General features: G+C 39.1%; 2 protein-coding genes and 2 pseudogenes across 5 annotated transcripts; 3 read left to right on the top strand and 1 right to left on the bottom strand.

Annotated features, from left to right (window-relative positions):
• The first annotated feature begins 10661 nt into the window (after positions 1-10661).
• Positions 10662-40555, top strand: GLIPR1 (GLI pathogenesis related 1). 3 transcript variants are annotated; one of them, XM_019455147.2, is made up of 8 exons: positions 10662-10774; positions 11571-11719; positions 21001-21279; positions 22466-22711; positions 31653-31762; positions 37294-37376; positions 40107-40133; positions 40237-40555. In XM_019455147.2, the coding sequence occupies exons 3-8, from the start codon at positions 21088-21090 to the stop codon at positions 40380-40382; spliced, it is 804 nt and encodes a 267-aa protein (XP_019310692.1). In that variant the 5' UTR covers positions 10662-10774; positions 11571-11719; positions 21001-21087; the 3' UTR covers positions 40383-40555. The 3 variants fall into 3 exon arrangements, with proteins under 3 accessions (XP_019310692.1, XP_019310693.1, XP_019310691.1); XM_019455148.2 differs by lacking the exon at positions 10662-10774 and adding an exon at positions 12538-12683 and having other exon boundaries at positions 11439-11719; XM_019455146.2 differs by lacking the exon at positions 10662-10774 and having other exon boundaries at positions 11439-11719.
• LOC109270533 (transcription factor BTF3-like) lies at positions 24384-31646 on the top strand (annotated as a pseudogene).
• Positions 32294-37277, top strand: LOC128775092 (60S ribosomal protein L23a-like; annotated as a pseudogene).
• KRR1 (KRR1 small subunit processome component homolog) lies at positions 39711-154061 on the bottom strand. 2 transcript variants are annotated; one of them, XM_019455145.2, is made up of 10 exons: positions 154022-154061; positions 49933-50105; positions 48173-48307; positions 47868-47993; positions 47693-47776; positions 46511-46567; positions 44702-44872; positions 43424-43501; positions 43220-43313; positions 39711-41526 (listed from the first exon to the last, which is right to left on the bottom strand). In XM_019455145.2, exons 1-10 carry the CDS (start codon positions 154044-154046, stop codon positions 41384-41386), a joined length of 1086 nt encoding a protein of 361 aa, XP_019310690.2. In that variant the 5' UTR covers positions 154047-154061; the 3' UTR covers positions 39711-41383. The 2 variants fall into 2 exon arrangements, with proteins under 2 accessions (XP_019310690.2, XP_019310689.2); XM_019455144.2 differs by lacking the exon at positions 154022-154061 and adding an exon at positions 53169-53289.
• Positions 154062-211568: the final 57507 nt, after the last annotated feature.

Raw genomic sequence — 211568 nt, 5'->3', positions numbered from 1 at the left:
CTGGTTCCTTTGTGGAATGGTGGCCACACAAAAGACCAGAAAAGTAGCACGTGCCTAGAAAAGTAGCACAAACTATTGGTGGAAATGGATTCATTCACCAGCTAATGTAAAACAAACACTTGGACACCATCTTATGGACGGTTTTGCAAGACTTTTTGGTTCTATGTTAGGTAGTAAGGACAAGAAACCAGGGTGTGTTACCAACCTAACGATGCAGTTGGCTCTGCTAGGGTAAAAAAAAAAACTGGTTAGAGTATGAATTTTTACTAATAAAGAGTTGAGGAAGAGGCACCTGGGTGGCTCAGTCAGTTAAGCATCTGACTTAGGCTCAGGTCATGATCTCACAGTTTGTGAGTTCAAGCCCCATGTCGGGCTCTGTGCTATCAGCAGAGTCTGGAGCCAGCTTCCGATTCTGTGTCTCCTTCTCTCTCTGCCCCTCTCCTACTCATACTCTGTCTCTGTCTGTCTCTCAAAAATGAATAAACGTTAAAAAAATATTTTTAAGGAGTTGAGGAAAATGAAGGAATTCAGAATATTTTTCCAAAATGTGCCACTTTGGCATGTGGACTATTTTGAGCTGAAAACAATCAAGACCTGTGGTCTCAGGGGAAAATTTTGACCCTCCATTAGCTGCCTAGAAAAATAACATAACAACCATACTCTTGTTTACTGTGCCTTTCCTAGTAACCTCTCATAACTGGCTTTCCCCTCCCCAGTCTTTGGTCTTTACTGGAAGATGGTGTTTAAGGCAGTGGCTTGGGCCATTTTAGGGAGCTACTCAGTTTTCCTGGGTATCTTTCATGTGTACAGGAGGTATACATGTTATTAAACTTCTGCTTATTTTCCAGTGTTAATCTGTCTTTTTATTATAGGAGGTATCTCAGCCAAGAATTTAGAAGGGTAGTGGGGAAATAAATCTTCCTTCTTCATAGTTCCAAGAAAAGTTTCAAGATAGTTATAATTATTCTTGAATACACAAAGATAATTCACCCAGTCCTGAGAACTGCACATAACCTCAAGCCCCCAATCATCCAAGCTAGGCAAAAGAAATGAAAGTAGAAATAAACTTTATAAAGTTACAGGTTTCAAGAAGGCAGTTTTTAAAAATTTTTATTTATTTTTTGAGAGAGAGAGACACATACAGAGCGTTAGCAGGGGACAGGCAGAGAGAAAGGGAGACACAGAATCTGAAGCAGGCTCCAGGCTTCGCACTGTCAGCATAGAGCCCGATGTGGGGCTTGAACTCACAAACTGTGGGATCACAATCTGAGCTAAAGTTGGTGCTTAACTGACTGAGCCACCCAGGCACCCCAAAGAAGGCAAATTATATTTTGAAAGTGTATCTTCAATTGTTGAGTAGAGAAAATAAATATATTTTTTTAAAAAAAGAGAGAGAGAGAAAGAAAGTGGCATTTGCCTACCATTTTCCATTTAATCTCCAAAGATGTTTAAAAACTAATTATAAAATATCAATTTGGGTGAGTCCATTCATTTTAAAATTAGGAAAATAAATAATTTAGTCTATCCAAATGAATATCAAATGCAGTGGCATAAAAAATCAGAAGATAAAGAATTTATTAAGAAACAAATTAACACCATTCTGAATAATTTGCATCAAAATCCACAGTGAATCTATAGCATAATTCTTATACTGTCAAGATATATTTTTTAAGCAATTAGCCTATCTAAAGGTAATGCTATAAAGTATGAAAATGTTCTAGGTTAAACTTAGTCTCAGTTGTACCTATGGGAAGCATATATGCATGCCTAAGTTATTAAAGGGAAGTAATAATAATAGTTAATAGATACAGTACTTATGTGTGTGTTGCACGCAGTAAACATTTTTTTAACGGAGTCCATTTTTTTAAGTTTATGTATTTTGAGAGAAAGAGAGAGTATGAGTGAGGGAGGGGCAGACAGAGAGGGAGAGAGAGAATCCCAAGCAGGCTGTGCACTGTCACCACAGAGCCCGATGTGGGGCTCGATCCCACAAACAGTGAGATCATGATCTGAGTGGAAATCAAGAGTCAGATGCTTAACAAGCCGAGCCATCCATGCACCCCAAACACTGTTTTTTTTACAAATAATTTCTTATCAATTCAATGAAGTATGTTATTACTATCCCATTTTTTTGAAGATAAGGAAGTCAAGGCACAGAAAAGTAAAATGCTCAGTCATTTAGCCAGTATATAGGAATTGATTTGAACACGGACAGCTTAAAGAAATTGTGCTCTTCACTGCAAGTAGGATTTGCAATCAGGCAGACCCTATATTAATATCAAGTGAGGGCAGGAGACCGAGGCCTCTGTAAGACAGCTGTACTCGGCTCTTGCTCTCCACCTTATTCATGCAATGGCTGGAGGGCATGTTCAACCTTCCTACAAACCATCCATCTTGAACAGTGTTCATTTTGCCAATGGAAATTATTCGTAAACATCCTTATACTAATTAACAAACTCTCGGGTGTCAATTTTCATAACCGTATCTAAAATACTAAGAGCACCTTTGGAGTCTGGATTCCTGATTAGAGTGCTTCAGTGCTAACTAATTGTTCCTAGGATTTGGATTAGACTTAACTTGTACACACTAGCGTACATAAAACCGGCTTATACCAAGTTATTATTGTGTGAGGTATTGTGAGAAGTAAGGGAGATGATTCATTTTCAGAAATACCAAATAAAAGCTGTGTTGTCTAGTTAACAGTAGGTTTACAACCTTTTGGAAATTTATATGAACACCCCCCCCCATAATGGAGTCCCCTATTTTAGACACTTCACTCCCTGGTTCTTCTTCCCTTCTCCATTTCTCAGGCTTATTTTCAAGGGCTTTGCAATGAGCATGCACCAAAGAACAAAGGGAGGGCGTACTGAAAGTCGCTGCGTCACCTCAGGGAATGTACATTTGTTCCAGTCAGACTACTTTTTGCCTTCCATGGGCACAGGCGATGTCCAGGTAAGGCTGTAACCTCTGTAGTACTCAGCCAATGAAGAACCAGGGGAGGGACTTGCATGCCAAGAGACAAATTGTCTGCTATAACTGCCCTGAGTGTGCCTATCCATTAGACACCCACTCTTGCCATAACATTGATTAAAGCCTCGCTTCACTGAAGTCCAAGTCTCCCCGTCCCTCCTTTCATTGGGTCAATAGGCTTATTATTTGCTTTTTTTTTTCATTGTTCTTTTTATTTATTTAAATCCAAGTTAGTTAACATATAGTATAATAATGATTTAAGGAATAGAATTTAGTGATTCGTCACTTACATAGAACACCCAGTGCTAACCCCAACAAGTGCCCTCCTAATGCCCATAACCCATTTAGCCCATCCCCCGACCCAACACTCCACCAGCAACTCTCAGTTTATTCTCTGTATTTAAAGTCTCTTATGGTTTGTCTCCCTCTCTGTTTTTATGTATTTTTGCTTCTCTTCCCCTATGTTCATCTATTTTGTTTCTTAAGTTCCACATATGAGGGAAATCATGATATTTGTCTTTCTCTGACTCATTTTGCTTAGCATAATACACTCTAGTTCCATCCATGTTGTTGCAAAAGGCAAGATTCCATTCTTTTTGATCATCAAGTAATATTCCATTATATATATATATATATATATATATATATATATATATATATATACACCAATCTTCTTTATCTATTCATCGGTCAATGGACAATTGGGCTCTTTCCATAATTTGGCTATTGTCGATAGTGCTGCTAGAAACATTGGGGTGCATGTTTCTCTTCAAATAAGCACTGTTGTGTCCTTTGGATAAATATCTAGTAGTGCAATTACTGGATCATAGGGTAGTTCTATATCTTAATTTTTTGAGGAATCTCCATACTGTTTTCCAGAGTGGCTGCACCAGTTTGCATTCCCATCAGCAGTGCAAAAGGGTTCCTCTTTCTCCGCATCCTTGCCAATGTCTGTTGTTGCCTGAATTGTTAATGTTAGCCATTCTGACAGGCATGAGGTGGTATCTCATTGTGGTTTTGATTTGTATTTCCCTGATGATGAGTGATGTTGAGCATTTTTTCATGTGTCGGTTGGCCATCTGGATGTCTTCTTTGGAGAAGTGTCTATTCATGTCTTTTGCCCATTTCTTCACTGGATTATTTAGTTTTTGGGTGTTGAGTTTGATAAGTTCTTTACAGATTTTGGATACTAACCCTTTATCTGATACGTCATTTGCAAATATCTTCTCCCATTCCATCTGTTGTCTTTTAGTTTTGCTGATTGTTTCCTTCACTGTGCAGAAGCTTTTTATCTTGATGAGGTCCCAGTAGTTCATTTTTGCTTTTGTTTCCCTTGCCTCTGGAGACATGTTGAGTAAGAAGGTGCTGCAGCCAAGGTCAAAAAGATTGTTGCCTGATTTCTCCTCTAGGATTCTGATGGCTTCCTGTGTTACATTTAGGTCATCCATTTTAAGTTTATTTTTGTGTAAGGTGTAAGAAAGTGATCCAGGTTCATTCTGCATGTCACTGTCCAGTTTTCCCAGCACCATTTGCTGAAGAGGCTATCTTTGTTCCATTGGATAGTATTTCCTGCTTTGTCAAAGATGAGTTGGCCATACATCTCTGGGTCCATTTCTGGGTTCTCTACTCTTTTCCATTAATTCATGTGTCTGTTTTTGTGCCAGTACTATAATGTCTTGATGACTACAGCTTTGTAATACAGCTTGAAGTCTGGAATTATGATGCCTCCAGGTTTGGTTTTCTTTTTCAATATTGCTTTGGCTATTCCTGGTCTTTTCTAGCTCCATACAAATTTTAGGATTGTTTGTTCTAGCTCTGTGAAGAATGCTGATGTTATTTTGATAAGATAGGGACTGCAATGAATATGTAGATTGCTTTCGGTAGTATTGACATTTTAACAATATTTGTTTTCCGATCCATGAGCATGGAATGTTTTTCCATATTGTTGTATCTTCTTCAATTTCTTTCATAAGCTTTCTATAGTTTTCAGTGTATAGATTTTTCACCTCTTTGGTTAGGTTTACTCCTGGGTATTTTATGTGTTTTTTTGGTGCAATTGTAAATGGGATCAATTCCTTTATTTCTCTTTCTACTGCTTCATTATTGGTGTGTAGAAATGCAACAGATTTCTCTACATTAATTTTATATCCTGCCACTTTGCTGAATTCATGCATCAGTTCCAGCAGTTTTTTGGTGGAGTCTTTTGGGTTTTCCACATAGAGTATCATGTTGTCTGTGAAGAGTGAAAGTTTGACTTCCTCCTTGTGGATTTGGATGCCTTTCATTTCCTTGTGTTGTCTGATTACTGAGGCTACAACTTCCAACGCTATGTTGAATAACAGTGGTGAGAGTGACCATCCCTGTCATATTCCTGAACTTAGGGGGAAAGTTCTCAGGTTTTCCCTATTGAGGATTATATTAGCTGTGGGTCTTTCATATAAGGCTTTTATAATCTTGAGGTATGTTCCTTCTACCCCTACTTTCTTGAGGGTTTTTATCAAGAAGAAATGCTATATTTTGTCAAATGCTTTTTCTGCATCCATTGAGAGGATCATGTGGTTCTTATCCTTTCTTTTTTAATGTGATGTATCACATTGATTGATTTATGGGTATTGAACCAGCTCTGCATCCTAGGAATAAATCCCACTTGATCGTGGTGAATAATTATTTTAACGTATTGTTGGATCCGGTTTGCTAGTATCTTGCTGAGAATTTTTGCATCCATATTCTTCAGGGAAATTGGTCTGTAGTTCTGCTTTTTAAGGGGGTTTGGTTTTGGAATAAAGGTAATGCTGGCATTGTAGAATGGGTTTGGATTTTTTCCTTCCATTTCTATTTTTTGGAACAGCTTCAAAAGAATAGGTGTTAACTCTTCTTTAAATGTTTGGTAGAATTCCCCTGGAAAGCCCTCCAGCCCTGGACTCTTGTTTGTTGGGAGATTTTTGGTTACTGATTCAATTTCTTTAGTGGTTATGGGTCTGTTCAAATTTTCTATTCTTCCTGTTTCAATTTTGGTAGTTTATATGTTTCTAGGAAGTTGTCCATTTCTTCCAGATTGCCCAACTTGTTGGCATGTAGTTGCTCATAATATTCTCTTATTGTTGATTGTATTTCTGTGGTGTTGGTTGTGATCTCTCCTCTTTCATTAGTGATTTTATTTATTTGGATCCTTTCCTTTTTCTTTTTGATCAGTCTGGCTAGGGATTAATCAATTTTGTTAATTCTTTCAAAGAACCATCTCCTGGATTCATTGATCTGTTCTGTTTGATTTTGATATCATTGATTTCAGCTCTAATCTTTATTATTTCCCTTCTTCTGCTGATTTGGGGCTTTGTTTGCTGATCTTTCTCCAGTTCTTTTAGGTGTAAGGTTAAGTTGTGTATTTGAGACCTATCTTCCTTCTTTAGGAAGGCCTAGATTGCTATATACTTCCCTCTTATGACTGCTTTTGCTGCATCTAGAGGTTTTGGGCTGTCGTGTTTCCATTTTCATTGGCTTCCATGTACTTTTTAATTTCCTCTTTAATTTCTTGGTTAACCCATTCATTCTTTAGTAGGAAGTTCTTTTATCTCCAAGTATTCATGGTCTTTCTAAATTTTTTCAAGTTTCATAGCATTGTGGTCTGAAAATATGCAAGGTATGATCTCAATCTTTTTATACTTGTTGAGGGCTGATTTGTGACCTAGTATGTGATCTATTTTGGAGAATGTTCCATGTGCACTAGAGAAGAATGTGTATTATGCTGCTTTAGGATAAAATGTTCTGAAAATATCTGTTAAATCCATCTGGTCCAGTGTGTCATTCAAAGCCATTGTTTCCTTGTTGATTTTCTGCTTACATGATCTGTCCATTGTTGTAACTAGGATGTTGAAGTTCCCTACTATTATGGTATTATTATCAATGAGTTTCTTTATGTTTGTGATTAATTGATTTGTATATTTGGGATTCCATGTTGGAGGCATAAATATTTACAATTGTTAGACCTTCTTGGTGGATAGTTCCCTTAATTATGATATAATGCCCTTCTTCATCTCTTGTTACAGTCTTTATATAGTTTGTCTGATATAAGTATGGCTACTCCAGCTTTCTTTAGATGACCATTGGGATGATAAATGGTTCTCCATCCCCTTACTTTCAATCTTCAGGTGTCTTTAAGTCTAAAATGAGTCTCTTGTAAGCAGCATATGGATGGTGTTGTTTTCTTTTCCATTCTGATACCATATGTCTTTTGATTGGAGGATTTTGTCCATTGACATTTAGAGTGAGTACTGAAATGTATGAATTTAGTGCCATTGTGTTGCCTGTAGAGTTGGTGTTTTTGGTGGTGTTCTCAGGTCCTTTCTAGTCTTTGTTGCTTTTGGTTTTGTTTTGTTTAATTTTGCCTTTTCTCCACTCAAAGAGTTCCCCTTAAAATTTCTTACAGGGCTGGTTTAGTGGTCATGATCTCTTTTAGTTTTTGTTTTTCTGGGAAACTTTTTCTCTCCTTCTATTTTGAATGACAGACTTGCTGGATGAAGAATTATTGGCTACATATTTTCCAATTCAGCACGTTGAATATATCCTGCCACTCCTTTTCTGCCCTCTCAAGTTTCTGTGAATAGGTCTGCTGTGAGCTTGATCTGTCTTCCCTTATAGGTTAAAGGCTTTTTCCCCTTGCTGCTTTCATAATTCTTTCCTTGTATGTATATTTTGTGAATTTACTATGATATGCCTTGGTGATGGTTGGTTTTTGTTGAATCTAATGGGAGTTCTCTGTGCTTCTTGCATTTTGATGTCTGTGCCCTTCCTCAGATTAGGAAAGTTTTCTGACATAATTTGCTCACATAAATCTTCTGCTTCTTTTTCTCTCTCTTCACCTTCTGGGACTCCTATAATTTGGATGTTATTTTTTTAATAAGTTACTGAGTTCTCTAAGTCTTGTATCGTGATCTGTAGCCTAGGTTTCCCTCTTTTTTTCTGTTTCATTATTCTCCATATTTTTTTCTTCTATATCACTCATTCACTGCTCTGCTTTGTCCAGCCTTACCATCATGGCATCCAGTCGAGATTGCATCACAGTTATAGCATTTTTAATTTCAGCCTGGCTAGATTTTATTTCTTTACTCTCCACAGAAAGGGATTCTCTGGTGTCTTCTATGTTTTTTTTAATGCAAGCTAGTATTCTTATTATCGTGGTTCTAAATTCTAGTTCAGACATTTTATATCTGTGTTGATTAAGTCCCTGGCTTTCATTTCTTCCTGTTCTTTCTTTTGGGGTGAATTCCTTCATTTTGTCATTTTGGAGGAAGAAAAAATAATAAAATTAAAAATTAAAATTAAAAAATCAAAAATAAAACAAAAAATCAAATAAAGGAAGCTGGATCCCAGGTATGTTTTGGTCTGCTTGTTGAAAGAGGCTTGATAGAATAGAGAAGAAAGAGAAAGGAAAGAAGAAAAAACAGTAAGAAAAAAATGTTTTAAATTACAGAATAAAATAAATGAAATAGAATAAAAAGTTAAAAATAAAAAATAAAGTAAAAAAATAAATTTTTTTTAACTAAGAAAGAGAAAGAAAAGAAAGAATGAAAAAAGAAAACTTTAAGCAAATACAGACGCAAAGAAAATGAACAAATAATCGAACCAGTGAGCAGAATGAAACGTGAATGGTTACATCCAGTATCTCCTAGAACTGAAACTATGAAGCACTCTATGGTCCATATACTAAGCAGGTAGAGTGACTTGCAATGGTCTTCTGGGGGGTGTGCTTAGAGGGCACTGTTAGGCAGGGCTTAGTGTAATGGTTCTGTTCTCCACTAGGTGGCGCTACTTAGCTCACTGAGGGGGATCAGTGTACCTGTGCCCATGCACCGGTACCTGAGAGGTGGAAATGGCTTTACCCAGCTTCCTAGTCACTGGCGTAGGAACTTCATGCTCCCACACACCTTGGATCAAGTACCTCTACTTTGTCTCGGGTTTCTATCCACTCCCCACCTATAACAGTGGGCTTATTTCTGGCAATTTGGGGGCTTGGCCGAGATTAACGTCAGCGGGCAGGGTCCAGGTCCTCTTGTGAGAGGGGAGACGTGTCCCACCTCAGTTTGGGTGGCCTTTTTGCAAGAGGGCCCCTGGCCCTTGGGGGATTCGTGGAACTCAAGAACTTTTTTTACCTATGGAGATAGAAGAAGTGATGCTGGGTGTAGCCTATGGCAGCGACCTGGTAATTCTGTGCAGGGACTAAGGTAGGCAAGTTAGCCTATAAGTATTACCTTGGGAGTCCGGAAATCCTCAGAGGCTGAGTGTGTTTGACTGAGACGTATCCTAGATATAAAGCGAATACTGAGTCTTGAGTATCCTAGATACAAAGGGAATGCTGAGTCTTGATCCAAGGTTCCCTTCTCCTGCAAGGGAAACATCTGGAGACAGACGAAGCGGGTTCTGGAGAGTTCAGGAAACCTCCATTAAGGGTGGTTGAACATCCCAGGGAAACTCAGAAGCAGGAACTAGCCTGGTCAAGGATGGGGAACAGAAATTCTAGTATTAGGGGTAAGGGAAGAGACACCCAGAAAGAGGTGGGGACTCTTCAGATTCCCCCAGATAGTCCACTGGGACAAATGTTACAGTACTGGGAGGACGCTCCTTGTCTACTGGTTTGTGTCCAAATCTGAGGAAAGAACTGGAACAATGTGGGAAGGACATAGAGAACTTCCCTCTTCCCTCCAGGGGCTCAGGAAAGGGTTCTAGGTTATTGTCATTAAGGGAGGTCCCTTTGGGACAGGTAGAAATTGGCTTTGTCAGTGCCCCCCTCACCAGTTCTGAGGTAAGGAATTTCAAGAAGGAAATAAAACCACTGTTGGAAGCTCTATTGGGCTTGGCAGATCAGGTTGATCAGTTCTGGGGACCAGATAACACATCAGCTCAGCCCAAGAATAAACATTATCACAAATATCTTATTTACCGAAGAGGAAAGAGGAATTATCATGAGGGCTGCAATGTCTATTTGGGAAAGAGAGCACCCACCCAGCCTGGGTGTTAGGCGAGCTCAACAAAGCTGGTTGTAGACCTGGTTGGGATGACCATGATCCTGGGGACAGTGTTAGGATGCAGGATCTAAGAGAGCTAATAAAGGGATCAGGGAATCAGCTCCAAGATATCAGGATGTCGCCAAAGCTTTTGAGATATAGCAAGAGAAGGAGGAAACCCCAACTACTGTCTTACAGAGGCTTAGGGATCAAATGAGGAAATATTCAGGCCTCTACATTCAGAGAACCTATTGGGCAGGGTCTCCTGAAGGTTAATTTTGTCACTAGAAGTTGGCCTGATATTGCCAGAAAGTGCAGAAGACGGATGGATGGAATGAGAAGCAAATGGAAGGATTGCTCAGGGAGGCACAAAAGATATTTGTAAAGAGGGATTATTATGCCCAGAATTCGTGATCCCCAAATACCGCCAGGGAGCCGAGTCCGATGCAAAAGCAAAAGAGCCTTTATTCGAGCTAGCTCGAGCTCAATCCACTACCTGCACCGACGCAGCGGTGAGATACCGGGGAGAGAGAGTGAGTTTTAAAAGCACAAAGGTTTTATAGGGGTCTAAGGGCAGTTGGTGAGGTAATGGCTGTGGCCTCAGCTGATTGGCTGGGGAAGGGTTGGAGTCCTGTTACGCAGGTCGCTGGGCGTGTTTTGATCAGGAAGTTTGAACGGGTGAGCGGGAGGTTACTCAAGGGGAGGAGGCGTGGTCTAGGTGAAGGACACAGAACAAGATGGAGTCCGCTGGCGTAGGCCCGCCCTTTCAGGATGAGGAGAAACAAAAACAGAAAGCAAAGATGATGGTAACAACTGTGGAGGAGATGATTGAAAGGAAAGGAGGAAATAGAGGAGGGGGGAGGGGGGAGGGGGGAAGGGGGAATGACGAGGAAAACAAAGGCTAGAGAGATGTAACTTAAATAAATCTCCTTGCAGATTGCAGCCCACTGATAAACACCTGAAACATGCAGAGCATGACCCTCCTCGCGGCTGCCTTAGTGCCTCAATGTCATTTTATTACCTAGGCTTACTAAAGGTCAAATAAGCTCGTGTTATCTCTGTTGCAATTTGTTAGCAAAAAGACTTAAAATGATGGCCAATTCTATTTATTTATATTGAGAGAGACAGCATGAGTGGGGGAGGAGCAGAGAGAAGGGGAGACAGAGAATCCCAAACAGGCTCCATGCTCTGTGTCAGGGAAATCAAAGAGCAATGTCCTGGGTTAGAAGATTATAGGGAACGCATTGCAAAGCAGAAAACTGCTTTTTGGCCTTGCTGAAAACAGCGGCCTTGCTTTGCTTATCTAGTTAGTGTATATCTACGGGTTAGTTAATGTATATCTATGGGTTAGGTCCTGCCTGTGTTCATAAATTCCTTAGACTATGTTATCTCATGGGATATTTTATCCTGCCTTGTTTTTCTGCATGCTTTCTATACATTCTTACTGGCACGTAGCCCACTGATGTATTGTGCAATGTTTCCCTAAATGCAGACTCAACGAATACGGGAGCTTGGGAGCAGCTGGGGGAAACTTCCCTTAGCCTCCCTCTCACCTCTCTTGACTTGAATGGAGTTTTGAGTAGTCCTTTCTGCTCTCCTCAGCTTTACTGGACAAAGCCCGAAGCCGAATCCACAACTGGTGACACTGACGCAATAGTGATAGACTTGAGAGGAAGATTTTCAGGGGGCAGAATGGACACATTCAGGCAAAGAAAGTGAAATTGTCCAGACTTCTGACAGACCACATCGCGGTAAGGGACAGCAGTACCCTCTTGGGATAGCTGCCAACGTGTCTAGTTTTCAGTGAGAATATTTTTCTCTTTCTCTACCATGGGCCAAAAAATGCCAAAGGAACAGCTATTATATTTAAAAACTTTACAGCAGCTTTTAAAGGCGGCTCATTGTATGGTTACAAAAGATCAATTAAGTAAATTGTTATGAGCAATAAGAGATGCCTGTTCCTGGTTCCTCAACCATGGTACAGTTGATTTGGATCTATGGGAGCTAGTGGGAAAAAATCTAACAAGAAAACTTGAAAAAGGAGAGAAGCTTCCTGATTCCATTTTAGTGACCTGGAGTTTAGTCCGTACAGCATTATGTCACTTACGTGTATCTCCAGAGAAGGAACAAATTAAGAAAGAAAGCCTAACACCCACCTCTCCTACGACACCTCCTACTATGGATGATGACCCCTCCACCGCCCCTTCTGTGCCTACTCCTCCCAATCATTCATTCATTCATTCATTTCCCTGGTTAATGACTATGATAATTGGAGCCAACTGTAGTTAGTGTACCTCAGGACAGGGACTTTAAGGAATATCTCCAAGCAGCTGCTGAAACCCCATTTGGTTCGGGGAAATTCCCTGTCTTCTCTGGCCTGACATGGATTGCCTAATTCCACTAGCTGATGGAAAACAAAACAAAACAAAACCTGGCGTCTGCTCCTCTGAGCTGACAGGCTTTAGGACCCGGAGACGTCTTTCTCTGCTCTCTGGGCATTTATCTGCTTCCAGGCTTCTTGGCCAAACCTCACTGACTCATCCTTCCCCTCCCCCTTCTGTTTCTGCAGCATCTGGGGTGCGGCCCCTGCATAACTGGTTCCTATCCCACCCTCAGTGCCTCAGGCACCACTAGTTCCTCCTCCTACCCTCCTGTCCGGGAGCAAAGAGCACCCCCTTGGGCCCCCCCACTTCATATTCCCCACCAGCATTCCAGGTAAAAATTAACCATGGAGAACAAATTGTCTTAAGTGGACCCAAGTAAACCATATTCAGTGTTTAAGATAATTTAAGTTTGTTGGGTTTTGATAGACCTGTTTATCAGCATTAAATATGGAATTTATTCTATCTAGGTTTGCTGAAAGTCAAGTAAGCTTGTGTTATCTCTGTTGCAATTTCTTAGCAAAAGGATGACTTAAAATAATGGTTAATTTTGTCTGTCTCAAAGTTGTCATGGGTAATTGTGGAGATAGCTTTCAGTCCTTGGTAACCAGACGTTAAAGTTTTGTTTGCACAATAAATGGGATTGAATTCATTGGCTATCTAATGAGATAAAAGGCTAAAGCACTGATGACTAGATGTAGGTTTGTGCTTTTGACTTATTGCAGAGAAACTAAGACTATTTGGGTCTGATAAACATGCTTCATACTTTATTAAAATTTTACTATGGAAAACCTGCATTGCGCTCACTTGATAAACTTACCATCTGAAAAAAATTCTGATATAACAGTTCTCAATTGGTTACTGATGAAGTTTTGGGGTGATAATGGGGTGGTCTAGAGCCGAGAGTCAAGAAAGAATTCTTGAACACCTCTTTGGTGCAAAAAGGTTATTTTATTAAAGCATGGGGACAGGACCCATGGGTAGGAAGAGCTGCACTGGGGTTTGACAGGTAATTCATTATATACCCTCAGGTTGGGAGGGGGTCAGGGATAGAGTAAGTCTCTACGGAATTTTGGAAGCAAGGTTTCCAGGACCTTGAGGGGCTAGCTGTTGCTAGGGAAGCTCCACTAATTACAGTTTAATATCACCTTAGTTATGAGACCCTTCAGATGTATATTAGGGGACCATAAGCTTGGAGTATGATTGCCAGCATATATTTTGGGGCAGTTGAGATACAGGAAGTAGATTTACAGGATCCTCCCATTTGGGACACTGTTAACCTAAGGTTCTCTTTTGCCCCCAGCAAAGTGTCATCACTGAGTCAGCTGAGCTCCTAGAGAGAGGTCACTCTGCCAGTTTCAAGGACTTGTCAATGGGCAGTAGGCAGTAAGGGAATTTAATTTTTCATTTACCTTAGTTTCTCACATCAGCATGGCAAGCACTTCAACCCCTTTCCTTTGTTCTTGGGTAGCCGGGAATGTCACACATATTACACCTGGGGTGGGGGAGGGGAGTGTGTGTGCCAGCCTGTATTTTACCCTCAGCTTGCCCCACACTCCCTCATCAGTTATGAAGTTTTCATTGGAGACTAAGGTTTCTAAGAACTAAAATTCTGCTAAGTGTACTAAAGACTGATGGAAATAAGGAAAGCAATTCCATATGTAGAAAAGTAGGAGATATGTAAGAAAGATATAAAGAATGGAAATACATTTTTTTGTTGAAGGTAAAAGAAAGTAATTTTGTCCTAAATGAGACTTGTTGTTGGGAGAGAAATGGCTTGGGACAAAATCTGAATGCAAAGGAAAGTTGTAGAAGGTTCGTGAAGGGAAATCTTTGGAAAGGAATTTTATGTGTGGTCAGGATGGACTAACGTTGAAATGAATAGATTTTAAAAGTACACTGGTATAAGATTCAAATTCTGCTTTTCTCTGTGTTCAAGAGACTAAGTTTTCTTGGACTGTTGATCTGCTCTTGATAAGAAAATGTAAACAAAGTTGTTCGTTTTTTTTCTCTTTTGTCTGCTGGGAAAACCAAAGCTTATGTTTTGTCTTTTTCAGGTCTTTATTTAGTTAAAACTTCTCTATGTTAAAGGAGCTAAGTTTTGCTAACAACCATATAACTCTACTGGACAAGCTATTATAGAATGTACACATGCCACTTTAAAACAAATGCTTCACAGGTGCACCTGGGTGATTCGGTCAGTTAAACGTTCAGTTTCAGCTCAGGTCATGATCTCATGGTTTGTGGGTTCGAGCCCCATGTCTGTCTCTGTGCTGACAGCTAGGAGCCTGTAGCCTGCTTTGGATTCTGTGTCTCCCTCTCTCTGACCCTCCTACGCTTACACTCTGTCTCTCCCTCTCTCTTTCTCTCAAAATAAATAAACATTAAATTAAAAAAAAATTCCTTCACAAACAAAAAAGGGTGAAACTGCACAATGACCCCCCACCTTGGAATTCACTGTATAAAGCCTTACACACTCTAAATTTTTTAAATTGTGATTCCCATGGCCTCACAGCTGCTGAATGGCATTTTGCGCCACATCTCCTGGCTCAAGTATCAGAGCCTAAGTGCTACTTAAAGATATACAAGGCAATAATTCATGGAAAGGACCCTATGAACTGATAACATGGGGATGGGGACATGCATGTGTTCTCCCATCAGGACCGCACTGGGCACGTGCCCATCTGATCAAACCATACCATGATTTGGAAGGATCAGCCTTTCAACCCGCTTCCTCAGATGGCCGATTTGTCTTTGTAAGGGGAGACCATGCCCACAAACAACAAGGCAAGTGATGTCACCTGGGGACAACCAACTTAAGAAGCTTGATCAATATGTCAGTGAGGTCATAGGCCGTGTCTGAGCGCCACCAACCCCAGAAAACAGATTTTTAGCATATTTAGCTGTAGTTTCTCAAAACTCGGCTAATGTAATGATTTGCTGAATCTTTTTCTTTATCCGGACCACTACTGCTTTTTCCTCACTGTATTGGGTTCATATCATAGACCCCCCTTTATTTAAGCTGTTTACATGGTGGGATGCAGACCGTCCACTAACCAGTAATGATTCTTTTTGGACTGGAGGCATCTGGCTTCTGCCAAAAGTCCCTCTTACTAAATGGAGAGATTGGTTAAAGCTGAATACTTCTGTTCCTTTTGTGTCCTTAATGAAGTTTTGGGATGATGGTAGGGTGGTCTGGAGCTGACGGCCAAGAAAGAATTGTTGAAGTCTTTGGTGCAAAAGGTGATTTTATTAAAGCACGGGGACAGGACCCGTGGGCAGAAGAGCTGTATGGGGTCATGATGGGTAACTCATTACATACCCTCAGGTTGGGCGGGGGTCAGGGATAGAGTAAGTCTCTGAGGAATCTTGGAAGCAAGGTTTCCAGGACCTTGAGGGGCTAGCTGTTGCTAGGGAAACTCCATTTATTACTGTTTAGTAAAACCTCGGTCATGAGACCCTTCAGATGTGTATTGAGGGCCATAAGCTTGGAGTATGATTGCCAGCATCTATCTTGGGGCAGTTGAGATAAAGGAAGTTTCTAAAGGAATTTTTATATGTCAAAGTAGACTTACGGGATCCTGGGTGTCAGGATAATGTTAAGCTAAGATTCCCTTTTACCCCTAGAAAGTGTCATCATTGAGGCAGCTGAGCTCCTAGAGGGAAGTCACTCTGCCAGTTTCAAGGACTTGTCAATGGGCTGTAGGCAGTAAAGAAATTTAATTTTTCATTTGTCTTAGTCTCCCACATCACCATGGCAAGTACTTAAACCCCTTTTCTCTGTTCTTGAGTAGCCAGGAGTGTCCAAGGAATATCACACATAATCCACCTAGGGGTGGATGGGGTGATGTTAGCCTGTGCTTTGCTGTCAGCTTGCCCCATATCATCATCACATTTCCCTCCTTTTTGTGTAACCTGGATGTTTGAAAACCTTCTGGATGTTTAAAAATCACAGCACAGATGTATCTTCACCACGTGCCTAAAACACAGGACCACAAGGCAAATTTGACATTCATTTCAGTAGCCTCCTTCGCTACATCCACCTCCACCAAGGAATCTCATCCACTTCTCCCCACTGATCATTGCCACATAAAGAAGATATGGCCCCCTTGTGGCTCTTCAGTCATCTAGCAGCCCTGCCGGACCTCCCTTGCCCATAAAGAGGAATTTTTTTCAAAATCTTACTCTCATTAACTAGGGTCCTAAAGGACACAACCTCAGTGGGCAAACCAATTGGGTTTTCAGAACCTCACAGCTTCTCCATCCTTTGCACTGATGGTGGAATTTCAGGGCCAATATTAAGAATTGAAAACAGGTTCGGGGCGCCTGGGTGGCGCAGTCGGTTAAGCGTCCGACTTCAGCCAGGTCACGATCTCACGGTCTGTGAGTTCGAGCCCCGCGTCGGGCTCTGGGCTGATGGCTCGGAGCCTGGAGCCTGTTTCCGATTCTGTGTCTCCCTCTCTCTCTGCCCCTCCCCCGTTCATGCTCTGTCTCTCTCTGTCCCAAAAATAAATAAAAAACGTTGAAAAAAAAATTAAAAAAAAAAAAAAAAAAAAAAAGAATTGAAAACAGGTTCACATAACCTGTGGCATCACAACTTACAGCGTCTTAGCCTTCCTGTTTTGTTATGCCATCTCCCTCACAGGCATTATGCTAATAGTAATGGTACCTTTCATATGAATCTCACACAGATTGTCCCAGACAGCGTCGTGATCTGTACACCTCATCCCTATGTTTTCATAATTTCCACTAAGCCGGTTAATACAAGATTCAACAACCCATATTGTTTTTGAAGTACCTCCTCTGGCTTGGTACACAGCCTGTAGCAGCCATTATAACATCACCAAACTTTCTGTCTCGCCTATGTTTATCTTAAAAGGATAGCCTCAAATTTGGTTGCCGGTAAATCTAACAGGGCCCTGGGAAGGGTGCAACGGTATTGCTGAATTAGCCCAAGCCATTTCTAAGTGGAGACCTAAAAGATTTGTTGGATGGCTCATTGCCTTCCTTATCTCATAGGTTGTCATCTTAACCATAGCCTCTGTTGCCGAGGTCTCCCTGACAAAGTCTATCCGCAATGCTAAAGTAGTCAATCACGTAATGACTGATATCACCAAGGCAACGACTACTCAAAGGCAGGTTGCTAACAGTATTAGGCAAGACGACAAGCGCTGAAGCAGCCCTCGAATGCATGGGGGACCGCCAACAGGCACTTGTTGATCATCAAAGTATACAATGTGACTGGCGACATAACAAACTTTGTGTCACTCTCTTACAATATAATATGTCTCAGCACTCCTGGGAGTTAGTGAAAAAACACCTGCAAGGAGCTTCTTCCCCCAATTTACAATCTGAGATTAATGCTCTGTCTTCCCAGCTACATCAAAACCATTAGATATTCAACAGGAAACACAGATACAAGTTGAACAGGAGTTATCTGACAATGTGAAATGGTTAAATCCAACCAACTGGTTCCATGACCTCAATTTATTTGGATTATTGGAGCTCTCCACTTATTAATCTTTTTTGTCTTTCTCATAGCCCTGTGAATGATCTACACCTTAGTGGCCTCCTCATGACATCGTGAACAATGACTGGTTACCCTCCTCAATTTTCATTTATTTGAGGCCTCTTCAAACAAAAAGTACAGGGATACTCGATAATCCTTTAGCATCTTATCTATGCAAGCCTTTATCAGCAGTGTATATCAGTTAATTTGTGTACGATTATAAAGATCCCATGGTTCTCCAAAATAAAAATAGTTCTAGGGTGTTCTTTTTTCCGATTACTATACGCTTACTGTAAAAAAAAAAAAAAATTCCACAATAAAGAAAAGGAAGGAAGTAAAGAAAAAATCTAAACTGCCACCATTCAGAGAGATTAACACTGAAAACAAGTTTCTTTCTTAACACACATGCGTACTTTTCAAGGACACGATGGCAAAGACCAGGGTAAGAACAGGAAAGACTCAGCCAAGTTGTAAGCCTTCTTGAAAAGAAGCAGAGGCTTGCATTTGCTCCTTGCTAAAAGTTCCTGTTCTGAGCAAACCCTCTTCTGTGGGCTTTTGTTGTGGAGACCTTTTTGTTTGTGAAAATTAAGAAGTGTTGAGGGTTGTAGCTCAGAAGGGCTAATTTGCCTGGCATAATAATGTAAAAAGAGTCTCTAAGGGCAGACATTCCCTTTTGCTTGTTATTTTCAAGAAATTAGAGAAAAAATTGATTAGTTCTTTTCAATACCAAGATAATATTGCTTATTCTTGGGAGTTGTATGTGTGCAATGGGGATTGCGCAAGCAATCACAAAATGTCACTAAATTTCCTTGTTTGCAAGGTCTCATTTTTCTTGTTCTGGTGTTCAAAACTCAGACAATCTAGCTCACAGAGACTCAGAAGAAGGTGGGAAGCAGTCCCAGGCCTGCATCTCACCTCAAGCTGCAGGAATGTCTCACTGTTGACTACCTTGATCAAAAGGTTACCTCTGAGCCCTAGACAAGAAGTCTTAGGTCAATGTAATGGAATGAAATGCTGGTACCAATTAGGCAGCCTGGACACAATTGAGATTATTTATGAGTATTTTGTGAGGTTATCGGGGGTGGGCAATACATTCACCTCAGAGTTCTATAATGTTTCCTTTTAAGAGTTTCCATCAAAAATAATCACCCCAAACCTGTTCCATTCTCCACATCTCTTGGTTTTCTTAAACACGATTGTTTCTAAAACCAGATCACACCCCAACTACAACTAAAAAAACAAACCAAAAAACCCTTCTATAACTTCTCATTCGATTCGTGATAAAATCCAAATCATTGGCAGAAGCCAGCAAGTTCTCCCTGATCTGCCTCTTACTGCTGTCTCTGTCGTGAAAGCACTATTTGGATTCTAAATTCCATGAGAACCATGTACCATGTTTCCTACCAGCCATACTTGAAGACCATCTCTGTAGAGACAGACAACGTGCAGTGGCTCTTTCTCTATTTTGTTTCCAACTTCACAGCTGGATATGAGACAGAGAAGCTGAAGAGACCCCATGGGGAAAAAAACAAAAAAAGCCATTTTTTTTCCTTTGCTTCTTTTCCAGTTTCTATTCTTGCTAGGACCTGCACCCACATTCTTCTCTACACATGCCTTGTAATGCAAATAGCCTATGTTCTCCTTTGTTTTTTTAAAGTAGGCTCTATGCCCAACATGAGGCTTGAACTCACAACCCTGAAATCAATAGTCATATTCACTACAGACCGAGCCATCCAGGCTACATATGTCTTCCTTGTAAGGGACAAAGAGATAATAATATGTTTGGAGTCTCCCAGCACAATAAATCTAAGGAGTGATGAGGCAGGATCATCATAAACATTCTCTAAGACTACTGACTCCAAACACCTTGGTGCCAAGACCCATGACTTCAGGGAATGAGTGACTTATGAAGGACACCCGGACTCTGTCCTGGTTCTGACCAGTTCCTAGAAGCCTAAGAGGACACAGATCATAATTGACCGTACCTGACCATAATTGACCATATGGTACCTGACCATAATTGACAGTAAAAACCCCAGACCCTAAGCAAAGGTGAGACTCATGCTCTTTTCCTTTCCTGGATACTCTGTCCAAATCTCTCTCCATATATATATATATATATATATATATATATATATATATCTTCAATAAACTCTACTTTCACCTCCTGCTGGCCCACATCTGATGTCCACCTTTCTCAAGCCAAGGACCCTCTGGGTCCTTGGACCCAGCCTGCCTGCAGCAGATATATGGTTCCTATTCTCCAATTCCCTTCACTTCCTTAATTTTTTTTTTTCACTTCAACTCCAGTCTGATTCCAGCTCAGCAAAGACCTCACTGCTGTTGTAGGAAGCCATTTCAACCCGTGTCAGAATGGGGTAAGCATCCTCCATAAGTCCTCAGCCTCTGGTGCTTCCCTCCACCCAGACCTTCAACTGTCCCTGGGCTTGTCACCACCCCACAGCTCCTGCTTCTCTCGGCTCCTTGAGGGCAGCGTGTTTATCTCCTATTACTAAACTGAATACCCAGTGCAGACATTTAATATGTGTTAATATATTGGCTAGTTCATTAGATCCTCCCAAATCCTCTCTGATTAAGGGGCTAGAAAAAGTTTTATTTGCTTCATTCAGTAAATAGGCAGCTGCAACTAGTGAGGAACAGAACTTAAACTAAAATCTGAAATTGAGACCAGTGCTCTCTCTACTATTCTCTCTCTCTGCCCTCTCTTTGCCATGGTTACACACACACACACACACCACTGTGAATGAATTCTAGGTCAAGTTAAGATGTTAGCCAGATATTCCAACCACTGTACTGATATGACTCTAAACAAGTTTGAAAAGCATTTTGCAAGACATTTATGGAAGTAAGAGATATGTTTTTATTTAACCACCAGAACCTCCATAAAAATTGAGATTGTTATTTCTGGAGATTCCAGAATTTCCTTTGAAAGTATCCCCCCTAACTCGAAAGAAAGTCTGATGCAGCCTCGTAAATATCTATGTTGTAATAGGTGCTGTGTCACTGAGAACCACTGAAACGGCAGGGTTAAGAGCACAAAAGTGGCAGCAAACCATATATGGCGAAACCCATTTCTTTAAACTTGTGATGAACTCAAGTTCTGCTTTCCATTTTCTCAAAGCTGAAATCAGCCACGCTTTGTCAAACTGAGAGAGGCACACGCATTCAGAACCTTCACTGGCTCCGGTTTCCAGCCTCCGAGGGCTCCATGCCAAACAGACTGAGCATGCGGGCCACACTTGCCATGACAGCCTGGATGGTTTCCTTAGTTTCCAGCTATGAAAACACAGCAATTAGTTTGCCAGGTATCGAAAATGAAGATTTCATCAAAGACTGTGTTCGATTTCATAACAAGTTCCGATCAGAAGTGAATCCAACAGCCAGTGATATGCAATACATGGTAAGGAAAATATCAGTATTTGTGATAGAAGTAAGCTAACGTGTGTTGATTTTAGAGGTCAGTCCTTGCTAATCCTAAATGCCTTTTTGTTCCCGTTGTGATTAACGTGTGCAGTAAATTCACAATCTGTGATCAAAACGAATCCGGTTTAGCTCTGTTGACTCATCTTTTCTAAGCAAGCTCAGCAAGTACGTTTTACTCCTCTTTTTAAATGCTTCCTTTCCTCCGGTCAGAAGATGTTACTTTTTTTTTTTTTTTTTTTACTTTCTTCCCTGTTAATTTTTTGAGGGCTTTTTTTGTTTGTTTATCTCTAAGTTTACTTTTCTGTTGTTGCTGGCAGAGCATATTGACTTTCTCTGGAAGGCAGCATGGCATCTCAGGAAAGGATAGGATTTTGAATCAGTCAGGCATGGGTTTGAATGCCAGCTCTGTGGCTGTGAGCTAGTTTTTAATCTTTCTGAGCTCCTCAGGATACGGGCTGTTGTGTTTATTTAATTATATATACCATGTGAAACACAGCCTTAAGTATTCTGCACATAACAGGCCCTCAGTGAAATGCTGATCTGTGTCCCTCATTTAGATTCTAAATTCCACAAAACAAGATCATCAAGTTTCCCAGTGGCCTTATTCAACACTGGGAGACCACACGTACAGGGAGGACCCTTCTCTATTCAGTCATCGCCATTATCATGCCTCATTCCCCCCCTTCAAATTCTCACTTTGCTCATTCCAGTTACATTTTTTGGTAACAGTTTTCATTCTTTTTGAAAGAATCTTTATTCAGGAGGCCGGCCACCTGGGGAGAAGGCAGACTCTGGTCCAAAAGCCAGCTCCACGGTTTCTGCCTAGCCAAGAAGGCTTTAAAGGGACTGGGTGTGGTTAATTAGGGAGGGGGTGCGGTGGCCTGTAACGTTTCCTGATTCCGTGTAGGTTCAGTGGTGCCTCTTTACAGCTTTCAGTGCCTGGCGGTTGAGCAAGAGGTCTAATTCCTGTCTGTGATGGGTGAGGGCTTTCTGTTCTCTCATTAACTGTATGATGCCACGTAACACTCTGGTCATCAGTTCCTCATCTTCCAGTGTCTGTACTGATCCCTCTCCAAATCTTTTTCCTCATTGTAGTTGAAAGATCTTTACAAAACCCAATTTTCATTCTGGACCCTCCTACTGTTTAACGTTTCTTTTTGCAGACTTGGGACCCAGCGCTAGCGCGAGTTGCACAAACATGGGCAAGAAACTGTCAGTTTGTACACAACGTTCAGCTGCATTCAAGCTACAAGCTGCATCCAAATTTCTCTTCTCTGGGAGAAAACATCTGGGCTGGGTCTCTATCCCTGTTTTCTGCATCTTCAGCCATCACAAACTGGTACGATGAAATTCAGTACTACGACTTCAGGACTCAGAAATGCACCAAAGTCTGTGGCCATTACACTCAGGTAAGTATCTGCCTGCTCCATATTCTCTTGAAACTATCTCTTCAAAGGCAAAGAGAAAACTGGAATCTGGTGTTAAGAAAATATAGAGTAAGCTGGTGTGCCTGTACATGTCAGAGAGTAGAGCTTACAAGCTTACCTAAAAAATAAAAAAAATGGAGCAGACTTCAATAGCAGAGGGGGTGGTGCTTGAAGAGGTTAGTTACGTGTTTAAACGCAAAAGGTGAGGCTCACCAATCTGGACAGACTTTGAATATTTTGGTAACAGCTGCCTGCCTGGGGCACTTTGTTCCATTTGTGAGCAATCAGAGGACTTTATGAGTGAATGGATTTTCAGGTATGCGTCCTCTATAAAATTTGAGGCAGTTGATTGGGGTCTATAAAATTGGGAGAAACAAGCCTCTCAGACAGAAGCATCAATTCCATAGCCTCCTATTCCTTCAAACATGAACCGAGAGCCTGTGATGGGTCACACAAGGAAGAGAAAAACAATGGTGAGGCCAACATGTAAATTTGTGTAAACCATTCTGTGGCTATTCCGCCCCCATTGAGATTTTTTTTTTCACTCAGGTTGGTTTTGGTTTCCTAACCCTAAGGCATGTTTGCAACGTGATGGCAACAAGTCCCTAGGGTAGCATGTCTATCGTCTTACTATCCTGCCTCCTGATCCTGGTCACATTTCATTTATTTACTTTTCTTCCTGGCAGTCCTTGTCAAGCCAATAAGTAAGGGTGCTGAACCTATGTCTGACTGCTTCTTATATACAAAAATGTGCTGAAGTGAGGAATGAGGGTACAAACATTTCTAACAAGGCAGTTAACTTGGAATAATAGGTGTTTTTAAAGAGCAAAATGTTGTTGGAAAAAGTCTCAGGGCAGCTCAGCCTCATAGAGCCTCTGATCATGCTGGTGTTGTTACAGGTGAAACAAGTTTGGCACAGATATTTACTATTATGATGTGAGGGGAAGGGCGGATTTCAGTGAAATTTTCATCTCTAGATTATTATAGGCAAGAATGAGCTATCAAACCACCAGCAATATTGGTCCCTTTCTTGAAAATATGAGTTAGGTTTCCCCTAGACTCATCCCATAAACAATTAATCTTGGCTTATGTTTACATAAAATTTTAACCAGAAAAGTGATTCCATCAGAATCCCAAAAGTCCTAGAAGGCAAGAAAGCTAAATCCAGTTTGCCCACAAGCAGCACTGGTACCATTAAACATTGCACCATTTACATTTTTTTTTAAAGTTTATTTATCTATTTTGAGAGAGAGACAGCATGAGCAGGGGAGGGGGAGAGAGAGAGAGAGAGAATCCCAAGCAGGCTCCACACTGTCAGCACAGCCTGATAGGGGCCTTAAACCCATGAAACCGTGAGATCATGATCTGAGCTGAGATAAAGAGTCGAACACTTAATTGACTGAGCCACCCAGGCGCCCCAACATTGCACTGTTTAAGTCTCCAAAAATAATTGTCAGTTTGAGGGTATGGACTCTCATTCAGTGTTTAAGCTTCTATCATATGCCAGGCACTGTGTAAGGCACTCACTGATCATATGTCTTAGTGCAGATTCCTGCAAAACAGAGCCTGGAACAATAGCTTATGTCCTACCGCCTTATTTTTTTAATGTTTATTTGTTTTGAGACAGAAAGCACACAAGCAGAGAGAGGGGGGAGAGAAAATCCCAAGCAGGGTCTCTACTATCAGAGCAGAGACCTGTGTGGGGCTCTACTCATGAATCAAGAGATGCTGGCCTGAGCCAAAATCAAGAGTGGGATGCTTAACCAACTGAGCCACCCAGGTGCCCCAGTCCTAACACTTAATTGAGGAGTACAATCACCAAGAAGTAAAAGTGAGGAGAAATGGGGGTGGTACAAGGAATGAGGGACACAGATGGCAATGACCCCTGACCTTTAGGAATTGACCTTCCTTGGGGAGAGACCAATGTGTAAGTGGCTGTAATACAATGCATTGTTGGTGTAATTTGGAGAAACTGACAAGTTGCTATGTGAGCAAAGAGGGCAGAGCAACTTATCTGGCCAAAGGGAGGTATGGAGACATAGGAGTTATTCACACAGCAGGAGCCATATCACTTGGTTCTTGAAAACTAACGGAGAGCTTATCAAATGAAAAAGAAAAGGAGAAGAACTCCAGGCAAAACTGAAAAGGGGTACAAGGTAGACAGTGTGTACAAATGAGCCTTGTACTTCAGAAGCGTGGCTAGTAGCTCACCACAACAAATACGCAAAGATCTAAAGACTGTCATATCGGCCACAGACTCCTGAACCATGCAGTTAAGACACTCCATGTCCATCCTTCCAGGGACTCAAAACAAGAGGAGGAAACTTGATTTTACATCCGTCACATAGACCTGAGATTTCAGAGATGGCCCTCCCCAAATTAGCTGGGCTTATTTGTAAATGTTCCCTTTCCATATAGGACAAAAAAAGGAGAGCTAACATTTCAGATATGAGAAAATTCATTTCCTTACATACAGGTATCAGAGCCCAAGCTGAGTGATTCCTAATCTGCTCTCACAAAGAGACCACTACATTCTACCCCCAATTCTGAAAAGCAAGCCTTTTCCTGGAGAGGAAGTCCAGGGACCCCATGGGTCAGACATAATGCATCCACAGCAACCATTTTTTTAAAAAATGTTTATTTATTTTTGAGAGACAGAGTCCAAGCAGGGGAGGGGCAGAAAGAGAGGGAGACACAGAATCCGAAGCAGGCTCCAGGGCCTAAGCTGTCAGCACAGAGCCAAATGGGAGGCTGGAACCCACGAACCATGAGATCACGACCAGAGGTTTAACCAACTGAGCCACCTAGGTGCCCCCGCAGCAACCACTTTTAAGTGAGTGTGGTACTCAGCTCTCCGTGGTTAAAGAAACCATTTAAATCTTATCACAAACCTGTCAGAGAACCACTGTCACCCATAGATGAGACAACAGGCTCAGAGAAGTTAGGAAGTTGTTTTCCCACATCTTACGTGCCCACTTGTGTAGACCCAACCTCAGCTGGTCCACCTTAGACCCCCTGAAAACAAACCCTAGTCCCCCTGCATGGTCCCATTTCTGTTCCAACAAGATGAGAGAAACTATCATGAACCAGGAGAAACAAGTCAAACTAAAAGCATAAATATGCATTGGTGGGAAAGGAACTGTCCACCTAAAGAAGAAGGTGATTCTGGGGTGCCTGAATGGTTCAGTCTGTCTACAGCTCAGGTCATGATCTCAGTTCGTGAGATGGAGCCCCACTTGGGGCTCTGTGCTGTCAGCACAGAGCCTGCACGGGATCCTCTGTCTCCCTTTCTCTGCTCCTCTCCCCCCACTTCAAAAATAAACATTAAAAAAAGAGAAGAAGGTGGTTCATAGGACCGCTACAGCAGATGATAAAAAACTTCAGTTCTCCTTAAAGAAGTTAGGGGTGAATGCTGTCTCCGGTATTGAAGAAGTGAATATGTTCACAAACCAAGGAATGGCGATCCACTTCCATGAGCCTAAAGTTCAGGCATCTGGGGCAGTAAACACTTTCACATTCCAGGCCATACTGAGACCAAGCAGTTGACAGAAATTCTGCCCAGTATCTTAAACCAACTTGGTGCAGTCTGGCTAGTTTGGGAAGACCAGCTGAAGCTCTTCCCACACAGTCCCTGGACAGAAAAGCACCACTCGCTACCGGAGAGGAGGAGGAGGAGAATGAAGTTCTAGATCTTGTGGAGAATTTTGATGAAGCTTCCAAGAAGGAAGCAAACTGAACGGAGTCAACTTCTGAAGATAGAGCTTGAAGAAGTTACTGGGAGCTGCTATTTTGTACTATGACTGCTTTTTAGAATTCTGTTCATGGATCTGATAAAATCTAGATCTCTAATATTTTTAAGCCCAAGCCCCTTGGACAGCGTAGTGTTTTTTAGTTTTTGCTTAGACACAATTCATTCTTTGCAGCTAATTAAGCTGAAGAGGCCTGAGAATAAAGTTTGAAACAAGGTTAATAAAGTTTTTTTGCCGGGGTGCTTGGGTGGCTCAGTCAGTTGGGCGTCCGACTTCATGATCTCACAGTCTGTAAGTTCGAGCCCCGCGTCGGGCTCTGTGCTGACAGCTCAGAGCCTGGAGCTTGTTTCGGAGTCTGTGTGTGTGTCTCTCTCTCTGACCCTCCCCTGTTGATGCTCTGTCTCTCTCTGTCTCAAAAATAAACATTAAAAATAAGGGGTTTTTTTTTGCCTAGTTAAAAAAAAAAGAAGAAGAAGGATTTGTTTGCCCAGTGTCACAAAACTAATAAGAGGAAGAGCTGGGATCCAGATATCGGTTATGTTGTAAGGATTAAGTAATGGAATGTTTGTAAGTTATAATAAAGTGCTGCTACTTAGGCATTAAACAAAGGTTAGATCTCCATGAGCTGGTTTTCCGCCAATTATATAGGAAGAACACTTTGACAGCTTGGTTAAAGATGCCTTTACATTAAAATTTGATGTTTTCATCCTTGTAAGAAATCTTTTGGGAGATTCAAGACTACTCAGTTGCCATTGTAAATTCTTGCTATAAATTACCTCAAGTGGCTATTATAATAGCCCACTTATCCTCATCTTCTATTAATAAAAAACAAGCTATTTTCAGATTTTGGCTGGTGAGGGGTGATTGTACACAGTAAAGATAATAGATTTAGATCCAATCATTATCTCCTAAAGATGTGATATTTCTTGACACATGAGGTCCACACATTAGCTTTGTCTTCACTAGAGATAGATTTGCACTAAGAATTTTGGTATATTAATATCGGAGATTAGATATTTTATTGCTGGCAGCTCACCTTTATAACATTTGGTAACAGAATGGTTTGACTTAAGTGTATGGGCGGGGCAGCAGTTTAGGTGTGGTAGTGCTGAGAATGCCCACTAGATGGCACCATTGATCGCATTTTTGGTTTTAGCCCTACCTCCCCCACCAACTGCTACCCGCTTATTTTTACACTGTTACAGACCAATAAAGTGGGACATGTTTCACAGTTTCTCTACCTGGTTTTATATATGTTGCAGCGTTACCATACTCCTGATAATAGTGCCTGATAATGAGTCGGATGGACTCATACTGAGACTTGAAAGATGGTGGGAAGGGGGTGTTAACTCCAAAGGAGAGACATACCTGCCCCTAGTAGGTTCCCCAGATGTGCCGTTTTTGTTAGAAAGCCTTTTGTTAGAAAAGCAGGCTTTCCCTGCTTCTGCTAGAAGGGAAAACAGCATCTTGCTCAGGGCATGGATTGCCCTCATAGTACTTTGTGGTCAAGTAGAAGTACGTTCCAACTTCCACCAATAAAAATAGAGGCAATACTTCTTTAGTGATGTGTTAAACATGATGTTGTACGTAAAGTGCTTAACATTACCTTGGCACCAAGTAAATTTCCAATAATCAGTAGTTCTCATTATTTTTTTTATAATTAGGTTTATTTTTTTTTACCATATTAAAAGAAATGAAAGCACACAATAGGAATCTGCCTGAAACAAGAGAGTTTTCAAAGATTTTAAAACAAGAAAATTAGTAGAGAATAAAACATGAACATTTGCTGACTGCTTGCCATGTGCCAGCAGCTGTTCTAAGTACTTTACTATCCCATTTAAAATGTCAAAATAAGCCTTAGAGTTGAGAGCGTTATCCTCACTAAATAGTCGAGGAAGCAAAGGGCAAGGTCGCACAGTGAGTGGCCAAGCTGGAATATGAACTCAGTCTTTGTGGCCCCAGAGCCCACAAGTTGAAGCCAGAATCTGAGTGTCCATACAGCCTTTAAAAAAAATTTTTTTTAACGTTTTTTTTTGTTTGTTTGTTTTTTTATTTGAGAGACAGAGACAGAGTGCAAGCCGGGAGGGACAGAGATAGAGGGAGACACAGAATCCAAAGCAGGCTCCAGGCTGTGAGCTGTCAGCACAGAGCCCATCGCGGGGCTCCAACTCACAGACCACGAAATCATGACCTGAGCCAAAGTCCAATTCTTTTTTGTTTTTGTTTTTTTTAATGTTTATTCTTGAGAGAGAGGCAGAGTGCAAGTGGAAGAAGGGCAGAGAGAGGGAGACACAGAATCTGAAGCAGGGTCCAGGCCCTGAGCTGTCAGCACAGAGCCCCATGTGGGGCTTGAACCCATGAACTGTGAGATCATGACCTGAGCTGAACTCAGATGCTTAGCTGAGCCACCCAAATGCCCTGTCAATGTCCATAAAGCTTTTAACAAGAGACCAACTTGAATGGATAACTAAACTGTGGGACATCCATGCAATCAAGAAGTGAACCCAACAGTATGAATGGGTCTCAAATACTTATGCTCAGTAAAAGATGCCAGAGTGAAAAAAAACTTTTAAACTGACCCCATTTATATAAAATTCTGGGAAAAAGCAAAAGTAGAGAGACAGAGAACAGATTAGTGATTGTCAGGGGGTGGGGGTAGGAGCCAACCACAAAGGAACACAAGGGAACTTTCTGGGGTGATGGAAGTATTCTAGGTCTTGAATATGGCGGTGGCTACACAACTATGTTTTTATCAAAATTCATGGAACTGTACACCTAAAAAGGATGGATTTTATTGTGTTAAATACAAGTTGACTTTAAAGAAGAAAACACCAATGAAAACAAAATGGTAACTAACACTGCATGCCCTTGGAAAAAAAGAGACTGGAAAAGAAAAGTAAAAGACAGTAAAACAAAAGAAACAGCATTAAAGGTGTGTGTGTGGGAAGCCCAAAGATATAGAATACTTGAGATAAAACAAACCCCGGAGAAAGTGCTCAAAGACCAAAGGAGAAAAAATAAATACAAAATGATTGATAGTGGTGATAGTAAAAGGAATACAGACAACATTGCACCCAATTAGCATGCATGATAATCACCTGAGGAACTTGTTAAAATATAGATTTTGTTCTTTCTTAGGGCTAAGTAATATTCCTATATATGTAATACATTTTCCTGAAGAAGAAATTCTGGTATTTGCAACAACATGGATAGACCTAGAGGGTATTATGCTAGTGAAATAAGTCAGGCCAAGAAAGGCAAATACCATATGGTCTCACATATATGTGGAATCTAAACAAGAAACAAACTCTTAGAAAGAGAGAAAAGACTAGTGGTTGTTGGGATGGGGTGGGGAGACAAAATGAGTAAATGTGGTCAAAAGCTCAAACTTACAGTTATAAAATAACTAAGTCCTGGGGATGTAAAGTACAGCATGTCAACTATAGTTAACATCATATTGTATATTTGAGAGTTCCTAAGAGAGTAAGTCTTAAAAGTTCTCATCACAAGAAAAAAAATTTGTAACTATATGGTGATAGATGTGTCAAATAACAAAAGTTCAACCAAGTAAATTTTAAAGATCTAATTGGTTTTATGAACTAATCCATGAATCAGGTAGCATCCCATCTAGCAAGTAGAGGGGAGCTCTAAAGGGCTATAGAAAGGGAAAGGTGTTTTTAAAAAAAAAAAAAATATATATATATATATTTATTTGGGTTGGGGGCGGGGAAGAGAGTGAGGAGGAGAGAGAGTCCCAAGCAGGCTTGCATCAGTACAGAGCTCGACGTGGGGCTCGATCCCACAAACCATGAGATCATGACCTGAGCCAAAGTCAAGAGTTGGATGCTCAACTGACTGAGCCACCCCGGCACCCAAAGGAGTGCATTTAATTGCTGGCTTATCTCTAGTGTCTAGATACTAGCTCTTTAAACAGCTTTTTTCGTTAGGCTCCATTGACACCAAACACTCTTGGTTAAGACGAGCTATGTAATTTGTGGGGCCAGGTGCAAAATGAAAATGTAAAGTCCCTTGTTCAAAAGTCAGGGGGAAAATGCCACTAAATGTGGGAAAATAGGTGACAACGTTGAACTAAATCAAGTATGGAGTCTTCCCACTGTGGGGTCCAGGGCGACAGCATAGGCCCCTCTCCCTGAAGAAGCTGGCTCTGTGCTTGGTTTTCCTCCTGTGCCACTCACCACCCTTTTTCCATCTAGCCTTGATCTAGATAATAATCTAGAGACGGTCACATTCAGCAGCAAAGTCACTCTGCACTTGGATGTTTAATTAGGCGTCTCAAAGGGAATGGGACTTGAACGGAAGCCCTGTCCATATTCCCACCCACCCTGCTCCTTCCCTTCCCCCATCTCAGTAAATGTTACTCAGGCCCCAAATGTTCCGTCTCACCTCACACTCAAGGCAAAAGCAAATCCTTTCAGCGGTACCTAGAGCTAAAGCATGAACGTGACGGATTCCCAGGAACCCGCGACCGCCACCCAAGTGTGGGTCACCGTCTTCTCTTGCTTGCACCCCTGGCACAGCCTCCCAAATGCCCTCCCTCCTTCTTCCCTTGCTCTTCTCAGTCCATTTACTTCATGACAACCAAGTGATCTTTCTGACGCAAAAAGGAGCCTGTGCTCACTTGCCTACGAGATTCCCCACGACCTGCCCGTCTGCCTCCTTCCTTAATGCCAACGACTCTCCCCACTCACTGGATCCCAGCTCTGCCTGCTTCTTTCTGCCACTGTCACCGCCGCGCCGTCCCACCTCAGGGCCTCTGTGCCGCTGCTGTCTCCACATGGAAGGCTCTTCCTCCCACGTTGCGGTCTCCTGCGAGGTCATCCCCAGCGCTGCCCCCTGCAGGCCTCAGCTCCAAGGCCTCCTCCAGCGCCCCTTCTCTGGGCTCTCAGGATGGGCCCTCCACCCCAGCACTCTCTATTTTATTTTATTTCAAATGCCAAAATGATCTTAGTATCATTTATATGTTTATTTCACACACCCACACCCCAATAATAATTACAAGTCTTGTTTCTGAGTTCTCAGCACCTAGGAGTCCCCTGGTAATAACTGCTCCACCTAAACAAGAGTGAACACACCTCACCGCGTTTATGAAGTCCTAATCATACTCCAATGTTCACTTTATCGTCTCTCTCTCTCGCTACAAATCCTTATTTCAGGTTGTTTGGGCGGCTAGTTACAAAGTGGGCTGTGCAGTACAGTATTGTCCCAGCGTTCATGGCACCGGTATTTCCCACGGAGCGCTTTTCATATGCAACTACGGACCAGGGTAAGTACCCAAATCGATTCTTCTAAGAAAAACTTCTTAAATCTATTTTAGAAGTATTAATCTTCATTACAGAAAATTGGGATAATAAAGAAAGGGTAAAAAAGAAAATTAATATCCCCTTAATTCCTCTAACCTAGAGATCTACTCCATTAACATCTGGTACATTTTAAAAAAAAATATACATGTGTGTTTGTGTGTCTGTGTGCACCCCTTACAAATGCTATATAAATACACACACAACATATATGTTTAGAGTGGCAACACTAAAATGTTTGCAGGGACATAGATTAATTGGAAATGATAATACCATGGAATAGGAGGACTGATGTTACTCTATTGGTTTATTAAAAACTTGGCATGTTTTACAGAATTTTCAAAGCAAAAATAAATTGAGAATTAAATTTCTCAATTTATGTAATTTATTTCATTTACTTCTGAAAGTTTTGTTTTTGAAACGGATACAATTTTTCTCCCTTTGGAAAACAGAGTAGACCCATGATATGCCACCTACCACCTTTCTTTTCTTTTCTTTCTTTTTTTTTTCTTTTTTACCATTTATTCATTTTTGAGAGATAGAGACAGAGCATGAGTGGGGAAGGGGCAGAGAGAGGGGGACACAGAATCCGAAACAGGCTCCAGGCTCTGAGGTGTCAGCACAGAGCCCAACGAGGGCTGGAACTCTTGAACTGCCAGATCAGGACCTGAGCCAAAGTCGGACACTCAACGCTCAACCAACTGAGCCACCCAGGCGCCCCTCCCCCCACCTTTCTTTAAACTTCTATATGTATGCTTACGCATCAAACACATTATTTAGAAAATGGATATCATACTGGAAATGCACAGTTTCTACTTTTTACTTAAAATTATACCATGAGCATTTTCCACATCATTAAAATTTTAAACGTGATATCAATAATTATAAAAATATGAGAGTACTGTTTCATGAGGATGATGGCAAAGGTGAAGAAGGAAGTCCCTGCCCCTCCCAAAGCCAAAGCAAAGGCTTTGAAGACCAAGAAAGTGGTGCTGAAAGACATTCACAGGCACTTAAAAAAAGATCCACATGTCTGCTACCTTCCAATGGCCCGAGACACTGAGTCTCCGAATGCAGCCCATCTTTGAACGAGTGCTCCCGGGAGAAACAAGCTTGACCACTATGTCATCATCAAGTTCCCCCAACTACCAAGTCGACCATGAAGAAAGTAGAAGACAAAACACTTGTGTTCATTGTGGTGCCACCAAGCATCAGATCAGACAGGCTGTGAAGAAGCTCTATGACATTGACATGGCCAAGGTCAACATCCTGATCAGGCCCAATGGAGAGAAGGCATATGTTTGACTGGCTCCTGACTATGATGCTTTGGATGTTCTCAACAAAATTGTGATCATGTAAACTGAATCCAGCTGGTTAAATATAAATATAAATCTTTTCACCATAAAAAAAAATGAGAGTAATACTGATAAAATATTTACCATATGTTAAGCACTTTTCTAAGTGCTTCATACATATTAACTTACTTAATCTTCATGAAAAGTCTTGAGATGGGTCCTGTTACCACCCCTGTTTGGCAGATAAGAAAACTGAGGCACTGAGGAGTGAGTAGTCTACCAGGGTTCCACAGTTGGTGACACTATGTCATAGTGTCTGTGGACTGGACATAGTGTCTATGTTACTGGACTGTGACCTGGGCTGTCTGGCTTCTGAGTCTGTGCTTAGGTGGTCACATGACAGCTCATCCTATTGAAGAAGTTAGATTGTTGTCTGCATTTTCTTTTAATATTAGATGAACAACCTTGAATGTAAGTCTTCAGTCACATCTATTTCCCTACAATTTCTAGAAATAGTATACTAAGTAAAAGGTGTGAACATCTTTATGTTTTTAAAAGTGCTTATGGCCAAATTATTCTACACTATTATTATATCAATTTATGCTTCTTCATTAGTACTGGATATTATAATTTTTTAGTATTTTCTAATTTGAAAGAAACTGTTATTTTATGTTTCTTTTGCATCTCTTTGACCACTGGTGATTATAAATTTTCACCTGATTTCTTATTTACATTCCTTCTTTTGTGAACCATATGGTCTGCTCATTTTTCTACCAGAGTGATTTTCTTAATGATTTATGGTAGTTGTTTATATTTTAAAGCTTTAACTCTTTGCCATATATACACCAATCTTTTTCTTTAATTTGTTGCCCTAGAATTATGTTTGGATTTTACCAATCTTTGGGATTCCAGAAGATGTTAGAGGAAGCCTCTCTTTCTTTCCCTGAAATAATGTTCTGAAGAAACGCTGGATAGTCTGATTGAGTGTAGGTGGGGTAAAAGGATTAAAAGCAGGTGTCATTCAGAAGAGAATAGCTTTGACCTAAAATCCCTAAGTCAGAAAACAAGGAAAACCTAGGAAAAACTAGCCAAAGCCATTAAATCAATCAATGGTGACTCTTCATGACATTTATATAGCTTAATGGTTACGATACAGGGTCTTGAGAACCCACCACCTTGGCTCACTTGACCTTGGACAAGTTACTTAACTTCTCTGAATCTGTTTCCTCTGTAAAAAATCGGGATAATAATAGCACCAGCTACTTATCAAGTAGCTATGAAAATTAAACAAGAAAGTTATGTAAAACACCAACTATATCTAATACCTGGCAATGGTATTACATTATTTGAGATTATTAGAGAAGTATTCATAGTTACTATTGTTGTTATAATAAAAGGCACAAATGGAAATTCTCCTGGTTTAGCCTGACTCTGTTTGCCTTTTAGTGTTATAAACAAGAAGTTGTAAAGCTTATAACCGGTTTTAATGCTTCTATAGAGTTAACATTCATTTATTCATACAAATAAGTGGATTCATACAATCATCCAACAAATATTTGTTTACTGAGATGCAAAGGAGAACCAGCCAGACACAGTCCCTGCTTTTATGGAATTTCTATTTCTATGGAATATCTATGGGGCAGATAGACAATAAACTGCATTATGATAGGAGTAATGAAGGAAATACAATATGATACTGTAATCAACACTATCAATTGGCAGGACCCTTTGTTGGATAAAATGATGTATTTAAGCACAGGCATGAAGATTAGAAAGGAACCAGACTCATGAAGAACTTCAGGAACAGATGTCTGCTGCAGAAAACACCTGAAAAGCTTCTGTGGAAAGGATGCAAAAACAGATCAGGGTGCTTGCACCACTGAATCAGATGAAACAGGGAAGGAGGCAGTTCAGCCCTTGCAAGGCGGTGTAGGCCATGGTAAATTTAACTTTACTCACATCCCAAGAGGAATCATCCAAGTATTTTCAGCAAGGGAGTGACAAGACCTGCCTTACATTTGGAGATCACTCTGAATGACATGTGGGAAATGGATTGGAGGCCATAAGGGAGGAGCACAGAGACCAGTTAGGGATGTCCTCATTATCTTCTGCCTTCTCAGCTTGTTTTCCTCCTTCCATGTACAAAAAGTCACATAATTAGCCCACATAATTCTAGGAAGTCCAGTATCCTCTCCATATTTCTGAGATTTCCTAAGAGTGGGTGCAGGGTGCTTAATTCTCCAGTCACCTGTAACTCAACCTCTGGAGTCATTCATTGCCCAGACCGGTTTTGGCCCCTCCTCCTAGCTGCTACGGGTCATTCTGATCTGCATTTTTCACATACACAACTCTCTCTTCAAGCCCCTGGGCCCCTCTGAGCAAGGCTATCTTGTGATTAGTGGGAGAAAGGATTACAGCACAGAAGAGGAAATGACAACCTTGACTATCTAGTATCTACAGGGTACGAATATACCCTTTGAGAACCCTTACTCATATTTATCTTTTTCTTTAAAGATCTTCTCTCAGGGGGCCTGGCTGCTCAGTCAGTAGAGCATGTGACCCAGGGTCCTGAGTTCGAGTCCCATGTTGGCCAAAGAGATTACTCAAAAAAAAAAAAAAAAAAAGTCTTTTCCTCAGTCCCAGGGCCCCAACCCTTTCTCCCTCAGGCTGCCAGGGGAAACACTAAAACTTCCTGCTTCTTTATGGACAGAATACATCAGGGCCCTTTGTGTCAATTGTTCCTCTCCAGACAAATCCAGGCCTTTCCAGTAGCATGTTTCTCCCAGGATGAATTGTGCCATTTCCCTAGAATTCACAACTGCTTTTTGTTTTTAGCCAGTTTTTGAAGTAGTAATTTCTCCCTCTTGATAGTTTTCACAATTCAACAAAGAATGAAATAGCATAAATGATTTTATTCTAGAACTTGCCCTCTCAAAGAGTATGGTGCTCTTTAACAATGAAAATATCCCCAGATTAATGTGCACTTTAGGCAATTATTATCAGCATCACTATATTCCTTTGACTGTTTCCCACAGTGTAAAGCAAGCATGAGGGTAAACAGAGTTTCTAAAACAACCTAAATTAATTTGGAGCCAAATAAGATTAGAACACATATTTTGGGTTGGAAAGGAGGTGTTAATGAAAGTAATGTGTCCTTAACTTTGGTTCTTAACCAAAGTTTCTTAAAGGTGTTTCTAAAAAAAAGTTTCTAAAAAAAGTTTCTAAAGTATTAGGGGAGGGGAGTTGAGTCCATGAACTGGGATTAGAAAAGTTACATCTTTATTTTCACTAACCTCTACTGAAACTATTTTGGGGTGCCTGGGTGGCTCAGTCAGTTAAGTGTCCAACTTCAGCTCACGTCATGATCTCACAGGTCGTGGGTTCAGGCCCTGCATCGGGGTCTGTGCTGACAGCTGTGAGCCTGGAGCCTGCTTCAAATTCTGTGTCTCCCTCTCTCCCTCCCCCTCCCCTGCTCATGCCCTCTCTCTCTCTCTCTCTCTCAAAAATAAAAAACAATAAACATTAAAAAAAACATTTCATGAATGAAGACAACACTTCAGTCGTATCAGCAGTGTGTATGACTTTGTTAGTACTACTTCTATCTTTGTAAGTATCAGATATTTTCATATCACATTCTACTCGTAGCAGATAACTCAAAATATGGTTTTAATCTTCATTAAAGTTACTGATTATTAAACTTCTTGCTAGGTCTTATTTAATACTTAATAGGGAAGCACATGTTGTTCTATCACAAACTATGGAGGCTTGCTAAACTGAGAAGAGCAAATGTGGGTCATGATACCTTAGGATGGACAGTGTTTTGGATGGTGGTGTATACAGGCCAGATAGTAAGTAGAGGGAGTGTTGCCCTGGAGTCAGACAAATCTAGGTTTTATTGTGACTCGGATATGTGTACACTGTAATTTTTAATTTCTTAGAGCTTTAGTTTCCTTATGTGTCAAATAAAGAAAACTTCCAGAATTGTAATAATTAAATGAAATGATGTAGGTGAAGACACAGGTTCACAGACATAGTCCCATGGAGGGAACTCTGCAAATATGAACAGGCTTCTATTTCCGCTTCCCTCACCAACCCTCTGAATCTGTGGACTTCCATCCTGCAGAAAAGATGAGTAGTAAATTTCATTGCAACAACAACAAAAACCCACCTCTCCTAATGGACAGCTTTTTTCTACTTTATAGACAATACAGAAGTTGGCCATACAGAGAAGGGTCCACCTGCAGTGCCTGCCCCAATGATGACAAGTGTTTGGATAATCTCTGCAGTGAGTAAAAGGAAAACTCTACCAATAATACAATGTGTTTGAAACTATTAGAACCTTCTACAGAGCTAAGAATGCAAATATTTGCTTTCTCCTAATAGCTGTTTTCATGGAAGTTGGCATCAGGCAGCAATCAAACCAATGGCTTACTGTCCTAGTAATGAACATATATTTAAGGTGAACTTAGGGAAGCAAAGAATAGCCTTCTTCTGTAGCTCTAATCATTACCACAAAAAGTGACTAAGAAGATAGGAGCTGTAGACCCAAGGTTTGCTGAACTTCAGCAAGATCAAAACAACTGATTTGTAAACACTGAGTTGTCATCTTCAATCCCAGTATAGCAACGCTTTTTTGATCAGCTTTCTGAGCCAGTCATCTCTCTCCCAGTTCGACCATCCTTTATTTCATTCACAGCAGTTTTGTTAAGAGAATTTAGTAAAGTGCAGCCTCTATGCGACAAACATCTCCTCAGAGTATCAACGTATCAACTGAATATTTCCTTTCGTGTTGCTACAACACTACAAAGCATATTATTTTTTTCCAAGTGAGGCAGTATAAAGTAGGAGTTAGAACCACACATTTTATTTTCTTTTAAGTTTATTTTTATTTTGAGAGGGAGATAGAGAGCAAGCAGGGGAGGGGCAGAGAGGGAGACAGAATCCTAAGCAGGCTCTGCGCTGTAAGCACAGAGCCTGATGCGGGGCTTGAATTCAGGAGCCACGAGATCATGATCTGAGTCGAAGTCAAGAGTCAGACACTTAACCAACTGAGAGCCACCCAGGCGCCCTAGAACCACGCATTTTAAAAACCACATGCCCAAGTTCAATTTCCAGTTCCACCACCGTGACCTGGGGCAACTGTCTGAACAGATTTCCTCAGCAATAGAATGTAGATGGTGGGGCCTCTTCACAGGTTTGGTGAATCAAATCAATGAAAAAAGAAGAAAACACTTCTATTTAGAACAACAGCCTAGTATACAGTAGCACTCAATAAATATTATCTATTATCCACAAATACATCCTCCCAAACTCAACTCCCAAATGTTGAGTTGACTGTTGGTGTTTTCTTTATCCCCAAACCTTGAGACTTTTTATGCCCATGAACGATTCTCATGATGCTTCTTTAAAATCTGTGGTGAAAACTGAGACAATTATTTTAAATTATTTAAAGAGTAATTTAATTGTTGCCACTGGTTCACTGTCTTTCCTGCTGGATTCTAAATTCCAAACAAGTAGGAATTAAGCGTAATTCACTTATACCCTAGTCTGGCTGGCAAATAAGCACTAATCTGGATGTATGTTTCCTTAAAAAAATCCTTCCTTCTCTTTAAAAATCTAGATAATTAGTAACAACACCTCCACAATGACAAGAAAAGCTCCTTTTGGCTTTTTAGCTTTTCATTTTACATGTATCTTGAAATGGCCTCTGAAACTTCAGAAAATTAAGGCTGTGGTCCAATAATGAAAAGCTCCTGGGCTCTTAATAAAGGGAAAACATGCTAATTTGCATGGGGGTAAGGGTTAGAGGACAGAAGCTTTCATTTAACAGGGGCACCTGGGTGGCTCAGTTGGTAGAGCAGACTGCTCAGGTCATGATCTTGAGGTTTGTGGGTTCGGGCTCCGCGTCAGGCTCTGTGCTGACAGCGCAGAGCCTGGAGCCTGCTTCAGATTCTATGTCTCTTTCTTTCTCTGCCCCTACCCCGCTTGAATTCTGTCTCTCAAAAAATAAACATTAAAAAAATAAAAGCTTTTAACAGATTCCATCTTTGACAAATTATGGTAAATATTGGAGGAAAAAATTCCTTTCTGGTCCTTTAGGTACTGTTGGCAGGTTCAGTAAATACCCATAGAGGCCAAATCAGCATGGTTTTTACATAATGTGCTGGGTATATCAGTGGTACATGGGATGATTTTAGCTAGTGCATGAATGTCCATTTGTCTCGATATTCAAGAGTTGAATAACATTTAAAAAACGTATATGTAAGAAAAAATATAACTAGCACAGCACATCCTTGATTTCATGGTATTAACTGCCAAAAAAGGTAGAGCAGCGGCAGCTTCCTTGTAATTCACCAAAGCCCAAGCAGGGATGCTTACAAGTACCCAGAAGTACTTGCCAGAGTCCCACAGAATTCAACAGCAGCTGGCATACAACTGGCATGGAAACGTCATCTATTTAATAAAAAAAGTATCATGAAGGCTGAGGCAGATGTAGAATTTTCTACCTAGTGCTCTGAATGTCAAAATCTGAATAAAGCTCAGTAAAAGGAGAGGAATAATTATGACAGGAGAGCCAGATCCCTATTGACAATTTAATGACATATTGGAACGGCGGAGAGCGAGGTCACTGTCTCTTTATTACTGACTGATCATAAATAGTATCATTCTTCTCAGGAAAGAACATTATTTCCAGGAAAATATTTTAATACATTGCTCACATTGACTGTTCCTAATATGTAATTCTTTATTTTTAAATTCTCATGGTTTAATTTTCATTTTAATTGTATTTATTATCTGCTAGTTGTGGTATGTAAAATGATTTTCCACTTATAGTAGTATATAAAAAGTTTATAAATAAAGTCAACTTAAAAATGTCAAATTAGTATAGTACAAAAAAATCAATGTTTAAAAAACACTGCAATAAAGTCAAAGCAACAGTTAATGGTTATAAATAGCAACTTGGCTTTTTAAAATAAAATTTTAAACGTATGTATTCTTTCTTCTGACTCCACAGTTAACCCACAACGAGACAAAGTCACACGTATGTATACAAATCTTTTAACTGTTCCATTAGATCGATGTGAATTATATTACTGCATTATGAGAAACAACATTTAAGAGCACATCTGATGTTTGTTTCACAGGTTACTACTCTATTGTGTATCCTGACTGGCCAGTATCTGTGCGCAACAGGAACTTATCTCTCTTTCTCATTGTTAGTCCACCAATCCTAATACTGGGTGTCATAATGACCATTTGGGTCAAGCACAGATACCCTCAGTTCTTTTGAACTAAATCCAGAAAAAAACCGCAACTCATTCATGTACGGCTTTAAAAAAAATAAGTTGGTTGTATTTATTTCTTATTTTAAAATATTTCAGAAAAAAATGTTGCAATAAACCCTTCATCAAAAGAAAAAGTCTCAACTTCCTAACTCTAGAATAAACTCATTTTTACTTCCCACTTATCTGTGAATAAGAATTGTTTTCAGGCTGCCACAGCTGTGACTTTCAGTAAGTAACTCAGCCCGTGTGTGTCTCAGCTTCTAAAACTACAAAATGAATGTGCTAGATTTAGGTGATTCTAAACGACTCCACTGGCCCTCATTAGTAAAAACATTTCTACATAACTTGCTGCATGCAGCTTCCATGCTAAACATCTGGTTTTCCCCACTCTCTTGCAATTTGAGGTCTTTGGTTTCCCATTTTCCCAGACTCAAAAGAGTAATTAAGGGATTTAAGAGGCTTTTGCTTTTGCTTTTTGCTTATGGGTTGTTTAATCTTAAACATAATATAAAGTAAGATTATAAAAAGAAACCTCATGTTTACTCATTATCATTAGAGACAGCACTGCAAAATCTGTATTTATTTTCCTCAAAACCAAGTTGTGGGACATGATTATATGTAAAGACTAAACAGTGGCAGCAAATACTGGATTTGATGGATAATTACAATAGCCACATTCTAAAAAGATCGTTATATAAACAACCTAAAAAATTACACCTTATATGCTTAGGCAAAACATGCCAAAACAGAAAAGGTGCATGGTATACAAGGACATACATACCACTATGCAGCATTAAAATTAAAAACTCACACACAGAGAATACAATAATTTATATTTATAAAGAAACAGCTGTTTATATAAACACTGAGTTGAAGAATGACACAAACTAGAAAAATATGATCAGGGTATTCTTCTCACACATAAGGCTACGAACATCCTAGTATCTCAAAATCCTTTACAAAAGGAGATAGCTTAATGAGTTCTAGTTCAGGGGGTTATTTAGTGTTACTTTTTCTTCTTCTTTTTTTTTTCATCTGTTTCCATTTTAAGCTTAACTTCTTCAGCTGAAAGAGCTCCCAGTTTCTTATTCTTTGCTTTCTTAACCTTTTCCTTGATGGCGGCCACATCAATTTTATTTTCGGTAGAAGCTAGACAAATTAAAAACAACATATGTAATTCTTTATGCTTTACCAAATAAAACATAAAGAATATGTATTTGGTATAGTAACTTCAGAGTACTGTAATAAGTGAAAGGTCATGTTGTAAAATATAAAGCACCTGCCTAAAGGAATGTTAGACATTTAAGAGAAAAAAATCATAAAATAAATTCCTTTATAAGTACATTAATGAGAGTACACATGAAAATGGCATTATAGTTTAGCTATCTGAACAAATCACTGAATTCAACAATATTAAAACTTCATTTTTCCCCCTAAATTGTACTTGAGATTGGATTATTTTTACTTATATTCTTTCCCATATTTTGGAACTTTAGAGTACTCATTAATACGCCAATTTCCAATTCTGCACACTAAAATACTTTGAAATTACATTTCAATAAGAATATTACCACGTAGCCCTTCCAGCTTGAATAATTTTAATTAACTAATCATGAAGCTTTAGGTCAAATCTACTTCAATACCACACATAAAAACTCAAAAATAAAGTTTTCCAAGTATTAGTTCAATGAATGACTAGTAGTATTTCATTTAACAAGATTTTGGTAATAAAGACAATAATCTGAGCATCTTTGGAGATCCTCCTAACAGAATCCAACCATCAATGCCAAAAGCCTGAACAACAAAGGAGGAGACAAAAATGCAACTTTTCCTCACCATGTAAAGGACAGTGTTCAGAGCATAAGAGAATCACCAGCTAAAATATCATCAGACAAACTTCCCAGCAACTTGAGGAGCAGAGACTTAAAGCCTCCACTACAGTGAAACAGCTACATTTTAAATCATCATAAACTGAGATTAAACTGGCTACTGAACAACGTCCTAAGCAGAAAACTCACAGGCTGAGCAAACTGCAAATTCTAATGCTTATGACATTTTTAACTTTTATATAACCAGTGACGTACATAGAAGAATACAGTATTTTTAAAGCAGGAAACTAAAATAGTAACGTCATGTCTGGTCTTGACCAATAGGTCATGTACAACAATGCCAGTGACTTCCCTCCCCTCACTGTGCCACTGGCTACTTTGGAAAATTACTTAGGGAAGAGTACAGGTGTTACTAGTGGGAAAGAGAACACAGAAGAGGGCAGGATGGATCAAATGAGACTAGGAATGGAGAAGAGAAGATAGAACACTGTTTTCACAGAGTGTCTTTTTAACAGCCCCTAAGACCTTCCTACTACTTTGATGGTGTCCTTTAGCCCAAGGTGATCAGAAATCCGTCGTTAATAATATAGGAATCAAACTTTAAGCCACAGATCACATAAGTAGAGAGAAGAAAAGCATAACTTCTGATAAGCTCTTTCTGAGAGGTATGATAACAGAGCTTGGGGACCTCATTGCAACTTTGATCTCTACAGAGGATTCACTGCCCTGGTTTAGAGCTTTCACAATGAAGAGTCCTCCTCCAGCACAATCAGAGGTTAGGAGAGGACTGTCAATCTGGAGACTCTGAAATAGGCATCAGCTGCTAATAAATTATAAAACACTTCAGTGGTCTCCTGTCCCTAGGATTAATGATTAATGAAGCAGCAAGAGAACTGATGAAAGATGGTTATTTCTTTAGTTAACATTCAAAGAGATTCAGACAAATTCATATGGGTTTACTTTTCAAAAACAGACTTTCATATCACATCAAGAATTGGAAAACGAGCACTTACCTTCCTTCGGTTTCACAACTGGTTTTTCTTTAGGTGGAATAAAAGCTTTGTTTCTTTCCTCTTGTCTCTTACTGAGAGCTTCTGCTTGTTTAGCCTGCGTTATTAATAAAAAAAAATACATTAGAGAACACAATTTATAGTTAAGTAGGAATTTAAGTTTCTGTGAATTGTACTATCAATGTTGTGAGCTAGACAGAGTCTTACCTTTATGGCTTCCATTTTCTGTCGCTTCTTTTGACTTGCCTTCAGAAAGTATTCACCACTAGCCAATTCTTTATCAATCTGTTGAAATCAGTATTTACAATTACATGAGAAATAAGGTAGATGAGAAATCATTTCCTAAAAAAGGCACAGTGTCCTTGAGGTGAAGACAGTGAAGTCAAAAATCTGACTAATTCATAAAGGCAGTGACATGAAAAGGAAATATACTCTAAGCTAAAGGAAACACATGCAAAAAGCACAGGGATAGGAAAGGAGGTGATGTGTTCATGGAATATACAGCAGGCTGTTTCAACACAGAAGGGAATGTGTCTACATGCTGAGAACAAAGAACTAGTAGAGAGGAAAGACTTTAAGATATAGCCAAGAGAGTGAATTATGAAGTAAGATCCCTTAGGAGACAGGTGAAGACAGAATTCAAAGAACAGGTAAAGAAAGGACTGGGTGCAGATGGGAAAAAAAAAAAAAATTACAGGTGAGAGAAAAGGAAGTTGAAGGAGTTCTCACCTGATGGTCTTAAATACTTCCATAAACTGAAATGCAGGGTCATCAGCTAGGAGTGGGAGGGGTGCTTCAAGAATTAAGAGGATGCACAGAACTACCAGACAACGGTGAGGACCTATCTGAGGCTGGAAACGTGAATTTATAGTGGATAGAGTCCAAAGAGAAGACTTTTTCCAGCTGTGTTCAGTAGCCACATTATGGGAAAGAAAACAAATTTTAGAACTGATTAAGTTTGAGAGTTTTGCTGGACAACTATGATAGAAGGAAAAGGCAGTATGAAGGAAACAGTGATGGTCAAGATAGAAAAGGAAATTTGGGGAAAAAAAAGGAGCCAGAAAACAGCTGCTAAAATGAGAGACATTCGTAATTTAGAAAAAGGATAGATATTATCACTTAAAGACTTCAAAACTGAGCAGTCACATAGCATGTGGTCATAAGAATGGTGCTGACGCAGAGTGAGAGCATTAAGGGTTAAATCATTAAATGTGTGTATCCATGGGAAGTGCAGGGACTGGAATGGCTGCAGGGACACAAGTGACACCAACCACTCATACCGTGAAGCCGCCACTCCACCCCACGCACTCAGCTCAAAATAAGCCTATTTACACTTACCTTTAGTTTCTTATACCTATACGCACCCAAACACATACACACTCACATACAGAAAGTCCACCTAAATTACTCTCCATGAAGTTTCTGACAAAACAGATTAAAATGGTTTCCCCCGTCATGTGAAGAAATTCAGCATTTAATACTGACCTGACTTTCTGGCTGTGGTGGCGGGAAGGGTGTATACTCTTTCTTGACAGTTTTCTTCTTTGGTTCCTTGCGTTTATTCACATTTTTGTGCTTGAACTGTGGCAAAAATCTTTCCCAACTTTGTGATCTTAATTCAGAATCTTTTGCCAACTCTCGTTTAATCATTAAGGTCTTTAGTCATGACAATATATGAACAAAGTAAGAATTTTTAATTTTATAAGCCATATATTTGTCAAACCAAGACATTATAAATACTGTTCCTATAAATAACAAAATTAAAAAGAGGAGTTCTTAATCTCCACAGGAGCAAACCAATTCCATAAAAAAATAAGTAATCTAAAAGTAAGCTTCAGAAAACCATTAGAAATTTAAGAAATGCAGAACCAGTTTTTAAAAAATTTTTAAAAAGCTTTATGGACAGCTGGGTGGCTCAGTCGGTTGAGTGTCCAACTTCAGCTCAGGTCACGATCTCACAGTTCCTGAGTTTGAGCCCTGCATCGGGCTCACTGCTATCAGCACAGAACCTGCTTCAGATCCTCTGTCTCCCTCTCTCTCTCTGCACCCTCCCCCCGGACTTGCGCTTTCCCCCTCAAAAATGAATACACATTTTTTTTAATTAAAAAAAAAGAAATGCAGAACTGTTAAAATAATTGAGATGAAAATGAGACTAATCTAATTCAGCTTTTCAACCATTAATTCATTAAAACCCTTAAAATTCAACTTTAATAGTAGCAGGGAGAGTTAATTAGTAATGTCCCCTGAAAGCAGGAAGCTTTTGGTAGTACTTTAATTATCACAGGAAAAGAAAAAAGTAAACTTTCTCATGATCAGACAAAACCCATTTCTCCCACTCCATTGACTTCTGCACACATTGGAACATCCAAGGAAGGAAACCAGGAATCAGATACAAAACTACCTCTATTTTTAATGTCCCAAAGTAACTCAAAATCATTCCTTCACCCCAATTTACTAGTGACTTCTTAAATATATGTATTTTTTATTCTTTTAAGTGCTTATTTATTTTTGAGAGAGAGAGAGAGAGAGAGAGAGAGAGCGAGCGAGCACGAGCAGGGGAGGGGCAGAGACAGGGAGACACAGAATCTGAAGCAGGCTCCAGGGCCTGAGCTCTCAGCACAGAGCTCAACGCGGGGCTTGAACCCACGAACCCTGAGATCATGACCTGAGCCAAAGTTGGATGCTTAACCAACTGAACCACGCCAGGCACCCCTAAGAGTGACTTAACTTCATCAAATTTAAGTGGACTGCTTACTAAATACCCCTCATAGTCCCTTACAGCATGATTAAATTTCCAAGTACCATCACGAATCCTGTGCGCACAGGGATGTAACAGATCTCTCTCAGAGAGTTTATAATTTTGACTGTTAAATTAAGAAAAAAAGTTTTAATCCAATCTGAAATATTCCAGACTCTATTTAACAGAAAAAGGCAGGATACTGAAAGATCACATCTTTAAATATAGTAATAAGCCCATAATCCAAGAAAATCTGATATTTATCATCTACGACCATTTCTATGAAGCTTATTTCCTCTGTATAAGAACTATGTCATGTGTTTGAGTATCCCCTTCAACAGTTTTCAGACTGTAGGCCAGAGACCTAAGCCTCCAAAGATGTAACAACAGGACTGGGTAGAGTTGAGTAGGCTGAACTATCTCTAATCTACCCCAAATAGTTCTGTTCATCTGTTTTGTGCATTAGGCTTCCATAGAAGATTTAATTTCAAGAAAGGTTTCTGTAGCTAAAATAAGTCTGACAACCACTGTTTTAATAATATATAATTAACACTCACCTTAATGTTATAAATTGGATGAATATTCTTCATAGTATCTAGGACTACTTTTCGTACCTGAAATTTGCAAAGAAAAATCAATTAGTCACTTACAAAGATTTTAATAAACTAAATGGACGGGGATTAATATACTGCAACATATCCTACGGACTAGGCAACGGCTACCAAACTGAATACAGGAGGTCCTTCAACTGCTGAGTGACTTCTAGATTCTTCATAACAGTAAAACTCTCTTAGATACAATGAAGTGTCTCAACTTTACAGCTAAAATGTAACATATAGAATTAATACAGCAACATTTTGGAACTGTGTAGTTTAGGGAGAAGGCTAGAGTTAGAGTCAGAAAATGTGGCCTCAAATAATGGGAAGGGAACGTCACTTAATTGTCCTGTTCCAGCTTTCTCATTTGTAATACGTAAATAATATGGAAATACAATTTTATAGCTTTGCTGTGAAAACTAAATAATATATTTAGATTTTACAAAATTATACAGTATTTAATATATTTAAGTTCCTACTGCCACATGAGAAAAGGGCAGATAATTTATGAGAAAGATGTTCAACAGAATTGCTAATAAAAGTCCTGGAAAGGGAACAATACTTCACAGCAGACAGCAAACGGAGTTAACAGAAATGTGTATCTGCTCCACAGATTTTCTCATAACATTCAATTTGATAAGTTAAAAAAAAAGTTCATCAATACATTAAATAAACATTACACTAAAATTCAAATAAAACAAAATATATTTTAAAGGAAAAGAAGTGTATTTAGAATATGACCTCTACTGGCTTATATAGGTTACTGCAAATAACAATTATCACTATTCAATTCTCCAATCATTTGAGCACATGTAATTACGTATCTCCCATATGTGCTATAGACTAAAATCTTAAATACCCATTTAAAACTTGTAGTGGAAAGAGTGATGATGTGCAGACCTTCTAATTCAGAAACGGATACCTCTTTAGTTGCCGAAGATTGGCCGTAATATGTTAGGATCTAAGAGTGATGACTGCCTCAAATAACATGAAGCACAAAGTATTTATTTACTAATGGTAAATCAAAGGACATTCTAAAAAATAACAATTACAAAACAATATATTATCCAATGAAGTATTATAACCAAATTACTTAATTTGTTCTCTGCTGAAAATTAACTAAAGATAGTAAATGGTTCTCACCTCTTTTAAGCCACTAAAAGGTCCAATGGCTGAAACTGTGTTTCCCTGAACCATAATGTAACAGTTTGTTAAGAGTTCCAAAGCCTGTTACCAAAAGAACAGTAAGTTGAAGTTCAGTACACTGGAAAACTAATGACAGAGGAAGACACTTAAGTTTTCCACTGATAAAAAATACCTTCAATGTAGATCCTTTGGGACCAATGAGACGTTGTCTTCTTTTTACAAATCTTTCTTTATTTCTTACTAAAGAACCTATTTTAATGATGTCACATGCAACATCATCCTGAAGAATTCGTACTGCCTTTGGGAAAATAAAGAAAATACTCCATCAACATTCTTTACAAATAAATTCATTTTCAAGGCCCAGGCTAATGAAATCTAAGCCGAAAAATGAAAACTCTAAGAGGGAGGCATGCAGTGTTATATGTTGTCTCTGATGTTGATGCAAACAAAACAAAGGTTTTGGAATTCTAAATTTACCTGTTCAAATGAAACGCTCCTTGCTAAAAGTTTTATTAGGTCTCTGGCCCTAATGATGATATACGGATCAAAAGTCTTCTTTGTTGTACAGACAGTCATGCTGCCCTCGATCAGGTCCAGGGTTGCATTAATGTGCTGCAACAAGGAAAGAGCAAATACACAACTGTCTAAAAATCAATTCGATCTTAGATAACCAGAGAGCCTATCCTAATCAAACTATTAATTACTATACATTAAGCTCTCTCAAATTCTATCAACTCCCTCTGTGAGGAAGCTGGGGAGTTGATATAAATAATTAATACTTGATTACTTTCATATTTCAAAATGTTAGAGACTCTGGCACCTGAAACCATTTATACTTACTTGGCTTTAGAATACTTTGTCCTTATTGGAATAAAGACTATTTCTAGTCTAAAAAATGTGTTATCAAGGCAAATGAAGACCCAAGGTAAAAATGTAAAGCTACATATAGCTTCCCTATCTTGGACCCAGCTCTGATCGGTAGATCTGCTCCTTAGGGTGAGAATGGACTTTCTCTTTCAAACTTTTTTTTCTAGCTGGTTTGTACTGGCTAAATACAAACTAAAAACAAATCCTCACACACTGAGAAGGAAGCAATCATTGGAACATTATGCATGAATATATGCGTTCATCTTAGTATGAACAGCCAGAATTTGACAAAGCAAATTAAAATGCTATTTCTGACTGAGAGCATCCTCTGAAGAGTATTTCAACATAGTGAGTGATGAACAATTCAACATAAGGTCAGGTCTCTGAGTTTACGAGAGTTCAATCTCAGATGCAGACCACTGTAAAATGCTTGCTGTTTTCTGAAGCACCCCAATACTTAATGGGCACAAACAACTCCAGAACAGTCACATGGTTGAGAACTACATCATATGTCCCAACCTGGTGTGTGCACATGTGCCCCCACACACACACGTAAGTGAGCCAAAAGCTGTACAAAATGGTATTTACCCTTACCCTCATGTGATACATTCTTTTTCTTTTTAAAGGCTCGTTATATCCACTAAATGGACTTGTTGCTCCACTAACAGATTTCAATCCAGTTTGAAAAACAAAAGCAAATACACTGCTCGAGGGGCATGGCAGCGGCAACAACTAGGGGAAAGTTGGCCACATCCTCGTCTTGCATTTAAAATGAAAATTAAGGGGCGCCTGGGTGGCTCAGTCAGTTGAGCGTCCGACTTCGGCTCAGGTCACGATCTCACTGTCCGTGAGTTCGAGCCCCACGTCGGGCTCTGTGCTGACTACTCAGAGCCTGGAGCCTGTTTCGGATTCTCTGTCTCCCTCTTTCTCTGACCCTCCCCCGTTCATGCTCTGTCTCTGTCTCAAAAATAAATAAACGTTAAAAAAAAATTTTTTTTTAAATAAAAAAATAAAATGAAAATTAAGCAATCATCCAGGAACATGCCTCAACTCTAACTATACAGAAACATGGCAACTAATCACAGTATAGAACAGGCATCCTGAAGCCTGGAGGTCACAGGTGACTTTCAGACAGTCCAGGAGATCCCTAAAATTTTAAAGGTATGTGACTATTTCAAAGTAATGCATTACAAAATTAAAAACAAATGGATTATAAGAATAAAGCTTCCATCCAGGCTGTTTAAAATACCAAAGGAACTAAATTAACCAGTTATGCTACTACTTTATAAAAAAGTCCATCGGCATCCATACTTGTTTGAAAGTAAAGGTATAAGGGCAAAATCTCAAAGAAATGTATAAAATGTGCATACATGTTCATTCAAGGCTTTCTGTACCAATGGCCAGCACTCTTTCAAGTAAGCCTCTCTGTATTTTGGGAACAAAGTTGCAAAACTGCTCTCCTCCAAGAGTCCTCTGGGATTGTCCTCTTTGGAAAAAGCTGGTTCTTTCCAACCATCAGGAACAGTGAGGAGTTCCAATTCATCTAAAGAGGGGAAGAAACGTACACATAAAATTTTACCCTTCTTTTGGACACTTTTTGAACACTTACATGCACACATTTACATGCTTCCAATTATTCTCCTTGTAGTTCCTGTCCCCATGCTTTTTAGATTATTCAATAAAGAACATGCCCCTGTCATTATTACCAACACACTGTATTAAAATTATGTGTAAATATTTCAGCCTCATAAGACAAAGGTCCTTAAGGGCAGGGACCCTCTTTGGATCCACGGTAATTAGCATATGCCTGACAGACACTGGGGTCCTCAAGAAACTTCTATTGCACTACACTATCTTAGAGCTGAAGATTCAAATACAACTCTGTTTACAACACTATTTTCAATATAAATAATCTTTCAGACTTTCCTGAACTGGAGCCTGCATATGTGCGTGTATATGCATATGTTTGTGTTTGTGTTTGTGCACATGTAAAACTTAAAAGCTGATATTCCAGGGTACACTCTCAGGTACGAATCACTAGTAAAGAGTTTTAGGCTTCCCAAAGGGGTTTCATATGCCTATTTCTGTACATCTTTCATGACAACTGTCATTTTATAAAAGACATTCAGTCCGAAAATATTAGTGACTTGCCTAAGGGGACGCAAAGGTGATACAGTCTAGGTCTCCTATCAATAAAACAAAATGCCTCCTAAACGCCATAAATGATCTCCCACATCATTTATTAAAACTCCTGGTCCTGGATTTTAGCAATCTCTTAAATCTAACAGCTATGCTTTCATTTAGTACTACTCGAAATTATGAACCACAGGCCTGCAGCATCAGCATAAACTAGGGGTTTGTCAAAAATGCAATTCTTGGGGCCCCTGGGTTGCTCAGTTGGTTAAGCCTCCGACTCACATCATGGTCTCATGGTTCCAGAGTTAGAGCCCCACATCAGGCTCTCTGTTATTAGCATGGAGCCTGCTTCAGATCCTCTGTCCTCCTCTCTCTGCCCCTCCCTCGCTGGTTCTCTCTCTGTCTCTCTCTCTCTCAAAATAAATAAATAAACTTTAAAAAATGTCCAGTTCTTGGGCTCCAGCTCAGACCTAACAATTCTGAATCTCTGGGATGAGGCCCAAGAATCTGTGTTTTAATAATCTCGCTAGGAGATTCTTATGCACACTAAGTCTGAGAAAAGGGCCTACGTAGTTCATGTTCTCCACCACACATAAACTTGCTTCGTTTCTAATACTCGTATCTACTTTGCTATTTCTGGTTCAAATCACAGAGAATTAGTCTTCATGTATTATTCACTTCCCAATATCCTAAACAACAACAACAATAAAAACAAAAACAAAACCTCAAATTCTACAACTGTGATTACTTAAAATGTATTATCTTCCCAAGTCCCTACCTGGTTTAAACATTTTGACAGCTACAGATTAAACAAAAAACAAATTAAACAGCTACAAATTAAACAAACAAAAAACTGGCCAAAGAAATATACAGGAGTTTCACAATAGAGTGGGTGTAAATAGCCCCGAAACGTAAAAAGATGTGTAATAAGGAAAGTTCAAATTAAAACCCCAGCCAGACACCATTTCATACTTACCAAAATGACAAAAATTTGAAATTCAGATAATATCAAGTGTTCGTGTGGGACGTAGAGCAATGACAACTCTCATCCACTGCTAGTGGGAGCATAAACTGGCACAACCCCTTTGAGAAAGATTTAGTATTACCTCCACATACCCTAACCTTCACGGATTCCAATTCCACGTACATAATCTGGAGAAACTCTTAAACATGCAAATTAGGCGAGACATAAAAGATGTTTACAGGAGCACTGCTTGTAATAGCAAACAATGTGAACAATCCAAATGTCCACCAACAGTAGACTGAAAATACAGATATGTGTATGTTCACAGAAGGAAATGTCAACAGCAAATGAAAAGAATAAACTACAGCTACCAGTATCTTCTTGACTGAATAAGAAAAACAAAGTTAAGCCTAAGAACAATGTGAACAATGTCTACAGCCCTCTTGCATTCATATAAAATTCAAAAACTGACAAAGCCAAACCATTTTGTGCATAGTTGGAAAGATTACGAAGAGAACAGAAACTGCTAACACGATTCAGAATGGTCACTTCACGTCCTGTAAGGGCAAAGAATATGATCTGAGAGGTGCTGCTAGAGGGGTTTGCATTATGGTGATGCTGCTTCTGCGTAATGGTTCTTTCTCCAGAACGTGTAGGTTTTATTCTTCAAGCTGTACACATACAGTACTCCGTGTACGTTGCGTAATTAAAAACAGCAACAAAACTCCTTTAATACCTCCCTAATGCCTACAGAATGACAGTCCAAGGTTTTGAACACTTAAAACAAGATTGGTTGCTCAGGTCTTGAGCTACTTCCCTATCCCCTCTTCCTGTCCTTCATACTGTAGAAAATGTATGAAAACAGACTACAAAGCAAGACGGCAATTTAAAAGTAAGGCGGTCTAAAGTCTGTGAAGACACAGTGCGAGCATTGTCGTCTAATATTTTAGCCATCTGACCAAGAGGAATAATGATAAATGTTCCAAAATTTCTTCACTAACAGGCAAACTAGCGTTAAGAACACGCCAGATACCTCCTGCTCCGTATCTCTATGTCTGTCTCACTCCTTCATTATCAGCTGCTTCATTATCAGCCACTTGTACATCAGACGCTTCCTTTATCGGCATTCAATAACATACATAAGGCCCTCCTATACCTACTTCATTCCACCCCTCATTTTGTCAACTTGCAGCCCCCGCCTTAAAGCAAGTATAAGGTCCCGCAGCGCCCTCCACAATTTCTTAATCCTCCTCATTTTACAGAAAACAAACTCTGTAATATCTTCACTTTGAAAGGCCTCTAGCAAAAGCGGTCAGGAACACGTGGCTGGCACCATACCCGCCAGTCGGTCCCGCAGGCCTGGCCAACATCGCCAGTCGTCAGCAATGATAGGTACTCAACTTCACAAAGCAGACTCAAGGTAGCGTTACACGTCCCCAGACAGCCAAAGAAAACAATCGCAACTCAATACCCAAATATCAGGCTTCGGTTCTCCCTCAACCTCACCTCGGTTCTCCGGCTTCGGGTTCTTGTTACGAAATTCACTTTTCCCCTCCGCGTTGGCTTGCCCGCTTGAAGAGGAGGACGCCATCTTCAAATTGCTTCCGGTGTTACCGGAAGTGGAACTGTTTTTAAATCCTACCGGATTTTAGTCTTGAAAATGTTTTCAAAATGAGTTCCGCAGAGCTCAGACGGGAGATCTGCGCAATCTCCGTGCGTACGTACGCTAGAGCGCGCGTATTTGTGCAAACTACAAGCGTTTCTCCTGCGTGGCCAATGGAAAGCCGGAGATTTATTTTCTGGGATGCACTGCAACCACGGCGTTTGGTTGCATGCTGGGAATTGTAGTTCAGCACTATGGGCAAGTTGGAGGCCTTCTTACCCAGAGTGTTCTTTCTGCCCCACTGTCTAATTTAGGATCCCGGACTCCAGGATTTGGCCACAGAGTGCAACTGGCCTGTTCCTGATGTCATTCACTCATTTATCCGATAAATATCTTTACGATCCGCAAATAAGTAGTAGGCGTTGGGAAGAGATCCAAATACGAAAATACATGGTCCTTGACAGCCGGGAGTGGCGGTTAATAGCTACCACTTATTGTGAGACTACTTTGGGTCAGGCACTTTATTTGCATTTCCAATTATTTACTTATTTTTATACGTTTCTTTTTGAGAGAGAGAGAGAGCGTGCACCAGTGGGGGAAAGGGCAGAGACCAGGGGAGACACAGAATCCAAAGCAGGCTCCAGGTTCTGAGCTGTCAGCACAGAGCCCAAGGCAGGGCCTGTATCCAGGAACCATGAGATCATGACTTGAGCCGAAGTCAGATGCTTAAGGCACCCAGGGCATCTAGGCACCCCTGCATTTCTAATTCTTAAAACAGCATTAAAACAAACACAACTCTCTCAGATTGATAATTTTTTGTAAAATAAGTTTTAAAAGTCTTTGTTTCTGATGGTAATTTTCTAGGGTCTTGGTATTTCTCTTTCTAAGCCAGAGGGATAGTAATTAAGTGACACTTATGAAGTATTTCACCTAGCCTAAGATCTCCCAAAATGACTACCTCAGCACTGTATATGGCTGACTTCAAGATGTGAGGTTCATCACTACTACAATTTTTTACATTTCTAAAAATCTAAAAATTCTTAGACATGCTAAAGATGAAACTTATTTTAATGACTGATCTTATTGCTTGTCATTTCTAAAATTGTCTGTAGGACGAATAGGGAAAGACTTTGATAGGTTGAATTTCTTGCATTAGTGAAACTCGGAACATTTATTTGAAATTCACCCATTGTGTGTCTTTCATAAAAATCTAGATTGTTGTATATAAGGTACATATATAAAACAGAGTGTTAATAAGGGACAGAAGGTCCCAAGACACATGATTTTGTTAAAAAAATTTTTTTCTGTGGGTCTTATAAGTGGAAGGCCAGGATTTCATCCCTGTATTCTTACAATTTACTCAAAAAGCAGTGAAAAATCCTGGGGCACCTGACTGGCTCAGTCAGTAGACCGTGGGACTCTTGATCTTGGTGTTGTGAGTTCAAGTCCCATGATGGGTGGAGAGATTACTTAAAAATAAAATATTTTTTAAAAAAGCAATGACAAATCCCAAATAACAATAGGCAAAAGTTATAAAGTAAGAAGCAATTCTTCCAGTGTTCCCAGGAACCCTGTGAAGCTGATTTTTATTACTGTTATTTTAAGGAACTCAGTCACTAATCAGTGGTGAATTAGAAATTAAGTCCAGGCAGTCTGACCATTAGCATCTCCAGAAAAGTTACTAAAAGGATTAGCTGTTACAAATGTGTTGGAAGGGAAACTGGGTTTTCAGCCTCATAGCTTTTGAATTTGAGTGGCATTAGCTCTTCTCTGGATCTCCAGCCTGCTGGCCCACCCTGTAGCCTATGGACTTGTAGTAGAATAAATACAAATAACTGATAAAGATATGATGCTCAACCCCACTACTGTCCAAAAAGCATATAAATGTAACAGTGAAATATCACTTCTCACCCACTAGATTAGCAAAAAAGAAACAATAACACACACACACACACACACACACACACACACACATATAATGAAATAAATAATAAATATATATATATTAAATGATAATCTGCGAAAGAGTATTTTACACTGCTGGTGAAAATGCAAACTGTCACTGCCTTTTTGCAAAGCAATCTATAAAATATACACATATTCTTCCACAGTAATTCCACTCGTGGGACACTGTCAACTAGAAGTAAAGCACCATTCCATTAGGATCCATGTATACCTGTGTTGATTACCGGCTTGTATAGAAGTAATGCAGTGAGAGGGACAATGGGGCCACACTGAAGAATTTGTTGCCCACTGGCTACATAACCATGGCTAAGCTTCTTATCCACCCCTGTTCAGTTTCCTATAACAGGAAAAATAACCTTAACTCAGTGACTTTATACATGTAAAAGGCTAAAAAAGAATGCTTCACATGTGGCACATACCCAGTAACTGTTAGCCATTATTTATTTATAGTGACAAAAAAGTAAAAGCATCCTGACAATCAAGTAGAGATGTAGTTAAATAAATTGATGTTACTTTGATAGTGGTAAAATATTATGCAACCATTCATAAGAATTAATTAAATCTAATGAAGAGATTACCTAGAGATATTGAGTAATAAAAGCCAGAAACAGTATAATGTAAATAATATTATTTATTATAATTATATGATTTATATAATTATCCAATTTTTATAAAGCAAACCATTCATTCAATAAATATTGAGCCTCTATAATGCTTTAGCTTCTGTTCTAAACACTTGGTTTTATATGCTAGATATAATAATAATATGCATATGTGTACATATATATGAATATGTTTGTATGTGATTGTATGATGAAAAAGGATTTGGAAGGCTATACATTAAGGTTTTAAGGCTGGCTACCTTAGGGATGAAGGTAGTTAAAAAAGAAAAAGCAAGTAGGCAGAAAGACTAAACAAAATAGGTAAAAATTAATAGTCTTTAGAAAAATAACGTCAGCAAAAGTAAAGGATTCTGCATGAAAACTTAGAAAACCTGGGAATCTAGGAGAGAGACCAAATTTGAGAAACATATTCAGCCAGTCCGGGAATGTTTGCTGTGCAGCAAAATGTTTCATATGTCATGGTGTTGGAATGAAATATCCTTGCAGGATATCAACCTCTTCCTGCAAGGCCCTGTTTAGCAAACTCTGTAGATATGGAGATACGATGTATGGCTTTGGTTGCCACCCAGCTTGAGTAAGCACTTAACCAACCTCTGTTTCTTCAGTTGTAAAATGAGAATGTTGTTATATTACTGGGTTTTTTTTCTTTCTTTCTTTTTTTTTTTTTTTTTAAGCAGGCTTCACACCCAGCATGGAGCCCAATGTGGGTCTTGAACTCAAGACCCTGAGATCAAGACCTGAGCTGAGATCAAGAGCTGGACTCTGAACTAACTGAGCCACCCAGGAGCTCCTAGGTTACTGTTTCTTCAACTTTAGCCAACCTCAGAATCATGTGGAGGGATGATCCTATTCCCCCAGTTTATAGTTCAGTAGGTCTGGGGTAGGGCCCAAGACAACAAAGGATTATCCGGCCCCAAAATGTCAATAGTGCCAAGGTTGAGAAACCTGGGTCTGCAGACATTCTTAATTTCTGTGATTCTACTTCAAAGGGTTAGTAAGGGCTTTACTTCTAACCAGGGCATGCAATTAAAGCAAAGTTACTTCTCACATTTTACTTACCTAGAGTAGAACTTGCCTGCTATCAAAAGCCAAAGTCTCCAGCTGGCTGTTCATTATTATGCTGGGCTCCTCGGTGAGCAATCCTGCTCCATTTCCCTCAACTCTGTCCCTGTCATTCTGGAATTCTGTTGTCTCATTACTCAAACAAACAATGATACTGATACATACAGTGGATGCTTGAGGTCTAAAGACACTCATTACTGCTTGAATATTAGTCTCTCTGGGCCCCAGGCCCACAGAACATTAATATTTCATTGGGCCTCTGCTACTATTTCCAAGGCAATCTCCCCTCTTTCTCTTCTTGATTGTTCTTATTGATAAGCAACAGCTTTGATTTAATTTTCAGTTATAATATTCTTCTCCCTAAAGGAAAGCTGGAACACATTTCATAATATGAGGTTCCACCATAGCAACAGAAGGCTTTTTAATGCACGCATGAATATTCAAGATTTAATCAGTGGCACGTGAAATGTATTGATACTGCTGAGGATTATTATTTTATGCAAATAGAACAAACAAAATACAGTCTTTTATTTGTTTACAGGACACCGAGGGAATATGTGAACTTTTCTAGGAAGCGGATTTCTAATCATTTGTTAAATCTATATGCCTCTCCCATCCTTCAGATGGTGGTAACCACAGATGGTCCCCAATGAAAGGAACTTTTTAGAAGACGTATTTCAAGCACTTAATGGGTTTATCTTTAAACAATCTTTTCATGATGTTAACAAGATGGTGACATGGCTTCTCCACTATTTCAAAATCTCAAATTAAAGAAGTCAAGCTATCTGATACACTTAGAGACATGGAAATTCAGAGTTTAACACTGCACTTTTGCTTTTGACCATCTATCAATGATTTTAATATCTTTTGGTTTACCAGTCCCTTTACTAATGTGATGAAATCAATGGACCCTTTCCCCAGAAAAGCACATATATTTGGGTACCCACATCATTTTACCCAAAGTTTGATGGGATGTTCATATATCTGTCACACTCTTTCATAATACCCCTAGAGAGTCAAGATATCAGGTTAGGGACCCTTGCCTTAAAGCAAGGGGAGGAGTGTCTCAGAAGCTTGGATCTGATCTTATGAGCACTCAAGTCCCCCGCTCTTAGAGTTCTTCAGGGGAGGTTGAATTAGAGTTTTAGTATGTTTTAATACTTGCATGTAAGTATACTTTTCAAGATTCCTTTTACTGCAAGTCATAGAAATTCAAACATGTGAAAAAGAGGATTTATTGTCCTACATACCTAGAAACTGGACCTAGTACCTTAACAATGTCATAGTGACATTCATGCTCTTTATCATGATCTCAAGATCTCTCCCCCCCACCCCGCTCATTCTGTGTGCGTGTGTGTGTGTGTGTGTGTGTGTGTGTCCTTCCATCTTTTGGCTCTGCTTTTTCTGTGCTGTCTTTATTCTGAAGCAAAGATATCTGTCAGCAGCTCAGAATGAAACCTCAACAGAAGAAGAGTTTCTTTTTCCCCAAGAATTCCATCCAAAGTCCCAGGAAGATTCTCAGTGAGCAGTTCTGGATCACATGCTAGAGCCAGAGGTGGGCCACACCCACATAAACCATGTGGGCCTGGAATGGGAAGGAATGAGTTCTAAGGAGTAGTTGAGAGCTGTGCCACAAGAAGGGGAATGGATGTTGGCTGGAGGGACAAAAACACACAATGTGTACTACAGTAAGTAGAGTGAATTATACAGGGGATTAATGGATTTTCAGGTTTTATCCATCACCATCTCTCATTCCCATGCCACCATTCCATTAAAAGAAGCCACATACTTAAAGAATTACTTAGATCCAGTCTCAAGATAGATGGAGGAGTTATGTACTAACATTTTATTTAGTGTATGTATGCGTAATAACCCTCTATATTTGCTGTGAGGATTCTAAAATGCATTGACTGGTCTGTTAGGTTGATTTATACTTCTCTAGGCACATGTGGTGATACTGAAACAGTGATCTGCTGTAATTGTGTTGACTTGGCATAACCCCTTCTTATAATATTATTCTCTCATGTAGCATATTTCCCTACAGGAAATGGCTATATTTTTTTCTTTTAATTTTGAAAAGAATAAAAAAGGAAACTGCAAGGAACAATGCAACCATCATCCAAGACCCCCCTGCCTAAATTTAATTAGCGTTAACATTTTAGAATTTTGGCCCCAGATTTACATAAATATTTGTATAATAAAATCTCATCCATATGCAAAATGAAGTCACTCCAGAGTCTTGTTTCTCTCTTTTCTTTTCTAGAAACAATAACTAGATGTTTTGGTTTGTAAGAACCATATCAGACTTACTAAAATGCAGATTGACTAATATAACAAATCCTTTTCTTTTTAAGTTTATTTATTTATTTTGAGAGAGTGTGTGGGGGAGGGGCAGAGAGAGAGGGAGGGAGAGAGAGAATCCCAAGCTGAGTTGAGAGCGAGCTGAGAGCGTGGAGCCCGGCGCGGGGCTCAATCCCATGAACCACTCAGATCATGACCTGAGCCAAAATCCAGAGTCAGATGCTTAACGCACTGGGCCACCCAGGTGCTCCTACTACAAACACTTTTGTAGTCATAATTAAATTTAAGACATAAAATACTGCCAGTTAAAGCCCCTATGTACACCTCCCTAACCCCATCCCTCCCCTCTTCCACCAGAGGTGATCACTTATGCCAAGACAGGTGTCTATCACTTCCATGAAGATTTTTGTTTATATGGCTACTCCACACACATAATCTCTAAGCAAGATAAAGTGGGCTTTAAATAAATGTTTTATATATGACATATGTACACATTACACATTAATAAACTGGTATATAATTACATTAATTATATAAGTATTTTATATTAGTTATATACATACAAGGTATATATTAAATGTATACAAATTTATATACATATGTATGCTGTATGTACTCCTACAACTTGCTTTTTAATGGAATGGTTTGTTTTGAGGTTTATTCGTATTGAATCTATGTGATTCTAGTTCATTCATCCATGGTATATAACTTTTGAATTAGTATGTAAAAGACATAGGAGCTTCTGTCTAGGTTTCTCTCTCTCTCTCTCTCTCTCTCTCTCTCTCTCTCTCTCTCTCTCTGATAGCTTGCCCTAGAAGGTGACAAGTTGCCTTGTCTTGAGCAGCCCTATGGAGAGATCCAAAAGGCAAGGAACTGAAGCCACCTGCCACCAGCCTTGTGAGGGAGCTGGGAAGCACATCCTCCTGCCTGATCAAGCTTTCAGATGACCAGAGCGTGCCTGACTCCTTGACTGTAGCCTCCTGAGAGACACTGAACCCGCAGCACCAGCTAAGTTCCTGACCCTCAGAAACTTCATAAATGTTTGTTGTTGAAAGCTGTTAACTTCAGGGGTAATTTTTATATAGACATAACTGGAACAATATTGAGGCAAGCACAAGTGTTCACCAAATATATATATATATATATATATATATATATATATATATATATATATTTATCAGATTTCAATAGGGATGTGGATGCGAAACTTCTTCTCAGGAGGAATAGTTTTCCTTGATTCTTGCCACTAGAGGGCAAAATGTTCATAGATGATGGCTTGAATGAAGAATTGAAAGGCTTTTGCTTTTTCCATGGAACTGCAGATGTCCAAGATGGAAAAAACCTTAGAAATGATCTGGTCCAGCTCCGTTAATTTACAGATGAGGATTCTAATGCCCAGAGATATTAACCAACTGGCGCAAGGTCACACAGATTAGGTCTGAATGTACAAACTCAGCTGCGTTTAATAACATGCAGACCTAGTAACTATTAATCAACTCTGTTGTTTCTTAAAATCACTAGGTATAGAATAAAGAGAGAAGGCTTTTAAAAGTCCTATTTCAACTAACATACTAGTATTCCTAAGATCCAAAAACTTGTGATAGAGGCATCTGGGTGGCTCAGTAGGTTGAGTGCTTGACTACTGATTTCAGTTCAGGTCATGATCTCACGGTTTGTGTGACTGAGCCCCACACTAGGATCCACACTGAGCATAGAGCCTGCTTAAGATTCACTTTCTCTCTCTCTCTCTCTCTCTCTCTCTCTCCCACACACACACTCTTTCACTCTTTCTTAAAAAAAAATAAAGACTTGTGATAATAACCATTCCCACTTACTGGATGCCTATTATAAGCCACTACTCACACATTATGTGCTATGTCTTTTAATCTAATCTGCACAACAGAACTTTGAAACTTATACTCATCAGTGCAGAAGTGCCTGTATAGCTAAAAGGAAACAAAACAGATTTGAAAATGATACAGGTTAAATCTCATTACAATGATTTTGGCAGGGGCGGGGCAAGTCATAGTGTTTGATTATAGCAGAAGTTTGTTGCTTCTGGAAATCAGTTAGCATGTTAAGACACTTAAGTGGTTGTCATATAGCGTTGTAAAAGAAAAGATGATTTCTAAAAAAAATATTTATTTATTTTGAGAGAGAAAGAGAGAGAGTAGGGGAGGGGCAGAGAGAGAGGGAGGAAGAAAATCCCAAACAGGTTCTGCAATGTCATTGCACAGCCCAACAAGGAGTTTGATCTCATGAACCGTGAGATCATGACCTGAGCTGAAATCAAGAGTTGGACGCTCAACCAATTAAGCCACCCAGGCACCCTGAAGAAAAGATTTTGATGGCTCTATTTCTTGCCTTCCCAGAGAGGACTTTTTCTCTCTCATTCTCCCTCTCATTCTGTCTCTCTGTATGTCTCTGTCCCTGTCCCTGTCTCTGTCTGATACACACACACTGCCCCTCCCCTTTATTCTAGTCAACCAGCTGTGCGATGTTGGATAACCTTCTTAGAGCTTCACTTTGTTGCACTTTCTTCATTTCTAAAATGAGACTACACCTACTTCCTTCAAGCTCTCATCAGGGATGCTGCAATGATTAATGAAGAAGTCTTTGTGAATCTCATTTGGTTTTGCAGAAGGAAGGTGTTTAATAAAGCTGAAGAATCATTATAGTGGCAATTAGTCATATTTGAGGACAGATGGGCAAGTATTTGGCAGTAGTGACTTGGCTGGAGCTGTTGCCACACCAAAGCAATGAAGTAATGTCAACATGTCAGCAGCATAAGTTAGGAGCAAGGAGGCCATACCTTCCTATCCCACACACTGGTTTGTTCATCATCCCTGCCTGGTACATACCTCTACATAGTCACAGCATTTCCAATGTAGTTAGGTAGGCAACCTTGGGAGAACCACCTCATTATTGTGGTTTATAGTCTCCAAAGATAGCCACCATTGACACCTTCTCTCTTCATATAAGGATGACACTCACACCAAGAGATTGAGCCTATTCCTTCTCGCACTGAATCTGGTCTGGCCCTGTGACTTACTTGGACCAATAGGATACTGTGGATAGGACTTCGCTAATTCCAAGTCAAGCCTTCAGGAAGAGCGGCAGTTTGTGCTTTCTCTTTCTTGGAAGAGAGCTGAAAGGTAAGAAGTTCAACTACCCTGAGACCACCTCACTGTGAGGAAGTCCAACCTAGCTATGTGAAGAGAGAGAGAGAGAGAGAGAGAGAGAGAGAGAGAGAGAGAGAGAGAGAGAGAGACAGGGACAGAGAGACAGAGACAGATACAGAGATGCCCGGGGCCAGCTCTCAGATGTTCCAGTCAACATTGCTTGTGTTCTGGACATGAAAACATGAAGAAGCAATCTTAGACATTTCAGCTTTAGTACCTACCATGTGGAGCAAAATAACTGTCCAGCCTAATTACAGAAATAGGAAAATTAATGAATATTTGGTGGTGTTAAGTCACTATGTTTTCAGGATGTTTGTTACACAGGAATAGATATTTGAAACAATTATCACCATTTAAAATAAGGTCATATAAATGGAATAGAATAGAGAACCCAGAATTGGACTCACAAATATATGCCCAACTATTCTTTGGCAAAGCAGGAAAGAGTATCCAATGGAAAAAAGACAGTCTCTTCAGTAAATGGTGCTGGGACAACTGAACAGCAACATGCAGAAGAGTGAACCTGGACCACTTTCTTACACCATACACAAAAATAAACTCAAAATGGATGAAAGACCTAAATGTGAGATAGGAACCCATCAAAATCTTAGAGGAGAAAACAGGCAACAACCTCTTTGACCTCAGCCACAGCAACTTCTTACTTGACACGTGTCCGAAGGCAAGGGAAATAAAAGCAAAAATGAACTATTAGGACCTCATCAAGATAAAATGCTTCTGCACTGCAAAGGAAACAATCAGGAAAACTAAAAGTCACCCGATTGAATGGAAGAAGATATTTGCAAATGACAAATCGGATAAAGGGTTATTATCCAAAATCTATAAAGAACCTACCAAAGTTAACACCCCAAAATCAAATAATCTAGTGAAGAAATGGGCAGAAGACATGAATAGACACTTCTCCAAAGAAGACATCCAGATGGCCAACAGTCACATGAAAAGATGCTCAATGTTGCTCATCATCAAAGAAATAAAATTAAAACCACATTGAGATACCACCTCACACTGGTCAGAGTGGCTAAAATTAATAGCTCAGGAAACAATAGATGTTGGCAAGGATGTGGAAAAATGGGAACCCTCTTGCACCGTTGGTGGGAATGCAAACTGGTGAACAGTGTGGAGGTTTCTCAAAAAATTAAAAACAGAATTATGCTATGACCAAGCAATAGCACTACTAAGAATTTACACAAAGGATACAGGAGTGCTAATTCATAGAGGCACATGGACCCCAATGTTTATAGCAGCACTATCAACAATAGCAAAATTATGGAAAGAGCCCAAATGTCCATCAACTGATGAATGGATAAAGATGTGGTTTATATATACAATGGAATACTACTTGGCAATGAGAAAGAATGAAATCCTGCCATTTGCAACAACGTGGACGGGACTAGAGGGTATTATGCTAAGTGAAGTAAGTCAGTCAGAGAAAGACAGATATCGTAAGTTTTCACTCATATATGGTATTTGAGAAACTTAAGAGAAGATGATGAAGGGAAGGTAAAAAATAACTTCAAAGAGAGAGGGAGCCAAACCATAAGAGACTCTTAAATATAGAGAGCAAACTGAGGTTTTATGGGGGAGGCAGCAAGGGAGAGGGGAAAATGGGTGATGGGCACTGAGGAAGGCATCTGTTGGGATGAGCACTGGGTATTGTATGTAAGCGATGAATCATGGGAATCTACTCCTGAAGCCAAGAGCACACTGTATACTCTATGTTAGCTACAATAAATTATATTTAAAAATTTAAAAACATAAAAAATAAAAATTAAAAAAGAATAAATAAATAAATAAATAAATAAATAAATAAATAGGGTCATATATCTCTTAATGCCCTGTCTTTGCTAAATAACAGAAAATTCCTTCAGAGAAATGAAATGAGAAATAAATATTTTGGTAAAATGGAGGGGTAATTTCTTTTTAGAGGATACAGTTTTTAGTGTCATAAAAGTCCTAATAAAATTAGAGCACTTATTCCTTCCTTCACTCACTCACTCATGCTCAATAAATATTTGTTGGGGAAACCTGGATGGCTCAGTCGGCTAAGTGTCTGACTCTTCATTTCAGCTCAGGTCCTGATCTCACAGTCTGCGAGTTCCAGCCCGAGTCAGGCTGTGCATTGACAGGATGGAGCCTGCTTGGGATTCTCTCTCTCTCCTTCTCTCTGCCCCTCCTCCGCTTGCATGCACTCTCTCAAAATGAATAAACATTTTTAAAAAAACAATAAAGAAGTAAATATTTGTTGAACAAATAAATTGTTTATTATACACCTGGCACAGTTTTAGGCATGGACTACATAGTGCTAAATGAGAAAGTTAAGGTCCCTGATATCATGGTGCTTACCTCCTAATTGGAGAAGACAAATAACAACAACCATAACAAAAAGATTATTTCAGTTAATGATACTGTAATTGGAAGGGGGGTAATGTGGATAGCATTGTCACTGTCTTTCTAAGGTTGCCTTTCTGATCCATCAGCAATAAACTAACAGACAAAAAGAAAAAAAAGGAAAAGAGAAGAAAGAAAAGAACAGAAAAGAACAGAACAGAAAAAGAAAAGAAAGAGAGAGACAGAGAAAGAAAAGGAAGGAAGGAAGGAAGGAAGGAAGGAAGGAAGGAAGGAAGGAAGGAAGAAAAAATAATCCCTCTGAGTTACTTGCAGTTCAGTTTAATTGTTGGCAACCTAATTAGCAGTTTCTTGGTATGAGTGTATACTCACAACTCAGGATTTGGGGGAGTGCCTTCCCATTTGGGACTTTATGTCTGTTAACTTTGCTAACACTGAAACAAATCTAATAAGGGAGGTGATTTTCCTCCTACTCTATCAGCTTTGGAGGAGGTAAAGACGGAATGTACTAGCATTGGAGGAATAGGCGTGCTGGCCTGCACCCTGTTTATTAACACAGTCCTGGAGACATGGCCATTGCTGCACTCAATGAAAATGTTTGAATTAGGAAAGAAACAAGGAACTGTATATTTTATAGTCTTAAGTGTCTGGAAGTTTCAGTTACTGATTTTCCTCTGAAGAAAGGGCATTTCCCATAAGAAAATTCCAAGTAGAAAACCACTCTTCTTTCATACATAGCATGGTTCTCTGTGATATCCTACAAATCTACTGCTGAGGCACTTCCATATTCTTTTAAAATCAGTGTTGACTTCTTTGAAGGCAGGAACTCTGACTTACTTTCTTTTCTTCTTCATCCTCTCACACAATATCCCTTCCATCGTACATACTTAATAAATATTTGCTGAAGGGGCACCTGGGTGGCTTAGTCAGTTAAGGGTCTGACTCTTGATCTCAGCTCAGGTCATGATCTCACAGGTTTGTGGGTTCGAGCCCCATATTGGGCTAACACACTGTCAGTGTGGAGCCTACTAGGGATACTCTCTCTCTTTCTCTCTGCCCTCCCTCCACTCATGCTCTCTCTCTCTCTCTCTCAGAATAAATAAACTTAAAAAAATTAAAATTTTTCTTTTTGCTGAACGAGCAGATACTGGATTAAAAGACCAGGGCCTGCATTTGAATCCCAGCTCTGCAATCTGTTGGCAGTGTGTCCTTGGTCAAGTTACTTAATTTTTCTTCATTCCATTTTCTCAATTGTAAAGTAGGAAAAATAACATTTTACATGATTGGTTGTAATAAAAATTAAACTAGGGGCGCCTGGGTGGCTCAGTCGGTTAAGCGTCCGACTTCGGCTCAGGTCATGATCTCGCGGTCCGTGAGTTCGAGCCCCGCGTCGGGCTCTGTGCTGACAGCTCAGAGCCTGGAGCCTGTTTCGGATTCTGTGTCTCCCTCTCTCTGACCTTCCCCCGTTCATGCTCTGTCTCTCTCTGTCTCAAAAATAAATAAATGTTTAAAAAAAAATTAAACTATACACATACATATATACACATATATACGTACATATACATATACACACATATACACAAATACATACTGCAATTAACACAGAGCCTGCATGAGCTAATTGAGTGTAGCTCCTTCCCAAAGAGGTTATTTGCCTTTAGTTAAAATTTGGGAAAAGTGAAGATCACTATAATCTGAATATTTGTATCTCCTCCCATCACCAAAATTCGTATGTTGAATCCTAACCCACAAGGTGATGATATTAGAAGGTGAGGCTTTTGGGAGATGATTAGGTCTACCCAGGAGAATGGGATTAGTGACCTTCCAAAAAAGGCCAGAGAAAGCTCCCTTCCCCCTTCCACCTTGTGAGGACACAGCAAAAAGATAGCTAGCTGTCTATGAATCAGAAAAGCTGCCCTCACCAGACACTGAATCTGCAGGTGCCTTGATCTTGAACTTCCCAGGGTGGAGAACTGTGAGAAATAAATATTTGTTGTTATAAATCATCCAGTCTATGATATATTGTTATAGAAGCCCGAACAAACTAGAACAATCACTATTGCTAGAATTGCATGTATTTTTATTTAAATAGTGGCTTTTCAAACTCTGCTTTCATCTGAGATAAATTTCTTATTTGGCCACTATTAACACTGGCAACAGCTGAGCATCTATTATGATTTTTCAAGAGTCACTATTTTGGAAACTTATTAACTTAATTTAAATGTTTTTAATGTTTATGTTTTTAAATTTTTTTAATGTTTATTTATTTTTGAGACAGAGACAGAGACAGAGCATGATCAGGGGAGGGGCAGAGAGAGAGGGAGACACAGAATCCAAAGCAGGCTCCAGGCTCTGAGCTGTCAGCACAGAGCCCTAGGCAGGGCTCAAACTCACAAACCGTGAGATCATGACCTGAGCAGAAGTCAGACTCTTAACCAACTGAGCCACCCAGGTGCCCCAATGTTTATTTTTGAGAGAGAGAGAGAGCGCACACGCTTGCGCGCTAGTGGGGGAGGGGCAGAGAGAGAGATGGAGACAGAGGATCCAAAGCCAGCTCTGTGCTGACAGTAGAGAGCCCCATTCAGGGCTCGAATTCAGGAGCCCCAAGATCATGCCCGGAGCTGAAGTTGGACGCTTAACTGACTGAGCCCTTTAGATGCCCCGGAAACTTACTAATTTTAAATGGATGATGCAGTGTCAAAATTTGCTAGCGTTGAAGAGTCAGAGGGACAGAAAAGGTGCAACAAACTTGACTCATTCTACAAACTGTAGGTCCAACTAATTCCAGAAGAGCTAATTTCAAAATGTCTGTTTGAAAGAGGACTTTACTTACCTCCATTTTGACCTCGGTTTATACTTTCTACCTGATTAAGCTCTTTCCAGCTTATCTTTTAACCAAGGCAAAAATCCCAGGGGACAAAGCATCTTGTGATGGGAGTGGAAACTATCCCCCCAAGCAATAGGGAGTGCCCTGATGCCAGCAAGACCCTGTGTGATTGACTCCAAGACAAGGATCAGCCTGACCCTCACTGCCCACCTGCAAGTATCCATTGACCTTTGTCCCATGTTTTCCTTATGTAACCTGTAAGTATTTTCAGCACTTTGGAGACAGTCTTTGAGTTGTTAGTTGGCCGTCTTCTCGGTGATGGCCTCACAGAAGTAAATTCCTTTCTTGTTTCACTACCGCTCGTCCCTCTGCCTTTAGATTCTGTCGGTGGCAAATGGCAAAAGCTGGTCTGTTTGGGACCCCCTCCCCCCAGGGCCAGGTGCTCTTGCATCCTTGCGCCCCAGTTACATGTTATAGAAAACTCATTAGAAGTTCCCATGATATTAACGAGATACGTCCTTGTATAAAAGGGACCTGGGTAGAAACTTCAAAAAAAAAAAAAAAAAGTGTCTTGAACGAAAGGTAATAGTGGAGAGAAAAAATATGACACAAATGAATAATTTTTGTTCTTTTTTATGTTTACCATGTATTTGTGGAATAAGTGGTTGAGGAATTACTGACACAGACTTTGAAAAACTCAAATAAGATAATTATGATTTTTAGAGCATGGGCTTTATTTGTCAAGATAAGAATATATAATGACTAATTCACTAGTATTATTAAACAAATGATAATGAGATAGAATTGTAGTTAGAACAATCAGTTTAACGTTAAGAGCCGTTTGTCTTAAACTGTAATTTTAGAGAAAATAAAATGATAATATTCGATGTATAGGATAATCTTAAGTGGTTAGAAAACATAGCATTTAAGAGGATTCAATCGTTTTCTTCTCTAACCGCTAGGGAGAGCTTTATTTGTGCTCAGGAGTTGCTGAAATAGCCTTTCTGATCTTTTAAAATCTGTATCATTTCTAATTCCATGGTGCCTCATCCTGCAGTGAATATAAGGATTCACAAACAGATTTAGAAGTAGCAACAAGTGATTCCTCTTTGTGGAGTGCACTCCTACCTTGGGTAACAAATGACAGATTCCCAACTACTCACATGCCTGGATGACCTGGCCATCTGCAGTCTGAGATGTTCTCTAGCCCCCAGCAGACTGAACAGTATTTCAGTTTGGAATAAAATTGAACAGAACAACTATCTCTGTAACCTTAAAAATGCTGAGAGCATCTCCCAAAAGTAATCCATTGAAAACAAAGTAAACAGCAGACCCCAAGGATGTGGCAAAAATTAAAACGGTATTTTTATCACTGGGCTCCAGCTCGATGTCGGTAATAAGGTAGGAGACCATGTGAACTGGTTACACACTCTGTACCGCCCCAGATGGCTCAGTGAAGAATCCTCAGGATTTAGCATCATGACTGATACTAGTATAGTCTCCTTAGCTCTGCATTAAAATGTCCACTTAGAATTTCTGGGTCTAGGGATGCCTGGGTGGTCGGTTGGGCATTCGACTTCAGCTCAGGTCAGGGTCTCACAGCTTGTGAGTTCACTCTTGCATCAGGCTCTGTGCCAACAGCTCGGAGCCTGGAGCCTGCTTCAGATTCTGTGTCTCCCTCTGTCTCTGCTCCTATCCTGCTCACGCTCTGTCTCTCTCTCAAAAGTAAATAAACATTTTCTAAAATTAAAAAAAAAAATTTCTGGGTCTATACTATTGTCAGGTAACCAATATCTTCTCAGATAGTGGAACATTTTAGTGAAAATACGTCTATTTCCATTCATTCCCAGATTCACAAACAGAAAGGACTTAAATGCTCCTTGGTCCTGGGAAAGTGGGTTATTGAGGGGGTCAGGAATGGCATAGGTAGGAAAATCTTCCATAGTCTAATACAGTACTGGCTCTTTACCCAATTTCTGCAGATGACCAGAATATAACAATAGCCTTAAAAATGCTGGTGATTAGGGAAAAAAAGATCATAATCTCTATCAAGTGTTGCTTATCATTTTTTCGGCCATCTAGTCCTTAATTTATACATTCTGCTAAAAAATAAAATTCAACTGAGTAAATTTGTTATGTATGTATGTATGTATGTATGTATTTAGAACCCTGAAGGATAGAGAGGAAGAGATAGAATTCTGGTGGGGGGCAGAGGGACAGACTCGAACTCACGAACAGTGAGATTATGACTTGAGAGTCCGTTGCTTAACTTAAACTGAGGCACTGTACCCAGGTGCCCCCTCAACCGAGTAAATTTGAAGATCTAATTTGTTTTATTTAGTGATTCATGGATTGGGGAACCTCAAGTTTAGCAAAGACAGAGATACTCCAAGGAGTTGTACAAAATGGAAGGTTTTCATAGGAAGGAGGGTAGGGCAAAGAAGTATTAGCAAAAGAGGGGCACCTTGGTGGCTCAGTAGGTTAATTTTGGTTCAGGTCATGATCTCACGATTCATGAGTTCGAGCCCCACATGGGGCTCGGTGCTGACAGCTGGAGCGTGCTTCAGATTCTGTGTCTTCCTCTCTCTGCCTCTCCTCCACTCATGCTCTGTCTCTCAAAAATGAATAAACGTTAACAAACAATTAAAAAAAAAAAAGTATTAGCAAAAGAAAAGAAAGTGTTGTTTCAGGCCAGGACAGTCTTCTTTTGTTGGGAGGGGAATTGTAGGGTTTTTCTCATGCAGATTACCTCACTAGTACCAATCAGAAAATTCCAGATTGACTGTTTAATGTGCACATTCCTGGGATAGGTTGAAACTATAATTAAGTCTTGATTTGCTGGGGGGGTGGGGGTACAATGACTCCATTTGCATCTTGTCATTTTCATCCCTTCTCTTCCTCCTCCTCCTCCTCCCCCTTTCCCTCCTCCTCTTCTTTCTTCTTTAATAGCAATTCCATGAAAAATATATGGAGTGCCTACTCTATCTGCAAAATTGCACCAGGCCCTAGAAATAGTGCATTTAAGACAGACATAGTCCCTACCTGCATGAGAGTCTACAGTGCAGAGGTGAAGGACACTAAACAAATGTTTATAGTCAAGTACAGGAAGCACACTGTGCTATGGGGAATACACTGTAGGAGTGTTCCTAATTCTTCCAAATGCTAAAACAGAAAAGGGTACCAAAGTGGTCCTCATCTGGATGTCCCAGTGCAAAGGACTTGATTTCCTGGTCTTGAGTTTCCTCAGATGAAGTAAGAGGGCTTGGGCTCAATGAATTCTAAAGGTCCCTTCTGTAGAGGCCACTTTTAGGCAACAGGCTTGAGCAATAGAATCTTGATCAAGGCCAAAGGGCCCGCAGCGACCACCTGGGTGAACACAGACAGGCCCATCAGGTGACCCACCTCAAAACACCCATAGGCCCTAACTTACCAATGGACTACTTACAACTAGACACAGTCACCAAAAAAGGGAAAACTCCATACATTCTGTTCCCATACCTCCTCACCTTCTCACTTTAAATGCAGCCCCCACCCTCTGCCTCAATGCAGTCTCTCCTCTGCTGTCCTGTCCACTGCTCCCTTGCGGTGTATTCAACTGATTTCTACCTCTTCTGTTCTGCCTCAGGTGAATCCTTCCACTGCCCATGCCCCTGGCTTCCACCAGATCATTGCCTTACACTTGAGGGCCCCCATCTCATTGGCGAGACACCACACCTGCCATTGGTAAGGTGCTAACATTTTATTCAAATCTCCCCAATCCCAAATGGCATTATCAAGGACTTTCTCTGAAAAAATAATTTGAGGACTTCTTGGGGACTAAGTGCAAACAATGTGAACCTTCCTAAAGTGGCAGCTGTGAAGCTCCAATTCAGAATCCTGAGATGCTCACTCACTTCCACTGGAAATACCCTGTGAGTAAGGTCTGGGTGGTATACACCACATGGTCTTACTTCACGTTTCCCAAAGGCCCCCTTTTTTGTGTGTGCACCAAGCTGGGTGGTGAATACTACTGTCTTCTGGTTCATAGTGAGCTGTCACATGCCCCCAAAGTGCCACCTCAAAAGGTTACATCCTATCATTTCCTCTCTGAGGTAACCAAGTGGATTAGCAAAACCCCCAAATTATTCTTCTTAGAAACTTCATAACCAAAATGAGGGATGAGTTACAGAGATGTAGAAACATTCACATGTTTTCCATAGTTTTCAAGATAAATATGCAAAAACCTTCCATAGTTGATGCTGCAGTATGGGTCTTTCAATACCTTTCCCAACCCTTTCCTCTTCTAGTATTGAGGCTAGACAATGAATATGTTCAACTCCCAGCCTTTCTCTCAGCTCAGCGTAGCTATATAGCTCAGTTGTGGCCTATGACATGTAGGTGGAAGGCCTTTGAGACTAAGAGGGCTTTTTGCTGCTTTGCTTTCTTCCATTCTTCCTGCTTGGAACATGCCTGTGATGACTGGAAGTATAGCAGCCATCATGAAACTATAAGGATGAAAGTTATCACTAAGGTTGATGGAGCAAAAGAGAACAAATTTAATTATCTGCTGACATTTTAGAGATGCTGTCTCAACTGTGTACAATCTACATGAAAGTTGGTATTTTAAATGTTTACTGGGTTTTTGTTTCTCATAGATGAATATCATCCTACTGATCAACTTCTAATAATAATGCTGGCCATATATAATTAATCCTGTAATTAGCAGGATCCTGAAGTTGATCAGAATATGCTTATATGTGTTTGGGTCGTATAAAATCATTTTGTTTTGGGGGCACCTGGCTGGCCCAGTTGGTAGGGCACACAACTCTAAATCTCAGGGTCGTGAATTCAAGTGCTATGTTTGGCGTGAAGCCTACTTAAAAAAATCATTTTGTTTTTTTCATAGTATTTTATCTTCTAAGTATGAGGTTTTAATTAACCATGTGATTGCTGTGCTATGTTTTGATTAAAATGAACTCCATGTGGTTCTTAGCTAATTACAAAATTCACTTTCATCCTTAACTAAGTTTTGTCACCATTTAGAACAGTTTAAGAAAGAAATATAGAATGCTACATTGATTTAGGGGAGAATGTAACAGAGACATTGATATAAAAAAAGATTTTTCAAAAATATGTTCGCTCACATTGTGTGTTTGTATGTGTGTAAGTATCTCCCAGGATCACTAAATTAGAATAGGTAAGAACTTTTCGTATACGATCCTCTAATTTCTTTTTTATAGTATCCATTTAACAGGTATATTTTCTCAAATACTGTAGGTCTACATTGAGCAAGTTATGTGCATATGCTTCCCTAAGGGAGCCCTAAATCCATAAACAGAGAGCTCCAAAGACACACGCTATGTGACAAGTGGTAAGGGCCATCCCAGAAGTAAACACAGGCTGGGAGTGGGGGAATCCAGAGGGGCTTGTAGTTTTCTTTGCCAGATGCTGTGAGAGAGACAAGGCTGCAGAGAAGGGGATCCAGGAGGCCTGAGAGTCTTGTGTTACATGGCAGAGAACCAATGCAGCCTCAATCGTTATTCAGCCACACTATGTCTTTAATCAGTTGTGCCGTCGCCACCTTTGAGGCACTTATCTGGCCCACAGAAAGAAACTCCTGAATCTAGTTTATGGTGAGTGAATAGGAAAAGCCCATCAGTCCTTAGCAGGCAGTTATCCCTTTAGCATGTGCATTCAAAGCTGCTGGCCTCCATGTTAAACAAGGGGCACTGAAGGATGACTGAGGGAGACAACAATCATTGAAATGCCCCTGCTTTCCATTCCTTCCCCTGCATCCTCATTTAAAAAAAAAAAAAAAAAGTAAACTGAACTCTCTCCAAACATAAATTCAGTTCTGGCATCCACAACTCTGTGCTTTATGCTGATTTGGCTAATAACAATAATTTATGTCTGTGCCCTTTGACATTTTCAGTGATTCAATTTATTAAGAGACTAGATTTATCTGCCACCTATTTTAACTTCTATCCTGTCCATTTTCTGAACCCCCATCATCTTCAGAGAAAGCATCACACAGGGATGTAGATGTGCATCAGGACTGAAAACATGGTTTCATCCTTTCAGTGATCAAAGTTTTGTACCAAGCATAGCTTTCACACTTGGGTAATGTATGTAATATGTCCAGATTAGGGAATAAGAATATTTTAGAAGGATATTTTTTTTGCCACAGTATTTGGCAGAAATTGGTGGTTTTTCAGAACATTGGATGGTGCCCACAACTGGCACTATTTTATTTTTTGTCACTTCAAAGCACCTATGGACACTCCTTTGCTCTTCCATACAAAAGTAAGCTTAGGAATGCTTTGCTTCATTCTAGGTCGGGCTGCCTGCATATATAGACTCTTTCCTCTACTTCCTATTGCCAGTTACATTAAATACAGTATATGACAAGTTTATTAATGCTGTACTGTAGTCAACATCTAAGCAAGCATATACAATGGCCCCCATGCAGAAGAAGTTTGAAAGGAAAGGCAGTAAGAAGAAGGAACTGATTACAGTAGAGGTTAAGAAGGAAATCATTGAGAAGTATGAACAAGGTATGAGAGTGGCCGAAACTGCAAGATTTTATAAGTAGTCTATGTTGGCCATCTGCATAATTTTAAAGAAGAAAGAAGAATAAGGGGGCTAGATGCAGCAAAAGGAGTCACGAGAATATCAAAGCAACGGCCACGTGTTCTGGAAGATGTAGAAAAGGTGCTCCTGCTTTGGATAAATGAGCAACAACTAGCCGGTGATACTGTGACTGAGAACTTTATCTGCAAGAAGGCAAAGGCCTTGTGCACCGACCTCATAAGTGAACGGCCAGGCACATCAACAGAAAACAAAGAAGGCTTCAAGGCAAGCAGGGAATAGTTTGATAACTTTAAGAGGTGAAGCGGCATCCATAGTGTTGTGAGGCATGGAGAGGCTGCAAGTTCAGATGCTAAGGCAGCTGAGGTGTTTGTTACTGAGTTCCAGAAGCTTATGGTTTCTGAGTGTTACCTCATGGAGGAAGTTTTTAACTGTGATGGGATGGGGTTTTTTTGGAAAAAGATGCCAAAGAGGACCTACATTACAGAAGAAGAGAATGCAATGCCCGGTCACAAGCCAGTGAAAGACCATTTCAGTCTCTTGGTTTGTGCTAATGCAAGCTGGGACTTCAAAGTCAAGCCGCTGCTCATGTATCATTCCAAGAATCACGAGCCTTCAAGAAATGCAAGGTACAGAAGACCCAGTTAAACATTATGTGGAGGTCCAACAGCAAAGCTTGGGTCACTCATATCTTGTTTGTTGAGTGGATCAAAGAGGTCTTTGGTCCTGCAGTGAAGAAATACCTCTTAGAAAAGAATCTGCCACTCAAAGCCTTGCTGGTCATGGATAATGCTCCTGCTCATGCTCCAGGCCTTGGGGATGACTTACTGGAGGAATTCGAGTTCATTAAGGTCAAGTTCCTTCCTCCCAACACCACCCCAATCCTCCAGCCCATGGATCAGCAGGTCATTTTCAACTTTAAAAAGATTTACACCAAATCACTATTTCAGCAATGCTTTGAGGTGACCAAAGGAACAAACCTTACCCTCTGAGAGTTTTGGAAAAATCATTTCCACAACGAGAACTGTCTCAAGGTCTGCAATAAAGCCTGGAATGGGGTCACCAAGAGAACCCTCAATTCTGCTTGGAGAAAACTGTGGTCTGATGGCATTCTTGGACATGACTTAGAGGGGCTTGCTCATGAACGTAAGCCACCAGTTGTCCATGAAATTGTGTACTTGGGGAAGACCATGGGACTGGAGGTGAATGAGGAGGACATTCAAGAGCTGGTGGAGAAACATGGCCAGGAGCTGACCACCGACAAACTGATGGATCTGTATCGTGAGCAACAGCAAGAGGTTGTGGAGGAGATCTCGTCTGCAGAGGAGGAGGAAAAGAAAGGCAGAGGAATCCCTCACTTCAAATGAGATTAGGGAGACGTGTAAAATAAGGGAAACAGTGCAAAATTTTGTAGAAAAGCACTATCCGAATAAGGCTGTAGCAGTACGAGCGATGAATCCGTTTAACGACAATGCAATGTCACGTTTGTGTAAAATCCTCAAAAAGAGGCAAAAGCAAGTGCCATTGGATAGGTTCCTTGTTAAAGTCGCACTAAAAGAAAAAGAGTCCATGGAGCTAATAGATAGCAGTGATTCCATTAGTGGTAGTGTAAATTGTCCTACCCAATAACCCTCCTCTCTCTTCTCTCCCTCACACCAGCCACAAAGGTTTTCAAAGGTAAGTGCAGGCTAATTTGTTTATTTTTCTTTATATTTTTCATTTTCTTTATTGTTTTGTATCTTATTACAGCATTTTAATCATTTTTACATGAATATTTTTGGGTTATGGAACAAATCATCTGAGTCCATTATTTCTTATTGGGAAGTTCACTTTGATATACAAGTGCTTTGGATTACAAGCATGTTTCCAAAACAAATTATGCTCACAGACCAAGGTTTTACTGTATTACCAAATTGCTATGCATAATTATTCCCTTTTCTTCACATTCTCACCAAGTTTAATATCCAGCCTTTAAATTTCATCAATAGAATAGTCATAAAATGGTATCATGTTGCAAACAACTTCTCACCGTATGTAGCTTCTCTTTTCATTTTATTGGTGTCCTTTAACGAATAGACATTTTAAATTTTAATACAATCTAATTTGTAAAACTCTATGATTTTTAATTTTTGTGTCTTGTTTAAAATTTTTTCTCTTCTTCATAAAATATGATTATAAAATAGTCTCATCTTTTCCCCTAAGGTGTTCAGGGTTTTAGTTTTACATTTTTGTTTTAATTCACCTTAATTGATTTTTGTGTGTGGTCTAACGTGGGAATCAATTATATTATTTACAAGTGGAAAACCAGTTGTCCCAGGACAAATGATTAAACTGTCATTTCTGGTGGCTCTGCAATTGCATTCTCTATAATATTTTAGTTAGTGGGTACTAGGTGACTATTATGTTTTTCCTATACCTTTTTGTATGTTTAAAATATTTCACAATTAAATAAAATCTAAACAGAAATTTACTTTAAAGTTTCCAATATGGGCTTTCTAGTCTGTTCCATTGGTTTATTTATATCTATCCCTGTACGAACACCATGCTTTTTTTTAAATAGTAAGTATTGATATCTACTAGGAAGATGTTCTGTATCTTGTCCTTTTAAAAAATTGCTTGAGTCATTCTTGTCCCTTTGTTAATTAAATGTTTAAAATAATTTATCTAGTTATACACACACACACATGCACATACACAAACAAACACACAGCTACTGGGATTGGGATTTGATTTAAAATTAATTAAAAAAAATTTTTTTTTAATGTTTGTTTATTTTTAAGAGAGACAGAGACAGAGCATGAGCAGGGGATGAGCAGACAGAGAGGGAGACACAGAATCCGAAGCAGGCTCCAGGCTTCGAGCTGTCAGCACAGAGCCTGATGTGGGGCTCCAACTCACAAACCGTGAGATCATGACCTGAGCCGAAGTTGGATGCTTAACCGACTGAGCCACCCAGGTGTCGTGTGATTTAAAATTAATTTGGCAAAAGCTGACACCTATATGATATTGACTTTTTCTATCCATAAGCATGATATAATCTCCCCACTTATTTATGTCTTCTGTAATGTCTTTCCATAACATTTCATACACTTCTGAACATTTTCGTAGGTTTTCCTAAGTATCTAGAAATTGTGTTCTTTTTAAAATGATATCTTTTATTTTTTTATTATTTTAATTTTTTTAGTTTATTGATTTAGAGACAGAGTGAGAGAGAGAGAGTGCACGCACGCACACAAGCTGGGGAGGGACTGAAAAAAGGAGAGAGAGAATCCCACAGGCTCTGCACCATCAGCGCAGAGCCCGATGGGGGGCTCTAACTCACAAACTGTGAGATCATGACCTGAGCCGAGATCAATAGTTGGACACTTAACCGACTGTACCACTCAGGCGCCCCTAAAATGATATCTTTTAAAGTTAAATTTTCTGAATTGTAGGTAATTTAAAATGTAATTGATCATTATATACTAATATTTTATGTAGCAAGCATTCAGGATACTCTTATTAACTAATTTATTTATTTATTTATTATTATTATTATTATTTTAATTTATATCCAAGTTAGTTAGCATATAGTGCAATAATGATTTCAGGAATAGAATCCAGTGATACATCCCTTTACATATAACATCTAGGGCTCATCCCAACAAGTGTCTCTTGCCTCCTTAATGTCCCTTGCCCGTTTAGCCCATCCCCCCACCCACAATCACTCCAGCAACCTTCAGTTTGTTTTCTATATTTAAGAGTCTCTTATTTTTGTCCCCCTCCCTGTTTTTATATTATTTTTGCTTCCTTCCCTTATGTTCTTATGTTTGTGTCTTAAATTCCACATATGAGTAAAGTGATATGATATTTGTCTTTCTCCGACTAATTTCGTTTAGCATAATACTCTCTAATTCCATCCAGGTTGTTGCAAATGGCAAGATTTCATTCTTTTTGATTGCTGAGTAATACTCCATTGCACATATACACCACGTATTCTTTATTCACTCATCCATCGATGGATATTTGGGGTTTTTCCAATACTTGAGCTATTGTTGATAGCACTGCTTAACATTGGGGTGCATGTGCCCCTTTGAAACAGCATATGTGGATACTCTTATTAATTTATAATTTTAGTCGTGGATTCTCATGGGATTTTAACATAATCAAGAATGTAGTCTCTGTATAATGGTGGTTTTGTTTCTTTCTTTTTAATCCTTAACATTTAATTTTTTTTCTTACCCTGATGGTTTGGACATTCAGTATAATGTTGCATAGAAGTATCACATATTGTTTTTAAATATCCTCAAATTAATCAAATATAACACACACATGCATACATATATGTTTATTTTAAAGTCAATACTGGGGCACCTGGGTGGCTCAGTCGGTTGAGTGTCCGACTTCGGCTCAGGTCATGATCTCACAGTTTGTGGGTTTGAGCTCAGCATCTGGATCTATGCTGACAGCTCAGAGCCTGGAGCCTGCTTTAAATTCTGTATCTCCCTCTTTCTCTGCCCCTTACCCTCTCACACTCTGTCTCTCTCTCTCTCAAAGATGAATAAGCAAGAAAATAAAATAAAATAAAATAAAATAAAATAAAATAAAATAGTCAATACCTATTTAGACTGAATTACGTGTTTATACATTTCTTTGCTCACTACTGCCCCTCTCACTCTATGGATTTACTTACTTTCTCATTGAAATATATCTTTATATATATCTTTATATACTGAGTAATTCTTTCAGTGTGGGGGTGTGAGTGCTCAATCCCCTAGCCTTCTTTATGTGATGTCTTTATTTTCACTCTTGAAGAAATTCTCTTGGATATAGAATTCTGAGTTCACATTCTATCAGTATTCTATGGATATTATTCAGTTTTCTTTCTGCCTTTATTGTTCCTAATAGAAATATGACTATAAATTTAGTAATTGTTTCTCTGTAGGTAATCTATGCTTTTTCTTCTTGTCGGTTTTAAATATTTTTCTTTGTCTTTGAAATTTTGTAGTTTTCTATAATTAGCAATGGATCTATCAATGAGTTTTTTCTTATTATACATAAGACCTGTGTGTTTTCAGTCTGTAAACTCATGTTTTCATTAACACTGAACATCTTCATCTGTTTTATTCTTAAATATTATCTATTCCCCACTCTTTCTTTTCTTTTTGCAATTCCCATTAAAGCTTTATTGATCTCACTATGGCCTTCATTTCTCTTAACCACTCTTTGATATTTGGTATCTCTATATGTCTCTATGCTTCATTCTAAGTGATTTCCTTGGAACTGCCTTTCAATTCACTGTTTCCCCTTTAGCTATACAATTTCTACACAGTTTGTTTTTTAGTTTGTCTTCTCTCTTTCAGGTATCCTTTTTTCTTGGTTTCTAGTCTTTTTATCTTTTGAACGCATTAAACATTTATTTTATAGTCTTTTTCGGATTGTTCTTTTAGCTCAAGTTCTTATAGAGTGTTAATTCTCCAAATAGTTTTGTCTACTAACTTTCCCTCATAACAAATATTATCTGTGTAGTAATTTTTCCTATTGTGAACTCATTTTCTTTTTTGTTGTTGTTGTTGCTTATTTATTTAGTTTTGACAGGGAGAGAGAGAGAGAGAGAGAGAGAGAGAGAGAGAGAGAGAAAGCACACAAGCAGGAGAGGGGCAGAAAGAGAGAGGGAGACAGAGATCTGAAGTGGGCTCCAGGCTCTGAGCTGTCAGCACAGAGCCTGACGCAGGGCTTGAACCCACAAACTATGAAATCATGACCTGAGCCAAGTTGGATGCTTAACTGACTGAGCCACCCAGGCACCCAATGAACTCATTTTTGACTGAGGATTTTTTTTTCTGCTGTAAGAGTCCTGAACATTCTATGTTTTGAACTATTGGTATAAAGTTCCTACTAGTTGCCTCAAGGTGTTCATTGGTCCAGAATTCCCTCACCGTTATTTTTCAACCTAAAGAATCTTGCACACATCTAGAAATATACAACTGGATTCCGCATCTGAATATTCCCCAGCCTTTTAGATTTTCTTTTTTTCCTCTCAAATTTTTCTTTATTTATTTCACATTTAAATACTGAATCTATTTGAAATCTCAATTCCCTTTTAAATCATTTCAAGCAAATATGTCCTTGGGATAGGGCTGCTAAATTTTACAAATAAAAACACACTGCCCCATTACTTTTGAATTTCAGACAAACAACGAATCATTTTTCAGTACAAGTGTGTCCTGTGCAGTACTGGGAGTTTTACTAGGGACTGACTTATAATAAATAGTGATTCATTGTTTATCTGAAATTCCAATTTAACTGAGCATCCCGTTTTTTTATTTTTTTTAATTTAAATTCAAGTTAGTTAACATACAGTGTAGTTTTGGCTTTAGGGGTAGAACCTGGTGATTCATCTCTTACACATGACACCAACTGCTCATCCTGAAAAGTGCCCTCCTTAATGCCCATCACCCATTTAACCCATTCCCCACCCCCCACCCCTTCCAGCAACACTCAGTTTGTTCTCTGTATTTAAGACTCTCTTACGGTTTGTCCCCCAAAAATGCTGATTCAAAGGGGCACACGCACCCCAATGTTTATAGCAGAAGTATCACGATAGCCAAATAATGGAAAGAGCCCAAATGTCCATTGATTGATGAATGGATAAAGGAGATGCATATGTATATATATATGTATATATATATATGTATATGTATGTACACAATGGAATACTACTCGGCAATGGGAAAAAATGAAATCTTGCCATTTGCAATAACGTGGATGGAACTAGAGGGTATTGTGCTAAGTGAAATAAGTCAGTCAGAGAAAGATAAATATCATATGATTTCACTCATATATGGAATTTGAGAAACTTAACAGATGAACATAGGGGAAGGGAAGGAAAAATAAGACAGATTTCCTAATAAAGCTTTTTTTCCCACTCAACTTTAGGACAAGACAAACTTTATTGTCACTCATCTGACAGCCTTTCCAACGTGCCATATATATGTAAAGGCATCTCAGTAACAATATCTCAATTCACAAAGACCAAATTTGCTCTCCTCACTTGGGCATCAGTAATTCCTATACCCATATTAGATTAGAAAAATGTCACACTGGCTGTAAATTTTCTCTTCCTTTCTGCTGATTTAGGATTTCCCTTTCAATTAAAAAATAATAGCCATTTATTTGTGTGTGTGTGTGTGTGTGTGTGTGTGTGTGTGTACAGACTTGTCTTTATGTTGTGTCATATTTTGTCTAGTATTTCCATCTATTTTAATTAAATTTTTAAAAATGTTTATTTTTGAGAGAAAGAAAGAGTGCAGGGGAGGGGCAGAGAGAGGGAGACAGAGTATCTGAAGCAGGCTCTATTATGACAGCAGAGAGCACGATGCAGGGCTTGAACTCACGAACCATGAGATCATGACCTGAGCCGAAGTTGGATGCTTAACTGACTGAGCCACATATGTATACTAGTTTGGACTGCATTATTCATAGACCTAGTTTGATTACTTCTTGAATACACAGAAACTTAGACTATATAAAACTTTCCTTCTCGTGAAACTTGTTGTATTTCTCCCATAGTGCTAAGATAACTTAAATAAGCAAGCAGATCCTCAAACACGGGCTTACTAATGACTGTTTAGACCCATAGGACCATTTCTAAATCCTGATTTCTTCACTAAAAAAAGGCTCAAATAAAGTTTCTTCATAAATAAATGTTAGAAAGTTTATTGTTATGATCATGTGTTATAACAGCTATTCATCTTAGGAAGATATTTGAAACATAAGTCTTAGGTCACTGGAGGCAAATTAAGCACATCAATAAGGAGTGCTTGCAACATGTCATTATTTTGCAGGAGAATAAGTGGTTTGAGTTGAATATTATTTGTAAATAAGAGATAGACAAGATCTCCCACTTTCACTAATAAAGTGCCCATCTCATTAAGATAGAAGTAATGGGTGTTTTAAAAAAATTCTGATTTCCTCAATTGTATAATTTAATGTACAGACTCCTAAGGATATTGATCTAATGAATTATTTAAAATCCATCTTTTTTATATCATACATTTAAGTGTCCACATGCCCCTGACTGTGGAAACATGAGAATCAATGACACTGTCCCTGATTAAAGAATGACCTAATCAGAGATATAAACATGTAAACACATGATTATACTGTATTTTGATGTATGTTACACTAGAGGTACATACATGATCAAGAGTCATGGAATCATAGGGAGGTGGGTGATTCTGTGCAAGACTTCACCAAATGTCATATTTAAGCTACAGTTTTGAGGGCTAATGAGTGAAATAGTAGAAACATTCAGAACTACTCAGCTTGGAGTTGAAGTGAGGAGTGGCAGAAAGATAGGTTGGGGCCAAATCAGGGAATACCTTGAATGTCATGCTAAAAACTTCAAAATTTATCCTGAGGATGGTGGAAAGCCATTAAAAAATTATAAGCAGGGGAGGGATGTGGTCTGACTTCATTTTAGATAGATGAAAAAATTGAAAGGTCAAATCTAGGAATAAGAAGACAAGTTAGAAGGTTATCCTACCATTCTAGGCAAGAACATTCCCAGTCCAGATAAAGGGCTATAGCATTAGAGATGAAGGTAGAGGGAAGAGAGCTGAGAAATATTTAGGAAGTAAAATCATCAGGGTTTGGAGACTAATAATATGTAGTCAAGAATGTAAGGGTAAAAAGAAGTCTCAAGTGACTCCAAGGCTTTTGGCTTCAGTAGGGGACAGTGGTGCTGTTTATTTTATTTTATTTTATTTTATTTTATTTTACTTTATTTTATTTTTTAAGTTTTTATTTTAATTCTAGCTAGTTAACATACAGTGCTATATTAGTTTCAGGTATACAATATAGTAATTCAACACGTCCATACATCACCCTCTGATCATCACAACAAGTGGACTCCTTAATCCCCATCATCTATTTAACCCATCCCCCAACTCCCCTCTCCTCTTATAGTTTGTTCTCTATAGTTAAGAGTCTGTTTCTTGGTTTGCCTCTCTCTCTCTCTCTCTCTCTCTCTCTTATTTTTTTCCTTTTGCCTGTTGGTTTTGTTTGTTAAATTCCACATATGAGTGAAATCATATGGCATTTGCCATTCTCTGACTTACTTAGCAATATACACTCTAGCTCCATCCATGTCATTGCAAATAGCAAGATTTCATTTTTTTGATCACTGAGTAATATTCCATTATATCTATATCTATATCTATATCTATATCTATATCTATATCTATATCTATATCTTTGGGATAGTGGTGCTATTAACTGAGATTAGAAGACAGAAGGAGAGAAGATGTGGGGAAACTAATGAGCTTTAAGTGGCTAGGGGAATCCAGATGTACAACCTTAATGCCCAGGAGAGAAGGAAGGGCTCGAGACTGAGATTTCTGCATCATTAATATATAGATATGATCAATACCACAGAGAAGCCAAATATATCTGAAGACAGGATGCAGAGTAGAAGTAACCTGGGATCCAAATTCTGGAGAGCACCAGTGTTTGAGAACAAATGGATGATGAGATAAAAGGGAAGTATCAGGAGGAGAGTCCTAAAAGTCAAAACACAGAATTTCCATAAGAAAATGTGTGTATGCCTTATGTTTCTAATACAGGTCCCATTTTGATACTTCTGAGATACATCAATTCACTGTCTTCACTCTTAATAAGAACTGATGGGTAGCTGGGACTCTGTAGAAATAGGCATTGGCCGCAAACAAACAAAACTTTGAAATTCTTAAGCACAGATAGTTCTAGAAAAGAATAAGAATTTCATCATGCATCTCATTTTCCTACCAGCCAGCAGGGTGCCACCATTATTGTTAATAGCTATTGTTAATAGAAGAGTTAAAAAGCTCTCTTGAAGAGAAACACATCCCTTTACCCAGAAAGTAAGTAACTAAAAATCCCTACTATTACACAAATTGAAAACCAGGAGGCAAATTTTAATTAAAAATATTTATAGCAAGCGGAATACCAGCTGCTAGTTTCTCTCACCACTCATGAATGTGTTTTGCAGCTGGCCATAATTCTCTCTTATTTCAATCAGCTTAACCAATAATAACAGCTGTTCATTAGGCAAGGTCCATTTTATTAGCACCCGTGTGATATGCAGTGACTGGTAAAGAAGTCTTTAATAGGAATGATTTTTAAGAGAACCACCCTTTGATTTGATGGATCATTGTTTGAAGAAGTTTTGTTTCTTTAAGTAAGAAAAAAACTCCTATGACCTTAAAAGCATCTCCATGTTCTGTAAGGCTAAAATGTTTCTATGCATTTCCTGACCTATCCATTTAAAACTATAAGAGCATCTTAGACCACATTAAACATAACAGGAGGGGGGGGGTGCTGGGAGACGCTAATGAGTGTATATAAGGATAAATTTGATGCAATATATATAGTGTTTCTTAAGTGACGATGTCCTTAGAAATATTAGCAATCTCCTTCATCAGTGCAAAACATCTGAGTCCAGGGCCTAATCACAGCTGTTTGTTTGTTTGTTTGTTTGATTTTGTTTATTAAGTTGCCAGAGTTTCTGTGTCTATCTACTAAGACATTCTGTTCTACTTAGTGGAAAGCAGAAAAGTCAGACAATTCAATGAAATGAACTGAGGTTGCTTAAACCATCAACACATATTACGATAAGGAGTTTAGTGAATTTATGACCCACATTAAGAGAAGAAAGTGATGGGACACCTGGGTGACTCAGTGGATTAAGCATCCCTCTTGGTTTTGGCTCAGGTCATGATCTCACGATTTGTTCATGAGATCGAGCCCTGAGTAGGGCACTGCACTGGAGCCTGCTTGGGATTCTCTCACTGACTCTCTCTCTCTTAATAAATAAATATTTTTTAAAAAAGAGAGAATAAAGTGGTGATTCGTTTGAAGAGAACTCATGGAAGAGCCCGTGGCTCAGAGGTGGCTGGGTGAAGGTGACATTGCTCTCCTATATACTCACGGGGAGTAAAACAGATCTGATTAGTATGACTTACTAACAGAAGGAATAAGTGTTTTCTTCAAGAAAAATATATCAAATAAGTAAAAATATGTGAAATCTGAGCAGATTCTAACAGAGTTCATGGTCCTGCTATCAGGAAGACAGCAGAATTGAAGCGTCATTCTCATAAACAGATCAAAGGTACTCATAAATGGGACAGCTCATGTTTTTGTTTCCCCTTATTAGAAACTATTATTTATGGAATTCAACTACATACCAGAGGTCAACTTAATCCCTTGTTGTATTCCCCAAATGTCTTACAAATTAAACTTACTTTTTTTACTTGAAACATGTATTGAATTATAGAAAAGAGTGACAGAAAAATAAATAAAACCTTTTTTTCTTACATGTTCCTTTTAGGCAAAAAAGAAAGCAGTAAGTGATATTTTAAGATTTTAAGATAGTTTTCTTTTCCTTCATAATATTTAAGCATGATGCATTTTTTCTTTCTTTCTTTTTTTTTTTTTTTTTTGAGAGAGAGACACACACAAAGAGAGAGACAGGGTATATGAAAGCTCAGGAGAGGAGCAGAGGGAGAGAGAGAGAATCTTAAGCAAGCTCAGCGTGGAATCCAATGCGGACTCAAGTCCATGACCCTAGGATTATAACCTGAGCCAAAACCAAGAGTCAGACGCTCAACTGACTGAGCCACCAAGGTGCCCCAAGTATGACGCTTCTTATGAATGAGCAATCCTTTTTGAACAAAATGAAATGGATTCTGAAATTGTCTGTGAGAACTAAAGAGAGCAGGAGACTGGAAACCAAACAACCGGAGTCTGAACCACAGGTTTCTAATGGACGCTCTTACCCCGGCACAGAGACCCAGCTCAAGCTTTGGGGGGGTCTGTTGCAAAAGTCTGATTACATTTGCACCCAAGGTCTTTCTGTGTATCAGTCTTTATTTGATGGGAGAGAAAAGAGATTTGCTTCATTTTCTATTTACAAGTAAAATGAAGGGGCTCTAGATGACTTTAAAGGGCTCTTCCTGTTCTAATTTTCTTCAAAAATGTTAAGCGCCTCCATTTGACTTGCTGTACTAAATTTACATAGGCAGGCATAGAAATAGTCAGTAAGCCAAATTTACTTCTAAATGGGCCAGAAACTTCATTTTAAAATAGGGAATTGGCAGGAAATAGGAATGAAGCCAAAGCAATTTAGAAAGGAGAAGAGCATTTGATTTTTTTAAAGAGGCAAATGGAAAAACAAAATTAAGGAGAATAAGACAGAGGGAGAACTTTTAATAGTGGGACTCTTTTATTATTTCATTTAGGTGCTTACAATTACTGACTGGTCTGAAGCAATTTGACTTCGTTTATTTTTAGTGCAAAGCAAAACATACAAATACGGGGCTTTGAGAGAACAAATTAACAAGCAGAAATGATAATAACAGAACTCCATTCTGTTAAGTTTCACTGGACATCCCCATTGAGAGTACTTACTGGCTTCTGTGTAATCCTCATGTTTATAAAAGGACAAGCTCATGATTTTCTGATCAGATCAAGACAGAATAATTAAAGCATGCAAAGTGCAAGTGGTTATCCCTGCTCTAATTCTGTAAACACCAGGGGGATTATCAATTAAAGATGCCCTCTCCATCTGCTATGAAAACATTTACATGTTGTAAGCCTGCTGAATTTTTATTATTCCAAATTCCCTGTTTCCTAACAATCTCTTCTACAAACTGTTTTTCAATCTTGGATAAACTTTTATGAATGTGATACATGTCTTGGTTCGTGAAGTTATAAGCAGACCACAGTCTTTGGAGCAAAATGGGACGTAGTTGAACCATAGGCTATACATCTCCTGTTATCATATCAGAGTTGTATGATCTTAAAGATCAGTGTTTTTCCCTGTCTTTTTACATTTTTTAAAGCCAACTTGTATCTGCATGACTTTGTGTCTACTTTAGTTCTTTACATTTATCCTTTAATTGCATTGTTTTTGAATATGCAAGCCAGACTCCAAAAAAGGTACTAACTCATAGCACTTCTCTAAGAATTATTTTAGCCTTAGTAGAGAGAAAGAGGAGGGAAAAAAGAAATAAGAGGCCAGTTAGAAAGGAAATTTCTAATTATTTTCTTGTTTTCCTTTCTTCTAGCTCTTCCTTCTGGCTCTCTTTGGATTGGAGGTGAGGGGATGGGATGAAAGGGGAATGAATTCCATGCAGCCTAAACTGAATAGAACCTGAGGGGCCTGAACAGTAACTCAACTAGGAAGGAAGAGACTAGATGTAATTAAATATAAGTTGATGAACATTAATGAGCTCTCCCAATTCTATCCTAGAACTCCATAATTTATCATGAGGAATTGAGTAGAAAAAAATCTGGAATTTAAAATTTCCTGTTTACTAAAGATATATTCTTTTTTTTTTTTCATTTAAGTGAAAATTGCTCAAGTTCAAAAGTTCAATTGCTCAAGTTCAAAGGCTCAATTGCAAAAAGTTTCTGAGTAAATTAAAAATATGTCCAGGGGTGCCTGGGTGGCTCAGTTGGTTAAGGGTTTGACTGAGATAAGGTCATGATCTCACGGTTCATGGGTTTGAGCTCTGCATCAGGCTCTGTGCTGACAGCTCAGAGCCTGAGCCTGTTTCAGATTCTGTGACTCCCTCGCTCTCTGCCCCTCCCCCACTCGCCCTCTGACTCTCTCTCTCTCTCAAAAATAAATAAAACATTAAAAAAATTAAAAAAATATATATGTCCAGAGGCACCTGCGTGGCTCAGTCAGTTGAGTGTCCAAATGATTCTTGATTTAGGCTCAGGTCATGATCTCATACTTCATGGCATCTAACCCAGCTTTGGGCTCAATGCTGAGCATGGAGACTGCCTAGGATTCTTTCTCTCTCTCTCTCTCTCTCTCTCTCTCTCTCTCTCTCTCTCTCTCTCCCCCCCCCCCCTTCCCCTGCTCACACACACTCTCTTAAAAAAAAAAAAAGCCAATTGTTTATAAAAAGAGCCAATTGTGTAGATATAAAATTGCCATTGACTTATCAATCTTGGTCTTAGATTGGCTTTCACGTAACTCATTCTTTCTAAAATTTTGTATAAGTAAAAACTAAATACCCCTTACTCATTAGTAAGAAAAATATCGTGCTTCATGTACTTTCATCAAGTATTTAGGGGCTTTCTGTTATTTTTATCTAGTAAACAGCCAGAGGTTTGTTGTTTTATATTAAATAAAAGCCAATATTTCCGGAACACTGGACTCTCGGCCTGAAATTTGTCTTTCAACTCTAAAAAAGGTAACGGAAGAAAAAAAAGTAGCTGGGGGGAAAAACAAAAACAAAAACAAACGAACACCACTTTAGACACCAGTAAAGATTTAATGTGCATTGTTTGCCTAGCACAGTACTAGGTACTGTGTGATAAGGAGGGAGTTACTGAAAAGTGAGACTATCAAGTTCACCCTCTAGGTGGGAAGTTAAATATATTCTTATCAATTGGATGAAAAACCAGTGCACTAATGAGAGGTGTTGTAAATAAGAAGCTGGGGGATTCAAAGGTCAGGGACTCAATAGCGAACCCTGATGGTATAAAGAAGACCACCAAGAAGGCTTGAGAAAAGGAAGAATGATTCTCACTGAGATGATTATCATTATCTTCCCATGTGGAAGAGTAGATAGGATGACACACTGGGTAAGGAAAAGAGGAAATCAAAAACATGACTGCATCAAAGAATAATATGGACTGGCCTTGACCAGAGTGGAGCACCTGGGCTGGTTCACCAGAGCAGACAAAAGCAGAGTGAAGACAGATTTTGGAGGACTTTGGAGGTCAGGTAAAGGAGTTCAGACAGAACAGAATCTAAAATCTGTTTTTTGTTTTTTAAATATTTATTTATTTTTGAGAGAGAGAGAGAGTGCACATTTGTGTGCGAGTGGGGGAGGGAAACAGAATCTGAAGCAGGTTCTTTGCTGACAACGGTGAGCTGGACACGGGGCTCGAACCCATGAATCATGAGATCATGACCTGAGCTGAAGTCGGACGCTCAACCGACTCAGCCATCCAGGCGCCCCTAAAATTTATTTTTGTAAATAGTGGGCAATTTCTGAGGAGAAAAAAAAGCAACCTGGAGATATCAGATTATTGAATGAAAGTACAAATATTTTTATTCAGAAAAAACTAAGGAGGCTAGTTATTCCAAAGACATTTGGTCTTCTGGATTTCTTCACTTGCATATACTGAGACTCCTTAATAATCAGCTGATCTGGGGCGCCTGGGTGGCTCAGTCGGTTGAGCGTCTGACTTCAGCTCAGGTCACGATCTCATGGTTCGTGAGATCGAGCCCCGCGTCAGGCTCTGGGCTGATGGCTCAGAGCCTGGAGCCTGCTTCCGATTCTGTGTCTCCCTCACTCTCTGCCCCTCCCCCATTCATGCTCTGTCTCTGTCTCAAAAAAATAAATAAACATTAAAAAAAAATTAAAAAAAATAATCAGCTGATCTGGATTTACTTAATTAATAAACGTAAATTAGATACCATAGTAAATTAGTAGGTGTTGAAAAATCTACTCTACACCAGACTCCCTTAAATCATCCTCACAACACCTCATGGTACGTTAATATACCTGTGATGTTAACTTTACAGATGGTTAACTGCTGTTGGCCCAATGTCACAGCCTGTAAATGATGAGCAGAACTTGAACTCATGTCTTCCAAATGTAAATCTCATTCTCTTTCCTCTATTTCACTCCATTCTCAGTCTGTGCCAGGGACTGGGTTGAATACTTCTCTTAAAAACAAAGCAGCAGTGATGCACCATATCTACTAATATTTTTATTTAAAAACCTATCTCCACATAATTGGAGACAACACTAATAATTCTAGGATTTTTCATAACTCACCCAAATCCAGAACTGGCAAACTTTCAGATACTTAAAAAACAGCCAGTAAGAAATCAAATGTTTAATCAATGAACGCCTATTTAAAAATTTATTAACTGGCATGTTTACAGAAATTACATTTTCACTAAAAGTGGAAGTTTTATTGTTTGACCCATTTTTTTACTTCATGAAAAGAATCAGACTAGAATATGTAGCACGTTTGCCTCATGCTTTGAGAGGTGGGCCCTACAAAGCATAATGTTTATCAGAATTAGTTTTTATAACTCCTCACATAAAATTAATCCAAGTTTTCTGTGTGTAGAACTAATCAAGATAAAGTAATGCCTGCAATATATTTCATTCTTTCAACAACATTTACAAAATACCTAATATGTGAAAGACACATGTGGTGCTGGGCTCTGGAGGAAAAAAAAAAACAGATTTTAAGAATTTGGGGGTGGTTTCACAGACAGCAACCAAAAATGTCGAAACCTGAAATTCATCTGGGCCTCAATATCTAAATAAATGAAACAGATTTTATATAATACAATAGGAAGTGGTTCAATTTAGGTTATATGAACGTAAATACCCCCTCCGTTGAAAACAACTAAATTTCAAAGTAACCATTGAAATCAGTGACTAATTCTTTTTTGTTTAAAATGGGCTGCATAGTTGCATGGTCAGAGTCAGTTATGTGCTGGTAAGTGTTTTATGACTGGCAGTGTGGAAAAAAAGTCATGAAGTATAGTATTTGCCTATTTCTGTAGGGTAATGGCCTACCAAAGTCATTAGAGGGTTGTCCATTTTCAAGCCACTTGGCCCTTTTCAAGCCAATAGAACGACATCATTGAACACAAGTAGGGAAGAGATGAATGGTAGCTCACCATGATGTATCACTTTTGCCATAGAGATAAAATAGACATAAATGGGAGCATCCAGGTGGGTCAGCTGGTTAATTGTCTGACTCTTGATTTCAGCTCAGGTCACGGTCTCTCAGCTCCTGAGTTCGGGCCCCGCATCCAACTCCGTGTTTACAGTGTGGAGCCTGTTTGGGATTCTCTCTCTCTTTCTCTCTCTCTCTCTCTTTCTGCCCCTCCTCCACTCTCTCTCTTCTCTCAAAATAAATACATAAACTTTAAAAAAAAAGACATAAATGACCCCCAGAAGACAGATAACAGTCAAATGCAGTAAAATAATTAGTAAGTGATGAGTTTTGAGTATTCATCAACTTTTTTTTAAATATAAAATTTTGATCCTATGTTTCTTTTCACCCATCGTTTAACATTGGCAGCATTTAATAACCGGATCTCAAAAGTCCCAAAAATGTGACAGTCGGGGGGCACCTGGGTGGCTCAGTCAGTTGGGCGTCCGACTTCGGCTCAGGTCATGATCTCGCGGTCCGTGAGTTTGAGGCCCGCATCAGGCTCTGTGCTGACAGCTCAGAGCCTGGAGCCTGTTTCAGATTCTGTGTCTCCCTCTCTCTCTGACCTTCCCCCGTTCATGCTCTGTCTCTCTCGGTCTCAAAAATGAATAAACGTTAAAAAAAAAAAAAAATTAAAAAAAAAAAGTGACAGTCGGCTCTCGTGAGCCAATGCAAACTGTCTTCAGCACAGCACTGGGAGACCAGGAAAAAGAAAGCAGGCACAAAAAGGCTGCGAGAATATTTTTCTAGGCAAAGACAAAACCCCCTAGCGTATGAGAGCCATGTGTATAGCGGATCAATTAGATATTCATTAGTATTTATTGAGACCTTACTAACTGCCAGGCAGCTCTTTATGTCTAATTTTGTATTTATTCTTCACAAAAATCTTATGACGTCGTATCACTAGCATCGCTTCTTAGCAGATGGGGAAACAGACATAGAGAAGGAAAACTTTTCCATTAGGAAAGCAGGGATTAACTTCAGTGTGGTTTAGCTCCAATGTCTCTGCTGTTAAAAAATTATATACCATCCCCCCCCGCCCCCGACTCCCCTACCTCATGAGAGACCTTACAACCTTCAAAGGATTATAACCCTCAAAGCCACTCACAGCTCCAACTTGAAGGAGCAGTGAATTTGCTCCCCCACCAGGAAGGTCTAAATTAGCAAACATCATCTGGAGTAAATAAATTACAAAGATTGAAACAAATTTCACTCGGACCCTCTTCTATCTAAATTCTAAGAACGTACACACTCCTCTGATTACTACACTGCTTCCTTTCCATGCACTTGTTTTCACCGGGGCTTTCTAATTTCCGAAGAAATAAATGCAATTTGGGAAGGCTAAATGCTTTTCTCTCCCATTTCCTAGATTTCCCACCATTGTTCTGGAAAGAGTGGGCTCAGTTCTTGTCTGCCTGTCAGAGTGATTAATTAGATTTAATTTCATGCTGTTTTCTCTGCCATCCTGTCCCTTCCCCCGATGACTAATAATTCTTCCACAAAGTCCAAACAAATGGCCATGGTATCTAGTTTTTATTTTTGGAAGTTTTCGCCAGCCAAAATGCATAGAACCTCTTCACAGACAGCAGTTTAGAAATTCCTGGCTAGGATTCCTGCCTGTAACAGCCGCACTTGATACGGCTAGATGGCCCGTTGACTGATATCCTGGGTGGCATCGTGCCAGATCAAAAGTTGTGAGGCTATTTGAATCAAGAATCAGCACTGGGCAGTGATAAATATAGATGGGCAGCCTACAAAACAGCTCTGCGAGGGGCCATATCTTCTTCAGGAAGTACCTTTGTGCCAGCACTAAAGCATTAACACCACATGTCTTTTTCTGCACTTGACATCTGTGGACACTTAGAGTGTGTGACAAAAGGAGGAAGTGAATGAGGGTGGAATGGAAGACAAGAGAGTTTATAGGTGAAGCTAGCAGCCCAGAGAAGGATGAATTGCAGCCGGGGCCCGGAAGTCTGTTAGGAGCCTCATTGACTTTTTTAGCCTGCGGTGTGGGCAGTAACTCCTGGCGCCTTGTTTCAAGGCCAGAGCTTAGCATGATGGAAGAAAGAGGTTGGGAATTGGGCAAGTCGAACCTCTGTTTCTGGCCGTGCCACAGACCCCCGCAAAAGGATCCATTAGTCAATATGCCACATGGCCACCAGGTGAAACCTTAGGATAGGAAACAGATCCTTCCCAATGAGTTAAAACATGTCATGAACCCAGATCACTGGCATCTCAAGGGGGCGAGAAAATGCGGCTGTTCAGAAAGTTCCAGACATCCAGACAAGCTTGACATAGTTTTAATAAATTCATCAGTGAAATGAAGATGTCTAGTAGTCTAAATATGTGTGTGAATACGGGAGGACTTCAGATTTGGGATTTGTGGAACTGAAACTCTGCCCTGTGACTAATTTAAGGCGCATGAAGGTTAACAACTGGCCCTGTATCATTTTACAGATAATCCTCAATTTCCTTATCTGTAAGCTGAGAATAAAATTAAAATATCCCATGCAGTGTTGTTATTAGGCTCAAATGAGATGATTTATGCAAAGCACCTTTTAAATGGTTAAAGTTCATTACAATGATCCTTGTGCTCACTCTTTTGTGAAAATGAGTTACAGCACTAATCTTCGCCATCGGTCCTTTTTTGAAAGCACGTATAAAAGACACTTTAAGTCATGACTCTACTATTGGGACTATGGTTGTTCTTAAACTGGTCATGTTTAAGAGCAGTCATCTTAAGATACTATCACTTCAGACTAACAAGGAAGTCTCTGTACTTTCTCGAGTCTTCTCACTGGGTTACCTTCAGAACCTATGTACAAATTGAAGAAAAAATCAGTCTCAAAAATCACTGCTAATTTAAGATCCAAAATAGTCTCTGCTTTATTTAACTGGCATTTACTCTGAATGACTTTTGGCCCAGGTATGAAATTAAGCTCATCCTCCAAGGAAGATATTTGTATTATGTTTTACGGTAACAATTTCGCATAACCTTAGCATTCACACCTTCCCATGGTTTTTTAGGCTAGGCAGGGTACCTGTTTATGGACCTGGTTATAAAGAAACTGAGGTCCAGAGAGATAGACCTCTGATGCAAATTCTCATTTCCTATCTCCAAAGGAATTTTTTTTTTATCTTAGGGAGAAATTTTCCCATATTCCTTGACTACTCCCACTGAGGTTTTCAAATCATTAAGTATAGCTGCAAAACATTTCGAACAATACAAACACCACTGGAATATAAGTATAGTTCCCCAGAGTAGCCGTATTGAAATTTCTAACATTTCACAAGTGTAGGTCCTGACATATTCATTTAAAAATCAGTCTATTAAAAATGTTAAATCTTTTATGTATTATCTATTTCTAAATCTTTCAGTTTTAGAAGAAACTGAGGCTCAGAGGTTTAAGAAACTCAAAACATTCATTGATGTCTGGATGAACTGCCAACTTCACACAGCAACCTGGTATCAAATCATGAAGAAATACGCAATGAACCCACAATGGTTTTTCAGAGAACAAAAACAATATGGTGGTAAAAAAAAAAAAAAAAAAAAAAAAAAAAAAAGATACTCAAATGTATAAGGCATTATCAGTGTGCTATTATTTTCAAATTTTGGATTTATTTTCCAATCTTGAAAATTCATTTTATATTGCTTCTATTTTTTCTGGACACACCAAAGTTAATTCCTAGCAACTTAATATTACTTCCTCAGAGAAGCCCTGGGTTCTCTCCTTCATCCACTGTAAACTGTCTTTCTGTGTGTTCCACTAGCACTTGGTTTATGACTCTGTTACAACACGGGCACATTATCCTTTAGTTTTTTTTTTTCCAATTTTTTTTAATGTTTATTTATTTTTGAGAGACAGAAACAGAGCGAGAATGGGAGAGGGGCAGAGAGAGAGGGAGACACAGAATCTGAAGCTGGCTCTAGGCTCTGAGCTATCAGCACAGAGCCCGATGAAGGGCCCAAACTCACGAGCCATGAGATCAGGACCTGAGACAAAGGTGGATGCCCAACCGACTGAGCCACCCAGGCGCCCCCCACCCTTTTTGTCATCAATCACCAGTTTATATATTGTGAGTTTCTTAAGGGCAGAACTCTTACTGATTTCTCTTTCCTTGCACCTAGCATGGTGTCTGGTACATAATACAGGGTGTTCAATAAATGTTTAATGAATGAATGGATGGATGGATGCAGAAAATTTAAACTATGAGACTGTAGATAAACACAAAGGAGTTTATACCATGGTAACATATTTCCAGCCCGACCAAATGCTTATCTATTTACTGTCTTTACTCTCTTCTCTTTATCTCTCAGAAAAGTATCGGGCATTTTGATTCTGCGTATTTTGAAGACTATAAAGGACCTGGGTTGAGGACACTGCATGACGATTATTGTTACTAGAATTATTTTTAGTACTTCTGTTTAGCAGAAGGCATTCCTTTGTGGGGAATTTAAAGTGCTTCATTCAGATGTCTGCTTAATTGTCACAATCCTGTGAGCTGGGTAGAGACAGAATTATTGCCTTATTTCATGAATGAGGAAGCTGGAGAAGCTTGACTCATTTAAGGTCACTCAGGTAGCTTTTAGTAGGAGAAAAATAGAAACGCTTGTCTTATTCTTGGTGTTTCTATTGTGTGGAACTGCCACTGATGTTAGCACTGGAGGAATCAAAGCTTGCCTGCTAGTGAGAGACTCAGACATTCATTTGGAGACTGACCCTAGGTCCTTGTACAATTCAAAGCTGCCAGAGTCAAGAATATGCTGTGTCAGATCTGTTTTACACTTACATGGCAGGCCTGGAGCTGTCACTGTTGGTTCCTTCCTTAGGGCTGGCTGCATAATTTGCAGGGCTCAGTGCAAGGTAGAAAGGCAGGCTCCTTGTTCAAAAATTAAGAAATTCAAGAAAGCTTCTGTCAAGTATTAAACCCTTCCGAGGTTGCACGCTAATGAAAGTTGCTTTATCCTTGCTGTTCTCATGTTATCTTACAAAGCCTCCTAAAGTTTTAGGTAACTATTGCTCCTAATAGCTCCTATCTTCCCCACCTGCTTTCAGAAGCATCCTATTCAGCGTATTCTCTATATTGGCATTGTGGTGGGACTTCTTTTTTTTTTTTTTTAATTTTAATATTTATTTATTTTTGAGAGATAGAGAGAGAGCACAAGTGGGGGAGGGGCAGAGGGAGAATGAGACACAGAATCTGAAGCAGGCTCCAGGCTTGGAGCTGTCAGCACAGAGCCCAACGCGGGGCTCAAAGCCACAAACAGTGAGATCATGACCTGAGCCGAAGTTGGATGCTTAACCGACTGAGCCACCCAGGTGCCCCCATGGAATTTCTAAACTAAAAATCTGTTGAAGTCCTTATCTTATCTAAAATCTTCCAACAATGCCTCATCACCTCTTGAGTAGAGACTTCTTAGGCATCTCTTTTAGGTATCTATTGCTACATAACAAACCATCCCAAAACTCAGTGGCTTAAAACAACCACCATGTATTTGTTCACAGTTCTGGGTTTGACAGCTTGTCCCTGCTCCCTGCAGTATCTACAGGGCAAACTCACATTTTGTGTCAGGTGGCAGATCAACTAGGGACTGGCAGGCCCCAGAGGACAATCGCCCAGGGCCTGGGGCTGGGGTGCCTTAGTTTCCCTCCACGTGGACTTAGTTCCCCTCCATGTGGACTCTCCAACAGGCTGGCTGGACTCTTCTCATAAGAGAAGATTGGAATCTCTGGATTCCAAGAGAGTAAAAGCAAAAGCTGGAAATGTTGCCCAACGCCGCAGCCCAGGACAGTGTCACCCGTTCTCCATTCTGTTCAGGTCAAAATATTATGGCACTTATCTTCTCTATCATGGAGGTATTTTTTTTTCTCCCATTTTAGAGATGAGAAAACTGAGATGTTCAGGAAGCACCTGAACTGGGATTCAAACTCAGGTATGTTTGATTCCAATACCCGTTAACCTTTTACTACGCCACGCGGCCATATCAAAACGTTTGCCTTGCTTAGCGTGTACTCACATGCCTTTGTGATTTTCACATGCTGTTCCCTTTGCCTGAAAAAGCCTCTATCTGTACCTTCTCTGTTCCTTGTTCTTTTCATCCTCCTCTCTGCACATCATGGAAAACCACATACACAGCTCTTCTTGGAAACTCTGATTCCCCCAGGCAGAGCTAGGTGACCCACTTCAGTAACCCACACAGCCCTTTCCTCCTCTTTTCCTCTTTCCTGATCATTTGTTCCTTCAGCGTAGGAATCTTATTTTTCTTTGCATCTCCCAGGCCTAGTACGGTACTTGATTTATAGTGGTTTCAGAAATGATTATTGAATGGAATTTTTAAAAGCATGTTGACTTTGATAATTAAGATGACATTCGGGCACATTAATAATTTTCACTGAAATAAGCAATCAAAAGAGTCAAAATGATTGTCCACGTAGTTTCAGAAAACCTTTCACACCTACCAGTTGCATCAGGCCATTCATTCATTCATTTATTCAATTAGGGTCTAAGAGGGGAGGGGTGTTTGTTTGGTTTTGGTTTATTCACAGTGGTAGCTCAAGAACTTGGAAGTGACTGGCACGTAGTAGGCATTCAATCAGTGTTTGCTGACCGAATGAATGATGTAACTGTACGAGGAGCTGCCTCCTAAATGGCGTGTCCTCAATTCACTTCTGTGAGATGCATTTTCAGCCATACACCTCAATGGTTCTCTGAAACTCGACTCAGCCACTGAGTCTGAAGTGTCTTGAAGCAAAGTTTCCTGCAGCCTCAGAAGAAGTCAGGGCATAAATCACAGGAGCCCTCTAAATTTGGTGACATTCTACGCTCACTTTATTATAATATCACAAAGGCCAGAGTAAGAGGATATGGAAGAGGGACCTGAACTCTCAGCTCTAAATAAAGAACCATGTCACATATTTTATCTGGGCTCACCGGCTGCATATGCCTGGATCTCTCACACTCTCTCTCAGGCAGGATGTGATCTAATAAGAAGGCTGGCCCCAAGCACCAAAATGCGGTCATAAAATTTGCAGTTTATTGCCTCCTCTCCACATTTTATCATCAGGGAAATGATGGAAGTTCATGAGGCAGAGAAGTGCTAGTTGTCGAACTCTGGGCTTTATGTACGCACTCACAGGTATTTTCCTCTCTTTCTCATGTAGTATCTCGGAACAGACTGGAAGCATCGAGTGACATCTGAGTGAATTTCATACTTAAATAATTAAACATGAGTCATTATTCCTCTATCAGGCTTTAAGAGATACTTTAAAGGAAAATTCTTCCTCCTGTGGATCCACTCTAACAAAAACATCTTGCTTTGTTTTCAGGGCTCAATATACCTGTGACAAAATACCTGTTACACATGTAATTAATTCTAAGCTGTCAGTGCAAGGAAAACAACGCTGAGGTAAAAATAACTAGGGATGAAATTCACTATGCACAATTAATCTGTCACCCTCTAAAAGATTTTTATCTGCTACTATTATTATTAGTCCTTTTTAAAGATTTCTAATGAAGGATTCATTTTGATTCTTTAAAACTAGTTCTTTGTTAATCTTCACAACTGCTTCTACTTCTACAGAAAATGATACCAAATACATGACTTCAAGCAGATTTTTGTGCTATAATAGTCGTGCCAGTAATGTCCAAGGAGAGAAATTACTCTCTGAAGAATAGTTTAAACCAGTCCAATAATTTGCTTGAGGAAAGCCTGAAGTAACAGACTATTTTCACTTTGTTTTTAAAAATAGAAACACATGCAGCAGTAGGAGTTCAGTGTCCGTGAACATGCCACATCCCAGCCAGAAGACATGAACTCCTTAGTTTCTTCATAAGAATTAGTTCCATATTAGTTCACTATTGGGAATTTTCATCTTCCTACTCTCTTTGGAATTCATGGGCTCTACTAAGTACAGTTGTATACTTTGCCATTTCTTTGAAATGTGCCAGAATGTTAGTTACGGGGAACAGATTTGGGAGTTGTGTGCCTTATTGTGGCCTTCCTTTTTGTTCTCCATTCAGGATTTTGCTCGCCTTACACACAAGCCAGTACATCTATTTTTGGAGATTTGTATTGGGTTTGCCTCTGCAAAAAACTAATTGGATTCCTCCATTGATTTGTGACCCCTGTCCTAACCTCGACCATCACCCTTTCTCTAGCCCAAGGGAGATCTGAGCTTTGTTTATGAGCAAAAGAGCTGTCAAGAGTTAAGTGACAGGTGAGGGTCAGGTGGTAATGAAACACTGGGATCAGGTGGTGGCAGCTTCAGCATCTTTCATGGAACACTGAGCAAGAGTGAAGACTCCCGGTCCCCTTTCATAGAAAAGCAGAGGTGAGGATCGTATTGGCTATGTGGAAGCCCCCACTGGCCATTGTTGTCTTTCAGAAACATTCCCAGCTGTGTGACCGTCCTGGTTTATGGAAGGATGGAGTCGTTTATGGTTGAAATGCTCTGCAAATCATCTTATAACCTTGCAGGGTGTTAGACATAATCTATGAAGCAATGAAAAATATGAATACTTCACAGATTATCTCCCAAGCTTAGCTTCCCAGGAGTTCCCCTTGTACAAGTCTGCGGTTTATGTGCCTTTGGGCGTGGAGGTCGGATCACTATTTTGGGAACTGACAGTGGGAACAGTCAGCTTGGCTGTGTTCATGCTCTTGAGTGTATATATAAGCAGGCACAAAATTTGGCTTCTTGACGTGAAATGACACCTGATATGGAATGGTCCCCTAAGGAGGTGTCAAACATAAAAATTCAACAGAAAGGAAGAAGCATAGTGCCGCTGAGTGCGCTCACCGAGTGAAGACTGGAACTGGTAAAAGTGAGTGCTGTAATGATTTTTAGTTTCCCACATGCTCTATTAGGATACCGGTTCGGACCTTGGTTAAGGAATAAAGACCTCTCTGGAGGTCATGTCAAAAAAGTTGCAAAAGCTATTTTTTTAAGATATCAAATGTTTACTCAGGGTTTGTGAAGAGCCGGAGACTGTATTAAATATTTTTCAAGCATCATCTCATAGGCTCATGATTCCATTTTTTGAGGAAGGCGTTTTTATGATCCCCATTTTATAGCTGAGGAAACTGAGGTTTAGAAAGGCCAGCTAACCAACTAACCTGGGTTAACCCAGGTCTTTCTCAGTCTAGTGCTCCCAAACCTTAACTGATAGACCCTGTTCAACATTCACGCACAATTTCAGAGTCAGGCCTTGCACCAGATAAAATTAAGACATAATAATCTGAAAATGTGAATTGTCATTGGATCTCAATGGGAAGTTTATACAGACAAATCCTGAATTGTCCCATTAGACGGCCAACCAAACTTGAGTTGCACAAGGATTCAAAGAAATTGACATATCTGCCCCACATAGCAATTAATTTCAGAATGGCACTTTGTCAACATGAAAGTCCTTCCTTCGAAGTACTGAGTTTTAAGAATACAGGCAGTGAACCCTGTTTATTGTTTTGCCTTTCACCAAGGTCCTTATGGTGGCACTGCATGACCTCTTCTCCCCTCTATTCAGCAGTTTGTGATGTCCTAACTCTGTTAGGTAAAGGCATAGGTGCTGTCAGAATTCTTCTTGTTAAGAGTTTCTTTAGCCCACATTGTTAAAAGGGTCGATTTTGCCCAGGAAAAGCCCAGGGTGGGTTAGTGGAAGGCACTTCCAAAATGCTTATGCTGGAGATGCCATGCTTGTTCTCAAAGCGCTAACATTTATTTTCCCCACTAGAGGACAGTGCTTGAAAGAATAACAGTTCTTACCTCTGAGGTTAGGCGGTACTGAGGACTGGAACAATCCCCTCATTGTTACTTCCCCTAACCCACGTGCAGAGCACATAAAGAATTTATTTCTTTGGAGGAAAAAGGAGAAATAAATATGTTTGCTCTAACATGATGCAGAAATCAATGATGGTGCTGTTTTAACTTGCTGAGCATGGAGAAAAAGAAATGCCAGTAAAATGTAATACTCAGAATTACCAAACCATAAATGAAAGAAGACATCCTTATAAGCGTAGGTGAAATGCTTTTACAATAAACTCTTAAAGGGAGAATATTTGTTGAAGCCATGACTAAGTGCTCAGAAAAATAATCTGTTTGGCTTGATCATTAGAATTTACTGTACTGAGTAACTTATTTCAATAAATATCTTTATTCCCCCTTCACCAGTATAACAGTCACACATGGTATATGGTTCAAAATACAAGCTCAAAAGATGTATAGTATTATGTAATGGTTAAGCTTTCCCCTTTGAAGAAGGGGATGGGTGTTGAAAGGTGAGTGGTTAATACTATTTGAAAATGGATTTAAAGGCTGTAGAAACTTGCTTGCCAAGAACCCCCTTCTGGTTACCTGCTCAAACCTTCCAGGTAGAGTGTCACTAATTAGATAGACTGCCAAAGTGGAGGCATTGTTTCCTTAAACCATAATTAAAGCCCACATTCCCCGGGTCTTGATCTGTCCTTTAACAAGAACGACTTGGGACCCTGAGGGATTAATTGAGGACTCATACTTTTCAAAAGGGGCTCCTGGGAGTGAGGGGGCAGGGGAAGATCAGAATGAGAGAATGAAGTAGTTTATCAAAGGTACCAAATCAAACTGTTCATTTTTCCTGGAGTCAGCCCAGATGATTCACCAATCAGCAAGTAGTTATTGAGTTCCTACAGAGTCACAGAATTGGAAAATATTGGAAAGCCTGGCACAGTGCTGGGAACTGTAGGAGTTTACAAAAATTATAAGCCTTTTCCCTGCCCTGAAGGATAAATAAATACATTCATCAATACAAATGGAAGATGAGGAATACAATGAACGTGGAAAGGAGTCTGATGGGAGGATGAGGGAAGGGAGGGTACTGCTCCCATCTCAGTTCAATAAAACCGGCCACCTTCCTGCTAAGAGCTTACAGGCTAATGGAAAAGAGACCCCGACACTCAATTAACCATTTTCTTTCCTACTCAGAGGGCAACCAAATCTGAGGAGTATCCACTCAGTGAATACTGGGTGTTTACTCTTATTCACTTTCTGCTCTTGACTTGAAGGGAATAGTCCTGGGGATCCACAAAGCAAGATTTGTAACAAAAATCACTGTAGTCAAGAAGATCAGCATTTTTGTCCAACCCTCACGAGCTGTGTGACTCTGGACAACTGAGCTGTTGCCCAGTCCGTGCAATACCAACACTGTTTTCCTCTTTGTAGAATGAAATTACAGATACACCCACGTCACAGGATTCAGTGTATGGATGGACAGGAAATAAGGGCAGAAACAACTCTCAGCCCTTTACAGAGCTCTTTCTGTTAGGGACCCATCATGATCTCATAGACTTCACTAATTTCAAAGGAATAGGCTTTACTCAGCCTTCATTTTGGAAGTACAAAAGTTTAGCCCCAGATAAATGGAGACCTGATTATTCACATTTCAGAGGATCCAACTTTAAAAGCTTTAAAGCAGGATTTTAAAAAAATAGACATCCCCCCCCCCAAATAAATTAGCTGTAATTGTGGAATGCTGGATCTGGAGGAGATTTTAGAGATCTTTTAGGCACACACACCCATGTCTCCTAATTTATAGATAAGGAAATAACAATCAGACTGTTTTCCCCTAGTCAAGAGCCAATTTTTAGAAAGGCTGGAATCATGTCCTCTGATCTCAGCTCTGTAGATTGGTCAGCTGAGAACTACAAGCACAAGGTTACAATCATATGTAAAGATAAAATGACTTTAAAACCATCCTGTTATTCAATGAGATTTTCTTGCTAAAGAATTCTACACTGTATGACTATTTGGAAATATATCTTTAAGAAATATTGAGGTGCCAATGTCAAAAGTAACAAAAAATGTGTGAACAAATACCATTTAATTGCATGCAGTCACCAACCTACCAGCTTATTTCTAGTCTTATCAAAATCAACATGGCAATAAAATGTCTCCTTGTCCTTCCAACCTCCTTATTAAAATGCATTAAATTTGTTTTTCTCATACATAGAAAGATAAGGTTATTAATTACAGGAACTGCTTATCAGCAAAATGTAAAATAGCAAGCGAGCCATTTGATGGTTTAGCTAAGAAGAAAAAGAAAGGGAGGAAGGAAGAAATTCAGAATAAAGAAAAGCTTAGGGAATGGAATATGAAATTTATATTCATAAAGGATTTCATATTAAAAATTAAAATATTTCCTAGAAAGTATTCTCTGATTTTAAAAGAAAGGAGATACTGCAGAGTAAGTTAAGTATGTATATACTTAAACTGCCATTTAAAATTAAAGGAGTAAACTCTTGTATAGCCTTTACTAGGATTTTCACAAATGAAAAAAGATTACCTTGACTCTGGTATGGACCTGGCAAGATTGTGGTTGGTAGGGGGGCACACAGGGGAATGAGGGAGAGGTGACCTCAGATGCCTCTCCAAATGCCTCTATAACCCTGTCAATAACTGCAGTCTGGGGGCATCTTATGTTGTGAGAACTTCATTTCATAGTGATTTAAAATAAATATGCTTTAATAGAGAGCAGGGGATTATCTTCTCTCCAGAAAGCAGAGAAATAGAATGCTCAATTCTGTCCACTTTGACGTGTTTAGAATACTGCTGTTAAATGGGCAGCCAGCTCACTGCTGTTGTGTTTTCTTGCCCGTCAGTCAGAATGTTTGGGAAATTCTCAACATTGGATGTTAGTCAATGACCTCAGTCTTGAAACAGACCGTATCAAGGCTAGACCCACTGTCATTTAGTTTCTACATGCCATAGTCACAGATTTTAGCTTCCTCTGCAAAATAAATAGGTGAAAGCCATTCGTATCGACACAAAGGTTTTCAGCCTAATTCATCTGAAATATATACATATTCACCTGACATACACATACACATTTAGTAAATTTAATCACAGCCCCTAATTTAAAGAAACAGACACTGAGTATCTGGGAGCCGGTAGTCTTCTATTGTTTTTTCTTCAGTGGAAAGGAAAATTTTGAATATATTTGGGTGTTGGTACAGAAGAAGTTTAAATTCACAAAGCCTTATGGCTGGAAGCAATAGCTTTTATGGAAAACTGCAATGTTCTATATATACCATCTGTCTATCTACCCATCTTCCTATTTATTAAGAGTAGTTTTGTAAAACTCTCTCAGCTAGTATCTTAAAAATCTGAAAACATAACATAGAAACAAAGTTGCTCTCCTGTGACTGGGGAGCAGCTCACACCCAGCCAGGCCCTGACGCTCCACTGTGTGTTTGGAAAATGGTTAGTGGTGACTGAAGGGATGGCTTGTGATCCCATGGTGGCTGCTTCAGGCAATCCCAAGAGGAAATGCTTGCAGACCAGCCTTTGTAAAAGTCAGCAAATAGGCTGCTTCAGTCTTTGCCAAACCAAAGATAAATAATTCACTATCATTAACTAATTAAAATATACAATCCTCCTTTTTAATCTGCACTGACTGGAAACACTATTTATAAACCCTGTTTAATAAAACAAAATTAGCAAACACTCTAAATAAGAAATCTTATGTATTAAACATCCCCAAATCATAGTCGATGCATAAAAAAGGACATCTTCAGAGCTGGTGAAAAGTAGAGTAGCTCAGCGAGAATCCATTGTTAGCTATTTATAAAGAAGATATCTTGATTTATATTTTGTACCGCAGTGGCAGGGGGTAGACCGTTCTCAATTTATTTGTTTGCATTTTAATATTAGTCTATTAAAAAATACCTATTCTGGCTGTTGTTGAATACTTGTACAGCTGGTCAAGTGGTGGTTAGACATGCATTTGAGCCAGTGTTGGTCCAGGACTATGACTTCTCAGAGGATGGAGCTCACAGCTGCTTGACTTGAATTCTCGGCCAACTGTTGTATATATGAAGCAACTAGGGATGGCCTTGGAGCTACGCCCCTTTCTGTTGCTTCCTGTTCCTCCTTGTGCTCTCTCTGATCCCTAGACTTTTAAAAAACAGCAAAGCCCTCCCTCCATAAAAAGATTGCATCTGCGGAACTTTCCTCTTGAGTATCTGTCACAAAGGACTGAAAGCTCCAAGAATGCAGTTGATATTTGGCTTTTGCCAAAATAACTCTAAGAGACTTTGAAGGCATAGGGGCCCCACTAGTTGTACTTTACTGGTGAAGTGTTACTTTTCTTTTCTTTTTTTAACTAAACATTGAACCCTAGGGTTAGCTCATCAGATCATTGAAATGACCAGACTTTCCAGTTCCATTGACAACATTTGATAGTGAATGTAAGAAACAGATGAGATAGGTGGGTAGAAACAGATGATATAAGTTATGATTCTCTATGACAATGGAACAGCCAAGTCCGGGGTCTTCCTAAACATAGGCTCAACTTCCTTCTGAAGCCTTTGCAGATTACATTTGATTCCTAGGTGCTTTCTCAATCAGGAAACACAATGTCATCAAAACCCTATTCTTCAACTGCTGCTTCAAGGTAAGGAGTCTTTGTGCTTTCAAAAATCCCTTCAAGTTTCCAAGAGGGAGGACAGTTCTTTGAAACTTATATGTCTCTCAGTAAATTTGTATTGGTGCGCTGGTCCTGGGCAATATAGTTTTTGGCTCTTGTGCAATCAAATCAACTGTGAATGTTTTTATCACTTATTACACATATAAGGGTTCTTACAGCTTTAAGTAAGCATATGCATGGAACAATTGGTGATCCATTCACTCATTTATCAGTACCTTCTCTAGATGTTTATTGGGTGTCTGAGATAACCAGGCACCGTGCCAGGTTTGGGTTATGATGGATAAGGCACATCTCCTTTCATTAAGGGTTTTTAGGTTAGTGCTACAGACACAGAAGTAAGCAATGAGGACTGATAATGTACAGGCAGAAGATGCACAAGGTCCTAAGGAAGGACACACAAGGGGACATAACACAGCCTCGGATATGAAGGTGGCACTGAGCTTGCTGGGCTATAGGAGTATGTATGAGAGAGTGAGTGGCAAGAAGCGAGGGGGGAGAGATAACCAGGCGCCAGGTTTTGAAGGGCCTTGTACACCAAATTAATTTATCTGACCTCCATCTGCCTTTGTGTTTCTCAAGACTTTGATATCCTGGTGTGGCCCATATCCCAGAACCACAGGATAAACAAGAAATGTCTTCCTGGAGCACTGGTTCCACTTAGTGGTGAATAATCTAAAATATTTGTTACTAAAGGAGTAGAATGCAAAATCTGCACACATTTGTAAGATAAATCATGAGATCCTAAGATATTTTGCTTGTGATACTTTCCTTCAGATTGTACCTCTAGGCCCACTCTTTCCTCTGCCATTAGGAAGCCCTTTCAGAAATGCTTCCAAAGCACACTGAAGGGAGCTACTTAAGGTTTTAAGCAGACCAAAGAGAGGAGCCAATGGGCTCCCTAATGGCAGACTCCAGGCGACACTGTAGATAACTAGAGAACAGTGGAAGTAAAAGCGAAAGCAGGGAGAACAGCGAGGAGGCTCTTGTAGCCACCAGCATGAGAAATTGTATTGACGCTAACTAGGGTAGTAGCAGCAGGGATGAAAAAAGTGATTTGCAAGACATTATGGAGATAGAATCAATGGCATAACTATGGATTGATTCATTATGTAATAAACATTTATGGAGTGGCTACCACGTTCCAGGAATCGTGCCAGGTTTATAGCGGGGAATAACACAGAAAGGACCCCTGTTGTCTTGGGCTTATATTCTAGTGGAAAAAGACAAAAACAAGTAAATAAGAAGTTTACTTAATCATATAGATAAATGACAAATACACTGAAGAAAATGAGCTGGGCAATGGGTCATTGCCTTGGAGAGCAGATAAGGTGATCAGAAAATGGACTGGAGAGTGAGTGGGCTGACACAATGGGTGAATGACAGTGTATTATGCTGAGGCCTGGAACACAAGAGAAAAGGAAGATTCGAGAGGAAATAGTGTTAAGCTCAGTTCGGGAGATCCATGAGAACATGCCCATAAGAGATATATGAAGATACGAAGATATAAACGTCTATATCACATATATATCTATCACACACATGCACACACACACACGGAATCCTTTCATTCAGGTACCAGGAAGTACTGAAGCTAGAGATCAAAACAACAGCAATACGAAGTGAAGGTGAGGTCCCAGAGACTTCTTAAGCATGTGTGAGGGTTTGGATAAAAGATAATTTATTCTTTATTAGCTAAGAATCGTCATGATGCGGGGCATGAATGGCATGTTCCCGCACATTCGGTATCGTGAATAACTCATTCGGCGAGTGTTCCGCAAGACAAGCAAACATTTCTAATAAATTTTTACTTGATACATGAGCGATGTCTGGCAATACAAGTAGTAGGTGAGGCCAAATGTCACATGATCACAACTGAACCAATGGTTCCTGCAATTCGCTTTGATATATGAGTGCTTTGGATTACAAGCTTGTTTCTGGAACAAATTATGCTCGCGAGGCAAGGTTTTATTGTATAGTCCATGGTCTCATGGTTTGAATGGCACAAGCACTTCTCTGCTGTTATTAGTGGAAATAACTGTTAGCATGTGCATAGGTAATTCGGTGGATCAGCCTGTGCTCTCCTTGGGGACATGCTCTAGACATCACTTCCTCACTGTCCACCTGAACTTCAAAAACACACCTGCATAGTCCCCAGAGAGACTCAAAGCCATAATGAGGCCCATGCCCCGCAGCTCAGGGAAGCCATTAAGATAATGAGGGAGTTTGGTGTTCTTCCTTGAAAGTTCCCTGGAGCCCCAATTACAGAATTTAAAACCTCCAATTCCAAGGATGGGTCAATACTGAAAAACCCCAATTGTTTCCTCCCCAGACAATGGTGACACAGAACTCCAGGCTGGAAAAGGAGGAAGCCCAGGAAACTTTTTTGGAGAAGGGCAGGAATAGTACATAAACATTTTTCCCCCTCAACAGTCTTCTACTGCTGCTAAATGTCTTACTTCAACCACTGTTGCTTAATAATGTTAGCATGTACATTGACCCTTAAATTGGTCATTTGGCTGGAGACAGTTTTAGCTAAGAAAGTGCCTGCTGGTTTGTGCTGAAATCCTTCATAATTATAAAAGCCACAGACCTCACTCATGGAGTCTTCCAACATCAACATTAGAAAACCACCCCACCTTCAAGGGAAAAAAAAGCAACCGCATAAAGGACACTTTGAGTAAGTGAAAGTGTCTTTTTCTGATGGGCAGCTTTAAATAGATCTTTTCATGGGTTATCCTATTACAGTAGATGGAAATGAGTGATTCTTTCCCAATTATGGGGTTGCATGTTAGGAGCCGGCTTAACAACCACGGTTGTGCTGGCCAAATCCCGAAAGACAGACATTTTAGGAGGATACTAGTCATGATGAACTGGTAACTGGTTACTCAGGGAACTGAACGAGAGAAGCTGGATGTTAAAAGAAGAGACCAGTGGGGCGCCTGGATGGCTCAGTCAGTTAAGCGTCCGACTTCGGCTCAGGTCATGATCTCACAGTCTGTGAGCCATTGGGCTCTGTGCTGACAGTTCAGAGCCTAGAGCCTGCTTGGGATTCTCTCTCTGCCCCTCCCACTCTTGTGCTCTGTCTCTGTCTCTCTCAAAAATAAACAAACATTAAAAAATAATAAAAAAATAAAACAAGAGACCAGGATATGAAATAGCACATATTTATCCAAAAGCCATATTCTGGAATTGAACACCATCATCCTCATTTTTCTGGTTTTTTTTTTTGTTTTTTGTTTTTTAACATGCTCAGAGCCTTAGGAAATTCCTGATGCATGTCCACACTCTGAGGCTGTTTCTGTACTCATCTAGGCTGCCGTGCCACACACACCAAAAAAGCCTCTGATTTTCTAAGTCTAGACATGAGGGGATATCTAGTGACCAAAAAACTGTGCCCATTCTTTGCCTTTCTCCAGGGGGCAAAATCAACTGGACTCCACAAATGCAATTCTATAACCATACCTTTCCAAACCAAAGAACTGGATGCCATTGTCACCTTATTTTATTTTATTTTTTATTTAGTTTTGAGAGAGAGAGAGAGAGACAGAGTGTGAGTAGGGGAGGGGCAGAGAGAGAGGGAGACACAGAATCCAAAGCAGGCTCCAGGCTCTGAGCTGTCAGCACAGAGCCTGATGTGGGGCTCGAATCCATGAACTGTGAGATCATGACCTGAGCCAAAGTTGGATGCTTAACAAATTGAGCCACGCAGGCCCTCCTCAAATTATTTTTTAAAAAAGAATAAGCTGTATCCCAGTCAGATGAATTATTGAAGGCTACTGTGTGTCAGCACCACATTAGGATGGCATGCTAAAAACAGTTTTAGTTTAATATTCAAAAGAAATACCAACATAGCATTTCCAGTTTAAAGATATGATGAAAATCAGGGCACCTGGGTGGCTCAGTAGGTTGGGCATCCGACTTCGGCTCAGGTCATGATCTCATAGTTCCTGAGCTGGAGCCTCACAGTGGGCTCTGTGCTGACAGCTCAGAGCCTGGAGTCTGTTTTGGATTCTGTGTCTCCTTTTCTCTCTGCCCCTCCCCTGCTCATGCTCGCGCTCTCTCTCTCTCTCTCTCTCTCTCTCTCTCTCTCTCTCTCAAAAATAAACAAACATTAAAAGAAAAACAAAAACTGGCAGGAAGACTATCCCGGGGGGGGGGGGGGGGCTTTAACTAAAAGGACTCCTGCCCCCACCCCCCCCACAGAAGGTCTCTTGTCTCTTCAAAGAAAAAAAAAAAGATGAATGAATTAAAAGACAGCGTGCTATGTTGGGAGTGAGCCAATCACCATTGGGAGCAAGAAGGGGCACAGGGGTTGGCTTTTGCATTGGTGAACTGACCACTGCTGAGGGCCTGGTTCTCAATCTTACAAGCTCAAAAATTTAATCTGGTCTGTATTCCAAAGTTGATCCAGCTCAGGTATATTCTTTTCACTCTCTTAAACATCATAAAGACGTGTATAAAACAAAACCAGTCTTTAAATTTATAAAATGAGAAATGTAACACCCAAGTGGAATGGACAATCACGTTAACCTGACCAACACATTCACTTCCCAACACACTCTCTTCCTACCGATTAGCTTTATGATGTACCAAGTTATGGTCAGAATAAGCAAGATTTTGCATATTATTTAAAATATACCATATAAGACTCTGAAAGCCACCCACACAATTGGGAATTGATTACCCCTAGGCTGAGTAATCAATTGTTTTTTTATTAGTAGACCAAGATTCAGTCTATCTTGACCACTTGGATCTAATTGCCAATGTTTGCCTCTGCTGTTCTCCTTTCCCAACGTTTTTATGCCTAAATAATTCCTTTTGAATTCACTACCTTAGCACAACTGATTAGACCACTGATAATCCTTGAGGCCGGGGACTCATTTTGATTTTTTTTTTTTTTTTAGTAAGTCATAATTTATTTATTTATTTATTTATTTTTAATATATGAAATTTACTGTCAAATTGGTTTCCATACAACACCCAGTGCTCATCCCAAAAGGTGCCCTCCTCAATACCCATCACCCACCCTCCCCTCCCTCCCACCCTGCCCTCCCTCCCACCCCCCATCAACCCTCAGTTTGTTCTCAGTTTTTAACAGTCTCTTATGCTTTGGCTCTCTCCCACTCTAACCTCTTTTTTTTTTTTTTTTCCTTCCCCTCCCCCATGGGTTTCTGTTATGTTTCTCAGGATCCACATACGAGTGAAACCATATGGTATCTGTCTTTCTCTGTATGGCTTATTTCACTTAGCATCACACTCTCCAGTTCCATCCATGTTGCTACAAAAGGCCATATTTCATTTTTTCTCATTGCCACGTAGTATTCCATTGTGTATATAAACCACAATTTCTTTATCCATTCATCAGTTGATGGACATTTAGGCTCTTTCCATAATTTGGCTATTGTTGAGAGTGCCGCTATAAACATTGGGGTACAGGTGCCCCTATGCATCAGTACTCCTGTATCCCTTGGATAAATTCCTAGCAGTGCTATTGCTGGGTCATAGGGTAGGTCTATTTTTAATTTTCTGAGGAACCTCCACACTGCTTTCCAGAGCGGCTGCACCAATTTGCATTCCCACCAACAGTGCAAGAGGGTTCCTGTTTCTCCACATCCTCTCCAGCATCTATAGTCTCCTGATTTCTTCATTTTGGCCACTCTGACTGGCGTGAGGTGGTATCTGAGTGTGGTTTTGATTTGTATTTCCCTGATAAGGAGCGACGTTGAACATCTTTTCATGTGCCTGTTGGCCATCCGGATGTCTTCTTTAGAGAAGTGTCTATTCATGTTTTCTGCCCATTTTTTCACTGGGTTATTTGTTTTTCGGGTGTGGAGTTTGATGAGCTCTTTATAGATTTTGGATACTAGCCCTTTGTCCGATGTGTCATTTGCAAATATCTTTTCCCATTCCGTTGGTTGCCTTTTAGTTTTGTTGGTTGTTTCCTTTGCTGTGCAGAAGCTTTTTATCTTCATAAGGTCCCAGTAATTCACTTTTGCTTTTAATTCCCTTGCCTTTGGGGATGTGCCGAGTAAGAGATTGCTACGGCTGAGGTCAGAGAGGTCTTTTCCTGCTTTCTCCTCTAAGGTTTTGATGGTTTCCTGTCTCACATTCAGGTCCTTTATCCATTTTGAGTTTATTTTTGTGAATGGTGTGAGAAAGTGGTCTAGTTTCAACCTTCTGCATGTTGCTGTCCAGTTCTCCCAGCACCATTTGTTAAAGAGACTGTCTTTTTTCCATTGGATGTTCTTTCCTGCTTTGTCAAAGATGAGTTGGCCATACGTTTGTGGGTCTAGTTCTGGGGTTTCTATTCTATTCCATTGGTCTATGTGTCTGTTTTTATGCCAATACCATGCTGTCTTGATGATGACAGCTTTGTAGTAGAGGCTAAAGTCTGGGATTGTGATGCCTCCTGCTTTGGTCTTCTTCTTCAAAATTACTTTGGCTATTCGGGGCCTTTTGTGGTTCCATATGAATTTTAGGATTGCTTGTTCTAGTTTCGAGAAGAATGCTGGTGCAATTTTGATTGGGATTGCATTGAATGTGTAGATAGCTTTGGGTAGTATTGACATTTTGACAATATTTATTCTTCCAATCCATGAGCAGGGAATGTCTTTCCATTTCTTTATATCTTCTTCAATTACCTGCATAAGCTTTCTATAGTTTTCAGCATACAGATCTTTTACATCTTTGGTTAGATTTATTCCTAGGTATTTTATGCTTCTTGGTGCAATTGTGAATGGGATCAGTTTCTTCATTTGTCTTTCTGTTGCTTCATTGTTAGTGTATAAGAATGCAACTGATTTCTGCACATTGATTTTATATCCTGCAACTTTGCTGAATTCATGTATCAGTTCTAGCAGACTTTTGGTGGAGTCTATCGGATTTTCCATGTATAATATCATGTCATCTGCAAAAAGCGAAAGCTTGACTTCATCTTTGCCAATTTTGATGCCTTTGATTTCCTTTTGTTGTCTGATTGCTGATGCTAGAACTTCCAGCACTATATTATCATTTTGATTTTTTTAAGGTTTCTTGAAATACATTTGTGTTTAGCCATTATATGTTCATATCTCAACCTTCAGAGAGGAGCCATTAGCTTTTTCCAAAACTAGCTTTCCACTCCCTGCCTAGGAGGGAAAAGAGGGTCTTAGCTATATCTGAGACAATAAAAAAATCCAAGTGTCATTATATTGACATAATAAACCAGATAATAAATGAAACTAAAATAATAGTGGTTCTGTCCCTTAATCTGATGCCTCGTTGAGTAAAATCTCAAGCAGCTCATTTGTAGCATGAAACTATCATTCGGAAGAAAATTTTTCTCATGAGTCATTATACAAAAGTTAAACAAAAATGTTGCCACCAAGTAAATTTGTTAAATCGTACTCTTATTGTATCAGGGCCTCAATTTAATTGTCATCTGTCTAAAAATACTGGAGAAGAATTTGCCATCATTTTAAGAAGATAACGGCTGGCAGCTTTCCAGTTGTAATTACTCAAAGACAGGACAGCATAGTGGAGACAGCAAACCTTTGCACAAAGGGTATGGTTTATGTGTGAGGTAAAGGGAAGGCATGGAAGAGGAAATATTACTTTTAAGTCCATTACAAATATCAGGAAAAGATTAGGGAAAGACAGTGCCATTGAGTTGATGAAGGTCACATTCCAAAACATAATTACAAACCCATTTACAGAGAACTGTATGCTTCAGTAGCAGACATCACAGAAACCCATCAAATTTCAATCAGCCTCATGTTATAAATATTAGGGAGGAAGGGGTGGCTTGAGGGGAGGGGTAATTACTTAGATCAGATCACTACTTTTCTAGTGGATGAGGTAATGATGTTAATGGAACCAAATACGCCTGTTTTTCAGTTCCAATGAAATAGAAGCAGGACAAATTTGATATGAATAGAATGATGCCTCAGAGAGCCCGGCTTGCAGGTGGAGTAGTCTCAGGGTGTTGCAATCAAGGAACAGGAAGGAGACCCTTTCCCAGAATAACTCTGCCCCTTACTCCCTGCCAGGGAAATTCCTCCCTGGAATTTCTCCATGACAGCGCTATTTTTATTCAGATTCAAAATGCCATTGAGAATGAAAGAACATTAGGCATCTGCCAATTATTTACTTTTCAGTGGGAAACAATTTCACAACATTTATTTCTCAAAAGTTTATTTATATACCAGGCCTTGGAATAGGCACAATATGGAATTAATACAGATATGATTCCTTGTCTCGTGGGTCTTAAATTCTAGCTGGGGAGACAGACATTAATCAAATAGCCCCTCACTGAGTTTTTCATTGCAGTGGGAGATAAGACTTGTGCAGAAGAGAAAACTAGCCCTAAAATGCATATGACTTCATCTAAGCTGAGGTCTTGGGGAGGTTTTCTGAGGAAGTGATCACTGAATTGACTGCTAAAGGCTGAACAGGAGAAAACTAGGTGATGGGAAAGATGGAAAATCATTCTGGGCGAAATAACAGTATGTTCAGTGTCCATAAAATGGAACATTATTCAGCTATAAAACAGAACAGGCTACTGATACATTCTACAACATGGATGAAACTTAAAAACATTATGCTGAGTGAAGGAAGTCAGATACACAAGGCCATATACTGTATGATTTCATTTACATGAAATTTATCTCATAGGCAAATTCGTAAAAACAGAAATCAGATTAGTAGTTGCCAGGATCTGTGTATAGGGGAGAATGCAGAGTGACTGTTTAGTAGATACAGGGTCTCCTTTTGGGATGATGAGAATGTTCTGGAACTCAGTAGTGGTGATGGTTACACAGCACTGTAAATGTACTAAAATGCCAAAGAATTATCTACTTTAAAATGGTTAAAATACTGAATTGCTGGTTATGCATATTTTATCACAATTAAAAAAAAAATAAAAGGACAGTATGTTTAAAGGACTTCCTCCTCCTGATAGAGATAAGCATGATTCCTTCTAGGAACTAAAAGATGGCCAGTGCGGACAGATGGCAGAGTGTGGAAGGCAACGTGAGCGGATGGCAGAGACTCGGAGGTAGTACATGTGGATGGCAGAGGACAAGAGAGACGTGGAGAGCTAGGCTGGGCCAAGAGCATGCAGAGGCATGGAGATCAGGTTAGAGTTCGACCTTCATCTTAAGAGTAATGGGAAGCCACTGAAAGTTCAGGAAGGGGGGTGCATTATCAGATATATACTTTGAAAAGATAATCAAATATCTAATTAAGAGTGAGTTTTGGGGGCACCTGGTGGCTCAGTTAATCATTCGACTCTTGATTTTGGCTCAGGTCATGATCTCACTGTTGTGAGATCAAATTGAGCTCCCTTTCCAAGCCCTGAGATTGATTCTGCTTGAGATACTCCCTCTCCTTCTCCCTCTGCCCCTCCCCTGCTTACGCACATGCTCTCTCTCTCTCAAAAAAAAAAAAAAAAAGTGAGTCCTTTTAATGTTTCAAGTTTTCATTTAAATCCTAGTTAGTTAACATAGAGTGTAATGTTAGTTTCTGGGGTAGAATTTAGTGATTCATCACTTACATAAAACACCCAACAAGTGTCATCCCAACAAGCTCATCCCAACACGCAACAAGCTCATCCCAACAAGTGTCCTCCTTAATACCCATCACCCATCTAGTCCACCCCTCAGCCCACCTCCCCTCCAGCAACCCTCAGTTTGTTCTCTATAGTAAAGAGTCTCTTTTATGGTTTGCCTCTTTTCTTTCTCTTATGTTCACCTGTTTTGTTTCTTAAATGCCACATGTGAGTGAGACCAAATGGTATTTGTCTTTCTCTGACTTATTTCACTTAGCATAATACCCTCTAGCTCCATCTACATTGTTGCAAATGGCAAGATTTCATTCTTTTTTATGGCTGAATAATATTCCATTGTTATATATACCCTATCTTCTTTACCCATTCACCTGTTGGTGCACATTTGGGCTCTTTCCATAATTTGGCTATTGTAGATAAGGAGTGAGTTCTTATAGCTTGAAAGTAAGATGTGGTAAAAGATGAGAGGAAGGAAGGGTAATGCACGCAAGACAAATGCTGCCTCCTTCCCAATTTTTGTAGGGCTAATTTTGTCTGTATCTGCTAGATATTCTTGTATAGAGAAGTCTTAGATTATCAACATGCATGAGGATATTTCAGAGTGAGCTAAAGGAGAAACTGACACTGAGAGTAATCATGTGGGTTTGAGTGTAATGTGGTAAATTCTCCTGATATGGGAAAGCAGAAGACTGGATTAGCAGACATTTCATGGGTTTTTACGATAAGCGCCCTAGTTGGTGCTCAATATAGAGGTTTATAAAAGTTCTTCAGGGAGAGGCAAGGAAGAGCAGGCCTCAGGCGAGCTTGAAATCATCAGTGACAAGAATATGATTTCAGGTTTCCATAGTTGGTGAAGTCTCTTGAAGATAGAGGATAACTTCTGGACTCCAGGTCAGTCATGGAATGCTGTAGACTGGCCTCAGGGAGTGTTTGCCATGCATCTCTCAGCATCAGGAGTGCGTGCTGCACAGGGTCAGAAACAAGGCTCTGACTCGGTTTAGAGAAGGAGCTTTAGGAGTAGATATGCTAACTAATATTAGAATTTGAGGGCTGAGGGGCGCCTGGGTGGCTCAGGTGGTTAAGCGTCCTACCTCAGCTCAGGTCATGATCTCACAGTGAGTGAGTTCAAGCCCTGTGTCGGGGTCCGTGCTGACAGCTCAGAGCCTGTAGCCTGCTTCGGATTCTGTGTCTCCCTCTCTCTGCCCCTCCCCCACTTGCTCTCTCTCTCTCTCAAAAATAAATAATAAAAAAAATTAAAAAAATAAACTTGAGGGCTGCTCAACAAACAAATGCAGCATTATAAAGGTATGTGTTCATTCATTTGTTCCTTCCATTCTCATTCAGCAGGTGTTGGCCATTATGCATAAATTCACAAGACTAATAATCAAAATTAGGTCATCTTACATAATAACTAAGAAATTACTAGTAATGTATAATGTTACAGATAAGATACATGAAAGGACTTTTCTGTATAGATCATAAGGCCAGAACATAACCACTCTTGTTTCCTTTCTAACCGTGTATCTACTATAAAGAACTTTCTCAATGGACATAGTCTTTGAATAAATAGGTTAAAAACACTAATATAACTTTTTCCTCTGATGTCATATTTCCATCAATTGCTATTTGTGGCCCCCGTGCAAGTTGTTTTCTAAAATAATATCAGGAAGTGCAGAAACCTCAGGTAAAAGTTTGAAAATAGGTAAAAGATAAAGACTTCTTTTTGTTTCTATTTATGTACATATAAACTGTGTTGTCATAGTCCACTGTAAAATGTATGATTTTCAGACCCACCCGACAAAGGAAAAGTAAAATGTTCAGTGAAATCCTACAAAGCAATTTCCTTGTGAAAACAGTTCTCAGAAAAGAGAGTGGTCCAAGTTCCCATAGCAATACAGCAGCACTGCATAAAAATCCCCAATATCTTGGCTGTTGTTATCTAGCTCTATAATAGAAAGCCTTTCCACTGTGGCAGAGAGCAGATGGACGGGGGCTGCCTCCTTTCTGTGGAATTGAAGATTGGTCAAAAGATCAAGAGACAATCTAATTGAAATGTTTCCTATTGACTCAAAACCAAGAAGTCAGGGTAGGAATGAAGGGCTTCCCAGCATTCAAGAAATTTAAAATTCCAAGATGAATGGTGAGATCTTCAACACACAATTCTATGGTTTAAAAATATCTGAAATATTAGAGTCAAAGGAAAAAAATTTCATTAATTTAATTTAATTAATTGTGACTAAAGTCAGTAGCATACAGAATCTCTAATAATGGATGCATCCACTTGAAAAATTGGAAAATAAAACTTACACTAAAAAAAAGTATTGTCAAGAAGGTCAAGAAGGTGACTCCTTAGTACCTAGAGAAAACTGATAAGCTTCTTACCGGTTGCTCTGGGGTAAAGAGAAAATTAGAAAGGCAGCAAACAGCATATTGATTCTTCCAGCTGTTATAACTCATTGACACTGATAAGATTAAATTTGGAAGGCATGTTTCCTTAATTGAGTCATTGATACCATTCCTATTATTAGGAAAGAGATTGGTAACAACGCAGGGTTCGTAACCCATAGCCTATCCACCAATGGGCTTTCAGGGGTCCGTGAACCCCCAACCCCACCAAATCTTATGATAGCATGTGATGAATTTGTATTGTCTCAACTCAGCGAAGTTGGAACTGTGTTTTCCAGAATCCCCTTGTCTGTGGATTTCTAGGATAGTATGGTCCTCCCCAGAAACCCTGCACAAGATTGACAATGTAGAAATAGAGCCGTAGCCACATTATTTTATTTTATTTTATTTTATTTTATTTTATTTTATTTTATTTTATTTTATTTTATTTTATTTTATTTTATTTTTTTTATGGCTTGAAAGGTGGATGCAGGACACCAAGCACTGTTGGAAATCAGGCATGTTGTTACTTATCTGCAGGCTCACTTTGATGGCCCCGGGGAAGCAGCCGTGGCCCCTGCCAGATCCTCCTGCCGGATCAGCTTCCCTGACTCCTGGACCAGATGCATATTTAACTCCATGATGGAAGGCATCAGCTTCTCCTTTAACCAGCTTGCTCTGCTTTTCCCATCTTCTTTTCCCCACTGCCTGTGGACGTCAGCTGCCAGCATCAGACACAGGAACAACTTTGCATCCTCACTTAGACCTCCTAACCAACTCCCACAGTACAATAAAGTCAAACCCCTATAACTAACTCTATATCTGTATATTTATTAATTACATATTTGTAATTAAGAAACACACACAAAATAAATATATATATGGTCTTGCTTAAACCCGGATACATTCTATGCCAAAATATAGTTTTTTAAATGTTTATTTATCTTGAGAGAGAGAGAACGCACATGCAGTTGGGGAGGGGCAGAGAGAGAGAGAGAGCTCCAAGCAGGCTCTGTGCTTGGAGCAGAGTCCGACGTGGGGCTCGATCTCACAAACTGTGAGATCATGACCCGAGCCTAAATCAAGAGTCGGACGCTTAACCGACTAAGCCACCCAGGTGCCCCAAAGTATAGTTTTTCAAAAACTACAAATGTAACTCTCATACCAGTGCACAGTGAGCATAAAAACTTTACCTACTTTATTAATGAAGGAAAGAGCAAAGTGGCAAAGATTGTTCAAAGAAAGATGCAAGAAATTGATGTCAGTAAAAGAAAGAATACTAGAATGTGACTAATAATTTAGATTAAAAGGCTGGTTGGTGTCCTACATGACAATCAGAGCATAACCTTTGGGATCATGTTCTTTTGGACAGAAACCATCTGCACTTCAACCGGACAAAAATCATCTGTGCCTTATCAATTTCTTACAAGTTAAAACGTAACTTTCTAGCAATTAAGCTCTAATCAATAGTAAACAGTAAATCAGACAGTTATATCCCTCAAAGACAAGCTTGTAAGACACTGCTCTAGCAAGCTTTGAAATGGCTTTGAAGTTGCCCTTTTACTTCATTTCCACTTTGGATATATGTATTTAGTATGTTGAAATGCATTTTTCTGCAGAGAACAGCCATTGTCCACATTAAAGGGGTTTGTAATATTTTTTATTTTTATTTTTAGTTTTTTAATTTAATTTAATTTAATTTTTTTAATATGAAATTTATTGTCAGATTGGTTTCCGTACAACACCCAGTGCTCATCCCAACAGGTGCCCTCCTCAATGCCCATCACCCACTTTCCCCTCCCTCCCACCCCCCTTCAACCCTCAGTTTATTCTCAGTTTTTAAGAGAGTCTCTTATGCTTTGGCTCCCTCCCTTTCTAACCTTTTTTTCCCCCTTCTCCTCCCCCATGGTCTTCTGTTAAGTTTCTCAGGATCCACCTAAGAGTGAAAACATATGGTATCTGTCTTTCTCTGTATGACTTATTTCACTTAGCATAACACTCTCCGGTTCCATCCACGTTGCTACAAAAGGCCATATTTCATTTTTTCTCATTGCCAAGTAGTATTCCATTGTATATATAAACCACAACTTCTTTATCCATTCATCAGTTGATGGACATTTAGTCTCTTTCCATAATTTGGCTATTGTTGAGAGTGCTGCTATAAACATTGGGGTACAAGTGCCCCTGTGCATCAGCACTCCTGTATCCCTTGGGTAAATTCCTAGCAGTGCTATTGCTGGGTCCTAGGGTAGATCTATTTTTAATTTTTTGAGGAACCTCCACACTGCTTTCCAGAGCGGCTGTACCAGTTTGCATTCCCACCAACAGTGCAAGAGGGTTCCCATTTTTCCACATCCCCTCCAGCATCTTATAGTCTCCTGATTTGTTCATTTTAGCCACTCTAACTGGCGTGAGGTGGTATCTCAGTGTGGTTTTGATTTGTATTTCCCTGTAATATTTTTTAAAAGAGAGTAAGAACCACTGAACTAAAAGAGCAAAACGTAACTGATCTTATTCAAATTGTGCAATAGTTGCAAAAGTAAGGAAACCTGTCTAATCCTGGAAACTGTTATTAAGCTGAATTTTCTCCTCCCGTTGCTAATAAATTCCCTACACAAACGCTCAAATTTCCCGTATTTTTAATAACAACCATAACATTTGTTCACTTATTATTTTAAGACACCGCATTCTTTATTTTACTAAAGCAATAGCTTTACTGAGGGCTTACTGTGTAGCCAGGACCTTTGATTACATTGTCTCACTGAAACCTCCTAGTGAGGCTTCATGCGGATGTGACTGGCCTGCTCCAAAGGAGGAGTAAGTTGCCTCAAGTCACGCTATGGCTATTTGAACTCAGGTGTCTCTTATTTGAAGACCACACATTTAACCAGCACTATGCTTTATCACTTCTTTTGGAAAACTCCTTGAAAGATAAATATGTTTATTTCATATCCAATGCTTACCTTCTTCGAAATCAGTATGTAATATAGGCAAACTGCCATTTTGCTATTTTGGGGTCTGACTCTTAAGAGCACTCCATACATGTTAGCTCTCTGTCTCCCCTTTCCCACTACCAATCCCTCACAGAAAGGGGTCCTAGGATTTTGTTTACCTTTTGTCTTTACGCAACGTCACAGTGTTAAATCTTATAGTTTTAGAAATGACTCCGAAACCTATGTCCTCAAACCCAAATTCACCTCTAAATTCCAGACCTTCATTTCCAACAAATTGTTAGGTTTCTTCATGGGATATCTCTCAAGCATTTTCAAACCGTGTTCCAAATAAAACACACATTCTCCATCTTCTCCTTTCCTGTCTCCAAAAGATAATCGAGTTTCTGTGTTCCCTGATGTTGGTGAGGTCAGATGTGCATAAGCCCAGGGTGCAGAAATACAGGAGCATTAGGATACACTTTCTTAGAACATTAATTTTACTCACTGGTAAGTAAAGCACAACATAATTAATTCCTCTCCCTAAATAGTTGCAGAGCTCATTCCCTCACCTTTAACAATTTTTGATACAATGTCACCTTTCCAATGATCCTGACCACCTACCTCATCTAACACATACTCTGTTGCTCTCCTGGTTTCCTTTATCCTGCTCTATTCTTTTTCTCTAGCATTTAACTTCTAATAACACCCTATATAATTTACTTCTTTATCATGTTTATTGTTATTGTCAGCCTCACCTCTCAGGAATGTCAGCTTCACAAGGGCAAATATTTTTGTTTTGTTTACCAAATTATCACCACCGGATCTAGGGTGGGTCACACAAGTTGGCACTCTGTAAGTATTCATTCAATGAATAAACGAGTCCATGAATGAATTTTATAGCAACACAACCAAAGCTATATTTTGTTGTAAACTGCAAAACTCACGTGAATTAAAAGGTAACACATCAATGAAAATACGTAAATTTTCTCTATAACTTGGTACACATTTTTCACTTAAAAATTTTATTTTATTAAAGTTTATTTATTTTGAGAGAGAGAGAAATAGGGAGAAAGAGAGAGAGAGACAGTAAGAGAGACAGAGAATCCACACTGGCAGCGCAGAGCCTGACGTGGGGCTTGAACTCACCAACTGCGAGATCATGACCTGAGCCAAAACTAAGAGTTGGACACTTGACAGACTGAGCCACCCAGGCCCTCCTCTCTCCAAATAACTGAGGATACGTTATAATACTAGTTTCTACACATAATCAAACCTTCAAAATTTTCAAAGGAAAACTTTTAGCACTACACAAAAATGGAAATCAGGATCACATGCTTTAAATAGAAGGAAACCCTACAAAGGTTATATGATGATTAACATAAATATCATAAATACACCACCTAAAACCTGCATTCCACTGGTAGCACACACTGTCCCATAATTCAGGAAATAGTAGTCTAAGACATCTGACAAAATTTTAGGTTAGATGTTACTAACTCCTAAACCTGGAAGGGCTTGCAGAAATCAGAGTATTTCAGAAATGAAGCAATGGAAGTTGACAGACGTTTAAGTGACTTGTTCCCAGTCACATAATGATGGGTTAGGGCCTCCACCGCCTTATTATATAGCTCCCATGACATGCATTCACCTGTTTATAACTGTACCGTGCCATATGCACTTAAGCAAATCCTCTCCAGCATTCACCTGCCTCTGAGTTTTTGTTCATTTTGAGCACTTCCTTTTGCCTTTCTGGCCCCTTGACCCCCACAGACTAGACTCATCTGGAGTGCCACCTTCTCCACGAATGCTTTATTTGGATTTCTCTTACAGCATTTTTGACCTCTTTTACATTATATTACTCTCTTTCTGTACTTGTTTTATATTTCCTACCTTGCTTGAGCTTTAGTAGAGAGTGTGAGCACAGAAACAGCCTTATTTTTATACTATCCTTTTAGGATACCAACCATTATACCTTTGTAGGAGTCTGTGCTTAGTAAGATTTTTGCAATGAACTATATTGAATCCCGTTACTATTTGGGAACAAAGCAGTGGAAAATGTGATGCTGGTGGTCTTTCCACATTAGGGGGCCCATCTGTTTGCTATTACCTGTTTCCCACCTGCTGTCAATACCAGCATAAAACTCCATCTGCTACTTCTCTTCTCTTCCAACCTGACTTGGCTGACTTGGCACTAACTTTCTCGGACTCTACCTCAGATCTGTCTAGTCAGCATTATTTTCCCTTAGTGGCGTTTTCCTGATTACTAAAGGTCTGTTTTATTTTACTTGCCTCTTGAGAGTATCTAAGACGTGAGCAAGGTATCCAATACTGAATTCAGGACGATATGGCAAAACCATTCGAAAAAAAGCACTAAGCAAGCATTCCGGTTTGGAATTGGAGCACGCATTACAGATGGGAGAGCGTGACCTTGGGAAATCAATTAACCTTTCTAGCTCTCAGTGTTTTCTCCTTTAGGATGAGAGAATTAGGTACAATGTCTCTAAGGTCCCTTCTGAATGTAACATCTCTGGTAGCAAATATTCAGCCTTTATGACAGCCCTAATTCCATTTCAGTTCTATTTCCTTCACCAATCTTTGCTGACCTCTATCACTGTAAAAATGGATCCCTTATTTCAATCCCTACAGGGTTTAATTCTCAACTCTCTTACAGTAATAATGACTTACCCTGAACTGCAGTCAAGTTAGCTATGTTACCTCCATGTTAGCCTTACTCCGTTACACTGATCCTCCCTTAAGTTATGAGTTCTAATTTTTTTTAACGTGTATTTATTTGAGAGAGAGGTGGGGGGGGGGGGCGGAGGGAGAGAGGGGGACAGAGGATCCAAAGTGGGCTCTGTGCTGGCAGCAGAGAGCCTGATGTGGGGCTCCAACTCCCGAACTGTGAGATCATGACCTGAGCTGAAGTCGGACACTTAACCAGCTGAGCCACCCCGGCACCTCAAGTTATGGGTTCTTGAATGCGCTAATAGAGTCCTTGCAACTCCTGCCTAATGCCTGCAAAGTGGGTTATATGTAGTACGTGCAGGATGTGCTGAATGTATCGACTGAGCGAGTAAATAAACGAATGAAAAAGCATAACGTCATGATCATTCTGTGCGGAAATAAATAAAAACCCAAAATGCTACTAAACTGATGGTATAATGAAAGAAATTTAAGCTAAGGTTATGAATTTCGGTCACCATGGAAAGCAACTCCAGAAAATAATGTTTAAACATGACAGCAACATACAACATGTTTCACGTAGAAAAGACAAGCCACAGAGTGATCTGGGGCACAGGACCCAAAAATGGCTCCCCGACTTTTACTGTGGCTCTAAAAATTTGTATGACTTTGGGAAAGTTAGGTAACTGTTTCTCAGCTTTATGTTCTGTATCATAAGGGTATCTACTTCATTGAGTTCCTGTGAGAATTAATTGATTGCCTGGCCCATATTAAGTGTTCAATAAATGTTCCCTGTGTATTTTGTAATCGGTACTGACATATTTCAGTATGTCTATCCTTGAGTACACAAAACGGGAGTAATAAAGAAAGTTCTCCTGAGAGTCTTGTGAGATTTTCTTTAGATCTTATGACCATCGAGTATGTTCTACTTACATCATTACATCAGGAAAAAAAAATGTTAACTTAAAAATAGCTAAAAAGCACTGAGGTGTTATCAAAGTGACCTGGATTCTTACTCATCCCAAGCCAGTTTATTTTGCCAGTTTAAGAATCTTGTAATCCTTGCTTGTCAAAAAGCCGGCATGACATGAACTGCACACTGTACTTATCTTCTTAATGTATGCACATCGGGCAGAAAATGAATGCACATGAACACTCGCCCTTGATGCTTTAGAAAGCAAATCCTAGAATATTCTTTAAAAATATCTTCCTCTTGGAGAAAACCAAATGATTTCCTCAAATCTGTCATTTGATATGAGGCTGAAGCTGATGATTAGGTCACAGGCAAGGGTTTGTATTCTGGCTCCACCACTGTCTATAGCCACATACAACTGAACCTGTTATTACATCTTTTTAAACCTCAGCTTCTCCATCTGTGATACAAGAATAATAACAACCTCCTTACTCGAAAGGTTACTGTAAGGATTAATTAAGATCACAAAGAAGGTACTGAGCATAGTGTGTGGTAAACAATACGTGATCAATACATGCGATAGCTACTATTATTTCCAATGATATATCAATAAATTGGTAAATTTTATAAATGTTTTTAATGTTTTTATTTATGGTTGAGAGAAAGAGACAGAGAGAGCACAAGTGGGGGAGGGGCACAGAGAGAGGGAGACACAGAATCGGAAGCAGGCTCCAGGCTCTGAGCTGTCAGCACAGAGCCAGATGCAGGAGCCCAGCTCGTGAATCACGAGATCATGACCTGAGCAGAAGCTGGATGCTTAACCCACTGAGCCACCCAGCGCCCCTAAATCGGTAAATTTTAAATCCATTTAGGCATACTGCCTTTCATAAAGAGGGGCCAGGTTTTGACAATACCACCTAACTGAACAATCAGGAATATTTTTTATGAAAGGCCAATGTTTGCTTGAGCAGTGGACAGTCCTTGTAACAAGCTTTACATATCCTGGGATAGTGACATCACCACAACAAATCCCACTATCATCTCTTTCATTGCTGAAAAACTGACAGTCTGCAGAATTGCTGCCCTAAATATAGGCAGTTATACTTTTTGAGTAAGAAGAAGAATGAGATATGAGCAAGGATATGGGAGTGTTCTTTTTTTTTTATTATTTCTTAAATTTTAAAAAATATTTTTTAAGTTCATTTATTTATTTTGAGAGAGAGAAAGCACATGCACAAGCAGGGGAGGGGCAGAGAGAGAGGGAGAGAGAGAATCCCAAGCAGGCTGCACATAATGAGCACAGATGCCCAACAGAGGGCTCGATCCCACGAACGGTGAAATCATGACCTGAGTAGAAATCAAGAGTTGGATGCTTAACCAACTGAACCCAGGCACCCAGTATGAGAGTGTGTGTGTGTGTGTTTTTAATTTTTTAACACTTATTTATTTTTTGAGAGACAGAGAGAGACAGAGCATGAGTGGGGGAGGGGCAAAGAGAGAGGGAAACACAGAATCTGAAGCGGGCTCTGAGCTGTCAGCACAGAGCCTGACATGGGGCTCAAACTCACCAACGGGAATCATGACCTGAGCCAAAGTCAGCGCTTAACAGACTGAGTCATCCAGGCACCTGTAGGGAGTGTTTTTAAAGCAAGAGGATTTCCAGTGTTTTGCCAGGCAGAGGGCTGTAAACCCTGATACCACCTCCACCTGACAGCATCTGGAACAGAGGGGCTGCTTCAAGGTCAGCATATGCATATACATCTGCTTTCCTGCCCCTGTTCCTCAACTTCTCACTTCACTGATCACTGCAGGATCAAGTATGGAAAAGCAAATGAAAAATTCAACAGCACAGCAGAATTCAGTGGTACAATAAGATGACTTTTCAGGCAACTTAAACTATAAGGAATGTCTCTTGAAAAACGGGGAATTGTAACCTAGGCAGTTGGAGACAAAATATTTTTTATAAGACTTTTTTTTTTTTGGTGGATAAGTCGACGATTTAAGATTGTAAAGTGCCAAGGTAAAAAACAATCCCAGATTTAGTAATGAGCAGAGAAATGACCTCTAATTTTTATGACCCTCTTGAGCTCTGCTTTAATTCACAACATTTCCACTGACAGCTCACCGAACTGTGTACGTGTATCTTTTCATTTCCACATAAAAGTCATGCTCAGAAGCCCACAAGCTGTTTTAAAATGCGATGCTTCCAGCTGTAGTTCCACGACACAGCAGATCTATAATTTCTACATATATTTCCATAAATGGCTCCTATATGTGGGAAAGACTTTATGAGGCCAAGGTTATAATAGACTTCTATTATGAAACAACCCATTACCTATTATCAGCCCCCATCACCCAGTCTGTGCATACAGATGGAGAGCACAGAGAAATGTCACGATAAAGAAATGAAATTGTTCAAAAAAGATGGAACCAGAGACATTTGTCTAGCTCTACAAATTAGAGGTCCCGGAGCATAACTGTATCTCATTCATATTAGGTCATTAAGCCAGAAAGAGCTGAGGGGCATTAAGAACCTTGGTACTTAAAATACTACAACCATTTAGTTATCTCTCTCTCAATCCCTTTCCCTCTCCATCCCCCCTCTCCTTCCCTCCACCTCTCTGGTCTTCCTCTATCTTGCAAGTTGAAAACCCCCTATTATTCAAAGGACAAAAGCAAACCTGTTTGAAGAAAAATAACAAACCTTCTCTTTCCTTCTACAGTTGTGAAAGCCACTACATGATTCTCATACTGCAGATTACCACTGAGTAATATCAGCGCATCAATAAAATAATAATTAATTAAATAAATAAATAATAAAAATGCAGATAAAAATCATCTGGATTGCATAATTAGCTCTTTTTAATTAAGAAGTCATCTCTAAGCATCATTGTACAGGAAGGTATGAAAATGGATATATTTGAAACTGTATTTATAAACTGAGTTTATTGCAGCATTCTAGAAATTTAGAGATCTGGGAGACAGTCCAGCGGAATCTTTTTATCAAAGGACAGAAGAGTCTTGGAGGAAGAGCTAAGAAGAGAGGCTGGGTCTGGGAGGTGACGTCTGGGAAAATGGGCCAGAGCACAAGGGTGCAATGATTCTGAGACCAGAAGGTGCTGGAGATTCAGGTTATCATGTTCTAGTAGCCTTGGATTCACTTTCTGAGAGCAGCCTCCTTGGGTCTACAACACGTACTGTGCTCCCTCTGTTAATTTTCCCCACAGCATCAGCAGTCTTTCTAGTAAAATTATGTATGTGTTGGTGTGTTTACCAGCTGAATGCCTGTTTCTTCTACTTGACCAGGGGCTCTCTGAGCCCAGGGATAATGCCTGTTTTGTTTTCCACCAGCTCCCTACCACCTAGTTTATGCACTTGTTAAATGCATGAACAAAAGAATACACGAGTACCAGGGGAAAAGGGGGTTTTGATAAATAGAATAAAGAACAAAATATCAAGTTTATTGAGAACAAAAATCAGTATCTTCTTTAGTTTTAACTACATCCATAAAGGTAGCACATGGCCCTCTTAGTGCAGATATGTGTATCTCAGGCATTAAGCCTCAAGAATTTTCTTGCGGATATTAGATGCCGCCAGCAACAGCAAAGATGCTGTCACTGGGAAAGGGGAGGGGAGGAGAACACAGCTACACTTGTGCTCTTAATAGCAGTGAGAGAAAGCAATCAAGGAGAAAAGAACTTGGTGCTTTGGAGAAAGAAAAAATGGCCAATGAGATTATTCTTAGAATTTACACAAGACACTCCAGGAAATTATTTGGGAAATTTTTGACAACAGCTTAAAATGCACACTTACATATTTGTCTTATGATTTTATAATCACACTTAAAAACAGTAACTGATAGATTGCTAAGATGGGAAAGCAGTTTATAGGTAAGCATGTATAATTTAATGCTTCTATGTGTATGTACATGTTGGAAAGGACAGGAAATTTATTTACAATATATGCATAGTAGTTATTTTGAGAAGTGAAATTCTAAGTGATTCTATTTATATCTGTCTGTCTACATTTTCTTTTTTTAAAAAAAGGTGTTTTGGGGCAACTGGGTGGCTCAGTCAGTTGAGCATCTGACTTTGGCTCAGGTCATAATCTCATGGGTTCGTGAGTTTGAGCCCCGCGTCAGGCTTGCTGTCGTCAGCACAGAGCCTGCTTGGGATCCTCTGTCCCCCTCTCTCTTTCCTCTGCCCCACTCACACACACTCTCTCTCAAAAAAAAAAAAAAAAAAATAAGCATTAAATTTTTTTAAATGTTTATTTATTTTTGAGAGAGAGAGAGAATGAGACAGAGCATGAGCAGGGGAGGGGCAGAGAGAGAGGGAGACACAGAATCCAAAGCAAGCTCCTGGCTCCAAGCTGTCAGCACAGTGTCTGATGTGGGGCTCAAACTTGGGAACGGCGAGATCATGAGCTCAGCTGAAATCAGACGATTAACCGAATGAGCTACCCAGGCGCCCCCCAAGATAAACATTTTTTTAAAAAAGTGCTTTGTTTTTTATTTTACTAAGTGAAAAATTATTGTGCAGTCTCACGGAATCTTTAACATATTTACACTACAGTTCATGTTTATTGCAGCACACAAGGAAAACATAATTCCTATCCAACACAGATCAGTTATCACTGCATACCACATCCAAACACACTCATCCATGAGTTCAATAGTGTTGCATCACTGGTGTTTATCTGTATTTCTAAGTTTTCCCCATTGAACAAGGACTCCTTAGGATTGTAAATATTTTAAGAGTTTTAAAGATATGCCTTTTGCGGGGGGAGAATGGTAAGGAAGGAAAAACAAGTTACACTTTTTTCAGTGTGCTAACCTGAGAAACGGAGATAAAAAGGTAAAAGACAATAGGATCACCTATAAAAACAAGGACATGACGACACAGAGGTACAGTTCCTATTTCCTATGTTCTTGTCTGCAGGTGAGCACTCATATGTCACCTATCTCCATTTCCTATTTAAGTGGAAAATCAAGGTTTTCTGGAAGGGGAAAAGGTGAATACAATAAATGGAAAATAGAGCTGGATAATAAATAATAATGTGCGGCTTTCTATCTAGATAAGGTAGGAACAGTTCAATTAAGAACACCATCGTCTGGGGCACCTGGGTGGCTCAGTGGTTAAGCGTGTAACTTCAGCTCAGGTCATGATCTCACCGTTCATGAGTTCAAGTCCCGCATTGGGCTCTGTGCTGACAGCTTGGAGCCAGGAGCCAGCTTCTGATTCTATGTCTCCCTCTCCCTCTCTGCTTTTCCACCACTCATGCTCTGTCTCTCAAAAATAAGTAAACATTTAAAAAATTAAAAAAAAAAAAAAAGAACACCATCTTCTGCTGGGCAATATGGAACATGGCCACAGGCACTTCTTTCTTTGCTTATGGCAACTCCTTTACCTAAAATATGCTCCCTGCAGACTTCTTCCTTGCTCCTTCTCATCCACTCAAAGGGGAATTGACATCTGCCAGCTTTGGATCATGCCCCAAGGAATCTGGTGCCATCAAATGGGGCAAAAATTTGAAGGATTGAGAAGTAAACTGCCCAACAGCTGTTCTCAGTACAGGAAAAGCCAAAGATGGATTGCCTTGCCCCACCCATCCCCAGTGTTTGCTTCCCATCAAGTTGTCTTAGCTTTAGTGGCGTGGTTCAACAACAGCAGCAGCAACCATAAACAGGATTGGCCAAGCTGAAGGAACAAAGGGTAAACTTTCCTAAGTGCCCCTTTTTCGCAGTGCTAGAGCTTGGACTAGAGTTGAAAACCTTAGGATTTTTGATGGGAAAGCCTCAGGCCTTTAAAAATGCAAACTCATGAGTCACAGAAAGAAATGAAGTTGGCTTTACTGGAAGCACTTTCCACATCTGATGCTCTCAGTTTCTCATCGTGCCCGATGGCCTTATTCGGAATATCTCCTCTGCCCACAAAGTGGCTCAACATCCCTATGCATGAGTGTGTCATCTGTTGATTATTGCTTAATAATATTTCCCCCGAATAATAGCCAAAGGTCCAACAAAACAAAATAAACAAACAAAAACCCCAAACAACCAAAAAGCTAGCTGTCACTGTGAAGAAGAAGACGGGGGAAAATATAAAATGTATACAGAAATGGTGGGGCGCATACAGACCACATCTAATCAGTATGCAGAGGGACTTCGGGGTGACTTTGTAACAATGACCAAATCCTTCTTCTTCTATCAATCCCTGAAAGCCTAAGAACTTCACCAAACAATTTCCCCACCCCACTGCATTCACCCGAGGCAGACATAATCGTCCCAGTTTTGGAATTCCCATGGCTCTTTGGTCTTGTACCAGAAACAGATGGTGAAAATTAAAACTCAATGTTAGAATTAGATGTGCTCTTGCTAGGACTCCAGGTATAGGGCAAGCTCCTCGACTAACAAAGGTGTCTTATCCATCTTGGTTTTCACAGCTCCTGGCTTAGTTGGTGTACGGGAAGCTTTAATAAACAATTCTAAATGACAATAATCCAAAGAGAGTCTAAGTGCCTTTTATTGTCACATGGATAGCTAATGTTAGAACTGAGAGCAAGAGCCCACATCCCTGATTCCTTACATACAATGTTAAAGATATCTAAAGTCTCCCTGAAGTGTAACTCTACTCATGCCATGTTTCTGCTCAAAAACCATATCAAAAAAACTTAAATGGCTCCCCCTCATCTGGAGAACTCTGGACACCCCTTAATATCTGTTCATCATCCCCAGTGCTCTCCATCTCTGCCCCATTTCATAAACCAAAACCTAAGAGTCATTTTGATTCCTCTCTTTTCCTCCTGTCCTTGATGATCACATCCTACCAGACCTGCCTTCAAAATATATTTTAAATTTATCTACTTCTTTCTTCTTTCTCTGGTACCTTTCTAGTTCAAGGTACCGGCACCCCTCACTCAGCCCATCCAAATGGGCTTTTCGATAGTGACTGAAATGGGTCTCCCTGTTTCTAGCCTTCCCATCTCAAATCCATTTTTCACACAAAAGAGCAATAGAATACACTTTAAAAAAAAAAAAACAACTGTCCATTTACCTGCTTGGGAAAAACAAAATTTAATTGATAAATTTTAAGTTGCAAATTGTAATATATAGTGTAGACTATTGTCAAGATTCCAATATCATATATATGTTTTTCTACATATTTTAATTATCTGTCTGGGGTTCTTATTGGGAGCATGGGGCGACACTTATTTCCTCTCCTTTCTTTCCATTGGCACTAAATTGTGCTGCTTCCTATTTCTCCAGCCATGTGCCATATTAATGAAATAATTTAGGGTCTCAGGGCTTAACATGATACTGCTTCTAGATTATATTTGTGTTCTAATGGTTGTCTGCAGAGCTGGAACCTCAAAGATTAACTAGTAAAGGGAATTACCAGCACAAAAAAAATCACCCAGGGATGTGTTTCCTGGAGCCTCTCAAATCCACCAAGATTGATTAATGGAGCAAACTGTGTGTAAAAAAGCCATGGAAGAAAAGTAGAATTCTATGGTATAGACACCCTCCAAAACAGTCATAATCTTAACACTGATCGAAACTTAATAGAATAAGGATGAGGGATACAAACTAAACTTTTCTGGGTAACTAAAAGTAATTTTAAGAAAAAGATTTCCCTGAAAACGGCTTTTAACACACACACACACACATGCACTCACACACACAGACAATCCTCAGGACATAGACAACCCTCAGCACAGATTGCCTAAAAGATTTCAGAGGTTAATGACACCAGATGGTTGTGAGATGGGGAAGTTTTTCAATATAGCCATCAGGAAAGCAGTTAAGAGCTGAAGTCAAGTTGGCCTTCTTGTTAACAGATGTACAGTTCAAACGACTGTTGTGCTGTAAAAGAAAGAAAGAAAGAAAGAAAGAAAGAAAGAAAGAAAGAAAAAGAAAGAAAAGACCACGGAGGTACTCCAGTGATACAGAATCTCTCAGTGTAAACAATACTGATTAATTTCATGCCTTAAATACTCATTACTAGAACAACTTCTTAATGGCAAGGCACAACACACTTCAGAAATGATCAAAAATAATAAACTCATTGGTGACTTCAACAGATTGGGTTCTTATGAATCTTTTGAAGTCATGAAATCATCATGAGACAACATAAAGTGATTTTTAAGGTTTTGAACAGAAAATGGCTGACTGAATGGAGCTTCATGGCAAATGGCAGGGTCAGTTTCTCACTCCCACCATATCTGAACACTGTTAAGGACACACCTTTAGCAACTTTTCTCCTATTTTCCAAAAAAAAAAAAAAGTATATATATATATATATATATATATATATATATATATATATATATATATAGGTTTTCTTAACGTTTCTCACTGAACTAGTAGATCATTAACATTCCAAATTCATACTGATACAGACAATTGAATTCTTAATCCAGCGAAATGTTTTTGTTACAAAAGGAAATACACAGACAAAGCCAATGAGAATTGTATCGTTGAGTTGCTTAGAGACTAGCAGGAAATATGTGATGTGCTCATACACCCATCTGTATGAGCAGAACTGTCACGTATCGTTGGGTAAGTTGTGATGCAAAACCTGCAGAATCATCTAGTCAGCCTGTAAATAAAGTGATGGACAAGAGGAATACGAAGGAGAGAGAAGTTTCTTTCATGTGGAAGATCAGGAAAGGCTTCCTCTTCCTGGAAGAGATGTTGCTTAAGTTGTGTGTTGGTGGAAAGAGTTTAGTAACACACATGTTGGAATGATTGTGAGAGACATCACAGGAAACAGGCTGCTTCTGACACCAGTGGCGCAAACCCACCAATGGATGCTGGTCCTGTGTAGTATGGTCATTGCCTGTTGCTCTGTCCTGACGTTTTTGTTGGACTCCTTCACATACTTGCTGCTTCCCTTGCCTCATGCTCGCTCCATCCCCCATCCCAGCACTCCCTTCTTTGCTCAGCTAACTCACCTGCAGATGTCAGCTAAGGCTTTACTGCCCATTACTGGCCCTCCATCCCAGTCTGGGGTGAGCACTACTCAAAATGAAATGTTCCCGTAGAACTCTGGAGAGATCGGTTATCCTACTTATCATATATGTTTGATAAAGTTTTGTTTTTTTTTTTAATTTGGTTACCCTGTAAAATTGTAGCCTCCCTAAGGGCAAAGACTGTACATACCTTGTTCACAATTCTCCAGGGACTGATACTGTGCATGATACCGAGGATGGGCTCAGGAAACACTTTTTGTATTGCTCATGATGATATTCTGCTACATTAAATTAAGTTAAAATGTGTTTTGTGAGAAAGGGGGACTTGTGTCCTATCCCAGGTTTTCTGTACACTACCGCTTCTTTCAAAAGTGCCTGGATGTTTATAAAAGAGAAATTGTAGGTAGTAAAATTACATTTCTCTTTAGTTTTTAAAACTCTGCTTTTAGAACTTTAGAACTAAATAAATAAGTCATATCTAGTCTGCTCTGCCATTAATCTACATATAGCAAGAATACGAAAATCTACAAGTTTCGAACAATGTCAGTGGGGCTAAGATTGAAAGACGTTGTTCTAGCGTTCTAGTGGGCTGGGTAGTTCTTTGCTGTGGGGTCTTGTGCATTGAAAGAGTTTAGCAGCATTTCTGGCCGCCGGTATCTCTCCTCCACCCCAGTGTCACAACCAAAAACGTCTCTTGGGAGGTAAACTCATCCTGGTTGAGAGCATCTATCAGGCACTTGACTTAGTGATTTATATCTATGCTACTCTTACCTTCACCATGAAGCTTTTTTTTCTAAACAGTATTCAAATGTTTTGCCTCAACTGAGGTGACTTGGATCACTTCCTTGAACAAATTAACTAAATTTTTCCAGACCTAACTGTAGACTACATTTCAGGACTTATGCCTCGGTGACAAGAATGACTTAGCTTAGCTTGTGCATATGGATCATGCCCATATACTTCCTTTTTAAAATGCCTTTATAGTTCTATTAAGAATATTCATAAAGCAATTCAAATGCATCCTTTTTATATATGTCTTGTAAGCTCGCTGTTGTTAAAGTATCACAGCTCTTTCATTGTAAAATATCATTGACTGTAGGATTCACCTTAATTCTCTTTTTGCTTGAAAAATATTATATTAAATGTTCACAATCTTCTTTTTAGCTTCATTATCCATAAATGGCACATATATTTGCATTCTACCTTGTTTCTTAAGACTGCACTCAAACTACGAATCTAAAAATAGTCTTCAAATGTTAAAATACATCAGAGTCATTGTGAAAGGCTTGTTAAAATGCATATTTCTGGCCCTCCTTTTATGTTACAACTTCAAGGATGAGCAGTAGACCCCAGGGATGCCATCAACTCTACACAAGCATCTCATTGAATCCTGATACAAGTAGTCCATCAACATACACTGAGAAAGAGTGACCTAACTCTTCTTCACATTGGGAATATAAAGATTTTTCTAAATCACTCTTGGCCTTGAGGAGCCATATATGCCATTACAAAGACACACTGCTTTTCAGAATCTTGATCACGATCTTGACACATCCTAAATAGTACTGGGGATTCATTTGAACTTTCAATTTAGCTAAATTTGTAGTTTTGCATCTAGGAATTAAATTATGTACCAGTGGAAGTTAAATAGCTTATTTTATAAGCCAGCTGGGACCTTTCAACAGATGAATGTTTAATGCTGTGGTGCTAGACATTCATGATGCTTGCATTGGCTAGACCAATCTTTGCTATCTTAGAAAATTCTCTCTTCCCCCTAATTTGGCACTTTTACTGCCTTTCAACTTATCACTTGGGGCAAAGCAGATGATCTTCCAGATATAAAGTAATATTCATTTCAAGACTGAATAATAAAATCAATTTTAAAAGAAATTTTAACTGACAGTTGAGGGTTTGAGTTTAATTTAAAATTCACCAGAGTGTGATGTTACTAATGCAAATCGCTTATTAAGGTGACATTTGATTGATTGATAGCTCATACACATGTATCTAGTCATGGAAAACTACTTATCAACTTACCTTCTCCCTGGTGGCTGGGCAATTTCATTTGCTATTGATTATAAGATGCATCTACATTACAGAGGCAATCAAATATGGTAAAAGGTATTTTACAAAAAAAAAGTAATTCTTATGATTAGGATTTTAAAACTAAGTTTTATACTGCTAATCAGTATACTTTTCAAGAATATTAAAATTATTAGGAGATTCATCTGAATAGGGGAACTGTGCCTCTCATAGAATTTTTTAAAACAAGAAATTTTACTTTGGCATAAAAGAAATAGTCAAGTTTCTGAGTTAATGGAGCTTCTATTTATATCACACATATTAGTGTATATAAATAATTAGCATATCCTTAGTAAAGTGCCTTTTTCCTAATTAAAAAGAGCATAAGCTAATTCAGTAATTCCTCTCACCAGACAAGCCACGGAATTAGTCAAAAGATACAGAAACAGGTTTACCAGACAGAAAGCTACAGGATTAAGTCTGTAAACAAAGTTAATACCAGAAATTGGTCGGCTCTGTTTGATTTCAGAAAGGTGTGTTCCACACTGATAACCCAGGAATATATTCCCAAATTGACTGTTTCTGTCCATAACATGTGCCACTGCTTATTTTATTTGGTAGGTTAAGAGCCATCTGACAAGCTCCTCTTACTCCACAGACAGTACAAAGCAGAGGGGCAGGAGAAAGTATGGACATCTCCTTACTCTGGGCTGCTCATCTTATAAACCATCATTGTTCATCCACCCAAGCGCTCTGATAAGTGTTAGGAGAGGGGCACCCAGGTGGCTTAGTCAGTTAAGCGCCTGACTTCAGCGCAGGTCATGATCTTGTGGTCTGTGAGTTTGAGCCCCGTATTGGGGTCTGTGCTGACAGCTCAGAGCCTGGAGTCTGCTTCGGATTCTGTGTCTCCCTCTCTCTTTGCCCCTTCCCTGCTCATGCTCTGTCTCACTCTCTCAAAAATAAATAAACATTAATTTAAAAAAAAAAACACAGTGTTAGTAGAAAACATAGGTAGACGAGAAAGCTAAGAGTAACAGCCCAGAAGGATGTTAATGAAACATCTCTGAAGGCTACTGGGTAACTGGTATCTTCATTTCATTAGTAGCTCCCTTCTACATTGAAAAACATTTATTCTAATATGGCCAAATTACAAGAAGACAGCAGAACCTCTATCTTGCAGAATACCAAGAAGTCTTCTCTGTTGTTTTTCCACAGAGCCTGTCCTCTCAGGTGTTATGATAAAGTGAACACGGGTTTTATCAAGTTTGGAGGCTCCTGAGATTTCTTTCTTGGACATGGAAAGCCTCGGTGCATCTGCAGTGACTGAACTGGGGGCCAAGGCTCACCTGCCGCCTCTATGGTGACGGTGAGCAGCCCCCTCACAGTCACCATAGTCTAAACATAAAGCTAATGAGGGCCAAAATGATGGCGGTAAAAACTAGAGTAAGAAACAAGTGGGGACAAAATTACTAAGAACAAAATTACTAAGTTATAGCTAGCCAGAACTTGTCAACTTTTAAAATGGGAAGGAAAAGTAAAGGTAAAAAAAACACAAAAAACAAAAACAAAAACAAAAAAACCCTCAACCATAACAAAAACAAACAAAAAGCCTGCTTCCCTTTTTTAAGGCTGGGAGACTGGAAATTAACCGTACCATTAATAGCACTGAAAGGGGCGCCTGGGTGGTTCAGTCGGTTAAGCGTCAGACTTTGGCTCAGGTCATGATCTCACAGTTCATGGGTTGAAGCCCCGCATCGGGCTCTGTGCTGACAGTTCAGACACCAGAGCCTGCTTTGGATTCTGTGTCTCCCTCTCTCTCTGTTCCTCCCCCATTCATGCTCTGTCTCTGTCTCTCAAAAATAAATAAAAGGTCTAAAAATTTAAGAAAATAGCGCTAGGAAAGTCAGGAGGGTAAATATTTGGGGGTTCGAAGATGTGGCAAGTTTTCGATTTGCTGAAGGGCCAGTGTAGTTGGACGTATCCAGTTGGATAGTGGAGGAATAGAAATAAAACTCAAGGGAAGATTTGGGAATTTGCACAAATATGTCAGTGGAAACTCCAAGTCAAAGTATAGGGATTAATGAAGAGGTAGTTAAGGATAAAATATTCCAAAATACCCACATTTAGCACCTAGGGGAAGGAAAATAGGCATATTGAGAAGACAGACAAGAGTCTGAAAGTATGTTCAGAAAGCTGCATGTCAGAGAAGCACATTTCAAGAAAAGGACTGGTCAGCTGTGTCGGGGATGGGAAAATCTAAGGCCGGTGACATGATGATGAACACAGCAGAAGGAATGAAAGCAGCTTGTGATTAGTTGAAGGCAAATTTGGAGGAAGATCATTTGGTGACAATCCTCCAGGGATTGTGCCAATGACACCTTATAATTTCATCTCCAGTTCAGCCTGAGCAGATGGCACAAATGAGAATCTCTTCATATGAGGGTTTCATCTGGATTTATAGCCCAGTCAGTTCCATTTCCTTATTTGCCTCCAGAAGGGCTGGAAGCAAAACCCTGTCTGCGTTCCCAGAGGAGGTGGAATAAGGCTCATTAACAAGATGTTTGAGATGGCTTTGTTTGCATTTTTAGCAAGAAATGTTATGAATTAGCAATGTAATATGCAATCTAGTACAGTCTCTCACCACTGCAGATCCACATTTTGGTGCTTTATGCTATAGCTATATTTTAAACGAAACATAATTGGCTTCTGAACTGTCAGATTTCAGAACCTCGAAGTAAGCGATTGATAAAGTTGTTTTCATCTTAAATATTAAGAGATGGCTTTCTGTGACTAATACAAATATGGCACTTTCTTAATTTCCAAGGTTAGCAAATCCCAAACCAAGCCTTTTAATGATAATAAATATTTTTATATTACACTGAAGTCCTCTCTAGTCTATGCCAGAGGTTTGAAGTAAAGTCTGAAATAAACACTTATTTCATTTCTATAAAAATACTTCAAATTTTCTTTTAGATGTATGTAACTCTTCCAGATTTTATGTATATGTCCTGAATTTTATTATTGTTATCTCAAATGCTTTATCATGTTATCATACTGTGTAATGTGGTAAGAATAGGTGAAAAATAAGACTAGTTTGATTAATTATAGCCCAGCAGTCATAATTCTGCCTTTGAATTAATGAAAGTGATTTCTTTTGTTATAACATCAGTAGTTCTTTTACAGACATAGTTTTTATGGATCAGTAATAATCCTACATTATATACAGTTGTATCTGGGTTGTAAAAAATAGAATGCTACATTGAACTAACCCCAGCATTCTCATAACTAAAAGTCAGCAGCCAAACCCAGTATGGGAATATGGCTGGGCTCCCAGAATGATCTAGAACCAGGGCTTTGTCTGTGCTCCTTTCTGCTTCTACTCCACAGTTTTTCTCTGAGGACTAGCTTCCTCTGCTCCCCAGTCAACACCTGAAATGTGGAGATCAATAGCTCCTTGATTTATGTGTTATAATTCAATCATACAGGGAGAGAGTAATCTTCTCTCTCTCAGTTCCAATTTTAAAATTCTGAGGCAAAAGACTAGTCAGTTTTTATCAGTTGTTGTCCAGTCTTAGGTGAATCAACTGTGGTCAACAAGTGGGGTCCAGAAAGGATACTGGGATTTTTAACCCAACTTATCAACTGGGGACAGGAGCCATAGATATGCTGGACAGAATGGCTGCCCTGAATCTACAGCCATCCTGACCGTGAAAGGGAAGTATCTAGAAAAGTGGTGTGTGCTTACAAGAGGCTGACTTACAAAGTGATGAGATAACCTGTTGATTCAGTCACTTAAAAAATTTAAAAATCAGCTGATTTGCTTAGAAGCAAACTACAACCATATCTTTCATTTGGGTTCATTTAAATAATTTTATTTTAAAATATTTGCTATTTGGGTCACATGTAAACACACTGTGGTTGATTTTAATTATTATTGGGAGACTCTTGTGGTAAGTTGGGTGAGCAAGGGACACATTTTTGAAAATACAAGAGCCAGTCTTATCCAATCACTGGTTGATAAGGATGGGGAAAGATGTAAGTGGGAGTCTATTAGCACTGACCCTTCTGCTTTGCTTTTTCCTGCCTGGAAACCTGGTAGGACACATAAGGTGCCTCAGTCACCCCTAAGGATGGCAGAGCAGGAAAAGAAGAGAACATGAGAAACCATGGACTTGCCTTTGTTTGGACTTTCTATTGTAGGACTGATAATAACCTCCTTACATAATTTAAGCTTCTCTGTAGTAGTCTCCTGGCATTCACAGCTGACACAATCAACGGATGTAGTTATTACAAAATCAGGAAAGTATAAAATACTATCAGTCTATACCTTGGTACCTAAAGGTTGCTAATTTCTACTTACAAGTCTTTCTGACCTTTTGGGAGATGTAGAAGGGTGAATAATGGCCCCTCAAAATATCCACATCCTCTCCCCAGAACCTATAAATGTGATATCTACCTGGTAAAAGAGATTGTACAGGTGTGATTAAGTTAAGGATAGTGAAATGGGGAGATTATATTGGATTATGAAGGTGCGCCCAACGTGATCAGAAGAGTTCTTATGAGGGAGGTAGGAGGAATAGAGTCAGAGAGATGTGTGTATGGAAGCAGAGGTCAGAGAGGAAAGAAGATGCTTGTGTTGGCTTTAAAGATGGAGGAAGAGACCACGGTCAAGAAATGAAGACAACCTCTAAAGACTGGAAAAGGCAAGACATAGATTCTCCTCTAACACCTCCAGAAAGACAGCCCTGTGGACACATTTTAGACTTCTGACCTAACGAATTATAAAATAATAAACTTTTATTATTATACTACTTCGTTTGTGGCAATTTGTTACAGAAGTCGTAGCAAACAGGGACTTTAACAACAGTATAAACACATCAGACTTCTGCAAGAGTTCCCAAGGATTCACTCAGCCTCCTGACACCCCTCAGATCCATTCAGGACACTGCAGGGACAGCATGAGACCGTGTCCTTTCACTAGATTGAAATTTTCCTCTCTGCTCTAATAAGATTGACATTGTAAACCTGAAGGCAAATCTGGCTTCTTTTATCCATAATTGGTTTTTGAACGCAGTTTCCCAGAGGTTTTTGTGACTAGGTTGTATCTACTGAGTGGAAATTTCACTCATGTGACATTTAATATAGAACTCTCTGGATGCATGATTAATTTTTGCATACCAGATATTACCTCATTATCAGATTTACAGAAAGTAGCAATGTAATTATGAAGCAGCTATTTTCGGCACACTCTTCCAGGTTATTTCTCTGCCAAATCATTATGCCCTGAGAAACAACACGTGGCACTATCGAAAACAAGTGGAGTCTCGGGGGCAATCAGTTCAGATAATTGCATCTTTATTATTGACAGTTCCCTTAGGACTTTCGGGTCTCGAGATCTGCTCTGCTCTGCTCTGGGACTGCAATTCATTAAGGTTTCCATCCTGAGCCAGTTTTAATTAAACTATCCTCCTTTTCTCTTTAGCTCCCCATAGCTCATTTTTCTTAGCAGGTCTTGGTGTAGAAATCCAGCTGCTGAGTTAATCTGAGACCCCTCCTGTCTGCCATTTTGAGGAGTCTCTTCTCAGCTCACAAATTCAGCAGTTTATTTAGCTGAATGAGCATAAAATGTACCTGCTTCCACGAAAAGAAAACACAAAGTAAAGAAGGAGAAGGGAAAATATCATTTAGCATCTCAGTTTGCATCTTTTAGAAAATAAAACAGGGACTTGGAGACATTCATAAGCAGACACCATGTTTGTGGCAATAATACTAGATCATGAATTTAATATCCTGAGTGCAGAGGGACTTTTAGGTCTTTTCATTCTGAAATTAAACTGCCTGGGATTGAATGATATGACATATGCTATATGCTGGACAGATTTCTGGATGATTCATAAATTTTCATCCCTTTTCCCAGAGGATTCTCTTGACTGTCTATACTCATCCTTTATTTTACACACAAAGAAATAGATTTGTTTGTGGCTTGTGTATTTTCACTGAGAAGCAATACCATGTAATGCGTGTCTTGCTAGTTGTTATTATCAGCTTTCAGAGCAGTAACTTTGTGTTAGCAACACAGGTTCTCCTTCATTGTATGTAAGAAAAAGGAGTCCCTTTGTTCATCCAACAATCTAATAAATATTCATTGAATGTCTTCTTTGTGCAAAGCCCAATACAAGGCAATGCATAGAATATAAAATTGTTGAAAATAGGCTTGACTTACAGGCAATTCACTGAGTTAGATTATACATGTTAACTTTCTTCTCAAATTGCTCAGGGACTCCTCATTGCTGCTGTATCTCTCATTACAATATCTTGGAGAGAAGATCTGAGAACAGGGAGTCTGAAGGAAAGGTGATTAGTTAAGAGGCATTATTTAGTCATGCGGTACTATGGAGACAAATACGACAATAGAATAAAGAGAAAAATGACGTTATAAGATACAGTTAGAAAGAAAAACTTGAAAGAACTAAATAGCTGATTGGTCACATAGGTAAATATGTGGGCAAATATAAAAAATTTTTCCTTTAATTTCTTAAAAAAATTTTTTTTAATGTATTTATTTATTTCTGAGACAGAGACAGAGCATGAACAGGGGAAGGGCCGAGAGGGAGACACAGAATTTGAAGCAAGCTCCAGGCTCTGAGCTGTCAGCACAGAGCCCAATGCGGGGCTTGAACCACGAACTGTGAGATCATGACCTGAGCCGAAGTCGAACGCTCAACCGACTGAGCCACCCAGGTGCCCCTAATTTCTTTAAAATAGATATGACTGCTTAACCAAAAATTAAAAACATTGTCTTATCAGGCTTAGGAAAAAAATATATAGTCCATATAAAAACTATAGCATAAAGGAAAGAATGGAATAAACTACAAAATTGCTAACAAAGTGGTACAATATTTTAAGTATGCTGTGAAATGTTAAGGGTATCTACTTTAAGTCCTACAGCAATCAATAAAAATTAATGTGAAGAGGTATAGCTAAAAAGTCAATAAGTAAATTCAAATGGGATTCTAACAAATTATTCAAATAAGCTAAAGGGAAACAGATGGGACATACAGAGAGCCAAAAATAAAATGGCAGACCCAAATCCAACTATGTCAATAATTACATTAAATGTTAAAAGATCCCACTGAGTAATGAAAAGTTCTTCACCAACTGGTGCTAGAACAGGTGGATATGCATACAGAACATACTGAACTTTATGTCTTATTACATGCCATACACAAATATTAATTTGAGGCACATCATAAATCTACATGTAAAAGCTAAAATTATAAAGCTTTTAGAAAAAGAGGAGAATACAGACGGACCACAGAATGTGTTATCAATTAAATAAAATTGTTAAGTTATACTGCATCAAAAACTTCTGCTTATCAAAAGACACTATTAAGAAATGAACAGGCAACCTATGCATTGAAAGAAGATAATCTGCAAAACTGGTATCTGGGGTATATAAAAAAGATTATCTCAGTAATAAGAAGACATACAACCCAATTTAAAAAATAGACAAAACATTTGGATTGACAATTCATAAAGCAAGATATACAAATTGTCAGTAAATACATGGAAATGACCTCAGCATCATTATTCATCAGAGAAATTCGAATTAAAGCCACAATGAGATTTCTTTATATGACAACCAGAACAGCAAAAATTTTAAAAACTGACAACACCAGGGGTGCCTGGGTGGCTCAGTTGGTTGAGCATCTGACTTCAGCTCAGGTCATGATCTCACGGTTTGAGGCTTCGGGCCCCATGTCGGGCTCTGTGCTGACAGCTCCCTGCTGGGGATTCTGTGTCTCCCTCTCTCCCTGCCCCTCCCCAACTCGCGCTTTGTCTCTTTCTCTCTCTCTCAAAAATAAATAAATGTTAAACATTTTTTTAAGAAAACTGACAACACCAAATGTTGATGAGAATGTGGAACAACTGGAACCTTCATACATTGCTGGTGGGAATGTAAATAGTATAACCACGGAAAATTTCCTGGCAGTTCTTATAAAATAAACACACACCTACTCTATAACCTAGCGATCCCACTCCTAATATTTACCAAAATAAATGAAAATATAGTTCTACAGAAAAACTTGCGTAAGAATGTTCATAATAGCATTATTCATAACATTGCAAAACTGGAAACAACCCATGTGTCCATTAAGAGGAGAATGGATAAACATAATGCATCATATTCATGGGATATTACTCAGCAATAAAAACTACGGATATAAGCAATAATGTGTATAAATTTCAAAATTATGCTAAAAGAAAGAAACCTTATGTAAAAAGAGTATATAGTATGTAACTTCATTTATATGAAGTTCTAGAAGAGTTATAATTAATTTTGGGGGGAAAAATCAGGACAGTGTTACTTCTGAAAACTATAAAACACTGATGAAAGAAGTTAAAGACGACACTAAGAAATGGAAAGACATTCCATGCTCATGAGTGAGAAGAACAAATACTGTTAGAATGTCTATACTACCCAAAGCAATCTACACATGTAATGCACTCCTAATCAAAATACCAACAGCAGGGTGCCTGGGTGGCTCAGTCGGTTAATCGCCTGACTTCGGTGCAGGTCATGATCTCATGGTTCATGGGTTCAAGCTCTGCATCAGCCTCTGTGCTGACAGCTCAGAGCCTGGAGCCTGCTTTGGATTCTGTGTCTCCCTCTCTCTCTGCCCCTCCCCTACTCACACTCTGTCTCTCTCTCGAAAATATATAAAAATTTTTAAAAAATTATAAGATTGCTAGTATACATGTGTTGCGTACTAATAATTAAAAAAATATGAACAGCACTTTCCAAAAACTAGAACAAATAATCCTAAAATTTGTATAAAACCACAAAAGACCCCAAATAGCCAAAACAATCTTGAAAAAGACAAACAAAACTTGAGGCATCACAATTCCAGACTTGAAGTTATATTACAAAGCTGTAGTAATAAAAACAGTATGGTACTGGCATAAAAATAGACACATAGATTAATGGAACAGAACAGAAAAACTGGAAATAAACCCACAAATATATGGCCAATTAATCTTCCACAAAGGAGGAATGAATATACAATGGGAAAAAGACAGTATCTTCAACAAATGCTGTTGGGAATACTGGATAGCTAAGGAAGATAAAACTGGACCACTTCCTTACACCATATATGAAAATAAGTTCAGAATGTATTAAAGACCTAGATGTGAGACTTGAAACCATAAAAATCCTAGAAGAGAATACAGGCAGTAAGTTCTCTAACATTGGTCATGGCAACATTTTTCTAGGTATGTCTCCTGAGTCAAGGGAAATAAAAGCAAAAATAAACTACTGAGACTACATCAAAATAAAAAGTTTCTGCACAGAAAAGGAAACAATCAACAAGGTAGTCTATGGAATTGAAAGGCAATCTATGGAATGGGGGAAGATATTTGCAAATGACATATCCAAGAAAGGGTTAGAATGCAAAATATATAAAGAACTTATGCAACTCAACACCCCCCCCCCAAATAATCCAATTAAATGGGCAAAAGACATACACAGATATTTTCCTAAAGAGGACATCAAGATGGCCAATAGACATATGAAAAGATGCTCAAATCACCATCATTGCAGAAATGCAATGAGATATCACCTCACACCTGTCAGAATGGCTAAAATCAAAAACACAAAAACAACTAGTGTTGATGAAGATGTGGAGAAAAAAAAAAAAACGCTCGTGCACAGTTGGTGGGAATGCAAACCGGTGCAGCCACTGTGGCAAACAGTTTGGAGGGTCCTCAAAAAGTCAAAAATAGAACTACCCTATGATCCAATAATTGCACTACTGGGCATTTACCTAAAAAATACAAAAACACTAATTCAAAAGGATACATGCATTATTATGTTTATTGCAGCATCATTTACAATAGCCAAACTATGGAAGTAGCCCAAATTTCCATCAATAGATGTACTGATAAAGAAGAAGTGGTATAAAATACAATGTAATATTATTCAGCCATAAAAATGCAATCTTTCCATTTGCAACAACAAGGATGGAACTAGAGAGTATAATGCTAAGTGAAATCAGTCAGTCAGAGAGACAAATAACATATGATTTCACCTATATGAAATTTAAGAAACAAAACAGATGATCGAAGAGGAGAGAGAGAGAGAGCGAGCGCGCGAGAGAAACCAAGGAGCAGACTCTTAAGTATAGAGAACAAACTGATAGTTACCAGAGAGGAGGTGGGGGGGGGGTGGATGAAATAGGGGATGTGGATTAAAAGTACACTCAGTACACTGAGTAACGTATAGGATTGTTGAATCAGCATATTGTACACCTAAAACTAGTATAACACTGTATGTTAACTCTACTGGAATTAAAATAAAAAAACTTAACAAAAAAAGAAAAACAAGATTAGATGATTTGCTCTACTGGATATCAAGACTTATTATAAAGCTCCACTAGTTAAGGGGGAAAAAATGGACAAATATATCAACAAAACAGAAAAGAAAAAGACCCTTGCATGTATGGACTCAATATTCAACAAAGTAGGCAATAAAAACAGTAGGAAAGTTCATTATGTTGAATCAATGATTCTGAGTAAATTAGACATCCACTTGGAAACAAAATGGAATTCTAACTCTTTACTTTCCACCATACATAAAATCAGTTCCAAGTAGACTGTAGATCTAAATATGACAGACTAAACAATAAGATTTCTGGAGGACAACATGCTCGTGATCTAGGCTATATAGTGGGAAAAAAAACCACTAACCAGTAGGAAGAAATGAAAAATTTGGATTAAAATTAAAAACTTCATCAAAAGACTTTAAGAATATGAAAATAGGGGAAGATATTTGGAAAATGCACAATTAATAAAGGGGCTGTATTTAGATTATGATGAACTTATAGATCAAGAAGAAGAGAATAGGCAACAAAATAGAAAAGTGAGCAACAGACTTAAGCAGGTTTTCACTAAATAAGGTATTCAAATGACCATAAACACACGATGACCTCATCAGTCACTGGGAAAATTCATTCAGTTTCATATTGTGGCACCACTACAAACTCATCAAAATGGTAACATTTAAAAGGTTGACAACACCAGGTGTTCACAAGGACACGGAACAATGGGAACACTCACACAGACTGCCGGTGAGACTGTAAATTGGCAAAACCATTTTGGAAGACTATTTGCCATTATCTACTAAAGTTGAAAATGTGCAAAACCAATGACTCAGTGCTTCCACTTTTAGATATATACCCAATATAAATACATGCTCATGTGTAGCTAGAGATGTATACCAGAATGTTCCAGATGTATACCAGAATAGGAAAAAAATTCAAAACATCTCAAATGTTCACCTATGGTACAGTGGTAGAATATGTGATATATTCATGCAGCGAAATAGTATATGGCAATAAAAGGGAAGTAGCTACAGCTGTATGCAACAATAACTTGAATGTCATAAATATAATGTTGAGCAAAAGAAGCTGTGCACAAAAGAGTGCATACTGTAGACTTTCAAAACAGGCCATTTCTGAAGGCAGCCTGTATCCAATGACTGGTCCATGCTGGACACCAAAGGACGCAACTCCAGAGCTCCCCACTGAATAAAATGAGGCCTCGGCTGTGACTGCCACCCAGCTTCTCCTTCTGCCCCAGTGTTTCTCAAATTCAGCAAGATTGACATTTTGAGGGGGACAATTCTTTGTCGGATGGGCGACTTTGTGCATTAGAGGGTATTTAACAGTATCCTCGGCTTCTACCCACTAGGTGCCAATATATTTCCCCATGATGCTAAATATATCTCGGGGTATTAAATCTGCCCCAATTGAGACCCATGGTGAAATCCTGTCTCCTTCAACCTCCACAGATGTTGATCCTGAGAACATTCCCCAAGAAACTTCCTGCATGCAAATCATTCAATCTGGGGCACACCCCGATGAGTTCTGTTCATTTAATAAACCATTTACACATATGTTTATTGGTAAATTGTACCTGTGCTATGTAATTATACATTATACATTATAGAATATAATTATAAAACAAAAACAACTGAAGAGGAGATAAAATAAATGTAATTAATAGTTCTAGCGTTTTCCCTGCTCCCCAAAAGAATGTTCATTGGTACCTCCTAGAAAGCCTGAACCATACAGTGGAGACCAATGCCCTGGGAGGGGGGAGGGAACAGCAAAAGGAATGTACGTAGAGGATTAGTCTTAGTAATAACTCTCTGAGGCAGGGAAGAAAAGGAGAGAAGAGTTAGAACAAAAACTTAGGGGGGCAGCAACAGATATATGAAAAGGTACTCAACATCACTCATCATCAGGGAAATTCAAATCAAAACAAAATGAGATAGCACCTCATGCCTGTTAGAATGGTTATTAGAATGATGTGGAGAAAAGGAACATTTGTGTACTCTTGGCAGAAATATTTACATTGGTATAGTTACTATAAAAAACACAGACGATGGGGTGCCTGGGTGGCTCAGTCAGTTGAGTGTCTGACTTCAGCTCAGGTCATGATCTCACGGTTCATGAGTTTGAGCCCCACATTGGGCTCTGTGCTGACAGCACGAAGCCTGCTTGGGATTCTCTCTCTTCTGTCTCTGGCCCTCCCCAGCTCATTCTCTCTCTCTCTCTCTCTCTCTCTCAAAAGAAATAAATTAAAAAAGAATAAAACTAGCATATGATTTAGGAATTTCACTTCTGGGAATTTATCTGTAGAAAACACAAACTCTAACTTAGAAAGATATATGCACTCCCATGTTCATTGCAGCATTATATACCATAGCCAAGGTATGGAAACGACCTGTGTCCATCAATGAATGGATAATGAAAATGTGGTGTGTGTGTGTGTGTGTGTGTGTGTGTGTGTGTGTGTGTTGTCTGTGTATACAATAGAATATTACTCAGCCATTAAAAGGAAGGAAATCTTGCCATTTGCAACAACATGAATGGGCCTTGAGGGCATTATGCTAAGTGAAATAAGTCACAGAGAGTAAGACAAATTCCATATGCTCACTCTTATGTGTGGAACCAAAAAACAAAACAAAAAAACTGAGCTCATAGATACAGAAAACAGATTAGTGGTTACTGCCAGAGGTGGGATGGGAGTGGGCAAAAAGAGTAAAGGAAGTCAAAAGGTACCAACTTCCAGTTATAAAATAAATTAAGTCATGAGGATGTAATGTACAGCACGGAAACTATAGTTAATAATACTATATTGCATATTTGAAGGCTGCTAAGAGAGTAAGTCTTAGAAGTTCTCATCACAAGAAAAAGAAATTTGTAGCTGTGTGATGAAGGATGTTAACTTGTCTTATTATGGTGTTCATTTTGCAATATATACAAATATCAAATAATTATGTTATATGCATGAAACAAATATAAAGTTATATGTCAATTATAATTCAGTTAAAAATTAAAAACTTTGGGGAATGATATGGTGATGTGTAGCAAGATAGGAAAAGCAGTCATTTTAGCAAGTATATAAAAGGGACGTGTGGCTAAACATGTCTGATTATGTCTACGAGCTACCCACCAAAATTCCTATGAAGAAAATGCAATGAAAGTTTAAAAGCTGGCTAGAGCAGTAAAAGTAAAGATCAAATCATTAATCAAAGGTCAGAGGGAATTTCTTTTAATTGTATCACTGTTGGATCAAAAGATAAGTTCTTGACTTTCATAACATATTCTCTTCTAAACTGAAATTAGTTCTTCACCTATTTTAAGTGCATATTAATATAGCCTCATGCTATTAGGAATAAAGAGACATTATTAGAAATTCCTGCAGAAACCCACAAATAATGTAGTGAGAAATTTCATCCCATTTTCAATCCATTTTAGGTAGAGTAGTAAAAACAAATGGCATAGAGGTTTCGAAAAATACAAGTACTAACGTTGAACGTAGCTTCTTTTTCCTCTGCATTTTCATTTAAGGCCTAAGTTTCTTTTTTTTTTTTTTTAGTTTTTTATTTTTAAATTTTTTTTTTAACGTTTATTTATTTTTGAGACAGAGACAGAGCATGAAAGGGGGAGGATCAGAGAGAGAGGGAGACACAGAATCTGAAGCAGGCTCCAGGTTCCGAGCTGTCAGCACAGAGCCCGACGCGGGGCTCGAACTCACGGACTGTGAGATCATGACCTGAGCCGAAGTCGGACGCTTAACCGGCTGAGCCACCCAGGCGCCCCAAGGCCCAAGTTTCTAACCTCTCCTAGAGCTTTTCCTGAGAGAGCTCCAGAGTGATGATCCACAAGTTCTCAAGACCAGGTCCCTCAAAGATGACATTCTGGGCTGAATTTTACCCTTGCCCCCAAATTCATATGTTGAAGACCAAACCCCAGTACCTCAGAAGTGACTGTATTTGAAGGCAGAGCCTTTAAAGAGGTAATTAAAATGAGGCCATTAGAGTGGGCCCTAACCCAATCTCACTGGTGTCCTTATAAGAAGAAGATATTAGGACACAAAGAGACATGGGGGGTGCACGCACAAAGAATGGATGACCGTGTAAAGAGGCAGTAAGAGGGCGGCCACCTGCAGGTTGAGGAGAGAGGCCTCAGAAGAAACTGAACCTACTGATTTTGGACTTCCAGCACCCAGAACTGGGATCAATGTTTCTGTTGTCGAAGCCACCCAGTAAACAGTCTGTGGTATTCTGTTCGGCAGTCCTAGTAAACTGACACAGAGTGGGAGCTGCCTGCTTCCGTGTTCTTTTTTTTCAGTGTAATTAACATACAGTGTTATATTAGTTTCAGGTGTACAATATAGCAATTCAACTATTTTTTTAAGTTTATTTATTTTGACAGAGAGAGAGAGAGCACACACAAGCAAGGGAGAGGCAGAGACAGGATCCCAAGCAGGCTCCACACTGTCAGCGCAGAGCCCAAACTCACAAACCGTGAGATATGACCTGAGCCGAAATCAAGAGTCCATTGCTTAACTGACCGAGCCACCCAGGCTCCCCACAATTCAACAGTTCTATACATTACTCAGCACTGCTCAAGCTGCCTCAGTGCTCTTGATCAATGCATCCCTCAAATTCCACAGCAGATTTGGAAAACTTACAAAAACAAACAAGCAAAAAAAAAAAAAAAAGAAAAGAAAAAGAAAAACTTAAGGGTAACTTGATTTGAACTTTTTTTTTTTAAGATATACCAAAGTGGGGTAGGGGGAACAGGTTGATAAGCTTAACTACCTGAAACAAAACAGTCACCAAAAAACTAATATTTATTGTATTATAAAATTTATTGTATTGTATATTGTAAACTTATTGTAAAAAATTGTAAGGAAAACTAAAAAATAAATAAATAAAACAGGAAAATTATTTAATCTCCAAAGAAATCTTAAAAATCAACTTTATGCCAGTAAAATGTAAACCTTAGATAAAAGTGATATATTCCTAGAAAAATATAACTTACCAAAGCTAACTCTAAGAAGTATCTTGTATGTATCATAACCATTAAACAAATTGAATCAACATTGTAAAATCTACCTACAAAGAATAAATCAGCTGAAACAGATTTACAGGTGAATTCCTACCAAACATTCTGAAACCAGATCCTTCTAATCTTATAAAAATTCTTCAAGAAAATTAAAAAAGAGGAAACATCCTCCAACTCAATTAGTAAGAAAAAGCCAAAGAACATGAGAGGTCAAGTTACAGAAGAAATGCAAAGAACAAATAAACGTATCTTAAAAGATCCATTTGCACTAGTAAGCTAAAATTCAAATTAAAACCATAATTAGATGGAATTTTTGCTTCTCAAATTTAAAGTTATTTTGTGGGTGTAGCATGCTGAAGATGAGAAAGAGAACAAACTGTTACAACTTACATGGAAAGCAACCAGAGAAATTTGTCAATATGTATTAAAAGCCTTTTTTAAAAAGAGGGGTTCTTTAAATACAGGGATTCTACTTATAGGAATGTATTTTCAGCAAATCATCCGAAAAGTGAGCAAATAGGTATGTTTATTATAATAGGATTTAAAAAGAGGAAAAATTGATTAAAATTATATTCATATATGAGAGAATGATTAAATGTATTCTAGTAATCCATTCAGAAGGGTGGTTTGCACCATATAAATATTACATTTTCAAAGGATATTTAGTGAACTAGGAAAAAATATAATGATACAATAACAGATAAACCCAGCAGAATACGAAGCTGGAGATGAAACATAATCCCAAATTTGTATGAAAAATACTCAAGAGAAAGACATGAATGACATCAAAACCTTAACAGAGGTTATTTTTATGTTCAAAGAACATAGGATATTTTTAAAATTCCTCTGTGGCTCCCAAGTTTTCTGCAAGTACATCTCACTTTCACGATCAGAAGAAAAGCAAATATTTTTTAAGGTGTCAGCTGCACTTACCTACAGGGTGAAATGTTCTAATTAGAATAGGGGTGGGGCAGAAAGAATGGAAAAAGTTGGACTTAACTACTGAGAGAATACTGAGGGAGATTAAACAAGAATCTATAGGAAGCACAAAATATTTGTAGGTAGATATACACAGATTTTAATCTTGGTTCAGCCATTCATTAGATGTGACATCCTTTGGAGCTGCCTTCCCTATAGGCTTATTCGCAGGGCTCTTACCTCAAATAAATAAGCTTATATATTTAAAATGCTTAGCACAATATCTAATAGAGAGTAGGTTTTCCATAAAACTTATATCCTGCCCCTAATACCTGAAAATTATCTTTCAATCTCTTAGTTTTGATCTCTTGCCTAAGATCAAGTTGATGTTACCTATATTTCCACTGTGGCCAATTAAAACTTAGTTCCATAAGGCCCTCTCCTTGTAAGGCAAATTTAAAATGACATTCGGCACAGCTAAATACAAAAATACGTCTCCTTCCGGCATAATTAGCTGAGAGGAAATAATTCATTCAAAGAGGACTAAAAACTATATTAGCTGAATTGACAATTATTTGATCTTACTAATCATTTCATTTAAAAGTCAAACCATTTATACATGGAGACAATGTGAGTCAATTTACTAATTAGATAACATCCTAATTATCCATCTTGTTGTCCATCAGTAATTTTTAATAGCACCAAAAGATCCCCTATTGTTGTGAAAGGCAAAATAAGAAACCTTTTTGCTGAATTATTTCATAAACTGTTCTTTCACGTTCTTATTGTATTTAAGATTAGGAATAGTTTCACAGAAGTATTAATAGAATCAATAAACAGTGATAAGTAATCAGTATTTGCTGTCGATAATTTTTTGTATTGGTTTTATGGAGTTAATTATAAAGAACTTGAGCAAACACCAGGCACTATGTTTCTAAAATATCTGGCTTGTTTAACTATACACAAAACAGTATTACACATTTACACATAAATATTTTAGATTAAGACCACTGTTTGTAGAATGACTTTGACCAGCCTATATTTCTACAATTTTAAGCAAACATGCTTTGTCAGGAAACCTTGAATTAACTGAGAAAACATCTCAGTGTGAGGAAAATGAATTTTGGTTTTGGGGGCATTATGTTCTGTTTCTCTCTATCACAAAGCCAAAGAATTGAGCAGCGATGTTTGCCTGACTGTTCTTTTCAGCTGAATGGAATGGAAAATTACACAAAAATTAAACAAAGAAACTGCCTGGACTTTCTCAGTTGCTTGGAAGTGGAAGTGTTTATTCAAGCATTTACATGGTGGCCCTGGTTCACGGTCCCTTGATTAACATAAACTTTCCAGAGGTGTAAGAGAAGCAGCTGGCGGCATACGCTTTCTTCGCTCTGTCCCCGCTAACCTCTTCCATCTGGCCCAGGCTCTTGGAACAGGCACCCAACAGATCTTGTGGCTTCCACTTTTGTCTTTTCATGATCCGTTCTCCACACACCATCAGAACCATCTTTTTAGAATATGAATTAATTTCTCTCACTTTCTTACTTAAAATCCTTAGAACAAAATCAGAACCCCTAACTGTGGCCTACAAGGCCCTACAAGCTCTAGCCTCTGTCTGCGTTCATCTTCACTCCTCCCCACTTGTTCGCCGAGCTCTACCTGTATTTTCTTTTTTAATGTTGCTCGAACACATCCCATTCATTCCCACCTCAGGACCCCTGCTCCTGCTAGTACCTCTGCTTGGAATATATTGCCCTGAGACTTACCCATTACTGTTTTGTTGTGTTGTTGTTGTTTTTCATTCTGCTCTCAGGTCAAATACCACCTCCCCAGAGAGATGTTCTAAAGCCTCCCAATCCAAAGTGCAACAGCCTTGCTGCCCAGTTATTCTCCCCCAGGCCTGTGATTTTTTTTTCTCCCTAACACTTGTTGCTCGCTGACATTATTTTGCTCATTTGTTTTCTTGTTTATGGTCTTTCTGCACCTAACTAAAATTTCATCTTCATAAAGGCAAGTACCTTGTTGATCATATTCATTGCTGTTATCCTTAATATCTAAGATAGTGATGAGCACACATTCCTTAGTCCATATATACTTGTGACGTGAACAACGTCTGTGCAACACATCAATTGGGATTTTTTTTTTTTTTAATTTGCAACAGAAACTGACTCTAGCCAATTTAGGCAGAAAGGCATTTACTGGAAGGATATCTCATGGCTCACAAAATAGCAAGGATAGCTGGAGAAATAGGCTTAGAAACTAGGCAGGAACCACGGCTAGAGGGTTCCTCTAATGGGTTTCGAGGGTTCCTCGAAAATGACACTGAGAAGTGACCAGAACGATGCCATCCTCGGCCCTGCTGGTCAAAGCCACTGGACACTCTACCAAAGTTTTCCTCCCCATCACTGCTCCTGGATGCTGGTCGCTGTTGCTTCTCACCCTCAGACTGAACCCTCCAGCCTGTGCTTCTTTATTTCCTCTTTTCCATGCTTAATTTCCTTTAGCAACAATCTCAGCCACCTGTCTACAATCATAGTTGAGGGTAAACTATGAAAAAAATAGCCTTTGAAACTTTAAGGTGGGTCTTATCACCATCAAATAAAAAAAATGTGAGAAGCAAATCATTAGTTTTTATATTTTACGATTAACCATGGCCTGGAAATACACTGATCTTGCTATACCCAAAGGAGGTCTTGCAATTTATTCAATAATCATATATCGAAGGTCTTCTATTTCCTCTTTTGATAAACAGTTACGGAGTCAGGGAATGGTTATAGAAAGGTGACTGCAGTCTCAAGACTGGTTATAATTAACCCCATAAAAATAGAGTGCTGCAAACCCTAATGGTCTCAGGTATCTATAGTTAGCTTTCAAACATTGATGAAAGGACATACCTCCACTGTTAGGCCAAGGGTTCATAACCACATGATCTCCCTTTGTGAGAACTCATTCACAGCTGAGAAGAAGATTTGGGCTCTAGATCCAGATGTTGCACACCTTCATTGGGTGATTATGGGCAGGTCTCTAAGCCTTGGTTTCCTTACCTATAAAATGAGAATATTAATAAAATTATAATAGTCTTCTATCACTGCCACACATGATCATACCTCAAAGAATAGAAGGTATACAAAATACATGTAAAATGTCAGTATTATACATAACAAGACTCTATTGCAATTGAGGGCCATATCTATCCTAATCACAAGAGCTATCATTTATCTTTGACTATGTGTTCCAAACATGCACAGCCCCTCATTCTCTCATTCTGTCTTCCCCTGTCAACCTGAGCACAAGCATCTCTTGTAGGTTTCTACAAGGTCTGCTGGATCCTCTCAAGGACTCTCTCCTTTCTTAGCCTCATGCTTCCAAAGGTGAGATTTCAGCTAAACTAGCACACTCTTGGTCTCCCTCCCTAGAAGAAGAAGGATTTATTTGATTGGTGAGTTTTGGGTAAGAAGTGACCCTCTTCAAGACTGTTAAGCACTAATAAGTCATTTTTGCCCTATATATTATGTTGGTCGTTTCGTCCTATATTTGACAATATCTTTGCAGGAAATGAAATTCTCATTATACTGTTTATTATCTATATGCATGATTTCATTTATTGTAAAATCTTAGATCTTGGAGACTTGATTTGTTCATGTTATGCCTGGCTACATAACCTATGGAATATTTTATGTACATTAATTCTAGGCAAATTTACCCTTAGAATATTTTAGCAGCCCTACCTTTATTCATAATCAAAGAAATAAAGACTTTCCACTTATGAACACTTTAAAATGTGCATTCATTTTAACTTGCTAACATGATAAAACATGGGAAATGTGATATATAAAGAATAAAACACAAGTCATGGTGCTTACAACACAAGAGAAGCACAGTGGGCAGATTTTTTGTAAAGGCTCAGCTCAACAGGGAATTGAAAAAAGAAAACACAATGTCTCTGCCCTGCTCAGGGAAGCCTCGCCTTTGTATGCTATTTCCTGGCAGATGAAAAGGCAAAGAGCAGCTCCAGCCTGCATCGCTTCCCTGGGATTTGAAAGAACAAAAGAAAAGCAAACACTCCTCTGCTTCCAAGAATGACACTTAGGCAAGAATAGTCTGTCTTTTCTTTTTGTTTCTTCTTTCTTCCTTTATTATTAAACAAAAAAAAAGATTAGTGATGAAGTAGGAAATCCTTTTTAAAATTATTTTTGTTTTGGGGTCAGAGTTTAGCATTTTTTGGGAAAATTACAGCAGAGCTCGTTTTGTTTCCCTCCTTTGAAGTGTCTAATGCAACATTTAATTGTTAATGCCCAGGCAGCTTTTGATTCTTTCAGGGTGCATTGGAAATTTCAGATCTCCAATTTCTTCAAGTTATCTATATTATTAACTGAGTGTTCTTGGTCAACACTGATTGCAAATGACTTCCTTATGTGACCTAAAACGTCTCAAAGCCTTATTCCTAGGACTTCAACTCATTTTATATGTCCACCCCAATGATGGACACTGTGCCATGACAGTGAGCTGCTGCTAGGACAGACTCAAAGCCTAATAAGAGTATTATGGTGCCACGGTTCTGACCTCAGTTACTGTCAGGGCTCTTGGACCCATCAGGGTTAAGTGATTTGAGACATGTCAATGGATGGCTAAAATCACGCCGAAGTGCTCGGTCCCAATCCACAGTGAGACAGCCGCTTCCATTTCCACTTCTGTCTCATGAACCTAACTCTAAATAGCAGGACATGTGCAGGAGCCACATTCTTGTTCAATCCAAAAGACGCAACCAACAAAATTGTATTTGGCTACTGCATTTAGTACCCTCATCCTCTGAATGCTGGCATGTTGAGACAGGTCCTGCTCTGTGAAAGCCTTTATTTATGTTTCTTCCTGACAGTGGGAATCAGACATCGAGATGAATCATCTAAAGACAGCAGAATCTTCTTTGGAAGTTTTGTTAATTACGTCCACAAATGCTTTTAAGAGAGAGTGCACAGCCTGAATTGGATGCTCTTGACCCCTCATGTCCTTATCATTCTATTCTTACGGGTTTGCTCCTAACCCTCTGGTTATTCCCTTTTTGTATCTTTCTGGGCTCTTTTTCTTCTTTCCTTTATTGTGGGTACTGCCTAGGCTTCCATCCTTGACTCTCAGCCTTTCACATGCTATACTATGATTCACAAACCAAACTGCTTCCAGGGATCTGAAGGTAGCATAAATAACTGAAGCAGGCTGTATGTGAGAAAAATAATGTGGTTCTCTTACTCTCTGATACAGTGAAGAGCTACCTTTTCTTTTATAAGGAAATATCAACAACAGAAAGAACACAAGCACAACCTTAAACGGCAGCTGATATTCAGTGTCAGGGAGAATAACATGTAGAAATGCTTGAGTGTGAGGGGTACTAGGAGACGGCTGCTTCTCAGCTACAGTTAATGTCTGGTAATAGGTAATATTACCCATTAATATTACCAAAAAATTTTCACTTGTCAAAAGAGTTTGGACATCCAGATTCTTTTATTTAAACTTCCATATGAAATCTCCGATATTTAAAATTTTACTCAAGCATTGCATGTGTGTATGCCAGAAATGAGTATGCCGGCCAAAGAGAACACATCTCCGTGCCAAATACGGTCAGTGGGTAGCCAGTTGGCATCTCCTTCTCTACAGATTACTAAAGGCAGTGGTTTCCAAACTGCAGAGCACAACCTATTATTGGATCATGGAATCAAGCCTAGTGGATTGCAAGTAGCATTTTTAAGTGAAATAGAACTGCATAGAAGAAAACAATTAAAAATGATAAAATAGGCATGTCTGGGTGGCTCAGTCAGTTAATCATCAGACTCTTGATTTCTGCTTATGTCAGGATCTCACAGTTCATGAGATCAAGCTCCATGTTGGGCTTTGCGCTGACAGTGTGGAGCCTGCTTGGGTCTCTCTCTCTCTCTCTCTCTCTCTCTCTCTCCCCCTCTGCCCCTCCCCCACTTGTGTGTGCACATGCACCCACACTCTCTCTCAATTAAACTTTAAAAAACAATAAATTATATCACATTTAATAAGGAAAAGCATTATTACAGGAAACATACATACACATGCATCTGTGTGTGCGTGTGTGTGTGTGTGTGTGTGTGTGTGTGTGTGGTGGGTCACTATTAAAAAATCTTTTTATGACTGTGTTCAAAAGTTTTGAAGGTCACTGCCCAGGTGATGTTATTGCACTTCTTTACCTTCCGTTGTAACTTAAATGCTTAAATGATTGTGAAATGTGCATCTGTATGCTAGATTTTTCTCTTGAACTTCACCCACTTATTTTTAATTATCCACTGGGTATTGTCACTTGGATAATCCACACGTCCCACAAATGCAGTATAATAGAACGATTAAAATAATGGGCTTCATAGTGACATGGATTTCATTTCAAATCTTAGGATTTCTTAGCCTGTTTTCTCATCTTTAAAATCAGGATAATTGAGGGTGGGTGAGCCTGGGTGGTGCAGTCTGTTAAGTGACCAACTTTTGATTTCGGCTCAGATCATGATCTCATGGTTTATGTGATCGAGCCCCATGTCAGGCTCTATGCTGACAGTGCAGGGGTTCTCTCTCTCTCTCTCCGTCTCTCTCTGTCCCTCCCCTGCTCACACTCTCTCTTTCTATGGAAACAAATAAATAATCATTAAACAAATTAAAAATAAAGAAAATAAAGAAAATAAAATCAGGATAATTGAACCATCTGAATAAGGTTTGTAAGAATTTGTCCTTAGAACAGTGCCTGTGCATACAAAATAAACAAATACTGCTTGAGCACCAAATATATTCCAGGCATCGTCCCAGACACTAGAGATTGATGAAAGAACAGCTCTTCCATAATTAATGCCACTTTCCGGTAGTTTCAGAAAGGAAGTTTAAATTAACAAAAATCTCCTTAACGTTTTCCTCGATACATATATTAATCCTTTTATAATGAAATTTATAAATACCCTTTTCAAGTGACCTCTGAAGTCTATTAATTTACGACCACAAAGATGACCTCCTTCTCCCTGTTGAATGTCAGGAGGCCTCCTCTCCTCCTGAGTGTCATAAGCCTCTCCCGGCCCATGCTGACCATGAGGAAATTCTCAGGTCTTAGTTGCACTGGGGTATAGAAAAGAATCTGTAATTATGCTCTGTTAAGGAACTTGGGTGTTGAATAAGATGATGTCTGCCTTAGTTCATTAAGGCTGCTATCACAAAGCACCACAGACAAGGTAGCTTATGAACAACAGAAATTTATATCTCACATTTCCAGAGACTGGAAATTCCAAGATGAAGGTGCCCTCATAGTCAGTGTCTGGTTCAAGCCTGCTTCCTGGTTCATCTTCTTGCTGTGTCTTCACATGGCAGAAGGGGCAAAGGAGCTCTCTGAGGTCTCTTTCTTACGGACAGTATCCCATTCATGAGGGCCTTTCTTTCATGACCTAATTACCTCTTAAAGGTCTTACCTCCTAGTACCATCACACCAGGTATTAGGTTTCAACATATGAATTTGCGGGTGGGGCACAGATGTTCAGTCCATAGCAATACCCTTTCCCTTTGAAAAGCTTGCTGACAGTGAATACATACACAGTCTGTGGTAACCTCCTGACTGAACTTCCTGCCTGCCGATCCATTCCCGTTAAAACATCCATCACGCTGAAACCACAGACCCCTTATAAAATGGATTCTGGTCATGACCTTTCACTTTCTAACCTTTTAACAATTCTGCTCTGTAACCTGTAGAAGGGCTGAGCTCCTAGTGGGATTTATCGGGCCCTGCATGATCATATCCTCATCTCTTAAGCATCATCTCCTCTCAAATTCTGTCTTCTTGTCAATCAGGACGACTTGCAGTTTCTAATGCATTTAGCACTCTCTGTCAATTGATATTATCAGGAAGACAAGCTTGTTATTACAGTTGTCACGGTTACAGATTGGCTTCCGCCCCTCCAGATATCACTTCCACCTTTCAGATAGAGAGAGTACAGGGTTGAAAAATTCTGCCCAGGTCTTGAACTATGTTACACAGATATCCTTAACTGAGACTGGGATACTATGTACTTTCATTTCCTGATTTCCCAAGGGATTGGAATGAGTGTGGAGTCAACTTCTGTCTACACAATTGGAATGTCTGGAGTTGATTCATCCTTAATGAAGCTTTAACTACTGAAGGTGTTTCTGCACTTAAAACACCTAGGCGTCCTGAGCCATTCTGGTTCCTGTTATTTCTTTAGTCTATCTCTTAAAGTTGCTCTTTTCCTTCTCCGTGCTATGCCATCTTTCCAATAAATGCAGTAAGACTTAATTTTCATCACTTGCTACCAACAAACCCTAAGTGATACCATTTAATGGATGATTAAAGGTTGAGGAAGTATCAAGCTTATGAGTATTCCTCCTTTTATAGTGTAGAATCTACTGAGCACTTAGCCCTGTCTGTGGAATATCTCAGCAATATTTTAGGATCAAAATTTTCAAATATTTGGCAGTTGTGAAAGTATTCGAAATGTTTATTGGAAATGGAAATATTCACTCAATGGAACAATTAGGTAACATAAGTTTTTCTGTTTCTGAGATCTACTCTTATTTGTGCAGATTGGCTAGGGACTGGAACTGATTAAAAATGGTGCAAATGGACTGTTGGTGGGAATGAAAACTGGGGCAGTTGCTCTGGAAAACAGTGTGGAGGTTCTTCAAAAAATTAAAACAGCCCTATCAACAATAGCGAAATTATGGAAAGAGCCCAAATGTCTATCAACTGATGAATGGATAAAGAAGATGTGGTTTATATATAAAATGGAATACTACTCGGCAATGAGAAAGAATGAAATCTTGTCATTTGCAACAGCGTGGATGGGACTGGAGGGTATTATGCTAAGTGAAGTAAGGCAGTCAGAGAAAGACAGATAATATGTTTTCACTCATATGTAGAATTTGAGGAACTCAACAGAAGACCATGGGGGAAGGGAAGGGGAAAAATAGTTTCAAACAGAGAGGGAAGCAAATCATACGAGACTCTTAACTACAGAGGACAAACCGAGGGTTCTTGGTGGGGGAGGGAAAAATGGCTGATGGGCATTGAGGAGGGCACTTGTTGGGATAAGCACTAGGTATTGTATGTAAGCGATGAACCATGGGAATCTACTCCCAAAGCCAAGAGCACACTGTTTCCACTGTATGTTAGCTAACTGGACAATAAATTATATATATTTTTTAAAAATGGTGCAAATGGGTTACTAACACTTTGTTAATAAATGTAACTCATTGTCAAATACAGTAATTTTATTAATCAATTGCCATTAACCTTAAGATCCTCTTGATTTTTTCTACACAGCTCCACAAGAAAAGTACTAGGAAAAGAAAAAAAAACCTACAAGCTAAAATGTTTTTAAATGTAAAATGGGACAGAAGAAAACAGTAGAATACTATAGACTGTCAGTAAAAACTACATTTGCGAAAATGACGATAATAGATGAAATCATAATGAGAAATGATGTCTGTAATAAAACTACGAATACTACACTTTAGATAAGTAACGGCCCACTAAAGGTGAATTTTAGAATCATACAATCTGCTGCCTTGTTTTAGAGATGAGGAAACTGAGAGCCAACAAGGTAACCAACATAGACACAATCCCTCAGCTAGTCAGCAGAAGCACCAGGAAGCAAGTCAAAGTAGGAACAGGTATGTGAATATGGGAATAAAGGAAAATGCTCTCCATCTGAACCGCAAGATCATTGAAAATCATTAGTCTCCTCATATTGAGGCCAATCTGTAAAAATCTACCATTTATTATGTGGTTTGAATAAGAACTGAGTAACAATTTATTTTAGGTGCAAAATATTTAACAATGAATGTATCTTTTATATGTATATGTGTGTGTGCCTATATATTGTGTGTGTCCAACAATAAGATTATTTATCATTAGGGGTAGAATGTTTTCCATTAAAAACTAAAATTGAAAATTGGGCATATGACAGATTAAAATGTTACTATGGTGGCTATAAACAAAACCAGTAAACTCTAATCAGAGTTGAAAGCATATGAAAGAAAATGCAGCATTTTTGTCTAACTTCAGTTTGTTCACAAGATTCCCTGCAGCTATTCATACCTTGTCTCCTGGAATTTAGAATGTAATTAATCATACAGCATAAACCTGAAGAGAAAAACTGTGAGTATAATAAAAATACAACTTGTCCAGAATTTTGAAAATAATAAAGAGTTTTACACAAAAATTGAGCATGAATAATTAGCTGTTGTCAGTCAACACGAAACACGCAAGTACTTTATGGGAGGAACATTTCAAGGCAAACTGTAGTCAGTTATGCTTTTTTCAATACCTCAAGCACAATAACCAGGGTGGATATTACAAAATTGAGTAACAGTGACTTATTTATATCTTTTAGTGTTATTAGTGATTGAGGAAAGGGAGGTGATGTGAAATGATGGGATATCTAGGCGGTATTTAAATCATAGGTATCATTCAGGCATAATAATTTACATGTTGGTTTTATAAAAAACTCACACAGTTTTATAAAAAACATATAAGTAGTCATGTTCCAGAAAATGCAAATAAGGCAATAAGAAAGAAATAATAAATATAAAATGTTTTTTTAGTAAGTCACAGACATTTTTTTTCAGCAGGGAAAAATACTGTAATTGAATCTCACCTTGTTACAAAGACACTATTTTGCCCAAAGTCATAAGGTGTTCACAGAGAATAAAATCAGGAGTTGCATCAATTGGGGCTATTGGTTGTAAGCAACACAATTTAGTGCAGCTAGCGCAGGTAGAACACAAATCTATTGAGAGCTAATACATTCTATCTAATAAGTATTGAATTTATTACATAGTTCAGAGAATTGTTGTGTGGGTTGGGAGAAATAGGCTCAAGACCAGCCTCCAGGAACAATTCCTAGAACTACACCACAGAACTGGCCTGAGCAGGAAGTCACAACAGCCGTCACCACCCCCTCATCAGCAGAATGAATAAACCATCCCTAATCTGCTTCCTCCTATGGTTCATCTCCCAAGTTAAGTCCCACGTAGGGGACTCTGATTCACAAAACCAAGGTCACACGCCTGCAGTTTAGCCACAAGGGAGTCTGAGAATGCAGGAAGCTTTTGAAAATTGCCCTGGAAACAGGGAGCTCACAGTGCAGAGAGCTATCAAATAAAGAGAGGGTGTTCAAAACATGTGGGAAGTTTGGTCCACCGAATTCTAAGATGCACAGAATTTAGAAGTTCATTTTGACTTCCTCTCAACTTGACACTTAATGACTTCTTTTGAGAATTGAATTATTTATGACCACTGTTCTAAGCAAGACATGCTAAAGATTACTGTATCTCTAGATGTATGGATATCTGTGTATTTGCTCTCAGGAGACTTTATTACTACACTGTCCAATGCTAGCAACTAAAAGTATGTTCACTGGCAACATGTAGCTATAGAGCACTTGAAGATTGGGTAGACCAAATTGAGACTGCTCTAGTGTAAAATACACACCAAACTTTGAAGACAGTATAGGGAAAAAAAACCCTTCATTAACAAGTTTTCTATCAATAACACACTGAAAATGTATTTTTATATATTAGTTAAATAAAATATGTTAATAAAATTAATTTCACCTGTTTTTTTTTTCTTTTCTTTCCTTTTTTTTTTTTTTTGGTATATTATCATTATAAAATATACACATTTGGGACCAATGAGAATTAGAATTGGCATTTGTTCCTACTTGTTAGGAAATTCTTTTCTACCAGAGTTGTTGAGAAGGCTAGATATCCGTCTGAAACTTTCAAAACCATCTTCTAACTTAAGGGATGAACCCACCTAAGAATGGGGCCAATTGATCTGATAAACAGAGCACTGATGTCATCTGAAGCACTGAACTTATACCCAAACTAGCTTCACTTCTGGGCTTTTTAGGAATATGAATCAATAAATATCCTAGGCCAGTTGTGGTTGAATTTTATCATTTGCAATTAAAAACATCCCAACTGATATAATTATTAAGACCTCTACAGTGACCTTCTTGCAGTGTATTCAAATCATCACCAAAATAAATTAGGAAGCAAAGCTCTTCTAAGTGCTGGTAATAGTGTAAACCTATATCCACAAGCTACTATGAGTATTTTGAAAAGAAAGCACAGTTTCCAAGAGTTGGAATAAAATCTAACCCATACAGCAAAATGTGTCTAATATTGTTCCTTTAGCTATTAGAATGACAGGGCACTGATGAGTTTTGGGGTGATGGTGGGGTGGTCTGGAGCCAACAGCCAAGAAAGAATTCTTGAAGACATCTTTGGTGCAAAAGGTGATTTTACTAAAGCACAGGGACAGGACCTGTGGACAGAAGAGCTGCATGGGGTCATGATGGGTAGCTCATTATATACCCTCAGGTTGGGAGGGGGTCAGGGATAGACTAAGTCTCTAAGGAATTTTGGAAGCAAGGTTTCCAGGACCTTGAGGAGCTAGCTGTTGCTAGGGAAACACCATTTATTGCGTTTAATAAAACATCAATCATGAGACCCTTCAGACATATATCGGGGGGCCATAAGCTTGGAGTATGATTGTCAGCACATATCTTGGGGTAGTTGAGACAAAGGAAGTAGACTTACAGGATACTTGAGGTTGGGATAATGTTAAGCCAAGACTCCCTTTTGCCCCTAACAAAGTGTCATCATCGAGGAAGCTGAGCTCCTAAAGGGAGGTCACCCTGCTCGTTGCAAGGACTTGTCAGTGGGTTGTAGGGAGTAAGGGAATTTAATTTTTCATTTGCCTTAGTTTCCCACATTACCAAGGCAAGCATTTAAACCCCCTTCCTTTGTTCTTGGGTGGCCAGGAGTGTCCAGGGAATATCACACATATTCTACCTGGCAGGGAGGGGGGTGGGGAGGAGTGCCTGCCTGTATTTTGCCCTCAGCTTGCCCTAGGCTCCCTCATCAGCATGATAACAGATTATTGAACAATTCAAATAAACAGATTCAGCACAGTGTTAGTGAAGCAATTCTAGTCATTTATATTAGGGACTTTTCAACTTTTAAGCCATGAAATACTTTATGCAAAATAAATGTATATGAAAGCCTAATATATGAAAACAGAATGAATATTAGGGATGTTAAACATCTCTCATAACGAATTTTTATTACATTATTATTTGAAAGTTCAAGGTGGACATTTAAAAAATAATTTTTAATGTTTATTTATTTTTGAGACAGAGACAAGAGCATGAACGGGGGAGGGTCAGAGAGAGAGGGAGACACAGAATCCGAAGCAGGCTCCAGGCTCTGAGCTGTCGGCACAGAGCCCGACGCAGGGCTCGAACTCACGAACTATGAGATCATGACCTGAGCCGAAGTTGGAGGCTCAACTGACTGAGCCACCCAGGAGCCCCAAAGGTGGACATTTTAAAGCGATATACCAGCATTTGCCAGAAAAAAAGTTAAGTCAGAAGTCTTTTGAAACTTTTTGCCAGACTCGGCTTTAAGTATTAGGGAGATGGCCATTTAGAAAAGTCAGAGCAAAAATAGTAAATAAACTATTCACTATTATTACAGAAACATGCTAGGAAATTCTCTTTTCTACTAGAGTTGTTAAGAACTCTGCTTCATTAACTATACCTAAAGAAGGAAAAAAGGAAAATTTAATAAAGCAAAAGAAAATTTCCAAATCACTTGCACTTGACTTTGGAATGTCCTTGACACAAATTCTCTGGCATCATGCTTGCTCCACCCTAACCTCAGCAGCCTGGGGACAGTTTAGGAATGTGAAAGTGGAGGTTTGACGTCATTACAGAAGGCCAATAGTGGATCCAGAGCTGCCCATTCACACTGATGCTAAAGTCTTATGATTATAGAGGTGAGAGCTCAGATGGTTATGTTTATTCTCTTTCACTGTCCTCCTGGCTTCATCTAATCCAGTCCCCAGTCCGCACTCACCCCCACCCCCTGCTGCAATCTCTTCCCTCTATGTCATTTCCACTGCCCTTGTCAACTCCCTCTTTTCCCACTGAACTATTTTAGCCATGAGTAGCTGACACAGTCAGAACAGTTAAAGAAGAATGAATGACCTTACTTGCCTCAAATTAAAGGAAGTCTCCAGAAGTGCTTTCAGAGAGACCATACTTCTCTGCATTGTCTGGTACCCTAAAGATTCTCTCCTGACCATGTGGACCTTCAACCAACCCTACTGCATAGCTTATTTTCTCCCTGACTCCAAGTACCAAAATACTTGCTAACACAGGAAGGAGAATCATGTTAGATAAATTTTAGATAAAGTATAGATATTAAGAAGGAAAATAAGATGAAATTAAGTTCCAGGGAGTCACCATATGGGCTCCTGATTATCAATCATTTTAACAGCTAAATGAGTTTGCATTACTTCTAACTCTTAGGGCTACAAATGCAGATGTGAACATTAAATGCCTCTTTAAAAAGTGAAGTGAAAAATTTTCTGGTTAAGCAACTTTAGTATTATTTGTACAGATTTCTTGAAGAGAAAGTAATAACAGTTAATCATTACCTGGGATTTATCGTGGAGCCAGAATATGCAAAATATAAAGGAGGGAATCATCTGAAAACACCCAATCCAAGGAACAAAAACAAACCCATGCATAGCAAAGAATGGCATACGTAAAGCTGTCTTGTTCAACGTTCAATAATATTAACTGGGCATCTATTATAAGCCAAACATTGCACTACGCATTGAGAACTCACACAACGGGAACAAAGATCTCTCTGTGGGGCATACAAAGATAGAATTCCTCTGTGGTTCAGGTTCAGGACTGTATTGCATTTAAATCGAGAGAAAATTTGATTTTTTTCTTTCATTACCCACAAAAGTTCTTGCCTGTTCAAATATATGATCCAGGAGAATTTTCATTACGCTTGGTCCTGAAGCTTCTGGGAACATCTCACATTTTGCCCCAGCAGAAGCCTCATTCATTCCTATTCTCCTATTCCTACCATCGTGGCCTCCTGATTGCCTTCTCCCCCATTCTACACATTGCCTATAATGACAGGCTTTGCTTGTTGATCATTCTTACCCTGTTAGGTGTTTAAGCAGATCTTGACTTTTGGAATCCTCTGGTGGAGAAGTAAGAAGTAGAAATAAATATTTCAACACCTGGTGAGAAGTGTCAAAACGTAGATAGCTATAAGTTTCCACAGACATATGAAGGGGAGAACAGCTCATGGTAGGCTCAGAGAGGAGGAAGGTAGGGGCAGGGCCAGTAAGGAGTACTTTGTCATCAAGACATGCTCTTTGCCCAAATGAAAATATTGATGGTGCCAGGAATCCCTCCTGAAAAAAAACCTAGATCAAAACCTATGAAAGGCCCCAATTTTTGTCTCCAATACAAAAAGCATTCCATTTTGTTGAACACTTTTTTCTTTAAGAAAATTGCTCATCGGTTCTTGACAGTATTTGATGATTACTGTACATACAATTTCCCTTGGTTTTATTTCAGTGGTGGGTTCCCCCACTTCTTCCACAAATATTTGCAAAAGCATGTGGCCCTGTTAGGAAACACACACTCACACCTCTGAAAAGAAAAAGCCATAAAATCTGTATCATCAAAAATCATGAACTGATGAACTGTATAAGGAACTACAGGAAAATAGGAGGATGAACGTAAGAGTTAAATTTATAACTCTTCAAGAAGTATGTAAGCTCATCATCTCTTTAGATTTTCATGATTCTTCTCTTGCTTAATATATTTGGAAAGAAGTAAGTATTTATAAACAAACAAACAAAAAACACTAGGGGCCTGTTCCCGTTCTTAAAGTCCGGTCCTAAAAGCTCTGCGATTTGACCCAAACATGGTTACAGAGCCAGAAGGAGGCAGAATAAGTGATTTATCACGAGTAGTGGCTTTGCTTTCAAATGCACCAAAACCAGAAATTCAAGATGTAGATTATAATGTAATTTTCAAGACTAGTTAAGAACTCCTCTCAGTGGAGCAACATAGTTATTCAATTAATTCGGGTGAATAAATATTATCCTACAATTGATATCTCATTAGTCTGACACAAGCTGGAGCGCACTGTTCTTTATCACACAAGGTGCATTTCTTACTATAAAATGATACATTTTAAGAGATAGGGTGCATAATGGAAAAGTAATTGCTCCAGAAGAGATGTGTGTAACTTGTAATCTTGAAAATTAATTCTGCCTGGGCTCCATTCCAGAATTCCAGAACGATTGTTACCAGAGGAATGCCACCAAATGACAGGAACGAAGAGAATGTACATACTGCATACCCACTCCCAAGCACAGCCCAGAATTTTGTCAGGATCCCAAGAAAACTTTTTGGTCTTTCTCAATAGTAATTTCATTAAAATACATATTCCAAATGAAGGTGTGAATGGAAAAATGAGCAGTGGAGGGAAAGAGGCCAAGAAAGGGTCTTCTAGAAACCATAACCACTAGTAAACAACCGCTGATAAATGTGAATATTCCCATACAGTTAAGCGTAGTTTTGAGTGCAGAAAAGATTTTCAGGATATTTTATTAATATACTTTTGCGAAAGTTATAGATGCCAAAACCTAATTCTTCCCCTAGCTTCTGGGTTTAGCTTATTATTCTATTTAAAAATCTAGCAAATATTTACAGCCACTTGCTAAGGGGATTTGAATAATCCTGCTTGGTTCCCACATATCATATTGGTAACCTAAACACTTTCAAGTATTGTAAACATCATTTATAAATTTAACATATTCTGGGGCACCTGGGTGGCTCAGTTGGTTAAGTGTCCGACTTTGGCTCAGGTCGTGATCTTGTGGTTTGTGGGTTTGAGCCCCATGTCAGGCTCCGGGCTGACAGCTCAGAGCCTGGAGCCTGCTTCAGATCCTGTGTTCCCCCACTCTCTCTGCTCCTTCCCCACTCGCGCTCTGTCTCTCTCTCTAAAATAATCATTAAAAATTAAAAAAAAAATAAAAGCAAGTGTAACGTATTCTATTTCCTTTTCAGTTCGAAAGGTCTGATTGACAAGCCTTTCCAAATACTTAAGGAATTCAGACAAGTTAAATTAACTTTACAAATACGATAAATATTGAATCCTTTTAACATTCTAGTGAAATCAATTATTCAATTACACATTTAAAATTAAAATTATAAGATTTCACTCTAAGATACATTTTTCTCAAATATATAAAATACTAATTGTGCATAAATTCTTACCATAATGATATTAGTACTATGGTTCTGATGATTTTAAACATTTTATACTTATCCTAAATATCCCCATAGTTAAATGATGCTTTTCTCCCAGGAGACAACTTGAGTTTTGGGTTTTTTTTTTAACGTTTATTTATTTTTGAGAGAGAGAGAGAGTGAGCAGGGGAACAACAGAGAGAGACACACACACACACAGAATCCGAAGCAGGCTTCAGGCTCTGAGCTGTCAGCACAGAGCCCGATGTGGGGCTCGAACTCACAAACTGTGAGATCACAACATGAGCCGAAGTCGGACTCAACTGACTGAGCCACCCAGGTGCCCCTTAAGTTACTTTTGATTAGTAATTTTGACTGAGAGTGAGATCTGCAACTTGAAAACCTCAGGGCAATTCTCACCAGCCACTATTTAGGTGGTTATTATTTGAGGAGTTTTTTCTCAGTATGGTTAAGATTACCCAATGGCTAGAGGTTTTGACCAAATGTAATTTTCATATAAAAATTCCTAAGTTCCACTTCTTACTGCACCCAAGTCCATGATCTAAGATACAAATGGAGTCTTTATAACCACCTAGTGGGCCCTCTGCAATCCCTGACCCCCATCCCCATCACCACTCATTCTCATTTCCTTTCCTATCTAACCTCCTACTACTCTCTCCCTTACATAGTCCACACCAGTCCCCTTGCCGCTTTTTGGTACTTGCCCAGTGTGCTTCATGCCTCAGGACTTTTGCATTGGCTCTTCCTACTGCATGAAATAGTCACCTCTCAAGTGTATATGTGGCTTGCTTCGTGATTATCTTCAGGTCTTTGCTCAGATGCCACAACCTTCTCAAAGAAGCCTAGGCTGACCACCCTATTTAAAAGTGCAACCCTGACCTCTCTATACCCCATCCCACAATCCCTTTTTCTCAATCACCCAACACATCTGACATACTATAGAGTGTAATTATTTACTTGTTTGTTGCCTGTTTCTCCAAAGAGGGGCAGGATTTTCTTCTCTTCATCCTCCCCCTTTTCTTTCTTCTCCTTCCCCTCCTGCCCCTCCTCCACTCCTCCTTCTCCTTCTTCTTCCCTCTCCCTCCTCTTCCCCCTTCTCCTTCTTCTTTCTATTGAGAAAGAGAGAGGGAGGGAGAGGGAGAGAGAGTGCAAGCGGGGAAGGGGCAAAGGGAGAGGGAGGGAGCAAATCCCAAGCAGGCCCCAGGCTCAGCACAGAGCTCAATGCTCTGTCAGTTGTGGGATCGTGACCTGGTCGTAAATCAAGAGTCAGATGCCTAACCAACTGAGTCACCCAGGTGCCTCAGGATTTCCTTTCTCAGTGCTGAATCCCCATGACCAAGAGCAGCACCTGACACATAGACGGTTCTCAAAAAATATTTACTGAGTGAATAAACACATGGAATGAAGAGGCAGACTTCTGCGTACTACAGACAGGCCAAGTTGATACTATTGTTTTTGGAGAGAAGAGCTTTATCCTTTTTAAAGATGTGACGGTGTACAAGCACTTCAGCAATGGCTTCTGCAAGTCACGGGTACATTTGGAAATAGCCTCTCCTGTTCCTGCGGTGACCTCTGTCTGTTTTCTAACGGCTATTGATAGCAATTGTTCACGTTTGCAAGGAAGGTTACATTTCTTCTAAAAAGTTCTTTAATCAGAATTTTCACTCTTTAAAAAAATCAGCCTCGTCCTTTAATTAGTCCAAAGTGGTAACTGAAGCTCACAACCCAGTGCAACTCATTCCACTTCTTTACCTCAATCTCCCTGTTTCTCATGTATTCCATTAACCATACGGGGGGTTAAGAGAGGAATAAATTGTTTTCTCACGATGAAAGGCCTGAATAGAATAATTAGGCCAGACAATTCCCAGAGTGCAAAGGATACATTTTTCTTCCTCGGCTATGCATCGCATATTTGCAAGCCACAGTACAGTTATCAAATATTCCGTAGATGTTCCTGCCTGAAATAGCCTCTGAGGGGATTGGAGAGGCTTGGTACAGATCAAAAAGGATATCACCTAAATGTTTATTGTGCATATTGTGCAAGAGGGAACTCTGGGGGGGGAACACTGTTCCTCAACTTGTTTTATTACTATTAATATAAGAACAGAGAGTAATAGAAGAGCTGAGTCTGTGGCTTTCTGTGTTCTGAGTATCTGGTCATCAGCTTTATATATCTTTTTTTTTTTTTAAGCACTGGATCGGAGGGAGGGGTAGAACTACTTGCCCATTCATCTTCCCGTATCAATATTCATCATGTAGGAGTAAGAGCATCTTGTCCTGACTTGAAATACACCAGAGAAGACCAATTAAACTCCCTTAATTAAGACAATTCCCAAATGTCCTCTAGAATAAAGCCAATTTGGCAGTTCTGCCACGGTGGTGTGGGCTCAGTGAGAAGCCCGACAAAAGTATCTACCTGGACTCAAAGCAATGCCCAAAGGCACAAATGAAGAAAAAGTCAGCAACTCAGAGTTTTCAAAGCTATGCTTCCCTTGAATTCTGTTTTACTTAAAATGTTACTATACAATTTGACTGTTGGTGGATGCCCTATTAGATAACAGGAAGCCCTCCATTCCCAGAAGAGGAGCTACTCCAAAGAATGGGCTATAACCTTGTGGATTATTCTTTTTATAGTGGGTATTATCTGCTGTATTTAGAGAAAATGGGGTCTTTGGGTTTGTTTTTTTTTTTTGAGATTAAACTTAAGATTTTTTTTTAGAGCTCTTGAAGGTTGGTTGCTACTAGATAAGAAAGAGATTTCCATCTGGACAGACTCACCCTTGTTCTAGAAAAACCATTTAAATGGGCCTTTCAGTTTCACTTATGTAAATGTAATATAGAACCTTACTTTAGAAAAGAACTGCAAAGTCACTACTTGAAGACAGATGCTGAAAGTGAATCAGGTTCTATGTCATTATTTTTCCATACACTTCAGGCTTTGATATATTGTGGCTTAGAGTTACAGCTGTCTCCTAGTTTTATTGAAGATGGAGTTTCCACTTCCCTTTACTATTTTTCTTTTTTTTAGAATAATTTATGAGGATTATGTGGTGAAGTAATTTTCTTATGTCATTTTAAGAATGGGAAGTAATATGCCATACATTTTAGATATTTGTGTTACCATTACAGCAACTCTATAAGGTGGGCATAACGGGAAAGACAAATTTTATTAAGATAAACAGAACTGAAGAGGTTTCTGCCTTCTTGGGGAGAGGCATAGTTCATCCCTGCTTAGATAAAAATGGTCTTGGAATTTTATGCATCTTTTGATGGAAAAAGGTTGGGCCTGCTAGGTATTGTCTGAATGGTTGGGGGCTACTTGCAGAAGGTGCTATATCTTTTTGCAAACTACACATCATGAGGGAGTTCGCCTTTCTCTGGGAAGTCTGGAAGGAAAGGGATTAGTGGTCTGAGAACTGGGAAAAGGGGAAGGAGAAGGGAGAGGATGCAAAGAAAGAACAGAGAGGGAAGAAGAACAGAGAGAGGGAGGAAGGAAGAGAAAAAGAAAGGGGAGGAGGAAAGAGAGGAAGGGGCTGTAGTGTTTTTGAGACAAATATCAATAGGTATTGCCATGGAAAGATAGTTGCTTGGCAAGAAATTCCTTGGGGTAGCTGTGGCTAGTAAACTCTAGGACACAGTTTATCCTGAGATTTGAATTTTGTGCTGGGTCGTCTTCCAATGTTTCTCTGTTCCATGATCACTTCCTTCACTATATTTTTAGAGAAGCTGTCCCTCGTGCCTTCTAAGGCCAATCCCTTCATCTGCTCTGCCATCACAGGAACTTTATCACCTTTACTATCCCTCCCTTTAGTGTACCCAATGTCTCCCCTCTGGATCCTTCTGATTAGCTTTTTAAAACGAACTAGTCCTTCCAATCCTTTCAGTGTGTGTATCTTACACCATATATAAAAATTAACCCAAAATGATCAAACACCTAAACATAAGAGCTAAAACTGTAAAACTTTTAGAATAAAACAGGTGGAGAAGACTTCATTATATTGGATTTGGAGATGATGTCTTGGGGAGAACCCCAAAAACACAGTCAACAGAAGCAAAAATTGACAAGTGGTGGAGCTATTTTAAACTTAAAAACTGTTGCACATCAAAAGAAACACTCAACAGATGAAAAGGTAACCTACAAATGGGAAAAAAATATTTTCAAGTCATCTGATGGAAGATTAATAATTAGAATATGTAAATAACTTCTAAAACTCAACAACAAAAAAACAACCTGGTTAAAATATGGGCAAAGAACATGAGTAAACATTTCTCCAAAGTAGATAAACGAATGTTCAGTAAGAACATGAAAGATGCTAAACATACTGATCATCAAGGAAATGCAAATTAAAACCACAATGAGAGATCACTTCACATCCATTAGGATGGCTGTTATAAAAAAAAAAAAACAAGCAAAGAGAAAATAGTTGTTGGTGAGGATGTAGAGAAATTGGAACCTATGTGCACTGCTGATGGGAATGGTGTAGCCATTGTGGAAAATACCATGGTGTCTCCTCAAAAACTTAAATATATAATTACCATGCTATTACAATTTCTCTTCTGGATTTATATTCAAAAGAATTGATGGGGGTCCTGGGTGGGTCAGTTGGTTAAGCGTCCAACACGTAATTTTGGCTCGGGTCATAACTTCACAATTCATGAGACAGAGCCCCACATCAGGTGCTCCACTGACAGCATGGAGACTGATTGGGATTCTCTCTCTCCCTCGCTCTCTGCCCCTCCCCCACTTGCACATGCATGTGCGTGCTCTCTCTCAAAATAAATTAACTTAAAAAAAAAGAATTGAAATCCAGAATCCAAACAAATATCTGTACATACACCCATGTTCATAGCACCATTATTCACAAGAGTTAAAAGGCAGAAGCAACCTATGAGTCCATTGATGGATAAATAAACAAAATGTAGTATATGCATACAATGGAATATTATTCAGCATCAAAATGGAAGGAAATTCTGACACATGCTACAACATGGATAAACACTATGCCAAGTAAATAAGCCAGAAACAAAAGGACAACATTGTACAATTCCCCTTACAAAAATACCTAGAGTAGTCAGATTTATAGAGACAGGTAACAGGGGCAGGTAGAAAGGAGGAATGGGGAATTAGTGTTTATGGTATTTCAGCTTGGGAAAATAAAAAAAAAATTCTTGGAAATGGATGATGCTAATGGTTGCACAACAATGTGAATGTACTTAATGATGCAGAACTTAAAAATGGTTAAAATGATAAAATTTATGTCTTTTTCACCACACACACACACACACACACACACACACACACACACAATTGTCCCTCAACCATCTCTATCTTGCTCCTATCCTTCATAGTTAAGCATCTGAAAAGCATTATCTTTTTTCATTTCACGCCCTCCCTCACCCATTCACGCCACAGCTGACTTCAATATGACTTTTATTTTCTGCACACCATCACAACGGCCCTGGCTGTGTAGGTGTCCAATGATCTCAAGACCTTATATCCAGTAGGCATTTGTAAGACCTCACCTTATTTGACCCTCATAAACATTTGATATAATTGATCAGTTCCTCCTTATTAAGTTCTGTCTCCTCTTGTCTCCTGTGCAACTACCTGGTCCCAGGTTTCCTCCAGCCTCTCCTGGCTTCTCTGTCTCCTTTGCAGACCTATCCTGTCAGCAGCCCCATCATGTGCCACATTTCTACTTTCTGTCATGCAACATACAGGTCTCTTTTCAGCACCCACCCTTCCTGCCACAGTGCTCCAGCACATGCTATAACCTTAAATACTTTTCAGCCTAATTATCACTTTTTCAGGGAAGCCATCTCTTAAGTCTCCAAGTAGGTTATTCTTCCTTATTATTCCTTTTGTACTATGGACTTCTCCTTCCTAACATCTCTGGATCCTCTTTCTCTATCTGACTTAGCTGTAGTTTTACATATATTTTTATGACTTTGGATTAATAATATGTCTTACCGTATGGACTACATTTCATGAAGATAGGGTCATATTTATCACTTGGTTTAGTTTTCTGATTGTGGGGAGGTTACACTCTATTCTCAGTGTATTGCCTGGCACAGAATTTCTTAATACGTTCTTGTTGCATAAATACCACCCCACCCAGACTTTACTAAACATCCATCTCAATAGTTTTCTTTTTTTGTTAGCATTGAGGGGCAGAGTGGGGGAAAAAGGAGGAAAGTGCTGCAAGCTTGAAGACAGCGTCTAGAGAGCTTGGAAGAAAAGGTTCAGGCATGGAAAGACTCAGTCAAGCACAAGTATCCCCTCAGGCACTCCCAGAGATGTGGGGAAAAGGGTGCAAGCCGTTTCATTTGGCCACTGAGAGCAAGAATGACCCCTGAATGCTGGACATTTGGGGACATCCAGATGGCAAACCCTATGTTTGCAAAGGTGTTACTCTTATGATCTCATTGAGAAGGAATAAGGGTTTTCAGACTCTAGATGAAGTCAAACTACATTTGTGGGTCCAAAACATGGCAACCCAGCAGAAACTGTCACAAGACACACAGATTCTTATCCTGCTGGTCTGGGATGGAGGTCAAGAGACTGCATTCCAAAGTTACTCTCTCCCAGTGCACCCTTGTGGGATCCTGATACACAGCCAGATTTGGGAATTGGTAGCCTAAGCAACTTTTATGGTATTTTTCACCCCTGAATTTCTATGATTTTCTAAACACATAATTATATTTTTCCCCAACAGAGGCTATATAATCTTCAAATCAAATCAGAATACATGGGTTAATTATTCATTCTTTCATGCAACAGACATTTGATGCAAACTTTTTTTTATCCACAAGCCACCATTAAGTATATGTGTGTACATTAAGAGTGAGATGGGGTTGGGGTGGATAGAAGTACCTCTGTCCTTAATAAAATTACAGTACAACACAGATAGAGACATAAGACATTCAAGGAATAATTAGGGATATGTAAGGCATCATGTGAATGACAATTTCAGTTATCTGTCTATCAACATTGCCAAGCATCCAGAAAGTTTCCAAAACCACAAATAAAGAGCATTGACCTTACATGTCTTCCCCTTCCCACCTCCTTGTGAGATGTGACCTCTTCTCTCTTTCTTCTATAGCTCCTACATCTCTATATTTGTTACTTTTTTTTTCTAGAACTTTGTACAAAGTGTTTTTTTCAATCTGGATATGTATCAAGTACATGTGCTCTGTATATTCTACAAGGTTAATAGTTTTCCAATGACTCAATTCCCACACAGAAGGAGAATGGTTATTAGCTTTGCAAAATGGTTTCTGTTTTGTGCCAAAACCAAGAGGAGCCAACAGGGGACCAAAAAGGCAAGAGAAAATTAAAGCAGAGGAAAGGGAGTTGCAGAGATGAAGGGCGCACTCCTTGTCAGGAGTGGCAGACATCAGCTGGGCTGGTATACAGCGGCAGCTTGTTGGCGGTAACAGAGAGGTAGTGGCTACCTCTTAGGAAAATAAGATAAGAAACAAAGTTACAGCCACGGTGGTAGCTCAGTGCCTTTGAAGACCAAGGCAGAGGCCACCTCTAGCAAGTAGAGGGGGCGGAAGATGATGAGGAAAAGAGGAGAAGAAGGTGGAAGCAGATAAAGGGCTCAGCAGAAACCCTGAAAGGTTGGAGGGTGGGGTCCACTTGTCACATAGGAATCAGATGATAACCACGTTCTATCCTCTATCCCGCAGGTTTTTATGTCTTCCTAGGACTATACTATCCTCACAGTGTCATATCACTTCATACTCCTAACAAGTGCCTTGAGTCAGCACTTACAGATCATCTGATGTTAAAAATGTTCTTATTAACAGGCAGGGAAGGTGATAGTCATAGCCAAGACTCATCAACTGGTTTACTGTGAGCTCAATTCTTTATACGCATTATGTTATTGTAACTGCTCACCAAGATAATAATGTAGATACTGCTATCATTCTTATTTTACATTTGGAAAACCAGACAGTAACATGCTGGTAAATGTTTAATAATTCCAAAAAATCCCTAACTTATAATGCTTGCCAATTTCTATGGTGTAAATACTCCCATGTTGGCCAATTTCGACCTACCAGCATGATATCACTGAATGCAGAGTTGGGGACAGTTAGTTGCACAGTACGTAACCTGTTCTTGTATAGTACGTATAAAGTATACACATGAATGGAGTATAATATTTACAGTATAAGTACAATACATAAAAATAGGTAATTATATTATTAAGAGCATAGATAATACTAAAATGTAGTCAAACAATTAGGAGATGATGAGTGTAGTGTATTTGTTTATTTTAAACATTATTTAACTATAAATATATTTTAATGTTTAGCAATGGTTATGTTTAACAACCAGCTTACCAAGTGCTTGAAACTCTAATGGTCAGCTCTCATGGGCCTGTATAAGCTGGCTCCAGCATACCTCTGTCAGTCCACTGTGATCTGGAGTGCATTCACATTGTTTTTAAGTTTATTTTATTTATTTTGAGAGAGACAGACAGACAGACAGACAGAGAGAACATGCATGTGCAAGGGAGAGGCAGAGAGAGAGGGAGAGGGAGAATCCCAAGCAGGCTCTGAGCTTTCAGCATGGAGTCTGACGTGGGTGGGGCTCAGTCCCACAAACTGTGAGATCATGACCTGAGCCAAAATCAAGAGTCAGACATTTCACAGACTAAGCTACCTTGGCACCCTCACAATTTCTAACCATTCCTAGAAACGAGTAGGTTAAAAAAAATCTTGTCCCTTTAAATCCAGGACTGAATTTTATATTTTAAACTCTATCCCAGAATCCCCAGGAGATCCAAGTAGTAGGTAATCAGAGTCCTATTTTGGACCAGTCTAAGAAACCAAGATAAGCAGATGAGGCATGAGGGTCACCAGGAGGTAGATATTGGTATAAGAATCCATTTGTAGCCACAGAAATAAAACTCTTTTCATGTATACCCCAAATTAATATAAATACAAATCTTATATATCCATCCTGGAGATGGAGGGTTTTGAATGTGCAAGGCAGGACAGGCAAATGACTGCCCTTGACCAATGACAGGGACCTTGAGGCTGACTTTCCACCATCCAAACTCCCTCTGTTACCCACATTTTGTTATGGGGGGGGGGGTGCTGCCCATGAGCTTTGGAGATGCTGACTCCAACTCTGACTCCAAGGATAGGGTATATTATTAGGACCTAAGGAAAAAAAAATCAGAGTATTCATCCCACCTAGACCTAGAGACATGTTTAGACCAGCAAGGCAGGAAGGAGAGTTTGCTGTATCTTGGGAGTAAACAACAATTTATTCTTTGGAAAGTGGAAGCATATAGACCTGAGAGTTGTCAGCAGTCAATAGCATGGTAGCACAGCAGCTTTAGCATGAAACTGATACCACTGAATGTCAGAAAGGAGGAAGGAAACCAGGTTCTTGGTGATGCAGTTGAACTCCTGGATCAAACTGATCCTGACACCTACATACTTCTGGACTTCTAGTTATGTGAACCAATAAATCTTTCTTTACGGCTAAGCCAGTCTGACTGGTATTCTGTGATACTGGTACTGAATGCATTATAAATGATAAAATCTTCAAGTAGGTGAAGATGATAAATGATCAAGTAGGTGTTCATTGAGAGTACAACTCGGCAAAACATGCTGGAGAAATCTGAGAGGGAAAAGGCCACAGAGGGCTGAAGTGGCCCATGAAGGTGACAAGAGTGGCTTTCTTCAGAAGTGCCTTTGAAGGAAATATAGATGTGGCAGATGAGAAAGAGAGGAGACCTGTCATCTGCAAGGAAGACATGACAAGCTGGGTAGGAATGGGCTAGGACCTGCTGAGCGTGGCCCTGCCCTTCGCCCATCTGACAGTTACAGAAAGGAATTCATTCATTTCCTCATGAGCACAGGCTCTGCCCATTGCATCAGCTTACTGCACTGGGCTGGAACCCACTCCTCAATCAGATATGGTAGCTAGCGGAAGTCAGTGCCAAGTTGTAAAAATAGAAAAACAGGTAATGGGAAGTTCTCTCTGATTTGCACCTGGAGAAATACAGGGAAGACAGAAGTGAGTAAGCCAGATTGCCAGGTAACGCAAACATCAGGCACAGATTGTTTTACGCAGCCATGACCGACCTTGAAAAATGTGCTTTGTCAAATGTGACTTTGGGGGGAGGGATTCTATCATTAGTTAAGAGACATGTCTAGAAACCGAGTCAATGTACATAATAAACCAATCAAAATCAGAGCCATGTGATATGCTCACACTGGAGATGCTGTTCTTTGACAATTCGACAAGCTGGCATTTGCCCCACACTCGGGGGCATCACATGGACCCTTGTGTGAACGTGGAAACAGCTAATGGAGCAAAAAGAAAGGTAAAAAACACATAGCGAAAATCTGGAACTTAAATGTAAGCTCCTTAGAAGTATGCCTTCCTCCGGGTGTCAAGAAGAAATAAGGGAAGAGTGTCCAAAACTGTCTTTAATAACCAAAACCTGTGCCACTCTTAGCTCTGGTCCTAACATGCCAGCAATTCTGCAGGGTTTTCTGAAATAATGGCTTATAATTACAGGTAGTCCAGCAGCAATTTTATTTTATTTTAAGATTACTTTTGACATGGTATAGCTTTCCATTTATTAAGTGCTTTTAAAAATTTTATTTTTGGGGGCACTGGGTGGCTCAGTCGGTTAAGCGTCCGACTTCAGCTCAGGTCATGATCTCACAGTTTGTGGGTTCGAGCCCCGCGTCGGCCTCTGTGCTGGCAGCTGGGAGCCTGGAGCCCGCTTCGGATTCTGTGTCTCCCTCTCTCTCTGACCCTCCCCCATTCATGCTTTGTCTCTCTCTCAAAAATAAATAAACATTTAAAATTTTTTAAAAAATTATTCACATAAAAATCTTTTGAATACAGTTGACACACAATTTTACATCAGTTTCAGGTGCCCAACATAGTGCTTCACAGTCTCTATACGTTATGCTGTGCTCACCCCAAGTGAAGCTACCATCTGTCACCATACAATGCCATTGTAATACCATTGACTATATTCCCTACCAGCAGTCATGTTAGATATCACAGCCTCTCCTGACACTTTTCAGAAGTTTTCCTTTTGATACATTCATATTTTTTTCATTACATTTAATGCTCAGATGTCTTTTCCCCCCTCTTCCAGCAGTCTGGAAATTCTGGAAATCCTCAAGCAAGCTTACACTAGAATCTGATCTTCCTTTGCCTCTCTAAGCACACAGGAAGGTGTGGTGGTCAAGGCCACGCAGAGCTGATGACCCAAGACTAGAACCAGAGTTCCCTGAATCATGGGGGCTATTTCAGTACCCAAGAGCACCTGAGCCTCTCTGCACATCCAGGAAAAACTACAAACATTTTCTAATCTACAAAATAACTTTCATATAAAAGTGGGGGAAACATTATTGCTAATCTGTTTACTTTTATAACCTCCTTCTTTCTAATAAAAATTGAGGCAAACTGCTCATCAAATGGCGTTTTCAAAGAGGTAGGGCAGAAATGGGTATGAATCCAAGTTCATTCACTCACCAGCTCTGTGACTTCTGGTGAGTTACTTAGTGCTTCTGTCACTTGCTGTCACCTTTACTATAAAAAGGGGCTATCAATATTTGCACTTGGTCATGTTACATGGATTACAAATAATCTATCAAAAACACACAGAACAGTGGCTGGTACAGTAAATATTCAACACATTACTTATTACTGTTTCAAAGATAAACAGTTGAAACATTTGGGAACCTATGTTTCTAAATGACAAAATGAATCTAAAAGATTTTTCCTCCATAGAAAATGCCTGTAATTGTATATACTGGCTGCGAATCAAGTTATGAATCAAGGACAATATATTTAAATTAATCCTAATCTGATTAAAAATAAATTCTAATAACTTGCTGCAAAAAAGGAAACAATCAAGATCTCATCAAGACAAATTCAGTAACCACAAAGCATACAGAACTAGACAAAAGAAGATAGTACCATTCTTTCCCTGAGTGTATGACTCATTTTCAACTCAAAGATGGTATACAGGAAACAAATGCTCATTTACCCACTACTGCTCAGAGCTGGGGACAACACTTCACTCATTTTTTGCATATTCAGGCAAAATGTTATGTCCTTCCTTACTGGATTCGGTCCCATTTTTGCAGGTGTAACTTTTATAAACAGCACTGGGAAAAAAGTGTCATTTGGAAGTGTATCCAAAGCCCACTAAGAGGACACATCCTCTTGGGTTTCTCTTTAACCTTCAGGCTGCAGGATGGCCTCCTCCCAGCCATGCTAAAGAAGCAAGGGCAGAGGGCCAAAAACATCAGAGAAAGAATAGGATACTTCAAAATTATCTGAAAAGGACAGGTGTGCTTTTTAAGAAGCCTTTCCCTTAGCGGCTTTAGCTTTTGCAAGCAGCCCGGATATAGCTGATAAACTGAGGCTCTCCCAAGCTTGCAGGCTAATATGTAGAATTTTCGTGCTGTATATGGGAAAATAATGCACGCAGTGTATCCGACAGTTGTCACTGTGTTCTCAAGCCTCCCTGTTCTCTCATGTCACTTACAAATGGGCAAACAAACATACATTGTGGCAAATGCAAGGAAATCACTAGCCTGTGTTTGAAACTTAAGCCTCCCCATTCTTTGGAATGTAGCATTATTCAGGCAATAAGAGTCCATGGTACAGCATCACCCTTTCTCTCCAGACTCCTTTAAGACTCTGACACACTACAATAGCTAATACGTTTCAGAGTTGAGTAATTCGGATCACAGATAGACAATCATTGTGGAGGAACTGTCATGATAATAGTGCTCTCATTTTAAAAAGAAGATTTCATTGTGAAACAAAAATATTCAAAATGGCCACCCATATTTTGGCAAAAAAATCCTCTTCTTGCAAAGTAGAGGGCTAATAAATATCTACGGAATGAATGAATAAAAGGCTGAAGGAATGTTTTCTGTGGATTCTTATGCCTTTCTTAGAGAGACACTACCTCAATCACAGCTCATTCTTTTGGTAAGAATATTTAAACACAAGATTAGGATAAGCCACAAACGTCATAGTTAAGACCAGATTCAGGAACTCTGTTCTTTGCCTGTCCCTTCATGCAGCTCTTCTCTACTTTCTGAAAAAGACTAAAATAAAAAAAATCCTCCCTTCCTGCTGTTTCCACCCCTGAAATACTTAGAGGCTGATGTCCTCTTTAGTCATCTCTGAGCTAAGCTGCAATCTTTTCATCCTTTCTCAGAAGTCATTTTCTCCATCTGCTTCATCATTGCGTTTACTTCTGACTCCACCCAATGTGTCCACATCTCTCAGACATAACGCTCTGAAAATGGAAGATTGGCTTCAAGAAATCAGAAGGGGCTTGGCAACACGAAGCCGTGACCGTAGAGCATGTTGGGCTGTGGGCTTTCGCTCTCTCTCGCCTCCTGGGGGAGCTGCAATTTTGACGGAGCTCTGGGGTGGCGCTACAGCAGAGGAGACAGTGCGCGGCTTCAGGCCCGGTGCTTCCCCTGTACTACCTACAAGACCTGATGCAAATTATTTAGCCTCTCTAAATTAGTTTCTTTGTCATAAGCAGCTTGGGGAAATACTAGCTATATCGGAGGACTCGAGTGAGAAATAAGTTAGTTAATATATGTAAATGGGCTGTATAAAGTGTGTAGAGGTCTATGCATACACCTCTATATACCTGTATACACTATACCTCGCATGCCTTATGCACAGCACTCCCATCAGCCCCCAAATCTAGGAGTTGAACCAATTTCTGTCTCTCTTACCACGTTTCATTCAGTTTACCAGGAATTTTTGTCTACGCTTCTTTTATTTTTTCTGAACTCATCCATTTCCCTCCACTGATCTGAGTCACAGTTGGATCAGCTACCGCCTGACCAGAACCACCATCATTTCTTACCCAGACCATGAGAATAGCCTGCCTCCTGATGTATCTCCCTGCTTTCAGTCTTGCCCCTTATAATCCATTCTCTACACGGCAGTGATGTCGTCTTTGTAAAAGATTAATTAGATCAGTCTACTTCTTTGCATAAAACCCAGCAAGGTTTCCCATTACACTCAGAAAAAGAAACTCCAAACTCTTGCATGGACTATGGGGTGTCATGGGATCTACCCCTGCCTGGATCTCCGAAGTTAGCCCTCTCCACTCTTCCATTCCTCACTCTGCTTTTCATTGCAGAGGTCTTTTTATGTTTCTGGAGCTCACTATGCTTATCCCTGTCCCAGGACCTTTGCCCTTGCCTTCCTTGAGGCTTGAATATTCTTTTCTCAAATCCTCAGATCTTCATATGGCTGATTCTTTCTCATCATTCAGGCCTAAGGCCAGATATCACCAAGAGATCTCCTCTGATCACCAAGTCTCATGTTGTGTCTCCCCCAGACCCCAACACTGTCACTCTCTAGCATGTTACTTGGTCTTACTTTCTTTCTACCACTTACCACTATCTGAAATTACAGTATTTATTTATTTACTTGCAGAACAGCCACCTCCTTTAACAGAATAATAACCCCCATAACAGAAGGAATCTCGTCTACCCTGCTTATGTCTGTACTGTCACCTCCTAAAACAGGGCCTGGCAGGATGTAGGCACTCAATAAATATTTGACAAATGAAAAAACTGGTGTTTTGAAGCCTGTCCTGGAACAACTGAGCTGTGTCATAGTGTCCGTAAACATAAAATCACCAAACAAGATTTAAAGTTTTAAGGTGTTCCCGCAAAAGTTTAACATCCAGGTCCTAAATTTTGCACTTCCAGAAAATTCTGGAACATTATAAAGTGGTTCAAAACACAGAGCATATTTTAATCTTAGTTTCATACTTCCTATGTGACCTTGGACAAGTCAGTTAACATATTAAAACTGATTTCCTCATCTAAAAAAGTAAGAATAATAACACATTCATTAGACAGTTTTGTGAGAAATAAATGAGCTAAACATTTAGCCCAGTTCCTGGAACATTGTGCATACTTAATAAATGGTGGCTATTATTGTTATGGTTATTGTTATTACAGTAATTAATCCCGGCACCATACTTTACAAAGAACACTGACAAATTGGAGCTTATCCAAAGGAGAACAAACAGTCTTGTGAAGGGTCTGGAAACCGCAACTTGTGAGGAACAATTGAAATTGCTGAGGATGTTTACCTTGGAAAACACAAATTTTAAGAGGAACATGATACCTTTCTTTCAAAACACTGAAAAGAACCGTCTCATGGAAGAGGGATTAGATTTAGTCAATGCTGTTCTAGAAAATACGATGAGAGCCAAGAAGGGAAAGTTAAATCTTGAACTCTTTATAATCTAATAACCAAACTGTCTGAACCAAAATAGGATTGAATGCTACTTATAAAACTAAAAAAGAGGCATGGTTATATACATTTTGGTTAAGGAAATTATATATGAAGCCATTTACAATGAGCACAATGAAGACTTTGTATCAATATAAAAAATACGTTTGGCATATAAATTGCAAAAAGGAGACTGAAACATGCATATATGCTGTGATCCCAATTCTGTTTTTATGAGGAAGGAGAATACAAGCACAAGCACACACAAATGAAATGTGTGCCGCTTCATGCAGTAGCGTTTCCTGTCGCTCCAAATGTTGGAGCAGAGGCCAGACAACCTCTTAGAAGAAAGGGCATTCAAGAAGAGATGTGTCAGAGAAAGGGCTGGGCAAGGAGCACCCTGGAAAGGATCTGAAAGTCCCATGGGTCTGTGACCCTATGAAATTTATTGTTGAATTGTGGTAATACAAAATAGGGCTTTTTTTTCTTTAAGGAATAAAGAGGCTCCTTCAAATATCTTCATTTTCTCCCAATTAAAATAGGCAAAAAATATTCAGTCCTAAGAGGCCCAAAGTACTGGGCTCTGTGGACTAATAAGGACATCGCAGCATCAGATAGTAGACACGAGTGGCCACTATTTCTCTTCTGCCCTAGAAAAAGCCTGTCAACCTCTCTGAATCTCATGTGCTGGATCCTTCCTTGAAAAGGAAGAAGTTGCATGCTTTCTAGGTCTGAAAGTATGTGATTCATCTTGATTATTTTGTTTGATAAATACGGACTTGGCCAAGAATTAAAAGCCACGTGAACTTTGTAAATAAGGAATGTCCAAGAACACCAACAAAGGAATAACTTTAGCTGAATTTTGGTCCAAAAGTCAAGGAGCATCCTTATTTCCCTGCCAGGTTCAAAAAGTAATAACTAATTCCTTTTCTAATTCAGTGTGTGAGAAGTTGACCTCTAAGAGACAGGCATCCATGAATAGGATATTCTAGTAACATCTCTTTGTTCTGTACATAAAATGACATTATGTAGTCACCTACGTTAGCTTGTTAGCCTTTGGTGATAAAGGTACTCTTTTTCACTGTTGTTAACAAGTACTAGGCAGAGCTTTCAGACTGTCTACATCCTAGAAGGACCAGTAGAAAGAGGATTGCCATTTTCAAGCACTGAGGACGATGTCTGATCTTCCGTTGAGGTCAACCTACCTCCCTTTTATACCTCAGATTATCTACGGTGGTGGCAAAAATGTACTTTTCCTTTCACACTCAGTGAACTAAGAGAATGCACTTCTTGAAATAGAGATATTACAAAGTAGTGAGTCCAAAGAATTTCTGAAGATGACATAAAAGTTACAGTTATAAAGAACAGAGAACAGTTTCATTCTCTTCAAGCCTTTGGTTATAATTCATATAGATTATCTTGTGGGAATGGAACAAAGTCAATCTTGCTGTTCCATGCTGTCTCAGTGAGAGTTCTGACTTTTATATTTCAGATAAAGAAAGCATTGCCAAGTGCCAATGGTCAGGAAGCCCTGTGCCTCCATGCCCAGAATTGCCCTGGAGTTCTCAACACAAAGACTTTAGGCTCAAATGATTATCATCCGAATATAAGATAGTTTCTTTTTTCTTCCAGAATTTAGATTTTTGAATTGTTCATTTTACAAATAATTGAACTGAAATTCACATTATATAAAATCAACCATTATAAAGTGAACAATTCCACAATTTAGTACATTCCCCATTTCCCCCTTCCTCCAGTCCCCGGCAACTACCAATCTGTTTTCTGTATCTATGGATGTACCTATTCTGGATATTTCACAGAAATGGAATCATATAATATATGACCTTTTGGTTTGGGGAAGAGAGACTTTTAATCATCCTCAAGTATATACTTTAGGAAGGAACCACATTTGTATAAGGAAATATACAAACATTATCATAACAATTTACCTAAACAAACATTTTATTAAGACCTGGCATTTATAAAACATCTGAAGTGCTTTTAGGAGCATAGTGACACAAAATGCCTATTAGCTGTCTTTGTACTCAAAACACCCACAGATTGGGAAGAGGGTGACAGAGAAAGAACACTGGGAGCCAAACAAGAGAGGCCACTTTTTTTTAGCAAAGAGGAGAAACATGACAAAGAAGGGAAGCTTGGAGCTTTGAAGTCCTTCCTGTCCACATTGAGGAACGGTATATTAGTTAGAATTCTTGGTTGCAAAGTTTCAGAAATTCAGTGGGATTATACTAACCCAAAACGGGAAAAATTTATTATGGTGAAGCAGGCATGGCTTGTGACACATGGTAGTAGAACAGGGCCAACACTCAAAAGAGAAGCTCAGGAATCTCCCTCTCTCATGTTGGTTCCTACATGTGCTTTAAGTGCCAATTTATTCTTTGCTCTATGCTCCTGTGGGCAAAAGATGGCCATCCCACAGTTCCCAAGTTTCTATCTTCTCTAAGAGAAATCGTACTCATGGAAGTGAAGATCACGGGCTCCAGAGTCAGACTGAGGCAAGTGTAAATCCCAACTCTGCTATTTAGGCTGTGTGACATTGGACGAGTCATTTAAGCTCTCTGATGTCAGTTTCATCAGTAGTAATAGTTACCTCATAAAGTTATTAACAAATTTAACTGAGGGAACATATTTAAAGATCGCTATCATATAAATCTTCACATAAATATTATTTATTACTACTTTTGTTATTATTAAATTATTATCTTTATTACTATTATTAAAGAAGCCAGCCCTCAGTGGGTTTTGGTCACAAATCCAGATTTCTAGGAAAGAGACTCTGACTGATCTAACTTGGGTCTGGTGCTCATCTCTACTCCATCAGTTACAGCCAGAAGGTACAGTCACAACTGAGAGAGATGGCTACCAGCGACACATTCCTGTGGTAGAGCGAGGAGAATACGAGCTACAGAACCCAAGAAAAAGATGCCAGGAATTAGAGAGAAGCTGCCCAGCAGGCAGCTGCCCGTGGAACCCAGTCCACAGAAGGAGAAACGTGTTGCAGGCTTCTGACCCTAGCTTCTGGGACTCTCTTGGGTTGGTCTTTGGAATGTGTGCTACTGCTTATTTAATTCAGCTGGTGTTGATAAGCCAAACTCCTGGGCTTTGAAATTCATGTTTACTTCTACTTCTTCTTTGGGATTTTTTTTTTTTTTTAGCACTTTAGCTTGTTTGGGTTATTCTTTTATTCTCGCTGACCTTTAGTTTTAAATTTTATCTTAATTGCTCTTAGCTCCTGGTTTGCTTGCTGCCTTCCAATTTCTTTCATGTTTTTCATTTTCAGGGGTGGGGCGGAGAAGGGGTAAATTATTTCACCTAGTTTCCAGTATTATTTAATCTTTATTTAACTGTTCTATCTTATTTTTTATCCTAAGTTTCACTGTTACTTTTAAACTTTTTATTGTCTATAATTTTTGTTCCCAGAAATACTTCCAGTAATACGTATTCTTTACTTCCTGTAAAAAAATGTAGGCTGATGGGTATTCATTTCCATTTACCATTTCAGCCATCCTATAGGGGTTCTCAACCCCTGAGGCTGATCTTTATAAAAATCTTACAGCAACCCATGTAATTCCCCCTTACAGGTCTCCTCTGCTGAGGGAATTACCTCAGGCTCTTTCTCACCATACTTTATTTCCATACTCCCAGGAGAAATTGTCTCCCATCAGCAGACTGAGAGGCAGGGAGCCGTCCTTCCCTGGAGAACTGAAGGGATGAAACAGGATGTACTGTTCCAGTTGAACGAGACCTTCTCCCACAGGGGAGCTGTAGGATTTAGTCCCAGGACTCCTCTATTCTCTGTCCACATTTAGTCCCTGGTTGATCTCTTAGATGCCATCCACATGCTGATGACTCCTAAGTCTGTATCTTCAGGACCCAACCTCTCTCCTGAACTCCATAAAGATAACTTCCCACATGACAGTCTCTTCAGCAAATGCTGTCAGGAAAACTGGACAGCAACATGCAGAAGAATGAAACTGGACCGCTTTCTTACATCATACACAAAAATAAACTCAAAAGAGAGGAAAGACCTAAATATAAGACAGGAAACCATCAAAATTCTAGAGGAGAAAACAGGCAACCACCTTTTTGAATTCAGCAACAGCAACTTCTTACTAGACATGTCTCCTGAGGCAAGAGAAACAGAAGCAAAAGTGAACTATTGGGACCTCATCAAGATAAAAATCTTCTGCACAGCAAAGGAAACAAAAAGGCAACTGATAGAAGGGGAGAAGATATTTACATATGACATATCTGATAAAGGGTTAGTATCTAAAATCTATAAAGAACTTACCACACTCAACACCCAAAAGACAAATAATCCAGTGAAGGGAAAAATACACGAACAGACACTTTTCCAAAGAAGACATCCAGGTGACTAACAGATACTTGAAAAGATGGTCAATAACATCAGGGAAATACAAATCAAAACCACAATGAAATACCACCTCACACCTGTCAGAATGCCTAACATTAACAACTCAGGCAACAACAAACGTTGGTGAGGCTGCAGAGAAAGGGAAATATTTTGCACTGCTGGTGGGAATGCAAACTGGTGCAGCCACTCTGGAAAACAGTGTGGGGGTTCCTCAAAAAATTAAGAATAGAATTACCCTATGACCCAGCAATTGCACTAATAGGTATTTATCCAAAGGACACAGGAGTGCTGATTCGAAGGGGCATATGCACCCCAATGTTTCTATCAGCACTATTGATAATAGCCAAATTATGGAAAAAACACAACTGTCCATCAACTGATGAATGGATAAAGAAGATGTGGTATACACACACACACACACACACACACACACACACACACACACACAATGGAATATTACTTAGCAATCAAAAAGAATGAAATCTTGCCACTTGCAACAAATGGATGGAACTAGAGTGTATTATACTAAGCAAAATGAGTCAGACAAATATAATGTGATTTCACTCATATGTGGAATTTAAGAAACACAACAGATGGCCATAGGGGAAGGGAAGGAAAAAAATAAGATAAAAACAGAGATGGAGGCAAATGATTAGAGACTCTTAAATACAGAGAACAAACTGAGGGTTGCTGGAGGGGTACTGGGTGGGAGAGTGGCTAAATGGGCGATGGGCATTAAGGAGGGCACTTGTTGGGAGGAGTACTGGGTGTTATATGTATGTAAGTGATGAATCACTAAATTCTACTCCAGAAACCATTATTACACTATATGTTAACTAACTTGGATTTAAATTAAATAATAATAATAATAAAGGGCACGCTCAATGAAAAAAAAAGCTAACTTCCCATCTGAAATCTCAATTTACTGTCCAAAAGATATCTCAATCACAGCCATGTCCAAAACCAAACTACTGATCTTCCCCCTGGCTGAACCAGCTCCTCTCAAAGTCTTCCCCATTCTCCTAGTCATCTAGGCCCCAAATATAGCAGGTGTCTTTTACTACTCCTTTTTTTTTTTTTTAATAGCCCATATCCAATTAATCAGAGAATCCTGTTGGTTCTACTTTAAACTTCCACCACTTCTCATAGCGGGGGTGGTACTGCAGTAGTCTATTTACTGGTCTCTCTCCTTCCATCCCTGCCTCCTAAATTCTACTCCTTACATACCAGCTAGAGTGATCCTTTAGAAATAGTTGTCAGGCCATATTATTCCTCTGAGAACTCCAGTATGTCCCTCTCGTACTGAGACTAAAAGCTTTCATTCTATGAGCTACAGGGTTACACATGATCTGCCCCACCATCTAACTCTTTACCTCTCAGCTACCTACCTAACCTTGTCTCTTACCATGTCCCCCTGGTTCATTCTATTCTAGCTCTGCTGACTTCCTTGCTGTTCCTCCAATACCAATCATGCTCCCACTACAAGGTTTTTGTGTTTGTTCTTCCATCCTCCTAGAACTCCTTTCCACCAGATATTCATATGGTTTAATCCCTCAGTTCCTTTGGGAACTTTATCTTCCTGCATGAGAGAGTATTTACCTCACTATTCTATCCCCCTTCTCTTCTTTATTATTTTTTTCATTGTGCTTGTTGCTATCTGTCACAATTGGTTACTATCTGTCTACCTTTATTTAACTGTAAGCTGCACAAAAAGATATTCTTTTCAATTTGCTCACTGCTATATCTCTAATATCTAGGATAATTCCTGGCACTAGAAAATGCTCAAGGATTGTTTGAAAACTTATTGAATGATTAAATAAATGATTTGACAAATCCTAGTATTATAATTCAAGCAATAGTTTCAAATATGTGGGGGAGGGGCAGGTAATATTGGAAAGGGGAGAAAACAAAAGTAAAAAGGTAAAAAGAAGGACATCAACTGTTGATTGAACTCCACCTGTATGTCAGGCAGTGTTAGATGTCACTTTTGTGTTATTTATTTTAATAATAAATTTTGTAAGATAAATGACACTGTTTTTTCAACTCTAGTAGCTTCTCTGAAACTTATCTCCCATTATATATTATCTTTTCACTCAAGCTGTAGTCCTATTTACCTGCAAGAGACATAGCCTTTAGAAAATAAGTCTGCTAATCTTGATATTGTATGTTTTTCCCTTTGTCTATAGGAAAACAATGTGTCAGGTAAAGGTGGACTGACCATATTTATCAAGGTGAATTCAAAATAAAATGTGAACCATGGAAAAGCATACAAAATATTATGAGTTCATAATGAAAGAAGGAATTAACCTCAATATGTGTACTTAAGATAGATTATAATAAGAAGGTAGCATTTGATCTGGACCTCAAAGAATTGACAAGCTTTGTAAACTCAGAAGTCTGATATAAGGCAAGATATAGTATAAGGAAGGAAAAGAACTGTAAAGTGCATAGTTGTGTACAAAACCTTTCAGTAAATGTGGTAGGCAGCTTCCAAGATGGCCCTCAGTGATCCTCACCTCCTGTGATTTATGCCATTGTATTATCCTTTCCACTTGAATGTGATAGGACCAATGACTTACTTCTAGCCTATAGAATGTGGCAAAGGTGAGTGGGAAGTCACTTCCATGATTAGGTTACAGAAGACTATGACTTCTGTCTTGGTAGCAGATTCTCTCTATTGCCTTCTCAGCTTGTATGCTTTGATGAAACAAACTTTCATGTCGGAGAAGTCCATGTGGCAAGAAACTGTGCCACACGGAGAAGCCCATGAGGCAGGTCTCTAGCCAAGAGACAGCAACAAACCAAGGCTCTCAGTCCAGCAGCATTCCCCAGTCAAGCCTTCAGATGAGGTCTCAGTCCTCACTGACACTTTAATTCCAGTCTTGTGGGAGACCCTCACTTACAGGACCCAATGAAGCCATACTATGATTTCTGATTCACAGAAACTATGAAATAATAAATGCTGCTTTAAGCTGCTAAGTTTTGTGGTACTTTGTTAAATAGCAACAAATAACTAATTCACCGAGGGACAAATGAAAATTTGTATTTTCCCCCAAATATTTTTTGTAACAAATCTTCTAATTTGTAATACAAGAATTTATTTAATACATATTTATGATGAGTCTTCTTTATGAAATTCCTGTTGTTATAGTTACTCTAAAGCCTGGAAAGATCAACACCCTCAAAGACTACCCTCAAGAAGCCTAGTGCATATAGGTATGATGTGCTCACAAATAACTGTACAAAAGGCAGACAGTGCTAATCCACCATGAGTAGCAGGAGATGATCCATCCAGAACTCCTGGTTAGGGGTATTTGAGCTGGATCATAAATAGGTTGGGCCTACAGAGATAGGCAATAGACTGTATATAAACAAATACATGGAAGTGAGGATTATGGGGAATGTACAACAGACAATAAACAGCTCCTCTTGTTTACAGAATAGGACGCATTCAGGATACAGGGGACATGCAGGTAAACAGATATGGAGAAGTAGTAGGCTTGGACCATATTGCGAAGTTCTTTAAACACTGGGTGAAGGGGTAAGACTTGGTACATTTTTGGAACATTTATTCAAACTCCGTTGCCAAAAACACTGCAGTTCCAAGTTCCTTTATGAAACTTTCCTCATTCCATAGTCAATACTTTAAAATATTGGGCCCAGGGTAAAAACTTCCTGTATTTCTATAATATCCCAATTCATTCAAGATTACTTATCCATTGAGTCTTTCTGAAATGAATGGCTCACTGCATTTTATAATGCAATTTGAAGACCTATCCCTGAAACTGAGAGATTAATACCATCAATAAAGTGTTGTATGCATTTTTATTAAGTGTGAATTATTTTGGTCAATATCTTTGTTTCCAGTATAAAAAAACTCTTCCAACTACTTTCCCCCCAAATGTCACTTACTTTAAGCATTCCCATATATTCATCAGGATTTGGAGGTAGGCCACATAGCTACAAAATACGTATTTATGTCTAATTTGTACACCGCTTTTGCATGTAATTTAATCAAAGGTGGCTGAAATGACACTTGATTATAGACAATTTTCACTCGCATATTTACTAGCATTCAATCACTTTGAAAATCCATTCCAAACATCTTGAAATTAATCTTCACTAGAGGCTCTCTCTCCATCATCTCTGCTAGTTACAAAATTCTTTGTAGAGGTTCTCAATGTGCTTCAAAAGCTTTCTTCTCATCCAGCAGAATATGGTTCATTTTATAGTCTTTCATATATTATTTCAGAAGATAGCACAAGCTTACCATCTGGCTCCTCTAACAGTAAAAGTTATTTGCAAACCTCTGTAATTATACCTCAATATCTATTTAAATACCCCAAACAACACATAACCAAGTATTCCCTATACTTTCAAAGTGTCAAAGTATTTTGACGTTGTCACTCTCAATTTTGGACTGTAAATATCTAATCACACAGCACACATAATCCTAGGACAGTAAGTGTCCAATGATCGTTATTACCATCTCCATACTTTACTAGCAAAAATATGTTTATAATTCAGTGTCACAATTTTTTTTGATTGATGATGTTTAAGCAGCCTGGAGAATTAACAGGGTTCAGCAGAGGCCACAGCCCCAACCAGAGTCTGTATCTGATATCTGGGAGGCTGCAGTCTTTTCTCAAGAGGCAGTCTTTTACTGAGGGCTGCCTGATCCTTCCGCGCAAGGTAGGAAGGGGAGGAGCTTTAACGTTCCCTGAGGGTTTGAAATGCAGGGCTCTTGCCCCATCAGAACAGTTCCATAGAAACAAGAGAGGCAGAGCACTTCCATAAAAGGAAGTCTCTTCAAACACAGTATTTGCAATTTATTCATAATTCTCCAATTAATGTTCAAGAGAATTTAGTGGTTTATTCCCCTAAATCTTGCTATAATAAAACAAATTTATTCACTTAAAACTAGTTTGAATTTACAATAGAATTCACTTATGAGTATATTTAAATAGTAAGTTCCTTGATTCACTCACATACTTTACAATATAACTGACACTGGAACTACTTTTTAATGGTAAGTTCCTTTAAGGACTATAATTTAATTTTTGGAAATTATGATTTATACCCCTATTTTTAAAATTTTATATATACTTAATAACATGATACAATGCCTGAATGCTTTATATTATTTAACTTTTTCTCCTGGAGACCAGGTTTGGGAAGGGAATAGAGAGGAGAGAAGTTTTTGAATTTGAAATGTACTTTGCTCAGAGAGCTATATGAACTTCTGAAGAATCATTGTTCTTTAATTTTTCCAATTTATCAAGCACCTGATTTCATGAAAAGCTTGCTTTTTGTAATTTTTTCCTTCTTCAAACACATACTTATTTTATTTCCAAATGCACAGCTTAAAATCAAAAGATTTACTTTTGGGCTCTCTCTGATTTTGACTACTGCAATTCTCTCTTAATCTCAGCCTGTCAAGGTCAAAAGAATATTGGCTTTTCATTTTTGCCATGATAGCACAGCCTCAAATCTGTCAAATTTCTCTGTATATTAAATTGAGAATTCACTCATTTATAGTATCTCACACAAATCCCTTCTTATATTTTATGTACTCCTTTACCCATAACATTTACCTACAATCTTACTTTCTATATACATTACTCCCCCCAACCCATTGCATAATAAATTTGCATATTCATATCTATTTGTTCTAAGCCCTTTAATCTTTTATCAATGACCAGAGTCTAAATAATTCAGCAAGTCTAAATTCACTACTAAATTCAGAATAAAACCAAATAAGGTGGTCACGAGGAGACAACATTTCTATACAAGACTATAAATTCCAGAAAGGTAATGACCTTGTGGTGTTGTTAACTTTTGTGTTCTGGGTGATTGGTGAACTTTCTGGCAAACAGACAGCATTTAATGAGTATCTGCAGAATGAAAGAATTATAGGAGGTTAGTATTGTCATTTTCCTCATTTTATTGATGTGGTCACATCATTATTAAGTGGTAAAGCCAAGATCCAAAAATACATGGAAACTCTGGAGTTCACATTCTTAATTACTATGCAATTGTGCCTCTCTTAGCAAGAAATATAGGTATCCAAAAGTTCCACTCGTAGAATTAGGGTCTTTCAAACATACGACAAATTAACTAACCTAACCTAAAGAAAAAATAAAAAAACTTACAACTTTACATGAACATTTTTAATTTTTTTAAATTATATTTATTTATTTATTTACTTATTTAAATAACGTTTATTTATTATCAAGAGACAGAGAGAGATAGAGCATGAGCATGGGAGGGGCAGAGAGAGGGGGAGACACAGAATCCCAAGCAGGCTCCAGGCTCTGAGCTGTCAGCACAGAGCCCGACGCAGGGCTCGAACTCACAAACTGTGAGATCATGGCCTGAGCTGAAGTCGGATGCTTAACCGACTGAGCCACCCAGGCGCCCCCATGAACATTTTTTTAAAGTAACATAATATTCTCACACAATCTCATTCAAGCACGGAAAACACTGCCAGAATATTAAATATTTAGATCTTGGAAAATCACTAACATATAATTTCTGCTGTAACATTTACTTTTACCCAAATGTCAAAGTCTTATAATTGCAGGCTTGCAAAAGCAATAAATGAATGGACGGGTACACTCCTAAGGGTATAAACGACTGAGATCAATATTATGCTATTACTGCTTGGTTTGCATGTCAGAAGAAACTTGTGAGGCAAGTACCAAGGAAACATAATGGAGATCAGCATACTGAGCAAACAGTTGGACTCATCTCTGAGACACCAGTAAGTAGGTTCTAAACTTTCTCTCTAGAAAACCTGTGTGGCTAATTTTCATTTTAAAAGCTCAGATTTATCTTTTGCATCCTAGGTTGGGCTACAGATTGCACAATAATCCACTAGGTACTGGTAGTCAAGAGTCAAATACCAGTTCATTGTTTCTGAATGCCCATGGCTACCAACCCTTGACATTACTCTGTAGAAATGATATGTTTGGTCACAACATAGGTGATGACATCAAAGTTGGCAAGAATCACTACAGTGAAGACACACAACAACCAGTTATTGTTCTAGTAGGCTGCATCTGGTTTCATGTGTATTTGTTCAAGACTTGAAAGTCTTTTGAATGAGGAAATCCTAGGGTTCTGGCGCAGGATCTCTGGGGAATGAGTGCCCCTGCTGTAGTTCAGCCATAAGGAGTGGGGGGATTGTGGGAGCACATCACTGAATCCTGGCAACAGACTCCATAATTATTCATAGCTGTGCAGTTATGAAGCTTAAACTGCCTCCCCTGTGCCCAAAAGAAAGCTATGGATAAGAATTCAATCTCATTGAAACTTCAATCTCATTGATTGAAACTTCTTAAGAGTTTAATGAGACAATTTTAAAAGCACTTTTCAAAACTATGACAAGTATCAAGTACAGAAAATCCTCATGGATTTAACAAAACAACTTGAAAATCAGGTTGTTTTTTTAAATTTTTTAATGTTTATTTATGAGAGAGAGACAGAGATAGTGTGTGAGCAGGGGAGGGGCTGAGAGAGAAGGAGACACAGAATCTGAAGCAGGCTCCAGGTTCTGAGCTGTCAGCACAGAGCCCAATATGGGTCTCGAACCCACAAACCGTGAGATCATGACCTGAGCTGAAGTCGGATGCTTAAGTCGGAGCCACACAGGTGCCCCCAAAATTAGGTTGTGTATCTTATTTTTCTTTATGAAAAAACGCTGGCATTTTAAACAAAAAGGGTGGAAAGTCACAAGGCAAATGTTTACCTATTTAAAAGAGCAAACTATTTCCAAACACCACAGAATACCTTACATAAAAGTAATATAACTGTATTGTAAGTAGAAGCAAGCATTCATTTTATTTAGTTACTATATTCATTTTATCTAAGTCGGTGGAGACTTACTGTCATTGTTTATTCACTCTGTATATATTTAAATATTTCATATTAATATTAAATATTATCAATATATTAATATTTCATATTATCAATATATTAAATATTTCATAGGACTGTAATTACTACACTATCAGTCTGTGTTTATAAAATATTTATATTACAAATGTATATTATAATATTTATTGTATCTTATACATTATGTCACTGTTTTTATGTTCTCTCTTTTTATGTTTGAACAGAATGATTATTAATTTGGAAGGTCACCTAACTCCCAGGCTGTACCTCTTGGAAATGAGACAATGGTTAGTCAGGAACAAGAGAGCATGGCACCCCCCTCACAGACAGCCAGAGAGTAAAGTTTAACAGAACTACTAAATTCAGAAGCTTTGTTATGGCCAAGGAATGGAAGAGGTCGTTTTTCTTTGTCACTGGATCAACTTTTTTTGTTTTTTTTTACTACCCAGTGTGATCCATGAAAAAGAGATGAATGTCCAGACTAGTCCTGGAAATTAAAAGCCAGAGTTCAGGGGCAGCTTGTTTAAAAGACAGATTGCCACACACAAAAAGCTATAAACAAGAAGAGTCTTCAGTCCACCAAGAAACCCCGTATCCTTGTATTTACTACAATGTAGTGTGTATGACCCTCTTGAAATGTACTCTTTTGCTCTTGTTCCTTGTCTAAATACACTGAAGTACTAGTCAACAGCTGTATCCTGAGCACAAAGTGATGACTTCTGAACCCCTGAACACTGACTGCTTTCCACTGTATCCACCTAAATATCAATCCTACAACCTCCACGAGAACAATTGCAACAGAATGTTAACTTAATTTTCTTACTGTCATAGAATTTTATCAGGGGCCCAAATGCTGAGTATAATTAGGCCAAAACTAGTTGAGTGGAGATCATTAATTCAGGGCTAACGTACCGTAAACTTGATGTGTGAACCCCTGACACATACAAGGGTAGGGTTTAGCTCATCACCTCTACTTTAAGAATATGAGTGGTAAAGATTTCCTTAGACCTGTCAGTGGCTATGCATTTCCCCCACCGCACACAGGAAGAGGATCTACTCCTGCACCAACCAAACTAAATGAAGCAGACTTCAGAGCTATACCTGGAAAGCTACACCTGTGTCTCCCGAAAGTTACGTGACACAGGCTGTTATATGACATGCACCTGAAAAATGGTAAATGTGAAAAATTTAAACATGAAATCTTGATTTCCCAGAAAGCAGAATGAGAAAAGAGGACTGACATGGAAGTTAATTGTTCTCTCACCGATGGTAGAACAAAATGTGTATTCTGAGAACCAGATATGGATTCTATCAGAGGGAGCTAAGCTTTAATCACCTTTATAGGGACCTTGAATGGAAGGAGACAGTGACAGCCACAGAGAATCTGAGGAGCCAGAGGCTGAGGACGAAACTCTACATGACAGGTTGTGTCAGGGACCCACAGATGGACAAGCCACAGCTGTAAGCCACTCCTAACTGCCCATGAAATCCTACCATGAGCCAGTGTTGGCATAGCTTCCATAGCAGAGACAGCGGAGAGCCAAGGGAGCTAGGGAAGACCTTTGCAGTGTATTTCTCCCATCCATCCTTCCCCTTCCCAATCCCAGAGAATGCAGAGGCAGCCTAGTAAATGAAGAAGGGTTACAAAAACTGGGAAGAAGGGGAACAGGAATCACCCAAGGCCACGTTTCCACTTCAGAGTTTTTGCCAGAACTGAGATGAAATGAATGAGAGGAGAGATTAAAGCTTAAGTATTGAAGTATACTAGACTGTTTAATTACCTAGAAATGATACTTATATGACATGAAAACCTATAAGATCAGCTCAATTTCACCCAAGGGAAAGGGAAGAACAATTCTGCAGAAAGAGTTTATAGGGATAGAAGTGGGAAAGAATGAAGTTGCTTTCTACTTGCTTCGTGTAAGTCCAATTCATTTAATAAAGTGTTATAATGTCTTTATGCACACGTTTTGTGACTAGTCCTTTGGGGCTAAAAATTAAATTTCTATGAATGGCAATAGAAATGATGCCTTGTTGACAGCTTATAAATGCCAGACATTGTGCTTAGTATTTTTACAAGCATTATCTCATTTGAGCTTAGCAATCACATTAAGAAATTCATTAAATGTATTTTGCAGTTCGGGAAACAAGGGCCTAGGTTAAATAACTTGTCCAAGGTCACACAGTTAGGAAATGGTGAAGGCAGCACCTGAATTCAGACAGCTTAACTCCAAAACTTAGATTCTTTTTTTTTTTTAATGTTTATGTATTTTTGAGAAAGAGACAGAGTGCAAGTGGGGAGGGGCAGAGAGAGAGAGTGAGAGGGAGACACAGAATCCAAAGCAGGATCTAGGCTCTGAGCTGTCAGCACAGAGCCCCACATGGGTATCGAACTTACAAGCCACGAGATCATGACCTGAGCCAAAGTCTGATGCTTAACCAGCTGAGCCACCCAAGCACCCCTCCAAAACTTAAGATTTAAAAAAAATTTTTTTTTTACATTTATTTATTTTTGAGAGACAGAGCACAAGTGGGGGAGGGGCAGAGAGAAAGGGAGACGCAGAATCCGGAGCAGGCTCCAGGCTCGGAGCTGTCAGCACAGAGCCCTATGTGGACCTCAAACCCACAAACCGTGAGATCATGACCTGAGCAGAAGTCGGGCGCTCAACTGACTGAGTTACCCCCGGGGGGCCCCAAAACTTAGATTTTTAATGACTGGGCTTCTTCTGTAAAATGCTAAACTAGATACTATATAAAATAACAAAATAGTTAATGCTTTAAAAATGTCTATGCACAAATCCATTTTAGCATATTATTTTCCATTTTTGTATTTAAAAATTCTCACGTATTATATGCTTTTATCTGGACGGCACAAATGAGGTTCAAGGGCAGTACTGTTCAGTAGAATTTTCTGCAATGAAAGAAATGCTCTGTATCTGTGCTAATAGTTACTAGCCACATGTGACTGTTGGGCACTTAAATGTGACTAGTGCAACAGAGAAACTGAATTTTTAATTTAATTCAATTTTAATTTACCTTCATATTTAAATGGCTATATGTGGCTAGTGGCTAAAATATTGGAATGGTCAAAGATAATACTGCAGGCAGATCTTGACCTGTCTGTCCATTGGCAGAGCTGGGTATATTTTATATCATGGGCACACAATGGAAACTCTAGGTTTACCTAACGGAAAAAGCTCTAGATCAAGGAGGAGCTAGGTGACTCAACTGAGCCAAAAAAAATCTCCCAACAAGATCTAACAATCTGGGATGATGCCAAAGTTTCAAAGATTCCTTCCAGTTAAGGATTTCTGGTAATTGGGATACCCTTACAGAATCCAAGCTGATGAACATTTTTATGCCACCAAGTTAACTGCCTTTAAATACTTTTTTTTTTTTTTTTTTTTTTTTTAGCACAAAACAGAAACAAAAACAACTGTGGTTAGACTCAGAGTAAGTTAAAAATTTACTGTCTGTAAATTCAAGGCATTTCTCCCAACAGCTAGAACATTATAATTATTCTGGCCAACATTTTAAGAAAGAGATTATGAAAACAATTCAGAAGACAACATCAGGATGAAGAAGGGTCTGGAGAGATGGTTATATGAGAGAACATGGGATTATTAGGCAAGAAACGAGAAGGCACAGAGCTGGTACGGGTACTGTCTTCAAGCAATTGAATGCTTGTCATGTACGAAGAGTCATGTTATTCTGCACTGTTCCAAAGACAGAACTAAGATCAAAAGGAAAAACTTTAAAAATCTAGTGGCCCCAATGGAAGCCAGAGCAGGAAGTTGAACTGTTCAGTCAGAGAATTTGCTATTTAAAAAGTGATGCGTTCCAGTTACTAATTATGTTTAAGCAAATTCCAGAAAATCTAAAATGCCAAAGCTTCAGATTATAGTCACTATAGAGCCCATACATCTTAATGGTACTTAATGAGAAGTTATCATGGGAGACTTGAGAACACAAAGGCTGAGGTTAAGCCATTTCTTTCTGTTAAAAAAAACCACAAAAACCAAAAAACTGAGGATGTTTAGTGAATATTTATATATTAGTTACCATAAAATTTAAGTTATATCCCTGTCTGTTCTATATCTTGTCATCACAATTTCAGTTTCTATTTAAATATGTTTCCAGGGGCACCTGGTGGGTCAGTTGGTTGAGCGTCCAAGTTCGGCTCAGGTCATGATCTCGAGGTTCGTGAGTTCAAGCCCCTCATGAGGCTCTGTGCTGACAGCTCAGAGCCTGGAACCTGCTTGGGATTCTGTGTCTCCCTCTCTCTCTCTCTCTGCCCCTCCCCTACTCTCACTCTTTCTCTTTCTCAAAAATAAACATTTTAATTAACTAATTAATTAATTAATAGGTAAGTAAGTTTCCAGAAAGGGCAAATGACTGCTGTATTAAATTACATGATTTACAAGTTCTATGGACCGTTTAAAAAATTTTTTTTAATGTTTATTTATTTTTGAGAGAAAGAGAGACAAACTGCGAGCAAGGGAGGGGCATAGACAGAGGGAGACACAGAATCTGAAGCAGGCTCAAGGCTCTGAGCTGTCAGCATAGAGCCCAACACGGGGCTCTAACTCACAAACGGTGAGATCATGACCTGAGCCGAAGTCGGATGCTTAACTGACTGAGCCACCCAGGCGCCTTCTATGGACTATTAATGTGTAAATTTAAGACTGTATTTCTATTTTAAGATATATTTGTTGAAATCTGTAAAAAATTCAATGTGTTCTAGTAAAGTTCTAAGTAATGTTTTTATAGAAGGCAAAGTTTGCTCATCGATCTTGTGGAAATTAATCTGAGTAAGACATCACTGATGTATTTCTACTTAATTCAACCTATATAAAGTTCTAAATAAATTCTCTTAGCATTAAAAACACATTTAAAATAACTCCTTCTTGTAAATATTGTTTTGCAAATAAGATACATAGACTCTAACAGGCTATTTTAAGTTACGTTGCATCTCATTTCTTTCCAAAACCTTATTTTTTCACATTTTTCCAGGAATTCTCTCTTTTCTATTTATTCAATTCCCACCTTTTTTTCAAGGCTTTGTGCAAGCCCCTTCTTTACCATGCCTCAGCCCTTCTTCCCTTGCTTCAGCCCAAGGTGCAGTCTTGTGCTAATTTATACTATGGTGTCTTTTATTTTCTGTTGGCTTGTTCATATTCCCACAAGGTGTCTTGGTAAGTGATGATTAATTGATTGAGAAGAATTGGAATATCCATAGTGGGAGAACTAGCCAAACGAGGAAGAATTTCTATCCCAGTTATCTTTGCTGTGTCACCAATTACTCCAAAACTTGGTGGCTTAAAACAACCACTTTATTGTGCTCAAAGATTCTATTGGTCAGGAATTTGGAAAGAGCACAGTGGGGCAGCCTGTCTGTTCCATGGTGTCCGAGGTCTCAACTGGGGTGGCTAAGGCTCAGAGTAACTCAATGGCTCAGGTTTGGAATCATCTGAAGACTTGTTCAATTGTATGTCTAGTGTCTGGGTGGTAATGACTCAGAGCTTAAGACTGCCAAACAGAGTACCTATATGTGGCTCTTCCATGTGGCTTGGCTTCTTTACAGCATGGCGGCCTCAGGGGAGTTAGACAACCAGCTGAAAGTTATATTGCCATTTCAAATCCGGCCTCTGAAACACTTGGTGTCACTTCCACCATACCCTATGATTAAAGTAGTTACAAGCCCACTCAGATTCCATGGGAGAAAACACACACCACCTTTTGATGAGAAGAATGGCAAAAGTACATTTTGAAAGAGCAAGTGGGATGGGAAATACTGTTGTAGCCATTTTGGAAAGTACAGCCTACAACCTTCAATGTCTTTGGGAAATGCAATTTCTGGAGCCAGTTCTAGACCATAACAGTATTTGGATACGCTCAGTCTATGATCAAATGCTCTGGAACCAGATGGAGTCTATCCAAGGACTGTTAATAACAACGGCAGTAGTAAATACCATTTATCGACACCTACTATCGAATACTTACTAAGTGCCCGACAAGCTTTATCGAATTCCATCCTCAAAACAGCTTAGGAGAAAAAGCTTATTTTTACAAACAAGATAATTGGGGCACAAAATAGTCAACAGCGTGCCCAAGGCCTGATATCAGCCATGTTTGTGTGCCTCTGGCGTCTAGGTTCTTACTCTGCGGCTATATTACCTCTATATAGGAAATTACTCATTTTAAAGTGTTCAGGGCCCTTCAACCCTGCAGCTCTTTGTAAATACTTAAGTCTATCTGAGGAGTGTCACTTTTATCACTTACTCCTTCAGTAGCATTTTCTATTGTTCCTGGTTATGTGGCTTATGTGCGGTTTGCACAAACCCCTCTGGAAACTTGGTGAAATTATTTCTCAGTCTGTTTGTCTAACCACAGCTTGGTTATAATTGCTTCTGGCATCTGTTTTCATCATTTCTTCCCTTGTTCTTGTCTACAATAGCAGTGTCAAGGCAGCAACCGAACACATCCACAGAGTTTTTATCCCCTGATGGCAACTTTTGTTCCTACGCTTGAATTATACGTTAGGGCTCATAATCTGCTCTGAAGTAAATGTCTTATCGTATGTTATTCGAAAAGGGTGTACTTGAGTGCCTGGGTGATGGTTTCTCTGATTTATGGGGCAGAAGAAGGTTCCTGCTGCGGCCAGTGTTTTCCCCATCTACTTAAACACAAATTGGTGAAATGTGAGATACCCCAAGGACTCATTAAAGAAAAACTGCCAAACTGTTAGAAAATAGAATTTCCACATAGATCTCCCTATAGCTATGCTTATCAATTTGTAGGAAACTAAGAACAAAGATTCCAGTAGTGATTGCACACATACACAAAAGAGCCCATTTGATACACTAATAATGGAAGGCACAATTGTGGATCAACTGCTCCACGTTTCTCCCCTTCGAGGCTCAAATGCAGCAATGAAACTAAGCAGGTACTTGAATGAAGTGACTTTGTTCCCCCTGAAAAGGAATCACGTTTCATCCCTACTTTCTAAATTCTTTGTTGTCTTGTCAGGCATCGGGTCCATTTATTGCACAAGAATAGAAAGCCACAAACTGCCTAAAGGCAGGTGGTCTAGCTTTGAAAGATGCTCATAGTCACCATTCAATTAGAATCTCCCAGACCTTTTAATTGGAATTGGTCTTTTTTTGTTTAGCGTTAGCAGAGGAACTGAGAACTCTCTTCGCTCCAGGCTGAGCACTAGGGGATAGGTGTTCTGAGCATCAACTTAAAAGCCACGAAACAAGAAAAAAATATTTCAGGTAACAGATCATCTACTGAGCTCTAGAGAATATAACTGCTAAAACCATCCTGGATAGCTGTGGAGGAAAACACAAAGAGCTTTTAGCAAGTACTGGTTCCTGGGTAGACTTCTAAACATTCTCTTCCAGGACACTGTGTGGACATATCAAAGTAGAAGATGCATATCTGAAACAATCAGAAAATAACTGGGTGGAAAAAGAAGGAAAGACGACACTGACTGCAGCAGCCACTGAACTACAGCAACCCCTGAAATGGAAGGAGAGATTAAACAGCAATGAAATTCTTTTAGAAATTAAGTGACATTGTGTACACAACACTCATTTCAAGTTTCTTAGATTGATAGAATATAAGAGTCAAAAGGAACACGGGGGCGCCTGCATGGCTCAGCCAGTTAAGCCACTGACTTGATTTCGGCTCAGGTAATGATCTCACTGTTCGTGAGATCAAGCCCTGAGTTGGGCTCTACACTGAAAGCATGGAGCCTGCTTGGGATTCGCTCTCTCCCTCTCTCTCTGCCCCTCCCCCCACCCACACTATCTATCTCTCTCAAAATAAATACATAAACATTTTAAAAGGAATCTGAAAATAAGTCTGCTTAGCTTTCTTATTTTGTGCTTTATTTTATTTGGTAAGAGTGCACTGGGCAAAAAGTGGATAATTAATAGTATAAATAGGACTAGATACAGGTCTCCCAACTCCTGGGCTCTTACCCTTCCTATCATACTTTTTTTGTTTTGTTTTTTGAGAGAGAGTTAGAGTGAGTTTGTGTGTGTGAGCCAAGGAGAGAGAAAATCTTAAGCAGGCTCCAATGCTCAGTGCAGAGCCCCACACTGGGCTCAGTGCCACAAGCCTGGGATCATGCCCTGAGCCGAAATCAAGAGTCAGACACTCAACCAACCGAGCTACCCAAGAGCCCCATTCCTATCACGCTTCCTACCATCTATATTTTGTAGAGGAGCTTACAGTGTTGTCATATGTGTCATTTCATTATATTTTCACATAACGTAAGACATCAGGAAAGGCATCAGTCCATTTCAAAGACGATGCATTTACTTAAATGCAATTAGGTATAGAAAGTTTAGTGTCCTAAAGTTAGGTACAAAGGTAATGATATGAGACCAAATCTCAGGCCTCCAGCTTTCCAGTTCTATGTTTTTCCTACTGGCTCAGATATCCCACGTGAACAGAAATATTTATAACTTAAAACATTCCTATGATATCTACTCTGGAGATTAAATGACTATGCCCATTGAATATTCACTGAATATTTACCAAGTACAAATACTTGTTACACTAAATTCTATACAGTGATACCTTGGACCAATGTTCTTTTGTAACAAATCTTTTCGTAAAGAAGCCTGTGATAGAAAGCAAAACAAAACAGAGGCAATTGGCACACAGCAGCAAGCCTTCACAGGTGGCCAGAGTTAAAACCAACCAGCCAACCAACCAACCACCTACTCAATTTGGGGGGGGGGGTACTTGACTATTTTAAGGAAACTATAGTGACCAAAGCTGAAACCTAAAAGAGGGTAGGATGGGGCACAGAGGGAAAGGGCTTTTGAGGGAGCAATGGGGGTAAAGAGGGTTGTGGGGGGGTGATAAAGGGTCTCCTGTTAAAAGAACTGAAAGATGATGACAGGAGAGGGAGCAGGGGACATATGGCAGAAGGCAGGGCTGGATTGGAAGGCTGGGGCCACATCCCCTGCGTGCTGCCAGCCCTGTCGAGAATTCACACTCCATCCTAGGGGCAGCTAGAGGGCAGTGAAAGGACTCACCTGGGGAAGCCGTGAATAGATGCAAGTTTCAGAAAAATCACTCAGGCAGTTAGTGGACCAGTGAGGAGGCTGCTACTGTAATTCAGGTGAGAGATAATAAGGGCCTAAAAATAGGCGCAAAAACCGTTTGACTCACAGGACGCAATTTTGTGACCTCAATTCCATACCTTGACTTTACATTATTTACCTCCTATTTTTCTTCCTTGTTGAAAATGTTAAGATACAACCAATCAAATGCAGAGCTATTTTAGGAGCAGGAGCCCCAGAATTACACACTCCCTCGAATCCCATTAGCTTTCCGGCCCCTGAAGGTGACATGCTGGGGGCTGGTCTGACTGAAATAATATCACTCTCATTTTGTGACTCTCCCCCCCACCCCCGCCCCACCCCATCCCTGTCCTAGCCCCAGCCTAGGCCATTGCTTTGAAATCTTTTTCCTAAATTCAACAATAGTTTTCTTCTTCAGCTCTAAGTTTTCTGCACATTTTCTTGACACAGGGCCCTTTTCCACAGGACTCATTATTTTGACTTCTGCTTTTTGAAAAGGAAGTTTGAAGAGATGTGCATTCTCTGCATCAACCAAAGAGCAACTGATCCTGAATTTGTTGGTGTGAGGTACTTAAAATTGCTCCTTATAACATGTCCATAAGGTCACCTTCTTCTCTTGGGGGCTCCCACATTCCCTCTGTGTCCCCTGGGGGGGGGGGGTCTATGCCTCTATATCCATACAGTAACAACCTGGGGCCGCACAAATGGTGTCAGAGCTCACCTTGGCCAGGATACCTACTACAGAAGGAAGCTGAGGGGTGCCTGGGTGTCTCAGTTGGTTAAGCTCCAACTTCAGCTCAGGTCATGATCTCACGGTTCCTGAGTTCAAGACCCAAGTTGGGCTCTGTGCTGACAGCTCAGAGCCTGGGGCCTCCTTTGGATTCTGTGTCTCCCTCTCTCTCTGCACCTCCCCCACTCATGCTCTGTCTGTCTGTTTCTCTCTCTCAAATATAAATAAACATTAAAAAATTTTTTAAAAAAAGAAGAAAGCTGAGTGTCAGGAGAATGAAGTGGATGAATTCTCAGATTCTGTGCTCTCCACTGGAGTGCTATTTCCTAAAATTTATTAGACCACACATTACACACACATACTTTGAAGATGATGAAAGTAAATTTTGCCTGATTTTAACCAAATTCATATTCTACCACAAAAGGACACGAGAACATCATTTTATTGTTTTGATAACCTGAATGGTTTTTGGCACTATAACAACGGAAAACAACTAAGTGCTTTGGGTGGTTAACTTATGTCCCAGGGATTATTAAAGGATATCTGGGTAAAACTAGATCCCAACTGAGTTTGATTCTTTGATGTAGAGAAACTGAACTCAGTTTGAACAAGCCCCATCGGCACCACCCTTTTAGCATTCCCAAAGTGGTGTTATTTATGACTACCTTACTCTGACACTGGGAAAGGAATGTACTCAATAGAGCCACAGGGCTTAATTCACTGCAATAATTGAGAGTGAAGTCCCCCTTAGGAAAAAAAAATGATGTTCGCACTGTCAATCATCGCACAAAGACGTAAATCGTAAGACAAGAAAGGAGGGCTTGAGAGATATATGTCAGTCCCTGAGGGTAAAGAGAACCTTTTCATTTTCTAGATTAGCGACTCATCCTGATGAACACTAAAGCCTGCATACTGTAACCGCAGTTCTAGCGAGTGGGAGGGGAGAAGCTCTTCCTGGCTACCAGGAGTTAAGCAAAAACTTGCACAATAAGAAACTCCAAGAGGGATCTGGAACAGAGGCAGTGATTTAAAACGTTTTCGATAGTTCCAAACAACCGGCATCTCAGCCTGTGGTTGTGGCTGCCTGTGCCATGGGGGGCCTGCAGCTACCTTTTGCAACCCCGGCAAGCAGTGAGAACAGACCTCATGTCTTGTTGAGAATGCTGAGTGAAGGTGTATCATAGTTTGAGTCAAACCACACCCAGTGTATCACCAGCGGAACACCATCTACAGTGGAACTGGTGTGTATTAGGCTAAGCGAAACAAATCGGTCAGAGAAAGAGAAATACCATATGATTTCACTCATATGTAGAATTTAAGAAACAAAACAGATGAACATATGGTAAGAGAGAAAGAGAGAGAGAGGGAGAGAAACAAACCGTAAGAGACTCTTAAATATAGAGAACAAACCCAGGGTTGATGGAGGGAGGTGGGTGGGGGATGGGTTAGACAGGGGATGGATATTAAGGAGGGCACTTGTTTAGATGAACACTAGGTGTTGTATGTAAGTGATGAATCATTGAATTCTACTCCTGAAACTAAATATTAACTAACTAGAGTTTAAATACAAATTTGAAAAAAAATCCACAGGCAGTTTTGATAAATACACAGTTTTCAGTGGTTTTTGTTCTTCTTCATTGTTTAATATATATCTGTGGTATATCATTGGTTTAAGATAGGAAGCTAAAGAACACTGATGTTGAAATACAAACTCTCAAGGAACATAAAAATGATAATTCTATACATTTCCTTAAGATTTTCTTTACCAAATCCACAGGTTGCTTTTAACTGACCAGAATATTTATATAACACATCAAGGTGTCTTGTACAAAAATCAGTGGTGAAAGGGGAAAACCTTTCACCACTAATATGGAGGTTTTTGTTTAATGGGATTAGACATTATCCATGATGAAATGTTTTATTTGAAGAACAAGGACTGATAATTAACAATATAAATCCTTTCTCTCAATTCATCTTTTAGGAACAAAACGATGATTATGTAAATAAAGCACTTTATGCTTTTAAGAGCAAAATACAAGTATTTCAATCTTATAAAATCAGTAGTTTTGTTAATGCTGCCACATGTAGCTAGGTTTACATCTGCATTTTAACCTATATTTAGTTTCCAACTAAACATGATAGATATCACTTTACATTTGTGATTCCTTAGTAATCCTCTTAATTACATAATTAATTTTTAAAAATTGAATAGCTAGTGTTAATTTGTTAAGTTAGGAGGAGTTCAAATATATTTTTGTATAACTGTTTCTAAGGTTGTATTTAAATAATTAAGGTAACCATAAAATCATCATTCAAATCAGAACCAGGATAATATACAAAATCTGGGGCTATCCTGACAAAACCAGAACTTTTGATTATACTACTAAAATTACAAATATTTAATAATATATTGATTTATTTTAAATTTATAATTATGTATTGTATAACATATATGATGATGAGATGATTTTTTTAATGTTTATTTTTTATTTTATTTTTCAGAGAGAGAGAGAGAGAGAGACAAAGTGTGAGGGGAGAGGCAGAGAGAAGGAGACACAGAATCCAAAGCAGGCTCCAGGCTCTGAGCTGTCAGCCCAGAGTCCAACGCGGGGCTCCAACTTGTGAACCGTGAGATCACGACCTGAGCTAAAGTCAGACACTTAACTGACTGAACCACCCAGGTGACCCTGAGATGATTTTCTAAAATCTAAGAGAGTCAGTGAGATAATATATTACTGTAGAAGGAATCTGTGAGCCAAGAAAGGATACCTGAGATAGATAGTGCTATTTTAATCCAATCTATTCATTTCACAAATGAGGGCCCTAAGCTTAAATAGGCTAAAAGTCATGACCAAGGTATCACAGTTAAACTAGAAGAAACTTCCATGACCCTAAATTATACTTATTTTCTAGATGATGGATGACAATTATAGGCAAATAATTATAGGCAAATTATAGGCAAATTGATCCAAAGAGTGAAACAAGGAACTAAAAATATAATTTTAAAAAATATTTCAGGGGCACCTGGGTTGCTCAGTCGGTTAAGTGTCCGGTTCTTGATTTACGCTCAGGTCATGACCTCATGGTTCGTGAGTTCGATCCCTGCATTGGGCTCTGTGTTGACAGCATTGAGCCTGCTTGGGACTCTCTCCCTCTCTCTCTCTCTCTCTCTTTCTGTCTCTCTCTCTCTCTGCCCCTTTCCCACTCATGTTCTGCCCATCTCTCTCAAAATAAAAAAAAATTAAAAAACATTTAAAAATAAATAAAAAGTATTTCATAAAATTCAAACAATTAATGTGAAATAATTAGTCCTTTTAATAAAAATCATGAAAAATAATTCTTACTGTCAATAATGCTCTAAGGTTTTATACATTTACTCATAGAAACTCTCCCATCAATCTCAGTGGCAAGAAAGATCACTAAGGGCATCAGAGGTGAGAAGGAAATATCTGGACTGGTGACCTGGGCTGCTCCACATCTGGAGGCTCATGAGGAAAGCAGATTCTAACATAATAGACAGCCAAGGGTACAAGCTCATCTCCACCCAGTCCCTCTGACATGGTGGTCCACTTGAGTAGCAATAGCTGAGCATGAGAAAATACATTGAAGGAAAGGTAATCACAGTGCCCAAATGAAGATCCAAGATCTGGATAAGAAGAGCAAATCCACAGAAGAGGACCAAAGTCCATCTGATCTGGGCAAGCTATTTACAACACCGAGACAGAGGAAGATGCCGTGGCCTTTAATGGCCACATTAGGCTTTCATTTTCATTCTGTTTTCTACTTATAGTTTCAACTCCTAAGAAGTCAATAAACCTCAGAATCCTTGGGCAACTTGTGAGAGAAGTGCAAGGAGGGTCTCAATAAGAAGAAATAGCATATTCTGCAGAAGGGAAGGTGTGCCTTGAGCAATTAATTGGAAAAATAAATACCTGTACCCCAGGTAGGTGTATGGTTAATACTAGTTCACAAAAACCATTCTAAAGTGGTAGTTTTATTGTGCTAAATTCAAATTGTGTGAAACTCACTAGAGATGAAAGAATGGTAATAGGCAAATGTAGACATTATTTATCTAAATAGTTTGAATGATTCCAACATAATTCCAGTTTGTTTGCTGACAAATTGGAAAAGGAAAAAATGAAAAGAAGAAAAGTCATGTCTAACTAAAGGAAATTAAAGGCAACAAGTGAGTAGAACAATGAAGAAAACTGAAATAAGACATTAATGATGAGGGAAGCCAATGACAGTACCCAGTGGGAGGAACTCCTTCCATTGTCACTTAGAGGCAGCTTTTTTCCATTTAGTTTGTCTTTCCAGTAAATATTTAACAGAGTACCTTGAGTTCTATAGAGAAAAGAACATAAGATTTAAAGACAGAAAAGTTGAACTCAAATCCTTGCCCCACCACGGACCTTGAACATATCACTTACCATTATTTGTTCTTGTTTCCCTTTACTGGAGGAGTAGCAACACCTTACTCACAAGGCTTGATGAAAGGAATAAATAAGATGACCATAGGAGCATGCTTGACATATACAAAACTACCAAATATGTTATTTTTTCCAAGAATATTTAAAATGATCTTGAAGAACACTTTTAAAGAAAGAATGTGTAGAAAAATAGAGACATAAGAAAGGAAATATGGAACTTGAAAAGCCTTGAAAACAATGAGTTACCAGCCATTTAAAAGTGCTCATTTAGCATTTGATAACCTTTGCAGTTGGCAAAGTGCTGTTCTGAAGATTCTATTATTATATGTTATATAAGTTGCAGTTAATGAAATAGGGAAGAATGAAAACTCAATCTATCTGAAAATTGCCAGTTAGCAGGACAGGGATTAAGAATATAATTGTAATTTGAGAACAGACATTAATAATTAAAAGGTCAAGATGGTTTACCCCTCAGGAACTCCCGTAATAGGGAGTTTATGCTGCAAATTATAGTTCCTATTAGCTATGTGAGGGGAAGACTTCACCTTGAAACATGCAAACTTCTGAAAGAAAACAGGCCATCTGTTTTCTCTATATAAAAAATTCCTACCCTTCTGCTATTTGGTCTGGTCATCACCATCACCACCGTCAGACATTCAATTAATATACTAGGTCCCAAGGATAAAAATGTGTAAATAATCATCTCTCTGCTAAAAATAATGATAAGTATTTTAAAAGGATACTTCATGTAGAAATTCAGGACTAGATATAAAAGAATAAACAAGAAAAGCCAAATTTCCCAGACTGTATCAGAGTCATGATTGTCATTCTCCATATCATCAGCATCATAGTATTTATTTTATCAACTGTTAAAAAAAAATAGGACATTTCTTAAAATTCCTCTTAACAAATTCCAGAAGTTCCCGAAGATTATTTTAAATATGCTCAATATTAGTTTTACAGACACCACTTAGTGTCTTACACTTTCCTCTAACCCTTCTCCAACAGCTGTGACAATGACTGCTGGAGAAATGGCAGAATCAATGAGATTCAATGGCAGAATCATAGCCAGCCAAACCAATGCCATGACCAACTCCAGTGCAACATGGCTTCTGCATTTCAAGGCAGACTCAGATTGGTTCTGCTCACATTCCAGATCTCCAACAGAAAGAGAAGAGAAGGGAAAGAGAAGAAAAGGGAAAGAGAGAAAGAGAAGAGAAAATACTCCTAGCTGCCTCTTGACTTGTCCTGCTATAAAATCTCCATGCTCAAAATATCTTAAAACATTTCAAGTGTGTGACTATTATGCTCTACAACTGTGGTCTGAGAAAAATTAGAAGGCAATTTTGTTCATTTCTTTCACTGTCTTTAAATTTATTCTTGGGGCTAGATCTTCCTGTGGTCCTGGATGGAAACTTGGGCAGGTCACACGTCTTTTCA

This window comes from Panthera pardus, unplaced genomic scaffold, assembly GCF_024362965.1.
Source record: "Panthera pardus isolate Hobbes unplaced genomic scaffold, ASM2436296v1 HiC_scaffold_6, whole genome shotgun sequence".
In the NCBI taxonomy this organism is placed as follows: Eukaryota; Metazoa; Chordata; class Mammalia; order Carnivora; family Felidae; genus Panthera; species Panthera pardus.
Note: the sequence above shows the minus strand (reverse complement) of the source record. Positions and strands in the feature narration are given on the sequence as shown.

What these genes read in the sequence shown, in the direction of transcription:
- GLIPR1 (XM_019455147.2), top strand. Translation starts at nt 21,088, where the DNA reads ATGCCAAACAGACTGAGCATGCGGGCCACACTTGCCATGACAGCCTGG. An exon ending in TCTGTGGCCATTACACTCAG is followed by an intron (nt 22,712 to 31,652) that starts GTAAGTATCTGC and finishes TCCTTATTTCAG; the next exon opens with GTTGTTTGGGCGGCTAGTTA. An exon ending in ATATGCAACTACGGACCAGG is followed by an intron (nt 31,763 to 37,293) that starts GTAAGTACCCAA and finishes TCTACTTTATAG; the next exon opens with ACAATACAGAAGTTGGCCAT.
- KRR1 (XM_019455144.2), bottom strand. Translation starts at nt 53,253, where the DNA reads ATGGCGTCCTCCTCTTCAAGCGGGCAAGCCAACGCGGAGGGGAAAAGT. An exon ending in ATCCAATTTATAACATTAAG is followed by an intron (nt 44,873 to 46,510) that starts GTGAGTGTTAAT and finishes TCATGACTAAAG; the next exon opens with ACCTTAATGATTAAACGAGA. An exon ending in AGAAAATGGAAGCCATAAAG is followed by an intron (nt 43,314 to 43,423) that starts GTAAGACTCTGT and finishes TTAATAACGCAG; the next exon opens with GCTAAACAAGCAGAAGCTCT.